This window comes from Marmota flaviventris, chromosome 1 (assembly GCF_047511675.1).
Source record: "Marmota flaviventris isolate mMarFla1 chromosome 1, mMarFla1.hap1, whole genome shotgun sequence".
NCBI classification, from domain to species: Eukaryota; Metazoa; Chordata; class Mammalia; order Rodentia; family Sciuridae; genus Marmota; species Marmota flaviventris.
This window is the reverse complement of record NC_092498.1, coordinates 24,653,889-24,942,246: the sequence shown is the minus strand read 5'-3', so window position 1 is coordinate 24,942,246 and position 288,358 is coordinate 24,653,889. Positions and strand designations below refer to the sequence as shown.

At 38.4% G+C, this 288,358-nt stretch overlaps 4 protein-coding genes across 6 annotated transcripts; 1 reads left to right on the top strand and 3 right to left on the bottom strand.

Annotated features, from left to right (window-relative positions):
- The first annotated feature begins 16,196 nt into the window (after positions 1 to 16,196).
- On the top strand, positions 16,197 to 27,399 carry Irf5 (interferon regulatory factor 5). Its single transcript, XM_027955812.2, has 9 exons — positions 16,197 to 16,780; positions 20,336 to 20,541; positions 24,043 to 24,232; positions 24,607 to 24,665; positions 25,078 to 25,111; positions 25,286 to 25,552; positions 25,774 to 26,166; positions 26,255 to 26,373; positions 26,586 to 27,399. The coding sequence occupies exons 2-9, from the start codon at positions 20,347 to 20,349 to the stop codon at positions 26,829 to 26,831; spliced, it is 1,503 nt and encodes a 500-aa protein (XP_027811613.1). The 5' UTR covers positions 16,197 to 16,780; positions 20,336 to 20,346; the 3' UTR covers positions 26,832 to 27,399.
- Positions 27,400 to 31,608: 4,209 nt separating this feature from the next.
- LOC114108189 (transportin-3) lies at positions 31,609 to 117,754 on the bottom strand. Of its 3 annotated transcripts, XR_011707554.1 has the most exons (24): positions 117,268 to 117,754; positions 91,294 to 91,494; positions 90,109 to 90,182; positions 88,332 to 88,488; positions 75,453 to 75,596; positions 72,904 to 73,079; positions 72,162 to 72,300; positions 70,343 to 70,489; positions 68,431 to 68,538; positions 66,555 to 66,646; positions 64,497 to 64,636; positions 62,316 to 62,507; positions 59,047 to 59,138; positions 57,141 to 57,217; positions 54,415 to 54,475; positions 52,637 to 52,777; positions 50,353 to 50,469; positions 49,176 to 49,270; positions 46,951 to 47,107; positions 45,799 to 45,966; positions 44,755 to 44,867; positions 34,537 to 34,628; positions 32,926 to 32,968; positions 31,609 to 32,725 (listed from the first exon to the last, which is right to left on the bottom strand). XR_011707554.1 is itself a non-coding variant. In XM_071612033.1 (23 exons), exons 1-22 carry the CDS (start codon positions 117,385 to 117,387, stop codon positions 34,568 to 34,570), a joined length of 2,772 nt encoding a protein of 923 aa, XP_071468134.1. In that variant the 5' UTR covers positions 117,388 to 117,753; the 3' UTR covers positions 31,609 to 32,725; positions 34,537 to 34,567. The 3 variants fall into 3 exon arrangements, 2 of the variants coding, with proteins under 2 accessions (XP_071468134.1, XP_071468137.1); XM_071612033.1 differs by lacking the exon at positions 32,926 to 32,968 and having other exon boundaries at positions 117,268 to 117,753; XM_071612036.1 differs by lacking the exons at positions 32,926 to 32,968; positions 117,268 to 117,754 and adding an exon at positions 107,019 to 107,120.
- A 22,867-nt stretch (positions 117,755 to 140,621) lies between these two features.
- On the bottom strand, positions 140,622 to 227,027 carry LOC114108465 (A-kinase anchor protein 9). Its single transcript, XM_071612027.1, is given in 43 exon segments — positions 140,622 to 141,173; positions 142,228 to 142,296; positions 142,299 to 142,366; positions 142,882 to 143,011; positions 143,960 to 144,045; positions 146,156 to 146,385; positions 147,290 to 147,490; positions 148,383 to 148,565; positions 150,416 to 150,521; positions 150,830 to 151,029; positions 151,268 to 151,933; positions 153,434 to 153,584; positions 154,266 to 154,485; positions 158,352 to 158,496; positions 161,688 to 161,876; positions 162,098 to 162,289; positions 163,144 to 163,265; positions 163,478 to 163,541; positions 163,936 to 164,424; positions 164,903 to 165,043; positions 166,703 to 167,773; positions 168,160 to 168,339; positions 168,676 to 168,828; positions 174,332 to 174,436; positions 174,797 to 174,973; positions 177,837 to 177,956; positions 186,205 to 188,559; positions 193,757 to 193,954; positions 195,348 to 195,521; positions 195,902 to 195,955; positions 199,343 to 199,387; positions 199,915 to 200,160; positions 202,205 to 202,264; positions 204,899 to 204,943; positions 205,471 to 205,716; positions 207,730 to 207,822; positions 210,475 to 210,519; positions 211,047 to 211,292; positions 213,306 to 213,398; positions 216,051 to 216,095; positions 216,623 to 216,868; positions 218,910 to 218,956; positions 226,937 to 227,027. Coding segments are annotated over 42 exon segments (9,732 nt in total). The 5' UTR covers positions 218,955 to 218,956; positions 226,937 to 227,027; the 3' UTR covers positions 140,622 to 141,135.
- LOC139701342 (transportin-3-like) lies at positions 225,794 to 284,117 on the bottom strand. The gene is given in 22 exon segments (XM_071612031.1): positions 225,794 to 226,629; positions 226,937 to 227,049; positions 227,981 to 228,148; positions 229,133 to 229,289; positions 231,360 to 231,454; positions 232,537 to 232,653; positions 234,821 to 234,961; positions 236,599 to 236,659; positions 239,325 to 239,401; positions 241,231 to 241,322; positions 244,500 to 244,691; positions 246,679 to 246,784; positions 246,786 to 246,819; positions 248,743 to 248,834; positions 250,619 to 250,726; positions 252,531 to 252,677; positions 254,350 to 254,488; positions 255,092 to 255,267; positions 257,641 to 257,784; positions 265,654 to 265,744; positions 283,061 to 283,130; positions 284,028 to 284,117. Coding segments are annotated over 19 exon segments (2,205 nt in total). The 5' UTR covers positions 265,654 to 265,744; positions 283,061 to 283,130; positions 284,028 to 284,117; the 3' UTR covers positions 225,794 to 226,583.
- Positions 284,118 to 288,358: the final 4,241 nt, after the last annotated feature.

The window sequence follows — 288,358 nt, the reverse complement described above, 5'->3', positions numbered from 1 at the left end:
GGCCTGGGCCCCCTTTCCCGCGCCCTGGCGGTGGACTTGGGCCTAGCGCCTGCCTTGGCCTGCAGGATCCCCTCCCTTCCCTCCTCTGCCCTCTCACTTTGCATGCTGCCCCTCCCCCAACCCAGCCTTCCCAAACCCTGATCCTTTGCTCTCCAGTCCCCAAGCCTGGCCGCTTACCTGAGCCCCTGATCGCGTTCCTGGTGTTGCGTGGCTTCATGTGTTGTCTCCTGGTGTCAGGTCTGACCTGGAGGCCTCTTGCTTGGGCCCCCTAGTGAGCTCCCCTCCTTGCCCTTTTCACCACCCTCTGTCTCCTCATCCTAGTGCTGCCTCTTCCTCTGCTTCCCCTAGCGCTTTTCCCCTGTTGCTCGGGCCTCCTGCTCCTTGGGTTCCTAATCCTCTTTTGGTTGGGTTTTTCCCTTGCCTAGGCTCCTTACTTGTGTCCTGGCTCTTGCCCCTCTCTGCACCCACTGTGACCCCATGCCATGCCCTCCCATCGCCATCTTCCCGGCCCTTGTCCCTTGCCACCCCCTTGACCCCGTCCCTGGCCCTTGATTCTCATCTGGGCCAGGCCGCCTTATGGGAAACAGAGCCCTGACTTTCGCCTGGGTCCCTTGCTCCCTGGGCACTTGGTCCTGCACCCAGAGCCCTGACACCTGGCAGTGGTCTACTCCTCCTTGGGTCCCTCATCCTAGGTCTACGGCAGGTCCCCTGCCTGGGCTCCTGACTTGAGTCCTGGCTCTCGCCCCTTTCCACACCCACCATGACCCCCAGTTGTGCCTTCCTGTCACCCTCCTCCTGGCCCACTTTCCTTTCCAGGCCCCATTTGCCTGGTCCCTGGTTCTGGATTCTCATCTGGGCCAGATCGCCTTATGGAAAATAGAGCCCTGCCCCTCTCCTGGGCCCCTTGCTCTCCCTGGGCCCTTGGTCCTATACCCAGAATGCTGAAACCTGGCAGTGGCCCTGGACTCAGATCCCCTGCCTTCCCTCTCAGCCCTTGTCCACTTACCTGAGAACCCTGCCCCAGCCCTGGCCCTTGGCTCTCCATTCCCTGGCCTGGCTCCTCACTTGAGCCTCTGGTGGCCCTTCTTGCTCCATGTGAGTCCCTGGGCTTAGACAGTGGGCCCCTCCTGAGGCCTCTTCCCTGCTCCCCTTTGGCTTCCCTGTACTGCAGTACCCTAGTGCAGCCCACCTTCCAGGCCCCGCCCGCCCCTGCTCTCCCCTGGCCTGGGCCCTCCTCTAGGTTCCTAACCTGGGCTCCTTGCTGAGGTCCTGGCCCCCACCCCAACAGCACCCATTTTCCAGCCCTTCAGGCTGTGCCCTCCATAGGACGTCCTATCATCCCTGTCCCTGCCAGGACCCTTTTCCCGTTCCCCTTCCCAGGATTCTCACCAAGCCAGGGGAGTGGGCCTGACCTCTTGGCCCTGCTGGCTCCCTTGGGGAAAATGTAGCCCTGCCCCTTCCCTGGGCCCTTTGGCCTCCCTCAGCCCCAGCCCTGCCCCTGAACGCTGATACCCGGCAGTGGACCTGGTTCTTGAACCTTCCTCCCTTTGCGCCACCCACTCTCCATTCTCCCCTCCCTCCCCTCCCCAGCCCTGTCCATTTTCATGCACCATGGCCCAAACCCTTGCAATTGGCTCCCCATTCCTGGGACTGGCTCCTTGCTTCAGCCCCTGGCCAACCTTCTCGAGGACCTGTCCCTGTCCCTTGTTTTCAAGAAACTTGTTTGGACGCCTTCCTGTGCCTCCCCTCTTTTCCCCTTATACTGTGATATCCTGGCACTGCCCGGACCCTCTACTCCCCTTGCTTCTCCCTTGCCTGGGGTCCTCGAATGGGTCCTGGCTCCCCAGTGACACCCCCCAATCTCGGACAAAATGTACCCCATCACAGTGCCCTCTGTTGGTCCCCATCTCTCTCTGAGGAACTACTCACCTGGGAAAGAAGAGTGGAATAATTGGTTGGCCTTGGCACCCTGAAGGCTCCCTATGAAAAACACAGCCCTAGCCCTCCCCTGGGCCCCCTTTGTGCTCGAAACTTGACACCTGACAGTGGACATGGGCCTAGAGCTGCCAACCTTGCCCTAGGGTGATTCCCTCTCATCCCTCCCCTGCCCTCTGGGCTTGTATGCTGCCCCTACCCCAACCCAGCCCTCCCTATCCCTGACCCATTGCGATCCAGTCCCCAGGCCTGGCTACCTGAGCCCCTGACCGTGTTCTTTGTGTTGCGTGGCTTCACGTGGTATCCTGGCTCTTGTCCTTCTGTAAATATATAACTTAAAACATGAATCATTGCCAAATTTAAGTATACATAAATTATTTAAAGTATATTATTTAATAATAAGAGAGGTATATTTAAAGTATCTAATCTTTATATACTTTCTATATATCCATGAATATTGATATCCATGGGGGTCCTGGAACCAATCCCTCCCCCCATGGATACTGTTGGATGACTCCGTTCACAGAGTTGTACAAGCTCACTACAATTGATTTTATAACATTACATCACCCCTCCAAAGAAACTCTGTACCCTATTTCTAACCACATCCTGGGCCTTAGGCCAGGAAGTACCATGAATCTACATTACTTTCCCTATGGATTTGCTATTCTGAGTATTTCACATAAATGAAATCATACAATGTGTGGTCCTTCTTGGTCTGACTTCTTTCACTTAGCATGTTTTCAAGTTTCATTCATATCGTAGCATGTTGCATGTCTTTTTATTGCTAAATAATATTCCACGTATATACATACAGAATTTTGTGTATCCATTCATCAGTTGATGGATGTGAGGACTGTTGTTTTTGTTTTGTTTTGTTTTACTATTATGAATAATGGTGCTATGAACATTCATATACAAGTTTTAGTGTGGACAGATGCTTTGATTTCTTTGGAGTATATAAATCAATGGAATGCTGCACTATAGGGTGACTCTTTGTTTAAATTTTGGCAGAACTGCAAGACTGTTTTCCAAAGTGGCTGCACAAATTTTCCTTTCCATCAGCAATGTATGAGCATTTCAGGTTCTCCGTGTCCTTGACAATGTTTGTTACAATCTTGGTCCTTGATGCTACCTGTCCTGATGGATATGAAGTGATATCTCATTATGGTTTTGACTTACATTTTCCAATATCATTTACTAATGATATTGAACATATTTTCATGTGTTTAATTAACCGTTTATTTATCTCCTTTGGAGAACTGTCTATTTGAATCCTTTGTCCATTTTTGCTGGGAGCCATTAGCCAAGTAGGTATGACAATTTCCTTGCCAGCATACCCCATGTTGCTTAGTGGAAGGACTCGTGGAAATAGGACATTTTGCAGTGACATTGCATGTAAGGTGACCTTGCTAGGACCAAGGCGGATCCGGGTTTAGGGTGTTCCCGGTTTAGGACAATCCGGGTTTAGGGTTTAGGGCGTTCCCGGTTTAGGACAATCCGGGTTTAGGGTGGTTCCAGGTTTAAGGTTATTCCTGCTGGGAATAGGGCGTATCCTGCTGCCAGAGTTCCCCTTGAGTTCTCACGGGATTCAGACAGTATTTTTTGGGAGACAGAAGCCCAGTAGGGGTGGATTTGGGCAGAGAACGTGGATTTCCCCAGAACGTGTTTGTAGAGTGCCGGTGTGAGTTCGGGAATAAAGAGTTGCTGTTTGAATCTACAAGCTGTGTGGTGGCTCGTGATTTTGTGCCCAGCCAGACTGCGGCACATTTTAAGTATGTATGTATTCTGCCATACAAAGATCAGGTGTGCTTTACCACTGAGCTATATCTTTTTTAATATTTACTTATTTTTTAGTTATAATTGCACACAATACCTTTATTTATATATGTGATGCTGAGGATCAAACCCAGGGTCTCGCACATGCTAGATGAGCGCTCTGCCACTGAGCCACAACCCCAGTCCCTAAGCTACATGTTTAGTCCTTTTTATTTATCTATTTTTATTTTGAGACATGGTCTTTCTAAGTTGCTCAGGCTGACCTCAAATTTGCCACCCTCCTGCCACAGCATCCCAAGTAGCTGGGATTACAGGGATATGCCACTATGCCTAGTCTTTTGCCCACTTTAAAATTGGGTTGTTTATTTATTATTATTCAGACTTTTGTATGTGTTTATGTGTGTGTGTGTGTATATGTGTGTGTGTGTGTGAGAGAGAGAGAGAGAGAGAGAGAGAGAGAGAGAGAGACAGACTGGGGGATGAACAGAGGGCCCGACATATACTAAGCATATGTTCTATGACTGAGCTAAGCCTCCAGCCCCAAGAGTTCTTTATGTATTTTAGAGACAAGTTGCTTACCAGGCATATGGTTAGCAAATATTTCCACCCATCCCGTGGGTTGGTGTTTTTTGTTTTTTGTTTTTTGTTTTTTTTTTTTTTTTGCTTTTTGGACGGTGTCCTTTGCAGCACAAGTATCTGTTGTTTCTTTTGTTTTTTGTGCTTTGGGTGTTATATTTTATAGACTATTTTATAGACTCATTGCCTAATCTAAGGAAGATTTACCTCTATGTTCACTTATACAAGTTTTATAGTATTAGCTCTTATATATAGGTCCTTGATCCATTTTGAGTTAATATTTTATTTATTGTGTGAGTACAGCTTCATTGTTGGGTGCATTTATAATTGTCATAGCTTCTTGATGAATTACCCATTTATCATTATAAAATTTTATCTTTGGTAACTTTTGTTTCTAAGACTATTTTGCGGGGGCTAGGGTTCTGGCTTAGTGGTAGAGCGCTTGCCTCATACACTTTGAGGCACTGGGTTCGATCCTCAGTACCACATAAAAATTAAATCAATAAAAATATGGTGTACATATACAACTAAAAAATATTTTTTAAAAACTATTTTGGGGACACTGAGGTAGGTAGATCACAAGTTTGAGGTCAGCAATGACAATTGAGTGATACCCTGTCTCAAAAATTTAAAAAATAAATAAATAACAAGGACTAGGAGCACAGCTCAGTGGTAGAGTACCCCTGGTTTATATCCCCAATTTCACACACAAAAAATAAATTAATTAATGTTTTTTGGTTGGATGTGGTGGAACACACTGTAATCCCAGCTACTTGGGAGGCTGAGGCAGGAGGATTGCAAGTTTGAGACCAGCCTGGGCAACTTAGTGAGCCCATGTCTAAAAAAAACCCCAACAAGAACAAAAGTAAAAAGGGCTGAGGGTGTAGTTCAGTGGTAGAGCGTTTGCCTATCATGCATGAGATCAAAGGTTCAATCCCTAATACCACACACAAAAAGCCTATTTTGTCTGATATATTATATAGCCCTTCCAGTTTTCCTATGCTGTTTACGTTACACACACACACACACACACACACACACACACACACACACGTTATCTTCTTTTATTTAAATCTTCTTCTACCCTTAAATATAAAGCATGCCTTTGGATTGGATTGTTCAGTCCATCCTCTTGGAGACAGTGTGTATACATCTCCCATTTGGAATGCATTATGGTTTAGATCTGGAATGTCTCCCAAAGGCTCCTCTGTTGAAGGCTGGTCCCTAGTGCAGCAATGGTCAGGGCTGGGGCTTTGGAGAAGTGATTGGCTCATGAGGACTGGGACCATGGATGGGTTCATAATTGAATGCACTACTGGGAGGTAGCGGGAACCATAGGAGGTAGGGTCTGGTTGGAGGAAATAGGTCAGGGGGGGGCATGCCCTGCGTTATATCCTGTCCCCAGTCCCTTCTTCACTTTCTCCCTTTGCTTCCCTGCCCACCATGTGCTCCTTACCATGATGTTCTGCCTCGCCAAAGGCCCAAAGTGATGGGGCCACATGACCATGGGCCTGAAACCTTAAGCCAAAATAAATCTTTCCTCCTTTAAATTGGTTGTCCCAGGTACTTTGTCATAAAGATGGAAAGCTAACACAACTTGTTTTGATGTCTTCTTTATTCCTTTATTATCCCTTCACTGCTTTCTTTTGCATCAAATGAATATTTTCTAGTATAACATTTTAATTCCTTTAAAGATATATATATATATTATATATATTGTAGTTGGACACAATATCTTTATATTATTTTTATGTGGTGCTGAGGTTCGAACCCGGTGCATCACATGTGCTAGGCGAGCGCTCTACCACTGAGCCACAACCTCAGCCCCCTTTAATGATATTTTCGCTACACTTTTTGTTCTGTTCTTCGCGGTTGCCCAGGGCTTACCTGTGAACAGTGCAGCATACTGTCTTCCTGTGCCACCCAGGTAAGTCATCTGCAGGAAAGGCCCTGGGCTGGGGTGTGGACAGGAAAGCTGCCTGAGCAAGGATGGCCTTGGGCAGCAGGGGGGTGGGGAGGACAGTGAGAAGGACTGAGATATGGAGATGGCTACAGGTGACTCTAGTTGACAATGCAGAGCTTTGATCTCTTTGGGGGGGCCTGTGCAGCCCAGGGGATTACCCCAGATTTTTTGAGTCAGAGAAGATGTCCAGACCAAGGAAAACAAACGCCTTCAGGTCTGGGCATGGCTGCTACAATATTTTCTTGGTAAATGTCCCTGCTGCCTCCTGTACTACACCTTGAACACCTCCCAGGATGGGCCCTTAAACTGTCCACATTTGCCAACAAGGCTGTGGGGCAGGGTTCAGAGGGAATGGTGGCTGCCTCCCTTTCCTTGAATATGCTAAAATTAGAAGACTGAGCTGGGGGACACAGAGGGGATGAAGGTCAGGGTGGGGTATCCAAACATGAGGAATGTTGAGAATGGAGGTCCAGGGGCCCTGAAGGGTTCTGATTTCTTTGTTCAGTCAGTGGCCCTGCTGAGAAAGGACAGGGTTCTTTCTAGTGGTTCATCCCACTGGAATGTTCTGTCAGCTCACCTGGAAATGTTTGGAAATAGACCTGAGAGCAAGGAGCAGGCAGAACATGGTAAAGACTCAGGGTCACTATATTCCAGGGACCAGTCCACACAGCAGGGGTGAGGTTCCTGCTACTCACTTGGATTTCCACAGGGGCCTGGATTGAGGCTTTGGAGGTAGAGTTCAGCTCCTGATTGGAGGTAGGAGCAGAGCTGAAGCATAAAATGGCATGGCTCTGCTCTTAATCCTCACCCCGGGTACCTGCCTCTCATTCTAGCTCACATTCTCAGCTCTCTGGCATCCACCATCTAGCAGCAGCTATTCTGCCTGCCAAGTTTTTCTCCATGTAGAGGTGGGAGTCCAGTGTCTCAGGACCCACAGGGGAAACCCCCAAGGAGGAGATCTTCCCTAGGCCTTTGGTCTTCCACTGTGGCCCTCGCCCCTGTTCTGGTGCTGGTTTCTGAACTCCAAAGGCTCTGAACCCCTCTTAAGGTCTTCCCCATGAGATCTGAGCCTTACCACTTCTCTGCACCCTGGATGGTCAAGGCTAGTGTTCACCACGCTGGTGTTCACCACACTGACTCCACCAAATCTCTAAGAATCTAGGCAGCGCACCAGGTACAGGAGGGGTGAAATCTCCAAGCAGACCAGGGCCTCTGTTGGGGTGAAGTATGCAGGACAGAAAATGTACATGCACAAGTGTGCAAGTGCCCAGCACTGTGCCAAAGTCCCTCCTGCTCTACCAAGGACAGAGAAGTGCTCCCTATTAGCTACCACCAGCCTGCCTCCCAGGACATTGTGAGAACTGTGCAGTCATGCTGTGCTCCTCCCACCAGGGCGCGCCCGTTGCTCTGCAGACCTGTACACCAAGCTCATCAGGGCTCTGGCCTAGCTGTCCTGCTCCACCCCTGCAGCAGATGGCTGACCTCCTTGGCCTATATGACCTGGGCTGTCTCTGGATTGGGGATTCTGGTTGAATCCAAAGCCTGACTGAGTCCCAGGAACCAAGTCTATGTCCCTGAGCAGTCCAGATGGAGAAGGGTCCTTTTCTTTTCAGGGACCCATTTATTGAGTAGGTATTCAGGGAGAGGGAAGAAGGGCAGGGCCTCTCCCTTGCAGAACTATGGGCTTCATGATTCTGGTAAGGTGCCCTGCTGTGCATCCCACCACCACATGGCTTCTTCTTATTGTGCTCAGGATCCTACATAAGGTCTAGAAGTGGGTACTCAAGAAATAGTCCTTAAGAGACTGGAAGGATAGAAATCCTGGGAAAACGACCCACCTGGTTCCTAGTGCCTATAGGAATTGATCCCTCCTCATTCATCTTATCATTTATCCATTTAAAATTTCATCACTCATTCATTCAGGAACTCCCAACCTGGAAGACGAGCTTGTACACTTGGTTGTCCCCAGGGAGAAGCCTGGGGTAACCATGGGCCCCGGGTGTGCTCCCACATGGCGCTGGGCTCTTTCCACTGGCCACCTCTTCCCCACTCCATCCTTTGCTTTTCTCTGCCTTTCCCCAGATGGCTGACCTCCTTGGCCTACATGACTTGGGTTCTCTCTGGATTGGGGATTCTGGTTGAATCTGGCTAATGGGAGGCATTGGCAAGAGATGGACAGACAACAGAATGGAACACACAGGGGATTTCTTCCCTTTGTCTCTGACCTTGCCATGGCCACAGCCTGTGGAGGACTGGCCTTCTAAGAGTGGAGCTGGTTCCCAGATGATGCTAGGCCCTGGGTGTCTGGAACTTCCAGAGTGGCCTTCAGAATCCTGTCCACACCCCTGCAGATGTTCCCTTCACTAAACTCTCTTCATTCAATACCACCTGTGTCCAGCCAGGACCTCTCAGCCACAGCCACCCACACTAAAGGCCAGGGTCCCAGGGCAGTCAGGAGACCTCAGAGTCCCTGGGGAAGAAGTCCAAAGTCAGACCAGCCAGACAGCTGGGAGATGGCCCAGAGGGGCCAGGTTAGGAGTGGGGGTAGGGAGACATGATAGGACAAAGATAATAGGACCACCCCTGGTTCTTTGTGAAGGACATGTCAGGCCTGTTTTTTTTTTCCTTTTCTTTTTAAAATTACTTAAGTTTTACTTTAGACTTACTTAAGGAGTCCTTTAAGACTTTTGTTGTTACTGGTAATTGAAACCTGAACACTTTACCATTGAGCCCTTTTTATTTTTCATTTTGAGACAGTCTCTCTAAATTGCTTAGGGCCTCACTAAGTTGCTGATGCAAACTTGTGATCCTCCTTTCTCAGCCTCTTGAGTCACAGGGATTATTGGTGTGTTCAAACATGTGCAGCAATAAGACATGTTTTTATCACATATCAATCTTTTGCTTACAATAAGAAGGAAAATGCAAATCAAATACATTAGTAAGGTTTTTCTAAAACTGCTTGAAATTTAGAATTTTTTAAAGTTTTACAAATTTATTTTTCATTGACATACAGCCCAATTTACTTTTTGCAGTATAGGGTTCTGAGTTTTGACAAAGGCAAAATCGTGTCAAGACACGAACTGTTTCCGTCCCTTCGTGCTATCCCTTTGTGGTCAATCCCTTCCAGAAACTTCCCCGTCCCTGTCTGTTCCTGTGGCTTTTTTGAAGCCTCTCCCCATACTGAGACAGCTGGGAACAGACGAGCTCTCTCGGGGGCCACAAGCATTGCCTGGACACATGGGCCACCTTTTCTATACAGAGAACATCTGGGACCTGACCCCACATTGTGTCTGGCAGGGGAGGGAAAGGAAGGATCAAGTGAAGGGCATGTCCCAAGCAGCTTGGGGAGGGGGTGGTCAGGAAGCTCTGGACTGTCAGAGTGTGGGGACCCACATGCTGCTCTGGCTCTGACAGACAGAATGGCTGTCATGGCTAGGTAGCCACTCAGAACCTGCAGAGTACAGGATGCAAGATTATTTACTTATTCCTGTCATCTCTACTGTAGGCCAGGTGCTGGGCTAAACTGGTCCTCACCACTGAGCAGCAGATTTGTAGCTTTCAGAATATCATTTCTGAGATTCAAAGAGTTGAACAAGCCCAAGGGAATTGAGCTAGATCACAGCCCAGGTCAACTGACTCCAAAGTGATAAAATGTCACCCATGGTTTATTCTGTTTCAGCTCCAATTGTCTCATTTTATTCGTTGCTGTGTGCCTTTGGGTAAATTGCCTCACATGGGCATGAAAAGATGAAGGCAGAGATCTGGGCGATGCTTCTACAAGCTGAGGGACACCAAAGATGATACTAAGAATGCAAAGGAGGAACCCGAGAACCTTGCTGAAACTCACAAGGTCAGCAAGGTCCTCAGTTTACTTCTTTGTAAATGGGAACACAAGTAACGCCTACCTCCTCCTAGTGGCTGACTGTGGTAATTAAATGCAATAATGTATAAAAAGTCGTGTCTTGCATGGTCAAGTTCTTGTTATTATCTTGTTATTCTTGTTATTCGTTTGCTTCCAAAGTGATCAAATATCACCCATGGTTTATTTAATGTCAAAACTCAGTGCTTTATTTCATCAACAGCCCCTCCCCGGGGGCACTCTGCTTCTCCATTGCTTGGGATGGGCTGCCCATCTGCAAGGAGTCCCATCTGCCCCACTGTCTCTTACCTGACCTTGAACCTCAGATCTGCAGTAACCACCCAGGATTGAGCATATTTGCTCTCTAGACGATGAAGTTCCAGTGGGACCTAGGATACCTAGACTGGCTATCCTCATGCCGGTCCTCTGGGCACTCCCATGACCTGCTCCTGCAAAGCCCCTTAAATTCAGGGAGCTGGTAAGGAAGTCCCTTGTAAACTGAGCAGGTGCCTCTTTCTTCTTTCCACCCCGCCCCCATCTCCATCCACTGGCAATGGCCCCTGGACAAGCTGCTAGGACATGTCCTAGGAGGGAGGAGAGGCCTGGTCCTCAGGACTGACTCAGATCAGCAGAGGTTCTCCTAAACCCCACATGCCCCTTCAGCACCCTCATGGGCCTGGTCTGCCCAGCATGGGGGTCTGGGTGGGCATCAGGGTCTTAGATGGCTCCTGGCTTGGAGAACTGCAAAACACTAAGGTAGCAGGACATTTTCCTGGTAAGAACTCAACTCCAGGTCCCCTGTGGAGAGACCTGGCACCCTTCTCCTAAGTGGCCCCCAAAGAGAAGACGGCTCTAGCTCATGATCCTCCATAAAGTTTTAGTCCTAGGCTCTCAGCTTCTTGGCCTTTCTGCCTCCCACCCCCCACAGCAGAGGCTACAAAAGCAGGAAACCAGCCTGGGAGTGTGTGGGTCCCACCAGGGTCCCCAGGGTCTGACTGCACATGGTCACAGCAATTGTCTGCACAGCTCTGTTTGGCTACTGGCCCCCGAGAGCTACCTCCTCTTCTTCCACCACAATGTGAAATGTTCAACTCAAAACCCCCTCAGGAGTCCAGAGAGGGGCAGCCAGGACATTGCCCTTCCCAAGGTGAAGTCTCGAGAGGCCACATGGGGGAAGGAAGGTCATGCCCCTCAACCCCCTCCCATCACCTCATGCCTAAGCAACTACAGGCCAGGGGACATTCCTCAGGAACCTCGGAGTCATCCCTTGAGTGTCCCCTCCAGGCATGACTCTCATCTCTCAGCTCCTAAAGTCTAGATATGGGCTGAGGAGAGCCCCACGCCCTTAGGCCATGCTGCTAGCATCTCTCCTCCTTTCCCTGCCAAGGAGTCCTCCTGCCCTAGGAGAGTCCGTGGCCTTGGTTTGAAGCTGCAGCTCTTGGAGTGGTTCAGGCTCATAAGTACTCAGAAATGTGGGGCCCAAGTCCCTGTACCCCTCATTGCAAATGGGTGGTCCTTGTGCACCTGGATGGGACCCTCTCCCTGGTGGGGACCCCTGCAGATTCTGATCTTCAACAAGGTTCCTCTTGGAACAAGAGGACACTGTAGCTCCTCAGCCAGTTCCCATGGGGCCAGTCAGCCTGTGTCCCCTCAAAGCAGAGGCAACCCATTCCCACTGCAGGTCCCTAGAGGCTGAGGTTTCCAAACAGACTTCCTCTTCTTCTATTTCCTCCTTGCCCAGTCCTCTAGACAGGCAGGCAGGAGGGAAGCCCCGAGCCCCTCCTTGACAGAGCTCAGGAGTGGGAGGGAAGTGGTTTGAGGCAACAATGAGCTAAGCAGATCGTAAGGGGTTTGAATCAGACCAAGGGCAGTGGGTGGGGGACGTGAGGCCATCTGTGGGTGGTGTCTGGTGAGGGCAAGGGGTAGAGAAGGACACTAATGCCTACTCAGGTTGCCAAACTAGGGGAGGATGCCTAGGGAAGAAAGATCTTCGTCACATTTGTTTAAAGGAGCTAAGTGAGAGATTGAGGCAATACTGAAACCCCAAGATCTGAGAGTTAAAATGAGAAAGGGAGGCAGGCACAGGAGGTCAGAAGAGACTGGGGTCAGGGAGTTCCTGAGGACCTGGGGACCAGTTTAAGCTGTGAATCAAAGGTCCAGAGGAGGGGGTGGAGCCAGAACAGAGCCCGTGGGAGAAGGAGCTGGAGCCAGGTCTCAGGGTATCAGGGAGAGATTTGACAAGGGCTTGAGGAAAAGGAACTAGCATTGGCTCTTAATGGGGTACCAAAACAAAAAGCCAGACCCTGGGCTGGAGGAGGTGACTTGGTGGCATGCTAGACCTCAGGCCATGGGACAAGAGACAGCGGTATGTTGGGGAGGTAAAGTCCTGAGGTCCAGAGGTGTCCAAGTGACAATGCTGACCAAGCAGGGGATTTCCAGGTCATACCCCAGAAAGCTCTGAGGAGATAGCAGTTAGTAAGAAAGAGAGAGGAAGGCCCAGCTGTGGCATCCCTGGCTTTGAATAAGCTAGAGCTACCAGAAACCGCAGGATGCACTTGCCGAGAGCCAGGCGCATTAGCACAGCCCAGCCCCAGCTGTATGGGAGACTAAGGCACGAGGATGGCAAATTTGAGGCCAGCCTGGCCAACTTAGGGAGACCATATCTCAAAATAAAAAATAAAAAGGCCTGTGGATGTTCTCATGGTAGAGCACCCCTGGGTTCAGTCCTGTATAACACACGCACGTGCGCGCACACACGCTCACACTCACTCACACTCACACAAAAGCACTGGAGTATTGTTAAAACTTCCATCAGATTATGTCCTGCCTCTGCCCTCAACCCTTCCACAACTCATGTATGGAGCAAAGCCACAGCCTGTGGGCCATCTCTTGAAACGCTACCCAAATATATTATTTAAGGATTTATTGTCTCTCACCCTAAAGAATGGAAGCTCTGGAAGGGCAGGGGAGTTTGGACAAGAAAATAGTTTTGTCTACAGCTTTATCCTGGCAGGTACAGGTACTTTGTTGAATTTAGAACCCGCAGCCTTTCTATGACATAGATATTACGGTTTCTACTTGACAGGGGGGACAGGGAGCTTCCGGGAGAGGGGGAGGCTTGCTCCAGGTCTTGCAGCTCCTGAGTGGTGGAGCCAGGATTTGAGAGCCCTGTGGGACTCTGCCTGATGTCCAGTCAAGAAGTTCTCAGAAATTCAGGATGCATTAGAAGCAGTCCAGTCTGGGGAACCCTGAGAGCCCAGGCCTGAGGAAGTGGTTTCCTGGAAGGAAAGCACTGGGAAGCAATGGCAGCTGCCAGCTGCCCAGGCCTGGTGAAGGGCACTGGCCCAGAGGTGGTGGGAGTCCTCCCCAGCTGCCTGTGGGCTTCTGTCTTCCTTCCCTGCCATTCACTGGTTTCTTTCAGTTCCCTCTGGTGATGTGGCTTCCCCTGGACCTTCCTGCCTCTGCTCAAAAACACTGGCTTATACTCGAGCAGGGGAGGGACCCCCTTACCACATGCTCAGCCTGTGACAAGCTTCCCCAGCCAGAGGAAGTGGGCACAGGGATCGTTTGGCTGTCTAGACTTAACACCTGGACACATAACTGCTCAGGCTCCCGGGGCTGTGGAGCCATTCTCCCCGTTGCCATTGGCCCTGTCCCACCAGGGGGAACTGAGATTGGTGACATGTGGGCTGGGTGCAGCCACACTTCCCCTTTGCTCATGCTTCCACCCACAAGAGTACCAGGAAATTGGGGACCCTAGTTCTTGGAAGAGCCAGAGTGCTGTTGTCTACCCAAACTCTGCCCTCGCTCCTTCCCTTTGCACACCTCTGGCCCAGAGTGGTTCTCGACTCAGGGTCTCCCTGTTGAGGGAAGATACTAACCCTCATGCCAGTGCTGTGAGCCCGGTGATGCCATCTCCCTTTTAGAGACAGGGAATGAGATATACAAGGCCTGCCTCGGGCCGTGTAGTTTGAACATAGCAGAGTTCGAAGCAAGGTGATGGACGGTGTCCCTTTTTCCCACACACAGCCCCTGCTGGTTCTTGATGAAGCTCAGAGACACTAGAGTAGAAGTCTCACTTGAGCAAAATGGACAATGGGAGGGGGAACCAGGTGTGGACTCCTAGGTCTTACGGTCCTTCAGGCTGTATGTGGGGGTGAGGGAGGTAGTGTTTGACAAGAGAAGAAGGTTCTTCTTGATGATGATTCCAAATAGCTTTTCTGGATCAACATAGAGTATTTTTTTTTTTTAACCAGGCATAGCTCACTTTCAATGAAGAGTATTATTGTTCTGTGGAAGCCCATTTTCAATTAAATTGCAGTTTTGGTTTATAAAGAAAAAAATAAAACAATGGACCCATTCACATTTTCCCCATCCACACTTTCTTTTTAAGGGGGATGGAATCTAGAAGCACTTAAACACTGAGAAGATATGGCTCAGTGTTTAAGTGCTTCTGGATTCCATCCCCCTTAAAAAAATACATATATTTCTATTTTATCCTGACAGGGGTATAAAAGGAGAGAGGGAGAGGGAGAGAGCTACAGAAGAGAAGTAAAAAGATATGGAGTCACTTTACTTCTTTGTACTTATTAAAGACCAACCAGGTGTTCCTCAAGAGACAGCAGAGAAGGGAGTTCTCCGACCTTACTAGACATTTGTTATAAATACAAGGCTCTAAATTTTAAAGGGTAAATAGTATTATCTAGAACTTACATAATTTGTTTGTTATCTAACATTAAACAATTTACTTGGAAAACTTGTATTCATTAAAAATAGTTTTAAGTTGGGGGGCGTGCTGCCTGTAACCCCAGCTACTTAGGAGACTGTAGGAGGATCTCTTGAGCTCAGTTGGACCCACCTCAGCAACATAGCAAGACTTTGTTTTAAGAAAAAAAAATACTACAGGGCTGGAAATGTATTCATTAAGTGGTAGAGCACTTTCCTAGCATGCACATCCCGAGTTGTGGCTCAGTGGTAGAGCACTTGCCTCACAAGTGTGAGGCACTGGGATCAATCCTAGCACTACATAAAAACAAATAAGGGTATTGAGTCCATATACAACTAAAATTTTTTTAAAAAAATAAAAACTACTATAGTAAACAAACAATGAAAAGACAGGAGGGGCTCCTGTTTAGGTTGTTCATTAAAAGCACCAGTGGAGGGCTGGGACATAGCTCAGTTGGTAGAGTGCTTGCCTCGCATGCACAAACCCTAGGTTCAATCCTCAGCACCACAAAAAAAAAAAAAAAAAAAAAAAAAATCACCAGTGGAAGAGAGGAGGACGACCTTCACAGTCCTGGAACCCCCATCTAGGAGGGGAAGTCAAGGCAGAATTCCTAAGGAAGGAGATGCTGATAGGAAATTTGAAGAACCAGAGTTATCAAGTAAAGAATGTTCCAGAAGGAACAGAATATGTGAAAGTTGAGGCTGGCAGCGAGGCCCATCTATGCAACCAAAACAGTGTTCGTAATGGCAAACCAATGGTGAAGGTAGCGGTGAAAGAAAAGGCGGGTCTGGCGCCAGTGACACCTCCACTAAGAGAGGAGCTGGGGTGAGGCAGGTGTGGGGTTGAGGATGCGAAATGGAGAGCGGCCCAGAGATCCTCCCCTGCAAGCTGGGGCGTCGCAGTCCAGGGCTAGGGCCACGCTCCCACGGGGCGCCAGCGGGTGCTGGGGAGGCCCGGGGCTATCTGCGGCCTCAGGAGCCCTGGTATGTGGCTCCAATGACAACCTGCGTGCATCAGATCTTGGGCTTCTGGAGGGCGCGGGCTGGGGAAACCCTGGGTCCCCGAGCATTGCAGCAGGTGGAGGGCAGCTGTCGGTTGACTGTTTTGCGGTTCCAGATTTCTGAAGTAGCCCAGTGACGGGTCCAGGGAACCTCGTTGCCTGGAGTCTCCCCGGAGGCCCTGGGCCTGGCCGGGTGCTCAACGCAGGTCCGCGGTCGCCGGGTCAGTGCTGGGGCTCGGGGTGGTTCCGCGGGGCGGGGCGCTGCCTGCGCACTGAGGCTCCGCAGCGGCGGCCCAGGGGCGTGGGCGGCGCGATGCGGAAGTGCCAGGCTGGTTCATCCACCCGCGGGAGGCGCAGCTCCAGAGGGGCGCAGCTCGGCCCCGCCGCCCGGCCGGTGCTCGCGGGCACAGCCGACAGGGCGCACCGCAGTCAGGTAGGTCTCCGCCGCAGCGCACTCTTTCGGCGCCGCGGCCCAGCGCACCCTGAGCGCAGTGAGAGCGGTACCCTGTTGCTGCCAACCCACTTCCCCGGCTTCAACTACGGCTCGCACCTCCAGGACCCTGCCGGGAGGGCGGGTGGGGTCCGTGTCCAGCTCCTCCTGGCGCCCAAGCTCTAGTGGGCACCTACCGCAGGGCGTGCCCAGCGGCCTGAATGCCTCCAAGGTGCCTCCCACGCGTCGATGAGCTTGGGGTGCTGGGCACTGGCTGCCATCGTCCCGGGGAGAGCCCCAAGGCTTGAACCGAGAAGTGGGCACCACTGTCGAGGGCGCCTGCTCTGCTGCGTCTCTCCCTTTGCTTCGCCATTGCCAAGGACTGGAGCAGCACTCTGGCGCCTGACGGGAGTGTAGCTGGGGACACCGTGGAGGGAGGCTCCGACTCCAACCCCACGCCACGAACCCTATCAGAGCGATTCCTCTACCTCGGCCATTCTTCACCCTTTCGGGTAAGAAGTTGAGATTTCAAGCAGTCACTCTGCCAGGATCTTAAAACCAGTGAAGAGCGTTTGGGGGAAGATGGTGTCAGATGGAGTTGTCGTGTATCCTTTGACTCACGGCCCAGAAAAGTAGACACTGACTCTCCAAGCAGCGGAGAAGAGTCGGGGTGCAGTAATTTTGGGGTAGCTCTTATTGACTTGAGAAGGAAACAAGTCTAAAAGTGGAGGGAAAGTGAGACTAGTGTGGCCGAGATGCGGGGGAGGAGATGGTGAGGACCTGTGCACCGCACTCCGCCGCCGCTGTAGTCTCTGGTCTCCGGGAGGCGCCGGAGCGGGTACCCAGGAGCGGGGGTGGAACGAGGGGACTTTCCTGGCCTTGCCCTGGCATAACAGGCGGGGAAAGAGCGGGGGCACAGCAACCTGAAGAGGTACAGCGGGTACTTGGGTGTACAGCGGCACCGCGGGCTACCCCGGGGGTGCGGGTGGTCAACCCCGCGCCCAGTCTGCGCGGGAAATCGCGAGGGCCAGCCTTGGCCTGGACCCCAGAGCGGTAATAAGTGAGCAGGACCAGAAAGGATGTAATCTGAGCCGGTAAGGGACGCTGGAGGTCTTTAGGTGAGAGCCCCGGGACCGGAGGCAGAGTCCCCGCCCCCGCCCTTTAGCTCTCAGGCTTGGGGCGCTGGTATCGAGAGGCTCCCGGCTAGTGACAAGGGAATCGTTGGGAAATCACCCCTTCTAACCCAAAGGACTTACTTTGGGGTTTCCCCTTGCACCCTGGCCTTCCCCTAACCCTTCCTGCAGCACCTGCTGCCCCGGAGTCTCAATGTGTTTGGACTTTGAGGGGGGCCAGGTCCAGGGTGTGTCGGCTCACCTGGAGGGGGCGGGTTTTAGGGGTTCTGCTAAGGGAACCCCTTGCCTTCTCCCTGAGTTGAGTGTGGAGTTTTCAGGGAGGCATGTGAATCAGAACCTCAGGAGGAAGCAGAGGGACCAGCTGTTCTGCCAACTATTACTTCCACTACTGCTGACTTTTTCCCTACAGCTCCCTGGTTCCTGGGTGTTTCCCCCTGCTCAAGTGTCCTCTCCTGGGTCTTTAATAGGGCCCTAGGATGAGCTGAGGGGTCTCTCCACCCCAACAGAGGCTTCAGGACTGCCAGTTTCTGGGGGCTCCCTCAGAACTCCAGCAGCCCACACTCTTCAACATTTCCATGGAAAGTATTGGAGGAGCTCTTGGTTTACTCTGCTTTCCAAGGCTCAGTCCTCAGAGCTGCATAAATTTCACCTCAAGCCTCCAGACCCTCCATCAGGCAGATGTATTCAGACACTGGAAGTCAGAACTCACAGTTTGGGGGAAAATCTGAATCAGATCTAAGCCCACTGTGGGGCAGGAGAAAGCTTCTTGGGAGATGGATGATGAGCCTGATCCTGCTCAAGGGAAAGGACCTCACAGAACTGGTCGTGGTCAGAAGTTCTTGAGTCTGAAGACCCTTCTGCAGCCTGGAGGACAGACCTTCTTAGCTATGGTGGGGCTTGTTGTAGAAGCCCTTTCTCCATACCTTGTCCCTAGACCACTTCAAGGGACTGCAGCTTTCTGACACTGAAGCCAAAGTTATATTTTCAAAAACTTGCTCTGAATTAGAGAAGTGTTGGGTTGAGCCAGATGGCTGGACTCACCCCTGCTCCTCCTTAGCCCCAGCAGCAGGAAGCAAAGGGGGTTTTCTGGTCTCCCAGCAAAACCGTTCCTCCAGCTTCAGACCTGGCCATGCATGTGGGGGTCAACAGAGTAACTTGCCCACCCACTTGGCATCATAGAAGAATTGCCTACTGCTGGTCACAGTCATCCTTCTATTGTAGGACTAGGGACTCTGGGGCTACAAATAAAAACATGGGTGAGTAAGGCTCCCCAATGTTTAGGACCACACCAAATATGCTGAGATTGTCTGCTGGCTTGGGAGGTAGGGAATAGGCTAGGGATGGGTGGTTGGAAGTTTGGTCTTGGGGACTCACTTGTGAATTTTCTCTACATCCCCTCCCTCCCTAAGTCCAGAGTGAGTCAGGTGTCTGAGATGTCCCATCAGACCACTTTCATTTCCCTTGGGGCTGGGTGGAGGCTAATATAGAAAGAGGAACTGAGCCACAGTCTTCTGAGGCCTGGGGGCAGGGCTGGGAGCCTTGCTATCCTCCTTGTCCCGGTCTGTCCTTACTCTGCTTGGGTCCCTTGTAGCTGAGCTGGGCACTGCTCTGAAACCTGCAGAAAGACGCCCTGGCAGTCTCGAGGTGGAATGTAGCAGCTGCAACCCAAAACAGTACTAGGAGAGGAACTTCAGGGGAAACTGAGGCTCTGTACCGCAAGGCCCAAGCGGGCCTGGAATGACAAAGGGTCCAGCTCAGCCCTTTGTTTCTTACTTGCTGAGCAACATTCCCCTCAGAGTCCAGTTGGTATGATGGCTCTCTCCTTTTGGTCACTGACCCTGGGGTTACAGACTTTGGGGCAAGCAACGGAGAAAAACTGACCAGGAGCAGGAAGGGGCTCCAGATTGTGAAGAATTTCAGTTTCTGGGTTGGGAGGGGGTACAAACAGGTGGAAAGGAGGACACTTCATGTGTCCTGTTGACCTGACTCCAGTGAGGCAGAGACTGGGGCCCAGGTACCCACGGGGAATTGTGAGATCTTGGCTCTGTACTTCCTGCATCTGTGTGCAGTACAAGCCTGCACACCCGAGGGGCTTCCTAAACGCTGAACAAACGTGTATCCAGTGGAAGATGGGGCAGGAAGAAGTAGCTAAGAAATGGATGGCTTTAGAGGGGTCAGATGTAAGCTTAATGGCCACCAGCCTTGCTGGAGGTAGATAGGTTGATGGGATTTCTCGGAAGAGATCAGGGTGAAGGGATCCTTCGTCCCTGAGGATAACTGAGAACAGATGCTCTGAGAAGTAGGTGTGGAAACCTTCCTTTCACTCATATATTCTATTTTTTTGTCTAAGGCCAGATTTCCTAGAAACCTGAGATGGAATTCTTATATAGAGGATTTGTTGAGGGGATTCCTAGAGGAAAGAGGGTGAGAAAAACAGGGAGCGGGGAGAAGCTGAGGAGAAGCTGAGCAAGGATGGAATGGATCAGTTATGGTGGAAACGTCAGATCCTGTGGGAGCCCTCACACCTGTTGGCCCACCTGTAAGCAAGGGAGCCAGGCTTTGTCCCAGGTATCAGGCAGCTGTTAGCTGTGGAATGAGGAGTGCCCTCACCTGTGAAGGGAGGCAGCTGAGAGCCAAGGGGCAGCTAGGTTCTGTTATGTTAGCAGTTAGAGAAGGGAAGCCCCAGCTGGGTGCAGAGTCTGGTGTGGCTGCCCACAGCATCCCCTAGTGTGAAATCACTTCCTTCCTTTCCCTCTGGACACAAAGCACAGACTCAGTGACTCTGTGACAAGAAAGCCAAGATTTGGAAAGGAGAATTGGCCTTGAACACCTGGATGGACTGGAGAGACTGTCTATCCCTCCAGGCTCCCCCCACCTAGGGCAGGGAGCGTCCAGCTGCCGATCTGCTGAGCTCCCTCTTGCTTTCTCCTGCAGACCCCTTTGCCATGAACCAGCCAGCCCCTGGGGCTCCCCCGCCACCCCGCCGGGTGCGGCTGAAGCCCTGGCTGGTGGCCCAGGTGAACAGTTGCCAATACCCAGGACTTCAGTGGGTCAACGGGGAAAGGAAATTCTTCTACATCCCCTGGCGCCATGCCACCAGGCATGGTCCCAGCCAGGACGGAGACAACACCATCTTCAAGGTAAGGGTTGGGCAGGGTGCTGCCTGGACCTCTAAAGCCACCCCCACCCCTAGGAAGAGGACACACACAAACACACACAAATCTCCTCAAGGCTGGCCAGTCTTCAGCTGCCTTGCCAAGGTGACACCAGGCTTAGACTGGGGACATAGGAGCTGGCAAAATTGTACAAGCCTCTATTCCTAACAACTTGGGAGGCTGAGGCAGGAGAATCTCAAGTTTGATCCACCCTGTCTCAAAATAAAAAATATAAAAGGTCTGGGGATGAAGCTCAATGTGAGAGTACTTCTGGGCTCAATTCTAAGTACCACAAGGAAAAAAAGGAGGCAGCAAGGGGGAACATAGCCATAGGGTTACCTTTTCTAACCTGTACCTCAGAGCAAAGTTGGGACCAAAAGTCCCTGGGAAAGCCTCTAGTGACTTCTACCTACCCCTGGTTCTAGCCTCATGCCATTAACCAGGAGCACACATTCAGTATACATAGAATTGGAGGTTACCAATTCATCCATAATCTTAATGCTAGGAAGTCCCCATTATCATTTTTATAATAGAAAATATAATAGGATAAGATCATGGCATTTGCAGGGAAATGGGTGGCATTAGAGCAGATTATGCTAAGTGAAGTTAGCCAATCCCAAAAAAACAAACGCCGAATGTCTTCTCTGATATAAGGCGGGTGACTTATTAAAATGGGGTTGGGAGGGAAAGCAAGGGAGGAAGATTACCTCTAGATAGGGAATAGGGGTGGGAGGGAAAGGGAGGGAGAAGGGGAATAGCATGGATGGTGGAAGGAGACCCTCATCATTATATAAAATACATGTATGAAGATGTGAATTTGGTGTCAACATATCTTATATATAATCAGAGATATGATAAATTATGGTATAATGCTATATTAAGAATTGTAATGCAAAAATAAATAAAATATAATAGGTTTTTTAATAGAAAATATAACTGCTGATAATTTCCAGTTTTCTATGTGTATATGTAATGCAAAATTAGAATCAAGCCATATATTATTTTATAACTTACAAATCTTTTTTCTTTCTTGTTATTTTATTTTTGTGGAACTAGGGATTTAACTCATACCTCAAGTGTGCTAGGCAAGTGTTCTACAACTGAGCTGTGTCCCTAGCCCCTCCTTTTATAAAAGAATTGTATTTTGAGACAGGGTCTCTTTAAGTTGCCCAGGTTGGCTTGACTTGCAATGTTCCCATCTCAGCCTCTGGAGTAGCTAGTAGGTATTATAAGCATGGGCCAGAGCACCCAGGACCTGGACCATTTTCCCCCAACATCAGAACTAGTTTTCCTTTCCAAAATATGCCCACATCACTTGTAGTGACTGTTGAATATTCCACTGGAAAGATTTAGCATCCAACACCAATTTTTGTACTCTTCAGGCTGCTTTTCGTATTTCAGTGTTGAAAACCACGTTTTCTTTTTTAAATTTTTTATTGTTGGTTGTTCAAAACATTACATAGTTCTTGATATATCATATTTCACACTTTGATTCAAGTGGGTTATGAACTCCCATTTTTACCCCATATACAGATTGCAGAATCACATCAGTTACACATCCATTGATTTACATATTGCCATACTAGGAAAACCACGTTTTCATCTAGACTTTCTTAAGTCCTAACCTTTAAATGGTTTCGTTGGGGATAGTTACTGGAACTTTGGGGATAGTTCTGGGTCAAAGAGAATGCTTATTTTTAAAACTTGGATACATGTTTCTTTTTTTTTTTTTAAAGAGAGAGTGGGAGAGAGAGAGAGAGAGAGAGAGAGAGAGAAAATTTTTTAATATTTATTTTTTAGTTCTCAGCGGACACAACATCTTTGTTTGTATGTGGTGCTGAGGATCGAACCCGGGCCGCACGCATGCCAGGCGAGCGCGCTACCGCTTGAGCCACATCCCCAGCCCCTGGATACATGTTTCTTAATATTTGTACCTGAACTTCCCTTTTCAGAGTTCTTTTTCAAATCCATTTCTTATTTTTCAATATATAACAGTTACATAATTCAAAATGAAAATGGTATAAAATGATTTACAGCAAAGTCTCCCTTGCACCCTTGTCCCAGCTATCCACTCCACTCCCTAGAGGCAATAGTTTTATCAGATTCCATGTTTTGTTTTAGTACCAGGAATTGAACCCAGGGCCGCTCAACCACTGAGCCATATCCTCAGCCCTTTTTTTGTATTTTATTTAGAGACAGGGTCTCACTAAGTTTCTTAGGGCCTCACTAAGTTGCTGAGGCTGGCTTTGAACTTGCAATCCTCCTGCCTCAACCTCAGATTCTTGTTTATCTTTCCTGAGAGATTTCCGTGCAGACAAGCAAAATACCACCTATCTTTTCCCAGCTTTTCACAAAAATGCTAGCGGTATACATACTGTCTGCACTTCATATTTAAGATCAATCAGTGTATAAAAAGTTCCCTCCTTTCTCTTCCTGCATATTCAATTCTCTGAGCTGATCATAATTTAACCAGCTAGACATAATTTAACCAGCCCCCACTATGGACATTGGATATCACAGATCATTTGCTTTTACAAATAGTGCTACAGTGAATAAGCTGTATGTATAAAATTTTGTGTTAAGTCTAATTTTTTCTTTGGTACCTGGGATTGTGGGTGCTTAGCCACAGAGCTGTATCCTCAGCCCTTTTTATTTTTTATTCTGGCCTCAATTCTGGGTACCACAAGAAAAAAAAAAAAAGGAAGGGGGAATCTTGCTAAGTTGCTTAGGGCCTTGCTAAGTTGCTGAGGCTGGTTTTGAACTTGAGATCCTCCTGCCTCAGCCTCCTGAGATTACAGGCATGCACCATTGTGACTGGCTAGTCTATATAATTCTATAGAAACCCAGTTGCTGGGTTTGAGGGTAGAAACTTTTGTAATCCTGACATCACCAAATTGCCATCTAAAATAATAGTAGCAGCTGGGGGTGTAGTTCAGTGATAGACCTTAGCAAGCATCCTCAACATCACCATCAGCAGCAGCAGTAGGAGCAGCGTACCAATAGCTGAAGCACATCCATCCCATTCTATATAAAGGCACAGTTTTGAGTACTTTATGGGCATTGACTCTTGGAGCCCTCACTGATACCCTGTGAATAGGTATTATGAGGAGGATGAAGCAAAGAGAGGCAGAGTGACATGGCAGGTGGCACATGCTGGTTTCGATACCAGCCTGGCTCCAGATTATGTACCCATATCCACCATGTAACTTTGTCCTATGTAGAAACTATACCTCTTTGCCCTGCTAGGAGCAGTGAATCGTGGATACCCCTTAAAGCTTGCGGGGTTTATTGAGCTTGTTGGAACCCCAAGAGAAGGACTATTTCACATCCACTTGTTGCAGATGAGTCCCTCAGCTCAACAAGGCTCAGCCTATGGCCACAGATCTCAGCAAGGACTCCTATAGGACAGGAAGGTAGAGAAAAGGATAGCTGGGGCTTCAAGGAGTGAGGTTCTCCATGGTCAACTGTCCTCTCTTCCTGTCCCAGGCCTGGGCCAAGGAGACGGGGAAATATACTGAGGGGGTGGACGAGGCTGATCCAGCCAAGTGGAAGGCCAACCTGCGCTGTGCCCTTAACAAGAGCCGGGACTTCCGCCTCATCTATGATGGGCCCCGGGACATGCCGCCTCAACCCTACAAGATCTACGAGGTCTGCTCCAATGGCCCTGCTCCCACAGGTACCATGCCTGGTCCTGTATGGACCACCTGGGAGGCTTACTGTGAATGTAGGAAGGCCCAGGGCCCTTCTAGGACATGGTGCTGGGGCTTTGCAAGGTCATTACTCCAGGGCTTGGAATGGATTCAGGGGCCCAGATGGTTCTTCCTCACCACCGCCATTGTTCTGGGCTCTTGGCGTCAGGGGAGAGGTCCCTACCAGTTCCTGGTGGTGGTGCCTTTCATCTCATCCTGTGTTTGGATAGCTTTGGGGAGGGCAGAAGGCCCAGCAGGGCTTTTGGGAAACCTCTCAGGCTGCCCAAATGGAGCCTGGATGTCCCAACTCCTGCATTGTCACTGATTCCCCTCCTGTCCTTTTCTCTCCCTTGCTGTGCAGAGTCCCAGCCCACTGAGGATTATAGTGTATGTACAGAAGAAGAGGAGGAAGAAGAAGAGGTGCGTGGGGGCAGGGCAGTGAGGAGGTGGCTGCATCCAGCTGCCTGCACTGACCACTGACCGACGAGATGGGCTTTGCTGCCCTCCCCTATTTTAGGGTTGAGCGGTCCCTTCCTCTGGAGCCCATGGCCCTCTGCGGCTCTTTTTTATTTTCTTGGGGATCTGAAGGACAGGAACAGAGTGCCTACCTTGTCCCTCCCTGGGCTGTGTTGTTACACAGCATGTCACATTGACTGATTGACCCTCATAAAGGTTGGACTCTCTGGAGGTAGGGTCTGGCCTCAGCTGAGCTGAAGAAAGGAGGGGACAGCCTTGTGCTTCTCCAGCCTTATTTTCTCAGCATCAGAACAGTTTAATAACCTGCCTTCCTTTCTCTCTGCCTTCTTCTCTTTTGCCCATGTCTTCTCTTTAGCTCCAGAGGATGTTACCAGGCCTGAGCATCACAGGTGGGGCTTGGAGGTAGTACGGTTGGGGGTCTAGCATAAGAAGTGACAAGTACCATAGGTACTTGGGAGGGGGCTGAAAGGAGGCTGAGGGTTGGCAGGAGGTGGGAGTTGGTGGGCCTGGGAGGCATTTTCTAGAGGTGGCTTTAATGGCTCTGTCCACCCCACTGTCTGTAGAAACAGTGCAGCCTGGCCCCCCAATGGCATCCTATTTACCCAAAGAAGATGCCAAGTGGTCACCAGCTCTCCAGCCACCTGTGGGGCTGGGTCCCCCAGCTCCAGCCCCCAACCTCCTGGCACCTCCTCATGGCGACGCTGCTGGCTTTGGGCATCTTCTCCCTGGGGTCCTGCCGAACGTGGAGCCTGGGCCCCTGGATGCCAGCCTGCCCCCTACAGGAGAGCAACTCTTGCCTGACCTGCTGATCAGCCCCCATATGCTGCCTTGTAAGGAACCTGGGTGTGCTGGGGGTGGGTACAGTGCTGGAGATTGTGGTAGAGCTGGCAAGGAAGGTGGAGGATGACGGGAAAGAACAAAAGTATGTATGCCAGCCCCCCGGGAAGCTGGGAGGGAGAAAGTGAGAGAGCCGCTGAGGTTGGGCTTGTTCCTGGCTGCAGAACAGGTGGGGGGGCTCATGGCTGGGGTGGCCTGCCCCTCTGCCCCACAGTGACAGACCTGGAGATCAAGTTCCAATACCGGGGGCGGCCACCCTGTGCCCTTACCATCAGCAACCCACAAGGCTGCCGGCTCTTCTATAGCCAACTGGAGGCCACCCAAGAGCAGGTGGAACTCTTTGGCCCTGTGAGCCTGGAGCAAGTGCGATTCCCCAGCCCTGAGGACATCCCCAGCGACAAGCAACGCTTCTACACCAACCAGCTGCTGGATGTCCTAGACCGAGGGCTCATCCTCCAGTTGCAGGGTCAAGACCTGTATGCCATCCGTCTCTGCCAATGCAAGGTGTTCTGGAGCGGGCCCTGTGCCACAGCCCATGGCTCAAGCCCCAACCCCATCCAGCGGGAGGTCAAGACCAAGCTCTTCAGCCTGGAGCAGTTTCTCAATGGTGAGACTCCACAAGTTCCTCCTGGCTGCCTCTCCCCCAGGGCATGGTTCTAGCCTCTGACTAACTAGGTGTCTTGATCTTAACGCAGAGCTCATCCTGTTCCAGAAGGGCCAGACCAGTGCCCCACCTCCCTTTGAGATTTTCTTCTGTTTCGGGGAAGAGTGGCCTGACCGAAAACCCCGAGAGAAGAAGCTCATTACTGTACAGGTGTGCCCCTCAGCCCCACTGCCTTGGCTTGAGTACTGGCGCATACAGGGCTGGCCCTTGACCCAGGGTGGGGGTCAGGGCTCTCTGGGAGGTAAGAACTTGGTTGTCAAGAAATGACCAAGGCTCAGGGCTGGAGGAGGCAGTCTACCACTTTCATGCCCAGTGGGATCTGGCAGCCCTGCCACTAGTTTTCTCTCTTCTTTGTCTCCCAGGTCGTGCCTGTTGCAGCCAGGTTGCTGCTGGAGATGTTCTCAGGGGAGCTTTCTTGGTCAGCTGACAGCATTCGCCTACAGATCTCAAACCCAGACCTCAAAGACCACATGGTGGAGCAGTTCAAGGAGCTCCATCACATCTGGCAGTCTCAGCAACAGCTGCAGCCTGTGGCCCAGGCCCCTCCAGTGGCAGGCCTTGGTGCTGAACAAAGGCCCTGGCCCATGCACCCAGTCAGCATGCAATAACAGGGCTGCAAATACTGGCTGGCCCAGGTTTCCTGGGTGACTATGTAGACTGATCAGCTGTGATAGCCCCAGAAGGCCTGGCTGGCTGCAAGGTCCTACCTCTGGGTCTCCTGAATGTGGATTTGGGCCAAGTACAAAGAAAGGCCTAAGCACCAAGTTCTCTCTGCAAAGCTCTGCTTTAAAAGGGCTCCATCTTCTTTGGCCTAACCCTATGTTCATTCTAGCTCTGAAGAAACTCAGCCAGCAGCCAAAAGAGCAGGAAAAGAACACCTCCAACCTTGGGGGCCTAGTTATGGTTGCCCCCCACCCCTTTTTTTGGCAAAAGAGCCAAGAAGTGTTGTGGGTCAAGTCCCTCAGCAAGGCCTCTGCTGGGCATGGGCCTGATTTGGGGGTTCCCCAGTTTGAGTGTTGCTTCCTCTTCTTTCTTCTTCCTGAGATGGATATGATGAGCCTTTGTGTTACTGGATACTTAAGGTTGGCAACTACTCCCCCTTTTCCAGAGTTTAAGAACCTGGGGTAGAAAATATAATTTTATGTATTTTTGGATTAAAAAAATGTTAAAAACAGACTGAGCTGTTTTTTTCTAGTGCCTGACTTCCATGCTGTTCTACCAGACCCTCCTTTGGATGCTAGCTGGCTGTCCCCCCCAGCACCTGCCCTCTGGCCCATGCTGGCATGGGATGGCCTGCTTTCCAGGAGGAAGCTGGCTGAGGCAAGGTATGCAGTCTAAAATCCTGTCCCAATCAACTTTCCCTTAAGAAGTGGTGAAAAAGGGAGGCCTGGGATTCTAGCTACATTTGGGACCAGTTAGTCTCTTATCCTCATGTATATTCATATGCTATTAGATAATGTTGTCTGAATATGAGATAGCTCATGAGTATAATTTTCTGGACTGACAATTTATTGTTTTATCATGAAAAATTTTAAACATTTTTGAAAATTGGAAGGATAATAGAAAATTCCCATGTAGCAGCTTCAATAACTATCAGTTTATAATCAATCTTTCTTATCTAAATTTCCATCCATACTCCACACCAAGATAATTTTGAAGCAAATCCAGAAAATAACATTACACGTGTAAATATTCAGCATGTGTCTTTAGCCCCATGTATGCTAGGCCAGCACTTTACCATGAGCTACACTCAAGGAACATTCTGGAAAAGGAAAAAAAAAAAAAGAGTACATGGCTGAGGATATGGCTCAAAAGAGAGTATATGATTTACACTGCTGCTTGTTGACTTTAACTACCAGTAGTTCTTCCACAGTGAAGTCCACTCCCAACCCCTGCTTTTTTTTGGTGCTGGGAATTGAACCCAGGGCCTTGTGCATGCGAGACACTCACTCACCAACTGAACTGTATATCCCCAGTCCAACCCCCTGCTTTTCTATATTGTCATACATATGGTGTTTTCAGAATTATTAACCTGTACCCCCTTAAGAAACTTTACCTAGGTCCTCAGTCTGCAGTCATTTACAAAGGTTAGCACCTTTACTGCCCACTGGTCTGTACAATTCTATTTCCTCTCGACAAGCTTTAAGCTTTGGAGATGTCCCATATTTGCCAACCTCTCTCAAACAACTGACAAATATGGAAATACTGTCTCACATTCCCTGATGGTATTACTCAGCTAAATTTAGTCAGGGAATGTTCTCCCAGTAATATAGTCCTTGTCTCTGAAGGCAGCCCTTGGTGTCTTGGAGAGTAGGGAGACAGAGTAGATGAATTAAGGAAACTTGGAAGAACTACATGCTTTATATAAACACTGGTAGTCCAGTACTACTTATATCTTCCTTGGCTTTCTACTTTCTTTTCAATTTCTTAAAACAAAAATGAAAACACTAGGCCAGGCACAGTGGCACATGCCTATAATCCCAGTGGCTCAGGAGGCTCAGGCAGGAGGATCACGAGTTCAAAGTCAGCCTCAGCAAAAGTGAGGCACTAAGCAACTCAGTGAGTCCCTGACTTTAAATAAAATACAAAATAGGGCTTGGGGATGTGGCTCAGTGGTCGAGAGCCCCTGAGTTCAATCCCTCGTACCTCTAAAAAAAAAAAAAAAAAACTGTCATTTCCTCTAGATTTCTGTTGTGGTAGTCAGTTGTGGATAAATTCAAAAGAAGTGACAGACATGAACTCCAGAGGTAAAGGGAGAACCATACATTCCTTCTTGGGATCCTCTTGGTAGTGGCTTGACTGCTTTGGTGACCAGTGCTGTTGTTTTAGGTTGGAATCCAGAGAACACTGATGCTCACGGTTCTGGGAATGAATACATTCCACGTACACAGGAGTCTCTCTTCCTTCTTCCAAGTACCTCCTTCTCCATCAAGTTTATCCTTGTATGCAATGAAATATTCCTTTAATTTAAGACTCCTTCCTCTTACCAGCTGTTCAATGACATCAAGAACACACCCCTTTTCAGTCTTTTTACAGGAGAGGATACTGATGGTTGTTTCCATTTGCTAAGGATCTGTTCTTGGAAGGACACTTTATTTGCTGGTAATATACGCCCCCAAAATCAGACCTACTTTGTTACATGCTCCAGATCTTGGCTCCAAGTTAGTAAAATGATTCACTTAAATCAGGGTTACACACGGTGGATATGCACAATAAATTTGAGGTGCTGATGCCATTCAAAAGCATAGGTGCCTTTATGTCTATGTACCTTACATTTTCAGTCATCGATCTTTAATCATTCCTTCCAAATATGTACATAAAAATTGCAAATTCTTTTTTAGTAATCTTGCTGGGAATAGTCCCAATGGGTGATTTGTGTTTCATGTAACTAAAATTTCTTGGCTTAACCAATACATTTAACAGATAATTTGTGGATAAATTCCAAAGAAGTGACAGACATGAGCTCCAGAAGTAAAGGGAGAACCATACATTCCCTTCTTGGGATCCTCTTGGTAGTGGCTTGACTACTTTGGTGAGACAACTTAGATAAGTTGTCTCTCTTTGGGGAGACAACTTAGATCTTAGATAAGTTAGGGTACAGTTAGCTGACCTGCACATATGGGAGAAAGATGGTAGTTCTACTTCCTCTAGATAATGCCATGCAGGAACACAAATAAGATTCTTTCAAATCTATAAGGCTCACAGGAAATATACTGTGAGGCCCTGAGCCATTAACGACAGGGTTCAGCTTTCAAAGCCATAGCTATAGAGAGGACATTTTTGACATTAACTAGAATACGCATTCCACATGCTATTTATTCAGTAGCTAGCAGGGCCAAATGAAGCATTCCACATTTTTCAATCCAGGATGCAACTTCTTGTGAAAAAAGCCGAATTCCTTAAACAGAGCAAAGTCAACTGGTTGTTCAGCAATGTACAGTTGGACTAGGCTTAAAGGTTTTATTGTTTAACCAAAACATGAGAGGGATGGCTAGGGAACTGTGCTGATCCCCAGGATTTGATAACCTCACTCCACTCTTTCACATTCACGTTTTTTGCTCTCCTAATAACATCTCTTTAGAGAGTAAGACCCTGAATACCATGGATTCAAGTAATGCTGGAAGGCCTGTTTCACTGATTGTAAATATCACTCTGTAGCTTGAGGAGTCAAGCCCGGGAGTGAAAAAGTTAAAAGTGACACAGTGAAGGAAAAGGCAGAGAAATGTCAGTCCCAACAATACTGCCAGATGTTATCAATGAGAGCCAGTTCAGTAGTCAGGGATATTAGCTCAAAGCCTAATTACCATAACATAATGTTTAATTCCACTTACATAAAACTCAAGAAAATAAACTATAGTAGCAGAAAGCAGATTGCTAGGGTGGGAGAGAACAGGAGAAAGCCATCACCTAGGGACTCTCGGGAAAATTGGTAGGTAAAGAATATGTGAACCATTGGGGGAGTGGGTACTGGGATAGAACCCAGGTGCTCTAAGACTGAGCTACATTTCCAGTCTTTTTATTTTTTAATTTTGGGAAGGGTCTTGCTAGGTTGCCTAGGCTGGCCTGGAACTTTTGATCCTCCTGCCTCAGCCTATTGAGTCACTGGAATTATAGGCGTGTACCACCATGCCTGATCCTATATGCTATCTTGACTGTGGCAATGGTATCATAGGTATATCATGTCAAAGCTTATTAAACTGTATACATTCTGTACAGTTTAGCCAGGCACAGTGGCACACACCTACAACCCTAGAGACTCCGGAAGTTAAAGCACAAGGACCACAAGACAAGGTTAGCTTCAGCAACTTAGTGAGACCCCATCTCAAAAAAAAAAAACAGTTGGGAATGTAGCTCAATGCAAAATGTCCCTGGGTTCAATCCACAGTAGCTTTGCCCCCCAAAGGTGCAGTTTATTGTCAATTATAGTTCAATAAAACCACATATATGTATACACTTAAAGCCTTATCATTAACAAAAATATATAGCTATATGTGTGTGTATATATATATATGTATGTACACATATATACATAAGTAAAAGACCAGCAGCTCTGTAGTTAAGAACAATCTAACTTAGGGGACCATGGAGGAGAAAAGCAAGCTTGCTTCTAGTTTACCATGAAGGAATGGCTTCCTTTTTTACCTTACTGAAGTGACATGAAAGGTGTGAAAAGCAGCATGAGGAGCTTTAGGGTGAACTAGAAGAATAAAGCCTGCAGAAAGCCACTTCCCTGCAGAGTCTATGGTACAGGGCAAGGGCTTGACCTTTCAACTCCATACCCAGCTGTCTATGAGGTACCAACTAAAGTTGCTTACTTAGCTGCTCTGACCAAATCATTTCAGAATTGGGAGGTAGTAAATGGAAGTAAAAACAAAGAAACACTGATTACATTTTAAAAATTTATTGTCTTTTTTTTTTGCAGTTGTTTTGTTGCTGTTCATTTGTTCTTGAGATGGCTACAACACCAGACAGAACAGTGCCCTCAAATCTAATGGCTGTGCAGGGCTGCACTCCTTTTAAACATTAAGATCTGTTTGGGCTCCCCACTTTGGCCCTTATCCCCACAAGAAGTCAGTTAGTTTCCACGCTTTTTAGTAAAATACAATTAGCCCTGTAAACACTTCTGCTTCTCCCACCCTATTTTTTTTCCTCATGTCTGTGGGTGAATAGTTTGCTAAGGAAAAAAAAGAAAGAAAAACTAAACAAAATACACATTTATATCCTATCCCCCCCCACCTCAATACCTCAATGTGGCTCTTCCCCCTCAAAGGCTGGATTCAGAGATTGAATAGGGTCAGGGTTGGGTTATACATAAATATGAATTTTGACCCTGGCTGGTCCTGAGTATCACTGACATGACCATGACATATAGAAGAATAGGCTTCTTGTCATAACAACTCAAGGCAGGAAGAACAGTTGGGGGAGGAATATTTCTATTCACGTGTGTTAAAGTTGGGAAGTGGAGGGGGAGTAGGAGAGGGAAAGAAGGTGAAACAATAGAAAATTCTCAGAGATGACCCTGACCCTTTACTTCCAACTGTAGCTATTTAAAATTCATTTGATTTCCCACATTTTCCCTAAGTGAATATTTTTGTTTCACATCAAGTCCTCACTTTTGTTTTTCTATGTGTACTGCACTTAGCGTGTTGTATCTGTGTATACCATTTGCTTATCAGGCGAATGTTTCAGTACTGGTTTCAATTTAGCTTTCCTTTTTATTTCCTTGAAATTGTTTTTCCTTTTAGAAACAAGTTCACCAGGAAACCAGCTCCCCTCCCACCACGCCGGACAGGCTGCAGCCATCTTTTTTAAACCGCGCTGATTTTCCCTCACACCCCCAAACAGGAACTCCTCAGGACGCCTGGGAAGGCTGGAGTCTCTCCCTGTCTGGGTTGGACACCCTGGGGGCAGTGAAGGCCCCTCTGCCGCGTCGGAGGTTTCTGATTGTGGGACACAGTCTGGGTTTTGTTTTCTTCCTGTCTTCTAATTAAAAAAGACATTCCTGACAAGAAGAAAGAAGACAGTCAATAACTGTGCCCAAGAAGCTAGTGAGCATTTTATAAAAGAAATCTCAAGGCAGAGGTTTCTATAATTGCTCAGGCATCACATTCTGTATTCTGTCATGATACCTGTTAAGGAAAAAAGCAGCAACAACAATAAAAAGTTAAATTTTTAAAAATCTATGATCTTAAGGGAACTTACTTTAATGAAATGCTGCTTGAGTGCATCTCCAATGCTGACTGGACTGTGGAAACAGGGATGTGTGGGTGGCATCAGGAAAAAGCCAAATGACGGGCCCAGGCCTTCCATTTCAAACCAACCAAAAAAGCTCCACTTTATTAAATAAAGACGTTTCATTACGATTTACTTTCTAAGAAGGCTTTGCCTATTAACAAAAGCTTTTAAACCACTGATTTAGACTCTATGGAAGGAGTATGTATAGTGTATTCGGATGTCATTTTTACTTGAATAACAAGTAGTTATTATAGAGGTGTTAAATGAAATTGTTAAAAAGTGAGGACACCGACACCAGAATGTCAACACTTGAATTACGGCTCCATCAGTTACTAACTGACACAATTAGGCAAACTGTTAAACATCTCTGAACTTGAGATCCTCATATGTAAAATGAGAATAGTAGTAACTAACCTAGAGGATTGAATGAGGATTTCTTAGTTAATACATAAAGATATAATACATAATATATAAAGAATGCATAGTAGTATGAGATACCTAGAAAGTGCTCAATAAATGCAGCTATGAACATCTATAGCTGTCCATGAACAACACTTTGAGGTGCATCACTGTTATTAGAAACACATGTAAAACTCAATGATCCCAGATTATATTACTCATTAAAAAAAACAAAGTTTAAAATAAATTTTGATGTGGCAAGTCACTGCTGAATGTCACTTTGAGTTATTAATGCATTTACCACAAAAACTACAGGTCAGGGCCCCAGATTCAGAGAGAATTGCCTTCTAGGAGAATAAACTCTCCTTAATATGTCAAAGGGGCTTAATATGTCAAAGGGTGCCCATTGTGGTGACACACCCCTGTAATCCCAATGGCTTGGGAGGCTTAGACAGGAGAATCATGAGTTCAAAACCAGTCTAAGCACTAGCACTTACTGTGAGGCACTAAGCAACTCAGTGAGACCCTGTCTCTAAATAAAATATGAAATAGGTCTGGGGATGTGGCTCAGTAGTTGAGTACCCCTGATTTCAATCCTCAGTACCAAAAAAACAAAGAAACAAAAAACCTAGCACCCAAATTCTACTACCAAGATTTTCCTCAGCTAAGCTTTTTGCTTTGCTTTGTAATAAGCAGACAGGAAACAGGAGGAGAAAAACAATGGCCAAAGCGGCTACTTCTTTCCTGTACCACCTGCTGGTCAAGGCACAGCATTTCAGTATTAAAAAAAAAAAAAGGCAGTAAGAACAAGCTCCATGCTCATCATATCTGGAAGGTCAGTCCTAGGAGGATGGTGTCATGTTATCAAAGTCAACTTCTGGCCAGCACTGTTTCCATCAGTAGCCAGGTTAAAGGTAAAGATACTTATTTGTTACCACATTCATTATAGTAGTTATTTTGTTATTCAAGTAAAAATGACATCCGAATACACTAGAATTATATGGCTGCCATAGCTCAAAAAATGAGGGCCCTGTATTCCCCAGTTGTGTGGCACAGTTAAACTCTTTAAGTCTTTTTCTTAGTCTAGCTACATGACTGGTCCCATGATGGGCATTAAACTTCTCCCCATCCCCAAACCTCCTGAAAGCTCAGGAAAAGGTGGAAGCACATACTACTCACCTGGGTGACAGGCACAGTGCAGGAGTGTGAGCTATCGAAACAATCTGGTGAAGTCTCGCAAGGCCCAGCAAACTTGCTTACATTCCTCAGCACTAGAAGAGAAAAGGCAGGTGGTCCTTGACTGAGGAGAGAGACATATTCTATAAAGAACTAACCATGACACTGAGGCACACTGAGGATGGTCCCAACTCTTTGAGGAGTGTCCACTGTCTCTTGATTCTGCTTCAGATCTTTTTGTAATCCAAGGTAAAAACAGACTATTATAAATGAGAACAATGATAAACTTGGCGGTCCTTGAAGAGCAGACTTTGGAGACAAATTGCCTGAGGTTGAATCTTGGCCATGCTGTATCCTTGGGCGAGTTACCAATCTTTGCCTCAGTCTCCTCATCTGTTATCTACCTCATGCTGTCCAGAGAATTCGATTTGTTCATATAGGTAAAATGCTTATTTTAACAGCATGGTGAAGAAAGCAGCATTCAAAAAACACCAGCTGCCACATCAACACTTTGCTGAAGTCCCTGACACATATACAAGAAATTTAGAACCCCCAAAATAAAACAGCAAGCATGTTCACTTAAGGCTCTGGTCACTGAACTTTGAACCACACTACAACAGAGTTAGATACCCTGATTTATTCATTCTCTCCCAAAGGCAGATTATTTTTACAAAGACCAGTCCAGCAACTAAGTCTCTATCAGTTATAGATTTTCTAATTAACAGGCCACTCAGAGTCTCTTCCTATGGGGGGAGGAGGAGGGAAGAGGAAGGAGTTTAAGGTGTGTAGAAAGGGAGAAAGAGGGAGCAGAACTTGGTCTTCAGGCAAACACTGGTGGACAAACAGTAAGAAGAGTCCAATATTCACCTGCTTTTTTTCAAAAGGTTCCCTTTATCCAAAGCTGTCACCAGGAAACCCACTGATGCCAGCTTTATTCTTTTGTGTCATGTCTTCATAAGTTTTTGCTAACTGAATCTCGGGCTAAGTTAAAACAGTGAAAAAGGCAGCACTTTCTAACATGCCTACCCTTCTGTGGAGCGCTTTCCCTTCTGAAAACTCAGGAATCAGGGTCTATGCCTAGGATTCAATTCTCTCTTATAATGGCTGAACACCAGAGGAAGGAACTGCTAACAGTAACCCAACAGAGAAGAAGATGAAATCTGAGTAATTTCTTTGAGTATCTACATCTAGATTTTCCTACCCATTGTAAGGTTGGTCTGAAACATTAACCCATTCAGTCCCAAGTTTTCAATTCTATATAGAACAATGGGACATAATGAATTAAGAACCTTGATTTAGACATATATTCATGATTTGATCCAACATAATATTCTAGAGACTTTCCTGTAGTCTCTCTCCATCCTAAGAATGTAATGAAAATGAGAAAGGTCTTCTGGTTTTATTGGCAATCTGCCACTTCCTTTTTGTGGGTTTAATAAAGTTCAATAAAAACATTGTACTTCCCAGTCTATGTCATTCATGCTCCCAATGTCAGGAGAGAGGAAGACCCAAGTGAGGCTGCTGTGTGATGTGCTATGACGAGGGCTAAGACAATAAGAAACCCTGACAGCTGAAGACTCAGGATTCTTTAACTGTCCTGATGTCCTACATGTTTAAGAAATTTAATCCCTTTCAACCCAAGATCTTGGTTTAATCTCAAAGAGAAATAACTCCATCATTCGCTTTTTTTTTTTTTAAACCAGGGATTGAACCCAGAGGTGCTTAACCACTGAGCCATACTCCACCCAAGTCCTTATATTTTATTTTGAGAGTCTCATTAAATTGCTGAGGCTGGCCTTGAACTTGTGATCCTCCTGCTTCAGTTGCTGGGATTACAGGTATGTGCCATCATGCCCGGCTTCTTGTTAGCCTCTTTTGTGGTACATGAGAAAGGGTATTGAAACCAAAAATACAAGTACAGGAGAACTGTGATAAACAAAGCAAAATGAGGGGTGAGTCACAGTGTTTTAAATCAGCTCCATTTCTGCTCCTGACCCTATCAATGATTGTATGGGTGTCAAGAGCTTTAGCCAAATGTTGAACTTACAGAGCCCTTGGTGAATAAACCCACAGAAATGGATCAAAATTCTCCTGGAATGCTAGCACTATTTTTTGGTTCCTGCCTCAGTCCTTCTGACATTTGTTAGTTCATGGTTTCTAATCATATTTATTTTTTGAACTGCCTTTATTTTTCTAGGTTCTGTTTTTTGCTAGTCCACAATTCCAATCATTCTACCATACTTCTGAATACTTTCATAGTCACTATTTCTTAAGCCTCGTCACTCTAGGGGTGTACTGAGAAATGCAACCCTTTTGATCTGATGCCCTGGTATGGAGAATAACCAAGCTCTCACTGATGACCTGACCAAGGAGACACCTCCTACTGGCCTCTAGTTCCAATGTCAATTCTTTCCATGTTCAACATCTTTTAGCTTAAAGACCTATATGTAAATGGTACTGTCACAATAAGATAAAGAAAGGAAAATGATGGCATGATTTTTTCTGTTCCAATTACTCTTTGACAGAGATAGGGTCATCTGGTGTTTGGAAAGCAAGAACGATATTCTAGAATGAAAGGTCCCAGCTTTCTTCACATTGACCAACTTAAAATGCCAGGGAAGTAATTGCCAGTACCATTTGAAAAGCAGGCTTGGACTTGCTGAAATGAAACTGAACCAGTTCACCCTCCCTGTTAAGATGGCAAACAAAGCAGCATGTTGAGGCAGGACTTACAGGACCTTAAAACCAAAAGGGAGACTGAGTCATGCAGAGGTTCAAGGGCAACAGGCATACCAGAGAAAGAGAGGACGTGAGCCATTTCAAACCCTCTTTCTTATACCTTAACATTACCTCTTACTTCTGTTCATTTCCCACCATTATGTCACAGTCTACTACAGCAGGAGCTGTAAAACTTGTTTTACAATGAAAGATCAGGTAGACAACCTAGGTAGTGTACTTTATTTTCCCATATCACAGGACCAAGATTACAGATATTTTTTTGTTTACAGTCTTGTTTTAGGTACTTTTCCTTGCCCCTTTCCTTAAACAAGGGAATAATATCCACGACCTTGATTTCCAACTTAAACTATTGCTCTATCTGTCATATACTAACCCTGTCAAGAGAATTTGGGTTTGGTGGAGACTTATTCCATAATGTGTGGGTGGCTGCCTTAGAGCTGGCAAGAGACACGCCTCAGCTAGTCTTGCAAGTATACAACGGCATTTTGGCAGATTCTTTTTTAAGAAGAAAGGAGTTAAAAGTCACTGATCACCTACTATGTGCAAGCTCTTCTTTAGATTTCCATTTGCTATTTCACAATAACCTTATGTGCTAGGTAGTACTAACCCTGTACTACAGAATTAACTAAAGTTTCAAGTAACAGGGTAGTGAGGCAAGATTCAAAATAACGTATTTGACTCTTCAGCTCAATCCTTTGAGGCTTTTCCCTCCTAGGCTCTCATTTGCTTAGAAATTAGAGCCAATATGATTGTGCCCTTCTACTGACCAGCACTACATGGAATAAAGCAAAACAGAAGCAGAGAGAAGCATCTGTTATACTACTTTCATCTGCAACAGCTTATAGGTAGAGTATTACTTTAACTGGGAAGACTCATAGTTAAAAAAGAAACCAAATAATTGTGTAAGGTCATCCCAGTCAATATATGTCTACCTGGTGGAGGGAAAATCCCCACTCTAGCAAAATGTGTCACAAAGGTTGTCATGTTATTTTTCAGTCATGCATGTCACTTGATCTATAGTTAAATATCACTCACTTCTAGGGCATGAAGTTAAGCCACTTAATAAGCTACAAATAATAATAATGTTAAAATCCCAAAGCTACTCCATGGTTTGGGATTTTAACATTAACAAAAATTTGGGGTATACAAAAGGAAAAAAAAGGAAATTGTTTTTAAAATGACATTAAGAAATCAATTCTCAGGCTGCGGTTGTGGCTCAGCAATAGAGTGCTTGCCTAGCAATGCGGGGCCCTGGGTTCGATCCTCGGCAACACATGAAAATAAATCAGTAAAAGGTATTGTGTACAACCACAATGAAAAAATAAAAAAATATTTAAAAAGAAAGAAATAAATTCTCAGACCAAGGGTGTAGCTCAGTGGCTACACCCTTGCTTAGCATGTATGTATAAGGCCCTGGGTTCAATACCTAGCACCTAGCACCACACACACACACACACACACAAAAAAAAAAACACCTCCCTCCCCTTCCATCCTGGTCCTATGTATAATTTTCCAGAAATTTACTATACATGAGGTAGCATATATATACAAACACATATACATACAGACATATAGTACAATAAAAAACTACAAAAAAATTGATGAAAGACATTAGCCAGGCATTACACACTTGTAATCCCAACAACTCAGGAGGCTTAAGCAAGAGGCTCACAAGTTTCAGACCAGCCTCAGCAATTTGGCAAGATCCAGTCTCAAAATAAATATATAAATAGGACTGAGGGGTATAGCCAGTGATAAATCACCCTGGGTTCAATCCCTAGTAAGAAATAAATAGATAGATAGATAGATAGTCAGTCAGTCAGTCAGTCTGGGGACACTAGAGATCAACATGAAAAAGGAAAAAAACTGGGTCACTACCAAACATCACATACAAAAACTAAGTCATAACAAGACCTAAAGTTATAACTCTTAGCACAAAATCTAGGGGGAAAACTTCATGACATTTTATTTGTCAATGACTCTTGGATATGACAACAAAAGTACAGGCATAGTGGTGCACACCTGTAATCCCAGTGGCTTGGAAGGCTGAGGCAGGAAGATCACCAGTTCAAAGCCAGCCTCAGCAAAAAACTAGATGCTAATAAGCAACTCAGACCCTGTCTCTAAACAAAATACAAAATAGGGCTAGGAATGTGGCTCAGTGGTTGAATGCCCGAGTTCAATCCCCAGCACCTGATCCCCCAAACTTAAAACTTCTGTGCATCAAAGGACACAATCAGCAAGATGCAAAGGCAGACTATAGAATGGGAGAAAATGTTGTATGCAAATCTGATATACCTGATAAGGAGTTAATGTCCCAAATATATATAAGGAACTTCTTCTACAATCTAATGACAAAAGATACCTAATTTAAAAGTGGTCAAGGAACCTGAATAGACATTTCTCCAAAGAAAATATACAGATGGCTAATATGCATATGAAAAAATACTCAACATCGTTCATCAAAACCACACCAAGATGTTTATGTCATACTACAAGAGAGATGCCAAGGTGGCTGCCATTAAAGAAACAAAATAACAAACATTGACAAGGATGTGGAGAAGGTAAAAGCAATGCTGGTGAGAAATAATAATGGTGCAGCTGTTAGGAAACAGTATATGATGGGTCCTCAAAAAATTAAAAATAAATTCACCATCGGACACAGCAACTTCACTTGTGTGCATAAATCCAAAAGAAATAAAAGCAAAATCTCAAAGACATTTCTACATTTGTTTATGGCAGGATTATTCACAAAAGCTAAGAGGCTGGAAACAACATAAATGTGTCCTACAGAAGAATAGAATTATAAAACACATGCATATAAAAATATTATTTAGCCTTAAAAAAAGGAAGGAAATTCTGGTACATATAACATGGCTGACCTCTAAGGACATAAAAAATAAGCCACATGAGGTAGTCAAACTCAAAGAAACATCAAATAGGCTGATGGCTGCTAGGAATTGGGGGAAGCAGAGAAAAGGGAATTGTTACTTAGTGGGCACAGTTTCCATTTTATAAGATAAAAAAATATTGGAGATATGTTTAGATTGTTTTGCAACCTATTTCTTTTTTGGGTGAGAGCTACTGGGGATTAAACCTAGGGGCACTTTATCACTGAGCTACATCCCCAGTCCTTCTTGTTTTTTGAGACAGAATCTCACTAAATTTCCCAGGCTGGCCTCCAACTTGTGAGCCTCTTGCTAAGCCTCTTTCTAAGTTGCTGGAATTACAAGTGTGTGCCATCACATACGGAAATATGAACATACTGAGCTGCACATTTAAAAATGGTTAAGCAGGGCTTGGGCTCAGTGGTAGAGCACTCACCTGGCACACGTGAGGCACTGGGTTCGATCCTCAGCACCACATAAAAATAAAATAAAGATATTGTGTCCATCTACAACTAAAAAATACATATTAAAAAAATAATAAACATGGCTAAGCACTCAAATGCATTCCTACACATGAGTGAGGAATTCACTGAAAGAGAATTAGGAAAACTGCCCCATTCACAATAGCCACACACAAAAAACTGGGTTATCAATCTAACAAAAGAAGTGAAAGACCTCTACAATGAAAACTATAGAACACTAAAGAAAGAAATTGAGGAAGACCTCAGAAGATTTCTCATGCTCTTAGATTAGGCTGAAGCAGAAGGATCTCAAGTTCAATGCCAGCCTCAGAAAAAGTGAGGCACTAAGCAACTCAGTGAGACTCTGTCTCTAAATAAAATACAAAATAGGGCTGAGGATGTGGCTCAGTGGATCAGTGGCTGAGAGCCGCTGAGTTCAATCCCTGGTACAAAAAAAAAAAATAAAAAAAATCCCAATGATATTCTTCATAGAAACAGAAAAAGCAATCATAAAATTCATTTACAAAAAATAAGAGACCCAGAATAGCCAAAGCAATCTTTAGCAAGAAAAATGAAACAGGAGGCACCACAATACCAAACCTTAAATTATACTACAGAGCCATAGTAACAAAAACAGCATGGTGTTGGCATCAAAACAGACATGTAGACCAATGAGAATAGAAGACACAGAGACAAACCCACATAAATACAGTTATCTCATAGTAGACAAAGTCACCAAAAAAAAAAAAAAAAAAAATACATCAGAAAAAAGACAGATTCTTCAACAAATGGTGCTGAGAAAACTGGAAATTCATATGTAACAAAATGAAATTAAACGTCTATCTCTCACCCTGCACAAAAATCAACTCAAAGTGGACCAAAGACAGGCACTAGAACAGAGACCCTGGGCCTAATGGAAGAAAAAGTAGGCTCAAGTCTTCACCATGTCAGCTTAGGAACTGACTTAGGAAGTCAACTTAACAAGACTCCTAAAGTGCAAGAAGTAAAATCAAAAATCAATAAATGGGATGGACTCAAACTAAAAAGTTTCTTCTCAGCAAAGGAAACAATCAATAATGTGGAGAGCCTACAAAATGGGAAAAAAATCTTTACCACATGCACCTCAGATAGAGCATTAATTTCCATAAGAACTCAAAAAACTCAACACCAAAAACAACAAACAACCCAATCAATGGGCTAAGGAACTGAACCGACACTTTGCAGGAAGAAGAAATACAATCAACCAACAAATATATGAAAAAATGTTCAACATTTTTAGTAATTTGAGAAATGCAAATCAAAACTGAGATTCCAATTCACCCCAGTCAGAATGACAATCATCAAGAATACAAGAAACAAAAAATGTTGGCAAGGATGTGGAGGGAAAGGGAAAAGGTACACTCAGACATTGCTAGTGTGACTGCAAATTGGTGCAATCACTATAGAAAGCAGTATGGAAATTTCCTAAGAAAACTTGGAAAGAAATCACCATTTGATCCAGTTATCACACTCCTCGGTCTATATCCAAAGGACTTAAAATCAGCATACTACAGTGATACAGCTTAATTCACAATATCTAAATTATGGAACCAACCTAGGTGCCCTTCAACAGATGAATGGATAAAGAAATTGTGATAGATATTCCCAATGAAATATTGCTCAGTCTCAAAGAAGAATGAAATTATGGCATTTGCCAGTAAATACAAGGATGTGGAGAATATTATGCTAAGTGTAATAAGTCAATCCAAAGAACTAAAGGCCGAATGTTTTCTCTGATACGTGGATGTTAATTCACAATAGGGGAGGGGACAGAGGTATTTTGAACTAGACAAAGGGAGTGAAGGGGGTGAGGGGATTTTGGGAGAGGAATGATAGTAGAATGAATCAGCCATTATTACTCCATGAGCATATATGATTATGTGACCTGTGTAACTCTATATAACATACAACCAGATGAATGAGAAGTTATACTCCACTTATGTATGATGTGCCAAATGCATTCTGTCATGTATAATTAATCAGAACAAATTAAAAATATGTAAAAATGGTTAAGATGATAAATTTTAAGTTATATATTTTATTATAAAAATTGTTTCAAAAGTTCAAATTGGGTTATGTGATACCATTAGCTTCCTTTACAAAATGTTTTGTATATTTTTTGTACCATCACATGTGCATTGTCGGAGTCTGTAAACAAGTCAAAATAACACCTGGCATTTTGCCAGGGGAATGTTAGAGTTCGTAAACAAGTCTGGATGGTGCCTGGCAAAATGCCAGAGGGAGTGGTTTGAGAAGTAACAAAAGCGAGCCATTAAGTGTGGAGATTCCTTATTGGTTGACTGATGTATCTAGTTTATGCTAATTAGATAAGCTGTGTGGAATGTATAAATACTGCTCCTGTCCTGCAATAAACGGCTCCTATTCCTGCTGTATCAACGTACACAAGTTGTTCGTCACCCCCCAGTTATTTTGCTGCAGCCGGACTGCGGCAGTGCATCTTTTTCTTTTTTAGTGACTATTTACTAGTACAGTCATACCATTAATTATTAAACATGGCAATTAAAATATTTCCAATTTTTTTTTTCACAATTGCCAATCTCACTTCAACACTTATTCTCTGACCTTATCTTTCCATACTTGTTTAAGCCATTGCCTGAAATTTATTAAAAATTCTAAAGACTGTTCTTGCAAAAAGAAGTATCAGGGCAAGATAAGACAGTTATAAAATCCAATTTAAATTGCTGCCATTAATATTATTGAAGACCATACAAGTCTTATAGATTTTGACTCAGTGATTATATTTTAAGACAAATATTCGAAGGAAGAAAAATGCTACATCTTCGAATATTCTACATCTTTTAAACAATCTTTATAAAATATATATAACTTAAAATTTATCATCTTAACCATTTTTATATATTTTTTAATTTGTTTTTAAATGGCACTGGGGATTGAACCCAGAAGAACCTGACACTGAGCTACTTCCCTACTTTCTTTCTTTTTTTTTTTTTTGAGACAGGGTCTCATTAAGTTGCCCAAGCTAGCCTCAAACTTGCAATCCTCCTGCTTCAAGCCTCCTGAGTAGCTGGGATGAGAGGTATTACAAATCACGTCTAGATACAGTTCTGTTATTATCTCTAACACCAAAAAATAAATAAATAAAAATAATCTAACTACCCATTAATAAAAAAATTAAAAGGAAATCAAGTAACACCTTTATGGATATAAGATGGTAATTAGGAAGACCATTAAATAGGTTTACTATTCACAATCAAAATACACACACAAAAACTTTAACTAAGCTATAATCCAGAAATTGTGATCAAGTAGCTGGCTCAGGGTCCTAAACAACATCCCAGAGAGATGTTTTATGTATACAACTGTGAAATTAGAATTTGAATATCTTTAGGCATGGGGAAAATTCTCATTCACTGCAGTCTACATTACCCTTTAATACTTTATAACCAATGCTTCACCTATTCAGGAATCTGCATTTTTTTTAAAAAAACATACAATTGAACCCAGTGCTTTAGGCATGCTAGGCAAGCACTATACCACTACGCTACATCACCAACTCACAATCAGTGTTCTTTTTTGGGGGTGGTGAGGGGGAGGTAGCAGGGATCGAAATCAGGGCACTTGACCACTAAGCTACATCCCCAGCCCCGTTTTGTATTTTATTTAGAGACAGGTTCTTACTACGTTGCTTAGCTCCTCGATTTTGCTGAGGCTGCCTTTGAACTCAAGATCCTCTTGCCTCAGCCTCCAGAGCCGCTGGGATTACAGGGGGTACACCACTGTGCCCATCCAACAGCATTCTTGATCCCTGAACATGGACTAAAAGGGACTCAGAAAGGTAAACACTGATCTCCTGATTGCATTTTTCTTTTGGGAGAGGTAGTGCCTCCTCTTATTCTTAAACCAGTTTAGTTGATATGTATGATGTAAGTGATATAGAAATATATAGTATGGTGATATTCCCCCCAGATTGGTTTTTAATGCCAACTTGTGCAGTCTCAGACTAAAAGAAACTAAATTGTGAATTTACAATAGCACAGAAGAAACATAGATGTTTTATCCACATACCCCAGATGCTATTCACACTTGTTTCACAAGCCTCTGGCGTCACTCACCTAGTGACTTGCTTGTGGAAGTCTGTAAGTTGTTTGTGTGTCACTGTAACAGCTCCCACAGTTGTCTCCTTTGGCAAACCTTTCAAAGAATTCTCTAACCATCGACAAAAGGTCTGTATAAGGAAAAAGGATAAGAATCTTAAAAGGAGACAGGGTTTACATGTCTGAGACTTTATAGGTATAGGCAAAACCCCACAGGTTTTCCTTAGCATTTTCCCCCTAGACTTGAAACAAGTAAAGGAATTAACAAAGCACTATCTTTATGCCCTCAAATGCTCTGGGTTGATATAGTCTGCAAATGCAAGCCTAGACTTCCCTTCAGAGGGGGGGCAGGCATGATTTCAGATGAAGTCCTTCTACACTTTGGAAGTGAAGCCTTTTCTATATAAGCCATTATTCTGTTTCTGTCATTAAACTTACACAATATTTAAAAAAATGAACAGATGTCACAAAACTCCAGAGCCTATATAGAAAAAAATTCAAAATAAAATTTCAGATATAAGGAAGAGTAGGAACAAAATGTATACAAAATAAGTAAAGGGACAGTTCACTTAGGTCAACTGTGTACTTTCCTAAAGAGCTTTTTTATCAATATTAAAAATATTATCCTGTGGTCAGTACTCAAACTACTTGGACATAACTGTATAATGCTCTGGCTAGATACATCAGTAAGAAATAATACAATTCCCCAAAGTGATTGAATATTGGAATAATCTGCAACTCACTATAACTGATACATGGGATCTCTTATGAGGGAAAAAATTTCTTACTGGCTAGTCACATATGCTTTCAATGCTTTGTACTTACTTCTGGTAATACACAGTACAAACCTCATGAGAGGTTTATTTAGACATAAATATGATAATAAGTTATTTTTCTTCTCTGGGCCCTTTCAACTACCAATTAAACTTAGCAATATGCCTAAATTTGGTTCTAAGGGACATATGCAAAAGGGCTTGTTTCGAAGTTATGGTAGGCTTCAAGGAACCAAAGTCTATTAAGTTTAAGAATTAGGAGAATAGGTTGCTTATGAAAGAATCTTACCGGTCTGTCAACCTGCATGATCTCCCAGAGCACTTCAGCCACATCTGGTAAGGTATAGGGGGGGAGACAAAAGCAACATGTATGGAGCAGCTGGCTTACAAGCTGTTGTCCAAGCTGGTTCATCACCTGTCCAATTAGTTCTTTTCGTAATTCAAAGTCTTCTTCATGCTGTAACAAAGCAGGAGTGTCAGATGACTGTGGTTCTAGTTTCCACTTTCCAAAGAACAAGAACTCACTCTCCATTAGTCTAGTAAGTACTCTTTACCATGGAAAAAAGTACATTATGTGACAGCTGAATTCATAATGACCATTAAATATTTTGTCATTAGGAAGAAAATATGAGTTTAATATGAGGGAAATGGAATCATAGGTATCTGATGAGATTAATATTAATGATTTGATTTTTCAGGATTAGAAGGCAGAAGAGAAACAATGGTTAAGAATTAAGATTAGCATTTTTCCCCCGTGAAAAGTAACTCATGTCCTTGTTTTCATCTCCCATGTTCACCTCCCTGTCTTGTTCCTTGCTTATTTCCTTTTAAAATAAACCTTGATTACTTTTTACTTATTAGTTCATTCACATATTTCTTCTTTACTTTCAATCCTACTCAACATCTAGACAAATTTACCTTTGAAAATCTTATGAACCACTTCACTACATAGCCAAACAGGTTTATTCATTGTCTACTAGCATACTTCGTGCTATTCTGACTTTTCCTGATCACAGTTTATATACCAATTAGACTATCCTCCTCTCTAATCCATCAAAGTTCTATCTCTATCTTATGGCTTTAAGTTTCTTCTTTTTAAGACAGTTACCCCAACTAATTTCTGTCCAGAACCTTCCCTATTCTGACTCATAGCAATCATGACTTTTATCACTCATCTCTATGTCTATTTATCTCTTCAACTAGACACCAAATATTTTGGAAACAGGGACAGTTTTAGACTGCTTTGTCTACAAGATGCCTAAGGCACTTAGCACAGCTGCCTTAGATCTGGAGTTAATAATCCAGGGGGTGAATGATCAACTATGATATATGTCTGGTAATACAGATCAAATATGGACCTACTAGCATACTGGTTTTCCCCTAAAAAGTGAGGAAGAGATGATAATCTGTTAAGTAGGAAAGGTACAATGTTTATACTTACATCATTGGCTACCCCTGTATGGATGAGGTCTCGTAGGAACCTCATGACACTACAATTGGCATCCCGGTGATCCAGGGTAGTAGAGGCAATGGCCCACTGTAAGATTGGGATGACTACTTGGCTCCTCAGTAAGGTGACAGGGCTACGCTGAATAAACCTGTTATGGAAAGAGAGGCTGGATATAATAAATGGTGAGATTAGGCTACAAAAAAGCAAGCAGGGTAAAGGATAAAAAAACATGAAGATACCAAAAAGATCAACTGTTGCTATAATTGTAGGGAGGAAGGAATAAATACAGCACAGAAGATTTTTAGGCAGTGAAAATGCTATAATGGTGGATAGTTTTTTTAAAACTCACAAAATGGGTACACCAAAAGTAAACCCTAATGTAAACTATGAACTTTGGGCAATGATGTGTGAATGCAGGTTCACTGATTATAACAAATGGCCCACTCTAGAGGGGAATGCTAATAGAGGAGGCTATGTTTGCTTGTTTGGGACAGAGAAACTGGAGGAATATGGGAATTCTATACTTAGTTTACTCAGTTTTGCTGTGAACCTAAAACTGCTCTTTAAAAAATATTTATTGGAAACAAAAAGGCAAGAAAGGGGCCATATTTTAGATTAGCATATGAAAAGACATGTTGCCAAACTCAATTTCCAATTAAGACTTTGAAGTAGCTTCAAAGATCAGTACAAAAGAGCCTCAACACATTAGAATAGCATTTCCCAAACTATATTCTATAGAACACCAGTTTCCAGGATGTCAATAAGAATTCCTCAAAAACAAGTTGTGTGTTCAATTTGGTTGGAAAATGCTGAATTTTTAAAGTAGTTTTGCTTGAGTTTGGGGGTTTTTTTGTTTGTTTGTTTTAAATTACCACAAGATTTTACCAATTGTTTGTGAGACGGTGGTCTCACTAAATTTCCCAGGTTGATCTTAAACTTGAGATTCCCCTACCCAAGTCTCCCAAGTATTACATGTGTGCAACCACCATCCAGATTATGGAAGATGAGAAGTATCAAGTAGAAATACATACATACATACATATATATATATATATATATATATATATATATATATATATTTTTTTTTTTTTTTTTTTTGGACCATGCTAGGGATTGAACCCAGGGCCTCACGCATGCTAGGCAAGCATTCTACCACTTAGCTATATTTCCTCATCTCCTGTTCTTTCAGATTCTTTATTGTACAGGAAGAATTTTTTTTAAAGAATACAGTATGTTCTGAATTTACTTCACCACATGCAAAGAGTTTTCCAAGAAAGATATCCTGGTAAAACAGAGCTTGACTGCCTGTCCAATAATTCTTTTATCAATTCACAAATAAGGTTTTGTTTTGTTTTTTAAACCTGTCCAAAAACCAACAAAAGCAGTATTCTATATTCAATTCTAAGATGAAATAGTCAAGTCAATAAGACTTCAAATTTTCACTGGTACAATAATTTAAATAGTGGGGCTGAGTGGTAGAGTGCATGCTTAATATGTATGAATCCTTAGGTTCAATCCCGAGCATCTCAAAGTTTTCTTAAAAAATGTATTTAAATTTGTTCACTGACTTGGTTTAAATTCCTTAACAAAGGACCAAGAAGGAATTCAAGCAGAAGGTCAGCAACAATGTTGTCGGTGCTATTGGTAAAAGAAATTTAATGGATAGGAGTGATAGCAGCCTGGTGAGGGTAGAGCTGGACTAGTAACTTCTAAGGCATTTTAAAATCCTAGGAATTCTTTGTTCTGAGATATGATTAAATCTGAAGGATGTTAACCTTCTCAAGGAAAAAGCTGGGATGAAGCATGAAATAATCACAGCGGCATAAACACTATGAGGGTTGTAGAGATTATCTAGTCAAATGTTCATACCAGGCACTTTTTTTTTTCGGATGCTAGGAATTGAAACTAGGGGCCTCCACTGAGCTATACCACACAACCCATACCAAGCACATTTGTGCTTTGTGCATGTTCTCTTCTTCATGGTAGGAACTCAGATATTTTTCTGCCTGCTCTCACCCAGTATATCCTCGTTAACCTCTAGGGATATACCAGTTCACAATTTACCTTTGGGTTATGAATCATTAATCTCTGTTCTCCAATGATCTCATTTTATAGAGAAGGAAATAACCAGGTGTCAGATGGCAAGATTAAGCAGAGATGGGGATGAGCAATTAATTAAAAAAAAAAAGTTTAGTTTGTTTTTCAGAAGGACTTGCCTGGTAGCTAGCCTGAACAGGTCATCTACAGTGTCAGGGTGGTTCTGGAGACCATTCTGCTGTTCCAGGAGTTGAAAGGTAGGGATGCACAGTGCCTAGATTAGAACAGTGATTTTAAAAGAAATACTTAAAGCTACAGCATTCAGACTTGCCAAATATCAACAACAAATACAAAGGGAATAAAAAAGGGCAGCACAGGTGAGAAAAGAAAAGATTGTGATGAGAATCAGATCAGGGAAGCCAGGTATTATGAAGCACGCCTATAATCCCAGTGACTTGGAAGACCGAGGCAGGAGGATTACAAGTTCAAGGCCAGCCTCAGCATTTGGCAAGGCTCTGTGGCCATGTAGTTTAGTGGTAAAGCCCCTGTACTAATTTCAATCCCCAATACTAAGGGGAAAAAAAGAGAAGAGAGAAAAAGAGGTGGGGTGGGGTAGATGGGATATGAATCAGTAAAAGCAAGAGAAAAAAATTTTCTGATTGAAACTGTTTCCACACATGAAATCTACATTTCAGAAGAGGTAAAAGGTATAGATTTCAGTTCATAAAACCAGAAAAATATCATCTCAAAGTTTTATAAGTTTCTGAAAGCAAAGACACTATTTATAAATGTGATCTAGGGAGTAGATGAAGTTTGCATAACAACCCTGAAATGTCAATTTTACGTGAAATAATATCTTGGGAAAAGGAGTAGCACACTTTAATTCCCTTATCTATTGCTCCCAGGTGACTAGAAAGGAGGAAAAAGTAGTATATTAGAGGCATTTTCCAACACCTGCTATGAACTCCAAAACTCTCTCTGTTGCAAAATAAACTAGTTAATTGGCTATTCCAGGCAAGAAATTAAATATACAATTATGTTTGAGTTTGGAAAGCCTATGCTCTCCCACTCCCCTGAAAAACATTCCACTCTATCACAGGAAAACATAAATCATGCAATACTATTTATAATGATTATTATACTCATGTAGCCAAGTTCGCTCGCTTGCTCTTTCTTTCTGCCAATCTCATCTGTACAGAAAACAAAGAGCAAGTTTCTACATTCCTGTTATGAGGAAATCAACATGCATAGAGGGGAAAACATAAAGCAAAGAAATAAAGACATAGTGAAGAATACAATGCTTGGCTTTTAGGTCCTCTAGGCCTGATGCATCTGCTGTGCCAAGGAAACACATACCTGGAGCATGTCTAGAAGTCCCTGCCGACAGCCTTCTTCCATGCCATACTCATCAACAAGGATACTGCCAAGGTACAGGAAACAGGAATGCTGATGTACATGGTATACATTCACCATCTGCCAAGGGAAAAAAATTCATCAGTTTTGCAAAGGGTGGCGGGGCACACCTGTAATCTCACTTACAAGAGACTGAGGCAGGAAAATACCAAGTTTGAGGCTATCCTTGGCAACTTAGGAAGACCTTGTCTCAAAATAAAAAATTTAAAAGGGCTGAGGATTATAGCTCAGTAGCACAGAGTACTGTCAACCCCCAGGATTAATTAGGAAAAAAAAAAAGTAAAAAAAAAAAAAATTAATTAAAATCTTTACCCTTCAAAAAGTATCAACTTAGGTAGCTATTTTCCAGGAAGCAACTGAGAGACAGATTGGTCTCTTTAAGGCAATATAGTAAACCCAGGCCTCAATTTCTCCATAATTTTCAAGTTCTCTATTTAAGAGTTCTTTCAAGCCTTTGATCTTTTATTTTGCTAAAACAATGTTGTAAGAGAATTATCAATATTTCAAACTGGAAGCCATGAGGGAACTCACGTAATATTTGTAAAACTATAACAGTATGTGCTCAAATTTTATTTGCAATATCAACAAGTCTTATTTTTTTAAGACCATATATAAAACCACAATAGCAACAAAAATATCAAATGTCCTTATCTTAGAGAAGACAGTGAAAGAACTCTTTATGTTTATTTTGGGGACTGAATCCAGGGGCACTTTACCACTAAGCTACAGGCTTAAGATGCAAAAACTGTTTAAGATTTTGAGTTGATCTTAAACTCATCTATTTTACTTTTTAAGTAAAAAACTTATTTCCAATCAAGATATTTCAATTTCAACAAAATAAAATCTTAGTACAGGGGGTTGTGGCTCAGTTGTAGAGAGCATTTGCCTAGCAAATGCCTCTAGTGTGAGGCACTGGGTTCGATCCTCAGCACCACATAAAAATAAACAAACAAAATAAAGGCATTGTGTCCATCTACAACTAAAAAATAAATAAAATAAAACCTTAGTACAATATATACATTTAAAATATTTGTTTTTACTCGAGACACATTCACCCATTTAAAATGCCATTTGATCTTAGTATATAAATTCAACTATGAGCTTGGTGGGGGCTGAAGGATTTGGTAATTCTTCTACCAGCATATGCCATGGAATGAGCAAGCATAAGATGAGAGCTATGAATCTATTCAGTGTTACAGACTCAAAACTATATGTACTATTAATGAATGACTGAAATCAGGGGTTGGCCAACTTTTATTTTGAAGGGCCACACAGTAAAAAGTATAGGCCTTAACAGGCTGTTCAGTCTTCTAACAACTTTCCCATGTAGCACACACACAATCAAAGTCAATAGATAATACTTAAAATGTGGGTACACTGGCAAAGTTTATGGCCCTGCTTTGAGGTTAACATAAATACAAATTACTTAGTGATGTAAGCTGAGGCATCTCATGTCGCGACCCCTTGCCCGCAAGGAAGACGCAACTCAGGAATCTTCTCTCAGCAGTTTATTCAGGTCCCTTGATATTTCTTATTCTTTCTTCTTCTCTTCCCGGATGCCCTCCCAGCCTTAATAAAGCATCCCAAGCCCCAATGCAAAGCTGCCGCGTGGAACTTTCTCACAGGGTGGTGAAAAATCATGTGCCAACTCTCTCAGATAAGGAGTTGTTTGTCACATACCACAGCGGAGCCAGCGCCATCTCGTAATGGCGACCATAGTCTGCAGAAACGGCAGAAGCGGCTCACCACAATCTCATATATTGTAGTTCTAGATGTGAGTACTTCATACAGAAAATCTTGCTATCATATTGACTTTAAGGATAAAAATAAATAAAATTCATTTTTAACAAATAAGAGATATATGTGAACAACAAATTGTGGTCTATAAAATATCTTTGGACCAAGAAATAGTGAAGTTTGACTTGCTACAGTTTTTCCCCAAGGAAATTAATCTGTAAGTGCTTAGCTTTGGTATATAAGGGCTGAGCATGACTCATTCTCTTCACATAATTTCACACTGGAATGTAGTCAGACTACAATTATACAAAAGAGATCACAAGTTGTTTTCCTTATAGACAACATATCTACCACAGGCACTTATTTCTTTGAAATATTTTTCAGTTTGCACTTAATAAATTGAGAGCATTTTGGCAGTAAAACTTTTTGATCTAAAGGGTCTTATTTCAAATTCTGTGCATTTAACATTCTGCTTTTGTGGAGAACTTACCTGTGTGACTAGTGGTTGCAGCAGGGCTGCAGAACCTTTGCCTACACAGCGAACAGCAAAGCGAAGGCACCTGCAACAACGCTCTACAATCCGATTATCAGCCCGGTGTTTATTTAGAGTCTCGGATAAAACTGGCCATATCTGAGTCAAAAGAACACAAGAAAGAAAATAATCAACATCTAAAAGCTCAAATAGTGCTCCTACGATGGTACTATCTGATTTGGCTTTTAAATAATCTGGATAAAACTTTTTATAAAAATATACATGACCTGATTTTGGCCAGTGTATGCACACACATATGTGCATAGGTTCAACCCATTACCCATCAGTAAAACTTGATATTTTCTTTTTCTTTTTTTCCTATTACTGGGAATTGAAATCAGAGCCTACCACATGCCAGGCAAGTCCTCTACCATCAAGCTATACCCCCAGCTCTTTTCATATTTTGAGACATGATCTCACTAAATTGCTCAGAATGGGCTCAAATTTGTAATCCTCCTGCCTGAGCCTCCCAAGTCTCTAGATTACAAGGTGTGTGCCACTGCACCCAGCTTATTTTTTTCTTTTTTCTTTTTTGGCAGTACTGAGGATCAAACCTAACACTTCATGTATGCTAGTCAAGCGTTCTACCAGTAAGTCACACTCCCAGTCCCTCAATTGCTTCTGAAGAGAAATAAAGTGATTCTGGACTTTTTTTTTTGGGGGGGGGGGGACTGGGAATTGAACCCAGGGGCACTTTAACCACTGAGCCACACCCCCAGCCACATCTATATTTTATTTAGAGACAGAGTCTTGCCGAGTTGCTGAGGCTGCCTTTGAACTTGTAATCCGCCTGTCTTAGCCTTACCAATCACTAGGATTATAGGCATATGCCACCACAGCTCATAGTGATTCTTTAGGAAGAATATGTTTTGTTTTGTTTTTTATTTTGGTGTGTGGGGGGGGGGGGGGGTGGGGGGGGGATTGAACTGAGGCCCTTGTACATGCTAGGCAAATGTTCTTCATTGAGCTACACCCCCAGCCCAACAACATGTCTGATTTTACTAAAATGCAGATTGCAATTTTCTAAATTACAACCTTCTTCAACCTTCTTGCATGAGAATGAAAATGGGTTACAGAGAAAGAGATGTTTAAGTAGTTTTAGGAAGGCAGAAGACCTTGAACAGAAGACTGGTGTTAAGGAAACAGCATAATTTGATAAACAATTAAGGATATTTAAGATTTATGCAATCCACCTCAAGTCTGAAGCTCACTCCTCACAACTATGACTCCTGATTTTTCACATTTTCCTCAGTGAACAAAAGTACAAGGGAAATATGTTTTCAACAGGGAAACTGAAGCCACTAGCTTTGTCAAAAACATTGTGCTAAGATTTATCAGTCCTCCTAGAAATTCTAGGAATCACACACAGTTAAATCTCTATTTCTTCTTTGGCCTTTCAGTGTATTTCCCCACAGCTGGCTTTGTTATCAAATCTAAAATTAAAAGTATCTGGGTGGGGCTTAGGATACAGCTCAGTTGGTAGAGTTCTTGTCTTGCATGTACAAGGCCCTGGATTCAATCCCCAGCACCACAATTTAAAAAAAAAAAAAAAGTATTTGGATGACTCTGTTCCTCATTTCACTGAAACTGGAACCCTACAAACAAATTTAATATCCTTATGAATTTAGAAGACAACACCTTATTAACCCAGTTACCCAAAGCCTTGAAAGAACAGAAGAAACCTTTGAAATGAACACAAGAAAGCCTTGATTCCATAGGCATCCATTAATACTTACTTCCTGTATGACTTTTTGGCATGGATGAGTCTGTCCATTTTCCACAATGGGATTGGTATGTCTGAGAAAAGAAAAGGGTCCAAAATTGTTAAAGGAGAATAATTTTGCTGAGGACCAGAGCCTTGGTCCCTGTTTGCTTACTTAGTATATCTTTCTTTCAAATGAAGAAAACCAGATAATACACTCATTTACTTATATCAACGACCTTTCCCTCCTATTCCATTCACACCAAAAAAGCACACTTTAAACCATATTATCATTTTTTAAATTTTTTTTATTTTTAGTTGTAGTTGGACACAATACCTTTATTTATTTATTTATATGTGGTGCTGAGGATCGAACCCAGGGCTTCGCATGTGCTCTACCACTGAGCCTGAGCCACAACCCCAGCCCCATATTATCATTTTTTACCACCACTATGCCACTTCCACTATAACCTTCAAATTCTATTCTAACTCTGGTTATTAGGGATATGGGGCACTATTTCCACCTTTTCCATATCCCGTTCCTTTTGTAAACATAAATATGTAGTTTCTTCTAAATTAATAATAAAAATATACACAAGCTGTTTGAATATACCATGAAAAACTGAGTGCTGCTAGCATTAAAAGACAAAAATCTTTAGGCCTTGTTGTCTACCAGAAATGTTTCTTGTAATTCTATTCTGAACCCAATGATAAACAACACAGATCCACAAAAATCTTTAGGCCTTATTGTCTACCAGAAATGTTTCTTATAATTCTATTCTGAACCCAATGATAAACAACACAGATCCACCCGTAAGTCAAATCCAACTCTTCTATTTCTGGAGTCCACTAATTTGAAGAAAAATAAGGGAGAAAAAAACTGCAGGATTACTAACTCCATACTACTCTTTAAAATTTTAAATATTTTTCTTTTTGCAATACTGGGGGGATTGAACCCAAGGTCTTGTACCTCCTAGGTAAGTACTCTACCACTGAGCTCCATCCTCAGCCCTATTCTTCGATTTTAAACACAACATAATAAAAATCTGATTTTCTTTAATTCAAGCATTTATATCTATCACAAATTTTCTTTCATTTAATGTAAAATAATGAATATTATCAATAGGTTCTCAAGAATGGCATATAATAGGGCTTTCCTAATTACATAAGGAAAACTCTGCACCAAAATAGAAAGATATTTGTTGACAATAGCTAAGAAGCAAAAACAATACCTTTATTTTAACTTATCCCACATACATTTTCTTTTCTTCCTTTCTTTTTCTTTTTTTTTTTTTGGTGGTGCTAGGGATTGAACTCAGGGCCTTATGCACGCAAGGCAAGCACTCTCCAACTGAGCTGTACCCCTAGCCCTCCACATAGGTTTTCTAAGTGAATACTACTCTGACATATACGCCCAAGGGGCCCATGAGTTTATAAATTGTGTAATTTAGTCAAGATCGGGCTCTGAATGTTATTCAAATGCCTTTTTAATTATTGAGCTCCTCTTCACAGGAGGATTAATTTCATCTGATTATTGAAGATGGTTTTATTATTATTATTGTTTTTTGGACCATATACCATATAGCAATGATTCTGAAAGTGTGGTCTTTAGAATAGCAAGCAGCATCACCTGGGAATTTATTAGATATACAAATTTGGGGGTACTACCAAGATCCAATGAATCAAGACACTTGAAGGATGGGAACTAACATTTTTGTTTTGATAAACTTTCAAGGTGATTCTGACACATGCTAAAATTTAAGAATCCCTGAAAATGTATATTTAGGGGCTGGGGTTGTGGCTCAGTGGTAGAGTGCTTGCTTAGCACATGCAAGGCCCTGGGTTCGATCCTCAGCACCACATAAAAAATAAATGAAACAAAGGTATTGTGTCCAACTACAACTTAAAAAATAAATATTTTTAAAACAGAATCATATTTATATATAATTATACATATAAATCATATAATTTGCATAGTTATATATACAAATTAAAACTACACACAAATTATTTATAATTATTATATACTATATAATACTATCACACATAATTATTCATATGTAATATAATTACTATATTTTACATATAATTATTATATATAATGTGTGTGTGTGTGTGCACGCATATGTGCGCGTTTTCCTCCCCACCCCATCCCCCACCCCTAGTACTGGGGATTGAACCCAGGGCACTCAACCACTGACCTTTATTTCCAGTCCTTTTTATTTTCTGAGACAGTCTCACTAAGCTGCTAAGGCTACAACCCTCCTGTCTCAGCCTTCTAAATAGCTGGGATTAGGTGTTCCACCAGAACTAGTTCAATTATATATATTTTGGGAGAAGGAGGGTACTGGGGATTGAACTCAGGGGCACTCGACCAATCAGTCACATCCCCCCAGTCCTACTTTGTATTTTATTTACAGACAGGGTCTGAGTTGCTTAGTGCTTTGCTTTTTGCTGAGGCTGGCTTTGAACTGGTGATCCTCCTGCCTTAGCCTCCCAAGCTGCTGGGATTATAAGCAAACGCCACCATGCCCAGCGTTCAATTATGTTTTTAAAGGGTCTTTTGACAGAGATAAACTAAGATTGAATTCTCAGAATTTGACTTTGTACCAAAACTTCAGTAACAGGCTTAGTCTCCTGAAAGAGAGCATTATGAAAGTACCTCAAAATATAAGGAAAAAAGTTTGCCTATTTCATCATATATAATGGATTCATCTGAAATTTTAACCCAAGTAAGAAATCCAGAGTCTCCCTTCTTACCTAAATATCACTGCCAGGCGATCTAAGAACACAGTGGGATCTGAGGATATGCCATTGCTGGGCTCCTGAGACAACAGCTGAAGAGACAGAGAGACATTATCTAGTGGTCACAAGTACAAATCCATAGCAAACACCACAAATCCTTAAACATCAGTTCTGTCTCAATTTCTGCTTATCTCCTTATAAGAGCGTCTTAAAAATTACTCAAATGCTGTAAACTTAATTTAAATTGTCAAAAATTTTCTTTCATCACCCTGTATCTTAAGCCTATATATTATATTTTACGCTCATATACTTAGGAGCAGAAAACAGCATCATTTGATTTTTTCCCCCCACAGATTAAGATATTATTCACATTATATATTATAATGTAGACTGAATATGTTACATTATAATTAAATATATGTAAGATAATATATTTATATTTAGCTTTATGCTATAAAGCTTTCAAATTATAGCTTTATAATATACTCCAAGCAAGTTGCCTATCATTCTTATTTCCTAAATCATTTTCTTTCTTTCTTTTTCAGTACTGAGGATCAAACCCAGGACCTCACACTTGCTAGGCCTTGCTCTAACAACAAGCAACATGCCTAGTCCCTGAAAATTTCTTAGATAAATTTCTACCAGTGTATTATTAGAGATGAATTCCAGAATCATTATATCAAGTTATAAAAACCCTACCATATGTCTACAGTTATTGTGCTAAAAATGTACATTAATAGACATCTTTAAAATATAAGAGAGCCAAGAATGTAGCTTAAAGGTAGAGTACTTGCATAGCAGGTGCTATATAACCAATGTTTGGTTAATGATGGACCATTTATTTATACAATGGTGTTACCATAAGATTGTAAAAGGACTGAAAATATCTTTTTGTCTAGTGACTTTGTAACTGTCCTAACATCAGAGTGCAAGACATTACTGATGTGGTTTTTGTGGTGATGCTGGTATAAACAAACCTATTGCGCTAATGGTAGAAAAGCATAGCACAGTTGGGCATGGTGGCACATGCCTGTAATCCCAGCTACTCAGGAGCAGAGGTAAGAGGAGCACAAGTTTGAGGCTAGCCTAGGCAACTTAGAGACCTTGTTTCAGTAAATAAAAAGGGCTGTGATGTAGCTCAGAGGTACAGTGTCCCTGGGTTCAATCCCTATTACCACTCCTTCCCCCTCAAAAAGTATAGCACATACAATTGAGTACAATACATAAAACTTGATAACAATGATCATTGCTGGTTTATGTATTTACTATACTATACTTTTTATCATTATTTTAAAGTGTACTACTTCTAGATGGGCACTGTTGCACATGCCTATAACCCCCAGTGACTTAGAAGGCTGAGCCAGAAGGGTCTCAAGTTCAAGGCCAGCTTTGGCAATTTAACAAGACCCTGTCTGAAAATAAAAAATGGTTGGGGAGATAGCTCAGTGGTAGAATGCCCCTGGATTCACTCTCCAGTATAGCCAAATAAAAAAAAGAAAGAAGAAAAAACGGTATTCTTTTAGTTATTAAAATTTTTTTACTTAAAATAGCATACCATGGATATACCAGAAGCAGTCTCTATCTCATGTTCACTGCATCTCTTGACTGTATCCAAGAGGCTAAGTCAAGTGATTGACCTAAACAATCTAGGTCTGTATTAAGTACACTCTATCATACACAAAAATACAGAACAGTCTACTACCCAGGGGCACTTCTCAGAATATATCCCTGTTGTAAAGGAATGCATTGCTAGTACTTTTTTTCTTATATGTAGCTACTTTGACACTTACTAATTTTAATAAATTTTCAGTTTATTCTTTTGGCTTTTCTAGGCAGATGAAAGACAAGTAAGTAATTTTGTCTTATTTTCTAACATATTAATATCTTGTATTTGTTTCTTCCCTTGCTTAATTGGACTCACCTTTTTCAATGCCATAACCTGAACAGAACATAGTTCACTAAGACATTCAGTAATCTTATCCAACGGTAATCTGGCAAGAACAAGAGCTGTCCCTGAAAAACAAAGGAAGATGCAAATGAAAATAATTGGATTAATTCAATTAATCAGTCTACATCATACAGACTAACAGAAAAAGCTGACCGGTTTCATTATTTTAAAAAAATCAGCACTGTTTTTAAGATGCAACATTTTGTTATTTATGATTTTTTTTTTCTTTATTTGGCTTAAAAGACCACAGGCTGACTATCACATTGAGTTTTATAACCAAAGTTGTTACTAATAATATTCTCTGTAGCACTAACTGGCTTAAAGATGGTGTAAATATGACTTCCCTTCCAATTATTCAAAGACTTTAAAAATCTCCTTTAAAAAGCAAATGCCCAAACTATTTCTATACACTATTAATGTAATATTTCTCATCCTTCACAGAGATTGTGATTTAGTGGGTCAAGAGGAGACTTAATTTTTTCTAAGTACTTCAGGCAAATACAATCAGAGAAGTTTGAGAAACACTGACATAATACTTTTAGGAAGGATGGGCTGACGTCAAAGATTTCATTTGCATTCTACCATAACACACTCTGTGAGCTTTGTGAAACATTATCTCTGAGCCTCAGTTTTTTTTATGTGTGAAAGTGATTTGAATAGAAAATTAATAATCAAGCTACCTTTATCCTATCAGCATTTTCCGCCAAAATAAATGCTACCTTTGAGCTCAACAGCATAAAAAACAAAACAAAACAAACAATCCACAAATCCACAAGAAACAATGTTTAGATTCAGTGGGGCTGGAAGAAGGATTGGTTCTCTATCCCCACCAACCACTGAAATATTTTCCCCAAATCCAAAGAAACACATATCAGCCAAAGTCCCTGCAAAGTCAAAAACCCTCTGATTCTTATTCATTTCTTTAATTATCATTCAATATAACAGTAATCCTTAAAATCTGAATTTAAAAAACTGAGTGATTTTTTTTCCTGGCAGTCTATGAGCCATAGATGGGTTAGACATTTCTTTAAAACTAGTGGGGAGGGAAGTGGTTGGGGGAGGTGTAACTTAAATACACTTTACCACTGAGCTACATCCCCAGCCTTTTTAATTTTTTAGACAAAGTCTTGCTGAATTGCTAAAACTGGCCTTAAAATTGTGATCATTCTGCCTCAGTCTCCTGAGTTGCTTGAATTATAGGTGTGTATCACCACGCCTATCTTTTAATTTTCATTTTTAATTCATTTCTACAGAAGAGAATGTAAATAAAAACTCTTCTACATCTAGAAGATATCGTAACTGGAAGCCATAATCTACTACAAGTTAGATATTACTTTAGTATCATAGTTAAATGTCACTAGAAAATAACAAGAAAGAACAGCTGACTGATTTAATCAATGCCTTATTATCTATACCCATGAAGGCAAAATCTATGGTATAAAAATAAAATCTATGGGAAATGTGTAGTCATATTAACTGGTAAGGAACCTGGTCACAGAAATAAGAGAATTAGTTCATGCATAAGGTCTTCTAAAGCCTTGCAAAGGCTGTTTGATGCCCACAGAAACTCAGACACTGTACAGTTTGTATTATCCAACCCTTTATTTAATATATTCCAACCCTCTCTACCAGCTATAATGATTTTACTACCTCACAGAACACTCAATCTGTCTTCAGAAAGAAAGACCAGAAATTATTTTCTTTCTAGGAGCCAGTATATATTTCCCTATATGCGGTTGATAATTCCTCAAAATAAACAGGATCCACTTTTTTATAAAGTAATCTTTCAAATGTTTATAAATAACCATCCTGTTTAAAGTCTATTCTAATTTTTTTTTAATTGGGTATTGAACCCAAGGTACTTTAAATGCCCAACCCTTTTAATTTTTTTAAATATATATATTTTTAGCTGTAGATAGACACAATACCTTTATTTTATTTACTTAGTTTTATGTGGTGCTGAGGAGGGAACCCAGTGCCTCACATGCGTTAGGCAAGCACTCTACCACTGAGCCACAACTCCAGCCCCTTTTTATTTATTTATTTTTAATTATTGTTATTTTTTTTACTTGTAGTTGGACACATTTCATTCATTCATTCATTCATTCATTTACATGTGGTGCTGAGGTTCGAACTCAGGGCCTCATACGTGCTTAGCCAGCGCTCTACTGCTGAGCTACAACCCCAGTCCTGCTTTTGAGACAGGGTCTCACTAAGTTTCTCATGCTGACTTTGCAATTCTCCTGTCTCAGCCTCCCAAGTTATGTGCTACTACACTCCACTATATTTTTCCTTAAATCTGTTTTTTTCTTTTCTTTTCTTTTCTTTTTTTTTTGGTACTGGGGGTTGAACCCAGTGGTACTTAACCAATGAACCACATCTTCAGTCAATTTTATTTTGAGTCAGGGTCTTAGTTATTTAGGGCTTCATTAAGTTTCTGAGGCTGGCTTTGAACTATGGATCCTCCTGCCTCAGCCTCCCAAGCTTGTGCCACCATGCCCAGCTATCTCCAGTCCTTTCTATTTTTATTTTGAGGCAGGGTATTACTAAGTGGTTAAGGGTTTCTCTAAGTTGATGAGACTGGCCTTGAATTTGCAATCCTCCTGCCTTGGTCTCCCAAGTCTCTGGAATTACAGGCATGAGCCACTGCACCCTGCTTTCCCTAATCTTCATAACTCTGGTTCTATTAGCCTAAGCCCCTAACCACTGTGTTTGGATAGGCAGACACTCAGTGTAAGCTGATCAGTAATGATAGAGACTAATACGAGACCAGAACCCTTGGCTTCAACACATGGCACTGATCCATGCACACCAACTTTCAATATCTACTTAATTCTTTTTTATAGCACTACTTCCTTAGTAAGTCTAATGTAAAAAGTAACTGTATTTAGTTCAAATGTGCCGCCTCCACCCAAAATCTATACCTGTGCTTTACATACTTGCCAACAGCATGATTTAATTTTGTAGACTTTAAAATATCTTTTTTTGGTGGTGGTGCTGGGGATTGAACCCAGGGTCTTATGCATGCAGGGCAAGCACTCTACCAATTGAGCTATAGCCCTGGCCCCGACCTTAAAATATCTTAAGAAAACAATGCATGTACACCCTCCCCTGAATGGAAAAGCTACCTTCACCATCACTAAGTTTATTACAACTGAAAAACAATTTTATGATGTATATAAAACAACCCCAAATAGAAGCTCAGAGGAAATAGTTACTGGTTAGCATTATTAAATAAATACCTTTTAGCAAGCCCACTGCAGCTTCCGGAGAAAACATGAAGGAGTCAAGAGAACGAGCAATCTCCAGGAGTCCATTAAAGTGCTGAGCCATGTGATCTCGACAGACAGAGCAAATATTATGAATGGCTTTGGCTGCAGCAGAAGCCAGAGGCTTTTCACATAGGCCTTTCATCAAATAGCCCAACACAGGGTCTGGAAAGTAAAGCAGAGATTATAAATCTGAAACTCAAGGAAAACTTCTAGTTAAAGCAGAAGTTACAATTTTTTAAGTAAAAGAATATTTTTTAAACAACAAAGTATTTAAAGAATCCCCAATAGAAAAAGCATAAAGCTGGGCATGGTGGCGTATGCCTGTAATCCCAGAGATTTGAGAGGCTGAGGCAGGAGAAATGCAAGTTCAACATCAGCTTCAGCAACTTACTGAAGCCCTAAGCAATTTAGTGAGACCCTGTCTCAAACTAAAAAGGGCTTGGGATGTGGCTCAGTGGTTAAATGCCCCTGGGTTCAATCCCCAGCACCAAACAATCAATCAATAATAAATATATAAATTAAAAAGCATAAAAACAGAGCTGATCTGACAGACACAGTGTTAGGAGGCCCTGAGCCCCATCTATTTCATCTTCCATTTCTTCCCTTATATTAGTCAACTATTCCTTCTAACTGTCTGGATTCCTGAAGTACAGTTTGAAAACCACTAATTCCACAGTATATATGGCCATTTAGTTATTAAAATATGTTAATGTAAGAAAGAATGTAAGGCTCAGAGGATTACCATTATACCAAGAGATGAATCACTTAGTAAAACAGCCTATACTAATCAGGACAATGATAGTTGTCTAAAGCTGACATTTTTATGTTTGTATCTTTCTAGCTATATTTGTATCTTTCTAGTTATAAAAAGCTATAAATTTATGTGGAAGAATCTTTAGCACTTCTAGATAAATTCATTAAAAACTGTTTAATTAAAACTATGTCTTGGGATGGGGCTGTAGATCATTGGTACAGCACCCGCCTTGCACGTGTGAGGCACTGAGTTCGATCCTCAGCACCACATAAAAATAAAGATACTATGTCCAACTACAACTAAAAAAAATATTAAAAAAAAAAAAAATCTATGTCTTGGGGGACTGGGGTTGCAGCTCAGCAGTCGCCTAGCGTGTGCAAGGCCCTTGGCTCGATCCTCAGCACCACATTAAAATAAAGGTACTGCATCCAACTACAACTAAAAAAAAAAAAAAAAAAAAGTAAAGCTAAAAAAACAAAAACAAAAAAACTATGTCTTGGGTCTGGGGCTGTGGCTCAGCGGTAGAGCATTTGCTTAGCATGTACAAGGCCCTGGGTTCGATCCTCAGCACTACATAAAAACAAATAAATAATATAAAGGTATTACATCAAACTACAACTAACTAAATAAATATTAAAACCAAAAAAAAGTCTTAATTTTGCCAAATGCTAGTGTTCCAAGAAAGTTAATCTGTAAAAATGAATTTCTTTATGTATATATGTGGGGATTGAACTCAGGGCCTTGGGTATACTTTATCATTAAAGTACACCCCCAGTATTTCTACTCATCTTTTCCCCTCAGAATGTATCCCTTTTAATGTCAGGGCCTTAATACATATTACACTGGATTAATTACTTACTTTGGGTTTTAAGAGTTCTTATCTACAAAATGAAGGGATTAGGATACATGGTTTCTAATTTGACCTTCAATTCTAACATTATTTTATATGAGTTTTACTTATTTTTTCAAGTCAATAAGGGTAGACAAGTTATATTTCTCACTGCTGTTCATTTTCACTTGTATTTATTTTGTTTTGAATGATAATTCTTAAGTTTTTAAATGGAGCATGTAGTTAACACAGAAAACCCCTCTCCTTTAGTCTATGAGTGCTTCTAGGTTAGAACTACAGACAGATTAACTCATACATTTTGCCAAAGACTAGCAAAACCAGACCTTAAGCAAAGTACCAGACCTTTTCCTTGTCTAGAGATCTAATTTTTCAAAGGTCCTTCTCCCAGATCAGATTACAAATGTTGTGTCATCTATGCAACTTATAATATATTTATTCTGTCTACAAACGTTATACTTATCAGTAAAAAAAGAAAGCAAGAAAAGAATAAAAGTAACCAAGGAAAAGAAAATCAGAAGCAGCAGCACATGGGAGAGTTTACACATACCAAGGAACTGAGGATTTCGATCAACCACTTCGCTCATTTCTCCAACCAACTCAATGCTGGTGTATCGCACGGCTGTATGGACAGTCTCTGGGAGACGAACGACTCCTTCTAGGACCTCCACCAATGTTGGATTGTTCTCCCTGAATATAAAAAGCAAGCACTCAGTTACTGACTATAGAGGTTATGTTCTGGCCAAATAACAGGCTACAGTGAAACACTATACTGCTACAGGGCTTCTTTCTAAAGAAATAACCATTCAAATAAATGTGTTTTAATACTGGGTAAGAATGTTTCTTAAATCCTCACAAAAGATGAAAGATAACATTGTTTCAGGAGAAGCACTTTCATTTTCTCAATGTGAGGAAAGTGTTTAAGGCCTCATGATGCTATCAAAGAGAGGCTCTTCCAGTGGGAAAGGCAGACATTCACTGGGGATTAATGTCTTCTTTTAAAGAATCTATTTCATTTATTTCTATATCTGTAGCACCTTATTTTTCCCTAGGGGACACTAAACCTGGAACAGTGCCTGGCACATAGTAGGCACCCAACAAATATTGCTGAATGGCTAAATGAATATGAATAACTCTCACAGACCACTTTCTATTACTTGCTATTCTTTAAAAGATTTCTTATGGTTGAATACTGGAAACTTTAAGAACAGAAGAGTATGGGTAGACCAATTCACTAACTAAAATAAAAGAACACAAAAACAAGCTGCAGCAATAGGTTAAGGTGCTCCAATATGAAACACATGGGAAAATTAAAGTTAGGTACTTTCTATAGTGACATGAATTTATCTCCATCCCCAGTCCAATATTACTGGCTAAGGTTTTTTTAAAAACAGAGTGAAAGATGCCCCAAAGTGGCAGGACTTAATCCAGAAATGAAGATGTTTAAAATATAAGAAGTATTCTGGATTAGACCAAGTGCACCCCCTACTGACAATAAGGTCTATTAAGCCCTTTAAATGGATTAAAAAATTATAATTATTCAGTTGGCTTGACAAGCAAGTAAACAATAGAAAAAAATCTTCTCTCGTTTACACCTTATTTTTCCCTAGGGGACACTAAGCCAATTACTGAATATTACCTATACATTTTTTTCAAGCAAGAATAGTAATGACTTTAAAACCTTCAGAATGTTCTAAAACAACACCAAATCAGATTAGATTGAAAAGCAAATAGTATAATATATAATTATGAACTAGAACTTCTTAATAGAGAAAAATAAACCCACTCTATCTCTGTGAATATTTATTATATAGAAACAATGTAAGATATCAGTGACTAAGTCCTGAAAGGCAACTCAGAAAGAAGTACTGTGCTTTTAATAAATATCTGCCTTAACCATCTTCCCATCAAGGCCCTGAATAAAGAGTTTGAGTGCAGGTATCTGATCAAAATACAAAGTAATGTAACAGATATTAACACCAATGTATAAATTCATGGTACAAAGTAAATTGTCTTTACAGTTTCATGTCTTAAGTAGATTTTCTATGCTAAGCAATTTAAAAATCAAATTTGAAATAACTTAAAAGTTTCAATGGCAATAATAAAAATAACAACTGCCCTTAAGATATTGCTGTTCTTTTAGATGAAATGGTGCCTATGCCTTGACTCTCTGATATTCACAAATTATTCTCTAAGACAGAAAAAAGGAATACAATATAATTAAATATATGTAAAGATAATATGCACAAGACCAAAAAAGCAGGAGACCCAAATTAATACCTATTGCTTTTAAGCAAGTACCAACAATTTAATAGTCTAATGAATTATTGATCTATACCTACTTTTGGAAAGGTGCCACGGTTGGAAAAAATAAATCAGCATTCTATTCCTAGCATCAAAAGTAAAATAATTTTACCTCTAGAAAGTGTGGTTAAAACATGGCAACAGAAATGCAGGCCATCCTGGACTAGTCAGAACACTAGAAAACACTATAGAAGGTAAAAAGTTCTAAGAGTTTCCAAACATATACCAAATAGGAGAAAAAATGTGTAATTTTCCTTCCTCTTGATATTCAGAATTCCCAGCAAAAGACTTATTAGACACTCACGGATCAACACTCTTTGCTATAGCAGCCATGATAAAGAGAACCGCTTCTGTCACCTCCCAGGGTGGGTTGCCTTCTTTCAGAGTAGAATATAACTAGAGAAGAAGAGGTGGATTGTGGATCCATTAAGAGGAAAACAGAATACCAAAACAAAAAACATTGTTAGTTAAAAGAAATCCAGCTCCTTGTTTCTAAATTTAATTATCTCTCACAGCCAGGCATGAATATTTTTATTTTTCACATTCTCACTAATTAAAACTGTTATTTTAATATTTGAAATACACCCATTTATACCCCCTACAAGAATTTATCAAGACTTCAGAAAATGAGTATAATGGGAAAAACAAAACATATTATATTAGTGTCTTTTTTTTGGTCTTGATAATTGATAAATACATACACACTCAAAATGGAGATACAATATAAATCTTCTGCATGTATATTGGCTGTACCTTTCTACTATTTTAACTATTTGCACCAACACTATTAATAGAGGCTAAACTCCTGTAAAAGCACCTAGTAGGAGGATCTATTGCAATACCATATCTAAGAAGAATATTTTTAAGAAGGAATCAGAGATGTTCTGGTCCAGAATTTTCCAGGTAATAGTCACCTATGGAATGTGACTAGACATTAATCTAAGTAAGACTTCTATGGTCAAATAACAGATACTACCAGGAAAGACAAAATTAAACAACTCTCTTGTCTGACCTTAGAGAGGCTTTAATATACTATATTAGCATACACCTGTAATCCCAGGCTAAGGCAGGGATTCAAGGCTGCCCTCAGCAACATAGCAAAGGCTTATCTCAAAAAATACAAAGGGCTAGGGATATGGCTCAGTGATAAAGCACCCCCACCCCCATGTTCAACCCCCAGTACCCCCCCCCCAAAATATATATATATATACTATTTTAGATCATTTCCCAATTTTACTTAATTTAACTCCTTTCCTCCTCCCTCAAACATAACAAAACATCTCATAGACTGTTATTCCACAGAGCACATCCTGGCAACATGATTAATTAAAATAAATTAACCACAGCCAGTGAGGAAAGAGCTAAAATCTGTACCCAAGTCTTCTGCCTAGAGTCTAGGGATCTCACTAAACTTCCTAAGAAATCTCTAACCCTTCATAGTTGAATCAAAAACCATGCTTTGTAATGAAAATAGTTATAAGTTTATTAACACTTCCTAGATCAGATTATGGTCAAATACATACAAAGTGACTGAGTTACCTTCCCTACAAAATTCCTTTAGGTTAGTTTGGTATTGCTATATAGCAAAGGATCCAAACTAAAACTTCAGAGATCATTAGAGTATGAACCAGAAATATGAAAACCACCTGAAATTATGCTAATGTTAAGTGATGTGGAATGATGATGATTGTAACCTTATGAGATAAAATGTTACTCACTGTCAGGAAAACCACAGGACTATGAATCTTCTACTCTACTATAGTCATCCTCTGGGATGAAGCTGCACAGGAAATCTAACCTTAAGTGTGGACAAAGGAAATGCCAAATAACTAAAAGAGTTGCCAGGAGTTGGTACATAGTCCAAATTCCGTATACGTATCCTGGAAGCTTTAATGCTTATCTGTGATCTTCCATTCTAGCTGCACAAGTGGAATAGCTCTTATTAGCCAGAGTAACAGAGTAATCCATAACTGAATTATCCACAGACTGCAGTTCCCTTGTTAGATACTAAATAAACATAGCTTAAATATGCCAGGCAATGTGCTAGGCACCTGTATAACTACTATTCCATTTAGCCATTAAGCTTGAAGAAATATGATGGAACATTAACAGAAGACACAGAAGTGAAAACAATTAAGGTGATCAGTAAAATTGACTCAAGAATCTCCAAACAGGCTTACCTGAGCAAAACACTCCATAGACCCAATCAAGAAAATCAAATCTTTCACCAGGTCTGATACCCGCATCCGAAACTCGCCAAAGTCATCAGTTTCCTCAGGAACCCCCTCCTGAAATTTCAAATCAGGCAGCATTTATTTTAAACTCACTGAGGCTTTCAATGATGTCTATAAAATCAATAGAGAAGAAAAAGTCATTAAGCAGTCAAGTGCCAGTGAACCAAAGTTGCCTAAATCACAAGGGTATTTTACTACAGAGAGTCTCCCAAATTGTTAGGGAAGGTAAGACAACATAATTTATCCCCTACCCTTACTTGAAGAAATTCTTCCATTTATGTGTGTATGTGTGTTTTGTATTCCCAAGACACACTTTGTTTTGCTTTAAAAAGAATGTGAGTAGGGGTGGGGGTGATCAGAAGTGACTAGGAAGAAGTGATAAATTTAAAGAGTTATAAGCCTACTCCTGGAACGTCAGCGCTTAAGCACTGAACAAGTCACTACAGCTTCAGTGTTCAAAATCTCCCAAAATCAACCATTATCATAATAACTTCCCAAAGAAAATAGAATTTTAGACTTTAAATGCTTCCTATCCAAACAAACTTCTATAAGTAAATAAAGGGTTACCAATTAATTTATAATTTTGAGATGGTTAAGGGCATGGTATAAGAATCTTGGGCCATGAAAACCTGAAAAAATTCCTTAGTTCTATAAGAATTGTTGGTCTCATTCAACCTCCTTGCATTAATATAAAGAAATTAAGGTTGAGGAATGATGAAGAAATGATGGCTGTCTCAGATGAAATAATGGATAACATTATAAAACACTGTATAGTTACAATTAGAAGAAAATATCTGCAAGGGAAATGGTGCCACTGAACTAGCAAAGGGAAGAGGATCAAACAGAAAGACCATTTAAACCACAGAAGCCCTGCTTTTTATTTACATATCAGTCTCCCAAGTAAAATGTAAAGATAAGATTCCTTGGTTTAAAAAAAAAAATCTGAACATCATAAAACAAGGTCATCAGTAAAGTTCTATGGAGATACTATTCAGATTGGGGATGTAGGTCAGTGACAAGAGCATTCGCCTAGCATGTACAAGGCCCTAGGTTCAATCCCTAGCAAACCACCCCCGCCCCCCCCCCCCCAGAAAAAGAAAGAAAAAATACCATGTCTAATTTAATGGTAATCAATTAAATTTACTCCAGGTCCTAGATTAAAATGATCAACCAAACAAATGAAATAAATGAGGCAAAATTTGGGAGAGACTAAGAAAAAAGGCTCAAGAGTTTTCCAACGAACTATTTGGTAATATTTCTAGTATGTTTTCTTATATGCTAATATATTATTTCTATATTTTCTCTTAAATTATAAAGTCAGTATAAATAATATAAATAAAAGTATGTATCTGGGGAGAAGTCATGAAATGTCCAATACCTTCACAAATATTTCCCTTTTCTGTTAATCTAAGCACACATTTTACACTATTAAAAAACAGTATAAAGCTCCTCATTCTGATTTTTTTTTTTCTTAGCATACCATACTGTTTTTCGGTAATCATTATTTTACAATGTTCCATCAATTTGCTATGATTTATGTCACTCTTCTTATACTGTTATTCATGATTTATCATTTTCTACCTTTACAGATAATATTTTGTACATAAAAGTGTTTCTTCTGAAGGATTTTTTAAAGATAAATCCTTGGAAAAGAATTACTGTCTCAGCAAGAGCAATATTTGTGAACATAAGCCTAATTTGTCTTTATTAATATTGCTACTGACTTTGTCACTGTAACCTAAAGTGACAAAAATCAGAAGATTCTATCAGCTCTATTCTCTATCTTTCAGTTTCTTTCCAAATTAGCACTGAAAAGAGGAGAAAATTAAGATATGAAGAAGTAGAGAAGGAAACTTACATGGTCCGGTTCTAGCTGGCAGTGTCGAGCCAAGGCATGAAGCAGCCTCTGAATGTAAGCTTTGAAGATGCCATGAATAACTTCATCGTTAGTTTTGTACAAATGCTCCCCTAGTCGGTACCAAAAGTTAAAGGAAATTTCTACTACCTGTCAGATTACAAGAGAAAAGATTACTTATTTGAATGGCAAAGAAATAGATTCAGTCAGTTTTATTATTTCTAAGGCCACATAAGAAAGATTTACCTGAGGACCAGTTAATGAGTCCCCCTTTTCTCTAGACCTCAAATATGTCCACCTACATTTAGAATGATTAGATTACATTTTCCTATTTACTCCTGGGATAACTGCTTCTAAAGTTATATTGGATTCTGAATTTAGAGAAATAGATACTGAGATGAAGTGCTTTTAAAAGTATTTTTCCCAAACTATTATATCACTTCAATATATTTTTGAGATTAGAACATTTCTTACCGCCAAACCATGTTAATTCCTTGAACATAACTGAGTCAGCCTCCTGTCATTATATGTGAGGTGCTATACTTCTCCCCAAAATGATAATTTGGGTTTCATTCAAATCTAGTTGTCCTCATGAAATTATACAAAACAAATAAACTTCTCTTATGTAATAAAAGAAAAAGGATGGAGATTCACAAACGTGCTTTGCCTACAAGTAATCACAATTAAGAGGCAGCCCTACCATTCTTTTCCCATCAAGAATCCAAGATAGAGACACTCAAAACAATATCCAACTTGGAAGCACTTTTTTCACATTTCTTATACTATAAAGAGGAGGTAAATGAAGAAAAATGTTTTAACCTCCAAATTTAAGAGAGCAGGGTATTGCCAGGTGCAGTGGTACACATCTATAATCCTAGCCACTCAGGAGACTAGGGCAGGACAACTCAGCAAGACCCAGTTTCAAAATAAAATAAAAAGGGTTGGGGCTATAGCTCAGTGGCATCATGTTCCTGGATTTGATTCTAGTTATCACCCCATCCTCACCAAAGGGCAAGGCAAATGTCTTAAAGATAGCCTTTTCAATCCCTTTCTCATTCACATCCCTCATGTGGAGAAAAATCTAACATGTGAAGATTTGTGGAGATTCAGTTAGGATTCAGTATATGTTATAGTTTGATCTTGAAGGTCTCCCAAAGATTTATGTGATGAAAGTTTGGTCTCCATCCATTCCATAACATTACTGGGAGGTGGTGGAACCTTTAGGAGGAAGGGTCCAATGAAAGAAGTTGGGTAACTGAGGACATGCCCCTAGAGGTAGAGACCCTAGCCCTCCTCTTCCTCTTTTGCACACAGCTGGGATTTGTTGGCCATGCACTTACAGCCATGATTTACTACTGCCGGGCCACAGGCCCCAAAGCAATAGGGCCAACAAAACATGGACTAAAACATCTGAAACTGTGAGCTAAAATAAACCTTTCCTCTTTTAAAAAGTTGATTATTCAAGTATTTTGTTACAGTAATGGAAAGCTGATGAACAATGTAGTTTTAAACTGCAAAGCTCTAGAGAATCAACACAGCTGAAAAGGGGACTCAGTGAAAAAGCAATAAGCTTTTCTAATAGGTTTTTTGAGGGACCTACAACAGACAATCCAGCAAACCAGGTTAAAAAAAATGGAAAAGGATATAAAGTAGAAACTCAATTTTTGAAAAATTTCAATACAGAGGGAACTCCCATATCACATTAATTAAAAATAAGAATATAATTTCTCAAGAAAACAAGGTGAGGGATGAGGCCTTGGAATATAAACAACATGCAATACACAACTTGGAGATGATGGTCTTAGCATATTAAAGACATTACCTCATACTGAGGATGCCCTGCACAAATAAGAAGCAATTCCAGAGTTCGCAGGTCCCCAAGACCTTGGCCTGGAGTACAAACAATTTTTTCAAGAAAAGTTTCACATAGTTCAGTGAAAATACGGCAGTAATTCAGAACTCTGTAGAAGAAAAAAGAATGAGAGTAGCAAGTCAGAAATCTGGTTATTGTTTACACACACACACACACACACTCTCTCTCTCTCTCTCTCTCTCTCTCTCATAGTCCTCAGCTTAAGACACATATAGTGATTCTTTGCTATGCTGTATCACAATCTCTATTGTAGATACCTTTACTTAGACTGTCTACTTCTCCACAGATAAGCAAGGAATAAGTCAAATTCTCAATTACTAAAACATTTTTAAAAGTTACACTTGATATTTTAAAGTCTTTTCCCTAATTTTTATAGCCTTTCCTTTTGTGCAAAAACTTTGCATAATTGGTAATTATACAACTTCTTCTGCATCCAACTTGCCACTTCTAAGTTTGCATGAGAATCAAAGTATCTTTAGGATGCACTACTTTAATATTTACACAGAGCCACTAAGAATCATAAACAATAGATGAATAATAAAAAGTAACATAATGTGCTAGGGATGTAGCTTAAATATAGAGTACTTCTCCTGTGTGAGGCTCTAGGTTCAATCCCTAGCACCACAAAAGTAAAAAATAAAAGATCAGACTTTTAAAAAATTCAGAGCTCCAATCTTAAATAATTACTCACTTGTCTAAATCTTCACGTGCCACAGCCATATGATAGGCAGTCTCCAATGTCAGGACTCCCTGAAAAAGTTGCATTGCTAATGGCAAGTTAGTTTCCACATTCTCAATGGCATAAAGAGCTGAGCACACACAGTCTGAAGCAGCTTCATGTAGGTTAGATGAGGTCTTATCCTGTTGCTGGAAGATAGCAGGAACAGCAAAGTAAGAAGTATGATCATTTTAATACAAGTAATAGGAAAACAATTATAGCTTCTTCTGAACATGTTATGTACTTTAAATATCTAATAGCCTAGTAGTCACTGCCTTGTATAAGACAACATCATGTTGTCTATTATTATTATCATCATGTTGTCTATTATTAGCCCTATTATTATCTCTGGAAATCTTTTCCATACTCTTTCTGATATTCAAGTACTAAGTAAAATGAAAGGGCTCAACAACTTCCAAACATATCACTGTGAAATCAGAATACCAAAGTTAAATAACAGTTCTTCAAACTTATTGGGATGAAAGGAGGAGGTAACTTATGATCAAAAATCATAGAGTCCTCTAACTTCTCATTAACAATGATGCATGTTAGAAAACGAGAGCAAGGCTTCTAAAATTCTGAAGGAAAATATATTGAATCTAGAATTCTATACTTAGCCAAAGTATGAAAACAAAATAAAAATATTTCTTGGGCATGCAGAAATTCTGATTTCACTTTCTGTGCATCTTTTCTGAGGAATTCATTGAGTAGGTTCAAAAACTACTTTATTCAACCTAGAAAGCATAGAAAAGGGAAATCCAAGGATGACCATTTGGGAGCTGATCTAAAGAACAACTGATACAAATTAGTATAGTTCAGAAGGTACAAGAAGGGACGATGCAAGGCTCCTACTTAAAGAGAGTACAGATGAGAGGCTGGAAAAATGTAATGAAGGCATATTAGTTTTTCTTGAATAACAAAAACCAGGAAACTTAGAATCACCAGGAGGGAAAAATGCTACATAAGCAGTGTTAGGAGAGCAACAAGATGCAAACTATTCATTACCCTATTCTTAAAACCGAATGGTGGGGGCTGGGGATGTGGCTCAAGCGGTAGTGCGCTCGCCTGGTATGCGTGCGGCCCGGGTTCAATCCTCAGCACCACATACAAACAAAGATGTTGTGTTCGCCAAAAACTAAAAAATAAATATTAAAAAAAAAAAAATTCTCTCTCTCAAAAAAAAAAAAATGGTGGTTCAAAGATATTATATAACCATGTTTTAAAAGTTAGATACATACTCAAATTTATTCTTTTGAGATATATACTCAAATTTATTCTTTTTATCTTTAAATAACTTAAAAAAAAAGAACTACAGAGGGAAGTTACACAAGAAAGCTGTGTAACTTATAAATATAAAGCAAACTAAAATGTGGCATGATTTTCAACCATTCAATGAATGTAAAAAATGAGAATATATTTGACCCTCAACTATGGAAATACTCTCAATTTAAGTGGCAGTGGAGTCCTGACATGAGATCAGTAGAGTAGATAATATAATCCTTACATACTACTGAACTTCTTTCTTACCCAGATCCCAATTCCCAGAAGTCACCACTATTAAGTCTGAAGTGTATATACTCGAGACTTTCCTCCATTCATAGGTAATCAAACTTATGTAGGTTTTTTGCTTAGTTTTTGTTTTTTCTTTTATTTTATTTTGAGACAAGGCTTCATTCAGTTGCTCAAGTTTGCCTTGAAATTGTGACCCTCCTGCCTTAGTTTCCTGAGTAGCCAGGATTAAGATGTGGGCCACCATGCCTGGTTTATATTTAGAAACTTGTTTTTTTAAAAAATTTGTTCTTTTTCGTTATACATGACAGTAGACTGTATTTTGACATATCATATATGCATGGAGTATAACTTCCTATTTTTTGTGGTTGTACATAGTGTAGATTTACACTGGTCGTGTTTTCATATGTGAACATAGGAAAGTTATGTCTAATTCAGTCTACTGTCTTTTCCATTCCCATGCCCCTTTCTTCCACCCTAGGAACTTTTAAAAATAAACTATCTCAAGATAATACTCTGATCTACAATCATCTCTGGATGCAAAACTAAGGATGATTTTTTAGGTCCTCTCGTTTTTTTTTTTTTGTTGTTTTTTTTTTTTTCAAAATATTTGATATACAAGTAATTATGTCATGGTAATGTCAAAGACACTGTGACCATTATTAAAAATATGCTATTTTACTTTATTCTACCCTAAATTCTGAGTTAAAAATGATACCATCAATTTGGTACTTGATAGCAAGGAAAGGACACTGCCACTTTCCTAAAATATACATTCCAGTCACTGTGCAGAAATTTAAAAACACATTATGTCCTAGATTATTAAAAGTAAATGTGGTAGGGGCTGGGGATGTGGCTCAAGGGTAGCACGCTCGCCTGGCATGCGTGAGGCACTGGGTTCGATCCTCAGCATCACATAAAAATATTGTGTCCACCTAAAACTAAAAAATAAATATTTTTTTTAAAAAAGTAAATGTGTTAGGAATACTATGATAAGCAAAGCTCTTACTTACCAAAACCTCAAAAAGAAGGGCTAGTAACTTATTGTTAGCCATGAAGTTACTGTCCAAAACTCCCAAGTTAAACCAACTTCCCAAACAGCGAAAGACCTTCATAAGCATTTTCTCATCTGTTCCTGCTTTTTCTACACAAGTCATCTGAATAGAAGGGAAAAAAAAAGTTAAAAGAAATAATGTTGATCATCTTAAAAGGACAATGATAAGGACAATAAAAATGCTAACAGTTGAAAGTACGTAGTGTGTACCACAGTTCTTAACACCACTAAGCCATTTATTCCCCGTTAAAATTCTAAAGGAAGGTACTATTGCCTCCTGTTTCTCAATGGGAAATTGAGATACAAAGAGATCACAGACATATTTCAAAAACAGAGCTCTTTCAAAAATAACTTAGTAAGTTTCTAAGTTCCCACTTCTCCATTAATGTAGTTTTATAAATAATTGTTTTTAAAGTAACATTTAGCTATCTACATACCCAACTTTCATAGAACAAATGAACGAGGCATACCACTGTATATTCCTACATGAAAAGCCAATGCTTCAGCACCTGAATATTCTAATAAATATGTCATTCCACAGAAAGTGACATTACTATATGTAAAACAGATGCAACAGAAGTCAGACCAAAACTTACCACTGTTTTTTTCTTAGCAACCCATTCTTGGGGTATATATTTTTACCAAAGTAAAGTGTAATGCAACTTTTTCTAGATGAAGAATGTTTCAAGAAAGCTTTGGCCAGCAGTAAGTTGAAACAACAAAACTGCAGTGGGGTTCCGAATGCACAAGGCAAAGGCACTGTGTCCTTTCCTTGCTATGGGACAGTAGAATCCCATAACACGCTATCAAACCAGACCTCAATTCTGGTGCATGTACTTCCAAATAGCCCTGTATGCATTATTGAGCAATAATGATTACATGCTTCTTAATTAGTTTGAATTAAAAGGAGAGAGAGAGAGAGAGAGAGAGAGAGAGAGAGATGATTCAAGTAAGTTTATGGCAACCACAATCTAAAGAATAAAATTCTGGTATTCATATTTACACTGTAGATATAAACTATACAGGAAAATCCTCCAGATTCAGAGCTTTATCTATCTCACAAGGTACACCAGAGATGACTGTTTTTATCACTGTCCTCCAAAGAAGTGCTAGGTTGCATGCAAAGATGAAGAGAAGTGATGGGTTTAGATATGACTATACACCACGTTCCTTTCCACATAATACTACCTAAGATATTTAGATCTAAAGAACTAAAAAAAAAAATTTAAACCAAACTTTTCTACTAAGAAGACAGAAAGAAAGGACGTACAAGTATATGAATATACTTGCTTCCTTCTGTTTTTCTGCCTCTTCCTGGCCGTTACATTTTAGGAGAAGAGGAACATTATAATGAAAAGGGTGACCATCATAACTAATGTTTACTGAGGGGTAAGACTATTTGCTTTGTAAAGAAAGAAATTCGCTAATTAAATTTACTGAGACGTCACTGTGTGCCATGTAGTTTTAAGAGCTTTACAAGTATTATTAACTCAATCCCCACAAAGTGAAATAGATACTATATCCTAAATATATAGATTAAAAAACTGAAGCAGAGGAGGTAAGTAACTTGCTCAATATGATACAGCATAGATAGGACTCAAAGTTAAGAAGTCTAGTTTCAAAGTCTATGATTTTAACTTCAACACTCTTGCTACCTCCCAAATTTCTCTATTTGCTTGTATGTACAGAATATCCTACTACTAATCCAGGACTTCCTACATTTCAAAGACATTTAAATGTAAGAGTACATCAATGACCTTGCACAGAATATTATTATATACTAGTATATAATGATAGTAAATAGTATATTACCAAAGAGTGCCAGGAAATATTAAAAGAGCACAGGGAAACAGAATCATCCATCATCCTTTAAAATATTATTCTGCTAGCTTTAAGCACAGTTTGCTTATTTTTAAAAATTAAATTAATGCAGACTTGGGACACTAAAATGCCTTAAGGTTTTTAGAAAGGATTAAAATACTAACATATTTCAGTAAACTAATAAATACACCTGAAAAGAATTCCTATACTAGGCACTTATTTTAATATGATTCAAGGCTGAAAGTAGAAATAATATGAGTAACTAAATTTCCTTAACATGAACTGGAGGCACTGAGAGATTCCTCTTTTAGCACTTATATATAGCAATACACACAGTCTCTTCCTTCTGAATCTTTAAAGCCCTTGATATAAACTCATTACACAACTGCTACGCCTTTATGCTTCCTGAATGACTTTGGGTTTTAATAAGGCACCCCTATTTAGAAAAGGAAGGCTTGCTGTACATGAATTCTGAGTCTTACATGTAAGACTATTTGCTTTATAAAGAAAGAAATTCTGCTAATTAAATTAAATACACATACCAACTAAGAGGTTTTCACTTTCTTGAGTACTATGTTACTAAACACTGTCTTTTAAAATGAGGCCTGGGGCTGGGGATATAGCTCAGTTGGTAGAGTCCTTGCCTCACATGCACAAAGCCCTGGGTTCAATCCCCAGCACTACCAAAAAAAAAAGAAAGAAAGAAAGAAAATGAGGCCTCAAAACCTGCAAGACAAGTGCCACACAGAGTCCAGAACAATTCATCAATAAAAATATAGCAGGGGTAAATAAGAATTGACATCTTGGATTAACAAAATAGAGAATGGAGAAAGAAAAATATTAAAGGCTAGGCTTAGTTCAGCAGTAAGAGCAAGAAGAGTAATATGAAAACCTTAAATACTGCCAGGTATGGTGGGATATGCCTGTAATCCTAACTACTGACTAAGCTCTGGCAGAAGGATCACGCAGAAGGATCACTTGACCCAGGAGTTCTGGGCCAGCTTGAGCAACTAGGCGAGACCCCATTTTTGGAAAAATAAAAAAAAATGGAAGGAAAAGAGAAAAAAAGTTAACACCCTGCTTAGAAATGGGTCACATAAATCATAAAAATACAGTACTAACAAGAAACAGGATGAAATATAACCATTAAAGGAGAATATGGGAGTAACTGAATGAGAAAAGTTTTATTGAATTGCCACTTTGGGCAATTCATGCTCTGGGTTTTCATAATATGAAAAGCTACATGAAAGAATATGATAACCAAGAGCAATATGTTTTTCAGACCACATCACAATTAACCAAGGTTGAATATGACGAAGTACCAAGTGAAGCATGTGCCCTTGGGAGTCCAATTGACTGGACAGTTCACCACTGTGGCAGTAATGTTGATATAAAGGACTGTGATGTGGCTAGATTCTTTTAAGATCATTTGAATGCTTACAAAAAAAAAAAAAAATGACAAGGTCAGGTTCATTAAATCACAGCTCAACTCACAGTCTGAAAAGCTTCCATGATAGCTCTAAAAAGCAGTTTTCTTGTAGCTACAGGGCTGATATCACTGAAACTCATCTACAAAACTTAGTTGTGTGGCTTACTGTATACAAACAACAGCTGAATTCTGTCTCACCAAATCCCTCGTGTCCAGGATAGGAAAATGATTGGTAAAGAACAAGATTCTGAAACTTGAAATGGAGACATATGGTTGGACTCAAAAGAAACTGATAATTTCAAACTCCTAAGTCACTGAGTCTCTCCTTCCAGCAGAAAAAGCCTACTCTAGTATCTGTAGAGACTAACCCTCCTCAGTCTGATAGCATCACCTGAGCCAGTGTCTTGACAATAGATGCCCATTCTCCTTAAGATCTGACACTAACATTCCTATTGCCACTAGACCCATAACTAGGGTTAAACCTCAGCAAGTTCCAGGGGACAGATACCTACAAAAGAAAAATTTACATTCCAAGAGAATTATAAAACAGCTAATATGCATCTTTGAAGAAACCTAGGGGGAGTGGCTTCTAAGGGTATTAGACCAAGGGAGGACAGACTACATAACACCAGACAGAGCCAAATTCACTGCCATATGCATACTTCAAACAAATTCTGGAATTAATATGTATATGAAGCTTCTGGGAAGCCCCAATAAGAAACCAGTACAAATACCTAGGATTCAGAAACAAAGGTATGTCCTCTTTTGCAGGTCACAATTCTTTTAAGAAGCAGTTTCTGTCTGTTGCTGGGCTTTGGTAAAAACTAAACATCTAATCATGAGACATTAGGTGATCACGAGGTCTAAGCTTCCTATCATGAACTGGGTGTTGTCCCAACTACCTACCCACATAGCTGGAGATAATCAGTCATCAAATGAAAATGGTACATGAAAGACTGAGTTCAGTAAAATCTTAGAAGGTAAAGGTAAGGTGCATGGATTCCTTTAAGACCAACTCTTCTTTTATTGATTTTTGCCTCTTGATTTATGCCTATGGACTCCTAAGGTGTTACTTAAGAAGAGATACCTGAAGAAGAAAATGACTCAAGTCAGCTTTTACTGGTGCATCCATACAATATGGTATTATCTGAAGGTGAACTGCTATAGCATTAGAGGCTCATTCTGGGGCTTTAGTAAGAGCAATGGTGAAGAAAAATCCTCCTAGTAGAACTTCAAATATAATACTTGGTTATCTACCATGTCTGGAGTGAAAGACAGTCAGAAATATGGATTTATACTTACTCATGGACAATTGTCAATGGTTTGGTTAGATGGTCAGGGACTTGGAAGAAACAGGATTGAAGGTTAGCAACAAGTAAGTCTGAGGAAAAGACATGGATGGACCTCTCTCGGCACAGATTGCAGAGATATTTCTTTCTTATGTGAATATCTACCAAAAGGTATCCATCTACTATAGAAGAATCTCTCAATAATAAGATGGACAAAATAATAAACTCTATAGATATCAGTCTCTTCTCCAGCTGATAAAGGGCTTGCTCAATGGACTCATTAACAAAAAGTAGCCCCAGTGGCAGGGATAGAAGCCAGGCATGGGACCAACATGAACTTCCAATTACCAAGGCTGAACTGGATAACACTATCACTGAGTATTTAACCAGCTGACAGGAGAGACCAGTATGGCACCATCCCCCATGGGCACCAGACTGATTACATGGAACTTCTATCCTGGAAGAAATAGAGATTAGTCCTTACACAAATGGACTCATATTCTGGATATGAATTTGCCTTCCCTTCCTAAAAAAAAGCTTCTGTCAGCACTTTTCATCCACAGTCCCACAGAATGCCTTATCTAGCAGTCATGGTTTCTCTCAAAGCATTGTATCTGATCGATGAATTCACATCAGAACAAAGGAAGTACAATAATGGGCAATTCTGAACACTGAGATCTTAGTGCCCAAGAAAGGAATGCTTCCACCAAGAAACCCAAAAATGACTCCAATATATTGGAAGATAAGACTACCAAGGAAATAATATGGGCTTCCTATGGCATTAAAGCCACAAGGAAAAAAGGTGGTAATCTACGGGTTGAACCGACTATATCCAACTACTAAAGAGAAATTGGGTTGCTTCTACATAATTGAAACAAGAAAGACTCAATCTAGAATCCAGGGAATTCCTAGGGACTCATTGAGTATTTCCATGCCCAACAGCAAAGGTTAATATAAAACAACAAAGCAGGATAACTTTAGGGCTCAGACCCTTTGGGAATGAAGATCTGGGTTACTTCAGCAGGTGAAGAATTCCAACCAGCTGAGGTTTTAGCCAAGGCATGAGAAAGACAAAGTAAGTTGAAGAAGAAACCACAGATATCAATCATGGCCTATGAACAGCTATATAAAATGAACAATGTAGCAGATTTGCACCTTTTCTAATCACCATATGTGTCAATCTACAGGAAATTAAATATGTGCAAAAAGGTGTATACAGTTAGTCAAACTGGGGAAGACTAGGCCAGTTATAATTTATTGCCTTCCAACTTACCTTATTAGACTGCTCTATGAAAATACATCTGTACCTTTACATATTTTTCCTGTGTCAGCACTAAAGTTTTGTTAGTAGAGGACATGGAGAGACAATCCAGGAAGAAAACAGTGTTTTGCTTCTGGTCCAAATGTATAACCTTCTGCACAGTACAGTTTCTCCAGCATGAGACCTCTAGCGTCTCTGGGACGTAGTTTTTGCAGTACATTGGTCAAAATCTTCCTCCAGGGTTCTCCTCTATCCTCACCAATGTATTTTGTTTTTTTGTTGTTTTATTGGTACTGGGACTTGAAACAGGGCTACTTTAAACTGAGTTACATCCCCAGCTCTTCTTATTTTCTTGAGACAGGATCTTGCTAAGGTTGTCCAGAATAGCCTTGAACTTGTGATCCTCCTGTCTCCTTCTGAGTAGCTAGTATTACAGGCATGTGCCACATACTGGCTTCACCAATGGTTTTATAGCACAGCTCTTCTGGATCCAGAGTAATGAACAACTTTTCCAGCACTAGACAGATTCCTGTAGCTCTCAAGTTTTTCCAGTGTTCTCAGGGCACAATGGCTAGGGGATTCCCATGATATTCCCACACTCAAGACAGTTTTGTAGCAGAGTGCTTCCAACAAGATCGCAAAACTATCTGATGAGAAACCTGAAAACAGGGGTGGGATTTTGCTCAGTGGTAGAGAGCTTGCCTAGCATATGAGAGGTCCTGGGTTTGATCCCCAACACCATACCAAAAAAAAAAGAAAAAGAAGGAAAACAAAAAGAAAAATACCTGAAAAACTTTCTTAGATTTCTAGAAAATACTAAAGAACAGATTTCCAGCAGCATATATCACCAGTGACTTTTAAACCACATGCCATCTCCAAGAAGGTCTGGACCTTAACCTTGGGAAGTAGAGGGTGATTCTACTTATCCGGAAGCTCTATCTCAGCCCTAGGGCTATATTATATTTCTATATCCTTTAGAATTCACTGTACTTCTTACTAGACGATTCTTCTTTACTGTAAACCCTCCACTATAATTAATAATGATAATTCTTTATATTAAGTATTATGGTTCAAATCAACAACAGTCCATAAGTCCGCAATACTTCCAAAAGAAAGCCAACTTGGGCATGGTGGCACACACCTATAATCCCAGCAACTTGAGAGACAAAGGCAGGAGAATTATAATTTCAAGGCCAGACTCAGCAACTTAGAGAAACTCTGTCTCAAAAATAAAAACAATTAACTCCCTGTTGGGATGCCTAGGAAAACATCCCACTTTCCTTTAGCAGGGATGTCACTGGGTTTTGGAACGGGATCACACGGAGAAGGGGACCTGCTAGAGGGTGATGGTAGCTAACTAGGGATTAGTCCTCTTGGATAGGGTAGCTGGGGCAGGATAAGTCCTTGGGGTGGGACAAGAACCAAGCACCCAAGGTACCATTCTGCTGGCAGAAAGGATTCCTTGCTTCCACATGGCCACATCAGGAGTCATGGCTGAGGAATGAAGATCAAGCCTGAAAGGCGGGTCACAGGAGGAGCCAAGGCCAAACAGTATGGCAGAGAACCAAAACCAGAAAGCATGGCTGCAAGAAACGACAAGCTTAGTTCAGAGGATAGCCCCTGCCCAGCATGCACAAAGCAAGGCTGGGAGTTCAATCCTCAGCACAGGGGCAGAGCCACAAAGAACCCTGGAGGCCTGGAAGGAGTGGGAACAAGGCCCTGGGACTAGCTTGTTATAGACCCAGGCGCCACTTGTGAGGTCAAGGAAAATTGAGTCTATGGACAAAGTTTAAGCCCCAAAGGCATAAACAAGAAAAATAAATGTGTAAATTTTTTTAATTAAATAAAAATATAAAAGAGCTGGGGATGTAGCTCAGTGGTAGAGAACTTTGGCATTCAATCCCAGTATTCTACCCCATCCCAACAAAAGTCCAGAAAAAAAAAAAAAAAGTAACAGCTAAGGCAGTTTGAAAACAAATTCTTACTTTGTAAGTGGGAAACTTTAAAATTAAGATTTATTCAATCTCTCTGGTAGGAATTCACAAGAAAGCCAACTTATATACGGGTAGAAGTGTTGAGAGACACAGCCGAAGGGGCCCCAGCAAACTTCCAGCTGCCGGCTGATGATTGGCTCACAGAGGCCCCAGCAGCATCTAGCTGATTGGCTCCTCTGCGGTGATGCTCATTGGGCTGTTTCCCTGCCCTTTCAGCCCACGGAGCTGCTCATTGGGGGACTTTTTTGGCTCCGCCCACGTGACCCAGCCAATCGGCCTCAAGAACAGGAGGATTGTGGGAGGTGGAGAGAGGCTTGTGTTGGAGAGAGAGGCTTGTGGAAAGCCAGTGGTGGCAGTTGAGGCTCTGAGGGTTTTTCCTGAGAGGCTGTTTTGTTTGGCGTGTGTGGTTCTAAAAATAAAGTTCGTTTCTTTTGACAAGTGGCTCCTGATTGTGCCCAGCCAGACTGTGGCATTTGGTGGCTCCCACGGGGAGCAACTGAGTGTAAGTGATAAGGTAAACTGCTCGCCCCTGAGGGCAGGGCGAGAGGATGGGTAGCCATTTTAAGATTCCTCTTTTGTTTTGCTTCACTTTTGTTTTAAGTTGCCTGTCCCTGGAGATGAGTGAGACATAAGAAAAACCGCTCACATCTGAGGAAAAACTATTTGCGTCTGAGGAACAGATAGGGAGAAAGGTTATACTGATTTTTTGTTGTTCCATTTTTATTTCATTCTATCTCGGTTTTGTTTGGTGTTATCTTGTTGGGTTGTATTATAGTAGAAATATGGGATCAGAAATTAGTAAAAAACAAACCGAAAGAGTGTTAAGTAAATTGTTAGAGGAAGGAGGCATCCCAGTAAAATCAAGAGCAGTCAGGGCACACGTTGATACAATACAAAAACATAGCCCATGGCTTTTTAAGGAGGAGTTGTTAAATATATCACAATGGAACCATCATGGTGAAGATTTAAAAAGAATAGAAAAGCAAAGCCCAGGGACCCTGCCAGTTGGCACATTGCCATTGTGGACTTTCGTATCTTGTTTGCTTAGTCCAAAGCCTTCAGTTCAGACAATGGTAGAGGAAGGAGAAGACATATTGATTCAAGTAAAAGAAAAGGTCTCTCAAGTTAGTCAGACAGAGGAAATGATTCAAGTAAAAGAGAAGGTCTCTCAAGTTAGTCAGACAGAGGAAAAAATTCAAGTAAAAGAGAAGGCCTCTCAAGCTAGTCAGAGAAAGAAAGTGTAAAACAGAAAAAGCCATCAGGGGGAAAGTTACAACAGGAGACTGCTACTAACACCTTTCTATCACCAGAGGGTGTAAGTGTCCAACCAACAGCACCACCTCTACAGGAGACTGCTACTAACACCTTTCTATCACCAGAGGACGTAAGTGTCCAACTAACAAGGCCACCTCCATATGCTGGGAGGCCCCCAACCCCCGCAGTTGATAGTTGGGATCCTGAGACAAGATCTCAAATATTAACATGCCCTGTATTTGAGGCAGGAGGGCAGCAAGTTTACCATGTTTTAAATTTCAAAACAGTGAAGCAGCTAAAAGAGGCTGTAACAACCTACGGTCCTCAAGCACCCTTCACTGTAAGCATGGTCGAATCCATTAACAACTTGAACATGACGCCAGCAGATTGGGCTAATATGTGTAAAGCTGTGCTAAATGGAGGACAATACCTGTTATGGAAGGTTGCCAATGAGGAATTTTGCAAGGAGACGGCTAGGCGAAATGCTGCAGTCTGGCTGGGCACAATCAGGAGCCACTTGTCAAAAAAAATGAACTTTATTTTTAGAACCACACACGCCAAACAAAACAGCCTCTCAGGAAAAACCCTCAGAGCCCCAACTGCCACCACCGGCTTTCCACAGGCCTCTCTCTCCAACACAAGCCTCTTTCCACCTCCCACAATCCTCCTGCTCTTGAGGCCGATTGGCTGGGTCACGTGGGCGGAGCCAAAAAAGTCCCCCAATGAGCAGCTCCGTGGTCTGAAAGGGCAGGGAAACAGCCCAATGAGCATCACCGCAGAGGAGCCAATCAGCTAGATGCTGCTGGGGCCGCTGTGAGCCAATCATCAGCCGGCAGCTGGAAGTTTGCTGGCAGCTGGAAGTTTGCTGGGGCCCCTTCGGCTGTGGCTCTCAACATAGAAGGAATAACAAAATTAGTAAAACATCATTTTGCAAACCATAATGAAATTATTAAGTAAAGTTCACCAACAGAAATTTAAAATATAAAAGGCTGATAAAAATCTAGACATTCTAACAAGCTACAATCATATTTCAATGGGAAAAGCAAACTTTTTTTTGGTACTGGGGACTGAACCCAGAGGTGTTTTACCACTGAGCCACGTCCCCAGCCCTTTTTGTTTTTGACACAGGTTCTCAGTAAGTTGCTTAGGGCCTCATCAAGTTGCTGGCTTTGAACTTGAAATCCTTCTGCTTCAGCCTCTGGAATCACTGGAATTATAAACCTGAGCCACCACACTGGGATGGAAAAGCAGACTTTATAAGTGGAAGAATCAGACCATCATCATCCTGATCTAGTGGTCAATAAGATGCAACATGAAGTACCTATGATGTATTCTAGACAAAACTATTCTTTCTTAAACTAACCCATTGCACCTTCTCAGTTTTCTCAACTAGTATCCTGGGAAAGAATTAAACCCTAAAAAAAAGATCAGAGTGACTATTTTCTCAATTGTTCTAAGTGTGGTATATGGTTAGTACCATTATTAATGAAGAGTAGAAAACTCACTGCACACAATGGATTCCTCAGGGTATTAGGACTTAATTATTTTGAGGAAACCCTATTGAGAAGAGATGCTTTAGATGTAACTTTCAATTAGAGGAAATAGGTACTAAGAAAAAAAAGCTAAATTAAACAAACAAAGCAATCATAAAATGCAGAAGATATGCTATAAAAAAAAAAAAAAGCTGGTCCAATTTTTTCCCCAAATGTTATTTTGAAAAACACAGAAGATGGGGGACTGTCTTGTGAAGAAGACATGTTTCTAAACCAGACACTGATTTGCAAAATCTTCACTGAAAAAAAATTTTAGGGGCGCAGTAGTGCGCTCGCCTGGCATGCGTGCGGCCCAGGTTCAATCCTCAGCACCACATACAAAGATGTTGTGTCCACCGAAAACTAGAAAATAAATATTAAAAAATTCTCTCTCTCTCTCTAAAAAAAAAAATTTAGAATCAACTGAGGAAATCTGAACATGGTCTGAAACATATTAGATGATATGAGAATTTACTGAAATGTAAAGATGAATCTAAATGACTGAAAAAAAAAAAAAAAAGGTTACAGAAGAGCAGGTAGAACACAATCTCATTTGGGGTTTAAAAAAAAAAAATCTATACAAGGGCTGGGGATATAGTTCAGTTGGTAGATTGTTTGCCTCGCATGCACAAGGCACTGAGTTCAATCCCCAGCACCACCAAAGGGGGGAAAAATCTATACAAATGTTCATAGACGATACGTTTTAAAGGGTTAATAGTTGTTGGCACAGTGGCATACCTTGGGAGGCTAAGGATACAGGAGAATAGCTTGAACAGGAGTTCAGGAACAACCTGGGAAACAGCCTGGGACCACAGTTTTAAAAAGCGGGGGAAGGGTGTGGGGGCTGAGGGTAACAGCTCAATGGTAGAGCACTTGTCTAAATATGGCTGAATATGCATGAAGCTCTGGGTTCACAAAACAAACAAATAAATAAATATAAATGAAGGCCTACTGTCATGTATAACCAATTAGCACAAATTTTTTAAAGTTAAAAAAAAAGGCTATGATCTCCAAATTATTTGAATGTAATTGCCTTGTCTATATTTACTAATTTTCTACAATCCTATTTAAAATAAGTGGCCAATTGAAAATTAAACATGTTTAGCTTAAAAGAATAATTTCACAACAAATTTCTAACATCAACCTGACCATAATTTTTAACAAAATTGTTTTTTCAAACAAAAAGATCTATAATGTTGTAGAAGCACTGAAACAAATCCCTGAAAAATATCTCCTATAACCACATCATTGAGAAAAATCAAACGAGATCTGAAAGACCTAAAAATGAAATATGAGCTAGATAACGGATTTAATACCATCTAATTTAGGAACCAGTAGACATGTTCACTAAAAGACCAAAGAGTAAATATTTTAGACTTTGCAGGCCATAAGGTTTCTGAAAACTGCTCAATTCTACTGACAGAGACCAACAAAATGGACATTGACAATATGTAACTAAATGGCCCCAGCTGTGTTCCAGTATTTGCAAAAATAGGCAGTCAGCCCACAAAACATAAATTTACCCACCTCTGGTCTAAAGCATTTACATTCTAAGTGATCACAAGGAACTAATCACATTTAACATTGTTCAAAGATCAAGGAAAGTCTTCTATTACCTTCTTATCAAAATTTCAATTTGTCTTTATCAGAGAAACTTTTCCTTAGTAAAGTAAGTTTATACATACTTCCAAGCATGGTCCCTTCTCAAAAGCTCCCATAGCTTACAGAATGTGGGATACACAATCAGAAGGCCTGAATTCAAATTCTGATTAACAATTGCATTACTCTAAAGTTAATTCTCATTCACAGAATCATCATCCTCACAGGATTATGTATAAACTCAAAAGGTAGTTTCTTTTTGTTTGTTTGTTTGTTTTGATACTAGGGATTGAACCCAGGGAAACAACCACTGAGCCACATACCCAGTCCTTTTTAAATTTTTTTATGTTGAGAAAAGGTCTAGCTAAGTTGCTCAGACTCACTAAATTGCTGAAGCTGGCCTCGAACTTGAAATCTTCCAGCCTCAGCCACCCAGTCACTGGGATTATAGGCATGCACCATCATGTCCTACAAGAAGTATGGTTTCTGAAAGTATTTTGTAATTAGAAAGTATTATATAAATGCCAAAGTACTATTACTGCCAGATTTTCAAAAGAAAAAAAAAATTCAAAATAAATAAATAAGTACAATTGGATCCCAAAATAACCACTACAGTTTTCTGTCCCTCAGCAGCAATTGGGTATTCCAAACTTACTCACCAACAGAGATACTACTGTACTGGAGTAGAAGGCCAAATCTTCTATAATTTCTGTGCGTCTGTTAGCTCCAATTCGTAAAGAACGACTATGTACTTCTTCAGGTAACACCGTAAGAATCTCCAGCAAAAATGGCAGAGAAGTTACATCATTGCTATATCTGGAAAAGAAAAGGGGGAAGATTTATCACAAGTTATTGAAAGACAGAATATATATAATCACAAAAGATAACAGCCATCAGAACATACCATACAAGAAAAGCAGCACTCCTGTTACTGTTAAGGGAAAAAGAAAAGATACTATCTTTTGGAAAGGTTATCTAGAAAGACCTTGCAATCAAAATTTCAAGCTGTACAGTTGGGGATGAGGCTCAAGTGGTAGTGCGCTCGCCTGGCATGAGTGAGGCCATGGGTTCGATCCTCAGCACCACATAAAAATAAAGATATTGTGTCCACCTAAAAAAATAACCTAAAAAAAAAATTTTTTTTTTAAATTTCAAGCTGTATAATCTTTGACTCTCCATATTCACTTTTGGTGATTTATGTTTCACGAAAATCTTCACATACACAGGCAAAGATAAATATGTAAAGATGTGTACTACAGCATGTTTATAATTGCAAAAAAGGGGGGTATACAAATGTCCTTCAAAATTAGATAGAATAAAAAGGATTACTAACAATCATACAATAGAACATACTCAGCAATTAACAAAGAAAGTGACATACATTTATGAAAAGATGATCACATGTATTAAGCAAATAAAGCATATGAAACATAGTAAATATGGCTGAGCAAATACACAGGACCATATTAAAATATATACATACTTATTTGTTTTAAAATGCCAAGGGCTATATGATAAATCATTAACTGTGGTTATATAAAACATAGGACAGGATTTATTTGTGCTCTGAAAATTTCTATACTGTTATAAATTTTTTCAAGGAGCATATGTTATTTCACATTATAAAAAATTTCCTAAAAAAATAAATTATCCATGTAAGGGCTTTCATGATGCACTCTCTTTGAAGGTAAAAAAGGTTATACACTTTGTTCAGAAATAATTCCCTAATCAAATGCAAGAAAATATCAAGATTGTGTCTGAGGATATAGCTCAGTGTAAAGAGTGATTGCCTAGCATGTGCAAGGAATAGGTTTGATCCTTGCCAAAAAAAGATTATCTTGACAGGGCACATAAGGAAATGTTTTATCCAAAATAGCAGGCTTAGTGAGGCCCTAAGCAACTTAGCAAGACCCTGTCTCACAAAATAAAAAGGGTTGGGGATGTGGCTCAAGCACCCCTGAGTTCAATCCCTAGTACCAAAAAAAAAAAAACACCAAAGTAGTAGGCTCCATATCTAAAAATAATATGGCCTCTCTTGACAGACATGAAACAAACCTCAATTAGTAACAATATATATTCAAAGCAACCTTCAATTTAATACAATCTATAAATACTGAACTAGTTTTACAAATCTGCTAATAAGTCCATTACTGGGAGTAATCCACAATGCAATGAAAGAATGTGCTACAGTGGATTCAAGGAGAAAAAGAGAAAGGGTATGTATATAAATTATGAGGGTCTTTTATATCCCACATGATCTATTTCTGTAGTAATTAAATTTTAAATGACTTTCTTCAATTTAACAAAGATTAATAATATATAACTATGGTAACAGTTCAGGAAAATAATCAAATTTCTACCTACTAGTAACAAATTTCTCTGTGTAGCTTAATGATAATTCCTAATGCTAATATGCTGTCAATACAAATTACTTACTTTTCCACCAATGTTTGTACACAACCCTTCCAAGAAGGCATCTGTAGAGCGAGATCTGCTATTGCTAAAGCCAGCTAAAGAAGAGATTAAAAACAACAAATAGAAACAGGGTTACCATTAATGTTAACTGGAAAACAATGACTGAATTTTTTCTTCCAGACAATATGACAAGACTGACACCTTCCTTCTTCCCCATCCCAAACAAAAAAAAAAAAACACACACATACACACATACGTATATAATATAATGCATATATGTACGTGTGTGTGTGTGTGTGTGTGTGTAAGTATATTTGCTTCTCCAGCCTAGCTGAAAATTCCTGAAATTAAAGATTAGCCTTTAAAAGTTAATAACATGAGCTGGAGTTGTGGCTCTGAGGTACAATGCTTGCCAAGCATGTGGTTCTGGGTTAAATCCCCAGCACCGTAATAAATAAAGTTTAAAATTAAAAATAAGACTACACAAAAACAACAAAAGTAAAAAATATAAGCTATAGATTTTTTTCCTTACAATATATTAATACTTACTTTTATTTGGCAATACCACAGAACTTCATAGACAAATAAATTACACTTTCCCAAAAGACCAAAGCTACTGACAAAAGTCAGACATTTGACTGAGTCCTCAAGTAATAGATTGCCATTTCCCTTCTCTTTCCATTTCTCATCTTGAGGCCTTAGGCAAAAAATCTCCTTTTACACCAGGCAGAGAAAACTTGGGAGCATGTATTTACAGAAGCTTTCAGTTTTTCTTTCTAATATATTTCCCTGTTTAAAGGACGGGGGGGAAGACCAAATGCTCATTTTATTCATGAGAGACTTTTACTAGCCAACCAGCCCAGAAAGGATCTTTTAAAAAGGTAATAACCCTGTAGATCTCAGACCCAGCATAGTACAGAGTTTTGTTTTTCTTTTTTTAATCATCTGCAAATTTTTAACAGCATGTAGCACACGAATGTCTGTGAAAATACATTCTCCTTCCCCACTTCTAGTATTTAAAAGTTTGAAACCCAATGAACTATAAGACTAATGCAAAAGATTAAAACTGTCATTTTTATAAGACTATACCAAGACCCCCTATAATAAATTTAACATTACCTCACACAGCTCAACAATGATAATCAAAATAAACTTGACAATCCAAATGGCTTTACAAATTTCCCTAATGAGAATCACAGGATTTACCTGCGTTACAATGACAGGTGATAAATCTTTCAAGTTCTGGATATGGGTTAGCAATGAGTCCCTTAAGGAGGCATGAGAGTCTGTAGGGAGCTCATAAAATGAGGTCTGAATCTTCATCTTCATGGTCTGTGCAGCAAAATAGCATGATTCCACATCCTGCCGGATCTGTAACAACTGATCAGAAATCTCCCAGGCATGAACCTGAAAGTAAATCAAACAAAGATACCTTAAAGAAAATTAATTTTCTGCCAGGTATGATTGTGCATGCCTGTAATCCCAGTGGCTCGGAAGGCTAAGGAGGAGGATCACCAGTTCAAGGTCAGCCTCAGCAACTTAGCAAGGCCCTAAGCAACTTAATGAGACCCTGTCTCAAAAAAAACAAAAAGGAAAAAAAAGGCTGAGGATGCCCCTGGGTTAAGTCCCCAGTATCCACCTCTCCGCCCCTCCCACCCCCCTCTCCTGCAAAAAAAAAAAAAATTCTAAATAATTTTAATGTCATACTTCAATACATATATAAATATATTTAGACAAAAGTATACTCAAAGAAAAATCTGACAAGCTAAATCACCCACTAATTCAGCCAATATTTCAATTGTAGGCCCTATTCAACAAAAATTTTCTAAAACCTCTATCAACTGAACCAGCAGATATAATCTTTTTTTTTTTCCTATTTGACCGTTTTTTTAAATTTTGTTGTTGTTGTTGTTGTAGATGGACACAATACCTTTATTTTATTTTATTTTTACGCAGTGCTGAGGATGGCACCCAAATGCCTCATGTGTACTAGGCAAGCTCTCTACTAACTGAGCTATAACCCCAGCCCAGCAGATATAATCTTGCTGATGAGAATCATTTGAAAAATGTCCCCAAAGTCTCTACTAAAATGTCACTATGTAACTTCTAACCCTACCTATAGGTTGGTTGCTTCTTCTCTTTTCCCACATAAAGAAATAAGTTTTGATCACTCTGAAAATTGAGTCTGGAAGCTGTTTTGTTAGTATATCTATAAACAAGGAAATATATTTACTATTGGTCTCAGTACACCTACATTTCAACCTTTAGTGCCTGAAAAAATAGCAGAAAAAAAATACTGGTCCAAGTACATATTTCACATGCTTTATTTGGCAAAATGTTAAATATGCTGCTCAATAACTATCTCACAGAATAAAATAAGCTTATCTATAGAATATAAAGAACAAAAGCAAAGAATTTGGTACTACTCACAAATAAAAAAAGAGTCTTATTTAAAGATAACATTAGGGGTTGGGGTTGTGGCTTAGAGTGCTCACCTGGCATGTGTGAGGAACTGAGTTTGATCCTTACCACCACATAAAAAAATAAAATAAAGATATGATTTCCACCTATAACTTAAAAATAAATATTTAGAAAAAGAGATAATTTTAGGAAATAAATCATGTAGCACAGAAGGCAACTAACAGCCAACTAATAAATTCTAATCCAATTCAACACCAAATGCCTTTTCATAGGAGAGGGCTAAAATCAAATGACAATATAGACTGAAAAAACTTTCAATCTCAACATAAGAAAAGAGCGAACTATGAAGATCATATGCCTTTTTAGTTAATTTCTTATGAAGATGGAGCCCTTCACAAGTAACACAATTTCTTCAAGATCTTTCCAAAGAGAGATAAGCAGCAAGTCAAAATCAGAAACAGGCAGAATAAATAGGCAGTGCAAATTCCTAAAGTGAGTTGAAAACAGCCCCTGAATTCCACAATTGCAGGTTTACTAACATAAAATTTAGCTTTTAATCACATACACTGGTGGAGAGTAAACATGAAGCATTAATTTCCTTCAAGACATAGTTGTTTTATTAATTTGGGAGAATTTTTTATCCCTTAGAACATATACTCAACAAATATTTAAATGCATTGATATATCATTATTAACACCAATTACCCTTCCTCAGGTAAAATTTTTTCCAGCCACAATATTTTTAGTCATTCATTATCTAACTAGTAACCCAAGCACATCTATGATTTAATATGCCATCAAAATATATTTATTTTGCTCAAACTCATTTTTTAAATAGCAAAAAGATTCTATGAAGCTCTGGAATCTCTACAAATATCCTCAAACAGAGCAAATTAGAAAGAAAGAACATTTACAGCAAAACTAAGTGCTGTCTAGTCATCTCCAAAATTTAAGTGGATGGGAACCAGCCAGTGATATCTGTAAGATCTCTGCGGTTTCAACTTCAGTTAAAGCAGAAGCAGAGACAAACAACAGAGTATGTGATGGATGCAAAAGAGCCAACAGGTATTCACTGAGAAGTAACAGAGAACCAATTTGAGCACTGCAGTTGAAAATGCCAGATCCAATGGTGGATTCGTGAATGGAAGAGACCTACAAAAGATTTAAAAGGGAATGAACTGCTAGGCACAGTGGTGCATGCCTGTAATCCCAGTCGCTTGGGAGGCTGAGGCAGGAGAATCGCAAGTTCAAAGCCCGCCTCAGCAACCATGAGGCACTAAGCAACTCAATGAGACCCTGACTCTAAACAAAATATAAAATAGAACTGAAGATATAGCTCAGTGGTTGAATGTCCCTGAGTTCAACCCCCCCAAAAAAGAAGGGAATAAACAGTTTAGTCTGTATCTAAAACTTACAAACTGAAGAAGTCAGGAAAGCGGCCCAAACCAAGGAGAAATTACTGTAAAGAGAATCAAATTTATACAGAAGTATGAGACAAAGGAAGAAAAACAAAGGGGAACAAAGGAAATTTCAGAAATCAAGTTTCCATGTTTGTTAACTACCACACTAAAAATAACAGAAAAGGAAGCCCTAAGAAGTTGGAAATATTATATTTAACCAAGACTACTTCTACATGTTCAGAAAAACTAATTTCACAAAAAAATAAACAACTAAGCTTCAAATGACATATACAGCTTTGGAGACAAAAAAGAAAAATGAGCAGAAAACAACTCCTACAAGAAATGAAGACCAGAAAAACAGATTTTAAAAACTATATTACTTTTTCAAAATGAGCTAAAAGACACTAAGAAAATGATATGAAATATAAAATAGCACAATTGGAAAGGAGATTTTCAGAAATGAGATAAAAGACTCATGGAAAAGATGAGAAATTAAAGAAAAAAAAATCACTTCAGACATAAAGACTAAATTAGAAGGAATTTTATAAGTGTGACCAAACACATCAGATAAGTAAAAAAACAAAGCTGTCTTTAACCACAGAGAGAACAAAAAAGGTTAGGGGTGTAGTGGTACATCCCTGTAATCCCAGCTACTTGGGAGGCTGAGTCAGGAGGATCCCAAGTTCAAAGCCAGGCTTGGCAACTTAGCAAGATCCTGTTTCAAAATAAAAAAATAAAAAGGGCTGGGAATATAGCTCAGTGGTAAAGCACATACCAGAAAAATGAAAATGGAAGAATGTACTGATGATACTAAGAAAGAAAATCTGACAAACATTTCTGTTTAGTCAAAATTTTATAAAAGCCACAAACTCTTACATAGAAAAATTCAGAGATTATTATCTTGAGTCCTTCTGAAACAATCTTCTAAAATAGCTTCAGACAACCAAAACAACTACAAAGAGTTTGTCTTCAACGTAAGGACTGATTATAAAGTCTACACATGTAGTGTAAAGAACAACTAAAAAGTAAATGAAGACTCAAAACAAAGAGAAGCGGGTGGGACCGGGGATGTAGTTCAGTGGTCGAGTGTTTGCCTAGCAGTGCTGGGTTCAATCTCCAGCACTGCTAAAGAGGGGGAGGGAGGAAGGGAGGAAGGAGGGAGGGAGGAAGGAAGGATAGAAGGAAGGAAGGAAAGAAGGAAGAAAGGGAAGGGGAGGGGAGGGGAGGGAAGGGGAGAGGAGGGGTACACTGTTTGTGTACCCTGACAGTTCATAGTATAACTATTAAAGAACGAGGGGGAAAGGAAGGTACTGGGGAATTAGACTGATCAAACCATGCTTTGTACAAGTACAAACATGGTAAAGAATTCCACTATGATGTACATTGTAATACACAAGAATGTTGTTTTTTTTAAGAGAATGAGGGGAGTGGGTTGGGGTTGTGGCTCAGTGGTAGAGCACTTGCCTCTCACATGTGAGGCACTGGGTTCAATCCTCAGAATCACATAAAAATAAATAAAATAAAGATATTGTGCCCATGTATAACTAAAAAATATTTTTAAAAATTTTTAAAAAAGAGAATGAAGGGAAAAGGAGAATAGATGCAAAAATTAATTTAACTGCTGGGCACAGTGGCACACACCCACAATCCCAGTGTCTCAGGAGGCTGAGGCAAGAGGATCACAAGTTCAAGGCCACTCTTGGCAATTAGCAAGGCTCTACGCAACTTAATGAAACCCTGTCTCAAAATAAAAAATAAAAGGGGCTGGAGATGTATCTCAGTGCTTAAGCACTTTAGGTTCAATATCCAGTACCAAAAATAAACAAACAATGGTGATGGTGGTGGTAGTACTAGTATGGTTAATCTGAGGCATCAAGGCACTGAATTCTAATGGCATAAAGTAACTGAATAATTATGGGATATTCCATTTCTACCACCTTCTGTGTCCTTGAGAATCTAGATTTTTACAATGGAAGAGAAATATACAGATGTAATACAGAAGGACTTTTCAGATAAAAACCATGTAATGCTGAATTTGAATCAAAAATATTTATGGAGGACTTGGGGTATGGCTGAGTGGTAGAACACAAATTTAGCAGGTATGAGACCCTAGTTCAATCCCTAGCACTCCCCACCAAAAAGGAGGGGGATATCTGAATGACTATATAGGGAATTTTATCTTTAAATAAATATTTTCTATATGCATAATATTTACTCATGCCTATATATACATGTACACATATGCATGTACATGCCTATATATAATTTATATATAATTTTAATTTCATATATATAATATATATAACTCCTTAGCTATATTCACTGAAAGCCCTAAATATACTATCCCACCCAGTAACAACTGCATCCCTAGTGCTCATGTTGTCGTCTTTAAATTCAATTTGCCACTATAAGAAACCATTCCTTCTTGAAGAAACAGAAGATTAAGGTCTGAAGAAGAAAGCAAGCAAGAATGAGCCTATGATACATTGTGTCCTACTAGATAGCAAGAAAGCTACCTACTTAGAGTCATTTCAAAAGTACTTCGGAGGCACTGGCCTTGCTTCAGCAAGGGACTTAAATTATCACATGGAGAGACATGGTGACCATTATATTTAGGTATAAACTCAGTATCTTACAATGGGAAAATCTAGCATTATTTTGGTTTTCTTATATAAACCATAATTTTAGTAACCTACTAGTAGACAAGGAATACTTTATACAGGTAGTCTAGAAAAATAAGTAAAAAAGAAAAAGACATATTTAGAATACACTGTCACTATTTTGCAACCCACAAACAATGGTTGAAGCAACATTCTGGGACTTCTGAAGTTAGATCAGAAGCAGCTTTAGGACTTCTGCCTTGGAATCCTTCACTTTATACTCTAAGGAGAGAACTGCCATTAAGAATTCAGTAGTGGGCTGGGGATGAGGCTCAAGCTGTAGCGCGCTGGCCTGGCATGCACAGGTCGCTGGGTTCGATCCTCAGCACCACATAAAAATAAAAAAAAATAAAGATGTTGTGTCCACCGAAAAACTAAAAAATAAATATTAAAAAAAAAATTCTCTCTCTCTCTCTCTAAAAAAAAAAAAAAAAGAATTCAGTAGTGCCCCACTTGAGAGAAAATGTGGAAAGGCCATAAAGACACATGGAGCTGCTGATTACAGGCGCATGCCTGTAATCCCAGTGGCTCGGGAGGCAGCTAAGATAAGAGGATCACAAGTTCAAAGCCAGCCTCAGCAAAGGTGAGGCACTAAGAAACTCAGTGAGACCCTGTCTCTAAACAAAATACAAAATGAGACTGGGGATATGTTTCCATGGTTGAGTGCAGTGCCCCTGAGTTCAATCCAAGGTATCAAAAAATAAAAACTAAAAATAAAAAAAAAATAAAAGACTACATGGAAAGTGAGGACCAGCTGGGCTCAGCATTCTGTAGAATTCCAATCACAGTGTCAGGCATGTGTATGAAACTGTCTTAGAACCTCCAGACCAGGCCAACCACCAAATGGATGCCTCAAGTCGCATAATCACAATCTACTGAACTCTGATCAAATTCCTGACCTACAAACTTATGGGATAAAATGGTTTTTAAAGTCACTAATTTTGGGGATTGTTTCAAAAAAGGTAATCAGAAGAGATAACCAGATGATGAAAACGATAAGATCTTGATGAAAATGATAAGATCAAACATGACTGTCTCTCATCAAGCCTCTGGATCCAGCTGCCAATATACAGATGTCCTTTAGTATCCTTGGGGAATTGGATCCAGGAACCTATCAGATACCAAAACCTGCAGATGTTCAAGTCTCTGACACAAAATGGTACAGACTTGTATATAACAGACATATCTACCCTTAAATTTATAAGTGACATAAATCATCAACAGATTATTTGCAATACATAACACAGTATAAATGCTATGTAAACAGCAGCTGTACTTGGGCTAGGCAAGTGGCAGAGCACTTGCCTCGCACATATAAAGCAATGGGTTCAATCTTCAACACCACATAAAAATGAATGAATGAATGAATAAGGGTATATAAAAAAAACAGTTGCTTGCTGTACTGCATTGTTTAGGAAATAATGATATGAAAAAAGTCAATACATGTTCAGTATAGACACAATCTTTCTTTCCAAATATTTTCATTCTGCAGTTGGTAGAATTCTCAGATGCAAAAACCCACGGATATAAATGACCAACTTATAGAATAGAATGATCTTACATAATTCTTATGCAATCGGCAAAATCCAGATCAGGAAACTCCAGGTCAAATGGACCAGCTTCCTCAACATAAACAATCTTACAAAGAGAATCTACAGACAAAAGGTATATTTAAAGTAGTAATAAAAACAGCAAGACTCTACCACAAAGTGTGGGAATGTCCACCTGCTGATAAAACTGTAAAGACATCGAAAGAAAACATTACTATAAAAGAAGAGTGGGCTGAACGCAGAAGTGCATGCCTCTAATCCCAGCAGTTCTGGAAGCAGAGACGGCAGGATCGAGAGGTTCAAAGCCAGCCTCAGCAATTTAGCAAAACGCCATCTCAAAATAAAAAGGGCTGGGGATGTGTTGAAGTAGTTAAGCACCCCTGGGCTCAATCCCTTGGAAAGGAAGGAAGGAAAACAAAAAACAGCAGTTACTTTTAGGGAGAAGAAAGAAGTCAAATAGGGCACAAGGAAGACCTCAGGAAAGGTCAGTAAAGTGCTATTTCTTGACCTGTTGTGGCTATAAGGACACTCACATATACTAATTCACCAAACTATACATCTGTACCGTACAGTTTTCTGCGTTTGTGTTTAAAAAAACAAAATAACAATAAAGCCAAACCCTATATTTTGCCTATTTAAATTAAACTAGTATGAAGTCTTTACCCACGTTAAATCTGTTAAGCTATTACTTCAGAACCCCTGTAAAAAGCTCATTGTGGGCCAGGCATGGTGGCACATGCCTATAATTCCAGCTATTTGGAAGCTTAAGTTACACTCAGCTATACCCTCAACCCACAATGAACTCTGCCTCCTGCTCCCCAGTACTGGGGACTGAACCAAGGAGTATTCTACCTCTGAGCTACATCCTTAGACCTTTACTAAAATTTAATTTTTACCTCAGCACAGTGTGCACACACCTATAATCTCAGCTACTTGAGAGGCTGAGACAGGAAGATCACAAATTCAAGGTCAGTCTTTGAGACTTATCAATACCATGTCTCAAAAATAAAACTTAAAAAGGGATAGAGATGTGGCTCACTGGTAAAGCACCCTGAGTTCAATCCCCAGTACGTACGTATATACATACATATATATTTTTGTTTTGTTTTGAGATAGGGTCTTACTAATAAATTGCCCAGAGTGACCCTGAACTTGAGATCCTCCTGTCTCAGTCTCCTAAATTGATAGGATCAAATAGGTATGCCACTGCAACAGACTGTTATCTGTATTTCTGACTTAAACATTTCTATCTTCTTAAAAGTTGACATTTCACTGTTACGCACTTTGGCACAAGCCTGTAATCCTAGTGATTCTGGAGGCTGAGACAGGAGGATCACAAGTTCAAGGCCAGCCTCAGCAACTTTGTGAAACCCCCGACTCAAAAAATAATAATCATAAAAAGAGTAGGGATGTGGCTCAGTAGCTAAGTGCCCCTGGGTTCAATCCTAAACTATTTACCTTGAGCAAACTGGTAAACTTATAGGTAGGGCTGTGAATTGGTAAATAAGAGGAGTAGAAATACAAAGGAGATATTTAATTTTGACCTCAGCACAGTGTGCACACCTGCTTTCTTTTCTTCCCACCCTCTCTTTTGTGGGTGAGGTTCTGGGGATTAAACCTAGGGCCTCAAGCATACTGAGCAAGTGCTCTACTAGTATGCTTAAGGGGAGATACACACACACACACACACACACACACACACACACATATATATATCTGATGATAAAACCCAGAGTCCAGAAGCTCTTTACCACTGAGCTACATCCTCAGCCCATTTTATTTTTGAGGGGTTCTCAGTAAGTTGCTAAGTTATTGAAGCTGATCTTGAACTTGAGACTCTCCTGCCTCAGCCTCCTGAGTCACTGGGATTACAGGTATAAGCCACTGTGCCCAGCAAATATATTTTTTTAATGTCTTTTGTATTTATTTTCTTACTTTCTTAGAACCAGAGATAGAACCCAGGGACATTTTATACTGAGCTACATCTCCAATCCTTTTTTACTTTGAGACAGGAACTTGCTAAGTTGCCAGGCTGGCCTCAAACTTGCAATCTTTTTGCCTCAGCCTCTCAAATCACTGGGATTACAGGAGTGTGTCACCACACTCAGCTTAGAACTGTCTTTTTTAAAAAATGGACTTTTAATATGGAAAAATCTCCAAGATACATATTTTTTAATATTTATTTTTTAGTTGTACACAATACCTTTATTTTGTTTATTTATTTTTATGTGGTGTTGAGGATCGAACCCAGGGTCTCGCACATGCCAGGCAAGTGCTCTACCTACCGCTGAGCCACAACCGCTGCCCCAAGATACATATTTTTAAAAATATATAGTAATATACCCTGTGCATGTCTTGGTAGCAGAACACCCAATGATCTCTACAAAGAGGCTTTGTGACCTAGCCCCCAACCTCCTATATGATTACAGCCTTTGAAGGGCTAGGGAAGTCTCCGCCAGTCCCAAGAGCATGGCAGCCACCTCTTACAAAGACCTGCTTATGCCACCCATAACTTCTACTGTCTCTATCTGGGTTCCATGTCCAAGGACAGCTTCTGGCAGGTAGTCCAAGCAAAGCCAATGCCAGACCCCATCCTGACCACCAATCTCAGGCTTCCAGAGGAACGAGCAGCTACAGCCTTGCCTAGCCTTTTCCATCCTAACCCCATCTGGTAGACTAGGCCAAGTACACAGGAGCAATTGTGTTCTTTTTTTTTTTTAATGTTTATTTTTCAGTTCTCAGCAGACACAACATCTTTGTTTGCATGTGGTGCTGAGGATCAAACCCTGGCTGCACGCATGCCAGGCGAGCACGCTACCGCTTGAGCCACATCCCCAGCCCAGCAATTGTGTTCTTTTTTCCCCTCCAGTATTGGGGGTTGAACCCAAGGGTGCACTACCACTGAGCTACATTTGAACCCCTTTAATTTTTCATCATAAGAGACAGGGTCTCACTAAGTTGCGGAAGCTGGCCTCAAATTTGTAATCCTCCTGCCTCAGCCTGATGAGTAGCCAGGATTACACATGTGCTACACTGTGCCCCACTGCACTTAGATTCTTTTATATCAAAACACTAAATAACAAAAAGGAAGTCAAGAGAGCTCATTCTTTACTATCAAGAAACAAGAGCTTTTCTGATACCCCATAACTGTTTGTCTCATACAAAATGGAAAACATGCTTCAAGCATCCAGCAAGAGAAAAAAGTGATACAAATCTCGTTGTAAGATTCTTTCTGAGTGGTATTGCTGCAAAAGTATATTTATTTTGTAATTTTTATAACTATTGCCAAAAGGCTTTATCACATTATACTCCCATCATTCCTGTATCCCCATAGTCTTATCAACAGAATGCACTATCAAACTTCTGTACTTGTGTCTAACTAGCAAAAAATAGTATTTCAGTGTGGTTTTTAATTTCTATTTTATTTTGAGTGAAACTGAGGATCTTTTTAAATTTTTTGAAAATACATTGGTATTTCCTTTTATGTGAATTTTCTGATACGTTTTATCAATCTTTTACATGACTATAGTTTTTCCATATTGTTTTCCAGGAGTTCCTTATGTTAGTAACTGGTCTCAATTAACCATTTGTGATACACAGCAATCCTTCTATTTCCCTAATATATTTATCAATTTAAAAAAAAATTCGTTCTGTAAACTTTTTTAGAAAAAGCAGTGAAACTTTTTAATAACACACAGCAGTTAGTTTTGTGCCTCATATGCTCCCTAAATGACCTAAAAGTTATCTCTCCTATTGCATTTGCCAGACATTTCAACTTGATTATAAAAGGATATCTGGTATTTTTCCAATTCTCCAGCCAAAAACAACCAGAAAATGTTAATTAGGTACCAAAAAAGACCCTTTCTGTAGACACCAAATTAGCTAGTACATGGGGCCACAGATCCCAGAGAGAATGGAATAGAATTCAGTCCAGTATTTGGCTCCACTTTTTCCCTCAAGTTATCCAATTTGAAAGTGGAAGACAAGAGTCTGAGATGCGAAGAACTCTGGGACGTTTCAACAGACTGGGAAAAATGATTTCAGGAAACTGGAATATGGCCAGGTGTTATGGTGCATACCTGTAATTCCAGCAGCTTAGAAGGCTGAGGCAGGAGGCAAGTTCAAGCCCAACCTCAGTAACTTAGGCCCCAAGCAACTTAGGAGATCCTGTCACAAAATAAAAAATAAAAAGGGCTGGGCATGGGAATATGCCTCAGTGGTTAAACACCTTTGGGTTCAAACCCCCAAACAACAACAACAACAACAAAAAAAAAAAACCTGGAATATGAACTTGAATTGAAAATTGGAATTCTGACTGCCAAGGAAGAGGAATTCTGATAAATATTCCAAGCCTGCAGTCTGGACCCAGTGAAGGAAAGAAGACATACAAACGCTACTCAATTTATGATGGAATTATGTCCACATAACCCTTCATAAGTTGAAAAAATCATGGGCTGAAAATGTGTTTAATACACATAACATTCCAAATATCATACTTAGTCTACTATACCTTAAATGCCCAGAATACTTATTTTAGGTTACAGTAAGACAAAATCATCTAAGACAAGGCCTATTTTATATCAAATATTTGTATCAAATATATAATTTATTAAAAACTGCACTGAAAATTAAAAATAGAATGGTTGCACTTTCACACCATGGAAAAGACAATAAATCACAAGTCAAATATTCCATTATTTGTCAGGAACCATCTACACACCAGTTCTCAAAAAGACTGAAACTTCTACAAGATAGAGTGTGTATTATGCCACAAATAAAGTCCTAATAAATTTAAAGCCTGAAACCATACAAAGCATCTTTTCTAGTTACAATGAAATGAACAGAAGAAAAACCAGAAACTTCATAAATATGTGGAAATTAAACAACACATTCTTCAACAATCAAGAGGCCAAAGGAGAGGAAATATCTTAAGAAAAATGAAAACACAGTGTACCAAAACCTATGGGGTGCAGCAAAAGTTACACTAAGAAGGAAATTTACAACTGTACATGCGTATATTAAGAGAAAAAAAATCAATAGTCTAACTTTTTAACTTAAGGATCTGGGGAAAGAACAAACTAAACCCAAAGCTAACAGAAAGAAGGATATTAAAAAGATTTAGACCAGGACAAAATAAGATGTTCCTATCCCACTCCCCCAAACAAATACACTAAAAAGATCCTGTCTCAAAATTTAACAAAAGAGGTGAGAAAGAATCTGGCAATGTAGCTCAGTGGTAGAGCACTTGCAGAGCATGCATGAGGCTCTGGGCTCAATCCCTAGGACCACCCAAAAAAACACCATTAAAAAAAAAAAAAAAACATGATTATATGATTAACCATCAGGAATACAAATCAAAACCACAATTAGATATCTCTTCACCAGGATAGCTATAATCAAAAAGACCTAAGTGTTGGTGAAGATGTGGAAAACAAGAAGGCACTTAACAGAGTTATCATATTACTTAGAAATTCAATAAACACTTGAACATGATTACGATTATTCATTGCAGTGTTATTCATAACAATCAAAAAATAGAAACAGTCCAAATGTTGGTTCATTGAAGAATGGATAAAATGTGGTACCTATATATAAAGATAAGAAAATGGAATATTGTTTAGCCATAAAAAGAATTAAGTGGGCTGGGGATGTACCTCATTGGTAGAGCACTTGCCTAACATGCACAGAACCCTGAGTTCAACTCTCAACACCACAGTCAATCAATCAATCAATAAAAATAAATAAGGGTGAAAACAAAAATTGAGTGGGGAGGAAAGGAAACAATCATACCTGCTACAGCATGGATAAACCTTGAAAATGCTATCCTAAGTGAAAAAAGTCAGCCACAAAGTACTACAAACTGTATATTCCCATTTATATGAAATGTCTTTTAACAGGAAACTCTTTATAGACAAAAAGTGAATTGCCTAAAGCTGGGGATGAAGTAGAAGGGGGGAGCATACCGAGGGGTATGGATTTCTTTTTCAGGTGATGAAACTGGTCTAAACTTGATTGCGGTGATGGATATACAACTCCATGAATATTACTAAATATGTCTACACTTTAAGTGGGAGAGTTACAGTTGTGTGAATTTCATTAAAATTGTTATTTAAAAAATAGGCAAGCTAGGCTTGGAGGCGCATACCTACAATCCCCACAAAATTCCAGAGGCTCAGGCAGGAGGATCAAATTCAGCTTCAGCAACTTAGTGAGACCCTGTCTCAAAATTTAAAAAATTTTAAAAAGACTAGGGAGGTAGCTCAGTTGTAAAGTGCATCTGGGTTCAATCCCAGTACCAAAAAGAAAAAAAAAAATTAATTTATAATATAAGTCAGAATAGTGGTTGTTGGGGGTGTGATTTCCTGGGAAGAGGTATTCTGGAGCCTACTGAAATGTTTTATGCCTTGATGCTATTAATGATTACTTATATGTCAACATAAGTAAAAAAACAAAAAATAAAACGGAAATTGTATATGTAAGCAAATTATCTTTTGATAAAGGTTGAAACCTTTTGTCTGTAAGCAAAATATTAAATGAAACTGTAGGTTACGACTTCAACATAACCTAAAACTTCTCTTGTTAATATCTGTACGCTATGGGGGCTGGGGATATGGCTCAAGCGGTAAAGCGCTCGCCTGGCATGCGTGGGGCACTGGGTTCGATCCTCAGCACAACATAAAAATAAAGATGCTGTGTCCACCAAAAACTAAAAAATAAATATTAAAAAAATTTTTTTTTAAATCTGTATACTATGGAAGGCACAAAATTATTCCAATCTAATAAAATGCTAATATGAGGAGCTCAGGGATAGAGCTCAGTGGTAGAGTACTTGCCTAACATGTACGAAGCCCTTAATTCAATCCCCAGCACCAACAGAGGGGGAAAAAGCTAATATGGTATGCACAGATACTGTGTAACTGTATGTAAGAAAAAAAAGTTAGCAAATGGAATCATAATCACTTTGACTTTACAGTACAGGAAAAAAAAACAAATTTTAGTTTGAATTGTTCTCTAACTAAATAAATCTAATATAACAAAACTCAGAAAAGATGCCTCCAACAAGAATAAATGAATCCTTTACCTTACGACCATGGTACTACCCTTGACTATCACAGCTAAGCTGTGGAATTTTACACTGAAATTATTTGGGCCTTGTTCATCTTTTCAAATAGATGATAAACTCTGTTCAAAAGTAAGGAAACAAGGGCTGTGGTTGTGGCTCAGCGGTAGAAAGCTCACCTAGCACGTGCAAGGCACTGAGTTTGATCCTCAACACCACATAAAAATAAATAAAGGTATGTGTCCAACTACAACTAAAAAAAAAAAAAAAAAAAAAAAAAATTAAAGAAAAAGTAAGGAAACAACTTTAATTATCTTTGCAACTCCCAAAATCCATAGATAAATCCTTATGCTATTAAAATGTAACTGATAAAGCATGCACAGGGGTGGGGGGGGCTTGCAAGGGATTGAACCCAGAGGCACTTTACCACTGGAACTACATCCCCAGCCCTTTTTATTTTTATTTTAAGACAGGGTCTCACTAAGTTGCTGAGGCTGGCCTTGAACTTGCAACCATCCTGCCCCAACTTCCTGGGACTATAGGAGTGTGCCACCACACCCAGCATAAAGTTTATATTAAATTGTTAAATATGAAGCAAATTGATAACACCATCTCATAAGTCTCTGACCTCTTTGTTCTCCCAAACATGAAGCCCACCCTTTCACCAGGTATATGAAATACTCCACTGGGGACATCTATCAAAACAGAATTTAAAATGTTTAGAGAGAAAATGGGAAACAGAGATAAGCCAATAAGTTCTTTATAGATAAGGAATACAAAAGCCCTCAGAAAATGAGAATTTGAGTACTCATTTGTAAACCTGCACTGGCCATGCCAGGATAGAAACCTGGTTTTGTTTTATTTTAACAACAAGAAGAAACTTAATGTTTTTCTTAGCTAAAATCTGAAGATTTAAAAACCTGGGGAAAATGTGGGGATATCCTTTCTAGAATAAGGCTTACTTTAAACTATACCCAATACTTTTGAAATAGTTAACAGAAGATCAGTGTTCAGCCCAGGCTAATAAACTAAACATAAAATCTGCATCTTCGAATGCTCATTATACTATTATCTAGTTGCCTAGATAATATAAAACTATATAAAACAATATAGTTGTTTTATAATAAACTAAAATATAGAGGGCAGGTATATATAATTTTCCAGGATAATTTTACAATGAACTGGCTTAGAAGAACTCCCAAATTTCTCCTATGAAAATGCATGAAGTGGAACCAAATGGAAAGAAGAGCTACCTTCTAATTTCAAGTACCATTTTTATTTATTTATTTTTAATTTTTGTTCTTTACAACGCTGTGGATCAAACCCCAGGTCCATGTACACTTTAATAAGTGCTCTACCACTAAGCTATGTCCCTAGCTGCCTTTTTAATCTTAAAGTTGCCTCACCCACTAGTCAAAAGTGCCCTTCCTATCAAATATCTGTCTTTTAGAAAAATAAATCAACTATAAGAGTGACCACAAAAGAAACTAGGCAAAAGAGTATCAAAAGTTATTAAGTAAATCGTTGGTAAAAAAAAAAATTACCCATAATGATAGTGCCAATACTAAACATTAAAGAGGCCATTTATTTATTTATTTTAATTCTAGGAGAGTTTAAGAATTACTGACATCCAAAAAGTATCAAGTAATCTTGTTCTGGTCACTGAATCAAAAAAAAAGCGGGGGGGGGGGGGGGGGGGGCAACCAAACCCTGATACCCTTGACACTATAGTACACTACTCATCGTTCTTCCCCTCTGCTAAGCCACAGAAAGGAAAAGAAGGAAGAGAATCAAAAAAGAAAAAGGGATTTTTTTTTCAAGGAGAGAATAAAGCACTTACACTTCATAGGACTTTCTAGCCACAGATGCCAGGTGCTACCCACTGAAATCCAGGCTTGGACTAAGCTCCACATTTCTGAAAGGACCATCTCAACCGAAGCCTGGGGCTCCGAGTCAGCAGAAGGAAGCTGCAGCTCCCACTAGCAGCACATTTCAAAGAGGCTGCAACAAGAGAACATTTTCCATTTAAGTATCTAATTCCAATCTTCCATTTCACAAAGCAGTAGCAGAACAGGCCTTTATATCAGTCTTTTCAAAGATATTTCCATGACTATGTGATAAATATGGGGCAGGCAGGCTATGGCCCAGAAATCCTTTCACTAACATGCTCCAAGTCCTTCGTTATACTTTACAGCAGACCTGAAAAGTACTTGCCCCTTTTCTTTTTTTAACAGTGCACTGTTGCTCCAAGACTCACTTCTACACTAACATTTCTAAAACTGCCAAATCAACCAAAATCACTGCATAGTCCTCAACAATGCAAGCACACACAAGAAGTCATTAGCTGCCAAGAATTAGAAGCAGATTTGGGCTGCTATTTAATCCTACACAAAAACTCCTTCAATTAAGCAGAATTACTTCATGGAAAACAGAAGAGCTCTGGAAAACAGAAAATGAGATCCTGAAAATACAGATAATTTCAATGAGACCTGAAAAGTAACATAAAAGTGTCAAGTTGCTACAGTTTTAAGCATATCAATCAGTGAATGATATATTTATTAAAAGAAGATTTTCAAAGATTTATAGTATACTGAGGGAAGTTTACAGGGAAGGAGGAACAGTATCTCATAGTACTGAATTAAAAAACTCATAATGGTGAGGTTAAGAATTAAACTTGTCAATTTTAACATTGCTGTTATATCTGAAATAAATGTGATGTTGCAAGAAAGAAAAAAATCACATAAAGAAAAACTATCCATCAATAAAGCAACATTTTAGATACCTGTCCTGCAACAATGTGATATAGAGCTAGAAAATGAATTTCACAAATAAAGAAAATATCATTTTCATGAGACAGGTGAAGAAAAAACAACTCTAATTTAGAAACAGAAAAAATGTGAAAGCTTATCACATATCCCCTCCACTTTTTTTTTTTTTTTTTGCCACGTTGTAGATCAAACCCATTCTACACAAGTGCTCTACCACTGAGCCATATGTCCAACCCTGGCCAACTATCTTAAGTCTTCATATACAATCCTTTATGAGAAATTTACAAATTTGAGACAAATCATGGCCACTCAAATTCCAGAGGAAATAACCAAAAACACTCTTCAAATGTTCCAAAGACTACAGGCCCATAAGCACTATCCTATCCTGATCTTTTGGGAAGGAAGGAATCAATAAGACCAAATGACAGCACTGTACACCATGGTATCCCTAGTTTCTGATGAAATCCCAAAGCTTCTTGAACAACACAATGACCTCTGTCAAATGAATTTATAGCTGTCAGTCACATGAAATGGTAGTACAATATCTTGCCCAAAAATTTCTTGACAAGTTTAAAATCTTCAATCACCTATGTATGTGAATTAACCTAAGAATGACCCTAAAAAAAAGGATAAATCTGGGGGCTGGGGTTGTGGCTAGGCATTGCATTGCTCGCCTAGCATGTGCCAAGGCCCAGGGTTTGATCCTCCACACCACATAAAAATAAATAAACAAGGGCTGGGATTGTGGCTCAGCGGTAGAGCGTTCGCTGTCTTGGGCGGGACCCGGGTTCACTCCTCATCACCACATAAAAATAAAGGCATTGTTTTGTGTCCATTTACAATAAATATTTAAATAAATAAACAAAATAAAGGTATTGTGTACAACTAAAAAGTAAATGTTTAAAAAAACAAAGGATAAATCTGGATCCATAAAATCCACTCCAGTTGGAAGTAGCTAAGCATGCATTCCCTGATAACCATTTTGCTGAGGACTTTATTAATGATACTAGGCAGCCCTGCCCTAAAAGTAGAAAATGCCAGCCAGGTGCAGTGGCACATGCCTATAATCCCAGCAATTTTGGAGGCTAAGGTAGGTGATCACAAGTTCAACGTCAGCCTCAGAACTTAGAAGGGCCCTAAGCAACTTAGTAGGACCAGGTCTCAAAATTTTAAAAGGGCTGGGGATATAATTCTGTGGTAAAGCGCCCTTGGGTTCAATCCTCAGTATCAACAACAAAAAGAAAAGGGGGAAAAAAAGAAAATGCCAAGCTGGAAACCATTTCATCTGAAGCAAACGGGTGCCTGGGGTGAGGGCTTCCTGAAAGCCAAGACACAGAAGATGTTATTTCTTTCTTTAATCTCCTATCTTCCTGAGCAAGTTTTATTAACAAATCATATAAACAAGATGATTTTTTTTTTCTTGTACTGGAGAATAAGCCCAAGGAACACTGTCACAAAGCTACATCCTCAGCCCTTTTTTAATTTTTTATTTTAAGACAGGGTGTCTCACTAAATTGCCCAGGCTAGCCTTAAACTTTTGATACTACCTCAGCTCCCCACCCAATAGCTAAGATTACAGGCGTGTACTACCATGTCCGACCCCAGATGAAATTTTATCATACCTATTAAGTACATGTTAACACAATGTTGAAGGATCAAATTTTCAAACTGATAAAAATGTGAAATGAGACATTCAAATTATAAAATGTATGTTTTAAAAGACTGAATACTTACATGGGCTTGTTATGGTTTGGATGTGAGTTTAGGGGACAAAAAGCTCATGTGTAAGCCAATGCAAGAAGGTTCAAAGAAGTGACTGGGTTGTGAAAGTCTTAATCCAACCAGTGAGTTAAAACCCTGATAGGGATCAACTAAGTGGTAACTGAAGTGGTAGGATGTGGCTGGAGGAGGTGGGAATTAGGGCTTTGAGATATATATTTATATCTGGCAAGTGGAGTCGCTCTCTCTACCTCTTGATCACCATGATGTGAGCTGCTTCCCTCTGCCAAAAACTCCACCATGATGTTCAGCCTCACCTCAAGCCTAAGGAATGGAGCCAGCATTAAATGGACTAAGACCTCTGAAACCAAGAGCCTTCAAATAAACTTTTCCTCCTCTATAGTTGTTTGGGTCATATCCTTTAGTCACAGCAGTGAAAAGGCTGACTAAAACAGGGCTTGAGAAAAAATAATGTAAACCCTGCTAAAAGAAAACTCACCAAAAGAGGAAAAAATAATTGTTTACTAATATTTTCATTTTGAAAACTCTACTAGAGAATAAAAATTAAGACAGTACTTTAAAGGGCTTCTGCAAACTGAACACTACAAAATTATCTCCTTCAGCAGAAGTATAAATTTCCAATAAAGAAAAATAAGCCTTCTCTCTTGTGCTTCACCTGTACAAGCATAAGACACTCTGGTAATATCCTAGTATCATATGCAAGCTAGGGAAATACAGGACAGGGAATCTGAAGTCTACAACTTCCTATGAATTAAGTTGGTTTTTAAATTCAACATAACTTAAAATTCTATAAGATCTGAAAAACAGTAAGGCAGTTCCAAAAAACAAAGACAATTACCATATGATCTAGCAATTTCACTTCTGAGCATATATACCCAAAAGAACTGGAAGCTGGGACTCCAAGAGACATCTATACAAGCATGTTCATAGTAACATTATTCACAATAGACAAAAGTAGAAGCAAGTGTCCATCAATGGGTGAATGGATAAACAAAATGTGGCATATACACAAATGGAATGTTATTCAGCCATCATAAGTATATTAGAACTAGAACCCAAAAAACTACATTAGTTCTACATTTAAAATTCCAAAGGAAAAAGCACTAGGAAAAAAGTTGGAAGTTGATACCCATGGCCCAAGACCTTTCTGAGATGATATTTAAGAAAAAATTTACATGAATTGGTGACAAACCATCAAAGCATGATTTTAATTCACCTAATTTATGCTTTACATCATGCCTTTTTCAGTTTCCAGACTGGACAATAAAACTTTTGAGATAACCTCTACCAACATATTGCCTCTGTGAAAAGTAGAAACTTAGAACAAATAAGCAACATAATCACTAGCCCTATAAAAGATGGTCTTTCCTACCTTATCTACTAATTTTGGTTACTGGGGTTAGACAAAGCAAACTGTAAGTGTTCAGAAAAACACTGGCTACTGTTAAACAAAGATCCCTCTAAGTAGGTGGGATTATAAGCATAGGTGTTCACCACCACGCCCAGCTTTTACAAAGGTTTTTGGTTGTTGTTGTTTTTAAGAGGAATTAAAATATTGAAAATTACACCCCTGAAGCTAAATGTTGTTTATTTTCAACTAATCATTGATATGAAGCAATGACAAAAATAAATAAAATTTGAGTTACCGTTTTTTAGGCATGCTTACAACAAGCAAAGATTCACTCAACAAACAGTTTAAAGAACTTGTGGGTGGACTAGGGCTATAGCTTAGTGACAGAACGCTTGCCTACCATGTGAGGCATTGGGTTCCATCCTTAGCACCACATAAAAATTAACAAATAAATAAAGGTATTCTGTCCATCTACAACTACAAAAAAAAAATTAAGAAAAAGAACTTGTGTGTGAAAGATTACAATCATCTTTTTTTTGGGGGGGAGGGTACTGGGGCTTGAACTCAGGGGTACTCAACCACTGACCCACATCCCCAACCCTATTTTGTATTTTATTTAGAGGCAGGGTTTCACTGAGTTGCTTAACTACTCTCTTTTGCTGAGGCTGGCTTTGAACTCACCATCCTCCTGCCTCAGCCTCCAGAGCTGCTGGGATTACAGGCATGCACCACCAAGCCCAGCTCATCTCTTTCTTAATAAACATGGTTTACTCATTCGTGTATGAATGTTATACCACAAATAAATTAATGTGACAAGGATCCCACAGTCCAGTGGGAGAGAAAAATAAATTTTGAAAAGGTAAAAACTGGTAAATGCAATAAAATATAGTGCTCTAGACACGGGGCACGGAAGACTTTCAGCTGAAAAGAATCAGTTAAGACTTCAAGGAGAAAGCAAATTTCAGACGCTGGACTTTGAAAAGGTGGATGAATTTCTACATTTGATGACAGGATTAGGAAAGGGTAAAAGCACAGAAGAAAGAAATCAAAGAAAAAACAAAATTGGGCAAAAGTTAGCATTCCATTCACCTACCCCCCAAAACATGCTTACTATGAGAGACATTACAGGTATTTGAATAGCAAAGAATTCAATAAGAGGGAATCTGAAGTTGCAGGTAAGACCCAAGATAAACCAAAAGATCAAGGTCTCAAAGAATACAGCAGGTGATATGCAAAGCACCTAGATATGATAGGACAAACAGCTGGATACACCAAATCAGAGGGAAAGGGCTGGTGGTAAATTTAATTGACACAATGATAGACCTTGCAATGCAAATTGGATGAAGAGAGAAGACTGGAACAACTAATTTTAAAAAAATATTCAGAAGTGGTGGTGACACCTATAAATCCCAGCAACTAGAGATGCTGAGGAGGGGGATTCTTGAGTTTGAGACCAACTTAGCAAGACCCTATCTTGAAATAATTTTAAAAAGGGGGAGGGGGTTGTGTAGCTCAGTGGTAAAATACCCTGGGTTCAATCCCTAGTATCACCAAAATAAAAAAATAATAATAATAATAAAATTTTTAAAAAACTGAACTGATTGAACACACTCATTTGCATTTGTGTACCTTCTAAAATCCACTAAAATCAGAGTAAAGATATTTGATAAAAATAAAAATGCAAAAACTCACAAGGACAAAGAGAATGGAAACAGATGACAGACATCAAGGAAACTGAAAAGCTAATGGATGAGTGTTAACTGTCCTTATAGATCTGAGAAGGCTGAAATTTTCCTCAGGGTGGAGAGGGACGAGGAGATGCCAATGGTATTGGCGCAAACTGATTCTAATTAGAACTACCAGGAACAGCTAAAGGCAGACACACAGGTGTAAAAAATAAAGGGGTGGATTAAAGCACAAGAAGTAAAATCAAGAATCAATAAATGGGGGCTGGGGTGGGGGCTCAAAGGGAGAGCGCTTGCCTAGCATGAGTTTGGCACAGCACCACATAAAATAAAGATATTGTGTCCACCTGTAACTAAAAAATAAATATAAAAAAATCAATAAATGGGACGGTATCAAACTAAAAAGTTTCTTCACAGCAAAGGAAAAAATCAAGAACATGAACAGAGAACCTACAGAGAATGGGAGAAAATCTTTACCACCAGCACCTCAGATAGAGGATTAATCTCCAGGATATACTAAGAACTCAAAAACCTTCACATACACAACACACACACACACACACAAAAAAAAAAAAAAAAAAAAACCCAATCAATAAATGGGCTAAGGAACTGAACAGGAAATTTACAGAAGAAGAAATACAGTCAAAAAAAATATGAAAAAAATATTCAACACCACTAGCAATTAGAGAAATGCAAATCAAAACTATACTGAGATTCCATCTCACCTCAGCAAAATAGCAATTATCAAAATACAAGTAACAATAAATGTTGGTGAGGATATAGGGGGAAAAGGTTCACTTACACACTGCTGGTGGGACTGCACATTGGTACATCACTCTGGAAAGCATATGGAGATTTCTTAAAAAACTCAGAATGGAACCATCATTTGAGAGTTATCCCACTCCTTGGCTTATACCCAAAGGACTTAAAATCAGCATACTACAGTGACACAGCAGCTCAATTCACAACAGGAGCTATGGAACCAACCTAGGTGCCCTACAACAGATGAATGAATAAAGAAAATATGGTATATATACACAATGGAAAATTACTTGACCATAAAGAAGAATGAAATTATGGCATTTGCCAGTAAGTGCATGAAACTAGAGAATATCATGCTAAGTGAAATAAGCCAGTCCCAAAACACCAAAGGCCAAATGTTCTCTCTGATATGTGGATGCTAACCCACAATAGGGAGGGGAAGATCAGAAGTCTACACTGGACTACACAAAGGGGAACGAAGGGAAGTGAGAGGGGATGGGAATAGAAAGACAGTAAAATGAATCAGACATATCTTTCCTATCCCTATATATGAAAACACAACCAATGTAACTCCACGTCATATACAACCACAATAATTGGATCCTAATTGGAAAAGTTACACTTTTTCTATGTATGTATAATAGTCAAAATACATTCTACTGTCATGTATATCTAGAAAGCACAAATTTTTAAAAAATCTGTACAAGCAGCAATTAGACTGCTATATTTTTCTCCCTGACTATTATTCTCCCACCATAATAGAGGACTCAAGATTTACTTTGGAAAGATTGAAGTAGGAAGACTCTGGATTCTTGGACAACAGACTTAGCTAAAGATTGGAATATCACCTGAAAGCAGAAGATTAAATAAAAGGCTACACACACTGAATTGGTGGGAACCAGCCCCCAGCTTCATTCCCTCATCTGATTGTAGAGCACTGATAGCATCCCTGGAAGAGATCTAGAGTACTCTGTTCAAGGTAAAAAGACCAGCAGAAAGAGAATAAGAAAAAAACAAAACCAAGAAAAAAGACCAACAGAACGAGAATAAGAAAAAACAAAACAACAAAAAGATGGGTGGGGAAAGTAGAGTGGTTCAGCACCAGGGTTTAATCACCTGTACTGTAAAAAAGAGGGAGAGAGGGGTAAAGGAAATTCCCTAGGCTTACTGGAGCAAGGGCATAGGGGATCTCAGGTTTGATGATTCCATCAGCCTAAAAGAACAGACTGTCGAGACTGAATAGACAAAGATGATATTTACAGTACCGACAGGAATTTGGGGATAAATTGCTGTAGATATACAGTAAACAAAACAAATATTAAAAAAAGAAAAAAGTACTCATCACCATTAAAATAAAGTGGAGCAAAATTTTTAATTTTTAAAAAGAAAACTTAAATTTTGATAAAAGTTAAAAATATGTATAATTCCAATACTTGATATTACTGAGCCAAAAAAACTGGATTGTGAACACAGCATAATGTCTGAATAAAGCGATTTGGCGGGCTGGTGACTTTTCAGTAATGGCAAGATCCAGGGTGTGACTATGTGACCAGGTCACTAAAGAAAATGAAGAAGGAATCAAATGGCCAAAGTATTAGCTGATTGTCAATCTAGATGCTAAAGGTACTAAAACTGATGGTGTGTGACTGTGCTGGTATTTCCACCTTTCTCTATCATCATTTCTGCTACAGTAAGCTGACCTATATATATATATGTTATCAACAGGTTGCCAGGTCCCAAGGCTTCTGATTGTGTTTGGACAACAGGGAATCCCAGAGTAGGAGATTAGAAGAATAAAGTAAGGAAATTCATTCCTTCAACTCCCTCCCTGAAAGGGCCCTTAAGCTAGCCATGTCCCTTCACATGAAAGTCACCCACCATTCCTCTCAAGGCAGTCAAGTAATCATCCCTCTTCCCCTTCAAGTGATGTTAACAGTTTGGCTACAGATTATTACACTATTTCTTGTGGTACCATTACACCTGCAACATTATAAAAAGTACCTTTACAAAGTAAACTCTCCTCAAATTATCTTGTCAAATATGCCACCTGTTCCTGTTGAGACCCTACTAACAATGATAGTAATAATGAAAATGATGGTGATGATAGGTTGTAACAGAGAAGAGCAGAAAGAAGTTACTAATTTTTAAATAATAACTTGTAACACAATTTGAGCTCTATACTGAATAACTTTTCAAAGCTCTTTATAGATACTACCTCATTTAATCATAACAATTACCCTATGTTACAAGCACTGATTATTTTCTAGTTCGTTTCTAAATATAAAAAACCAGCACAGTTGCTGGTTCAAGGACTCAAATACTGATTTTAAATACACACAACAATATGCAAATTTAGCAGTGATACTAACTACTTTTGTAGTACTGCTAAGCATTCCTCTTATATATATTTTAGAAAACTATATGAATATAAAGGAATTGTGACTTCCCAGATCAAAGAAACTAAACTCTAAAGGGGAACATATGTGAATAACTTCCTTATGTAGCCTACAGTAAAGTCCTATTTGTCTTCCCGCAAAGCAAACAAGGATTTAGGCCCCAAATTTTAAGTGTCATATTCAAAGTTGCAAATTTTAAAACATTTATTATGTACTTCTAGCCTACTGGCTTATTTAATAGAGCAGAGCACCTTTAAATATCAGTTATGAGTTAAACATATAAAAGGCAAGAGGGTAAACAGAAAAACATGCTTGTGAGTAAAATCACAAAATAAGGGAAAGATAAAGGAGGCTGTGGATGTAGCTCAGTGGTGGAACACTTGCTTGCTCAGCACGCAGTGAAGCCCTAAATTTGATTTCCAGCACCACACACACACACAAAAAAAAAGGTAACAGTGAGCGTTTTGTCAGTCTCATCAGTTTTCAAAGTACTTCACAACTCAGAGCAAATCTTACATTTATGACCTATTTCAGCAAGATCACCAACTATACACACTTCCAGAAACAGCACAACACACATAAGTGTGAAAATTAGGGAATAAAGCATAAAATGTGAGTCAAAGAACAAGGAAATACAATATATGTAAGAGACAACTGAACATTTCACTAGATACTTACACAAACATACAGAATAACTGAGATAGCTACGATGTCCATCTTATAAATAAAAACCTAAAAGTCAGGGAAATAGGTTAGAGGACCAATATGAAGCAAAATGAGAACTCTTTAAGTTTTTCTGAAACCAGAATTAGCTTTTTTTTCCATCTGTATTATACTGCACTCCAAAGCAAAGAGAAAATTCACAAGTATACGAATCTAGAAACCTGAGAAATTTCGAGAATAATGTTTCAGAACTGGAATGAAAATTGGCAAAGACTAGTGAGGTGTGCGGCTACCTTCCCACGTTTAGGAAGAACTGCCATATACAAACCTTGGACATGGAGGTGAGACCGATAAAGCATCCTTGAGTGGAAGGTAGAGAAGCACTGATATTTGATTTGGTTGAAGACAACACAGAAAAGCACGGTCTAAGGAGTAATAGCAAGGACAGAACTTAAAGAGGGCTGGACCCACGCCACAAGCAAGAAGTTCAGGACCTACAAACCAGATTCTACGGGGTGAGGAATGGGCCAGTTCGCGAGCGATCAGCTGCGACTAGTTTCCGAAAAGCGACATAGATGTAGCTTCGCAGCCCCACCCCACAACAGCAGCTCCTCCCCAAGGAGGACCTCACAAGGGCAACCGCCCGCACAGGCTCTCCCCTCGAGCCTACGACCCACCCAGCCCTGGGACCCGCGGCGCAGAACGGCCTCTCTGGGCCCCTCACCGAACGCTGCAGCTCCCCAAGCCAAAACGAGGCGCGCTCCTTTCCGCTGGGATCCGGGTCGTGGTAAAGCGCCTGCACTGCCTGGTACACAAGCTGCAATGTCGGTTTTGCTCCTTCCATGGTGTTGGCGGCAGTGGTGACAGCGACAGTTCGGATTCTTCTCAGGAGGCTTCCCGGTTGCTCTGCCTTCGCGCTTCCTTACTGTCTTGGCCACAGCCGCTCCCTGACTGGCGCCATCTCCTCCTCTTTGGCCGTTACCAGGGCAGAGGGGTTCACTGTAGAAGTTGGCCCCTCGGAAACAGCGGATAGATCGTATTCAGGTTCCTTTTCTTTTTTTCCGTCTTTTCACTGGTATCCAGACTCCTGAGTCCGGACGCTGATTCTTGATTCTTCACCTGCTGATTTACGTTCAGAAGCCGATCTCCGCACGACACCAGCCACGTTGTGTACCTAAGCCGCGTTTAACCGGACCGGAAGCGACAGCCCAGTACCTTTGGCACACTTCCGTCTGGTGCTCTACAAACGGCCTCCTTCCCGGCACGCCTCCTCTTGTCTCCCCGCCCCCTCCCGGAAGTGACCCTGCCAGGCGAGGAGTGTGGAAGAAAGGGTACGCTGTGGTTTTCTACGTCCTCTTTGAGCTTTAGGACCGATTTGTGTCAAGTACCTGAGCCGTTCTTCCCTCCTTGGCATGGGTCAGAGGTCATCTCTCTCCCTCCCGACTTCCTCATTCCTCTCTTGAGAATCCCTTCTGTCCCGGGTTGGTGATCAAGGCGCGTCAATTGAGCTATCTGGGGTGTCCAATGTACCGGAGATTGAGATGACTTAAGACACGGTTCCTACTCAGACCCTAGTGAATGAGACGTGTAACCGACTAATTATTTACAAACCTGAAATGTGCCACATTGAATAATCCAAAAGGACTAGAATCTATCAACCTCCGTTTTCTACTAAGTTCTTTGACCCAAAAGGAGTCTCATTCTACTGCTTGTTACGTGACTTTCCGAACTCCAGAGCACATGCACGTATCTGCAGGGCCATTATCACATTAGTTTGTATTTTTGTGTGTATGCCTTTCTTTATGAATCTAAAATCAGTAGTCTAATAATTCTCAATTTCACAAAAGAAAATAAAAACCCACACTGGAGAAATTTAACACGAAAAATAGCAGCATGTTAAGGGGTTCCCCAACACTGCTCCTCTCTTTGCACTATTTGATAAATGCTTATAATGTGTAAAATACTATAGTTATGATAGCTAAAACCTTGCCAAATTATCATTTTAAAGAATGAGAATTTTAAAAAACAAGAGAATGAAGGTAATGTAATTTGCCCAAGGTCACACATTTTTCAATGAAAAGATTTGAATCCAGATCCATTTTCCTTCAAATACTGTGAAGTAGTACAATTCCTATCATTCTGTGGGGTAGTTTTCTTCAGAATTATTATTGTCAAGGTATTTTAACTAGCCACACCATGATGAATAAAACTGTTATTGTAGAGTTGATAAAATTTCAGGCAAAGAAAAGAAACCTTATGCTTAATCTACCTCAGTGATCCATTTGGTGGAAAAAATGAGTTTTAATAACACCACCTTGATCTCAGCCCTCATGGAATTTACAATCTAATTGCAAAGAAAAACGAACAATTTAGGGCTGGGGGCGGGGGTGGGGGGTGGGGGTAGGTGATGTAGCTCAGTGGGAGGGCACTTAGCTAGCATGCCCAAAGCTCTGGTTCAATCCCCAGCTCCAGGGTAGGAGGAAGCAAAACAAAAACTAGCAATTCAAGACAGTGTAAAAGTTCTGTGAACATAAACAAAATAATGGTGTTGGACTTACTACCTCTATTATAAAAAGATCATAGAACCTAAATATAAGAGCTAAAACTACAAAACTCCTGGAAGAAAACAGGAATATATCTTCATGATTTGGATTTCTTGGGTATGGTACCAAAAACTCAGTCAACAAAAGAATAGATAAATTTGATTTCATCAAAACTAAAAATGGTGGGCTGGGGCTGGGGCTCAAGCGGTAGCGTGCTCGCCTGGCATGCGTGCGGCCCGGGTTCGATCCTCAGCACCACATACAAACAAAGATGTTGTGTCCACCGAGAACTAAAAAATAAATATTAAAAAAAAATTCTCTCTCTCTCTCTCTCTCTCTCTCTCTCTCTCTCTTAAAAAAAAAAAAAACTAAAAATGGTGTGTTGAAGTACACTCTCAAAGAAGTGAAATGATAATCCACAAAAAATGGGAGAAAATATTTGCAAATCATTTGTCTTGTAAGGGATTAGCATCCAAGAAATATAAAGAACTCTTGGAATTCAACAATGAAAAGACAAATGTAACTCAGTTTTTTAAAAATGAACAAAATATTTGGATAGGCATTTCTCTGAAAAACATCGGTAAATGCACATAAATGATGGTCAACATCCCAGTCATCTGAGAAGTGCAAATCAAAACTACAGGGTCAGGAGGGCTGGGATTGTGGCTCAGTGGTAGAGCGCTTGCCTGGCATGCATGGGGCACTAGGTTCAATCCTCTGCACCACATAAAAATAAATAAAACTAAGATATTGTGTCCATCTACAACTAAAAAATGTATATTAAAAAAAAAAACTACAGTGAGCCAGAAATGGTAGGTAGCACATGCCTAAAGTCCCAGCTACTTGAGAGGCTGAGGTCAGAGAGTTGCTTTAGCCAAGGAAGTCAAGACCAACCCAGGCATCAAAGTACCAGCCTCAGCAACTTAGCAAGATCCTGTCTCTAAGTAAGATATAACAAGGGCTGGGGATATGGTTCAGTGGTTAAGAACTTACCCCTGGTTCAATCCCCAGTACTCAAGCAAAAATAAAAAACAACAGCAAAAATCTTCTTGGAATTTCTTGAAGGATTTTCCCCCAAGCTAATGCCAATTGGGTTTCTGTTACTGCCATCAAGAATTTTGACAAAAAAAAAAGAAAAGAAAAAAATGAATGAATGAATGTCAGTCTGCCATGACAAAATACCACAAACTTGGTAGCTTAAACAACAGAAATTTATTTGTTCACAGTTCTGGAAGCTGGAAGTCCAAAATCAAGGCAACAGGATGGATGACTCTGGTCGGGGTCCTCTTCCTACTTGTAGATGGTCACTTTTTGCTGTGTCCTCCTGTGGCATAGAAGAGAATTCTTATTAGGTCACAGTTCTATGGGATTAGAGTCCTACTCTTGCGAGCTCATTTAATCGTTTTTTTCAACATTACTTTATTGGTGCATTGTGGTTGTATGTAATGGTAGGATTTGTTGTTGCAAGTTTGTATACACACATATTGTATATATAACAATATAATGAACTTATTTAATCTTAATTACCTCCTAAAGACCCCCCAGGTATAACCATATGGTGATTAGTGCATCAACATATAAATAGAGGGACACAATTCTGTCTATGCATATGCTTTTGTTTTGGTACTGGATTGAATTCAGGCGAATGAGACCACTGAGGCAGCCCTTTTTTATATTTTCTTTAGAGACAGGGTCTCACTGAGTTGCTTAGCACCTTGCTTTTTACTGAGGCTGAACTCATGATCCTCCTGCCTCGGCCTCCCAAGGCACTGGGATTACTGGCATATGTCACCACATCCGACCATATTATATGCTATTACTTCCATTGGCCTTAGCTAGAAGAAGGCTCTTGCCCAAAAGAATAAGATAGCATCAAACTCCCTTTTGCACATGGAATTATAGTAAAAATTCAGGCAAAGACATGCTGCCTGCATCAGGAACAGAGATGTGTTATGGTTCAGCACAAGGCAATACATTTGAATTGGGTTCCATGACTCCCTGCTAGGATCAAGCACTCACAATTTTCCCTGGTAGTAAAAGGATACTTATAGATTTAAAAAGTACATGTGTAAGAATGTTAATCCCAGTGTGGTTTGCTCCAGTAAAAAAGTAGAAACACACTCAATATCCAGGTTGGTAATTGATAAAGAACCTTAGGATAGGAGCTGGGGTGTAGCTCAAGAGTAAGAGTGCTTGCCTAACATGCATGAAGCCTAGGTTCTATTCCTAACACTGAAAACAAAACAAAAACTTAGAGTGTATGGGTACTATTAACATCAGATCAATATTGGCATCAGATTCACCATTTTAGGTCGGGAATCATTTTATCTAGAAACTCCAAAGTTTTGACTCTGAGGCAATGCTGCTTAACTTCCCATAAGAACATGGACCTGCTAAATGATCAACTCAACCCCAGTTTATGGTGCAACTCCTAAACAGCTTATGAAATTCCTCTTGGGGCTATAGAGTTGCTCTGTGACTGCAGACATGCTGCTGCTCTCTTCAGTGGGGCAGCCTTGTTGGTTTGCCTTGTGCTACTGACAATAAATCTCTTGCGTGAGATCTGGTGTGTGGCGTGGTCTTTGGACTTTGTGTGGACTCTGCGAGTGTACTTTCAGGTACTAGGCAGCTATTGGAAATCAAGTAGAAAGAAGTACCATTAATTATATTACATATGACAATAGTATTGTCATATGTAAATATATAGAATATATGTAAATATATGGAATATATAAATATATATATATAGGAAATATATTTTTTTATATAAATAGGAAAAAGTTCCTACTTATTTAGATATATATTCTAAAGTATTTAGAGCAATATGGTACAACAAAGAATATATCCAGTCTTTGTCCCCAGTTTCTGATGAAGTACTTCAAAAACTCTTGGAATTCTAGGCACTATGGCCTGTAATCCCGGCTACCTGGGTGGCTGAGGCAGGAAGTTTCCAAATTCAGTTTCAGACAGCTTGGGTGACACTGGGAGATCCCACCTCAAAACAAAAACAAAAACAAAAAAACTTCTTGGAATATTTGCAAAGTGATAGCAATGTCTTTGTTGTGGTAATGAGGTAACTCCACAGAGCCCCTGGTAGATGCAGGTCGGTCTCAGGAAAGACCAATCATGTGACTAGAAGTTTGGAATTTTGAGATTCCAAGGGGAACTCTGGGAAGAACTTCAAGAGAGGAGAGGAATTAAAGATGATTCCATCCCATGACATTGATTTTCTCAATCATGCCAACATCACTCACACCTAGATTCAAAAACAATGACAAAACACAGAAACTCTGGACATCAAAGCTCTGTAGCACTTCCTGGTTAATGAACATATTGATTTTATGACAAGAGATGGAAACTACCTTCCTCCAGGACCTTACTCAATGTGAATCCTTTATAATAAAACTTAAACCATTAAGTATTGCATTTTCCTGAATCATTCTAGAAAATTATCAAATTTGAGGGGGCTATGAGAAGCCCTGTCATTGCAACTAGATGGTCAAAAATGCAAGTAGCTTGGGGATACCCAATGTATAGCTGATATCTGAAATTAGGGGAGTCTTGTGGTGGACTGAGCCCTAAACCAGTGGAGTCTGATACTAACTCCAGATGGAGTGTCAGAATTTAATTGCAATTCCCCCATTTGGGTTAGAAATGGAACAGGTAATTAAGTTTAACATATGCAAAAATAAATAAGTAGATTAATTAAATAGAGTAAACAGCAAAATGTTAACAGTTTTTATGTACATAAGGGCTAAGTAAATGTTTACCATTATCAGTACTTTTGTGTATGTTCGAAATTTTCCAAGTTAAAAAAAGTGAAAACTGGAAACACATACAAAAATTCTTGTTTATTGTCATGAAAAAAATGCCTGACCATTGGAAAAAGAAACAGGTTTTGAGTCAGCATGTAAAAATACACATCGAGGTGAAAAAAATGTCTATATTTACATATATAGGTGAAGAAAGAGAGGTATCTGGGTGGATGGTTGACAAAATATTAACAATGGTTATCTCTGGGTGATAGGATTTTTTTAATATTTTTTTTTTTAGTTGTTGATGGACCTTTATTTTATTTTTTTATATGCGGTGCTGAGAATCAAACCCAGGGCCTCACACATGACAGGCAAGTGCTCTACCACTGAGCCAGAACCTCAGCCCCTGGTGATAGGATTTTATACTTTCTTTTTTTGTTTTTCTTCATAGCACTTATCACCACTTGACACATTCCATACCTTTTTGTGTGTGTGTGTGAGTTTCCCCATTGAAGCGTTCACTCCATGCAGACACTGACATTATGTTGTCTGTTGCCAAATGCCCAGTGCTTTGGTACCTGGCATAAATAAATATTTTTAATGCATTAATAATGTTTATATGATTTGAATTTTTCTTTATAATGATTATTTACATTTTCAACAAGCACATTTTATAAAATCAACACAGCTTTTTTTCCCCTCTTCCCTTTAAACAATACAGTATCAACTAGAAGAAGTCATAACCTCAATTCCTAATAGCTAAACTGTGGAACCAACCTAGATGCCCTTTAGTGCTGCAGTCCGGCTGCAGTAAAATAACGGGGGTGGGGGGGGTGGTGTGACGAACAACTTGTGTACATTGATACAACAGGAGTGGGAGCCGTTTATTGTAGGACAGGAGAGGTATATATACATTCCACACAGCTTATCTTAATTAACATAAACTAGATACAGCAGTCAACCAATAAGGAATCTCCACTCTTAATGGCTCCTGGTGTTACTGCACAAACCACTCCCTCTGGCAAAATGCCAGGCGCCATCCTGACTTGTTTACAGACCCTAACACTTTAGTAAATGAATGGATAGAGAAAATGTGGTATATACACACAATGGAATATTATTCAGCAATAAAAGAGAATACATGGCATTTGCAGGTAAATGGATGGAGTTGGAAAAGATAATGGAACTTCCCCCCCCCACACACACACACCCAGGTCAGGGGGTCTCCCCTTAGAGGGGGAGTGAAGTTAGCCAATCCCCAAAAAAACAGATTTTCTCTGATATAAGGAGGCTGATTCATAGTGGGATTGGGAGGGGGAGCATGAGAGGATTAGACAAACTCTAGATAGGGCAGGGAGTAGGAGGGAAAGGGAGGGAGCATGGGGGTAAAAAAGATGGTGGAATGAGATGGAACATCTTTACCCTAGTACACGTACAAAGACATGAATGGTGTGAATATATTTTATATACAACCAGAGATATGAAAAATTGTGCTCTATATGTGTTATATTAATTGTAATGCATTCTGTGGTCATATATAACAAATTAGAAGTTTTTAAAAATTGGTGGGGAAAAAAAGAAGTCATACCTGTTAGGGGCCAGTGTTAACTGAATCTTGGTTGATGTTGACCAAGAAAAGACCACACAGACCCAATCTCTCCTCTTCTGACTAATCGGGGAACATACTTTGGATCAAATTCCTCCAGCTGCACAACCTGAAACAGCTGTGAACCCAGAATGGAACAAATCTTTTTTTCCTTAGTTGAACCCACATTTGAGGCTCTCAAGCTGAGGACAACATCTTCCTTTGGCTCTCCAGCTCAGAACTGCCCAGTCACAGCCAGTTTTTCCCCAGATTTCATTTGCAAAGCAAATTCAAAACATGGGAGGGGTTGGGAGTGGAGGATGATGAATAGAAATAGTGAATTTCTTAGAATAAGGAGAGCACAAATGTGATAAACTAATCCACAGGTATGGATTAACTGAATGGTAACCTAGGAAGATAGGTAGCTAGAGGAAGTAGGTCATTGGAGGTATGATTGCAGGGGTATATTTTGTCCCTGGTGAGCAGAGCTCTTTTTCCTTGTTGCTCTGTCCTGAGCTGTCTTCCCTTTCCTCCTCCTTCTGTCATGATATTCTGCCTCATTGAGGCTCAGAGCTATGGAGTCAGCTGACCATGGACTGGTCACATCTATGCAAAAGTTGACTAAAATAGCAGTTTTTCTCAAAGATTTTCTGAGGGATGGTTCTGAAATGCTAGGTGGAAAAGCAGTGGGTAGGTTTGAAGTTTTTGGAACTTTAACAGTGCAGAAAAGGAAATATGATACAGAGAACCCAAGGAAAATAAAGAAAAACTCCCTCAGTTCAGTAAATGTGCCCCGACTCCTCCTTTTTCATTCACAGATCTTCCTCCCTAGATCTTCTAAGCTTCTCACCCTAAACCTTCTTCATCTCCTGTTGAGCTTTTCTCTTTAAAAGCCTGATGTAGAAGAAGGAGGAAATCAACTTTTTTCCAACAAGATTAACTATGTGTGTGTGATACAATGTATTGAATCTAGGGTTCTTGCACATGCCAGGCAAACACTCTACCACTGAGCTGCATTCCTGGCCCACAATTAATTTTTGCAGTTCATATTATATCTAGTTTACTGACACTTCACCCAGTTTACTTCAGGTTATTAAGCATGGCTTTGGTGTGGTGTGATAAATGCCATATTGTTGACCAATAAACCAGGCTGATGAGTGAGTACATTTCCCTCGCAAAGCAAAAGGTACCACTGGGGTTGTTGGCAGAAAAATAACTTTCTTTCTCCTCTCTCTGTCTTATGGCATGATGGAACAAAGATTCTCCTAAACATCAGACCCCTGCATGTGACTTTAGGCAAGTAACTACCTTTCTCAGCTGGATTCCCCTGCAAAAAGCAGTCATAATACTTACCATCCTTGCATAGGAGAACCAGTGTGGATATAGTGGATGTGCCTGGGAATTGGTTCAGTGTAAATAATTATAAAGTAATTCAGGGCTGAGAATGCAGCTCAGTGGTAGAGCACTTGCACTTGCCTGGCATGGAAAGGATCTGGGTCAATCCCCGGGTGTACACACACACACACACACACACACACACACACACACACACAGGAAAGTAATCCAACACAGTTTGACAAACATATAGAGCCAAACGGTCACTTCATTTTGGGGAGGGCGGGCAGTACTGGGGATTGAACCTAGGGCAGCTTAACGACTGAGCCACATCTCAGCCCTTTTTGTTTTTTATTTTGAGACAGGTGCTCACTAAATTGCTTAGAGCTTTGCTAAATTGCTAAGGCTGGCCTTGACTCGCTATCCTCCTTTCCCAGATCCTGAGTCACTGGGATTGTAGGCATGCACTACCAAACCCGGCTTAATTTTTTATTTTGAGTCTGGGTCTCACTAAGTTGCTCAGGGGCTCAATAAGTTGTTGAGACTGGCCTCAAACTTGTGATACTCCTGCCTCAGCCTCCTGAGTCACTGTGATTACAGGTGTACACCACCATGCCTACCACTTTTTATTTCAGCACTTGGTACCAAATCCTGGGCCTCATGCAATGGGGTCGGGGTCTTATGTCCCTTAATCCACTGCCATAAACCCCATCCAAAGCCATCCAGAGCAACAGGGATGGTAAATATATCAGGTTTCCATTTGTCTAGTGTCTCAGGGCTTGTGCCTGTTTTACTGTATGTTTGGCCTGATTAAAAGCCTCAGCGTGCTGGTCAACCCAGTCCCACACTCTTACACAAATTATGTAAGGGTCATAATTGAGTCACATGAGGGAAGAAAGCCCTCCAATAACCCAGTAGCCCCATAAATTGTTGCATTTGCTTTACTGTGTTGGGACGTACAAAAGGACTTTATTTATTATAGCCTGAGGTACAACTTTGTCTTGCCCAACAAGACAATACTCAAGAATTTCACCATAAGCCAGGGCCATGCACTTTGTTAGGGGCTACAGCCAGTGTTCTCCTTTGCAAATGAGTCAAAGCGGAGTGCATTACAATTCATCCCATATTGTATGCTCCTTAGAAAGGCTACACATACATAGCATGTTGCATTCCAAGTTCCTGAAAATAGCTTCCATGAACCCCCAGGTGCCTCTGGGCATACGAATATCTCCTGAATTTGGCCACATATTTTGAGTGGAAAGGAATATCCAAGCTCATAATGACCCCACACTTTCATCAGCACCACTGGGTAAAGCCATTGATGTAAGCAGGTAAATGTTACTGAAGCCATCTTAGATAATTCTACACCATTCAACATCATCCCATCTGCTCCAGTGTCCCACAAGCAGAACAGCTGTTCAGATACTCTTTCTTTTGTTTTCTGCCCAAACTTGAACCCCAGTTCCACAAACTTCCAGCATATATGATCTCATGGTCTCATGATGGTAAATATGTCAATATCTCTCAGGAATAGGAAGCCACAGATCTGGATCAGCTCTCTCAGGTTGAGCCTTTAACTTTTGGACCATTACATGTCCTGCTTCCACTAGAGTTTCATCTTCTACCTCAACTTCTGAATCACTGGAAATAGTGGACTCCTTAAGTGGGTTCCACATCTGAGTTTTCACAGGTTACCAACACCCTAACATGGGCTCTGGGCCTAGGATGTTTCCCTGGTTTACCAAAACGATTGACCATGACCTGTAGGCCAATCTTTTTTTTTTTATTTACATATTACAGCATTACAATTCTTATTACACATATAGAGCACAATTGTTCATATCTCTGGTTGTATATAAAGTATATCACACCAATTTGTGTCTTCATACCTGTACTTTGGATAATGATGTCCATCTCATTCCACCATCATTTCTAACCCCGGCCCCATTCCTGCCCCTCCCACCCCTCTGCCCTATCTAGAGTTAATCTATTCCTCCCTTGTTCCCCTTCCCTACTCAGCTATGAATTAGCCTCTTTATATCAGAGAGAACATTTGGCATTTGTTTTTTGGGGGGATTGGCTAACTTGGCTTAGCATTATCTTCTCTAACTCCATCCATTTACCTGCAAATGCCATGATTTTATTCTCTTTTATTGCTGAGTAATATTCCATTGTGTATATATACTACAGTTTCTTTATCCATTCATCTACTGAAGGGCATCTAGGTTGGTTCCACGGTTTAGCTATTGTGAATTGTGCTGTTATAAACATTGATGTGGCTGTATCCCTGTAGTATGCTATTTTTAAGTCTTTTGGGTATAGACCGAGGAGAGAGAATTTGGGGATTCCTTGGAAAACTGGGAATAGAGTAATCTGTAAGTTGTAAATGCCACGACAGTACATCCTTGCTGTCAACCTGTACAAAACAGGTCTCTCTAGTTTTAACTCTCCCTGTTCTCTGTGGAACTGGGTGAACTCCATGTCTGAGGCTAACTTTAATGCACACAGCAGGGGCATTGTTTGTTTTCTTTCACATCCCCAGTGACTACTTTGGATATGGCTTTCAACACTTGCAGCACCCCTCTTTGCATTTCAGGACTCACCACCCCTCCAATAGAGAAGCCACCTCCAATAGAGAAGCCACCTCCAAACAACATTGACACTTGTGGCCAGACTGTGATCTGTCCCTGCAGACTCCAGGCCCTTTCCCAATTCTGGAGTCAGTTCAACATGTTCTCCTTTGGGATCCTGCCAACTATGCCAATTGTTCAACCCCAGGGCTGTACACACCCCAAGGATACTGTTTATCCGTTTCAAAGAAAGAAATTAGAGCACTCAACAGAGAGATTTTGGACATTCTATTACTCACGTGCTCCTCAGCGATGATGGGCTGGGATACAACGGAGAACCACCTCAAGCCTACAAGCAAGGGGAATCTATAGGACAGATTGCATTTCACTGTGCAGGTGGAGTCCTTCAGATGTTTTACAAGCACCTTCTTTTATATTCAATCAACTTTGCTTTGATTCTCACCTAAAGATTGGAGATAAGGGCTGAGCATGGTGGCACACCCCTGTACTCTCAATGACTGGAGAGGCTGAGGCAGGAGGATTACAAGTTTGAGGCCAGCCTCAGTAACTTAGCAAAGCCCTGAGCAACTTAGCAAGACCCTGTCTCAAAAAGAGGGGGGAAGGCTGGGGGTGTGGCTCAGTAGTTAAGTGCCCCTGGGTTCAATCCCTGGTATTAAAAAAAAAAAAAATGGAGATAAGAGAAGTGGCTAGCCCTGCCTCTCCATTCCTTTCCTTATCAGATTGTTTAGACCTTATCTCACTGCAGTCTTCCCTAGACACCAATTAGTGTTTAACCCAACATATGCCAACTACAAAAAGACATATACTATAGAACTCTGATTGCATTAGGTATCTAGAGTAATCAAATTCACAAAAACAGAAAGTAGAATGATGGTTGCCAGGAATGAGGTGGGTGGACCGGAGGGCTGAAGAATTGTTTAATGGATACAGAGTTTCAGTTTTACAAGATGAAAAGCTCAGGACATTGGTTGCACAACAATATAAATACATTACTGAGTTGTACACTTAGACATGAAAAAAATTAGCAAATTTTATGTTTTGTGTTTTTTTAACAAAAATAAAAAGTAATTTAAGATTTAAAAATATTTCAGAAATTAATTAATTACTTAATGCAATATTGGGGATTGAACACAGGGATACTTTAGCAGGAAACTATTTTCCCAGCCCTGTTTATAATTTGTTTCTAATAGCCCTTACTCTAAAAATGCTGTGGTCCACAGTATTGTGGCCCATTATTAGAGGTAATTTTGTTTTGTTTTTACTTAAACTTTTTTAGTACTTTATAGTTATACATAATATTGGGGTTCATTTTGACATAATCATACAAGCATAAAACATAATTTGCTCTAATTCAATCCCCAGTACATCCTTTGCCCTCCCCACTTCCCTCGCCCTGTTTTCTTTCCTCTATTAGTTTTCCTTCTTTTTATTTATAGCTTTCTAAATTAGTGCCTTTTAGATATATACAAAGGTGAAATTCACTGCAGTATATTCATATATGTTACATGGGATAGTTTGATCAATTTCATTCACTAGTCCTTCTTTTCCCACACTCCGCCTTCTCCATCTATCCACTTCCTCTACTCCACTGATCTCTCTTCAAACACCAAAATTTTTATTTTTCTTTTATTTGACCCCCTGAATTTTTTAGTCAGATTTGTACCACTGTAACAAAGAGACCTGAGAAGAAACACATAGAGCAGAGGGGCATATGGCTCAAGTAGTAGCGCGCTTTCCTGGCATGCATAAGGCACTGGGTTCGATCCTCACCCAAAATAAAATTAAAATTAAAATTAAAATAAAGATATTGTGTCCACCTAAAACTAAAAAATAAATATTTTTTAAAAATAAATAAAATAAAGATATTGTGTCCACCTAAAGCTAAAAAATAAATATTAAAAAAAAAAAACATAGAGCAGAAAAAAGTTCATTTGACTTAGTTTCAGGGGTCTCAGTCCATAGACAGTCAACTCTATAGCTCTGGGCCCGAGGTGAAGCAGACAATCCATATCAGTGGATTAATTCACTTATTAGGTTAAAGCTCTCATAATCTAATCTTTTTACCTCTGAGTGTTCTTGCATTGTCTTACACATGAGCTTCTGGGGAATATCTTGTATTCAAACTATAGTATTCTAATCCTGATCCTCTAAAACTCAAGCCCATCTCACAATTTAAAATGCATTTAGGTGGCTGGGATGTGGCTCAAGCAGTAGCACGCTCGCCTGGCATGCGTGAGGCCCAGGTTTCATCCTCAGCACCACATACCAAAAAAAAACAAAGATGTTGTGTCTGCCAATAACTAAAAATTAAATATTGAAATTCTCTCTCTCTCTCTCTCTCTCTCTCTAAAAATATAAAATAAAATAAAATGCATTTAGGCCAGGCACAAAGCATGTGTCTGTTATCCCAGTAACGCCGGAGGCTGTGGCAGGAGAATTGTGAGTTCAAATCTAACCTCTCCAACTTAGTGAAACCCCAACTCAAAACAAAAAATAAAAAGGTCTAGGGATGTAGATCAGTGGTTAACCAACCCTTGGTTCAATCTATGGTATCAAAATAAAATACATTTAATCCATTTCCAAGAGTCCCCATAGTTTTAACAACAGGGATTTAATACCTAGGGCTGGGATTATGGCTCAGGGGTCTAGTGCTCACCTAGCATGCACAAGGCACTGAGTTTGATCCTCAGCACCACATAAATGTAAAATAAAGATACTGTGTCCACCTAAAACTGAAAAATAAATATTTTTTTAAAAAACCAAAAATTTCTTTTGAGACTCAAGGCAAAGTCTTAGCTCTTTTCAAAAACAAGTTATTGGGGCTGGGGATGTGGCTCAAGCGGTAGCGTGCTCGCCTGGCATGCGTGCGGCCCGGGTTCGATCCTCAGCACCACATACAAAGAAAGATGTTGTGTCCGCCGAGAACTAAAAAATAAATATTAAAAAAAATTTCTCTCTCTCTCTCTCTCTCTCTCTCTCTCTCTCTCTCTCTCTCTCCCTCCCTCTCTCACTCTATTAAAAAAAAAAAACAAGTTACATATATCCAATACATAATGCCATAGATCAAATATTTTCATTCCAAAAGGAAGATATAGGGACATAGAAAGAAGGAATAAGACCAAATCCTGATAAAATCCAGCTAAGCAGGGGCTGGGGTTGTGGCTCAACGGTAGAACGCTCCCCTCGCACGTGTGAAACCCTGGGTTTGATCCTCAGCATCACATAAAAAATAAATAAGCAAAATAAAGACGTCGTGCCCATGTATAACTAAAAAAAATTTAAAAAATATCCAGCTAAGCAAACAAGTCTTGTAGCTACACATTCAGCATCTAAGATGGCACTGGATGCCTTCAAAGGGTTTGTGTAGCTGTGTCCCTATGACTTGCTGGTTGCAGCCCATGTGGCCTCTCTCTTGGCTTGTTTCTACTAGAATCCTGAAGCTTTCCTCCAAAGATGCCCCATGTTACTGGCATCTCTTAATTTCTGGGGGTCTCCACTGAAGCTTTGGCCCCCTCTGCCGCAGTCTGGCTGGGCACAAATCACGAGCCACTCAAGCAGGAACAAACTTTATTTCCAAACTCCACCAGCACACTCCCTGGGAACTCTCCCAAACGCCACCCACGAGGCTCCTCCAGGAACACACCACACACCAACCGGAACTCCCACCACCGGAACTTCACCAACCAACACGAACTCTTCAGGAATCCCCGCGAGAGCTCAACTGGAACTCAACAGGAACTCTGCGAGAACTCAAAAGTCATCATCTTAATGGCTCGCTGGCGTCACCTCTCAACCACTACTTCTGGCAAAAATGCCATGTGGTCATCCCGACTCGGCTGTGGCCCTCAATACCCCTCTTTACATCTTTAGGCATCACCCTCTCAGGGATAGCCTGCAGGAACTCTGACTCTGCTGCACTTTACCTGGCCTCCCAGGTATTACTTTGAATCTCCATGACCTCCTAACCCCAGCATCCTGTATTCTGCAGAACCAGCACCACTTGGTTGATGCCAAGGTCTGCCACCATCTCAAGCAGTAGACAAGCCTTCTGAAACTATGGCTGCAGCAGCCTTGTAGTCCCTGGGTGGCTGAGCATGGTGAACAAAATCTTCCTAGGACCCTGTGCCAGCAGGGTGCCCCTTGGTCTCTTCTCAAATGAATTTTTGCTTCTACACCCTTGAGCCCAAGACAGGTGTGGCTTCCAATCCCTGAGATGCCCTCAAACTATATTTCCTAGTATCTCTATGCCAAGTACTTATCATCTCTGTAGTGGCTATAATATTTTTTTCAACCCCAACTTGTTTAGCTCCTGTTTTACTCATACTTTCTGGTCAAACTGCATGTTCTTCAAATGTTTCTGCTTTGCTTTCTGCTGCTGATTATTACAGTAAACTTAGCTAAGAGCCACAAGAAATATACTTGCAACCTCCTGAATGCTGTGCTGCCTTGAAATTTCCTTTATCAGATTAATTAGCCTATCACCTTTAAATTTGGTCTCACAAAAAGTCTTAGGACATGGGCAAATTGCAGACAAGTTCTTTGACAGAACACAACATACATGGTCTCCAGTCCCATTTCCAATAGAGACTTCCTTCTCCTCTGAAATCTCATGAGCCCAGTTTTTACTGTCCACAGTCTCATTGGCATGCTGGTCTTCTGAGCTCCCACCAGAATCACTCATTAAATTCTGCTTACAACAGTCTACAGCTTTTCCATCTTGTGTCTTTAATCTTTCCAGACACTAACCCAAAAACCAGCTGCAAAGGCTTCTGAACCACATGGTCAGGTTAGTCACAGCAAAGACCCCACAACTGTGTTTTAGTCAGATTTGCATCACTGTGATCAAAAGACCTGACAAGAAAAACATAGAAGAAGAAAAGTTCATTTTGAGTCATGGTTTCAGAAGTCTCAGTCTATAGACAGCTAACTCCACAGCTTTGGGCCCAGGGTGAGGTGGAACCTCAAGGTGAAGGGCATGACAGAGCAAAACAGCTCAGGACAAGAAGGAAGCAGAGCACATTGCTGCAGTCTGGCTGTGCACAATCAGGAGCCACTTGTCAAAAGAAACTAACTTTATTTTTAGAACCACACACGCCAAACAAAACAGCTTCTCAGGAAAAACCCTCAAAGCCACAACTGCCACCACCGGCTTCCCACAAGCCTCTCTCTCCCACACAAGCCTCTCTCCACCTCCCACAATCCTCCTGCTCTTGAGGCCGATTGGCTGGGTCACATGGGCGGAGCCAAAAAAGTCCCCCAATGAGCAGCTCCGTGGTCTGAAAGGGCAGGGAAACAGCCCAATGAGCATCACCGCAGAGGAGCCAATCAGCTAGATGTTGCTGGGGCCGCTGTGAGCCAATCATCAGCTGGCAGCTGGAAGTTTGCTGGGGCCCCTTCGGCTGTGGCTCTCAACAGTGATGAATTACATTTATTGATTTCCGTATGTTGAACCAACCTTGCATCCCTGGGTGAATCCCACTTGATCATGATGCACGATCTTTTTGATAGGTTTTTGTATTGGAATTGCCAGAATTTTATTGAAAATTTTTGCACTTATGTTCATTAGAGATATTAGTCTGTAGTTAGCTTTCTTTGATGTGTCTTTGCCTGGTTTTGGAATCAGAGTGATATTGGCCTCATAGAATGATTTTGGAAGTGCTGCTTCTTTTTCTGTTTCTTGAAATAAATGGAAGAGTATTGGTATTAGTTCTTCTTTAAAGGTCTTGTAGAACTCGGTTTTGAATCCATCCGGTTCTGGGCTTTTCTTCGTTGGTAGACTTTTGAGGGCATCTGCTATTTCGTCACTTGAAGTTGATCTGTTTAAATTGTGTATATCATCCTGATTCAATTTGGGCAAATTTTATCACTCTAGAAATTTGTAGATGCCTCTGATGTTTTCTATTGTATGGGAGTACAACTTTTCAAAATAATTTCTAATTATCCTCTGTATTTTTGTAGTGTCTGTTGTGATATTTCCTTTTTCATCATGTATGTTAGTGATTTGAGTTTTCTCTCTCTTGTTTAGCATGTTGTTTTGTTCAATTGTTTTTTGTTTCAGTTTCATTGATTTCATCTCTGCTTTTAATTATTTCATGTCTTCTGCTGCTTTTGGTGTTGATTTGTTCTTTTTCTAGGGCTTTGAGATGTAGTGTTAAGTCATTTATTTGTTGACTTTTTCTTCTTTTAATGAACTCCATGCAATGAACTTTCCCATTAGAACTGGTTTCTTAGTGTTGCAGAGATTTTGATATGTTGTATTTGTGTTCTCATTAACCTCTAAAATTCGTTTAATCTCCTCGATGTCTTTTGTAACCCATTGTTCATTCAGTAGCATATTATTTAGTCTCCAGGTGTTGGAGTGGATTTTATTTCTTATTTTATCATTGATTTCTTTTTTTTTTTTTTGAGACTATTAATCATCTTTATTTCCCTCTGTGATTTCCTATAGAAATGTAGTGATTTTAATGACAAAATACTGACCCACGTCCCTCTGGGAAGGTGTGTATAACATCACATTGTTTTTCTTAAAATCTCCCCAAGCTGGATCCTGAAGCCCATCAGATTCCGAGGCTTTTGCACAAAGGATCGCTGGTCTGTGTGTCTACCTTGGTCATCCTGACCAAGGCCTAAGTCCTCCACGTCACTCTTGGTTTTGCACTTTTCCTAGTTCTTCCTGAGTTCTTGGGGAGTCTCTTGTATGTCTTCACTACATTGATTTTCAGCAGCTCTGTCTCCATGTGGTTTTTCATTTGGCAACTTGCAGTTTCCTTCTCCAGGAAGACTTTTTGGATCCCTGCGTGGTCCCTCCTTATGACTTTTTGCTCTGTATTGGCCAATGTTCCCTTCAAATTTGGCAGAATGAGAACAGGAAGCAGAAGCTGTATTTCCCAGAGCATTTCAGATAGGAGAAACAGAAATCCAGCTGCAAGTGGCTTTCCAGAAAGGGAGGCATACTGGGAAAACTTTGGGGGAAGCTGACAAACTGCAGGAAGAGGTTCAGGAAGCAGGAAATCTCCAGAAACCTCAGCAACTGGAGCCAGGGCTGTTCTTTGATTCCCATTTTCTCTTTATTTCCAATCTTGGCTCCACTGGCTTCAGTTTCTTCTGCTGCAGTTGGATTTTTGCCCCTCGGCTAGAAGCATGAACACTAGTAACACCAAATTCATATCCTGTCAGCACTATAATCCAAGAGGTAAGAGAGCTTCCAGATCCTGGGAGGAATTTCTGGGAAAGACTTATTGTTCTAGCCAGGTCTCATTCCCAGACTTGTGTCCACTGGTTGAGGCCAAATCTCAAAAAGAGGTGGGCAAGGGCTGGGGTTGTGGCTCAGCCGTAGAGTACTTGCCTAGTACGTGCGAGGCCCTGGGTTCGATCCTCAGCACCACACTAAAAATAAATAAATAAATAAAATAAAGATATTGTGTCCATCTACAACTTATTAAAAAAAAGAGGTGGACAAGGGATAAAGAACAGATCAGATAGCAACACCCATGTGATGGGTTTGCTAAACTGTCGCATGCATTTATTTCAAGTTGGAGGAGGGTGTTCCTTGAGGTGCTCCTCTACTTCTGACTTGCAGCATCTTTCCTCCCTGTTGCTCACTTGGGAGGAAGCCCCCGGCTGGATGGACATGCTATCTTGTGCAGCTGGCTGCTCAGAGAGAAAGCCCTGTCCTTCAGGCTCTCTGCTTATTGTGTCTGCCTGCCCTCACGCCTGGAGGTAGGAGAAAAAGAGTCTCTCTGGGTTCACATAGAACCAATTCCAGGTGCATCTGAATGATAAATACCCTTTATTGTGTATCTTTTAGGCTTACAAAAATGAGAATGACTTGGATCTCATCACTAAAAACATCCATTACTGGGGGTTATCTTCATCAGCTTCCCTTACTATAACAAAATACCTGAGATAGGGATGGATTTAGTGGTAGAGCTCTCATCCAGCATGTCCAAGGCCCTAGGTTTGATCTCCAACATTGGAAAAAAAACAAAAAAACCCAGAAACAAACAAACAAAACAACAACAAAAAACCACCCCAAACACTGAGATAATTAACTTATGAAAGGAAGAAGTTCATTGAGCTCATGATTTTGGGAGGCTCCAGTAGATGATCGCGCCATTGCTTTGGGCCTCTGGTGAAGGTATTGGTGGCAACGGGGAAGGGGATGGTGTGTGTCTGAGTGAAACTTCCAGGAAACAGAAAAGAGAGACAGGAAGGCACTGTGGTCCCCCAAAGACCTAAGGAAGTCCCACAAAGCCTCTTGTCTCCAAGGGTCTATCATCTCCCAGAAGCCCCACCCTGGAGACCAAACATCGGAAGGGGGCATTCAACCTCCAAGACATAGCAAGGCATAATTGGGTGTGGTGTGATAGAGGCACCAGCTCTGGGTCTTGGGATTCCCTTGGTTCATCTTTCTGCCTCGCTGGACAACATCCAGAGGAAGAGAGAAGGCCTCTTCTGGCAGCTACTTCTTCAGCACCACGAGGTAATGTTTCCAGAAACATCCAGCGAACGTCTCCTCATATCTCATGGACTCAAAACTGGTTGGCAATCCTTTGTAAAACCACTCTATGTCCAGGGAAATGCCACGCGTGATTCGTTCAGGCTGAGTGCTGAGCCAGTCCATGGCAAGAAGATACAAATATCCTTGGGCCAATCAGTCCAACCCCTGGCACTGGGAACCAGGCTGAGTGAGGAGATGGGACCTTCAGTACAAGCTGGGATACTCCTCAGAAGGAAGAAGTGTGTTCTGGGTAGGAAACCCCTGAAAAGCACTCTGCCTGGTTCTGTGTCTGACCTGAGGTGTCTCCGTCATTTCAAATTCTGTTGGAAATTCCCCCTGACTGCAAAGCTGAGGTTCCAGAACTCCCTTTAGGTCTTTGCAGTTTTCTCAGCTATTTCATCACACTGGCAGCCTAGAGGCTTTTCAGACACATAAACACATTGGGCCTCACATCGCAGAAATCTATCATTGATTTCTAATTTCATTCCATTATGATCTAAGGCAGAGTAGTATCTCTATTTTTTTTTATATTTGCTAAGAGTTGCTTTATGGCATAGTATATGGTCTATTTTAGAGAAGGAATCCACCTGCTGCTGAGAAGAAAGTATATTCTCTCATTGAAGGTTGGAATATTCTATATATGTGAGTTAAGTCTAAATTATTGATTGTATTATTGACTTCTGTAGTTTCTTTGTTCAGCTTTTGTTTGAAAGATCTATCTAGTGATGAAAGAGGTATGTTAAAGTCACCCAAAATTATTGCATTGTGGTCTATTTGACTCTTGAACTTAAGAAGAGTTTGTTTGATGAATGTAGAGTCTCCATTGTTTGAGGCATATATATTTATAATTGTTAAGTCTTGTTGGTGTATGGTTTTCTTTAACAGTATGTGGTGTCCTTCTTTATTCCTTTTGATTGACTTTAGCTTGAAGTCTACTTTATTTGATATAAGGATGGAAACCCCTTCTTGTTTCTGCAGTCCATGTGACTGGTATGATTTTCCCAACCCTTCACCTTCAGTCTTTTTCTGAGACAAGGCTCTTGGACACAAGAGCATATTGTTGGGTCTTTTTTTTTTTTTTTTTTTTTTTTTATCCAATCTGCCAGTCTATGTCTTTTGATTGTTGAATTTAGGCCAGTAACATTCAGGGTTATTATTGAGACATGATTTGTATTCCCAGCCATTTTTGTTTATTTTTGGTATTTAATGTGACTTGTGGTTTCTCCTCTGATTAGATTTTCCTTTACTGTAATCCCTCCCTCTGCTAATTTTCATCATTGTTTTTAATTTCCTCTTCTTGGAATATTTTGCTGAGGATGTTCTGTAGTGCAGGTTTTCTAGTTGTAAATTCTTTTAACTTTTGTGTATCATGGAAGGTTTTTATTTTATCATCAAATCTAAAGCTTAGGTTGCTGGATATAAGATTCTTGGTTGGCATCCATTTTCTTTCAGAGCTTGGTATATGTTGTACAATCTCCTGGCTTTGAGGGTCTGGGTTGAAAAATCTGAGATACGGGTTGGTCTCCCCCTATCTGTGATCTGATTCCCCTCTCTTGCAGCTTTTAAGATTCTATCCTTATTCTGTATGCTAGGCATTTTTATTATAATATGCCTTGGTGTAGAACTGTTGTAATTTTGTACATTTGGTGTCCTGTAACCTCTTCTATTTGGTTTTCCAATTTGTTCTTCATGATTGGGAAATTTTCTGATATTATCTCATTGTAGAGATTGTGCATTCCTTTGGCTTGAAACTCTGTGCCTTCCTTTATCCCAATGACTCTTAGATTTGGCCTTTTGATGCTGTCCCATAATTCTTAGATATTCTATTCATGGTTTCTAACTTTCTTCACTGTGTGATCAATTTTATTTTCCAGATTGTATACTTTGTCTTCATTATCTGATGTTTATTCCAAGTGATCTAGTCTATTGGTTATGCATTCTATTGAGTTTTTTGATTTATTGTATCCTTCATTGGAAGGATTTCTGTCTTTTTTTTTTCCCCCAGAGTCAGTCTCTCTCTCTCTCTCTCGGACTAATCTTTTGCTACTTGTATTTGCTCTTATCTCATTGTTGGAAGGATCAATTTTTGCTTGTATTTGCTCATTTAGGTCATTCTTTAATTCAGAGATTATTTTACTTATTTACTTTTTGAGAGAGAGAGAGAGAGAGAATTTTAATATTTATTTTTTATTTTTCGGCAGACACAACATCTTTCTTTGTATGTGGTGCTGAGGATCAAATCCGGGCTGCACGCATGCCAGGCGAGCGCGCTACCGCTTGAGCCACATCCCCAGCCCAAGATTATTTTAATTATGAATCTCTGAACTGCTTCTCTGACATTTCATCAACTTCACTGATATTATGGGTTCTGATATTACAGTGTCCTGGTTTGTTTGGGGGCCCTTTCCTCGTTTTTTTTTTTATGTTGTCTATGTGTCTGCCTTTCTTGCAGTGTGGATCCGAGATGTTATAGTACACTTTAATGTTCTAATATGTAAAAATATATCACAACTTGAAAAGTTTAGTAATTATCTGTGTATAATTGGTTTTCTTTGGAATCATATGTATATATATCTATATTGTCTTTAAAAGCATTCTGAAAATCAGGATAGCTTCCGCAGACGGCTAAAGAGATCCATGTCAGTGCTCCTGTCAGTGGTCAGGAGCTGGGATTAACTACGTGATAAGCATGAGTTGGTGGGTCGGGGCAGAGCTCAGTGGTAGAGCACTTGCCTAGCATGTGTGAGGCACTGGGTTTGATTCTTAGCACCACATATAAATATGTAAAATAAAGGTCCATTGACAACTTAAAAAAGAACTGCTGTTGCTAAGTACTTGTCCATCTGCTCTTTTTTTAATTTTTTAACATTTATTCTGATTTGTTATACATGATGGCAGAATGCAATTCATTTTATATTATGCATGTAGAACAATTTTTCAAGACACTGGTTATACACAAAGTATTTTCACACCATTCATGTCTTATATATGTACTTAGGGTAATGATGTCTAACTCATTCCACCATCATTCCTATCCCTCTTGCTCCCTCCTCTCTTTGCCCCTCCCTCCCCTTATATCCATCTGCTTTTGTCATGTGTCTACAACAAAATAGTCCTGAATGGCAATCATATTAGCTTCTGGTTCTTACCCACAACTCTCCCCCTTCCACTAGCTGTTTTAGGATACTTTTGCTAGGTTTAGAAATCCTCATACTGAAGCCCAGCTGCTAATATTGAAACTTCCAAGAATGTATAATTCGTTACCATGCTTATTTGTGTTGATCTAAATCATAGGACATCAAAATCCTCCAGACATCAGCAACAAATACAATTGCTGTTTTAGTGAGTTGCCATGTTATTGGGGAACACTCTAGATAAAGAAACAACATCCGTGACAGCTTCCCAGTCTGAATTGTGTTGGACAGCAGGAATTCTGTTTGATTCTGCTGAAATCTATTTAATAAATTTAGATTATTTGAGCTAAATGATTTTTGTGTCATAGTGGACCACAGATTGTAAAGACATACCGTTAGATACATGTAACACCAAATGTAATTGAATAAATATGGCTTTTAAGAAATATTATACTTAGATATAAGTTGATGGAAAGGCAGAGGGAAAACCTTCATAAAAAACCCTAATATCCAATTATATGAGGACAACTTTCTGTTTGAATCCTAAGGTCTTGCATATTTAAGATAAGTAATTTATGAGGATATGCACCAGGAACTATATGGCTCAGTTAAAAATGAAGAAGTTTCAAATACAGTGTGGTGAAAATGGTGAAGTCATTTTTATTTTCAGTGCTTTGACAAAATACCCCATAAAATTCAAAACTTCTACCATTATACAAAAATAGGTGTCTACAAGTGATATCTTCTGTCTTCATCACCAGTAGCAAATATATTAGGCAGAAACATGTAATTTCAGTAGCCTTAAATGAAAAGTGCAGGACACTGCAAGCTACACATTCAGCAGTATCATATTGGCAAAAGTTTAATCTTTTCACCCATTTGATAAATACACAAGGTTTATAATTTAATCATTTAAATTAACATTCTGCAAATATACATGTAATTTAGTGATCACTGTGCATGAATACATACACAATGCTTGTATGTACAAATTCCAGTTTGTTTTCATGTGCAAGAGATCTGATACAATCATAAGCTGTGTTTGTTTTGGTCCCATTAAATATTCACAATATAAAAGCACAAAAGAATCTTCGATTTACAAAAGAGAATTTGTTTAAAATCACTTCAACTTTTGATGTTTTTAAAGTATTATCTTCTCACACCACTATGAAATGTAGTAGTTGAACCTGTAAGAGAAAAACAAGACATTTTGCATGATTTTAAATTAGATTGTTCTATATAAATTAGCTGGTATAGATAACAAAAAGATTACTCTTAACTCTCCATCAGAAAAAATGCCCTTTGTTCCTTAAACATCTTATTCATAGTTCAACTGATTTTTAAAGAGATTTCAACTATATTTACAAGTCATCAAGAGTGGTTCTAAAGCAAGGAAGCGAGACTCATGCTAATATAAAATGTTCTAAAGGTTGAAGTTCTATATATTTTTAGTATATCCTAAAAAATATTTTGGTCTTCAGATTCTGGGTCTTGTGAAATTTGGATGCTTAAAACAAAACAAACCTTTAACCAACAAACAGACTTCAACTATAATAATGAGAGTTTCCTAGTACTACAAGTTGCTTGTGTTAAACAGTGAATTTTTTGAATGAATGAAGAGATAACTACTAACTCAAAATAATCTGATATTAGTCCAGTTTGTGGGACTAGTAGGAAAAGAGAATCATTAATAAAAGTTTAAAAAAAACTGTAAAAGTAGACTGAATACAATCAGTTAAACTAAAATGATTCAAAATCTCTGGATCAGAAGTGAACTAAAGGAAGACAGGGAAAAGAAGTTTTCTCATAATGAATAGAGAATCCACTTCTGTTATCAAGTATGATATTGATATTTTTGAGGAAAGAAAAGTAAAAGATCATTGTTAGGATTTTTTTTTGGATCACTCTTAAAAGCACCATGCAGTAGTAGGGATAATGGTTGTACTAAGTGCTCAATCCTCTTCCTCACCAGTATCTGTAGGCCTCACCACTTTCTACCATGCATTACCTCAGAGCACCTTCCCACATTAGTCTTCAATCATGTGTTTTCTATGAGCAATCTACTGAATGAAGAGATAGTAGGGGAATTATTTGGGGGTGGGCAGGATTTGAGGTGATAAATCATGTCTTGAATACTCTAAAGTTAGTTGTGCTGCTGGTTACACAGTTTAAGCTTTCAAAATGAGGAGAGCTGTGGGTCTAGCACTATGGCACTACCAATAAGTGGTTAAACTTAAGCACCTGTCTGTACAGTTCCAAGTCTTCTTTGTAGTGCCTCTAGCTGAGTGATATAATCTGCCAGGGCTCTATAGGATCATAATTCTGAAGGTGAGAGCACGCTGTGGAACCAGGATTTAAATCAGCTAGGGTGCCTGGGGACCTAAGGATTAAAAGCAATGTACATGAACCAAATTACCCAGAAACAATGCAATCACATTACACACCTGCCTCCTCCCCCACCCCCGAAAGGCAGGCCACGTACATATTATATGATCTATATGCCCCATGCTTCTAAGTTTGGGATGGGAAAGAAATTGGTCTTCAATAAATTCAAAGAAGCTAGGGCTTCATGAAAATGCCAAGTATAAAACCTGTCAGTTTGTCAGTAAGTGTTGGATATGTAAAAATGCATCTGTCATGCAGACTAACATTTTCTCTAACGGCCAGGGACTTATCAATTTTAATCAACACTTTTTCCAATGTCTAACTCTTGCATATAGTAAGCAACATTTGATCAGCTCTGTTTCCTTTAACCTTAGAAACCATTTACAAATTTAAAAACTAGCTTTGATTCTGGGCCATAGGTTAAACAAATTACAACTAAACATGTCCATCTGCCAGAGTCCTATCAGTGTCCATCTTTCTCTGTTAAATATTAATACATTTAATTCTTACCTATTTTGAAACGGTAAAAGGCACCTAGGAGAATCCAGATCTGATCTTGAGCGGTATGTTGTATGTCTTGGTTCTCCATCTAGCTCTAGTTCACCAGAAGAATGATAAAATGGGTCAGTCTTTTCAGCACCTTAATGTAATGCAAGATGTTAAGAAACAAAGCAAAACACAACAAAAACTAAAAACCAAGCCCTTGAACATTTCTACAAAACAGTATTATACCATGTGAATATAGTGTACTATACCATGCTGTCTTACTTAAAAGACCTCAATCTTAGGGTTTCTGAATGTGTTATCATTTGGGGGAAAAATAATGTGGATAAGAAAAATTAGACTAATGTAACCAGATCCTTTATGACTCCACTCTCCTTTTATAGGAAAAAAATTGCAATCAAGATTTGCTAATTTTTGGTATGACACAGATAAAAATTTCTCAGTGCAAGCATTTATATTTCAAAATACTTTCATGGAAATTTCCCTTTTCTCTGCTGCTAAACTGTTGGTAGAATATCTCCAGGTAGATTCTCTGTACTCTGTGCTCTCCCGCTTTTGACCTCATCCTTATATCCCAAATGTTCAAGCCCTAATGTTCTTTCTACTTCATTCTAGGTGTAGAGAGAAGGAATTTTAACTGTTCTTATTTTTATACAATGTAGTAGTAAACTCAAATGATTTGAGTATTATTAGATCATGAAAACTTCAAACCATAACCGTTTTACATGACTAATAGCTATTCTCTCTTGAACCGAGAGCCTTAAGTGCCCCTACTGGGTAATCTGGGACAAATACCATGTGTTTTCCAGTGCTAAATTTTTCATCTGTAAAGTGAGAATAATAGTAATTGTGATTACATCAAGTTGGCAGAATATATGAAAAAAGCAGGGCTTAGTGTAGACCAGTGCTCCATAAAAATCAGCAATTCTTACTCTCTTTAAAACAATGAAGTCCCTAACCTTGTTAGTTATAAGCTCCTTTATCTTTGGAAAACACTGGCTCCAGAATTTGCTATTTGAAAGATATTACATTTTCAGTAATTTTAGAGGGCTGTAAATGTAGAAAAATGCTATTTTGACTTTACCTGGATTCAGTTCAAAGCCATCCCTGTTAACATTGGTGGAACTAGAATCTGTGACTTGCTGCCACCGTTGAACCAAAATTTTCATTCTAAAAAAAAGATTCCAAGATAAGACATCACAGCATATCTATAAAGATCATAAAATACACCTTCTACAAAAATTATTTAAATATGAACACAGAATAAGATTTCAACATAATCACAATTTCCTAATCCAAAACTATGTACATGTGCCTGGGTTGATGGCAAAATTAACTGGAACAGAAGAACACAGTTGTAAGCTCCCCTCACTTCATTTCCAAGGGGAAGCAGAGGTCTTTGGTGTTACCAGAATCAGGTTCTAGCTTTACGGATTAATGAGACAGGAAGAGATGGAGGGCAAAACTACACAGAAAGAAAGGAGCCGCAGGAAACAGAACAGTGGATGAAAGGCAGATGAGAGGAAAAAAAGAATAGAAGGACCCATAAGAGGGAGCTGGAGGATGGGTGAGGCCATGTGACCAGGAACAAAAAACAATGCTGGCTTTAAATGAATGGGGGCATTAATGTCATCATATAGCTGCATTAAGTTTGCTGCATGGCCCATCTTGGCTTAGAGAGCTTTCTGGAGTGCCAGGGCTCTGTCAGGATCATAATTCTGAAGGTGAGAGCACGCTGTGGAACCAGTGTGTTTCAAGACTCAATTTTAAGAGAGTCAAAATATAAGTCTCCCCAAATTCCTCTAATCAAAATGACTGGCTAACTCCTGAGACTTCACATGAGTGTCCCCCAAGTTCTGTGCATATGGCCCTTCCCCAACAGAAAGTGAGCTGTCTTTGGATTTTAGGCAGGTATTACATCTTTTTCATCAATGTATCTGCCAGTGCTTATCCTTTGTTTGCCAGACACAAGGTGATGTTGGGAATGAGAAGTGGGAAAGGAGAAACTGGAGTGTGAGACTACAATAAGGAGAAGAGGCAGGCACGGTGGAAGACAAACAGGTTAGACCTGAGCTGCTTTTAGAGAGCCAGCATGGGTGCAATAGAGAGACCAGGCTAATTGTGCCTACTGGGTTTATAACCCCTCCTTGTCCCCTTTTTCTCATTTGTGAACTGACATTTGGAACTAAGGAAACTCAAGTTTCCAGTTTAAAAACACAGAAACAAAAGCAAAACTCATATTTTTCAGAAGAAGAAAAAAAAAAAAAGCAAAATCCTTTGAAGAAGCATCAAATGTGACCTGACAAGAACTACTTTAAGAAACAAAATTCCTTTGGGACTCTGCTGAGTTTCAGAGAAATAAAAAGGAGGGTACACATGGAGAAGCCTAAGTGTCTGAGTGATCTTTTAAAAATTTATTTTATTTTTTTAGTTGTAGATGGACACAAACCTTTATTTTTATGTGGTGCTGGGGATCAAACCCAGTGCCTCATACATGCTAGCCAAGCGCCCTACCACTGAGCCTCAGCCCCAGCCCCTGATTATCTTATCTACTAGTTAGATTAGAGGACAGTAGTAGTTCAGGACTACAAGGTAGTTTCAACCACATACGGAATGAATGCCAAAGTTCCTAGCTTGGAACTACTAGGAAAAGAGTGACAAAAGCACTAGCAGAATCCCTGAAGGCCAACCTTGGACCTGAATGCAGAGGTAGACCAGGGCTTTCCAGAGCTGGGTACAAAAACAGGTTATTTTAGTAGGAAAGGAAGACAGATGTCTGCCAGCCTAAGGTGTGATTTTTCAAAAAAACTTTTCCTTTTTATGATATCTCTTATGTCTATGTATGTATAAGCTAGTTCATAGGTCTATTCAAATTAAAAAATGACAATTGGACTGGATGTGCCAGCTTGAGTCACCAGCTGCATGTACCTAAGAAGGCCCTTTCCAAAGGGTATATTTACACAGTACAGAATAAAGAATCCCTGCTAAAAGGATGAAAACCCAGAGAGAAAGTTATATTTTAGGGATGGCAAAGAAATACTATACAAACTTTTTTTCCCTCCCTATGGTACTGGAGATTAAATCCAGAACTGCTCTACCACTGAGCCATATCCCCAACCCTTTTTTGCTTTTTATTTTGACATAGTGTCTCAATAGGTTGCTGAGACTGGCCTCAAACTTGCAATGCTCCTGCCTTAGCCTTCTGAGTAGCTAGAATTACAGGACAAACATCCCTTTAGAGGGTCTCTGAATAAAATCAATTTTCTTTCAAGAACTTTACCGTGAAATTGCAATGGACACTCTGACAGCTGAACGAAATCTGGCTAAGCCCTTTGGGCGGCTGATGAACTCCAGATTGGTGAAGGCTGGCTGACCCCGCATCCAGGCAAGGAGCGTTATGGTGGCATTCTCACATTCTTGGAATTCGCCCAATAATTGCAGCAGGTATTTCTTATGATAAATGAGAGCTTTACGAAAACTTTCTGCCCTCAAGTATTTACCATAAGTCCTCTACATTTAAAGAAGGGAAGAACATAAAGTCATTATTAAGAAGTCATTCAAATTGTTCTCTAGGGGATGATTATTACCTAGATTAAAAAAAAAAAAAAAGCAGTTGTAGGATGGCAGGTACTGTTTTTAGCTTCATCAGCAAAGTTGAAGGTTTATGTAACTTTAACCATTATAACTTTGCCACTTTGTAGTCAATGGTATGTAAATATTATAGTTATGGTTTTAGTTTGAGTTTTTTAGCCCCTGTTCATGATATTATTGTAAATATTTTTGTCTTCCTATAATCATTTGTGTTTTCTTATGTATAGAGCTATCTTTTTCATCCGAGAATTTTTAAAATTTCATGGAGCTATTTTATTATTGTGGTCACGCATCTATTTAGCTTTTTAAATAAGCCAATTATTCTGTTACTGTATGAGTCATAAATTTATGTTTATTCCATAATCAGAATAAATATTCCCAATACTTTTCTTTCTCTTTATTTTGGATTTTACATTAAGTGATTATGCAATATTAATCTCTACACATTAGAGAGGCTACTCCAAGGGCTTCCCATCTTAGGGCACAATGTTCTTACACTGACAGTAGCAGTATGTTTGTAAGGAATTGAAAAGACAACAGTACTGTTTGTCTATTGAGATAGAAACTGTGGGCGGAAGGACAACCAGCTCTGGGTGTTGACACCGTGATTGAGCTTAACCTGTTACCAGTCCTCCCAGAAGAGGCATGCCTCTTCACAAACCTTCTGTGACATGCTAGAGACCTTGGAATCACAACACACTGAATGGCCTCCGGAGACAACCTGAGCGCCACCCACATTTCTTTAGTCTGTTTGAGTAAGGGCAGAGAGATGAAAAAAAGGCAAAAAATGGAGGACTATCATTAGAAGGAAGATGTCACCTACCTTTAGTGAGGTATTTTCAGAATCAGAGTTCAGATTCTGAAGTAAAGTGTCATTTCTCAGTTCAGCTTTCAGTTTATATACTTCAGCTTCCGTTTTTTTTAAGGTTTTCTGAAGAGCTGATTTTTCCATGATCCATATTTCTTCTTCAGAAGCAATAATGGCTTCAAGGTTGGCATCACCACAGAATAAAAACCTAGAAGACTGAAGAGACAACAGCCCACTTATATAATTTCCTGCCCTTGTTGGTGGTACCAGGGCTTGAACCCAGAGGCACTCTACCACTTTAATCATGTCCCTAGCCCTTTATATTTTGTTTTGAGACAGGGTCTAAGATGCTGAAGTTGGCCTCAAACTTGTAATCCTCTTGCCTCAGTCTCTGAATTACTAGCATCATAGGTGTGTGCCACAGTGCCCAACTACTTACATAAAGAACATATCTCTGAAGAAAAAGCTGAATTAAAGATATTAAAAGTACCCCTATCATGGATATCTAGTCTTAGTTTCCATCCTCAAAGTCAATCTCAGCTGGTATTAAAAAATATTTACTCACTCCAAGTATATGGTCATTTTGCTGAGTAGATTATCTTTACCCCTAAAAGTCCTTGGTGAAAGCCTAGCCACAGAAAAGGTTTATCAGATCTAGCAGAGCTTTTACTAAAAATGTTGAGAGACTTAAGAGATGGACATGGGGGTCCAAATGTGGAGCCCTTACTAGAGAAATGGAGATACTGAAATATATAATTTCAAAGCATCTTCCACTTGAGTCATAAACACAGTAAGTGGTAAATAATGAAGACAACAGTGAGGATTCACGTTGAACATTTCTCTACACATGTCTGCTGACAGTCAATACTGTATCTGTCTTTGGAGATTCACAGACGTAGATTGGATTATGACTTAAGGTCAGTTTTCTCAGAGTCTGGTATAGAGACGGCTCCCTCAACAAAATAATAGCTATTAATATTACAGTCATCCCTATAAAAATTTCCACAGATCCTCCTACACAACTGACCTGATGCTTTTACATTCAGGGTTAAGAACCAAAATTAGATAGCAGAAACTGTAACTTGGCACTACTTCTAAAATGACGTACATAATCTCCACCAGTTCCTGTCTGTTGACAGCGCCTCAACTGCTCTTCCATATTCACGACCACATTCCTCAAATTATTCTTTTCTTCAGTCAGTTGGCTGATATATCCTGTCAGTTCAGTATTTTGTCTGAGTAGTCTTTCAGTCAATGAACACCCAGAAGTACCTGGTAATACTAAGGTAGGCTGAAAAAATAAAATGGATGTTAGATCACACAAGCACAAATATATGTGAAAGTGTGACGAGGCACGGAGAGCAATAGATTTCACAAACTGTTGCTTGGTTAAATCATAGAAATTTAGCAAGCAAGAAAAAAATCTAGTAAACAGAAGGAAAGGCACATATAAAAGCTCAAAGGTTTATGCAAGAGTATATTGCTTTTAGGGAGCTGTAAATTGCTTGGTAAGGCTAGAGAGTAAAAGCTGCTTCACTTATGAATAACAGACATAAATGAGGGCAATGGAGAGTCTTTGTGAGCCATGAAAGGCTTTCAGCAGGAGCTTGCCACAAACAAAGTTCCTTTGGTAGCCATGTGCACAGTAAAGTAAATTAGGGTAGATACAATGTCCAAGTGTTAGGCAAACTCCTCGAGAGACAGAGAGAGATAGATAGAGAGAGAGAGAGAGAGAAGAAGAAGAAGAAGGAGGAGGGGGGGGAGAGGGGGGGAGGGGGGAGGGAGGGGGAGGGGAGGGGGAAGGGGAGGGGGGGAGAGAAGTTTTTAATATTTATTTTTTTAGTTTTCAGTGGACACAACATCTTTATTTTATTTTTATGTGGTGCTGAGGATTGAACCCAGCGCCCCGCGAATACCAGGGAAGCGCGTTACCGCTTGAGCCACATCCCCAGCCCTGGGCAAATGGGATGGATATTTAAGGAGGTAGAAGACATAGAACTTAGTGACTGCTTAGATGTACAGGTCAAGGGTGAAGGAAAACAGTGCATGGTGGCTTGGGTTTTATACTGGGTGATGCCAATGACCAGAAAGGGGGTCTAGGGCATGAGGGAGAAAGGGAAGATGATGTTCAATTTGGAAGGTGCCTGGGAATTTCCTAAGACACTATGGGGTATATTTCTTCTTCTTTTTTTTAATATTTATTTTTTAGTTGTAGTTGGACACAATACCTTTGTTTTACTATTTTTATGTGGTGCTGAGGATTGAACACAGGGCCTTGCACAGCGCTAGGCGAGTGCTCCTCTACTGAGCCACAACCCCAGCCCTGGGGGATACTTCTTAAAGAAAAGGTGTTAATCATTAAATGAACTTGGAGTCCAGGTCAAAGGTCTATAATGGAGCTACTGTCTACTTGACAATAATCTTCATGAGGGTAAGATTTCTGTCAAATTTGTTCATTGTATCCCTAGGACTTAGTATAGTACATGGCATATAGTAGGTGCTCAATATAAAATATATTATCACTTGCTAAGTGTAGTGAGCACTCAGGCTATGGGAATGATAAAAATATGAATAGATAAAAACATGAAAAATGATAGAAGAGGAACATATGAAAGAAACCGATAAAGAAGCAGATGAAAGAATACTGACATAAAAGGCAAGGAAAGAGAAGGGTTCAAGAAGGTGGAAGACACTGAAAATGTCAAATTCTACAAAGTCAAGAAAGAAAGGGAGTGAGGAGATTTATCAGATTAGTCACTTGTGAAGACACTGGTAGGATTCTGCAGGTGGTTTTATGGAGTGGTGAGGGTACATCTCAGACTGCTCTTTCAAAAAGCCTGGTCTCTTAAAAAGAGGCCAATGTAACTTGGCAAATGTTATATTTAAAATTTAATAAAAGATCAAAATGCTTATATAGCATATACTGCCAGTTTCAAATGATTCATATATATTTTTTCAAGATGTTGATGGACGTTTATTTTATTCATTCATTTACATGCTGTGCTGAGAATCGAACCCAGTGCCTTACATATGCTAGGCAAGCTCTCTACCACTGAGCCACAACTTCAGGCCCATGATTCATAATTTCTATTAAATCTTTGCTCTTTATATTTTACAAAGAGTTTTAATTAAAAGTCTTACCTCTTCACCTGGTTGGTGAGTTAATTTCTGTAATTGTAAAGTAATTTCATCAATAGTTTCCTGTGCCCAAATGAAAGCTTCATCATCTGCTGTTTCAAACTGTAGTCTTCAAAGAAAAGACAAAGTCAATACAGACCTCCTCAGGGATGCTTACTAACACAAACACCACAGATTAGGGGACACACTGCTTTGCTTATCACTTATTCCTTAGGCTAATTGTTCTCTTTTCCTGGGTTAAGTGTTAAGGTATTTTCAGACACATGGGCTATTTTTAAAGAATGATGTTTCCTAATGTAAATATGCATCATCTTTAAAATTTTAATTCTCTACTCTTGGCTACCTATTCATAAGGGACAGAGTCTACCTAGCCTGTCTAAGAATGCCATTTCTGAAGATAAGACAGAAAAGTCTAACCTATTAGAGGCTTTCTGGGCTAGATGGTGCAGTTTTGAAGCCACAAGTTGAAGCTTTTGTCTGAGCATTTCTATTTCATGGTTATAACCAGTTTCCCCTCCATTCATTTCAGGGTAATTTGATTCTTTTGTCTCTCCTTCTATTTTCTGTTGAAGAACCCAATTCCTTGTTCGATCATTAGTTAAGCTCCAGGTGGTTGGCTGGTGATTTTGGATAAAACAAAACAATAATTATAAACATATAGCGTTTCATATTCTTTCTTAAGAGGGAGCACAATTATTGTTTATATTCCAAATAAGGTTTATAGAATTAATTTTGAATAATTTTCACTTAACTATTTAAATACTTTAATCAATATCAAAAGTTTTTGCTCAAGGGGCAAGTAACTTGCTCAAATAACTTAAAATATATTTAAAAAGAAACAAAGTGTCAATTTACCTCATTAAGATTCTGATATAGAATTCGTCTACTTCGTTTTTCTTCTCGTTCTAGTTCTTGTGTCTGGAATTCCAGCATAATTCCCTGCAATCGCTTTCCTTCAAGGTCTAACTTATAAACTTGTTGCCTCTTCTCCTCCAGCTGGCGCTGAAGATCTTCAACTTTGGACTGGAGCTCACGCATTTTTTTCTGCCCCTCAGTATTGGCCTCCTGTTCTGTCTGCAACGTCTTCCTGTGAACCTGTCTATCTTTTTCCATTTGCTGTCTCATTTGCAAAGAATCCAGTTTGTATTTTTCAGTTTCATTTAACAACTCTACTATACGACGGTGTTTTTCCTCCAGCTCTTTCTGTAGCTCTATAAGTAGGTCATCTGAGGGTAATGATGACTGAAGCTGCCCACTACTGTCACTGCTATGTAGCTGTGCATGGAACTGCCGTTCCCTATCTAGAATACTACTCATTTCTTGAATACGAATTTTTTCAGACTCAAGAAGTACTTGAAGCTCCAAGTTTCGGCCTTGTACTTCTGATAACTGGGCATCATATAGCATTCTCTGTGATTCTGTTTTCTGCTGTGATTCATTTAGTAGTTGTCTCTGTTCTTCCAAAAGTAGGTTTAGTTGAATATTTCTCTGTTTTTGATCCTCAAGTGAAAATTTCAAGTCCTTGTGAGAGAAAAATCAAATAACTTAAAAACTTAAAAATCAAATAACTTCATTAAAAATGTTTTGTAGTGGCTGGGAATGTAGCTCAGTTGTGGAATACTTGCCTTGCATATACAAGGCTCAGGGTTCGATCCCCAGCATCCCCCACTCCCCCCCAAAAAAAGCTTTGTAAATACATGATTACACCTTTATTAATATTAAATTGGTAGTATTTGGTAACAGAAAATACAACTTTTGTTCAGTTTATTAAATTTTCTCTCATTTGTGGAAGCTAGAGAGACAGGAGGAGAGGGGGCAGGGGGGAAGGAATCTCATGAAAGCAGAAAGAAGACCAGTAGAAGAAAGGCATCAAGATGGAGAGAGAAAGGGAGGCCATAGAGAAGTACTGGGGAATGAAATCTAATCAATTATGCTCTGTTCATGTACATATACAACACAATGAATTATATTATGTTATTATATTTACATGCAATTATAATGTACTAAATAAAAAATAAATAAAAGAAGGCAGACCAGTAGAGGAAGGGAATCAGAGGAGAAGAGGCGGATGAAAGGGGAGCTACTGGGGAATAAGACTGATCAAATTATGTTATGTTCATGTACAAATGTGGCATAATGAATCTCACTATTGTTGTTACAATGCACCCCTCCTTCCCTCCAAAAAAGCTTGGTAAAATAATAACACTTTTAATCTTAAATATTAATCTTACATAGTTAAATATGAAGCAGGGAACATTTCTCCAAATGTGTTTTTGCTTCACAGTTTCACTATATTAATAGTGTTTTTTTATTGTTAAGTGCTTCTGTATGAATAAGTTTCTGAGAAAGCCTAATGTTGTTCTTTTTTTAGTTTTTAAAAAATATATTTATATATATTTATAGGTGGACACAATACCTTTTTTTTTTTTATGTGGTGCTGATGATCGAATCCAGTGCCTCACGCATGCTAGGTGAGCACTCTACCACATGAGCCCCAGCCCCCAATGTTCATTTTAAATATTCCTGAAGTGTAACAGAAGGGCCCCTGGTACCAGGAAAGTATTCTTTTTATCCTTCTTTAAGAGGAAACAGGAACCAAAAAACTACTTTAGTATTAAACCGACACAACTGCCCTATTTATCAAAATGTGTGTGTACTAATTCATATCCCCAAAATATGGTGCAGCAGAGCAATCTGTCTGCTTCCTCGGATGTAACAAAAATTTATCGTACCATTAACATTTCCTCATAATTCAGTTTAGATAACACTACAACAATATTCAACACATACAAGAGTCTAAGGTTGTCATTTTTTAAAAAACATTTTTTTAGTTGTAGAGGGACACAACACCTTTATTTTATTTATTTATTTTTACGTGGTGCTGAGGTTTGAACCCAGTGCCCCACACGTGCTAGGCAAGCGCTCTACCACTGAGCCACAATCCCAGCGATTAAGGTTGACATTTTAGAGAAAAATCTCAAGAGTTTAGATTTTCAAAAAATAGAAGGGCAAAGAGAATACCTCAAGTTGTTCTTTATCTCTCTCTTCACTGCGTCCCAATTTGGCTTTTTCCTTCTCTAAGGCCCACTGGAGCTCTCTTGATTTTTTCTGTTCACTTGCTAGTGTATCATTAAGCAAATGTAGTTCATCTGTCTTGTCTTTTACTTTGAATCTAAATAAAATGATTAAATGAACTTTCATAAAACTATTCTATGTATTGAGAGAAACAGGCAACATTTTCACTAAAGGGCTGAGGCACATTATAAACTACCTAATAGAAAAATATAAACTATTTAGAGATTAAGGATTAACTGTGGTTTATTTCAAATTACCTGTACAACTACCATTATTTACCACTGTAACAATTATCCAATCTGTTTCTAGAAAAGAATATTAACAAAACATTTCCCTTGTCTTTTACTGAACATGGGAATTGTCATGCATTTTTACAAACGAAATACCTTAGTATTTATACCAACAAATATATCCTTTTCCTAAGCGTTATATCTTCAAATACTGTGTATTTTAGCTAACTAAATTCTGAAACACATTGAGATCATAAAGGTTAAGTTCATATTGGCTGGAGGTAAAACAAAGATCACAAGTATATCTTATACAAGTCTCAAATAGAACTGAGGGCCACAATACAGATTGGGCCAAAACAATCTTAAACTTATAATTTGGAAAAATTGGGGATTTTCACCCTCTACTGTAGTTTTTTCCCATAAATAACAAAATCACATGCTACTTAAACAACATGTATTTTATTTTTATAATATCTGCATAATATTTATGACAAAAGTACTCCAATTCCTTCACTAATACACGTTTATAATTAGGAAGTGTGGTATACCTGAATGCTTCTAGTTCCTTTAGATGCTTATGCTGTGCCTTGAGTGTTGTTTCAAGTTCCAATTCCGTTTGTGCAATTTCATTTTTTAGTTCAGCAACTACCATTTTTTCTGAACTCAGGTGTTCTTGAAGTTCACTTGCTTTGTCTTTCATACTGCTGAGCTCCACTTGCATCTCCAGAATTTGAGACTGCTTCTGCTGCATAGTATATTCCAAAAGTTCTAAAGAAAAAATGATCAATATTTATAATTTAACCTAGTAACTCCTATTTGGTTTATAAATATTTTATTGATAAGAACTGATTTGTAACATAGGAGATAACTGCAAAGCAATCATGAAAGGATTACAGTCCCCAAAGTTTAATACAAATAAACTTTATGCATGTTTTCCTCATAGTGGTAGTGGCCAAGATTTCAGAAGTATTTATGAAAATGATAAAAGTTTAACAACAGGGGCTGGGGTTGTGGCTCAGTGGTAGAGCGCTTGCCTAGCATGCATGAGGCACTGGGTTTTATCCTCAGCACCACATAAATGTAAAAACAAAGATAATGTGTCCACCTAAAACTAAAAAATATAAAAAAATTTCTTTATTTATTAATTTTAGTTGTAGATGGACACAATACATTTATTTATTTATTTTTATGTGGTGCTGGGGATTGAACCCAGTGCCTCACACAGTTAGCCACAACTCCAGCCCTCCAAGAACTTTTGAAAATCACACATAGTACTTGTAGGAGTTATTCATGTATCTATGACTATAATGGTTGGCACTGTTTGCTTCTTTTGTTCAACCTCTCTTTGCAGACAGTCCTTAGGAACTTTACTTTTATAACTGTTCCAGAAATAGAAGTCCAAACTCCAGTTGAGATCTTGTTTTTTTCAATAAAAACGAACCAAACCCTCCATAATACACATTTGTTACAATGAAAACAAACTCAAGAATTTAAATCTCGGCCAGGTGTGGTGGTCAAGCCTGTAATCCTAGTGGCGCAGGAGGATCATGAGTTCAAAGCCAGCCTCAGGAATGGTGAGGTGCTAAGCAACTCAGTGAGACTCTGTATTTACATAAAATATAAAAGAGGGCTCAGTGGTTGAGTTCCGTCCCCGAACTAAAATCTTATACATGTTAAGTAAAAACAGGTTACAAAATATGCATCAGGATCCTGTTTTTATGACAGAAAATATACTTATGTACATATGGACATTGAAAAGGTCTGTAGACATATTTACTTGGGTGTTAAATAGTCATTATTTTAGGATTTATGTGACTCAAGATGTGATTTTTACTCTCTTGTTTTTTCTATTCCACCATAAATATGTAACATTACATATTTAATAAGAAAAGTTTTTACTTAAAATTCTAGCAAAGTTCATCAACAGACATTACAATTAGTAAGAATGATATTACAAGAAGGACATAACATTGACTTTAGATGATAATCATGTTAATTTAGCTTTTAAAACTATTTCTTAGGGGTAGAGGTTAATAATTTACACATATAAACATGAATCTACAGAGATACTCATTAAGACTTCAATAGCATTCTATATAAACAATATTAATTACCTCTAAAACTTTTCAATTAAGCCTTTGTCTACAGGGATATGTTTAACTTATTATACCTGTTTTCATGTTAACATGATTCAGCTTTTCAATGACAAATTTTGAGCTTGTGTGGTGATTTTAAAGTCTGCAAAAGCACAGGTGTTTCTATCATCACTACATGAAACAGTTACTAAAGATGCATGTGTCCTCAATAGATGAGAATTTAATAATGATTTCCATTTACAGTTAAATTATATAGACTTTTATCAGAAAGTGGGGAAAAGATCCAAGCAAGCATATCACAAAAACAATAATCCAAATAGTTGATAATCATATGAAAAAGCACTAAGCCACTTGAATAATTAAAATCAATTAAAACTACAATTATGTACTGCACGCCAAACGGATTGGCAGCAAAGGTCTAACAATACTGGAAAGTTGGCAAAGTTGTATATAACACAACTCTCATATACTGCTAGTGCATGCACAAATTGACAAAACTACATTTTTTAAAAAAGATTTATTTTTTAGTTGTAGTTGGACACAATATCTTTATTTTATTTATTTTTATGTGGTGCTGAGGATCAAACCCAGGGCCTCCAATATGCTAGGTGAGTACTCTACCTGTGAGCCCCAACCGCAGCCCCTAACAAAACTACTCTTTTAAAATCGTTTGGTGTTCTCTAATAAATTTAAAGATATGAATTCTATGACCCAGCAATTTCACTCCTAGAAAGACATAAGTACAATTGCATCAGAAACACTTTGCAACAGTGTCCACAACAGCAATGACTCTAATAGCTAAAAAGCAGAAACAATCCAAATCTAATCAACCACAGAATGAAATATAAGTTGTAGAATATCCAAACAAGAGAATTCTGCATGGTAACAAAAATGAACTATAGATAAATGCAGTAAGTTGGGATAATTCAGGAAGGTGACAGAAGACATAAAATATACAGATAAAGTTCAAAAATAGAAAAACTTTAAACATATATGATTTTGGAATATATAAATTAGTAATAAAACTAAAGAAAAATCAGGATAACCTCTAAGTTGCTAAAGAGGGGGCTTCAGAATGTTCTACTTCTTAACACAAGCAATGTCTCCTCCATAGACATTCATATAATAATGTCATACTGGGGCTGGAGTTATGTCTCAGCAGTAGAGTGCTCGCCTATCATGTGTGAGGCCCTGGGTTCAATCCTCAGCACCACATAAAAATAAATAAATTTTTTTAAAAAAAGGTATTAAGTCCAACAACAACTAAAAAATAAATATTAAAAAAATTTAAAAAAATGTCATACTGAAGAGTTGAACTGTTCACTTTTCTGTATGTTGTTATAGTTAAATTTTTAAAAAGAGGGATTAAAAAAGAAATGGCTACTTTCATTATGGATTTCCTTTTCCTTTAGGTAGTTATCCTCTAGTATGTAAAACACCTTTCTTAATGTACAGCTTTAAGAGAGTTCAACATCTCTAGCAATTAGAGAAATGCAAATCAAAACTATTCTAAGATTTCATCTCACTCCTGTCAGAATGGCAATCAATCATCAAGAATAGGCAACAACAAATGTTGGTGAGGATGTGGTGGAAAAGGCATACTCATACATTGCTGGAGGGACTGCAAATTGGTGCAACCACTATGGAAAGCAGTTTGGAGATTCCTCAGAAAACTGGGAATGGAACCACCCTTTGACCCAGCTATCCCATTCCTTGGTTTATATACCCAAAGGACTTAAAATCAGCATACTATAGTGATGCAGCTGTATCAATGTTTATAGCAGTTCAATTCACAATAGCTTATCAATGGAACCAACGTAGGTGTCAATCAACAGATGAATGGATAAAGAAAATGTGGTATATATACTCAATGGAATATTACTCAGAGCTTTAAAGGAGAGTGAAATTACGGCATTTGCCAGAAAATGGTTGGAGTAGGAGAATATCATGGTAAGCAAAATAAGCCAATCCCATAAAACTAAAGGCCAAATGTTTTCTCTAATTTGTGAATGCTAATTCACAATAAGGTGGGGGGTAGTAGGGAAGAATAGGGTTACCTCAGATTAGGTAGAGGGAAGTGATGGGAGAAGAGGGGAGGGAATGTAGGGATAGGAAAGATAGTAGAATGAAACAGATATTATTACTGTATGTATATATGTGACTACATGACCAATATGATTCTTCAACATGTATACTCAGAAAAATGAGACATTATATCCCATCTATTCATGATATATCAAAGTGCATAAATGCATTCTACTGTCATGTATAACTAATCAAAACAAACAAACAAAAAAAGAGACCATGAAATTAATTTGTTTAACTTGGTCAAGGTAAGGCTACTGTATTTAAAATTAGATACAGTTGTTTAAAATCAATTTGACAATCCTCTAGCCACTACAGTAATTAATATAATTAATGTTATGAAAATGAGAAATCAATACCACTAAAAGGAAATGTTTTAACTGAGTAATAATAATGTAAAGTGAAATATTTTCACCCATTTGTGTAATTATATGAGTCTGTTTTGTAACATACCTAGGTTTGGTTTATCATTTTCTTGTTCTCTTTTCAAGGTCATTTTCTTGTCATTAATTTGAGCACGTAGTACTTCAATTTCAGATAATAAGCTTCTTCTGTCTATTTTTTGGAGATATTCCATAGCTGCTCGATATTCAATACCCTTTTTGTAACAAAGGAAAAGAAAAAATCAAGTGAAGAGAGTTGTAAAGATAATAAAATTAACAACCAGAAGTCTGAAGAATAAATGAACTACACATGCTAAAGTTTTTTTCTTTTAAAAATTTCATTATTTTTGTCTAAAATGTGGGAGGATTTCTTGCAGATAGATGCTTCTTTACCTCTAAATACTGTAGTGTACTTCCTAAAAATAAGAGCATTCTTTTACATAACTGCAGTATAATGATCAAAAGAGTAATTAACTTATCATAATATTATCTGGTATAGAGAGTTTTTTCAAATTTTGCCAAAAGTTCTTTAAGAAAAAAAAAGTGATTCATAAGTATTCCTTTGTCTTTCGTGATCTGAAATTTTTTGAAGAGTACAGACAGGTTATTTTGTTGCATGTACATTAATTTAAAAAAACTTTTTTGGACTAATGTAAGTCAAAGTACTTGAGGGGTTCAGCCAGCTTTCCCCAATAATAGCTTATATAATCAGAGCACATTATCAAAACTAAGAAACTGACATGGATAAAATTCTATTTAAACTACAGGTTTTAATAAAATTTCATTTGTTTACATGTACTCATTTTTTCTCTTGGCATACAGTACTATGAAATTTCATCACTTGAACAGGTTCATATATATGTACCACAATAAGGGTAAAAATTATTTCAATCACCACAGAGACTACTCTGTAGTCCTACCCTCTTCTCCCTAACCCTAACTTCTGGCAACTACTGATGTGTTCTCTATCACTATAATTTTGTCATTTTTAGAAGTTACATAACACACAGGAAGTTTAGGGTATTGATTGTTCCTTTTTTAATTGTTGAATAGTATTTCATTGTATGAATATATCACAGTTTCTCCATCTATTCACTTACTGCAGGACATCTGGGTTGTTTCAAGTACTTGGTTATTACAAAGAAAATTACTGTGAACATTCATAAATAGGTTCATAAATAGACACCAGTTTTCATTTCTGTTGATTAAATATCTACACGTGTGACTGCTAGGCTGTGTAACAGATGTACGTTTACCTTTACAAGACACTGCCAGATTTAGTTTCCAGAGTAGCAGTCCTGCTTTACACTGCCTACCAGCAATGTATGTGACATGAAGTTTCTCTCCCTCTTTACCAGCATTTGGTGGTGTCACTATTTTTTATTTTGCCCAGTCTAATAGATGCATGGTGGCCTCAGTTGGTTTTGGTCTCATATTTTCCCAAGTGGATTCTGATTATGCATTTCATAGAAGTATTAGGAAGTACTCGATGTCTTTTTTTCCCCATTACTGGTAATATTGATTCTGATCATTTGGGTGGGGCTTGCAAGGTTTCTCCAGTGTAAAGTTACTGTTTTTCCTTTTGTAGTTTACTTTTCTTATCAACTTTTTCACATTAGTTTTAGCATCCACTGTTGATTATTGCTGAATTGATCATTACTATATTGTTGAATAAAGTATGATCTTATAATTCCTTTGTTCCTTCTACATTTAATAGCTGGCATTCAACTGTGATAATATATATCCATCTACATGAGCTCATGAATTCTTATTTTAGTCTTAACTTTAAAATCTGTCACTTTCATTTTGTTTGATCTTTTAATTTTCTAACTTTGGCCAGTGAGGGAACCTTCAACAGGCTTCTGTGACCTTCTGACATATTCCCTTATTTCTTTGAATAATTCTTTACATGCTGGCAAAATGAGGGATTCCAGGTTTACCTTATTGTCTTCCTACTCTATTCTTGGAATCATCAGATGCAAAAGGATTCCTAATTCTTTTTAATGGATAACGTATTTAAAAAACCAAGTCCTGGGTACTAAGTATTGTGAGAAGATTAAAAATTTTTTTTTTTGTTTTAGTTGTAGTTGGACACAAAACCTTTAATTAATTTATTTATTTATATGTGGTGCTAAGGATCTAACCCAGCACTGTACACTGAGTTGCAACCCCAGCCCTACTGATTTGATTCTGTTGTAGGTCTTTTCAGGTATTCTATTTCTTCCAGCATGAATTTTGATAAGTGATTTTTTAAAAAAATTTCACCTCAATTTTTTTATTTGTATAAATAAAATAATTTATAATATTTTGTTATTTTATTTGTTACATGTTTAATTATGATCTCATCTTCATTTATAACATTTAAAAATCATAATGAATTCTCCAGAAAAGATTTTCTTATTTAGCATTTTCAAGGAACCAATTTTTAATGTTTTATCCTCTATATTGTACTGGTTATACATTTCATTAATGTTTTTTACTTTATTGTAGTTAATCCTCATTATTAATGGATCCTGTGTTTTCAGATTTGTCTACTTGATAAAAAGTTTTTGTAACCCTCAAATCAATACTTGTATTGCTTTGTCAGACATAGTTAGAGTAGTAAAAAATTTAAATTTCCTCATGCACATGTTCCTGGCTGAGTTAAACAAGGGCATACTCTACCTTTGTATTTTAGCTCTCATATTGTACACAAATGTCCTGTTTAGTAACTTGTTTTTCCATATTGTGCTTTGTATTTGTGATTTCGTGGTTTTAAATGGCCCACAAGTGAAGGGCTTGGTGTTCCTAAGTGCAAGAAATCTGTGGCATGCTTTAAGGAGAAAAGTGTGTTAGATAAGCTTCTGTATGATTGCTCTTGGCCGCATTAAACATTAATGAATAATATACAACACAGAAGGTATCTTTTTTCTTTTTTTAATGGCACTGAGTACTGAGCCCAGGGCCAAGAGTATGCTAGGCAAGCATTCTACCACTGAGATACATCTCTTCTCCCCTCCCCATATAAGATTTCTTTAAACAGAACCACACAGAAAATAAGATCATGTATTGACTGGTTGATGAAAATATTGTGATTGAGGCTTACAGTAACCTATTCCTGTATTTCCTGTGGGAAATATAACTACTGCAAATAATGATAAGTGACTGTATCTTATTCCTTCTCTTTTCTTTAGGTTTTACTCCTCTTTCTAACTTTCCAAGTTTGAGGACTATCTCATTAATTTTAAGTTTTTCTTACTTTCTAATATAAGACAAAAGGTAATGTTCTTCTCCTAAATACTCTTAGTGGCCCCTGTTAAAAATGCTAATCTTCATACTTAAATTAAGACTCTAAAACAAATCAGCAACTGATTTTCTTATTACTATTAAAAATAGTATTCTTTAAAATAAAATTTTGTTTTGATACCTGTTCTTGTATTCGCTGTTCCAAACACTTTAATAATCCAACTGCATCTTTAGTGCCTAGAGCTGTCAGTTCAGTCTGAAATGCAGCCAGCAAAACATTGTGCTCCTTTAAGAAAACATGTTGGAGAGCAAGTAGAAATTCCCCTCGCCAGTCCGGGAGGCTCTCATGAGATTGAGAATTATCACAAACCTAGCAGAGTACGAATAACAAAAGTTAGGTTTCAAATAAGCATGTTTTAAAAACATTCTACTAACCAAAATAGGTATTTAAAAGAACGCATGTATTTTTGAGTCTGAAAATACATACAATAATTTATGTGAAAATTCATATAAAAAAGAATTTAATTTACAAAGTTCATTATTGTCATTAAAAATAACAATGCTACATAGAATATAACATTCTTTGGGTACCTCAGATTCCCTTTGCACTTGTATTTTGGTAATTAATTCCTTAAGAGATGAGATGATATTAAGGTAAGCTCTTCTCTCTTTTAGCCAAAATTCTGAAACCTGTTGAATAGAATGATCTTCTCTATCACCACATGGTGACTCAGTGAGAGAAAGCACCTGCATGCACTCATTATAAACAGCTCTCAGTAATCCCTAGAAACCAAAATCCAAAAGCCAAAGTTATGACAACTTCTCCAAATACTGAAAAAATGAGAGCTACAAAGACAAATAAATATTAAGCAATATAGCATTATGAAGCAAAATAGATTTAGAAAAGCAACCGCAGAAAAGAAATTCCAGGCACCTTTACTAAATGCCTTCTTCCTGTGGAGAGCTAAGTCAATTGCAATAGATGGTCTATGATTTCCATAGCTTTCATCTCTAAGTTCCTTCAGTTTAGCTAATGTACTCTTCCTAGATTTAATGATTAGCCATTGATTTGACCAAAAGAAATACTGTGGGAAAAACTTCCATTCCTTGAGACTGCTTTTATAATTTTGGCAAACAAAAACACCAGTAATAAAAATTATTTTTTTAAATCTTCATAACATAATTATTTAATATATTGTATTTTATTATTTGTGGAATATGGAAATAAAATGAAATAGATTCTCATGGATTTTTTTTTTCTTTTAAGTCATTTATTTTAGCCTGTTTTCATTTGAAGCATGAGGTGAGTGCTACCCTTTGCTTCTATTTGATGGGGTGGACTGTACTAGACATTGTTTGAGCAACCAGGGATGGTACTTCCAACATCCTTTTTCCTCAATATCTAGTTAACAGAGAATTGACAAAAAGATCTGGTCACTAATCCTGGAAGAAAGGAGGGAGTGGAGGGCAGAATATTTTCTCCTTCTCTCTCCCCCTTCCTTCGATCTTTCTTGCTATACAGTTTTTTCAGAGATCCAGTATATAACTTTAAATAAACTACTATGTTCAACATAGAAATTATACTGGCTAAGTTTACTAAAATATATTATGTTTCAGTAACATTTATCTTTTAGTACCTTTATTTTCTTTGGAAATGATTGTGTTAAATTTTCACCTTCTTCTCCTCGTCCTTCTGATGCTGTGTCAAATCCCTGATTTTGCGTAAGATAAACTCCCTGACTCCAGTCTGATCCAGAATCTAAAATAAAGAAAACAATCATTTTGTCATTTTTTAATGCAGAGTAATACTCCATTGTGTATAAATGCAACAATAAAAAATTAAAAAAAAAAAAGAAAACAATCATTTGTTGTTAAACAAACAAACAAAAATAAAAAACATACCCTTCTCCAAACAAAAATAACATGTTTTAATCAAATACTATAAACATTCCAGAATTTTATATAACTTACCACTGGAATAGATTCCTCTAGTTTGGTAAGCATTAGAATACGTTATTTCAGGAATCAAGGATCCCTAATTAGAAAAAAGAAACAACATACATAAATATTTTTGTTTTAATAAAAACAGAACCCAATGAACTATTTTGCTGTTATAATGCTGTAAAAAGGAAAAGGAAAGAAAAAGAAAAAACTCAATCTAAGCATACTTGAAATGAAACTATCTTATGATTTATAACAATTTTTTCCTTATGGATATTACCATAGTAAGAAGAGATAGTTATTATTTAAGGAACCATAACAAGTTGCAAATTTACATAAGAACTCTATTATCTAGTACAATGGGGAGACTTAAATTCTAATAGTATAAAGAAGAGATATTTCCCAAATTTCTTTTAAAATTTTTGCTTAAAAACAGATTGTTGACAACAGTGGAAACTCCCCCCACACGACAACAACAAAATAAATACCTCTTTAAAAGATCTCAGACACTGTATCACTGCCTTCAATGTACCACACTCCTCTGTCAGTAACTCAACAGCAACATAATGTTCCCTCTTTAAAGTTTGAGTTTCTGAAATATGTCTGGATTCCATATCCAAAATTTCAGCGGCATGAAGTTCTTGTATGCGTTCAATTATTTCAGTAAATTGCCTAATTATTTCAGAGACTTTTTCTGAGGAACAGCTAGTCTGTACATGAATTTGAATTCCTGCATTTTTAACAAGAATTTGTGGAGTCTGGTTGCTCATGTTGACCTTGAGTATTTGGTCCGTTTGGGATGCAGTGTTTTTACCTACTTCAACAGGAAGTGGCTCTAAGCAGATGTTTCTGTTTGTTAGTACTTCAGACTTATCCTCTTTTATTAAGAAGTGGGATAATTTCTTTTTTTCCTCACCAAGCTGATTCTTAACTTGGCTTAAATCTCTCTGAAGAGATGCCATATTTGTCTCTTTTACCTAAAACACAGATGAATTAAGTTGAAAATCTTGCACATCAAATGAAGAACTTACAGAGGAGAGGGAAAGAGTATAATTTCATTTATATGTTCACTTGCCTCAGAATAATAGGAAAAACACTTTGGAAATTGTAATACATATATACTTTCGCATGTATGTATGGTCACAGGTTACTACAAAATTGAAATAATTTTATTAGCCTTTACTTTTGTTTCTCAGGGGATTTAAGTTCTCTTTAACAGCAGTTTTTCGCTTCCTTTGCTAAAAGACTAGAGATTAAAAGCATTCTTCTAATATAAAGATTCCTAGCAAAACAAGCAAGGAGATGGTGAATAGATTTATAACAATGGAATTTTTCAAAAAGACTTGTAAATTTAGTTTTTAAGTTATGGCTCTGGACTTGTTTCTATAAGACATTTTGAAAGGGAATTAAGATGGGTAGAAATGAATGAATTAGGAGTTATGTTACTTGTCTTACCAAAAGCTCTTTTTGAAGTTTTTCTGTCCTTTCTTTGAAAGTGGCAAGTTCTTCTTTGGTAGCCACTAACTCGATTTTAAGAGCCTCAAGTTCTTCAAAAAATCCACTTTCTCCACGGGCATTTATTAACTCAGTAGCTGTCTGGATACAGTAGAAAACATAAGAAATACATCATTTAAAAAAAAAAAAAAAAAAGCTAAGTTCAAAGCATTTACACATTCTAATGAAGCTTTTCCAAGACTAACTGCCTAGGGGTTTTAGTGATAAATGCTCTTTCAACAAACAGTGAAACATTTTAAGAACCATCATTTTGTATTCTTAAGGAAATAAGAAAGATTTTCTGGGAATGAAAGACAAATCATGCCATTAATATATATAACATTTATAAATTATTGATAAAAATATTCTTTGTGCCACTCAAAAGTTTCATATTTATATTACTTTCCTCAAAAGATATGAGCTCAAAGATAATTATTATAAGTTATACCTAAAAAGTTATATTAATATTTTAATAATTATTACCTACAGAAATATGCAATTCCAATGAGCTAGGAAGAAAAAGTATAGTGAATGAAATTATTATCCTTTGCCAATATAAATTAAGTAGACATAAAATCCCAATGTATCAATTAATCTTCTGGGGCAGATAAGACTCAACTTCTGGTACTTGAAATTGTAAGTTTATTAAGTGAGGGAACTTGAAGGAAAAAAATCTTTGTCATGTCTGTCATACACTAAGAAATAATTGCAATTTCTGATCTTTATGTAAGTAGACTTAGGTCAGTTACAAATTTTTCCTAAGAAGAATAAAATCTATTATGAGGCATAAAATTTGCCAAGCTAATAACTTGTTACTCATATGTTAATTTCATATGAATGTTTTGATATTTTTATAATTGTATCTCACCTACATAACTTTCACAGATTTTATGCCAAAATTATTTTTGCAAAAGTGTGGTATGACCATTTTATGAAGCTCTCCCCCCAACCAAAAAAAAAATTGTGCTGGAATTAATTAAAAATCATCTATTACTATTAATAAACTGTCTTTGGTGCAAGATTAGAATGTATAGAATACTTATGAATATACATTACTGTGGTGGTGATGATTATGGGGTGCACTATGATACTTAAAAGAGATGATGACATAACATACTTAGTAGAGGTACATTAAGGGAGAAAATATTCACAGAAATTCTAGAGGACATTTGCTAAATTTAATGTTTGAAAATCACAAAATATATATGGGCCCATTATTCTAGTGATAATAAAATGACCCTATAGTGTTAAATTTAATCTGGTCTCTATACCTTGAGTTTCTGTGTAAGAAACTGCAATGTAACTTGGTAGGAAAACAAATGAACAGAGTATAATCAACTACTAAGTCTCAGCCAATGATAGTAGGCAACTATGTTTCAGCCAATCATAGGCAATCAACCAATCAAATCACATCCAAACAAGGTCTAGCCATGACCAATCAAGCAATTTCTGAATTTTATTTGTGAGTTCTGCCTCTAAATACCACCCACTGTTGCACAGTGAAACTGTTTCAATCTCTTCTGGTTCTGAGTGTTGCACAATGCATGTAGCACTTTTTGCTCAAACAAACTCTTTAGTTTGTCTAAAGTTCTTTAAGAACAATATGATTTTTTTAAATAAAATCCCATTATGTATAAATTGGTAGGTGTCAGCAGAACTGTTTGACTTAGTAAATTACCAATCAGCTTAATAAGCAAAGGAAAAAAAAAAAAAAAGAGTTTCTTAGGGTATTTATGTGAAAAACTCAAATATAAAACTAACCTTGAGAACAAAATCTCCATGAGGGCTTCTTTTCCTTTCTTTTCCTTCTATTTTTTTCTCACTGTCCTCCAATAACTTCTGCAGTTCTATCAGCTTCTTTTCTTTTTCCAAAGCATTTTTCTCTGCAGTTTCCACTTGTTCTTTTTCTGAAATCAAAGTAGTATGCATTTCAATCACTTGTCTTTCTAAGTCTGATATTCTCAAGGTTAATGCAGACATATCTGACTCCATCTTGTTTTCTGTTATTTGATTTAAATTCTGCATATTTTCCTTTTCAAGTTCTGATGAAGCTACTCCTTTATCTTGATAGAATTTCACATATTCCTGAACTGCCTCAAGTTGGACTTGACTTACAAGAGCAGCAGCTACTTTCTCCTCAAGTACTTTCTGTAGGTTTACGATCTTCTTCTGAAGCATTTCTGTTTCAGATTGGCCTTGTTCTTTTATGTCTTCTATTTGTTTATAACACTGGATAAGTTCTAAGTCCTTTGCGCTAACAGAGCTCTCAAGCTGTAGCAGTTTTGTTTCCAAATTTCTGGAAACTTTGGTGCTTTCTTCAAAAGATCTGAGATACATCTTGTTCTCAGGGGGTTTAAGAACATCTTCAATATGGATTACTTCCAGTTCGGGTTGGTCTTTGCTGAGATCATCTATAGTCATGCTAACACTTTCGTCTGGTACACTTTGGATTTTTTCCTTATGGTCATGTTCTCTCTTCAAGTTGACTAATTCTTGTGTTAGCTGATCCATTTTAAAATTGGTTTCTTTAAGTATATTTTTTGTGAAGGCCATTTCTTCATTAGTGATTTCTACTTGCTGTTCCAAAGCCAGCTTTTCAGCTATAACCTTTTCCAACTGATGTTTCAAGCTGTCCTCTTGTTCTGAGGGGGAACTGGTATCCACCAACATATTCTGTTCAATATATGACAATTCCTCCTGAAGTTTTTCAATCACTTCATTGAGCTTGTCTGTTTCTTCTTCTCTATTTTTCTTCAAACGTTCTTGACCACTCTTCCGACATTCTATTTGGGCTTCAAGATCCCTTATCAGTTCATTTTTTTCTTCAAAATCCTATTAGTTAATGAAAAAGGGAAACACAGAAAAATATGTATTCATATTTTAAAATTTTGTTTTATTTTAGGGTAAAAACTTAAAGATGATCAGGCACAAAAGCTGTATGCTTGTCAGACACATTATGTTACTTTCAATATAGACCAACACCTCCCTTATCACATCAAACAAAGACCTTATTTAGAACATCATTCTGGAAGTTCTATTAAACATAAGTGGCTTATGCTTTTAGTATTTGATTCTCTATTAGGAAAATGTCAACACTAGTACATTTTATTGGAAAAGATAAAATACTGAATTAAGTCTATAACAGATGGCATCCAAAGCTAATTACTCTATTTAACTATATTAGATTTCAGATAATAACCAATTTTAAATGAGTATACCTTGTTATCTGTTGTAAGTCTAAGTTGTTGATGAAAGTCTCTAATTTGCTCATTTAATCGATCAATTTCTACCTCTTTTTCCTGTATTATTTGAGCAAATTTCCCAAATAGCATATGCTGGTCATGAGTAGAGATAGCCTCAGGATCCTTTATGGCAAATCTCAATTTCTCCATTTCATCCTAGTGACAAAAATAACCATCACAGTTGGATGTATTCATGACATGGCATTTTTCACAACATTGTTTCAATTAAGTCTTATAAAAAATACATTTCCTACAATGTACAAGTAAAAAAAATTAGACATAATGTAGATCAATAATTCTTGAAATATTTTCATAAAAGATCTCAAAAATTTAATTATGAGCAGAAAATAAGTTCCATGCAAATCTATTTGCTTGCTAGTGTTCTTCGAGTGAGTATTATTTAGATCTGGACTTAGTAAATGTTTATTATAACTACATAGGAGGAAAACTTATTATCTCTTTATAGAAAAAAGAATTTTCTAAAATAGTTACCTTGAATAACTTATTTTCTTGTTCAAGTTCCTGTAGACGGGTAGTGGATTCCTTTTTCTGTATTTCCAATTGCATATGTAGTTGCTGAACTTCTTCATTTTTATTTTCAAGCTCATCTCTAAATTGCTCTAGTTGTTCTTCTAAGTTTGTTATCTTTAATATAAAAATTATGAAAAGTAAAGAAAAAAAAACTTTATACAGATGTTTGTCAAGATAGAATTAAGAATGTTCGGGCTGGGGCTGTAGCTCAGTGGTAGAGCGCCTGTCGTGCACATGTGAGGCACTGGGTTCGATCCTCAGTACCACATAAAAATAAAGATATTGTGTCCAACTACAACTAAAAAAAAAATTTAAAAAAAAAGAATGTTGTATTTGCTTTACAAAGTACATATGCTTAATTCATAAGAATAAAGGAAAGTGGTTTTCTAAGCCAGCCATACCTGTATGGTTCCTAGACATGCTCACACTGCACAATCTTTTTTGGTTTGTTTATTTTGTTTTTGTTTTGGCACTGGGGACTGAACCCAAGGGAGCTTTACCATGGAACCACATCCCCCCAGCCCTTTTTTTTCATTTTATAGTTTTTAGATAGAGTCATGCTTAGTAAGTTGCTTGGGGTCTTGCTAAGGTGCTGAGGCTGGCCTCAAACTTGCAATCTTCCTGCCTCAGACTTCTGAGTTGTGGGATTATAGGTGTGTGCCACTGTGCCTGTCACACTGCACATTCTTAAACCATCTTGCCCAAGCAGAAGACACCTTTAAAGAAGGACACCAGGAAACATTTTCTACCATAAGCAGAAAGAGTCACAGAAAGGAGTAGTCCACATGCTAACTCTTATGTTAAATTCAGTTAGAATTAAGTCAGTTGCTATTGAAAAGCTTAGAAAAATTGTAGAATTAATTCAGTTATTCTAGTATCAAATAAAACTAACTTAATATAGTCCCACAAATATCTAATTATAATCCATTGAATGCCCTGGCTGCTTTGTAGTTTGATTAAGCAGATGGAAGCAGAGATACACAATAAGGTCAAGAGATCCTTAGGTCTGAATTGCAGAGTAAGTTAACAAAATAATTTTAGTAGAAAATCAGAGAGCTCTTACTTATAGGAAAACAGAAATTTAATTTTTGAAGATGGATTATTAGTAACAAAAGTAAAATAATCCTCTTAGATGGTTACACACAAAAAATGAACCTGATGACGAATATTAAGAGCTAATTATTGCTCTATTTAAAAAAATGGGTTTGATTGAGGACATTAGCAGTCACTTTAGCTCACTGATTCACAGCTACTTAATATTTAATAAATGAATTTATAAACATATATTTATTTGATGATCAAAAATGTTGCATTAACAGCAACCTAAGATGCAGTAGCAGTGTTTAGTAGTAACTGGCTCAGAGCCAACTTTAAATCATTTAGTGCCTTAAAGTTGAAAAGGGGCATATGTTGCTTATATACTGATACATCACATAATTAGAATCATTCTAGCACAGGCAAGGAAAGGCCTTAAAAATCAGCCTAAAAAAAGAAATCAGCAAGGAAAAAAAATCAGCCTAATATTTCTTAAACAGAAATGGTATCAATACTAAATAATGGCTATAATTTATAGAGAATTACTGCTAGGCATGGGTACAAAGTACTTTATATATTGTTATTTTTTAAAAAGCCTGTTACAACCTTAGGAGCTCTATTCTATGATTAACCCCATTTCAGAAGTGAGGAAGGGAGTTACTGCAAGGAGTAACTTTTCCTGAGGTCACATGTCTACTATGTGGTGAAACCACCTTTTGAACCTGGGAGTTCCAGTCCTAAACTATAATTTATCCTGTTTCTAATAACTAATGTCTAAGACCTCTATTTAAATTTTTTTGGTAACACTGATATTAAACTCTGTAGACACTAAAATACATTTAGTGGTTGTACATATATAATTTCCAGGTTAGTTTATTGAAAATTGTGATGACTGTATCTTCTTCAAAGTTATCTGACAGTATTTACACCTATTCTTCTCTTCTATAGCAAATTTTAATGACAAGGTATTATAAAATCAACATACACATAGTTATTTAAGTTCAAAATTGCTGCCCCACCTCACATGACCTTTTTTTTTTTTCCTTGTGACATCACTTAATAGTCTAATTCTTAGCTCTATGTCTTAAAAGCTCTGCTACTCAAAGTGTAGTCTTGGAAGCAGCAGAATAGGCATCATGTGAGAGCACGTTTGATGCACAGAATCTTGTGCTGCACTCAAGATCTGCATTTTGGGAGCTGAGGTTGGGGTTCAGTGGTAGAGCGCTTGCGTAGCATGCGTGAGGCACAGGGTTTGATCTTCAGCACCACATAAAAAAAAAAAAAGGTATTTAGTTTCTCTACAACTAAAAATTTTAAAAAAAGAGAGAGATAAAAAAAAAAAAGACCTGTACTTTAACAAGGTCCCCAGCTGATTCATATGCAGACAAGGACTGGTTTAAAGTACTAACATTTTTATTTTAAGTAGCTGAACTTGAGACATCACATCACACTTTAATTTCTCCAAATGACACTATGGAACATTCTTGTTATTCAAGCAGACTCTAGTTTCAGGCTGTCTTATAACAACACCCAAACCAGAAGAACATTAGAAAGGTTTAAACTTGTTTTACTTGTCTACCAATTGATATCTAGACTATTTGGATGACACTGATTTGTACCTATTTGAGTTTTATTTTATTTTATTTTTTAAGTGTTTTTTTCTCTTAAAAAAAAAAAAGTATAGGGGCTGGGGTTGTGGCTCAGTGGTAGAGCGTTTGCCTGGCATGTGTGAGCCACTGCGTTAGTTTCTCAGCACCACATATAATCAAAAAATAAAATAAAGGTCCATCAACAACTTAAAAAAATGTTAAAAAAACTTATATATGTTCCACTAATTAGATAGCATATTCCTTGAAGTCTGGTGTTGATTTCACAACTGAACAAAAGTGCTCTACATGCAGAAACAGCTTAATAATAAATGTTGAATGACAGTCTTTAACATTTTTCACTAACAAGCAAAATATATTCGGTGTTCTGGTAGTATAGTATCATAGGGTTCCAGAATCAGTTCTTTCTGTCTGTACTAAGTACTAACCTCTCTTAAGGATCAGGTCACACATTGGCAAATTAGGAGATTTTAGAACAGAACCTATTCCCAGGAAGACAGTTAAGGGTTAATGGGACAAGGCATTTAATATACTTTCTAGCCCTCAGCAAAGTTAACTATTATTTACTATTGCTATCTGTAAACTAGAGCTCATTAGTTCTACAGAGAGCTAAAACTTACTGAAGGAATCGTTTTCTCAAAATAACTATTGTCTCCACAATATTTCCTTCTCCTATAAGAAGCTGTTTTCTTCTTTTTATTCATCCCACATTTCTACATAGTCTAATGAACTTTCAAAAAAATGTTTTATACAAATTTAGGTTTTGGGAGTATTTGAACGTCTCAACTATAATGATACATAAGGATATCTTTATGTTTATACTCAATAGGACATCTGAAAACATTTGCCTAGTTTTCAGGATAGAATGCTTAAGTTATTTTCATTAACATTAAAAGACATGTTTTAATTCTACATTCATACCTCTCATTATTCAGTTATAGGTAAGGGAGTGAGTTCTGATAGAATACTCATTATAGTTATGTAAAGCAAGTAAATGAAGGTCAGCTGTTATTTTAATCTGTATATATTCACTCAACATCTTTGGCTCTGGGTCTCTATCTGTAAAAACTGAAAGTCAGTTAACAGATGCTCTCTATGGTTTCTTATAGTTCCGAACTACTAGTACTATGATCCTGAGTAAAAGGTAGATGTTTATTAGAAACTTAATTCAGGAAATTAAGGTGTTAGTAGATATATATTACATTCAAAAGGTAATAAAAATAATAGGGCATGGTGGCATATGAATGTAGTCCCAGCTACTCAGGAAGCTGATGTGAGAGAATTGCTTGAACCCTTGTAATTTGGAGTTTACAGCCAGCCTGGCACTATACTTAATGGCTTCCATCACAAAAACAAAAACAAAAAAACCTGTGTGTGTGTGTGTGTGTGTGTGTGTGTGTGTGTATGTATAGAATTAGGGCTAAGGAAATAACTCAGCGATGGAATGCTTGTATGAGGCCCTTTGAGCCCCAGAACACACACACAAATGAAGAGAAACAACTAGTAAGCTACACCAAGTATTCTTAATCAACTACCACTACTTTTAGATAGAGTTGTGAAGGTTCATTTTTTGGGGGAGGAGATTATTCAGTATTTAAAATAAATCATTAAGTATTAATTCCTTTCAAATATATAGAAATAGTTACACAAAAATAAATGTGCTCACTGCTTCAATGAAAACTCCAAACCTAATAAACAAGAACTTCTCAGATGTTACATAAAAATGGGAAAACGATCCTTCTCATGGATCATTTCAACTATAGTAATTTCTATGGATTCCTTTTTTCTTCTTTGAACTACACATTCGCTGAACTGTCATTTTAGCTGATATCTAAATTAGTTTTGTAAACAGATTTCCAAGTACTTATTAACAAATACTTCTACGATATTTAAGCAAAATAAGTATTTGTTAAAATAAATTTAAATGTTCTGAGAAAAATTCTATGGAAAGAGACAAAACATAATTAAAAACATCTTAAACATTTAAAATTATTTACTACTATACGATGTTGAGTATTATATGTTTTAGGAAAACTATTAGTAGACAAAGAAAGTTAAAATTACTATAGCTCTAAAGGTAAATTTTCTTTTCTTGTTCTCACAGGGGTATTATTATGTTGCCTAGGCTGACCTTAACCGCCTTGGCTCAAGTGATTCATTCTCCTGCCTCAGCGTCCTGAGAAGCAGGGACTACAGGCATGCACCACCATGCCTAATTGGATCCTTCTCTTTAAGAAGGAGGGAGAAGGGCAACACAGGATAACTTTATAGTTACTTTCTTGTTATTATTATTTTGTGGTGCTGCAGATTCAAACCCACATTGAGCTAAATTCCCATTCCTAGTTCATTATTAATCTTTTAAGCACAAGCTTCATATGTTGTAAAACAACACTATCAATTCTCAGGGAAAAGTTTATAAAGAAAAAGGAAAGCAAGCAAACCCAAATTCACAGTAGAGAGGAGCAAAAACTCAACGCCCATAGCACGAACAGGAGAAAAGAGATGCTGCCTTTTGTCCTAACTACATTTTTCACTGTCCTCTTCACTCAGCCCATACCTGCTAAATTGTCCTTTCTCCCTCTCTAAATTTCTTCTTGCTTCAAAGTGCTCACACTAGTTATCCTCTTAACCTGGAATAAACTTCCTTCATAAGCTTATCAGTTCACATGTTTATTGTCTTGAAGATCAATTTAGGCACTGAATTGAGAAAGTCTATACTTTGGTTTTAGACCACAAATTTCATTTTGTTCAAATGACATTTTCAAGGTAACTGATTTTAACATAACTCAAAACATATTTTGTCATTTAAAAATAAAGTGGTAGAGTGCTTGCCTAGTATGTGTGAGGCACTGGGTTCAATCCTCAGAACCATGTAAGTAAATAAAACAAAGATATTTGCCCATCTACATCTAATACACACACACACACACACACACACACACACACACACACGAAAGGAAAAAAAAAGTCCTTACCTCTTTCTCTTTTCTGTCGATAGCATCTCGCTCAGCTTGCAGTTGCACTTCTAGAGAAAATTCTGCTTTAGCTTGTAAGGCTCCAAATTGTTTCTGGTCCTCTACCTTTAAATATATAAGAATGTTCTCAAATTTTCAGACATTAAATACTGTTTATTCAGAGAGAGTGTGTGTGTGTGTGTGTGTGTGTGTATGTTTCCTTTTGGATAAGTAGCAATTCTCTCTGACCAGTTAGGAGGACAAACTCTACATTAGTGAATATCAAAAAGTTACAGATATTCAGTCTTGAATACATTCATAGAGTCAAACAGGAACTTTTGACACTTAAAATGCATTTCTCAGATAAAAATGAAGGCTCTTTCCCATCTGCCCCCACCCTCAAGCTTTCTTATTCAAGCTCTGATGTTTGTGTATCAAACTTTTCTTCATTAAAACACTTAATAAAGTTAACTCAAAATGTCACACCTTTTGAAAATTGTCTGTGCTAACAAGTAAGGCTTGTTCCAGTTCTCTCACTCTGAACTCTAGCCTTTCAATTTCTTCATTCCTCTCTTGTACATCTCTCTGAAGCTGTTCTTTTGATAGAAGCAGCTCACTGCACTTGTCTGTTTTTTCTTTTAGATCATTTGTTAACTGTTCAACCTGAAAATATATTAAACAAAAAAATCTAAAAATTTGAAAAGTTCATAACTTTTAATTCATCTCAAAAATCATTTTTTTCCAAAAAAACATTTTGAAATGCTATTATTAATTTCATTTTTTATAAGAATAGCAACTATTATCTCAAACAAAGGTTGATATTTCCCAAGTTGATAAGAACTAGGCAGCACTAGTAAACAACAAATATTGCTTTTGCTCAACCCTTTTTAGAAAAATTTCATTCTCTTAAGACTAACACTTTAGCTAGGAAGAGGGGAAAACCACATTTTGAATAATGTTGAATTATCTAGTAATGGTACAATCATACTAAGACCTATGACCTTAAAGATGGCAAATTTGTAGAGTACTTACTGACTTGCTCTCAGAATGTGAAGTAAGATAACCTGAAAAAAAATCTTTCATGAATTACCTTTTGATAATAGTTATTTACAAAGCACTTTCAACCTATACATTGCACCATTCCAGAATAGAGATGAGAATGGGTGGAAAGAGAGAGCTGTACATTTAGTGTCTTAATAGTTTCTCCTGCATCCAAAATAAATAATGACACATCTCACAACTTATCCCTGAAGACTGATATGCAAGTGCCTTCAATTCAATGGCTCTGTGATAGAAGAATACAGGAAGGATTAATAAGATAATTTATGAAATTAGTTCTGATCAAGAGGGAGAGGAGGTTCCTAAAAAGATAAGTGATGGTAAGAAATAAAGGAATACTACCTTTATTCAGTGAAATACTTGGAGGCAATTATACAAAATGACAATCATTATTCAGAACATTAAAAAAATGCAAGCTTAATTATAATTACAGGATTAAATTTTAACAGTAATAAAGCTACTGAGAATAATAGGTTGACTAAGTTTTGGATTACGTTCATGAGAAAAGGCTATAAAACAGGTAAAATGAAATGGCATATTATAATATGTATTCACAGTTGGAATTTTTGGGTCTTCAGAAAATCAGAAGTTGGGATTAGTTCTGGCAGGGTAAGCAGAGAACAAATGGGTCACAATGTTCCTGAGGAAACTCAAACATACCTTAAAGTTTCATGAACTAGATGGGTCAACTTTCAAATATTTTTAAAAAAATTATATAGTAGAAAATGGCAGTCAAAGTTCTAGATTTTGAATTATCTTTTGAGTTTCAATGAATAAGTCACTGTTTTTCAAAAGCTAAAAATACATTTGTTAGAAATAAGGGCAATGACTACAAACAAGGGGAATGATGACTTCTCTGCTACTCTAGCAGATTTAACATTTCATTACAATGAACTTATAGGCATTTTATACTTCTTTGAGGTACTTTTAAGAGAAATGAATCAAGTAAACTTCTTAGAAATTGTAGATAATTTTCAGCAATAAAATTATTTTCAGAAATAATAGTAGTTGAATTTAAGTGTTAACTAAGGGCCACACTAATACTGCTATGCAGTGGGAGCTATTACTGTCTTTATTTTCGAAATGAATAAATAGATTTGAAAGGTTAAGTAGCTTAGTTACTGTCACACATCTACTACATAGCACAGCCATGATCCACACTGGGATTGCTTATCTCAAGCACAATCTCTTTATAACCAGGACAAGCCATCTTTAGAAATATATATAAGTGATATACGTATAAATATATATAATATTTCCCATGTAGCATTTGTTTAATAAATGTAGAGTTTTCTGAATGAGGAAAATGGACAGTGGGAGTGACAGGGTAGAAGCAGGGAGACTGGTCAGGAAGCTACCTCACACATATAGGCAAATAATATGACAACTAAGACACAGGGAAATGAATAAAGGTGAAAAGAATAAAAAGATGTAGTATAAATCTGATCCATTAGTGGTTTGGGATCAGGGCTGAGAAGGAGTGGGACTGAGGAAGAATTCTAGAACTTAGCAAAGAAGATGATTTAGAAGGCACAACATTTATTGAGATGAAGAAGGAATAATTTTATTCTTGTCTTTTTGATAAAGGCTAATCAGGAACCAAGAATATGATTCCTGGATATGTTAAAAATGAGACATCTACGTGGAGACAGAGTAGGCAGTTGAAAATTCAAGTACAGAGTTCAACAGTGATGTTAGGAATAAAGGAACAACTGTGGGGCAATTTACAGATGACTGGGAAGAAAATGTAAAAACGGAAGAACAAGGACTCTAAGACTAAGTCATGAGGCACCCCTCATTTATTTTGGGTAGGCAGAAGACAAATAAATACTGGAGGAGAGAGACCACACTCTACAGTAGGTGTGTCACAGCAGTCAAGAGAAGGAGATACTTATAGAAGACTGTAATGAGTGTCTCCAAATGGATGAGTAGTATTAAAGACAGAGAGGTGATTACTGGATACAGCCAAGAGGCTTTGGGTAACCTTCATAGGAACAGTTTAAATATACTAAGGGGTATAAAATTCCAAGAAAAAGATGTTGGAAACTTCATTGTAGTGGACTGTAAAAGAGAAGAGAAAGGGAAATAATTAGTAAAGAGTGACTACAGAGAATTATCAGTTTTGTTGGCATGGGAGTAGAGAATTAGGCAGAGAAGTTTATTTAATACTAGAAAATATATAAAGATGGAAATAATTCCAAATTTCTGTACAACATTTTTATGTTTTGTTTTTGATGGTGCTGGCATCAAATCCAGGGCTTCAGGTACGCTAGGCAAGTGTTCTACCATGAATTATAACCCCTAGTCCAATACAAACATTTTTTAGGGTTTATGACCTCCTCACATTTAAGTAACATTCAATGTCCTGATTTTTAAGATTTATACCTTATTCACTTTTAAGTTTTTCATAATGTAACTCTTACTTCACACTCAAGATACAAATAGGAAATACCAATAAAGTTCTTACCTCTCTAGTTTGATGTTCACCGACAGGCTGGATTCGAGGCACAACCTTAAGTTGTTGTTCTAACTTCTGTATTTCTTGTTGGAACAAATCTCTCTCGTGTTCTCTGTCAATGGCTTGCTCCTGAAATTGAACAATAATAAAAACAATAGTAATTGAAGAAACAATATTTATTAAACCTATTATCTTTCTTTAGTTATAGGTTGTTAAGTTTGTTTGAAAAGAAAGGACTGATGACCATGGAATCACAAAGATTCAAAAATATTTTTGGTATGACACATTACTTATTTGGGTTCTTCCACAAAATTTAAATACTTAAAATTTATTTGAAGTACATTTGTTTTCATTTAGGTAATGTTAAACTCAGAATGAAATAATTCTCCTCCATCAATGAATGTACTTGTACAATGGAGAAATTACACTGCTAACTCAGTCATTAAGCAAATAAACAAACTGTCTGGTACTTCTTAAAGTTCTGAAAATTTTTGTTTATTACAGTTTCTTATATCCTGCAGTTAGTCTGTCAAGATGTCTTAACACCTATATGAGATGGAGGCCTGACCTTATGACTGTTGCAGCTAAATGTGATTTTTTTTTTTTAAAGAGAGAGTAAGAGAGAGAGAGAGATTTAATATTTATTTTTTAGTTATTGGCAGACACAACATCTTTGTTTGTATGTGGTGCTGAGGATCGAACCCGGGCTGCACGCATGGCAGGCGAGTGCGCTACCGCTTGAGCCATATCCCCAGCCCAAGCAGCTAAATGTGATTTTAATGAAACTCCAGCAGACGTAAAATCATCAATACCCTAGCTGTTCACACTTTATGAACTGGTGGATCCCACACCTAGCCTATGAGATACCTCTTAAAATACTCTTTCCCTGCTTCTTTTGCAAATTAGTTATTTTGATAATCATCCAATTTCTCTCATTTGAGGTAAAAACAAAACTGTGGGTAAGAAATAATTATTCATAAATAGCAGCATTTAAGTCAACATAAGAATTAACAACAAAGAAAGAAAAAAGAAAGAAAGAACTAAGGAGAAAAATAGACTCAAAGAGTAACAGATAAAGATGACCCAGAATGTGGCAAACAGTCTTTGTAATAATATATTAACTAGTGGCATACTACATTAATTGATATTCAGAAAGAATACAAAATAAAACAATAACAACAAAAAACTGCACAAAAAACAAAAACAAACAAAACACCATTGCTTTACCTACAATAGGTAATTCCTTGAAGAATGAAAGAATTGAAAACATAAATGTGTAATAAGTTGAGCAATAAAATACCTTTAAATTAAATGATATACTAATATTTCACCCCAGTTTTGGAAACACATAGAACTTATTTCCATTATCATAAAACAAAAATCTTTATAAGTAAGGTGTGTCCTCTTATGACTAGGAACATGGGTCATGGTAAGAAACTAACTACAAATTTAACTACTGTTAAAAATGAATGAAAAAAGACTCAAAAAGTAGTAAAGAAGAGTCTGGATGATGGCATATGGTGATTCTGACAATAAATCAAGTTATATTCAATTTTGCTTTTTCCTCTAGTTTAAAAGCATAAAACCTTTCTGCAACTAAAAACTTAAAATACAATGACTTCAATTTCTAGAAACACATTTAACTGTCCAGACTAGCTCCTTATCCTCGGGTTTCAGAAGATCATGACTTTACCATACACAGGAGGCTATTAATTGACAGCACTGAGCTACATTTCCCCAATGAAAAAGGTTTACATTAATCATATAATGTCAAGCCATTTAACCTTTTTTCCCTGTAAATTATTTCCTTCAAATTGTAAAACACTTCTGCTGCTGTCTTTCGGTCTTCACTTTACTTATTTCTCTAAATTATTTAATGGAGGGACTAACTCCTGCACACATTACCTGAACAATGCTAAGCACACTGGGGGCAATACTTGATGGCAAAATGTGTTTCAGTACTTACAATTATTATTAAAACAAAAAGCTTAGCCTGATCATTAATTCTCAGATTCCCCTTTGAGAAATTATAGAAGCATGTAGCTTGATTCCATTATTCTAAAAAATGAGAACTAGTAAACTCACAATAGTGCCTTATAATGAAAATCATTATGAGAGAATAAATTATTCATTAATTTCTTCCAAGGAATTGTTTTTTATTTGCATTAAGTTTTATCTTTTATTGACAAATAATGATTGAATATTTTGAGGTACAAAGTGATGTTTTCTTACATGCACTCACTGTGGAATAATCAAACACATCCATCACCTCAAATATTTATCATTTCTTTGTGGTTAAAATTCTCTCCTATAGCAATTTTGAAATATATGTTAACTATTATCACTATGCTGTGTAATAGAACACCAAAAATTATTTCTCCTCTCTGAAACTCTCCCCCCACAAAGACTTCCTAAGAGAAATATTTTTTGGTAAATAATCTCCTTGGCTCTAAATAATAACCTCTGGATTCCATAAAACTTCAATTGTTGAAAGTTTAATTCCCGTAAAACAGACATTTCTATTTCCCCCTAACTGAAAAGTCAAGTGTCTTTGAACTGATTCTCAAAGATAATTTTTCTGCAGAATTGGAGAAAGACCACTAAATAAAGATTGTATTACAGAAATTATCTTTCTAAGGGCCTTAGAAGATTTTCTAAGCATGTTTCGTCACATTACGTTGAAAGCTATTCCAACAAATTGGAAAACTACCAAACTCCACTGAAATCGTTCCTGTTAAGTTTGCCAACAATCTCTGGATTTCAAAATTCATTTATCAGTTATAGTTATAATTAAAAACTAAAGAATAACTAAACAAAAATCTTAGTCTGCTCTTTAATCCTCAGATTCCCAGAAGGCAGAAGTAGTAGTGGTTAAGACCATGGATTCTGAAACTAAAGTACCTGGGTTCCCACTCTAACTCTCCTTAATTTATAAACCTGGGCAAATGACTTCTCTAACTGGTTTCTATGTTTGTGCTCTCCTTATACTTTCACCACCCTCTACCTACTCTATTCTATTTTTAAAGATAGTCAAAGTGTTTATTTTGGAAAATACAAGTTAGATTCTCTAACTATCTCAAGATGGAAACAATCTATATGTCTTTTAAACAGTAAATGGATAAACAAACTGCTGGAATTTCCCTCACTTATTAAAAAGGAACAAACTATTATTAGACATAACAATATAGATGATTCTTAAATGCACTTTATTAAGGTAATAAAGCCTGACATGATGCACGTTTTCATTTATGACACTTTGGAAAAAGCAAAACTGTAGAAAAGGAAAGCAGGCCAGTGTTTACCACAGGCAGGAGGTGAGAGAGTGGCTGACTATAAAAGAACAGTGCCTGGGAATGTTGGGGTGATGAAACATTATATCATGACTGTAAGTGATGTAGATGACTCTACACACCTGTCATAACTGAAAGAACTGTCCATAGAATGATTTTTTTCATATATTAATAAGAATTAGGAACTCAATGGAATAAAAAAAATCATAAATAAGTTATGACTGTTATATATATGAATAAAAATTACAAATGCGTTATGACTGTTATAAATAAATATTCATGTATTATATTCATATATATTTGAATATATATGTGAATGTGTTTGTGTGTGTGTGTTTATGTATTCATATATGAAAAAAACCACACCAACAGGGTGAGAGAGAAAAGAGTTAACCTAAGGTACTTGAAAAACAATATTTTGACTGTATATTATAAGGCTAAAAACAAAAAGTACTACACACAAATAATGTAGTCTAGTTAGAGAATTTGTTTTTCACAGGGGTGTAGGATAGCAATTCTGAAATTATATATGTGTATATTATGGTTGAGCAAACAAATAAAAATGCAATTGAACATGAGACTCTCCCTTTTTCACTGTTGGAGAACAAAGTTACTAAGCAAAAAAGGGCAGGGCAAAACAAATGCTGTGGTACCAGAACTGGAGGGCTCAGAATGAATTTATGGATTTTTAAATTATACATGTATACAGAGAGATTCAGATATAGATAGAAGGATTAGCATACAAAGATATATCTTTAAACTATCCACTAACAGGGATTAGAAGTAATGACATCCTAGTAACAATGAGAATATCTAGCACGTAGATCTTGGTTTCTAGATAGTATTTTCCAATAAAAGAAATATGAATTTCATGAAGAAGTGATTGATTCTAAAGTTAGGGTAGGAAAAATACAAGATGGGTTTGAAGCTTCTTGTAGTACCAATACTCAAAAAAGCAAGTACAATTCAAAAGGATGTACCTCAAATCAAAAAGTTCTTAATGCCAAAGCTGAAACAAAACCAAGTATTAGGTTACAACTAAAAGGATAAATTAGTCATGAGTCTACACTGATATTGATTAGAAGTGAAGATATAGCTCATACAGCTAAATAAATAAATAAAACAATGAGGAAAGTATAAAATTACCATTGGGACACCATAGTAATAATTACTGCATGCAAGATCCAACAATGGATGTAAGAATATTAGATGAAAGAAAGTTAAGGAGAAAAGGTTATTTGCATAGTATCAAAGTACCTCCTCCAAGATAGTTATTCATTACAAAGGGGAAAACATTACAGTTGAGAAACCCAGCAGATATCACAAGCAATGAAGATTAACATTACCTGTAATAATGACATATGGACTCACGTAACCAGGCATGAAGCACAAGATGGGCACAGCATTTTTTTGGTAGTATCAAAAATATACAGGCTTCATGTAATCACAACAAACATCAAACAAATCCAAACTGAGGAACATTCTAAAAAATAACTGACCAAAAGACTAAAGTATTGTCAGAGACTGGTGAAACCAAAGATGACATGACAACTAAGTACAATATAGGATCTGGGAATGAATCTTGGAACAGAAAAACGTCATTATAGGAAAAACCAATGAAATCTAAATAGTTTATACTTTAGTTAACAGTACTGCAGCAATTTTAATTTCTTAGTTTTATAATTATATTACAGATATGCACTATGTTGATGTTAGGGAAAGCTGAATGAGTGGTTGGTACATGGAAACTCTCATAGTTTTAGAATTTTCTGTAAGCTTAAAGTTATTTTAGAATGAAAAGTTAAAAACTGTCCCCTATGACTCCAAATCTTATGAAGAGTTAAGGAGAGAAGAGGTCAGAGTATAATCTGGTTTTTCAGATACACTTTGACCTTCTCTCCCATGCCTCTCTCCACTGTCCTTGCTCCAGCTGCCCTGTCCTCTGTCAAGCACACCCCCTGGCTTTTGTAATTGCTATTCCCCTGGCTAAACATTCTTTCCCATTTACCTGTGTATTAGCCTCCCACTCTTCTTTAAGGAATATGAATTCATATCACTTTATCAGAGAGGCCTTTACTAATTTTCCTCGATAAAATACTCTCTTTCTTCATTATGCTGTACTTCCCTTTATTCTTTTACACAGCAGTTATTACCATCTATGCATCTATTTATTATTGGCCTCCGCCATTAAATTATGAGCTCCTGCGAGCAGGGATTTTGTCCATTTCCCTTATCACTGTATCTCTAATATCTAGAACAATAATTGTTATATAGTAGGCACTCAAAACTTCGCTGAATGAATGAATGAATGAATGACTTATCTCAAACATCAAATCAAAGCTTTATGGCCTGCACCTTACCCCAAACTGTCAGATGCTATTCAGAGTATCCTGTGCAGAGCTATTTGCCTGTATTTAACTGAAAGCACAAAGATATCACAGCAGTGCCATTTTGTTATAGAAATGAAGAAAATAAATCAAGGTTAAAGGAAGAAGAAGCAAATGATAATATATTAAAGAGGAAAATGGGATACTAGTTATTTCACAAAGATGTTACACTTTATTTTGTGTCAATTTAATGATTAAATGTATTCATTTGGTTCATAATATTTTAGTTATTAACAATATTCTGAAGAAGTCATTGGATTTAAATATTATCCATGGTTAAGATTAATAATTGTTCTGCAGTTAGTTTTAAAAACTGTCACAAAGCTCCTAGTCCCTTACTTTAGCACTTAACAAACTGACACTCATTTGGAAAATACCGTGACCAGGCTCTTACTGCACCTCACTAGCTAGTCACATAAACAGAGAGTTGTCATGTGTTACGGACTTGACCTAGGGAACTGAGTGTTTCAGAAAGATCAAACACACTTAACTGTTGACTGATGGCAGTTTTAATGACTATGGTGAAGTTTTCTCTAGTTGTCTGTAAGAGCAAATAATCTGTAGAAACCACTGTTCACTTGTCATTTATTTGTCATTTTCCATGGTGATTATCAAAAGATAAATACTATAGTACATTAACCATAATGTGCATAATTTATAGTGGCATTGAAGAGTAGCAACACTATCAACAGTGGTCAAGTTCCAGGTCAAAAGTATGTTATAAGGATCAAGAAAGAAAAAGTAGGGCTGAAATTGTAGCTTAGTGGTAGAACATTTGCCTAGCGTGTGTGAGGCACTGGGTTCCATCCTCAGCACCACATTAAAAAATAAATAAATTAATTAAATAAGGTTATTTAAAAAATAAAGAAAGAAAAAGTATTACCAGTTGTTTTCCTGGTAGAAAAACTATAAATCATAGAATATAAACACTAATATGACTGAAATAAGCATAAAAAAAACAAAAAGAAGAATTTAATATAGAATTATCTATACTATACAACTTTCATAGAATAAAAGGGATAATTAAGATGCATATGCATTCAAGCTTTAAGTACTGACTCAGTGGACCCGCATACTCTAGAAGTGGTTTATGGATAAGCATTCTAAAAGAGAGAGAATGTAGGACTTAGGCTAATTATAAAAGACTAAAAATGTAGTAAATCTTGGTAAAAATGTGTATTTTTTAATGTTAACTATGGAATTTCACATTTCAACACAACATTTACAATGTCAATGTTTGAGTTTAAATAGTCTGCTCAACTTTGGGCTAAAGGAAAGGTGACTAGAAAATTCTCTGATCCAAGAGTGTAAAATTAATGTCTTAATAATACAAATGAAGCTGAATTTTATGGGTACCATTTCATTTCCTTACAAGCACTTAGGATGTTGATAATGAAAAATAAAATAACTCTTCAGAACTTTGAATATAGGACCACCACTGATTTAAAAAAAAAAAAAAATTTAAATCATTTTCCCTACTCTTGGCAAATAACAAGCATTGGAGCTTTCAAGAATATTATATGTCTTTGGTTCTCTGTGATGCTCAAGTAAATTTTTGAGTTACTGAAACAGAAGCTTTAATCATTCTGTACATGCTACAAAAGAAAGCTCTAGAGAAACAAGAATTGCCCAAGGTTAGAAATTTCATCTGCTATTTAACTACAGGCCTCAGAATTAATCTATGAAAACATTTTTGGGAACTACATAAGGCATATGTTTGCTTTAGTTTGGCCAATCAAGGTGCAAACCAGAAGATATCTATTTTATTTATCTAACTATTTTATTTATCTAACTATTTATTCCCCATCCTTTCCCCCAGTGCTGGGGATAGAACTTAGAGCCTTGCATATACTGGGCAAGTGCTCTACCACTGAGCCACATAACAGGAAATACATTATAATGAATTTCCCTGACTAGTTAGTGAACTCCCCTTACAATATGTGGTATCTCAAGAGTCTTTACAAGGTATAATTCATATTCTATCACAGAAAAAAGGTTTAGTTTGTTTCCAAACAGAAAAGAATACCTGCAGAAAATTCTGGGTGTCATATCTGAAGACCAATCAAAGAACAAACATTATCATACTGAAGATACACATCAGACTTTTCTGTTATTTCTAATATCAATAGCTGACATAAAAGGAAACAACCTATTATTTTATGTGTTTTATTTCTTTAGCTGTACAGAGAATTAATACTATTTTTTCCTCCTCAGGTATAAGACTCTAAAAACTCTAGGACTTAAGTGTTTTTCTTGCACAAAGGAAAAATAATTTATAACTATTGAACAACTGCATAAGGTTCTAAAACACTCAAGAGTTTGTTTACAATTGTGGAACCTTGAAAAAGACCAGTAGGAAATAAAAACTCTTAAAAGTCTTTGAAATTGCAACAAAATACTAAGTTATAAAATCAATAACTTTTGTAAAGTTGAGATTCTAAACAATATTATTTAAACTATTGTCTTAACAAAGAAAATATTGCTTTATTTCCTGAGCAGAATATATAATAGATTAGCTAAAAGAAAAACAGTGTTTAAGAAAAAATAGGAAAATTAAATGATAAATGATAGATCCAAATGAGAATTACATGATTCACTTTCATTCTCTTTTATGAATTTGTTTTAAGAAGGTGAAAACTCTTTTTAGCATGAAATGTACATTTTCACTATGCTATACCATATGTAAATAAGTAAACATACCTGTTCTGATTTAAGTACATAAAGTTCCTGATGGAGTTTATCATTTTCACTTGATTGATCTGTCCCAGGTGAGCATTCATTTGTTACTGATGGTGAAAATAACTGTTCTTGCTTGCTTTCTCTTCTAATAGCCACATTTTCAAAAGAAATTTTCTCTTCCACTACTGTTTTTGATTCTTCTCCAAAATCTTCACCTACATTAGATAATGATCCTTGAGAATCCTTGCTTATAATAGTTACTATTCCATCTTGTAAAGAGCTTAAATGAACATCACACATGTTTATATTTTCTGCTCTATGATGGTTAATTAGGAGTTCTAGCTCTTGACATCTCAATAGAATTTTCTCTTTTTCTTGCTTTAAAGATTTGACTTCTTCACTGAGAAAATTAACCTCACCATGTTTCTGTTTTAATTGTTCAGAGAGATCAGACAGTTTCTCTGACAATTCTAGCTTTTCTCGCTTGGTTACCTCAAGGTTTTCCATAAGTTCTGTTGTATCTTTCTCAACAACTTCACAGATTTCTAATGGCTCTGCGACAAAAGCTTTGTCAGTATCAAGCATGGCACTTTTCACTTTGATTGTAGCTGGATTTATTCTTTGTAAATGAAGCTCTTCATTAAGTGCTTTAAGTTTACTTTTATACTCTAATTCTTGTTTGTTTTTACTGTCTTCTAAATCATCTTTTACCTTGAGAAGGCAAGTATACTCCTCCTGTAACTCTTGATAGTTAACTTCAAAATTTTTTTCAGCAAATGAAAATGTACTTCTTTGCTTTTCAATTTCTTCATTTAGCTGAATACACTGTTGCTTGAGGGCCTCATTCTCTTTTGTAAGCATTTCCATTTCTTTTTGCCAGCTACAATCTTTGGATATGGACTTGCTGGAGTCAATGAAAATCATTTTTTCTTCTTGTTCAGCAGGAACATAAATTTTCAACATGTCCTCAATAGCTTTTTTCTCATTTTTAAGAATGTTATTTTCTGCTTCAAGTTGTGAAAACTTTTCTTTAAGGTCATCCTCTTTTTCCTTTATTTCTTTCTCCAATAACTCAATTTTAAGTTGTAATTCCTGAACTTCTTGTTCAAGCGTACCTTTTTCTTTTTTTTCTTGTCTTAATATTTCAATTTCCTCTTGGAGTTCATGCATCTGAAGGGTCATTTCTTCTGATTTTGAATCCATGGTGGACTTCTGTAAATCTTTTAGTTTTGAAATTTCCAAAACCAACTGATTCTGCTTAGTTATCAAATTGTCTTTTTCAAATTGCATTGTTTCTATCTTTTGACTCATTTCATTTTGTAAGCCATATATCTGCTGTTTATAGTGAATGCCTAAGCTATCTTTAAGTTTTTCAATATTTATTCGATGTTCAACTTCTAAATCTTCTTTTAGTTTTGAAAGTTCTTCTTCATGACTCAATAGAAGCTGTGTTCTCAGCCTCTCTAATTCAGCTTCTTGTGATTCAGCCATTCTGTCTAATACAGCATTTTTTTCTTTTTCCAACATTTCAAGTTTTAGCTTGTTATTTGTAACTTCTGCTTCATGTTTTAACTCTAGTTCTTTCCTAGATTCAGATGCCAGAACAATCTCAGCTTTTAAAGCTTCCACTATACTAAGGGACTTATGTGCTTCATTCAGTTGACTTTCTTGTTCAGCTATTATCATTCTAGCTCTCTGAATTTGGTCCCTTAAAAAGTTCAATTCTTCAAAAAGGTCAAGTCGACTCTGCAGAGTAGATTTTTCTCCTGAAACTATTCCTAGTTCTTCTTGGAGTTTTTCCTTTTGAGCGTTAGTATCTTGTAATTTCATATTCAGTTCATTTATTGCCACGTTCATTAACTTTATTTGATCTTCATTAATTGTAATATTTAAATGTGATTTTAAAACACTCTCAATTTCCTCCTTACGTTGTGCTTTAAGTTCCTCTATCTGTGACATGTGTTGCTTTATTAACTCTTGTTTCATCTGTACTATCTGTTGCCCATACATTTCATCCATCTTTGCTTGGAGTTGTTCTAATCTTTTCTGCATTTCTTGTTCCACCATTCTCTGTACATCAGATTCAAACTGGCTATCTGTGTAATGATTTCTTTTCTGAAGGTCTTCAACTGTACCCATAAACTGTTTTATTTCTTCAGAACATTGTTTTTCTTTTTGCTTAGAATTAGCCAGCTCTAATTTCATACTTGCAATTTGTTCTTGTAATTCTCTCATTAATTTTTCAGTGGCTGTGACTTGATCTTTTAGCTCAAGATTCTTTTTTTCTTCTTCTATTATTCTTATATTTAACACCTGGATGATTGTCTCCTTTTCCTGTAATTCTTTTTTATTTGACTTTTCTACTTCATCTTGTTCCTTTAAAAAGAAAAGAAAATGAAAAATATAAGAATGACATTTTTAGCTTCTGGCAACTTCTTATGGGTGTCTCCTTTTTATATAATTCTATAAAAAGCAACTGTTGGGCCTGCCCCCCGTTTTTCCCAGTACAAGGAGACTAGGACTTATCTACCTGACAGTACATATGAGCAAACAATATAACAGTTTTACCCTTCTTGGAAAGAAATTTCTCTTACATTGTGCTGTGATTAAATATTTAAATTTAAAAATGCAATCTAATTTGCCTAGCATGTGTGAGGCCTTGGGTTTGATCTCTAGCACCACCAAAAAAGCAAAACAAAACAAAAACCAGTCTGACTAAAATATCTATATAAACTATCACATTTTCATTTTTCTTATTAACTGGTCAACATTCTAAATATTAAGCATTTCTGATGGGTAGTTATAATACTACATACTCTCTAGACACTCTCAGAAGACACAAAAATATAAAAACCGGTCCTCCCCTGGATTCACAGAAGAAAAAAAATAAATAAATACCGGTCCTCCCCTGGATTCTAGTGATTTGAAGGTATTTCATGGACAAGTGCTATAAAATGAGAAAAACAACAAGAACTAAAGTGGATTCCTTTAAGTCTTCCTTAACTTCATTCCTGGGGTTTTAAGTGAATCAGAAATTTAGGGATATGCAATGCTTAAGTGACTGAACATCAAGTGACACCTAAGACCACTACTGTATATTTACGGCATACCAACTTGGGCTTAGACCCACAGTTCAAACAGAAATATAAAAGACCATCAGATAATTTTCCCCAGTTCCTATCTGGAGACTCAATTTTGGAACTGGAGATTAGGCTAAGACAAGACATATTAACGCATATTCATTAAACAGTTAAGAGCTGTTGTCCCAAAGCCAAGGAAATAAGTGAAATCCATATAACTGATGAAAATATAGGTAAGGAAGTAAAGTTATCTTAAGGAGACACGAGTCCTTGCCAAACAGGACTTCTAGGCGCCTTGAATGAATGTACTAAGAAAATGTAGGCATTGATCAATTGAGTATAGTTCTTGGAAGAAGACCAACGTACCGTCAACCTTTGAGAAGTCTGATCCCTCTCAAAAAACCATACTTAATGCAGAAAACAATGTTGGGAGTTACAGCGAGGAGCATTTAAGAAGTTTAGTCTACAGACATGAACATTACTACTCTGAGATGGATGTAACAGGTTATCTCAACCTCATGCCACTGAACATCTGATTCCTCCAACACCCTTTTCATCTAATACTTAATAAACAATTTTTTAAATTATTACCTGGCTTTTAAAATTCATCTGTCCATAGAAAGAAAATAAAATCCAATGAGCTTAAAATCTGAAATTTGTGATAATTATTTCTCATTGTAAATTCACAGTCTTATATTTAGACTTAAACATTAACCTCTTGAACTAATTCACCTCTGATATAGCTCAAGAAAAAAAATATGATTTCTGAGCCCAACAAATAAAGGCCAAATTTTGCACTACATAAACCAAGGTTATCTTGTGCAGCCTCTTGAGTGAGACTATGAGCTGTTGTCTTAGTGTCACATATTCCTTTTCCAATTACATCGTATGTTATTACCAAGTGCGGAGCCTTCTTAATTTCTACACTAGAATGCAACAATAGTAAATTAGTTTAATCTGTTAATCCTGGTATTTCTGTCTGTACAATAAAGATAAATTTTCTCTATCTCCCAGAACGTGTTTGAGGCTAAAATAAAATAATTAAGGTATTTTATTTTTACTGAGCTTTATATAAATATATTCATATACTAGAAAGAAATTTATAAATCATTTGGAACCTATATAAAATGTAAAATCAGGACTGGGGCTGGGTCTCAGAGGGAGAGTGTTTGCCTCACGAGACGAATGAGGCACTGGGTTCAATTCTCAGCACCACATAAAAATAAATGAATCCATAAAGATATCGTGTCCATCTACAACTAAAAAAATTTTTAAAAAAGTAAAATCAGTTCATGATGGTCAATTTTAGCTAAACTGTTAAATAACAACTAGTTTTGAAAAATGTTAACATTGATATAAAAATCTGTTATAATTTTATTTCCTGATTTTCTATAAGATGAAAGGAACACTCCTCATAAAAGAAAATAACTTAATTCAACACTGTCCAACACCTAATATGATTAATAAATAACTAACCATAATTCTTCATTCAACTATTAAACACCACAAATTCACGGTTTTGTTTGTTTAGCTTTTTTCAAATTACATGGTTTTAAATCACTTGTTCTATGTTACAAAACTGACAGCCCTTCAGACAAGGATATAATCCTCTATTTTTAGAACTACACCTGAAAGAGTGGGGAATAATATACTTCCTGTTTGTGACTACTATAACACAGGAGGTTTGGAGGATTAGGATAATGAGCCTTTGACTATCAGTATAGTTACTTCAGCTGCTCTGAAAGAACTACTTCTCAAAGGGATTAAATTTTTTGAAAACTGAGAAATTATAATAAGAAGAACAATAAAAGTATTATTGCTAACATTCAAATAAACAATTTTATTTTCACTACTAAAATGAATTACATAAATTTTAGATAATCTGAAATTATACTGCCTAGTGACAATAAGAAATAATAAAATCCTAGATCCGGGCACTTTCAACCTAGGCCTCGATTGCCTTTCTACTCTTACTCTCCAGAAAGACACTGCCAAAGCCTATTGCTTTCTAAGTAAATTATTTTTTGCTCCCTATACATTTTCAACATTTCAGCCTGGGTCTTTATGCCCACTCCACACCCCACAAAGAATATCCTGCCTATCTCTATTTGTCATGAATTCATAAACAATTCTCTTGATTACCAAATAGGTATTGAATAGCTGAGCTGTTCCATATATTATACCAATTTATGGGTAAACAAAATATAAATAACACATTATTCCAATTTATAGATCTAACTCAAATATTACCTCTCTGCTGATGTCTACCCTGAATCTTTTCCTCATAAAGCAGACCTCGTCAAAACATTCATAACACTTGTTACCTGCACTTACTTTTTATTTTGTGGTAACTTGTGTACATGCCACACCTCTCCATGGGTTCAGTGAAGAAAGGGGACATCTTAAGGTTAATCATATATCTTTTGCAAGGGTTACTACAGAATAGGTATTCTGTAAACACTTGCATAATCTTTAAATTACCTTAGTTGAAAAGCATGCCCTTCTCATAATTTTAATTTGTACATTTCCTATTTTTCAAAGAGGAGTCTCTGGAGTCAGATAACTGAGCTTTGAAATCTGGCTCTATCAATACATCACTTCTGCACCTGGATTATTTCCTTCATCTTGAGTTGTCTTTGTACCATCATTTGTAAAATGTAAATGATAAAGGTACCCTTATCTCATAGGGTAGTAGTGATGATTCAATGCATTAATATGTGTAAGAGGCTTTGAATTCTGCCTATTGTAGAGTAAGTACTTAATAAGTGCTAGTTAACGCTTTTGTTATCCAAACAATACTCTTGTCTTGGTAATTTCTCAACTTCCTGTAGAATCTTCTAAGTTTATAAAATATGCTGTATTATATGTATTTTCCATCTTCATTATTCACAAATGCTGTATTTGCCTACTTGCTCAAATTTATTTGAAACCCACAAATCCACACCAATGGTGCTTTCACTTCATAGACATTTGTAGACACACACAGAGTGATGGCAAGAAATTTGAGTTACTGTAAAACGATGTTCAGCTACATTCAAACATGGTGATCACACTGCCTTGTTTCAGCTCTCATAGAGCAAAAAAGAGGACAGAGATGGCAAGGATCAGAGTGCAGTGTAGTGCAAGGAGCTCAGAATTTCAACTCTGGCACCTGTTAATGGGGCAGCTTCAGGCAAATCACATCTAAACTTCAACTTCTCAAAAAAACAAACAAACAAAAAAATGGAATCTACTAGCATGAATTGTTTTTAAGATTAAAGATTACAATCCATGTGATACATTTCCTACCAGGAGCACTTATTGACTAAATAATTCCCCCAAACTGGAATATAACTCAAGTGAATAAAAAGAATCAACCACATTTTTTTCTAGTTTAAATTTACAAAATTTCTTTTTCAGAATTTTATAATCATAGCTAAAATAAGAAGAAATACATTTAGTTGGGGGAAGGAGGATAGAAATTCTAGTTATAAAAATAGATTCTCCTGAGACTTCAGTTTAACATAGGCAGATCACTTTTAAGGACTATTGCCCTTCTCGGACTATTCCCTGAAGACCTTAAAAGAGCATACTACAGGGATACTGCCACATCTATGTTCATAGCAGCACAATTCACAATAGCTAGACTGTGGAACCAACCCAGATGCCCTTCAGTAGACGAATGGATAAAAAAAATGTGGCATTTATACAGCATGGAGTATTACGCAGCACTAAAAAATGACAAAATCATGGAATTTGCAGGGAAATGGATGGCACTAGAGCAGATTATGCTAAGTGAAGCTAGCCAATCCCTAAAAAACAAATGCCAAATGTCTTCTTTGATATAATGAGAGCAACTAAGAACAGAGCAGGGAGGAAGAGCAGGAGGAAAAGATTAACATTAAACAGAGACATGAGGTGGGAGGGAAAGGTACAGAGAAGGGAAATTGCATGGAAATGGAAGGAGACCCTCATTGTTATACAAAATTACATATAAGAGGTTATGAGGGGAATGGGAAAAAAAAAACAAGGAGAGAAATGAATTACAGTAGATGGGGTAGAGAGAGAAGATGGGAGGGGAGGGGAGGGGAGGGAAGGGGGGATAGTAGAGGATAGGAAAGGTAGTAGAATACAACAGTTACTAATATGGCATTATGTAAAAATGTGGATGTGTGACCGATGTGATTCTGCAATCTGTATTTGGGGTAAAAATGGGAGTTCATAACCCACTTGAATCTAATGTATGAAATATGATATGTCAAGAGTTTTGTAATGTTTTGAACAACCAATTAAAAAAAAAAGGAGCAGAGTAATGAGTAGTATCATCTTTAAAACTATTACTACGAAATTCTCAATGCTTTTGAAATATATTATTTTATATACTCAAAGAGTTTGTCTCAATTATGAAATTTTGTGGTGCATATGCATAAAAAAAGATAAACACCTCCATTAAAAACTTTAAAGTTAATTACAAAGCTGCTACAAGTAGGTTGACTTCCTTAAGATACACATACCATTTCATATACTTTAATTTTCTCCTGTAAGAAATTAATTTGCATTTTGAAGTCTTCTTTCTTTTTTTGATAATCTTCTAATAGATGGTCTTTTTCTTCAAGCTGTTGTTGATGAGTGAGAATCTGTTGTTTGGCTTGCAGTAAATCTGCAGCTGTGTTACTGTGAGTGCTGTTTCGTAGTGTTTCACTAGCCTGTAACTTGAAAATAGAAAGAAACCTCAAAATATTAAATTTTGAAGTGACACTTTATCGTACCCTCAGCCCACAGGGGTTCTCTGGAAACTATGCTCCCTTCATAGGCTTACAATCTCAGTCAACATGTTTCCATGCTGTCAACATGCTGATAGGTCATGTGCACTTTGGGTAATGAGCCAAAGAATTTACCTTTCACATTATAAAGCTGAGAAAATAGGAGAAATAAGACAGGCAGACAGGCAGAGAAAAATGCGGACTGAAAGTTCTTCCTGGATTCCTGATGACTTTTCAAACGCTAGTTCCAATTTCTCTTAGAGTTCTGATTGTATTTCTGCCCTTAAGTTCTATAAACAAGCCTGTATTCTTACCTTAAATTCCTCCCTTTTGTTTAATGCAATTAGATTATAGTTCCAACTAAAGATAAATGGAATATATCCAGTTGTCAGTCTAGTTATAATTGAGAACCTAATTAACATAAAACCATACCAGGGTTGGAAAAAGTAGGGTGTAACTGCAGGTTAATTTCTGCAAAAAATATGAGATTCAAAACACATTAGTGGAATTCTTACAATTTGTATGATATCTCCCACATTTGAAATCTATGAGCTTTAAGAAATTTGTTTTACTTCCAAATCAATCTGAAAGAAATTAATGTGCACATGGAAAAAATTTTCACTTGTTCTGGCTTTTCTATATATCTAATTCTAGAAGCAAATGCCTTTATATTGGGGAGCTCCCCCAATCTGTTACCAGGCAACACCACCAACTTGTTTTTGGAAAGGATGAAACTGAAATCTATTCTGTCATCCTCATTAATGTCCCATTTTCATCTTGAGTTCATAACTGATTACTTAATACAAGAGATGTCACTCTAACTGCAGAGAATATTTACAGGGACTTGCTGACATTCTTAATGGGTTTAAGTCATCATTTTTAAAAAAATGTGATTTATACCACAATTTTCTTTCAGGCTCATTACAAAAACATCTGTCCTGAAATCACTAAAGTTATTCTACTCTATCTTATTAAGTTAAATAAACAAAGTAACATACATGTTACCCCTATTAGTTGAATTCTAGGTGTAAAATGGGATTCTTAATACTATGTGCAAGAACCCCATTTTTCTCGTGAATGAGATAATCTTAAGTTAACACCTGTAATTCTCATTAAATACATAAACTATTACTAAAATTTCCTGGAGGGCTGGGGATGTGGCTCAAGTGGTAGTGCATTCGCCTAGCATGCGTGAGGCACTGGGTTCAAATCTCAGCACCACATAAATGTAAAATAAAGATATTGTGTCTACCTAAAAAAAATGAAAAAATAAATATTTAAAAAAAAATTCCTGTTTTTGTTTTTGTGAGTAGCAAACAAAAGCCACAGAAGGTAAATGTACCTGATGCAATCCTTCAGTCCCATAAGTGGCCCTCATTTCTTCCAGTTCTCTGTTCAGTTCTTCGGGCTCATGTTCAGGTTTCCCAACTGATTCGTTTTCTATCAACTCTAGGCGAGTCTCACTATAGTGTGCGCCTTGTTCAGAATAAGAATCAACGACACCAAATTCTTCTTCCTAAATCAATCCAATATTTTTAATAATTCAGTACTAGCAACATTCCTGAGAGAGGAATTCGAATATTGAATTCCATAGCAAAATCCACTTTAAAACATCACTCTTCACTTTGAAGTTCACTTCTATGGCAATCTGGTTTGCTATTAATGTGATATTTCCTTAAAAGCACCTAAACAGCATATCTGCAAATTTTCTTCCAATTCCATGTTATAATGAAAATTAAGTAACTTTGTTTTGTTAAGCAGTAAAGAAGATCTAATAACTTACTTTTAGAAATCACATACAGAAAGAATTACATACAGGAGAAAGCTTGGTTAGTAAGTCAAATGGTTTTAAATAATAAAAAACATTAGTATCATGAGTAGTTTTATATACTGTACCATTAATAAATTGGTAGGCTTTCCTGATTTCACCACATTACAGCAGTCATTTACCTGTATAAAAACAATTTCCTGATATATTATGATAGACCAAATTTTATTTACCTAACAATAATATTTCTACTAACTGTGTACCTTTTGCATCTAGGGAAAATGCCTTAAGAGCAAAACAAATATGGTGATTATATTTAACTGAAGTATCTAAGAGGCATATCAAATGTCAATCATTCCTCAAACATCTAAGTTCTTACACTGCAAAAGACACTTTCATTTAAGTAACTGAAGTTCTAAGTGCAGTTCCTATTTAGTCTTCAGAAAGATAACTAAAAGCTTCAAGTTACTAGATCTTCTTTTACAAAATGCTTCCTTAAAATTAGCTAAATATATTTTTAAAATTAAGCCCTATTTATTTTCAAATAAAACCATTTACTGGTATAAATTTTATTAAAGGCTAGTAAGCAAGCCAAGGGAAATAAAGAGGTAAAGAACACTCCCCTAAGAACTTTCCTCTGGGGATAGTACTACTGCAAGTCATGCCAATCCAGACAGATGTGGGGGCTTTCTTTAACATATCACCACTTGTCTGTAGCACAGATATTTTGAAGTAAGAGAAAGGAGGATGATAGACTATGTATATAGGGTTCATGGAGTGGGAAATTAATTTCTTATCAATTAATCATTTAATTGCCTTTTTACCACTAAGAGTACAAAAACCAACTTCATTCCTGCCCATATCTTAAGCCTTCACAATTCAATGTTAATAGAACCCAGGAGAATGAAACTTTTAACGTTGAAATATATAGGACAGAATAGTCAGAATGTCTAGAGTTAGGATTAAGTCTGTATGTGCCATGACACATTAAAAAGTAAAAATCCTAGGACTGAAGATGTAGCCCAGTTGTAGAGCATCTGCCTAGCATGTGCAAGGCCCAATACCCACAACTGCCAAATAAAAGGGGGAGAGGGTCCTAACTAAGAGACTTTTTAAAAATCAGTTTGATTGCTCTACTTTTATTCTAAGAATAGTCTCTGAGAAATAAAGCTAAAGGGAAGGCAAAAAAAAAAAACAACTTTTGTTAACACATTATTGTAATTGGTGAAAAACCACAAGAATGTAGGAATACTAATTCTAGATATAAAGTCACTTGTGATAATTTTCAAATTATAATACTTCTAAATCTCAATTAGTTTTTCATGACTCAGAAATGACACATTCTGATTTTAGTACACACTAAAATTTCTATTTTGAAGTAACAGTGTAATAAAATGAATATTTGTAAATATCATCAAAGATCATGTCAAATATCATGTTATCGGTATTACATAAATTATTTATCCAGTATAATAGTTATATCTAATACCTCTATAGCAGATATTCAGTTAGTTCTCCTTTAATTCAGTTTAAACATATTTATAATGCCCCACAATGAGTTGGTTAGGATCTATCTCCAAGTACTTTCTGGCCATCATGTTGCCCATTGTAGAGTTGTCTTGAAGGGCCTGGACTGTTATGATCTGCTGAGTTCGCTGTTCAGCCCTGAGTGCTAGTCACAATGCAGCAGGTTGAAGACAGCCTACTGGAGGATTGTCACAACCTTCATAACTAATATATTCAACTTCTTATCCAAGATTTCTTTCATAAGTTTGCAGAAGAGTTCTCAAACTTCACCTCACTCTCCATTTCACTCTTCTCATCCTCATCTTTAGTTAGTTGCAGGCCTTCCCACCAAATTCCCCAAGCTACAGCATGCAATACTCATCAATACACAATCTGAAAGCCCTGTTTCTCCACTCCACAAAAGCAGAGTTGCTATCTGATCTTTGCTCTCATATGATGAGACCTGAGTCTCCTTCAGGCAACAGACATTTTTGACAGAAAAGTGATCTCACCTCCAGACTGGGAGGTATGATAGTCAAGCAGCTCAGAAAGGCATCAGTAGTTATTGGGAGTCCTCAGAGCTTCCAGGTTTTAGAGAGTTTAAGAGAATGCCTCTGACATTTTTTTCCCTGTAGTTTTCTTTATTTTGTGCCAGCTCAGAAAAAAGCTCAGGGCAAATTTTAACAATGTCTTTGTGAATGACTTTTAAGATTTTGCTCTGCTGGAGCATTTTCTTGGGAGATGTTCAGAGGCAGGTCCTCAGAGTCAACCACACCATGGATAACGTTGAGATAATTCTGGTTTGCAAGTACAAGGCTAGCCTGAGCAACTTAGATTCTGTCAGTTTCAAATAAAAACAGCTGGGAATGTAGCTCAGTGGTAGAGCGCCCCTGGGTTTAATCCCCAGTAACATACACACACCCACACCCAAACAACAAAAATAAAAACTGTAATATGTTAATTTAAGAACATAGTTTTTCGAGCTGGGATTGTGGCTCAGCAGTAGAGTGCTCGCCTAGCATGGGCAGGACCTGGGTTCGATTCTCAGCACCACATTAAAAAAATAAAATAAAATAAAGGCATCATGTTGTGTCCATCTACAAAAAAGATTCATATTCATTCTCTCTCTCTCTCTTAAAAAAAAGGACATAGTTTTTCTATTAGAAGCCTACAATAAATTCAGACTTATGAAATATACTAAGTTGCTTAAACATTCAGAGTAAAGAATAATTTTCCATGTACTCTAAATTTAGGAGCAAAGAAATGACAATCATATCTAAAAAGAATAAGATAACAAAGTGATACTTATTGCAAACATATAAAGAAGGCAGGTATTTCTTAAGAGACCAATGCCTATTTTATAGTTTATCACCTAAAATAAAAATCATCATTGTCAGGCATGGTGATGCACACCGTTAATCCCTTCTCAGGAAGCTGAGACAGGAGGATCACAAGTTCAAAGATAGCCTGGACAACTTAGTGAGAATCTATCTTAAAATAAAACTGAAAAAGGGCTGGGAATGTAGCTTGGTGACAAAGTGCTTTCCTAGCATGTACAAGGCCCTGAGTTCAATGCCCAGTAACACACACGTACACACACGCATGCACACGCATGCACAACACTACAGCAACATTAATTCCAATAAACATTTATACACACACACACACACACACACACACACAGGTATTCAAAGATTTGTAAAAAGCATTACTATAAAAATCATACTAATTATAAAATTTTTACTGTGCTAAATGGCTATCTTAAAATGGTCATGGATCCTAGAAATGCAGGCTCAACTTTCCTAAAAACCAAAGTAGGGCTGCTATGTAATTAAGGATTAAGGAATTCAAACAGTTAAGACTTTAGCTAACCACTGGAAAAAGATACAGCAGTAAAATATAATTTTAATTTTTTCAATCCATTTATATTACATTATGTTAACTTATATTAAATATATATAGAAGCATATAAATTTATAAGAAATAAAGTACCAACAATCAATAATTTCAAAAAAATATCAATTTTATCTATGACATTTTTAATTGGGATATGTTAGTCTTACCTCCGAAGTGTAATCATCTGCTGTGGTTGAAATCTCACTTTCCGGCTAAAACAAAAGTAAAACATGATTACAATTATGACATTTTTCCCCTGCTAAATATCATACTTTACAAAAAAAAAAAAAAATCCTGCTTTACTAAGACGTTGCTGTTAGTAACAATGATAGAAAATTCACAAAAATACTATTAAAAAACTAGTAAAAATTATCCAAATCTTTAAAAATTTCATTTCATTATGAATTATAATGACTTATAATAATGCATATAAAATTTATCACAAGGCATTGTTATAAATACAAAAGTACCAAGAACTTTTACATATATAGTAGATGTCATCTGTAAGCCAAAAGCATCAAAGACACCATTCCTTTAATTCATGTAACTCTTTTAAATAAAAAACTAAATCCTTAACATGCCATCAGAAAAGTTCAAGTTCTTTAAAAGAATCATCAGTTCTTGATGCTAAAAAGTCAATGACTTTGTCAAGCTTCCCTCAGGTGGATGCTAATGACTTTTCACTGCCACTACTTTCTAGTTAGAGGTAGAATGTTTTAAAATCTGGATGAATACTTACATCACAAGAAAAGACCTGCTCATGCTTAAGCATTTCTTCATTGTTTAGAGTTCTCATTATTGTGGATTCAGGCATCACGGCTGATCCAACACCCTGAGAACTATTTATCAACATCTCCTCACTCTTTGGTTGATCAATATTCAAGCCATGAACATCATTTTTACTGCTTGAGGTTTTCTTCTTTTTTGGCTTCTTATGAGGGTTTTGTCCCTCCAATCGAGCTCTTCTTTGTCGAAACTCGGCAAGCTACAGGAAAAAAGTATCATTAACATCAATGATAATTTTTCTTTGGGATCACTTTCTTTAAAAGATCAAACTATCACCAAGTTAAAATGATGATAATAATATAGACGACTTCACAGTTTCAGAATAACTATTGGATTGAATATTCGGGTTGTAAAGGTTGTAAAACTAGGTACTTGTGAATGAACTTATTAAATAATTGAGGGGTAAGAAATGAACATGTCAAGTCTAAAGAAGAGGAAATTAGCTGAGTTAGGGGAATAACTATTCTATAACTAGAATAGGGGAATAGAGGGACTCTCATTCACAGTATAATCTCTGGATTTAAGATTATATGAAAATATACACAAAAACAAGGAGCTCCGAACACACTTGTTCTGTTCTACTACTTTATACAAAAGATATCGTCTATAATTATCTTTTATACAAAAAAGATAATTAGCCTATTAGCTATACAAATGCTCACCGCAGCCATATTTACAGTTGGAAAAACTTACAAGTAACTTAAAATTTTAAACAGCAGTGTTTTCTACCCTTTATCATTTGTCTGTCATCATCAGAATTTGTACCAAACCCTAGTCATCGATACATTATCATTTACTTAATATATTTTAAACAGTGTATTTTCTTTAAGTTTATTTTAAAAGGAGATGGAATCTCTGGCATAAATTGAAAGTTAATATCACTTGTTATTTCTTTTAAGAGATAAGTTGAAAATAAAAGAAATGATAAATCTATTATTGAAATTTTAGTTAGAGGTTGCTGAAGGCTATGAAAAAAAAAATGGACAAAATAAAAGACTGTTAAAGGCAGACAAGCATCAAACAGATTTTCGTTATCATAAGCAGAAAGAAAACTGAAAAAGGTAAAAACTTTCTTACTATACTATCCAAAGTTTTTTAAGACCTAAAATATTTTCTTACCACCTAAAATCAGAAGTACACATTATATACCAGGTAACACTAGACTAATTATGGTGAACTTATATTAAAAATACCAAGGCAAGCAATTGCTATTAAAGACTTTGTGATATAATAGCAGGTATAAACTAGTATTGTAGCATATCTATTTCTTTTCATGAAAGGAAAATTACACTTCATTTTTAAAAAGATAAGGCAAGTCTCAGGCTCATAGCTTTCAATGATTATATCCAGTATGAATTTAAACATCATTATATTCATAGGCATAGGTAAATTCTGGAAAACTACAACCTTAACAACTTTTGTTGACATTTGGAGTTCAGATTTCAGGTATTTTTCCTATTGCTCACTTACATTTTATTTATTTATTCTTAAGAATTTTTTTTTTTGATGGACACAATACCTTTATTTTATTTATTTTTATGTAGTACTGAGGATCAAACCCACAGCCTTGTACGTGCTAGGCAAAGGATCTATTGCTGAGCTATTACTGTATTTTTTAAAATACAGTAAGTTTTCTGATTTTTATATAAAGCAACTACTGACAAAGACTTTAATTTAATTTGAGCTCCTGAATCACTCTTAAGAGGAGAAAAAAGAAGACCACATGTAAGTTCCTTTCTGCCTTAAAAAGAGGAAATATCTGCCTAGAATAACTGTAACTATTAACCAGACCAATTACAAAGACAGCAAATAAGTTTCTTATTATCTAAAGTATTAAAGCAATCTTGCTAATGTTACTATCAAAATATGCGGCAAATACATTATTTATAAATAACATTTTAGACTTAAATTATCTGCTATAGATGAAGAAAATCATATAAACATGTCCTATTCCCTTAATAAAGATATTTAATTCATAAGTCAGAATAGCTCATGATTATACTTACAGAGTATAAAAATATATCACATTTAACATTTTCCCCAGTTATTTAGTAACTACACAGTGTGTTGAGGAACAGGTGCAAGACCAGTTGCCTCTATTTGCACATTATTAAGCTGCTGGAATGTACTTGAACTACTTGGAGCATAGCAGATCATTCTTAAAAACTCGTTCCCCAGGCCTCCTCCCACCCTTTCCGGCCACCGCCTCCCACCTCTGGCCCGGCGGTCCCCGGCTCTCCTACCTTCGCTCTACCGATTTCGATCTTTCTCCTTACTTCGTCCTCCGTGGCTTCTGCGGGCTTCTGTTAACATTGAAATATGTAGGACAGACTAGTCAGAATGTCTAGAGTTAGGATTAAGTCCTAACTTCAGTCCTAAAATCCTAGGACTGAAGATGTAGCCCAGTTGTAGAGCATCTGCCTAGCATGTGCAAGGCCCAATACCCACAACTGCCAAATAAAAGGGGGAGAGGGTCCTAACTAAGAGACTTTTTAAAAATCAGTTTGATTGCTCTACTTTTATTCTAAGAATAATCTCTGAGAAATAAAGCTAAAGGGAAGGCAAAAAAAATAACTTTTGTTAACACATTATTGTAATTGGTGAAAAACCACAAGAATGTAGGAATACTAATTCTAGATATAAAGTCACTTGTGATAATTTTCAAATTATAATACTTCTAAATCTCAATTAGTTTTTCATGACTCAGAAATGACACATTCTGATTTTAGTACACACTAAAATTTCTATTTTGAAGTAACAGTGTAATAAAATGAATATTTGTAAATATCATCAAAGATCATGTCAAATATCATGTTATCGGTATTACATAAATTATTTATCCAGTATAATAGTTATATCTAATACCTCTATAGCAGATATTCAGTTAGTTCTCCTTTAATTCAGTTTAAACATATTTATAATGCCCCACAATGAGTTGGTTAGGATCTATCTCCAAGTACTTTCTGGCCATCATGTTGCCCATTGTAGAGTTGTCTTGAAGGGCCTGGACTGTTATGATCTGCTGAGTTCGCTGTTCAGCCCTGAGTGCTAGTCACAATGCAGCAGGTTGAAGACAGCCTACTGGAGGATTGTCACAACCTTCATAACTAATATATTCAACTTCTTATCTAAGATTTCTTTCATAAGTTTGCAGAAGAGTTCTCAAACTTCACCTCACTCTCCATTTCACTCTTCTCATCCTCATCTTTAGTTAGTTGCAGGCCTTCCCACCAAATTCCCCAAGCTACAGCATGCAATACTCATCAATACACAATCTGAAAGCCCTGTTTCTCCACTCCACAAAAGCAGAGTTGCTATCTGATCTTTGCTCTCATATGATGAGACCTGAGTCTCCTTCAGGCAACAGACATTTTTGACAGAAAAGTGATCTCACCTCCAGACTGGGAGGTATGATAGTCAAGCAGCTCAGAAAGGCATCAGTAGTTATTGGGAGTCCTCAGAGCTTCCAGGTTTTAGAGAGTTTAAGAGAATGCCTCTGACATTTTTTTCCCTGTAGTTTTCTTTATTTTGTGCCAGCTCAGAAAAAAGCTCAGGGCAAATTTTAACAATGTCTTTGTGAATGACTTTCAAGATTTTGCTCTGCTGGAGCATTTTCTTGGGAGATGTTCAGAGGCAGGTCCTCAGAGTCAACCTCACCATGGATAACGTTGAGATAATTCTGGTTTGCAAGTACAAGGCTAGCCTGAGCAACTTAGAAAGTCAGTTTCAAATAAAAACAGCTGGGAATGTAGCTCAGTGGTAGAGCGCCCCTGGGTTTAATCCCCAGTAACATACACACACCCACACCCAAACAACAAAAATAAAAACTGTAATATGTTAATTTAAGAACATAGTTTTTCGAGCTGGGATTGTGGCTCAGCAGTAGAGTGCTCGCCTAGCATGGGCAGGACCTGGGTTCGATTCTCAGCACCACATTAAAAAAATAAAATAAAATAAAGGCATCATGTTGTGTCCATCTACAAAAAAGATTCATATTCATTCTCTCTCTCTCTCTTAAAAAAAAGGACATAGTTTTTCTATTAGAAGCCTACAATAAATTCAGACTTATGAAATATACTAAGTTGCTTAAACATTCAGAGTAAAGAATAATTTTCCATGTACTCTAAATTTAGGAGCAAAGAAATGACAATCATATCTAAAAAGAATAAGATAACAAAGTGATACTTATTGCAAACATATAAAGAAGGCAGGTATTTCTTAAGAGACCAATGCCTATTTTATAGTTTATCACCTAAAATAAAAATCATCATTGTCAGGCATGGTGATGCACACCGTTAATCCCTTCTCAGGAAGCTGAGACAGGAGGATCACAAGTTCAAAGATAGCCTGGACAACTTAGTGAGAATCTATCTTAAAATAAAACTGAAAAAGGGCTGGGAATGTAGCTTGGTGACAAAGTGCTTTCCTAGCATGTACAAGGCCCTGAGTTCAATGCCCAGTAACACACACGTACACACACGCATGCACACGCATGCACAACACTACAGCAACATTAATTCCAATAAACATTTATACACACACACACACACACACACAGGTATTCAAAGATTTGTAAAAAGCATTACTATAAAAATCATACTAATTATAAAATTTTTACTGTGCTAAATGGCTATCTTAAAATGGTCATGGATCCTAGAAATGCAGGCTCAACTTTCCTAAAAACCAAAGTAGGGCTGCTATGTAATTAAGGATTAAGGAATTCAAACAGTTAAGACTTTAGCTAACCACTGGAAAAAGATACAGCAGTAAAATATAATTTTAATTTTTTCAATCCATTTATATTACATTATGTTAACTTATATTAAATATATATAGAAGCATATAAATTTATAAGAAATAAAGTACCAACAATCAATAATTTCAAAAAAATATCAATTTTATCTATGACATTTTTAATTGGGATATGTTAGTCTTACCTCCGAAGTGTAATCATCTGCTGTGGTTGAAATCTCACTTTCCGGCTAAAACAAAAGTAAAACATGATTACAATTATGACATTTTTCCCCTGCTAAATATCATACTTTACAAAAAAAAAAAAAAATCCTGCTTTACTAAGACGTTGCTGTTAGTAACAATGATAGAAAATTCACAAAAATACTATTAAAAAACTAGTAAAAATTATCCAAATCTTTAAAAATTTCATTTCATTATGAATTATAATGACTTATAATAATGCATATAAAATTTATCACAAGGCATTGTTATAAATACAAAAGTACCAAGAACTTTTACATATATAGTAGATGTCATCTGTAAGCCAAAAGCATCAAAGACACCATTCCTTTAATTCATGTAACTCTTTTAAATAAAAAACTAAATCCTTAACATGCCATCAGAAAAGTTCAAGTTCTTTAAAAGAATCATCAGTTCTTGATGCTAAAAAGTCAATGACTTTGTCAAGCTTCCCTCAGGTGGATGCTAATGACTTTTCACTGCCACTACTTTCTAGTTAGAGGTAGAATGTTTTAAAATCTGGATGAATACTTACATCACAAGAAAAGACCTGCTCATGCTTAAGCATTTCTTCATTGTTTAGAGTTCTCATTATTGTGGATTCAGGCATCACGGCTGATCCAACACCCTGAGAACTATTTATCAACATCTCCTCACTCTTTGGTTGATCAATATTCAAGCCATGAACATCATTTTTACTGCTTGAGGTTTTCTTCTTTTTTGGCTTCTTATGAGGGTTTTGTCCCTCCAATCGAGCTCTTCTTTGTCGAAACTCGGCAAGCTACAGGAAAAAAGTATCATTAACATCAATGATAATTTTTCTTTGGGATCACTTTCTTTAAAAGATCAAACTATCACCAAGTTAAAATGATGATAATAATATAGACGACTTCACAGTTTCAGAATAACTATTGGATTGAATATTCGGGTTGTAAAGGTTGTAAAACTAGGTACTTGTGAATGAACTTATTAAATAATTGAGGGGTAAGAAATGAACATGTCAAGTCTAAAGAAGAGGAAATTAGCTGAGTTAGGGGAATAACTATTCTATAACTAGAATAGGGGAATAGAGGGACTCTCATTCACAGTATAATCTCTGGATTTAAGATTATATGAAAATATACACAAAAACAAGGAGCTCCGAACACACTTGTTCTGTTCTACTACTTTATACAAAAGATATCGTCTATAATTATCTTTTATACAAAAAAGATAATTAGCCTATTAGCTATACAAATGCTCACCGCAGCCATATTTACAGTTGGAAAAACTTACAAGTAACTTAAAATTTTAAACAGCAGTGTTTTCTACCCTTTATCATTTGTCTGTCATCATCAGAATTTGTACCAAACCCTAGTCATCGATACATTATCATTTACTTAATATATTTTAAACAGTGTATTTTCTTTAAGTTTATTTTAAAAGGAGATGGAATCTCTGGCATAAATTGAAAGTTAATATCACTTGTTATTTCTTTTAAGAGATAAGTTGAAAATAAAAGAAATGATAAATCTATTATTGAAATTTTAGTTAGAGGTTGCTGAAGGCTATGAAAAAAAAATGGACAAAATAAAAGACTGTTAAAGGCAGACAAGCATCAAACAGATTTTCGTTATCATAAGCAGAAAGAAAACTGAAAAAGGTAAAAACTTTCTTACTATACTATCCAAAGTTTTTTAAGACCTAAAATATTTTCTTACCACCTAAAATCAGAAGTACACATTATATACCAGGTAACACTAGACTAATTATGGTGAACTTATATTAAAAATACCAAGGCAAGCAATTGCTATTAAAGACTTTGTGATATAATAGCAGGTATAAACTAGTATTGTAGCATATCTATTTCTTTTCATGAAAGGAAAATTACACTTCATTTTTAAAAAGATAAGGCAAGTCTCAGGCTCATAGCTTTCAATGATTATATCCAGTATGAATTTAAACATCATTATATTCATAGGCATAGGTAAATTCTGGAAAACTACAACCTTAACAACTTTTGTTGACATTTGGAGTTCAGATTTCAGGTATTTTTCCTATTGCTCACTTACATTTTATTTATTTATTCTTAAGAATTTTTTTTTTTGATGGACACAATACCTTTATTTTATTTATTTTTATGTAGTACTGAGGATCAAACCCACAGCCTTGTACGTGCTAGGCAAAGGATCTATTGCTGAGCTATTACTGTATTTTTTAAAATACAGTAAGTTTTCTGATTTTTATATAAAGCAACTACTGACAAAGACTTTAATTTAATTTGAGCTCCTGAATCACTCTTAAGAGGAGAAAAAAGAAGACCACATGTAAGTTCCTTTCTGCCTTAAAAAGAGGAAATATCTGCCTAGAATAACTGTAACTATTAACCAGACCAATTACAAAGACAGCAAATAAGTTTCTTATTATCTAAAGTATTAAAGCAATCTTGCTAATGTTACTATCAAAATATGCGGCAAATACATTATTTATAAATAACATTTTAGACTTAAATTATCTGCTATAGATGAAGAAAATCATATAAACATGTCCTATTCCCTTAATAAAGATATTTAATTCATAAGTCAGAATAGCTCATGATTATACTTACAGAGTATAAAAATATATCACATTTAACATTTTCCCCAGTTATTTAGTAACTACACAGTGTGTTGAGGAACAGGTGCAAGACCAGTTGCCTCTATTTGCACATTATTAAGCTGCTGGAATGTACTTGAACTACTTGGAGCATAGCAGATCATTCTTAAAAACTCGTTCCCCAGGCCTCCTCCCACCCTTTCCGGCCACCGCCTCCCACCTCTGGCCCGGCGGTCCCCGGCTCTCCTACCAGCGCTCTGCCGATTTCGATCTTTATCCTTCTTTCTTCGTCCTCCGTGGCTTCTGCGGGCTTCTGTTAACATTGAAATATGTAGGACAGACTAGTCAGAATGTCTAGAGTTAGGATTAAGTCCTAACTTCAGTCCTAAAATCCTAGGACTGAAGATGTAGCCCAGTTGTAGAGCATCTGCCTAGCATGTGCAAGGCCCAATACCCACAACTGCCAAATAAAAGGGGGAGAGGGTCCTAACTAAGAGACTTTTTAAAAATCAGTTTGATTGCTCTACTTTTATTCTAAGAATAATCTCTGAGAAATAAAGCTAAAGGGAAGGCAAAAAAAATAACTTTTGTTAACACATTATTGTAATTGGTGAAAAACCACAAGAATGTAGGAATACTAATTCTAGATATAAAGTCACTTGTGATAATTTTCAAATTATAATACTTCTAAATCTCAATTAGTTTTTCATGACTCAGAAATGACACATTCTGATTTTAGTACACACTAAAATTTCTATTTTGAAGTAACAGTGTAATAAAATGAATATTTGTAAATATCATCAAAGATCATGTCAAATATCATGTTATCGGTATTACATAAATTATTTATCCAGTATAATAGTTATATCTAATACCTCTATAGCAGATATTCAGTTAGTTCTCCTTTAATTCAGTTTAAACATATTTATAATGCCCCACAATGAGTTGGTTAGGATCTATCTCCAAGTACTTTCTGGCCATCATGTTGCCCATTGTAGAGTTGTCTTGAAGGGCCTGGACTGTTATGATCTGCTGAGTTCGCTGTTCAGCCCTGAGTGCTAGTCACAATGCAGCAGGTTGAAGACAGCCTACTGGAGGATTGTCACAACCTTCATAACTAATATATTCAACTTCTTATCTAAGATTTCTTTCATAAGTTTGCAGAAGAGTTCTCAAACTTCACCTCACTCTCCATTTCACTCTTCTCATCCTCATCTTTAGTTAGTTGCAGGCCTTCCCACCAAATTCCCCAAGCTACAGCATGCAATACTCATCAATACACAATCTGAAAGCCCTGTTTCTCCACTCCACAAAAGCAGAGTTGCTATCTGATCTTTGCTCTCATATGATGAGACCTGAGTCTCCTTCAGGCAACAGACATTTTTGACAGAAAAGTGATCTCACCTCCAGACTGGGAGGTATGATAGTCAAGCAGCTCAGAAAGGCATCAGTAGTTATTGGGAGTCCTCAGAGCTTCCAGGTTTTAGAGAGTTTAAGAGAATGCCTCTGACATTTTTTTCCCTGTAGTTTTCTTTATTTTGTGCCAGCTCAGAAAAAAGCTCAGGGCAAATTTTAACAATGTCTTTGTGAATGACTTTCAAGATTTTGCTCTGCTGGAGCATTTTCTTGGGAGATGTTCAGAGGCAGGTCCTCAGAGTCAACCTCACCATGGATAACGTTGAGATAATTCTGGTTTGCAAGTACAAGGCTAGCCTGAGCAACTTAGAAAGTCAGTTTCAAATAAAAACAGCTGGGAATGTAGCTCAGTGGTAGAGCGCCCCTGGGTTTAATCCCCAGTAACATACACACACCCACACCCAAACAACAAAAATAAAAACTGTAATATGTTAATTTAAGAACATAGTTTTTCGAGCTGGGATTGTGGCTCAGCAGTAGAGTGCTCGCCTAGCATGGGCAGGACCTGGGTTCGATTCTCAGCACCACATTAAAAAAATAAAATAAAATAAAGGCATCATGTTGTGTCCATCTACAAAAAAGATTCATATTCATTCTCTCTCTCTCTCTCTCTTAAAAAAAAGGACATAGTTTTTCTATTAGAAGCCTACAATAAATTCAGACTTATGAAATATACTAAGTTGCTTAAACATTCAGAGTAAAGAATAATTTTCCATGTACTCTAAATTTAGGAGCAAAGAAATGACAATCATATCTAAAAAGAATAAGATAACAAAGTGATACTTATTGCAAACATATAAAGAAGGCAGGTATTTCTTAAGAGACCAATGCCTATTTTATAGTTTATCACCTAAAATAAAAATCATCATTGTCAGGCATGGTGATGCACACCGTTAATCCCTTCTCAGGAAGCTGAGACAGGAGGATCACAAGTTCAAAGATAGCCTGGACAACTTAGTGAGAATCTATCTTAAAATAAAACTGAAAAAGGGCTGGGAATGTAGCTTGGTGACAAAGTGCTTTCCTAGCATGTACAAGGCCCTGAGTTCAATGCCCAGTAACACACACGTACACACACGCATGCACACGCATGCACACGCATGCACAACACTACAGCAACATTAATTCCAATAAACATTTATACACACACACACACACACACACACACAAGTATTCAAAGATTTGTAAAAAGCATTACTATAAAAATCATACTAATTATAAAATTTTTACTGTGCTAAATGGCTATCTTAAAATGGTCATGGATCCTAGAAATGCAGGCTCAACTTTCCTAAAAACCAAAGTAGGGCTGCTATGTAATTAAGGATTAAGGAATTCAAACAGTTAAGACTTTAGCTAACCACTGGAAAAAGATACAGCAGTAAAATATAATTTTAATTTTTTCAATCCATTTATATTACATTATGTTAACTTATATTAAATATATATAGAAGCATATAAATTTATAAGAAATAAAGTACCAACAATCAATAATTTCAAAAAAATATCAATTTTATCTATGACATTTTTAATTGGGATATGTTAGTCTTACCTCCGAAGTGTAATCATCTGCTGTGGTTGAAATCTCACTTTCCGGCTAAAACAAAAGTAAAACATGATTACAATTATGACATTTTTCCCCTGCTAAATATCATACTTTACAAAAAAAAAAAAAAATCCTGCTTTACTAAGACGTTGCTGTTAGTAACAATGATAGAAAATTCACAAAAATACTATTAAAAAACTAGTAAAAATTATCCAAATCTTTAAAAATTTCATTTCATTATGAATTATAATGACTTATAATAATGCATATAAAATTTATCACAAGGCATTGTTATAAATACAAAAGTACCAAGAACTTTTACATATATAGTAGATGTCATCTGTAAGCCAAAAGCATCAAAGACACCATTCCTTTAATTCATGTAACTCTTTTAAATAAAAAACTAAATCCTTAACATGCCATCAGAAAAGTTCAAGTTCTTTAAAAGAATCATCAGTTCTTGATGCTAAAAAGTCAATGACTTTGTCAAGCTTCCCTCAGGTGGATGCTAATGACTTTTCACTGCCACTACTTTCTAGTTAGAGGTAGAATGTTTTAAAATCTGGATGAATACTTACATCACAAGAAAAGACCTGCTCATGCTTAAGCATTTCTTCATTGTTTAGAGTTCTCATTATTGTGGATTCAGGCATCACGGCTGATCCAACACCCTGAGAACTATTTATCAACATCTCCTCACTCTTTGGTTGATCAATATTCAAGCCATGAACATCATTTTTACTGCTTGAGGTTTTCTTCTTTTTTGGCTTCTTATGAGGGTTTTGTCCCTCCAATCGAGCTCTTCTTTGTCGAAACTCGGCAAGCTACAGGAAAAAAGTATCATTAACATCAATGATAATTTTTCTTTGGGATCACTTTCTTTAAAAGATCAAACTATCACCAAGTTAAAATGATGATAATAATATAGACGACTTCACAGTTTCAGAATAACTATTGGATTGAATATTCGGGTTGTAAAGGTTGTAAAACTAGGTACTTGTGAATGAACTTATTAAATAATTGAGGGGTAAGAAATGAACATGTCAAGTCTAAAGAAGAGGAAATTAGCTGAGTTAGGGGAATAACTATTCTATAACTAGAATAGGGGAATAGAGGGACTCTCATTCACAGTATAATCTCTGGATTTAAGATTATATGAAAATATACACAAAAACAAGGAGCTCCGAACACACTTGTTCTGTTCTACTACTTTATACAAAAGATATCGTCTATAATTATCTTTTATACAAAAAAGATAATTAGCCTATTAGCTATACAAATGCTCACCGCAGCCATATTTACAGTTGGAAAAACTTACAAGTAACTTAAAATTTTAAACAGCAGTGTTTTCTACCCTTTATCATTTGTCTGTCATCATCAGAATTTGTACCAAACCCTAGTCATCGATACATTATCATTTACTTAATATATTTTAAACAGTGTATTTTCTTTAAGTTTATTTTAAAAGGAGATGGAATCTCTGGCATAAATTGAAAGTTAATATCACTTGTTATTTCTTTTAAGAGATAAGTTGAAAATAAAAGAAATGATAAATCTATTATTGAAATTTTAGTTAGAGGTTGCTGAAGGCTATGAAAAAAAAATGGACAAAATAAAAGACTGTTAAAGGCAGACAAGCATCAAACAGATTTTCGTTATCATAAGCAGAAAGAAAACTGAAAAAGGTAAAAACTTTCTTACTATACTATCCAAAGTTTTTTAAGACCTAAAATATTTTCTTACCACCTAAAATCAGAAGTACACATTATATACCAGGTAACACTAGACTAATTATGGTGAACTTATATTAAAAATACCAAGGCAAGCAATTGCTATTAAAGACTTTGTGATATAATAGCAGGTATAAACTAGTATTGTAGCATATCTATTTCTTTTCATGAAAGGAAAATTACACTTCATTTTTAAAAAGATAAGGCAAGTCTCAGGCTCATAGCTTTCAATGATTATATCCAGTATGAATTTAAACATCATTATATTCATAGGCATAGGTAAATTCTGGAAAACTACAACCTTAACAACTTTTGTTGACATTTGGAGTTCAGATTTCAGGTATTTTTCCTATTGCTCACTTACATTTTATTTATTTATTCTTAAGAATTTTTTTTTTTGATGGACACAATACCTTTATTTTATTTATTTTTATGTAGTACTGAGGATCAAACCCACAGCCTTGTACGTGCTAGGCAAAGGATCTATTGCTGAGCTATTACTGTATTTTTTAAAATACAGTAAGTTTTCTGATTTTTATATAAAGCAACTACTGACAAAGACTTTAATTTAATTTGAGCTCCTGAATCACTCTTAAGAGGAGAAAAAAGAAGACCACATGTAAGTTCCTTTCTGCCTTAAAAAGAGGAAATATCTGCCTAGAATAACTGTAACTATTAACCAGACCAATTACAAAGACAGCAAATAAGTTTCTTATTATCTAAAGTATTAAAGCAATCTTGCTAATGTTACTATCAAAATATGCGGCAAATACATTATTTATAAATAACATTTTAGACTTAAATTATCTGCTATAGATGAAGAAAATCATATAAACATGTCCTATTCCCTTAATAAAGATATTTAATTCATAAGTCAGAATAGCTCATGATTATACTTACAGAGTATAAAAATATATCACATTTAACATTTTCCCCAGTTATTTAGTAACTACACAGTGTGTTGAGGAACAGGTGCAAGACCAGTTGCCTCTATTTGCACATTATTAAGCTGCTGGAATGTACTTGAACTACTTGGAGCATAGCAGATCATTCTTAAAAACTCGTTCCCCAGGCCTCCTCCCACCCTTTCCGGCCACCGCCTCCCACCTCTGGCCCGGCGGTCCCCGGCTCTCCTACCAGCGCTCTGCCGATTTCGATCTTTATCCTTCTTTCTTCGTCCTCCGTGGCTTCTGCGGGCTTCTGTTAACATTGAAATATGTAGGACAGACTAGTCAGAATGTCTAGAGTTAGGATTAAGTCCTAACTTCAGTCCTAAAATCCTAGGACTGAAGATGTAGCCCAGTTGTAGAGCATCTGCCTAGCATGTGCAAGGCCCAATACCCACAACTGCCAAATAAAAGGGGGAGAGGGTCCTAACTAAGAGACTTTTTAAAAATCAGTTTGATTGCTCTACTTTTATTCTAAGAATAATCTCTGAGAAATAAAGCTAAAGGGAAGGCAAAAAAAATAACTTTTGTTAACACATTATTGTAATTGGTGAAAAACCACAAGAATGTAGGAATACTAATTCTAGATATAAAGTCACTTGTGATAATTTTCAAATTATAATACTTCTAAATCTCAATTAGTTTTTCATGACTCAGAAATGACACATTCTGATTTTAGTACACACTAAAATTTCTATTTTGAAGTAACAGTGTAATAAAATGAATATTTGTAAATATCATCAAAGATCATGTCAAATATCATGTTATCGGTATTACATAAATTATTTATCCAGTATAATAGTTATATCTAATACCTCTATAGCAGATATTCAGTTAGTTCTCCTTTAATTCAGTTTAAACATATTTATAATGCCCCACAATGAGTTGGTTAGGATCTATCTCCAAGTACTTTCTGGCCATCATGTTGCCCATTGTAGAGTTGTCTTGAAGGGCCTGGACTGTTATGATCTGCTGAGTTCGCTGTTCAGCCCTGAGTGCTAGTCACAATGCAGCAGGTTGAAGACAGCCTACTGGAGGATTGTCACAACCTTCATAACTAATATATTCAACTTCTTATCTAAGATTTCTTTCATAAGTTTGCAGAAGAGTTCTCAAACTTCACCTCACTCTCCATTTCACTCTTCTCATCCTCATCTTTAGTTAGTTGCAGGCCTTCCCACCAAATTCCCCAAGCTACAGCATGCAATACTCATCAATACACAATCTGAAAGCCCTGTTTCTCCACTCCACAAAAGCAGAGTTGCTATCTGATCTTTGCTCTCATATGATGAGACCTGAGTCTCCTTCAGGCAACAGACATTTTTGACAGAAAAGTGATCTCACCTCCAGACTGGGAGGTATGATAGTCAAGCAGCTCAGAAAGGCATCAGTAGTTATTGGGAGTCCTCAGAGCTTCCAGGTTTTAGAGAGTTTAAGAGAATGCCTCTGACATTTTTTTCCCTGTAGTTTTCTTTATTTTGTGCCAGCTCAGAAAAAAGCTCAGGGCAAATTTTAACAATGTCTTTGTGAATGACTTTCAAGATTTTGCTCTGCTGGAGCATTTTCTTGGGAGATGTTCAGAGGCAGGTCCTCAGAGTCAACCTCACCATGGATAACGTTGAGATAATTCTGGTTTGCAAGTACAAGGCTAGCCTGAGCAACTTAGAAAGTCAGTTTCAAATAAAAACAGCTGGGAATGTAGCTCAGTGGTAGAGCGCCCCTGGGTTTAATCCCCAGTAACATACACACACCCACACCCAAACAACAAAAATAAAAACTGTAATATGTTAATTTAAGAACATAGTTTTTCGAGCTGGGATTGTGGCTCAGCAGTAGAGTGCTCGCCTAGCATGGGCAGGACCTGGGTTCGATTCTCAGCACCACATTAAAAAAATAAAATAAAATAAAGGCATCATGTTGTGTCCATCTACAAAAAAGATTCATATTCATTCTCTCTCTCTCTCTCTCTTAAAAAAAAGGACATAGTTTTTCTATTAGAAGCCTACAATAAATTCAGACTTATGAAATATACTAAGTTGCTTAAACATTCAGAGTAAAGAATAATTTTCCATGTACTCTAAATTTAGGAGCAAAGAAATGACAATCATATCTAAAAAGAATAAGATAACAAAGTGATACTTATTGCAAACATATAAAGAAGGCAGGTATTTCTTAAGAGACCAATGCCTATTTTATAGTTTATCACCTAAAATAAAAATCATCATTGTCAGGCATGGTGATGCACACCGTTAATCCCTTCTCAGGAAGCTGAGACAGGAGGATCACAAGTTCAAAGATAGCCTGGACAACTTAGTGAGAATCTATCTTAAAATAAAACTGAAAAAGGGCTGGGAATGTAGCTTGGTGACAAAGTGCTTTCCTAGCATGTACAAGGCCCTGAGTTCAATGCCCAGTAACACACACGTACACACACGCATGCACACGCATGCACACGCATGCACAACACTACAGCAACATTAATTCCAATAAACATTTATACACACACACACACACACACACACACAAGTATTCAAAGATTTGTAAAAAGCATTACTATAAAAATCATACTAATTATAAAATTTTTACTGTGCTAAATGGCTATCTTAAAATGGTCATGGATCCTAGAAATGCAGGCTCAACTTTCCTAAAAACCAAAGTAGGGCTGCTATGTAATTAAGGATTAAGGAATTCAAACAGTTAAGACTTTAGCTAACCACTGGAAAAAGATACAGCAGTAAAATATAATTTTAATTTTTTCAATCCATTTATATTACATTATGTTAACTTATATTAAATATATATAGAAGCATATAAATTTATAAGAAATAAAGTACCAACAATCAATAATTTCAAAAAAATATCAATTTTATCTATGACATTTTTAATTGGGATATGTTAGTCTTACCTCCGAAGTGTAATCATCTGCTGTGGTTGAAATCTCACTTTCCGGCTAAAACAAAAGTAAAACATGATTACAATTATGACATTTTTCCCCTGCTAAATATCATACTTTACAAAAAAAAAAAAAAATCCTGCTTTACTAAGACGTTGCTGTTAGTAACAATGATAGAAAATTCACAAAAATACTATTAAAAAACTAGTAAAAATTATCCAAATCTTTAAAAATTTCATTTCATTATGAATTATAATGACTTATAATAATGCATATAAAATTTATCACAAGGCATTGTTATAAATACAAAAGTACCAAGAACTTTTACATATATAGTAGATGTCATCTGTAAGCCAAAAGCATCAAAGACACCATTCCTTTAATTCATGTAACTCTTTTAAATAAAAAACTAAATCCTTAACATGCCATCAGAAAAGTTCAAGTTCTTTAAAAGAATCATCAGTTCTTGATGCTAAAAAGTCAATGACTTTGTCAAGCTTCCCTCAGGTGGATGCTAATGACTTTTCACTGCCACTACTTTCTAGTTAGAGGTAGAATGTTTTAAAATCTGGATGAATACTTACATCACAAGAAAAGACCTGCTCATGCTTAAGCATTTCTTCATTGTTTAGAGTTCTCATTATTGTGGATTCAGGCATCACGGCTGATCCAACACCCTGAGAACTATTTATCAACATCTCCTCACTCTTTGGTTGATCAATATTCAAGCCATGAACATCATTTTTACTGCTTGAGGTTTTCTTCTTTTTTGGCTTCTTATGAGGGTTTTGTCCCTCCAATCGAGCTCTTCTTTGTCGAAACTCGGCAAGCTACAGGAAAAAAGTATCATTAACATCAATGATAATTTTTCTTTGGGATCACTTTCTTTAAAAGATCAAACTATCACCAAGTTAAAATGATGATAATAATATAGACGACTTCACAGTTTCAGAATAACTATTGGATTGAATATTCGGGTTATAAAGGTTGTAAAACTAGGTACTTGTGAATGAACTTATTAAATAATTGAGGGGTAAGAAATGAACATGTCAAGTCTAAAGAAGAGGAAATTAGCTGAGTTAGGGGAATAACTATTCTATAACTAGAATAGGGGAATAGAGGGACTCTCATTCACAGTATAATCTCTGGATTTAAGATTATATGAAAATATACACAAAAACAAGGAGCTCCGAACACACTTGTTCTGTTCTACTACTTTATACAAAAGATATCGTCTATAATTATCTTTTATACAAAAAAGATAATTAGCCTATTAGCTATACAAATGCTCACCGCAGCCATATTTACAGTTGGAAAAACTTACAAGTAACTTAAAATTTTAAACAGCAGTGTTTTCTACCCTTTATCATTTGTCTGTCATCATCAGAATTTGTACCAAACCCTAGTCATCGATACATTATCATTTACTTAATATATTTTAAACAGTGTATTTTCTTTAAGTTTATTTTAAAAGGAGATGGAATCTCTGGCATAAATTGAAAGTTAATATCACTTGTTATTTCTTTTAAGAGATAAGTTGAAAATAAAAGAAATGATAAATCTATTATTGAAATTTTAGTTAGAGGTTGCTGAAGGCTATGAAAAAAAAATGGACAAAATAAAAGACTGTTAAAGGCAGACAAGCATCAAACAGATTTTCGTTATCATAAGCAGAAAGAAAACTGAAAAAGGTAAAAACTTTCTTACTATACTATCCAAAGTTTTTTAAGACCTAAAATATTTTCTTACCACCTAAAATCAGAAGTACACATTATATACCAGGTAACACTAGACTAATTATGGTGAACTTATATTAAAAATACCAAGGCAAGCAATTGCTATTAAAGACTTTGTGATATAATAGCAGGTATAAACTAGTATTGTAGCATATCTATTTCTTTTCATGAAAGGAAAATTACACTTCATTTTTAAAAAGATAAGGCAAGTCTCAGGCTCATAGCTTTCAATGATTATATCCAGTATGAATTTAAACATCATTATATTCATAGGCATAGGTAAATTCTGGAAAACTACAACCTTAACAACTTTTGTTGACATTTGGAGTTCAGATTTCAGGTATTTTTCCTATTGCTCACTTACATTTTATTTATTTATTCTTAAGAATTTTTTTTTTGATGGACACAATACCTTTATTTTATTTATTTTTATGTAGTACTGAGGATCAAACCCACAGCCTTGTACGTGCTAGGCAAAGGATCTATTGCTGAGCTATTACTGTATTTTTTAAAATACAGTAAGTTTTCTGATTTTTATATAAAGCAACTACTGACAAAGACTTTAATTTAATTTGAGCTCCTGAATCACTCTTAAGAGGAGAAAAAAGAAGACCACATGTAAGTTCCTTTCTGCCTTAAAAAGAGGAAATATCTGCCTAGAATAACTGTAACTATTAACCAGACCAATTACAAAGACAGCAAATAAGTTTCTTATTATCTAAAGTATTAAAGCAATCTTGCTAATGTTACTATCAAAATATGCGGCAAATACATTATTTATAAATAACATTTTAGACTTAAATTATCTGCTATAGATGAAGAAAATCATATAAACATGTCCTATTCCCTTAATAAAGATATTTAATTCATAAGTCAGAATAGCTCATGATTATACTTACAGAGTATAAAAATATATCACATTTAACATTTTCCCCAGTTATTTAGTAACTACACAGTGTGTTGAGGAACAGGTGCAAGACCAGTTGCCTCTATTTGCACATTATTAAGCTGCTGGAATGTACTTAACTACTTGGAGCATAGCAGATCATTCTTAAAAACTCGTTCCCCAGGCCTCCTCCCACCCTTTCCGGCCACCGCCTCCCACCTCTGGCCCGGCGGTCCCCGGCTCTCCTACCTTCGCTCTACCGATTTCGATCTTTCTCCTTACTTCGTCCTCCATGGCTTCTGCGGGGTAGGCAGGGAAAGAACGGGGAGGGGGTCGGGGGCAGAAAGGAAAAATCGGTTCAGACCGAGGTGGGACGGCTAGCTCCGCGACCCAGGCCGCAGGGCCGGGTCGGGAGCTGCCTCCCGACACCCCCGGAACAAAAACAGTCAGTCGCTGCAATCACTGGCGAATCGTCCTCGTCCACAGGAGTACAACGAGTACAACGGTCGCCACCCGTCTCCACCTAAACACAGAGTGAGGCGGGAGTTAAGACACGTCACAGCCGCAGGCGCCTGGAATGCTGCGTTGCCTGGCAGGTGCGCCCGCGGCCCCGCCCCGCCTGCCTCACTAGGCTGATCTTTCTAACCCAGTCCTCTGCGCCCTCCCGCCTCCCGCCTCCCGCCTCCCGCCTCCGGCCTCCCGCCTCCCGCCTCCCGCCTCCCGCCTCCCGCCTCTGCGCCCGCGGCCCCGCCCCGCCTGCCTCACTAGGCTGATCTTTCTAACCCAGTCCTCTGCGCCCTCCCGCCTCCCGCCTCCCGCCTCCCGCCTCCGGCCTCCCGCCTCCCGCCTCCGGCCTCCCGCCTCCCGCCTCCCGCCTCCCGCCTCCGGCCTCCCGCCTCCGGCCTCCCGCCTCCCGCCTCCCGCCTCCCGCCTCCCGCCTCCCGCCTCCCGCCTCTGCGCCCGCGGCCCCGCCCCGCCTGCCTCACTAGGCTGATCTTTCTAACCCAGTCCTCTGCGCCCTCCCGCCTCCCGCCTCCCGCCTCCCGCCTCCCGCCTCCGGCCTCCCGCCTCCCGCCTCCCGCCTCCCGCCTCCCGCCTCTGCGCCCGCGGCCCCGCCCCGCCTGCCTCACTAGGCTGATCTTTCTAACCCAGTCCTCTGCGCCCTCCCGCCTCCCGCCTCCCGCCTCCCGCCTCCGGCCTCCCGCCTCCGGCCTCCCGCCTCCCGCCTCCCGCCTCCCGCCTCCCGCCTCCCGCCTCCGGCCTCCGGCCTCCCGCCTCCCGCCTCCCGCCTCCGGCCTCCCGCCTCCCGCCTCCCGCCTCCCGCCTCCGGCCTCCCGCCTCCGGCCTCCCGCCTCCCGCCTCCCGCCTCCCGCCTCCCGCCTCTGCGCCCGCGGCCCCGCCCCGCCTGCCTCACTAGGCTGATCTTTCTAACCCAGTCCTCTGCGCCCTCCCGCCTCCCGCCTCCCGCCTCCCGCCTCCCGCCTCCGGCCTCCCGCCTCCCGCCTCCCGCCTCTGCGCCCGCGGCCCCGCCCCGCCTGCCTCACTAGGCTGATCTTTCTAACCCAGTCCTCTGAGCCCTCCCGCCTCCCGCCTCCGGCCTCCCGCCTCCCGCCTCCCGCCTCCCGCCTCCCGCCTCCCGCCTCCGGCCTCCCGCCTCCCGCCTCCCGCCTCCCGCCTCCCGCCTCTGCGCCCGCGGCCCCGCCCCGCCTGCCTCACTAGGCTGATCTTTCTAACCCAGTCCTCTGCGCCCTCCCGCCTCCCGCCTCCCGCCTCCCGCCTCCCGCCTCCCGCCTCCGGCCTCCCGCCTCCGGCCTCCCGCCTCCCGCCTCCCGCCTCCCGCCTCCCGCCTCCCGCCTCCCGCCTCCCGCCTCCCGCCTCCCGCCTCCCGCCTCCCGCCTCCCGCCTCTGCGCCCGCGGCCCCGCCCCGCCTGCCTCACTAGGCTGATCTTTCTAACCCAGTCCTCTGCGCGCACGACATTAAGAAATCAATTCTCAGGCTGGGGTTGTGGCTCAGCAATAGAGTGCTTGCCTAGCAATGCGGGGCCCTGGGTTCGATCCTCGGCAACACATGAAAATAAATCAGTAAAAGGTATTGTGTACAACCACAATGAAAAAATAAAAAAATATTTAAAAAGAAAGAAATAAATTCTCAGACCAAGGGTGTAGCTCAGTGGCTACACCCTTGCTTAGCATGTATGTATAAGGCCCTGGGTTCAATACCTAGCACCTAGCACCACACACACACACACACACACAAAAAAAAAAACACCTCCCTCCCCTTCCATCCTGGTCCTATGTATAATTTTCCAGAAATTTACTATACATGAGGTAGCATATATATACAAACACATATACATACAGACATATAGTACAATAAAAAACTACAAAAAAATTGATGAAAGACATTAGCCAGGCATTACACACTTGTAATCCCAACAACTCAGGAGGCTTAAGCAAGAGGCTCACAAGTTTCAGACCAGCCTCAGCAATTTGGCAAGATCCAGTCTCAAAATAAATATATAAATAGGACTGAGGGGTATAGCCAGTGATAAATCACCCTGGGTTCAATCCCTAGTAAGAAATAAATAGATAGATAGATAGATAGTCAGTCAGTCAGTCAGTCTGGGGACACTAGAGATCAACATGAAAAAGGAAAAAAACTGGGTCACTACCAAACATCACATACAAAAACTAAGTCATAACAAGACCTAAAGTTATAACTCTTAGCACAAAATCTAGGGGGAAAACTTCATGACATTTTATTTGTCAATGACTCTTGGATATGACAACAAAAGTACAGGCATAGTGGTGCACACCTGTAATCCCAGTGGCTTGGAAGGCTGAGGCAGGAAGATCACCAGTTCAAAGCCAGCCTCAGCAAAAAACTAGATGCTAATAAGCAACTCAGACCCTGTCTCTAAACAAAATACAAAATAGGGCTAGGAATGTGGCTCAGTGGTTGAATGCCCGAGTTCAATCCCCAGCACCTGATCCCCCAAACTTAAAACTTCTGTGCATCAAAGGACACAATCAGCAAGATGCAAAGGCAGACTATAGAATGGGAGAAAATGTTGTATGCAAATCTGATATACCTGATAAGGAGTTAATGTCCCAAATATATATAAGGAACTTCTTCTACAATCTAATGACAAAAGATACCTAATTTAAAAGTGGTCAAGGAACCTGAATAGACATTTCTCCAAAGAAAATATACAGATGGCTAATATGCATATGAAAAAATACTCAACATCGTTCATCAAAACCACACCAAGATGTTTATGTCATACTACAAGAGAGATGCCAAGGTGGCTGCCATTAAAGAAACAAAATAACAAACATTGACAAGGATGTGGAGAAGGTAAAAGCAATGCTGGTGAGAAATAATAATGGTGCAGCTGTTAGGAAACAGTATATGATGGGTCCTCAAAAAATTAAAAATAAATTCACCATCGGACACAGCAACTTCACTTGTGTGCATAAATCCAAAAGAAATAAAAGCAAAATCTCAAAGACATTTCTACATTTGTTTATGGCAGGATTATTCACAAAAGCTAAGAGGCTGGAAACAACATAAATGTGTCCTACAGAAGAATAGAATTATAAAACACATGCATATAAAAATATTATTTAGCCTTAAAAAAAGGAAGGAAATTCTGGTACATATAACATGGCTGACCTCTAAGGACATAAAAAATAAGCCACATGAGGTAGTCAAACTCAAAGAAACATCAAATAGGCTGATGGCTGCTAGGAATTGGGGGAAGCAGAGAAAAGGGAATTGTTACTTAGTGGGCACAGTTTCCATTTTATAAGATAAAAAAATATTGGAGATATGTTTAGATTGTTTTGCAACCTATTTCTTTTTTGGGTGAGAGCTACTGGGGATTAAACCTAGGGGCACTTTATCACTGAGCTACATCCCCAGTCCTTCTTGTTTTTTGAGACAGAATCTCACTAAATTTCCCAGGCTGGCCTCCAACTTGTGAGCCTCTTGCTAAGCCTCTTTCTAAGTTGCTGGAATTACAAGTGTGTGCCATCACATACGGAAATATGAACATACTGAGCTGCACATTTAAAAATGGTTAAGCAGGGCTTGGGCTCAGTGGTAGAGCACTCACCTGGCACACGTGAGGCACTGGGTTCGATCCTCAGCACCACATAAAAATAAAATAAAGATATTGTGTCCATCTACAACTAAAAAATACATATTAAAAAAATAATAAACATGGCTAAGCACTCAAATGCATTCCTACACATGAGTGAGGAATTCACTGAAAGAGAATTAGGAAAACTGCCCCATTCACAATAGCCACACACAAAAAACTGGGTTATCAATCTAACAAAAGAAGTGAAAGACCTCTACAATGAAAACTATAGAACACTAAAGAAAGAAATTGAGGAAGACCTCAGAAGATTTCTCATGCTCTTAGATTAGGCTGAAGCAGAAGGATCTCAAGTTCAATGCCAGCCTCAGAAAAAGTGAGGCACTAAGCAACTCAGTGAGACTCTGTCTCTAAATAAAATACAAAATAGGGCTGAGGATGTGGCTCAGTGGATCAGTGGCTGAGAGCCGCTGAGTTCAATCCCTGGTACAAAAAAAAAAAATAAAAAAAATCCCAATGATATTCTTCATAGAAACAGAAAAAGCAATCATAAAATTCATTTACAAAAAATAAGAGACCCAGAATAGCCAAAGCAATCTTTAGCAAGAAAAATGAAACAGGAGGCACCACAATACCAAACCTTAAATTATACTACAGAGCCATAGTAACAAAAACAGCATGGTGTTGGCATCAAAACAGACATGTAGACCAATGAGAATAGAAGACACAGAGACAAACCCACATAAATACAGTTATCTCATAGTAGACAAAGTCACCAAAAAAAAAAAAAAAAAAAATACATCAGAAAAAAGACAGATTCTTCAACAAATGGTGCTGAGAAAACTGGAAATTCATATGTAACAAAATGAAATTAAACGTCTATCTCTCACCCTGCACAAAAATCAACTCAAAGTGGACCAAAGACAGGCACTAGAACAGAGACCCTGGGCCTAATGGAAGAAAAAGTAGGCTCAAGTCTTCACCATGTCAGCTTAGGAACTGACTTAGGAAGTCAACTTAACAAGACTCCTAAAGTGCAAGAAGTAAAATCAAAAATCAATAAATGGGATGGACTCAAACTAAAAAGTTTCTTCTCAGCAAAGGAAACAATCAATAATGTGGAGAGCCTACAAAATGGGAAAAAAATCTTTACCACATGCACCTCAGATAGAGCATTAATTTCCATAAGAACTCAAAAAACTCAACACCAAAAACAACAAACAACCCAATCAATGGGCTAAGGAACTGAACCGACACTTTGCAGGAAGAAGAAATACAATCAACCAACAAATATATGAAAAAATGTTCAACATTTTTAGTAATTTGAGAAATGCAAATCAAAACTGAGATTCCAATTCACCCCAGTCAGAATGACAATCATCAAGAATACAAGAAACAAAAAATGTTGGCAAGGATGTGGAGGGAAAGGGAAAAGGTACACTCAGACATTGCTAGTGTGACTGCAAATTGGTGCAATCACTATAGAAAGCAGTATGGAAATTTCCTAAGAAAACTTGGAAAGAAATCACCATTTGATCCAGTTATCACACTCCTCGGTCTATATCCAAAGGACTTAAAATCAGCATACTACAGTGATACAGCTTAATTCACAATATCTAAATTATGGAACCAACCTAGGTGCCCTTCAACAGATGAATGGATAAAGAAATTGTGATAGATATTCCCAATGAAATATTGCTCAGTCTCAAAGAAGAATGAAATTATGGCATTTGCCAGTAAATACAAGGATGTGGAGAATATTATGCTAAGTGTAATAAGTCAATCCAAAGAACTAAAGGCCGAATGTTTTCTCTGATACGTGGATGTTAATTCACAATAGGGGAGGGGACAGAGGTATTTTGAACTAGACAAAGGGAGTGAAGGGGGTGAGGGGATTTTGGGAGAGGAATGATAGTAGAATGAATCAGCCATTATTACTCCATGAGCATATATGATTATGTGACCTGTGTAACTCTATATAACATACAACCAGATGAATGAGAAGTTATACTCCACTTATGTATGATGTGCCAAATGCATTCTGTCATGTATAATTAATCAGAACAAATTAAAAATATGTAAAAATGGTTAAGATGATAAATTTTAAGTTATATATTTTATTATAAAAATTGTTTCAAAAGTTCAAATTGGGTTATGTGATACCATTAGCTTCCTTTACAAAATGTTTTGTATATTTTTTGTACCATCACATGTGCATTGTCGGAGTCTGTAAACAAGTCAAAATAACACCTGGCATTTTGCCAGGGGAATGTTAGAGTTCGTAAACAAGTCTGGATGGTGCCTGGCAAAATGCCAGAGGGAGTGGTTTGAGAAGTAACAAAAGCGAGCCATTAAGTGTGGAGATTCCTTATTGGTTGACTGATGTATCTAGTTTATGCTAATTAGATAAGCTGTGTGGAATGTATAAATACTGCTCCTGTCCTGCAATAAACGGCTCCTATTCCTGCTGTATCAACGTACACAAGTTGTTCGTCACCCCCCAGTTATTTTGCTGCAGCCGGACTGCGGCAGTGCATCTTTTTCTTTTTTAGTGACTATTTACTAGTACAGTCATACCATTAATTATTAAACATGGCAATTAAAATATTTCCAATTTTTTTTTTCACAATTGCCAATCTCACTTCAACACTTATTCTCTGACCTTATCTTTCCATACTTGTTTAAGCCATTGCCTGAAATTTATTAAAAATTCTAAAGACTGTTCTTGCAAAAAGAAGTATCAGGGCAAGATAAGACAGTTATAAAATCCAATTTAAATTGCTGCCATTAATATTATTGAAGACCATACAAGTCTTATAGATTTTGACTCAGTGATTATATTTTAAGACAAATATTCGAAGGAAGAAAAATGCTACATCTTCGAATATTCTACATCTTTTAAACAATCTTTATAAAATATATATAACTTAAAATTTATCATCTTAACCATTTTTATATATTTTTTAATTTGTTTTTAAATGGCACTGGGGATTGAACCCAGAAGAACCTGACACTGAGCTACTTCCCTACTTTCTTTCTTTTTTTTTTTTTTGAGACAGGGTCTCATTAAGTTGCCCAAGCTAGCCTCAAACTTGCAATCCTCCTGCTTCAAGCCTCCTGAGTAGCTGGGATGAGAGGTATTACAAATCACGTCTAGATACAGTTCTGTTATTATCTCTAACACCAAAAAATAAATAAATAAAAATAATCTAACTACCCATTAATAAAAAAATTAAAAGGAAATCAAGTAACACCTTTATGGATATAAGATGGTAATTAGGAAGACCATTAAATAGGTTTACTATTCACAATCAAAATACACACACAAAAACTTTAACTAAGCTATAATCCAGAAATTGTGATCAAGTAGCTGGCTCAGGGTCCTAAACAACATCCCAGAGAGATGTTTTATGTATACAACTGTGAAATTAGAATTTGAATATCTTTAGGCATGGGGAAAATTCTCATTCACTGCAGTCTACATTACCCTTTAATACTTTATAACCAATGCTTCACCTATTCAGGAATCTGCATTTTTTTTAAAAAAACATACAATTGAACCCAGTGCTTTAGGCATGCTAGGCAAGCACTATACCACTACGCTACATCACCAACTCACAATCAGTGTTCTTTTTTGGGGGTGGTGAGGGGGAGGTAGCAGGGATCGAAATCAGGGCACTTGACCACTAAGCTACATCCCCAGCCCCGTTTTGTATTTTATTTAGAGACAGGTTCTTACTACGTTGCTTAGCTCCTCGATTTTGCTGAGGCTGCCTTTGAACTCAAGATCCTCTTGCCTCAGCCTCCAGAGCCGCTGGGATTACAGGGGGTACACCACTGTGCCCATCCAACAGCATTCTTGATCCCTGAACATGGACTAAAAGGGACTCAGAAAGGTAAACACTGATCTCCTGATTGCATTTTTCTTTTGGGAGAGGTAGTGCCTCCTCTTATTCTTAAACCAGTTTAGTTGATATGTATGATGTAAGTGATATAGAAATATATAGTATGGTGATATTCCCCCCAGATTGGTTTTTAATGCCAACTTGTGCAGTCTCAGACTAAAAGAAACTAAATTGTGAATTTACAATAGCACAGAAGAAACATAGATGTTTTATCCACATACCCCAGATGCTATTCACACTTGTTTCACAAGCCTCTGGCGTCACTCACCTAGTGACTTGCTTGTGGAAGTCTGTAAGTTGTTTGTGTGTCACTGTAACAGCTCCCACAGTTGTCTCCTTTGGCAAACCTTTCAAAGAATTCTCTAACCATCGACAAAAGGTCTGTATAAGGAAAAAGGATAAGAATCTTAAAAGGAGACAGGGTTTACATGTCTGAGACTTTATAGGTATAGGCAAAACCCCACAGGTTTTCCTTAGCATTTTCCCCCTAGACTTGAAACAAGTAAAGGAATTAACAAAGCACTATCTTTATGCCCTCAAATGCTCTGGGTTGATATAGTCTGCAAATGCAAGCCTAGACTTCCCTTCAGAGGGGGAGCAGGCATGATTTCAGATGAAGTCCTTCTACACTTTGGAAGTGAAGCCTTTTCTATATAAGCCATTATTCTGTTTCTGTCATTAAACTTACACAATATTTAAAAAAATGAACAGATGTCACAAAACTCCAGAGCCTATATAGAAAAAAATTCAAAATAAAATTTCAGATATAAGGAAGAGTAGGAACAAAATGTATACAAAATAAGTAAAGGGACAGTTCACTTAGGTCAACTGTGTACTTTCCTAAAGAGCTTTTTTATCAATATTAAAAATATTATCCTGTGGTCAGTACTCAAACTACTTGGACATAACTGTATAATGCTCTGGCTAGATACATCAGTAAGAAATAATACAATTCCCCAAAGTGATTGAATATTGGAATAATCTGCAACTCACTATAACTGATACATGGGATCTCTTATGAGGGAAAAAATTTCTTACTGGCTAGTCACATATGCTTTCAATGCTTTGTACTTACTTCTGGTAATACACAGTACAAACCTCATGAGAGGTTTATTTAGACATAAATATGATAATAAGTTATTTTTCTTCTCTGGGCCCTTTCAACTACCAATTAAACTTAGCAATATGCCTAAATTTGGTTCTAAGGGACATATGCAAAAGGGCTTGTTTCGAAGTTATGGTAGGCTTCAAGGAACCAAAGTCTATTAAGTTTAAGAATTAGGAGAATAGGTTGCTTATGAAAGAATCTTACCGGTCTGTCAACCTGCATGATCTCCCAGAGCACTTCAGCCACATCTGGTAAGGTATAGGGGGGGAGACAAAAGCAACATGTATGGAGCAGCTGGCTTACAAGCTGTTGTCCAAGCTGGTTCATCACCTGTCCAATTAGTTCTTTTCGTAATTCAAAGTCTTCTTCATGCTGTAACAAAGCAGGAGTGTCAGATGACTGTGGTTCTAGTTTCCACTTTCCAAAGAACAAGAACTCACTCTCCATTAGTCTAGTAAGTACTCTTTACCATGGAAAAAAGTACATTATGTGACAGCTGAATTCATAATGACCATTAAATATTTTGTCATTAGGAAGAAAATATGAGTTTAATATGAGGGAAATGGAATCATAGGTATCTGATGAGATTAATATTAATGATTTGATTTTTCAGGATTAGAAGGCAGAAGAGAAACAATGGTTAAGAATTAAGATTAGCATTTTTCCCCCGTGAAAAGTAACTCATGTCCTTGTTTTCATCTCCCATGTTCACCTCCCTGTCTTGTTCCTTGCTTATTTCCTTTTAAAATAAACCTTGATTACTTTTTACTTATTAGTTCATTCACATATTTCTTCTTTACTTTCAATCCTACTCAACATCTAGACAAATTTACCTTTGAAAATCTTATGAACCACTTCACTACATAGCCAAACAGGTTTATTCATTGTCTACTAGCATACTTCGTGCTATTCTGACTTTTCCTGATCACAGTTTATATACCAATTAGACTATCCTCCTCTCTAATCCATCAAAGTTCTATCTCTATCTTATGGCTTTAAGTTTCTTCTTTTTAAGACAGTTACCCCAACTAATTTCTGTCCAGAACCTTCCCTATTCTGACTCATAGCAATCATGACTTTTATCACTCATCTCTATGTCTATTTATCTCTTCAACTAGACACCAAATATTTTGGAAACAGGGACAGTTTTAGACTGCTTTGTCTACAAGATGCCTAAGGCACTTAGCACAGCTGCCTTAGATCTGGAGTTAATAATCCAGGGGGTGAATGATCAACTATGATATATGTCTGGTAATACAGATCAAATATGGACCTACTAGCATACTGGTTTTCCCCTAAAAAGTGAGGAAGAGATGATAATCTGTTAAGTAGGAAAGGTACAATGTTTATACTTACATCATTGGCTACCCCTGTATGGATGAGGTCTCGTAGGAACCTCATGACACTACAATTGGCATCCCGGTGATCCAGGGTAGTAGAGGCAATGGCCCACTGTAAGATTGGGATGACTACTTGGCTCCTCAGTAAGGTGACAGGGCTACGCTGAATAAACCTGTTATGGAAAGAGAGGCTGGATATAATAAATGGTGAGATTAGGCTACAAAAAAGCAAGCAGGGTAAAGGATAAAAAAACATGAAGATACCAAAAAGATCAACTGTTGCTATAATTGTAGGGAGGAAGGAATAAATACAGCACAGAAGATTTTTAGGCAGTGAAAATGCTATAATGGTGGATAGTTTTTTTAAAACTCACAAAATGGGTACACCAAAAGTAAACCCTAATGTAAACTATGAACTTTGGGCAATGATGTGTGAATGCAGGTTCACTGATTATAACAAATGGCCCACTCTAGAGGGGAATGCTAATAGAGGAGGCTATGTTTGCTTGTTTGGGACAGAGAAACTGGAGGAATATGGGAATTCTATACTTAGTTTACTCAGTTTTGCTGTGAACCTAAAACTGCTCTTTAAAAAATATTTATTGGAAACAAAAAGGCAAGAAAGGGGCCATATTTTAGATTAGCATATGAAAAGACATGTTGCCAAACTCAATTTCCAATTAAGACTTTGAAGTAGCTTCAAAGATCAGTACAAAAGAGCCTCAACACATTAGAATAGCATTTCCCAAACTATATTCTATAGAACACCAGTTTCCAGGATGTCAATAAGAATTCCTCAAAAACAAGTTGTGTGTTCAATTTGGTTGGAAAATGCTGAATTTTTAAAGTAGTTTTGCTTGAGTTTGGGGGTTTTTTTGTTTGTTTGTTTTAAATTACCACAAGATTTTACCAATTGTTTGTGAGACGGTGGTCTCACTAAATTTCCCAGGTTGATCTTAAACTTGAGATTCCCCTACCCAAGTCTCCCAAGTATTACATGTGTGCAACCACCATCCAGATTATGGAAGATGAGAAGTATCAAGTAGAAATACATACATACATACATATATATATATATATATATATATATATATATATATATATATATATTTTTTTTTTTTTTTTGGACCATGCTAGGGATTGAACCCAGGGCCTCACGCATGCTAGGCAAGCATTCTACCACTTAGCTATATTTCCTCATCTCCTGTTCTTTCAGATTCTTTATTGTACAGGAAGAATTTTTTTTAAAGAATACAGTATGTTCTGAATTTACTTCACCACATGCAAAGAGTTTTCCAAGAAAGATATCCTGGTAAAACAGAGCTTGACTGCCTGTCCAATAATTCTTTTATCAATTCACAAATAAGGTTTTGTTTTGTTTTTTAAACCTGTCCAAAAACCAACAAAAGCAGTATTCTATATTCAATTCTAAGATGAAATAGTCAAGTCAATAAGACTTCAAATTTTCACTGGTACAATAATTTAAATAGTGGGGCTGAGTGGTAGAGTGCATGCTTAATATGTATGAATCCTTAGGTTCAATCCCGAGCATCTCAAAGTTTTCTTAAAAAATGTATTTAAATTTGTTCACTGACTTGGTTTAAATTCCTTAACAAAGGACCAAGAAGGAATTCAAGCAGAAGGTCAGCAACAATGTTGTCGGTGCTATTGGTAAAAGAAATTTAATGGATAGGAGTGATAGCAGCCTGGTGAGGGTAGAGCTGGACTAGTAACTTCTAAGGCATTTTAAAATCCTAGGAATTCTTTGTTCTGAGATATGATTAAATCTGAAGGATGTTAACCTTCTCAAGGAAAAAGCTGGGATGAAGCATGAAATAATCACAGCGGCATAAACACTATGAGGGTTGTAGAGATTATCTAGTCAAATGTTCATACCAGGCACTTTTTTTTTTCGGATGCTAGGAATTGAAACTAGGGGCCTCCACTGAGCTATACCACACAACCCATACCAAGCACATTTGTGCTTTGTGCATGTTCTCTTCTTCATGGTAGGAACTCAGATATTTTTCTGCCTGCTCTCACCCAGTATATCCTCGTTAACCTCTAGGGATATACCAGTTCACAATTTACCTTTGGGTTATGAATCATTAATCTCTGTTCTCCAATGATCTCATTTTATAGAGAAGGAAATAACCAGGTGTCAGATGGCAAGATTAAGCAGAGATGGGGATGAGCAATTAATTAAAAAAAAAAAGTTTAGTTTGTTTTTCAGAAGGACTTGCCTGGTAGCTAGCCTGAACAGGTCATCTACAGTGTCAGGGTGGTTCTGGAGACCATTCTGCTGTTCCAGGAGTTGAAAGGTAGGGATGCACAGTGCCTAGATTAGAACAGTGATTTTAAAAGAAATACTTAAAGCTACAGCATTCAGACTTGCCAAATATCAACAACAAATACAAAGGGAATAAAAAAGGGCAGCACAGGTGAGAAAAGAAAAGATTGTGATGAGAATCAGATCAGGGAAGCCAGGTATTATGAAGCACGCCTATAATCCCAGTGACTTGGAAGACCGAGGCAGGAGGATTACAAGTTCAAGGCCAGCCTCAGCATTTGGCAAGGCTCTGTGGCCATGTAGTTTAGTGGTAAAGCCCCTGTACTAATTTCAATCCCCAATACTAAGGGGAAAAAAAGAGAAGAGAGAAAAAGAGGTGGGGTGGGGTAGATGGGATATGAATCAGTAAAAGCAAGAGAAAAAAATTTTCTGATTGAAACTGTTTCCACACATGAAATCTACATTTCAGAAGAGGTAAAAGGTATAGATTTCAGTTCATAAAACCAGAAAAATATCATCTCAAAGTTTTATAAGTTTCTGAAAGCAAAGACACTATTTATAAATGTGATCTAGGGAGTAGATGAAGTTTGCATAACAACCCTGAAATGTCAATTTTACGTGAAATAATATCTTGGGAAAAGGAGTAGCACACTTTAATTCCCTTATCTATTGCTCCCAGGTGACTAGAAAGGAGGAAAAAGTAGTATATTAGAGGCATTTTCCAACACCTGCTATGAACTCCAAAACTCTCTCTGTTGCAAAATAAACTAGTTAATTGGCTATTCCAGGCAAGAAATTAAATATACAATTATGTTTGAGTTTGGAAAGCCTATGCTCTCCCACTCCCCTGAAAAACATTCCACTCTATCACAGGAAAACATAAATCATGCAATACTATTTATAATGATTATTATACTCATGTAGCCAAGTTCGCTCGCTTGCTCTTTCTTTCTGCCAATCTCATCTGTACAGAAAACAAAGAGCAAGTTTCTACATTCCTGTTATGAGGAAATCAACATGCATAGAGGGGAAAACATAAAGCAAAGAAATAAAGACATAGTGAAGAATACAATGCTTGGCTTTTAGGTCCTCTAGGCCTGATGCATCTGCTGTGCCAAGGAAACACATACCTGGAGCATGTCTAGAAGTCCCTGCCGACAGCCTTCTTCCATGCCATACTCATCAACAAGGATACTGCCAAGGTACAGGAAACAGGAATGCTGATGTACATGGTATACATTCACCATCTGCCAAGGGAAAAAAATTCATCAGTTTTGCAAAGGGTGGCGGGGCACACCTGTAATCTCACTTACAAGAGACTGAGGCAGGAAAATACCAAGTTTGAGGCTATCCTTGGCAACTTAGGAAGACCTTGTCTCAAAATAAAAAATTTAAAAGGGCTGAGGATTATAGCTCAGTAGCACAGAGTACTGTCAACCCCCAGGATTAATTAGGAAAAAAAAAAAGTAAAAAAAAAAAAAATTAATTAAAATCTTTACCCTTCAAAAAGTATCAACTTAGGTAGCTATTTTCCAGGAAGCAACTGAGAGACAGATTGGTCTCTTTAAGGCAATATAGTAAACCCAGGCCTCAATTTCTCCATAATTTTCAAGTTCTCTATTTAAGAGTTCTTTCAAGCCTTTGATCTTTTATTTTGCTAAAACAATGTTGTAAGAGAATTATCAATATTTCAAACTGGAAGCCATGAGGGAACTCACGTAATATTTGTAAAACTATAACAGTATGTGCTCAAATTTTATTTGCAATATCAACAAGTCTTATTTTTTTAAGACCATATATAAAACCACAATAGCAACAAAAATATCAAATGTCCTTATCTTAGAGAAGACAGTGAAAGAACTCTTTATGTTTATTTTGGGGACTGAATCCAGGGGCACTTTACCACTAAGCTACAGGCTTAAGATGCAAAAACTGTTTAAGATTTTGAGTTGATCTTAAACTCATCTATTTTACTTTTTAAGTAAAAAACTTATTTCCAATCAAGATATTTCAATTTCAACAAAATAAAATCTTAGTACAGGGGGTTGTGGCTCAGTTGTAGAGAGCATTTGCCTAGCAAATGCCTCTAGTGTGAGGCACTGGGTTCGATCCTCAGCACCACATAAAAATAAACAAACAAAATAAAGGCATTGTGTCCATCTACAACTAAAAAATAAATAAAATAAAACCTTAGTACAATATATACATTTAAAATATTTGTTTTTACTCGAGACACATTCACCCATTTAAAATGCCATTTGATCTTAGTATATAAATTCAACTATGAGCTTGGTGGGGGCTGAAGGATTTGGTAATTCTTCTACCAGCATATGCCATGGAATGAGCAAGCATAAGATGAGAGCTATGAATCTATTCAGTGTTACAGACTCAAAACTATATGTACTATTAATGAATGACTGAAATCAGGGGTTGGCCAACTTTTATTTTGAAGGGCCACACAGTAAAAAGTATAGGCCTTAACAGGCTGTTCAGTCTTCTAACAACTTTCCCATGTAGCACACACACAATCAAAGTCAATAGATAATACTTAAAATGTGGGTACACTGGCAAAGTTTATGGCCCTGCTTTGAGGTTAACATAAATACAAATTACTTAGTGATGTAAGCTGAGGCATCTCATGTCGCGACCCCTTGCCCGCAAGGAAGACGCAACTCAGGAATCTTCTCTCAGCAGTTTATTCAGGTCCCTTGATATTTCTTATTCTTTCTTCTTCTCTTCCCGGATGCCCTCCCAGCCTTAATAAAGCATCCCAAGCCCCAATGCAAAGCTGCCGCGTGGAACTTTCTCACAGGGTGGTGAAAAATCATGTGCCAACTCTCTCAGATAAGGAGTTGTTTGTCACATACCACAGCGGAGCCAGCGCCATCTCGTAATGGCGACCATAGTCTGCAGAAACGGCAGAAGCGGCTCACCACAATCTCATATATTGTAGTTCTAGATGTGAGTACTTCATACAGAAAATCTTGCTATCATATTGACTTTAAGGATAAAAATAAATAAAATTCATTTTTAACAAATAAGAGATATATGTGAACAACAAATTGTGGTCTATAAAATATCTTTGGACCAAGAAATAGTGAAGTTTGACTTGCTACAGTTTTTCCCCAAGGAAATTAATCTGTAAGTGCTTAGCTTTGGTATATAAGGGCTGAGCATGACTCATTCTCTTCACATAATTTCACACTGGAATGTAGTCAGACTACAATTATACAAAAGAGATCACAAGTTGTTTTCCTTATAGACAACATATCTACCACAGGCACTTATTTCTTTGAAATATTTTTCAGTTTGCACTTAATAAATTGAGAGCATTTTGGCAGTAAAACTTTTTGATCTAAAGGGTCTTATTTCAAATTCTGTGCATTTAACATTCTGCTTTTGTGGAGAACTTACCTGTGTGACTAGTGGTTGCAGCAGGGCTGCAGAACCTTTGCCTACACAGCGAACAGCAAAGCGAAGGCACCTGCAACAACGCTCTACAATCCGATTATCAGCCCGGTGTTTATTTAGAGTCTCGGATAAAACTGGCCATATCTGAGTCAAAAGAACACAAGAAAGAAAATAATCAACATCTAAAAGCTCAAATAGTGCTCCTACGATGGTACTATCTGATTTGGCTTTTAAATAATCTGGATAAAACTTTTTATAAAAATATACATGACCTGATTTTGGCCAGTGTATGCACACACATATGTGCATAGGTTCAACCCATTACCCATCAGTAAAACTTGATATTTTCTTTTTCTTTTTTTCCTATTACTGGGAATTGAAATCAGAGCCTACCACATGCCAGGCAAGTCCTCTACCATCAAGCTATACCCCCAGCTCTTTTCATATTTTGAGACATGATCTCACTAAATTGCTCAGAATGGGCTCAAATTTGTAATCCTCCTGCCTGAGCCTCCCAAGTCTCTAGATTACAAGGTGTGTGCCACTGCACCCAGCTTATTTTTTTCTTTTTTCTTTTTTGGCAGTACTGAGGATCAAACCTAACACTTCATGTATGCTAGTCAAGCGTTCTACCAGTAAGTCACACTCCCAGTCCCTCAATTGCTTCTGAAGAGAAATAAAGTGATTCTGGACTTTTTTTTTTTGGGGGGGGGGGACTGGGAATTGAACCCAGGGGCACTTTAACCACTGAGCCACACCCCCAGCCACATCTATATTTTATTTAGAGACAGAGTCTTGCCGAGTTGCTGAGGCTGCCTTTGAACTTGTAATCCGCCTGTCTTAGCCTTACCAATCACTAGGATTATAGGCATATGCCACCACAGCTCATAGTGATTCTTTAGGAAGAATATGTTTTGTTTTGTTTTTTATTTTGGTGTGTGTGGGGGGGGGGGGGTGGGGGGGGGATTGAACTGAGGCCCTTGTACATGCTAGGCAAATGTTCTTCATTGAGCTACACCCCCAGCCCAACAACATGTCTGATTTTACTAAAATGCAGATTGCAATTTTCTAAATTACAACCTTCTTCAACCTTCTTGCATGAGAATGAAAATGGGTTACAGAGAAAGAGATGTTTAAGTAGTTTTAGGAAGGCAGAAGACCTTGAACAGAAGACTGGTGTTAAGGAAACAGCATAATTTGATAAACAATTAAGGATATTTAAGATTTATGCAATCCACCTCAAGTCTGAAGCTCACTCCTCACAACTATGACTCCTGATTTTTCACATTTTCCTCAGTGAACAAAAGTACAAGGGAAATATGTTTTCAACAGGGAAACTGAAGCCACTAGCTTTGTCAAAAACATTGTGCTAAGATTTATCAGTCCTCCTAGAAATTCTAGGAATCACACACAGTTAAATCTCTATTTCTTCTTTGGCCTTTCAGTGTATTTCCCCACAGCTGGCTTTGTTATCAAATCTAAAATTAAAAGTATCTGGGTGGGGCTTAGGATACAGCTCAGTTGGTAGAGTTCTTGTCTTGCATGTACAAGGCCCTGGATTCAATCCCCAGCACCACAATTTAAAAAAAAAAAAAAAGTATTTGGATGACTCTGTTCCTCATTTCACTGAAACTGGAACCCTACAAACAAATTTAATATCCTTATGAATTTAGAAGACAACACCTTATTAACCCAGTTACCCAAAGCCTTGAAAGAACAGAAGAAACCTTTGAAATGAACATAAGAAAGCCTTGATTCCATAGGCATCCATTAATACTTACTTCCTGTATGACTTTTTGGCATGGATGAGTCTGTCCATTTTCCACAATGGGATTGGTATGTCTGAGAAAAGAAAAGGGTCCAAAATTGTTAAAGGAGAATAATTTTGCTGAGGACCAGAGCCTTGGTCCCTGTTTGCTTACTTAGTATATCTTTCTTTCAAATGAAGAAAACCAGATAATACACTCATTTACTTATATCAACGACCTTTCCCTCCTATTCCATTCACACCAAAAAAGCACACTTTAAACCATATTATCATTTTTTAAATTTTTTTTATTTTTAGTTGTAGTTGGACACAATACCTTTATTTATTTATTTATATGTGGTGCTGAGGATCGAACCCAGGGCTTCGCATGTGCTCTACCACTGAGCCTGAGCCACAACCCCAGCCCCATATTATCATTTTTTACCACCACTATGCCACTTCCACTATAACCTTCAAATTCTATTCTAACTCTGGTTATTAGGGATATGGGGCACTATTTCCACCTTTTCCATATCCCGTTCCTTTTGTAAACATAAATATGTAGTTTCTTCTAAATTAATAATAAAAATATACACAAGCTGTTTGAATATACCATGAAAAACTGAGTGCTGCTAGCATTAAAAGACAAAAATCTTTAGGCCTTGTTGTCTACCAGAAATGTTTCTTGTAATTCTATTCTGAACCCAATGATAAACAACACAGATCCACAAAAATCTTTAGGCCTTATTGTCTACCAGAAATGTTTCTTATAATTCTATTCTGAACCCAATGATAAACAACACAGATCCACCCGTAAGTCAAATCCAACTCTTCTATTTCTGGAGTCCACTAATTTGAAGAAAAATAAGGGAGAAAAAAACTGCAGGATTACTAACTCCATACTACTCTTTAAAATTTTAAATATTTTTCTTTTTGCAATACTGGGGGGATTGAACCCAAGGTCTTGTACCTCCTAGGTAAGTACTCTACCACTGAGCTCCATCCTCAGCCCTATTCTTCGATTTTAAACACAACATAATAAAAATCTGATTTTCTTTAATTCAAGCATTTATATCTATCACAAATTTTCTTTCATTTAATGTAAAATAATGAATATTATCAATAGGTTCTCAAGAATGGCATATAATAGGGCTTTCCTAATTACATAAGGAAAACTCTGCACCAAAATAGAAAGATATTTGTTGACAATAGCTAAGAAGCAAAAACAATACCTTTATTTTAACTTATCCCACATACATTTTCTTTTCTTCCTTTCTTTTTCTTTTTTTTTTTTTGGTGGTGCTAGGGATTGAACTCAGGGCCTTATGCACGCAAGGCAAGCACTCTCCAACTGAGCTGTACCCCTAGCCCTCCACATAGGTTTTCTAAGTGAATACTACTCTGACATATACGCCCAAGGGGCCCATGAGTTTATAAATTGTGTAATTTAGTCAAGATCGGGCTCTGAATGTTATTCAAATGCCTTTTTAATTATTGAGCTCCTCTTCACAGGAGGATTAATTTCATCTGATTATTGAAGATGGTTTTATTATTATTATTGTTTTTTGGACCATATACCATATAGCAATGATTCTGAAAGTGTGGTCTTTAGAATAGCAAGCAGCATCACCTGGGAATTTATTAGATATACAAATTTGGGGGTACTACCAAGATCCAATGAATCAAGACACTTGAAGGATGGGAACTAACATTTTTGTTTTGATAAACTTTCAAGGTGATTCTGACACATGCTAAAATTTAAGAATCCCTGAAAATGTATATTTAGGGGCTGGGGTTGTGGCTCAGTGGTAGAGTGCTTGCTTAGCACATGCAAGGCCCTGGGTTCGATCCTCAGCACCACATAAAAAATAAATGAAACAAAGGTATTGTGTCCAACTACAACTTAAAAAATAAATATTTTTAAAACAGAATCATATTTATATATAATTATACATATAAATCATATAATTTGCATAGTTATATATACAAATTAAAACTACACACAAATTATTTATAATTATTATATACTATATAATACTATCACACATAATTATTCATATGTAATATAATTACTATATTTTACATATAATTATTATATATAATGTGTGTGTGTGTGTGCACGCATATGTGCGCGTTTTCCTCCCCACCCCATCCCCCACCCCTAGTACTGGGGATTGAACCCAGGGCACTCAACCACTGACCTTTATTTCCAGTCCTTTTTATTTTCTGAGACAGTCTCACTAAGCTGCTAAGGCTACAACCCTCCTGTCTCAGCCTTCTAAATAGCTGGGATTAGGTGTTCCACCAGAACTAGTTCAATTATATATATTTTGGGAGAAGGAGGGTACTGGGGATTGAACTCAGGGGCACTCGACCAATCAGTCACATCCCCCCAGTCCTACTTTGTATTTTATTTACAGACAGGGTCTGAGTTGCTTAGTGCTTTGCTTTTTGCTGAGGCTGGCTTTGAACTGGTGATCCTCCTGCCTTAGCCTCCCAAGCTGCTGGGATTATAAGCAAACGCCACCATGCCCAGCGTTCAATTATGTTTTTAAAGGGTCTTTTGACAGAGATAAACTAAGATTGAATTCTCAGAATTTGACTTTGTACCAAAACTTCAGTAACAGGCTTAGTCTCCTGAAAGAGAGCATTATGAAAGTACCTCAAAATATAAGGAAAAAAGTTTGCCTATTTCATCATATATAATGGATTCATCTGAAATTTTAACCCAAGTAAGAAATCCAGAGTCTCCCTTCTTACCTAAATATCACTGCCAGGCGATCTAAGAACACAGTGGGATCTGAGGATATGCCATTGCTGGGCTCCTGAGACAACAGCTGAAGAGACAGAGAGACATTATCTAGTGGTCACAAGTACAAATCCATAGCAAACACCACAAATCCTTAAACATCAGTTCTGTCTCAATTTCTGCTTATCTCCTTATAAGAGCGTCTTAAAAATTACTCAAATGCTGTAAACTTAATTTAAATTGTCAAAAATTTTCTTTCATCACCCTGTATCTTAAGCCTATATATTATATTTTACGCTCATATACTTAGGAGCAGAAAACAGCATCATTTGATTTTTTCCCCCCACAGATTAAGATATTATTCACATTATATATTATAATGTAGACTGAATATGTTACATTATAATTAAATATATGTAAGATAATATATTTATATTTAGCTTTATGCTATAAAGCTTTCAAATTATAGCTTTATAATATACTCCAAGCAAGTTGCCTATCATTCTTATTTCCTAAATCATTTTCTTTCTTTCTTTTTCAGTACTGAGGATCAAACCCAGGACCTCACACTTGCTAGGCCTTGCTCTAACAACAAGCAACATGCCTAGTCCCTGAAAATTTCTTAGATAAATTTCTACCAGTGTATTATTAGAGATGAATTCCAGAATCATTATATCAAGTTATAAAAACCCTACCATATGTCTACAGTTATTGTGCTAAAAATGTACATTAATAGACATCTTTAAAATATAAGAGAGCCAAGAATGTAGCTTAAAGGTAGAGTACTTGCATAGCAGGTGCTATATAACCAATGTTTGGTTAATGATGGACCATTTATTTATACAATGGTGTTACCATAAGATTGTAAAAGGACTGAAAATATCTTTTTGTCTAGTGACTTTGTAACTGTCCTAACATCAGAGTGCAAGACATTACTGATGTGGTTTTTGTGGTGATGCTGGTATAAACAAACCTATTGCGCTAATGGTAGAAAAGCATAGCACAGTTGGGCATGGTGGCACATGCCTGTAATCCCAGCTACTCAGGAGCAGAGGTAAGAGGAGCACAAGTTTGAGGCTAGCCTAGGCAACTTAGAGACCTTGTTTCAGTAAATAAAAAGGGCTGTGATGTAGCTCAGAGGTACAGTGTCCCTGGGTTCAATCCCTATTACCACTCCTTCCCCCTCAAAAAGTATAGCACATACAATTGAGTACAATACATAAAACTTGATAACAATGATCATTGCTGGTTTATGTATTTACTATACTATACTTTTTATCATTATTTTAAAGTGTACTACTTCTAGATGGGCACTGTTGCACATGCCTATAACCCCCAGTGACTTAGAAGGCTGAGCCAGAAGGGTCTCAAGTTCAAGGCCAGCTTTGGCAATTTAACAAGACCCTGTCTGAAAATAAAAAATGGTTGGGGAGATAGCTCAGTGGTAGAATGCCCCTGGATTCACTCTCCAGTATAGCCAAATAAAAAAAAGAAAGAAGAAAAAACGGTATTCTTTTAGTTATTAAAATTTTTTTACTTAAAATAGCATACCATGGATATACCAGAAGCAGTCTCTATCTCATGTTCACTGCATCTCTTGACTGTATCCAAGAGGCTAAGTCAAGTGATTGACCTAAACAATCTAGGTCTGTATTAAGTACACTCTATCATACACAAAAATACAGAACAGTCTACTACCCAGGGGCACTTCTCAGAATATATCCCTGTTGTAAAGGAATGCATTGCTAGTACTTTTTTTCTTATATGTAGCTACTTTGACACTTACTAATTTTAATAAATTTTCAGTTTATTCTTTTGGCTTTTCTAGGCAGATGAAAGACAAGTAAGTAATTTTGTCTTATTTTCTAACATATTAATATCTTGTATTTGTTTCTTCCCTTGCTTAATTGGACTCACCTTTTTCAATGCCATAACCTGAACAGAACATAGTTCACTAAGACATTCAGTAATCTTATCCAACGGTAATCTGGCAAGAACAAGAGCTGTCCCTGAAAAACAAAGGAAGATGCAAATGAAAATAATTGGATTAATTCAATTAATCAGTCTACATCATACAGACTAACAGAAAAAGCTGACCGGTTTCATTATTTTAAAAAAATCAGCACTGTTTTTAAGATGCAACATTTTGTTATTTATGATTTTTTTTTTCTTTATTTGGCTTAAAAGACCACAGGCTGACTATCACATTGAGTTTTATAACCAAAGTTGTTACTAATAATATTCTCTGTAGCACTAACTGGCTTAAAGATGGTGTAAATATGACTTCCCTTCCAATTATTCAAAGACTTTAAAAATCTCCTTTAAAAAGCAAATGCCCAAACTATTTCTATACACTATTAATGTAATATTTCTCATCCTTCACAGAGATTGTGATTTAGTGGGTCAAGAGGAGACTTAATTTTTTCTAAGTACTTCAGGCAAATACAATCAGAGAAGTTTGAGAAACACTGACATAATACTTTTAGGAAGGATGGGCTGACGTCAAAGATTTCATTTGCATTCTACCATAACACACTCTGTGAGCTTTGTGAAACATTATCTCTGAGCCTCAGTTTTTTTTATGTGTGAAAGTGATTTGAATAGAAAATTAATAATCAAGCTACCTTTATCCTATCAGCATTTTCCGCCAAAATAAATGCTACCTTTGAGCTCAACAGCATAAAAAACAAAACAAAACAAACAATCCACAAATCCACAAGAAACAATGTTTAGATTCAGTGGGGCTGGAAGAAGGATTGGTTCTCTATCCCCACCAACCACTGAAATATTTTCCCCAAATCCAAAGAAACACATATCAGCCAAAGTCCCTGCAAAGTCAAAAACCCTCTGATTCTTATTCATTTCTTTAATTATCATTCAATATAACAGTAATCCTTAAAATCTGAATTTAAAAAACTGAGTGATTTTTTTTCCTGGCAGTCTATGAGCCATAGATGGGTTAGACATTTCTTTAAAACTAGTGGGGAGGGAAGTGGTTGGGGGAGGTGTAACTTAAATACACTTTACCACTGAGCTACATCCCCAGCCTTTTTAATTTTTTAGACAAAGTCTTGCTGAATTGCTAAAACTGGCCTTAAAATTGTGATCATTCTGCCTCAGTCTCCTGAGTTGCTTGAATTATAGGTGTGTATCACCACGCCTATCTTTTAATTTTCATTTTTAATTCATTTCTACAGAAGAGAATGTAAATAAAAACTCTTCTACATCTAGAAGATATCGTAACTGGAAGCCATAATCTACTACAAGTTAGATATTACTTTAGTATCATAGTTAAATGTCACTAGAAAATAACAAGAAAGAACAGCTGACTGATTTAATCAATGCCTTATTATCTATACCCATGAAGGCAAAATCTATGGTATAAAAATAAAATCTATGGGAAATGTGTAGTCATATTAACTGGTAAGGAACCTGGTCACAGAAATAAGAGAATTAGTTCATGCATAAGGTCTTCTAAAGCCTTGCAAAGGCTGTTTGATGCCCACAGAAACTCAGACACTGTACAGTTTGTATTATCCAACCCTTTATTTAATATATTCCAACCCTCTCTACCAGCTATAATGATTTTACTACCTCACAGAACACTCAATCTGTCTTCAGAAAGAAAGACCAGAAATTATTTTCTTTCTAGGAGCCAGTATATATTTCCCTATATGCGGTTGATAATTCCTCAAAATAAACAGGATCCACTTTTTTATAAAGTAATCTTTCAAATGTTTATAAATAACCATCCTGTTTAAAGTCTATTCTAATTTTTTTTTAATTGGGTATTGAACCCAAGGTACTTTAAATGCCCAACCCTTTTAATTTTTTTAAATATATATATTTTTAGCTGTAGATAGACACAATACCTTTATTTTATTTACTTAGTTTTATGTGGTGCTGAGGAGGGAACCCAGTGCCTCACATGCGTTAGGCAAGCACTCTACCACTGAGCCACAACTCCAGCCCCTTTTTATTTATTTATTTTTAATTATTGTTATTTTTTTTACTTGTAGTTGGACACATTTCATTCATTCATTCATTCATTCATTTACATGTGGTGCTGAGGTTCGAACTCAGGGCCTCATACGTGCTTAGCCAGCGCTCTACTGCTGAGCTACAACCCCAGTCCTGCTTTTGAGACAGGGTCTCACTAAGTTTCTCATGCTGACTTTGCAATTCTCCTGTCTCAGCCTCCCAAGTTATGTGCTACTACACTCCACTATATTTTTCCTTAAATCTGTTTTTTTCTTTTCTTTTCTTTTCTTTTTTTTTTGGTACTGGGGGTTGAACCCAGTGGTACTTAACCAATGAACCACATCTTCAGTCAATTTTATTTTGAGTCAGGGTCTTAGTTATTTAGGGCTTCATTAAGTTTCTGAGGCTGGCTTTGAACTATGGATCCTCCTGCCTCAGCCTCCCAAGCTTGTGCCACCATGCCCAGCTATCTCCAGTCCTTTCTATTTTTATTTTGAGGCAGGGTATTACTAAGTGGTTAAGGGTTTCTCTAAGTTGATGAGACTGGCCTTGAATTTGCAATCCTCCTGCCTTGGTCTCCCAAGTCTCTGGAATTACAGGCATGAGCCACTGCACCCTGCTTTCCCTAATCTTCATAACTCTGGTTCTATTAGCCTAAGCCCCTAACCACTGTGTTTGGATAGGCAGACACTCAGTGTAAGCTGATCAGTAATGATAGAGACTAATACGAGACCAGAACCCTTGGCTTCAACACATGGCACTGATCCATGCACACCAACTTTCAATATCTACTTAATTCTTTTTTATAGCACTACTTCCTTAGTAAGTCTAATGTAAAAAGTAACTGTATTTAGTTCAAATGTGCCGCCTCCACCCAAAATCTATACCTGTGCTTTACATACTTGCCAACAGCATGATTTAATTTTGTAGACTTTAAAATATCTTTTTTTGGTGGTGGTGCTGGGGATTGAACCCAGGGTCTTATGCATGCAGGGCAAGCACTCTACCAATTGAGCTATAGCCCTGGCCCCGACCTTAAAATATCTTAAGAAAACAATGCATGTACACCCTCCCCTGAATGGAAAAGCTACCTTCACCATCACTAAGTTTATTACAACTGAAAAACAATTTTATGATGTATATAAAACAACCCCAAATAGAAGCTCAGAGGAAATAGTTACTGGTTAGCATTATTAAATAAATACCTTTTAGCAAGCCCACTGCAGCTTCCGGAGAAAACATGAAGGAGTCAAGAGAACGAGCAATCTCCAGGAGTCCATTAAAGTGCTGAGCCATGTGATCTCGACAGACAGAGCAAATATTATGAATGGCTTTGGCTGCAGCAGAAGCCAGAGGCTTTTCACATAGGCCTTTCATCAAATAGCCCAACACAGGGTCTGGAAAGTAAAGCAGAGATTATAAATCTGAAACTCAAGGAAAACTTCTAGTTAAAGCAGAAGTTACAATTTTTTAAGTAAAAGAATATTTTTTAAACAACAAAGTATTTAAAGAATCCCCAATAGAAAAAGCATAAAGCTGGGCATGGTGGCGTATGCCTGTAATCCCAGAGATTTGAGAGGCTGAGGCAGGAGAAATGCAAGTTCAACATCAGCTTCAGCAACTTACTGAAGCCCTAAGCAATTTAGTGAGACCCTGTCTCAAACTAAAAAGGGCTTGGGATGTGGCTCAGTGGTTAAATGCCCCTGGGTTCAATCCCCAGCACCAAACAATCAATCAATAATAAATATATAAATTAAAAAGCATAAAAACAGAGCTGATCTGACAGACACAGTGTTAGGAGGCCCTGAGCCCCATCTATTTCATCTTCCATTTCTTCCCTTATATTAGTCAACTATTCCTTCTAACTGTCTGGATTCCTGAAGTACAGGTTGAAAACCACTAATTCCACAGTATATATGGCCATTTAGTTATTAAAATATGTTAATGTAAGAAAGAATGTAAGGCTCAGAGGATTACCATTATACCAAGAGATGAATCACTTAGTAAAACAGCCTATACTAATCAGGACAATGATAGTTGTCTAAAGCTGACATTTTTATGTTTGTATCTTTCTAGCTATATTTGTATCTTTCTAGTTATAAAAAGCTATAAATTTATGTGGAAGAATCTTTAGCACTTCTAGATAAATTCATTAAAAACTGTTTAATTAAAACTATGTCTTGGGATGGGGCTGTAGATCATTGGTACAGCACCCGCCTTGCACGTGTGAGGCACTGAGTTCGATCCTCAGCACCACATAAAAATAAAGATACTATGTCCAACTACAACTAAAAAAAATATTAAAAAAAAAAAAATCTATGTCTTGGGGGACTGGGGTTGCAGCTCAGCAGTCGCCTAGCGTGTGCAAGGCCCTTGGCTCGATCCTCAGCACCACATTAAAATAAAGGTACTGCATCCAACTACAACTAAAAAAAAAAAAAAAAAAAGTAAAGCTAAAAAAACAAAAACAAAAAAACTATGTCTTGGGTCTGGGGCTGTGGCTCAGCGGTAGAGCATTTGCTTAGCATGTACAAGGCCCTGGGTTCGATCCTCAGCACTACATAAAAACAAATAAATAATATAAAGGTATTACATCAAACTACAACTAACTAAATAAATATTAAAACCAAAAAAAAGTCTTAATTTTGCCAAATGCTAGTGTTCCAAGAAAGTTAATCTGTAAAAATGAATTTCTTTATGTATATATGTGGGGATTGAACTCAGGGCCTTGGGTATACTTTATCATTAAAGTACACCCCCAGTATTTCTACTCATCTTTTCCCCTCAGAATGTATCCCTTTTAATGTCAGGGCCTTAATACATATTACACTGGATTAATTACTTACTTTGGGTTTTAAGAGTTCTTATCTACAAAATGAAGGGATTAGGATACATGGTTTCTAATTTGACCTTCAATTCTAACATTATTTTATATGAGTTTTACTTATTTTTTCAAGTCAATAAGGGTAGACAAGTTATATTTCTCACTGCTGTTCATTTTCACTTGTATTTATTTTGTTTTGAATGATAATTCTTAAGTTTTTAAATGGAGCATGTAGTTAACACAGAAAACCCCTCTCCTTTAGTCTATGAGTGCTTCTAGGTTAGAACTACAGACAGATTAACTCATACATTTTGCCAAAGACTAGCAAAACCAGACCTTAAGCAAAGTACCAGACCTTTTCCTTGTCTAGAGATCTAATTTTTCAAAGGTCCTTCTCCCAGATCAGATTACAAATGTTGTGTCATCTATGCAACTTATAATATATTTATTCTGTCTACAAACGTTATACTTATCAGTAAAAAAAGAAAGCAAGAAAAGAATAAAAGTAACCAAGGAAAAGAAAATCAGAAGCAGCAGCACATGGGAGAGTTTACACATACCAAGGAACTGAGGATTTCGATCAACCACTTCGCTCATTTCTCCAACCAACTCAATGCTGGTGTATCGCACGGCTGTATGGACAGTCTCTGGGAGACGAACGACTCCCTTCTAGGACCTCCACCAATGTTGGATTGTTCTCCCTGAATATAAAAAGCAAGCACTCAGTTACTGACTATAGAGGTTATGTTCTGGCCAAATAACAGGCTACAGTGAAACACTATACTGCTACAGGGCTTCTTTCTAAAGAAATAACCATTCAAATAAATGTGTTTTAATACTGGGTAAGAATGTTTCTTAAATCCTCACAAAAGATGAAAGATAACATTGTTTCAGGAGAAGCACTTTCATTTTCTCAATGTGAGGAAAGTGTTTAAGGCCTCATGATGCTATCAAAGAGAGGCTCTTCCAGTGGGAAAGGCAGACATTCACTGGGGATTAATGTCTTCTTTTAAAGAATCTATTTCATTTATTTCTATATCTGTAGCACCTTATTTTTCCCTAGGGGACACTAAACCTGGAACAGTGCCTGGCACATAGTAGGCACCCAACAAATATTGCTGAATGGCTAAATGAATATGAATAACTCTCACAGACCACTTTCTATTACTTGCTATTCTTTAAAAGATTTCTTATGGTTGAATACTGGAAACTTTAAGAACAGAAGAGTATGGGTAGACCAATTCACTAACTAAAATAAAAGAACACAAAAACAAGCTGCAGCAATAGGTTAAGGTGCTCCAATATGAAACACATGGGAAAATTAAAGTTAGGTACTTTCTATAGTGACATGAATTTATCTCCATCCCCAGTCCAATATTACTGGCTAAGGTTTTTTTAAAAACAGAGTGAAAGATGCCCCAAAGTGGCAGGACTTAATCCAGAAATGAAGATGTTTAAAATATAAGAAGTATTCTGGATTAGACCAAGTGCACCCCCTACTGACAATAAGGTCTATTAAGCCCTTTAAATGGATTAAAAAATTATAATTATTCAGTTGGCTTGACAAGCAAGTAAACAATAGAAAAAAATCTTCTCTCGTTTACACCTTATTTTTCCCTAGGGGACACTAAGCCAATTACTGAATATTACCTATACATTTTTTTCAAGCAAGAATAGTAATGACTTTAAAACCTTCAGAATGTTCTAAAACAACACCAAATCAGATTAGATTGAAAAGCAAATAGTATAATATATAATTATGAACTAGAACTTCTTAATAGAGAAAAATAAACCCACTCTATCTCTGTGAATATTTATTATATAGAAACAATGTAAGATATCAGTGACTAAGTCCTGAAAGGCAACTCAGAAAGAAGTACTGTGCTTTTAATAAATATCTGCCTTAACCATCTTCCCATCAAGGCCCTGAATAAAGAGTTTGAGTGCAGGTATCTGATCAAAATACAAAGTAATGTAACAGATATTAACACCAATGTATAAATTCATGGTACAAAGTAAATTGTCTTTACAGTTTCATGTCTTAAGTAGATTTTCTATGCTAAGCAATTTAAAAATCAAATTTGAAATAACTTAAAAGTTTCAATGGCAATAATAAAAATAACAACTGCCCTTAAGATATTGCTGTTCTTTTAGATGAAATGGTGCCTATGCCTTGACTCTCTGATATTCACAAATTATTCTCTAAGACAGAAAAAAGGAATACAATATAATTAAATATATGTAAAGATAATATGCACAAGATCAAAAAAGCAGGAGACCCAAATTAATACCTATTCAATTGCTTTTAAGCAAGTACCAACAATTTAATAGTCTAATGAATTATTGATCTATACCTACTTTTGGAAAGGTGCCACGGTTGGAAAAAATAAATCAGCATTCTATTCCTAGCATCAAAAGTAAAATAATTTTACCTCTAGAAAGTGTGGTTAAAACATGGCAACAGAAATGCAGGCCATCCTGGACTAGTCAGAACACTAGAAAACACTATAGAAGGTAAAAAGTTCTAAGAGTTTCCAAACATATACCAAATAGGAGAAAAAATGTGTAATTTTCCTTCCTCTTGATATTCAGAATTCCCAGCAAAAGACTTATTAGACACTCACGGATCAACACTCTTTGCTATAGCAGCCATGATAAAGAGAACCGCTTCTGTCACCTCCCAGGGTGGGTTGCCTTCTTTCAGAGTAGAATATAACTAGAGAAGAAGAGGTGGATTGTGGATCCATTAAGAGGAAAACAGAATACCAAAACAAAAAACATTGTTAGTTAAAAGAAATCCAGCTCCTTGTTTCTAAATTTAATTATCTCTCACAGCCAGGCATGAATATTTTTATTTTTCACATTCTCACTAATTAAAACTGTTATTTTAATATTTGAAATACACCCATTTATACCCCCTACAAGAATTTATCAAGACTTCAGAAAATGAGTATAATGGGAAAAACAAAACATATTATATTAGTGTCTTTTTTTTGGTCTTGATAATTGATAAATACATACACACTCAAAATGGAGATACAATATAAATCTTCTGCATGTATATTGGCTGTACCTTTCTACTATTTTAACTATTTGCACCAACACTATTAATAGAGGCTAAACTCCTGTAAAAGCACCTAGTAGGAGGATCTATTGCAATACCATATCTAAGAAGAATATTTTTAAGAAGGAATCAGAGATGTTCTGGTCCAGAATTTTCCAGGTAATAGTCACCTATGGAATGTGACTAGACATTAATCTAAGTAAGACTTCTATGGTCAAATAACAGATACTACCAGGAAAGACAAAATTAAACAACTCTCTTGTCTGACCTTAGAGAGGCTTTAATATACTATATTAGCATACACCTGTAATCCCAGGCTAAGGCAGGGATTCAAGGCTGCCCTCAGCAACATAGCAAAGGCTTATCTCAAAAAATACAAAGGGCTAGGGATATGGCTCAGTGATAAAGCACCCCCACCCCCATGTTCAACCCCCAGTACCCCCCCCCAAAAATATATATATATATACTATTTTAGATCATTTCCCAATTTTACTTAATTTAACTCCTTTCCTCCTCCCTCAAACATAACAAAACATCTCATAGACTGTTATTCCACAGAGCACATCCTGGCAACATGATTAATTAAAATAAATTAACCACAGCCAGTGAGGAAAGAGCTAAAATCTGTACCCAAGTCTTCTGCCTAGAGTCTAGGGATCTCACTAAACTTCCTAAGAAATCTCTAACCCTTCATAGTTGAATCAAAAACCATGCTTTGTAATGAAAATAGTTATAAGTTTATTAACACTTCCTAGATCAGATTATGGTCAAATACATACAAAGTGACTGAGTTACCTTCCCTACAAAATTCCTTTAGGTTAGTTTGGTATTGCTATATAGCAAAGGATCCAAACTAAAACTTCAGAGATCATTAGAGTATGAACCAGAAATATGAAAACCACCTGAAATTATGCTAATGTTAAGTGATGTGGAATGATGATGATTGTAACCTTATGAGATAAAATGTTACTCACTGTCAGGAAAACCACAGGACTATGAATCTTCTACTCTACTATAGTCATCCTCTGGGATGAAGCTGCACAGGAAATCTAACCTTAAGTGTGGACAAAGGAAATGCCAAATAACTAAAAGAGTTGCCAGGAGTTGGTACATAGTCCAAATTCCGTATACGTATCCTGGAAGCTTTAATGCTTATCTGTGATCTTCCATTCTAGCTGCACAAGTGGAATAGCTCTTATTAGCCAGAGTAACAGAGTAATCCATAACTGAATTATCCACAGACTGCAGTTCCCTTGTTAGATACTAAATAAACATAGCTTAAATATGCCAGGCAATGTGCTAGGCACCTGTATAACTACTATTCCATTTAGCCATTAAGCTTGAAGAAATATGATGGAACATTAACAGAAGACACAGAAGTGAAAACAATTAAGGTGATCAGTAAAATTGACTCAAGAATCTCCAAACAGGCTTACCTGAGCAAAACACTCCATAGACCCAATCAAGAAAATCAAATCTTTCACCAGGTCTGATACCCGCATCCGAAACTCGCCAAAGTCATCAGTTTCCTCAGGAACCCCCTCCTGAAATTTCAAATCAGGCAGCATTTATTTTAAACTCACTGAGGCTTTCAATGATGTCTATAAAATCAATAGAGAAGAAAAAGTCATTAAGCAGTCAAGTGCCAGTGAACCAAAGTTGCCTAAATCACAAGGGTATTTTACTACAGAGAGTCTCCCAAATTGTTAGGGAAGGTAAGACAACATAATTTATCCCCTACCCTTACTTGAAGAAATTCTTCCATTTATGTGTGTATGTGTGTTTTGTATTCCCAAGACACACTTTGTTTTGCTTTAAAAAGAATGTGAGTAGGGGTGGGGGTGATCAGAAGTGACTAGGAAGAAGTGATAAATTTAAAGAGTTATAAGCCTACTCCTGGAACGTCAGCGCTTAAGCACTGAACAAGTCACTACAGCTTCAGTGTTCAAAATCTCCCAAAATCAACCATTATCATAATAACTTCCCAAAGAAAATAGAATTTTAGACTTTAAATGCTTCCTATCCAAACAAACTTCTATAAGTAAATAAAGGGTTACCAATTAATTTATAATTTTGAGATGGTTAAGGGCATGGTATAAGAATCTTGGGCCATGAAAACCTGAAAAAATTCCTTAGTTCTATAAGAATTGTTGGTCTCATTCAACCTCCTTGCATTAATATAAAGAAATTAAGGTTGAGGAATGATGAAGAAATGATGGCTGTCTCAGATGAAATAATGGATAACATTATAAAACACTGTATAGTTACAATTAGAAGAAAATATCTGCAAGGGAAATGGTGCCACTGAACTAGCAAAGGGAAGAGGATCAAACAGAAAGACCATTTAAACCACAGAAGCCCTGCTTTTTATTTACATATCAGTCTCCCAAGTAAAATGTAAAGATAAGATTCCTTGGTTTAAAAAAAAAAATCTGAACATCATAAAACAAGGTCATCAGTAAAGTTCTATGGAGATACTATTCAGATTGGGGATGTAGGTCAGTGACAAGAGCATTCGCCTAGCATGTACAAGGCCCTAGGTTCAATCCCTAGCAAACCACCCCCGCCCCCCCCCCCCCAGAAAAAGAAAGAAAAAATACCATGTCTAATTTAATGGTAATCAATTAAATTTACTCCAGGTCCTAGATTAAAATGATCAACCAAACAAATGAAATAAATGAGGCAAAATTTGGGAGAGACTAAGAAAAAAGGCTCAAGAGTTTTCCAACGAACTATTTGGTAATATTTCTAGTATGTTTTCTTATATGCTAATATATTATTTCTATATTTTCTCTTAAATTATAAAGTCAGTATAAATAATATAAATAAAAGTATGTATCTGGGGAGAAGTCATGAAATGTCCAATACCTTCACAAATATTTCCCTTTTCTGTTAATCTAAGCACACATTTTACACTATTAAAAAACAGTATAAAGCTCCTCATTCTGATTTTTTTTTTTCTTAGCATACCATACTGTTTTTCGGTAATCATTATTTTACAATGTTCCATCAATTTGCTATGATTTATGTCACTCTTCTTATACTGTTATTCATGATTTATCATTTTCTACCTTTACAGATAATATTTTGTACATAAAAGTGTTTCTTCTGAAGGATTTTTTAAAGATAAATCCTTGGAAAAGAATTACTGTCTCAGCAAGAGCAATATTTGTGAACATAAGCCTAATTTGTCTTTATTAATATTGCTACTGACTTTGTCACTGTAACCTAAAGTGACAAAAATCAGAAGATTCTATCAGCTCTATTCTCTATCTTTCAGTTTCTTTCCAAATTAGCACTGAAAAGAGGAGAAAATTAAGATATGAAGAAGTAGAGAAGGAAACTTACATGGTCCGGTTCTAGCTGGCAGTGTCGAGCCAAGGCATGAAGCAGCCTCTGAATGTAAGCTTTGAAGATGCCATGAATAACTTCATCGTTAGTTTTGTACAAATGCTCCCCTAGTCGGTACCAAAAGTTAAAGGAAATTTCTACTACCTGTCAGATTACAAGAGAAAAGATTACTTATTTGAATGGCAAAGAAATAGATTCAGTCAGTTTTATTATTTCTAAGGCCACATAAGAAAGATTTACCTGAGGACCAGTTAATGAGTCCCCCTTTTCTCTAGACCTCAAATATGTCCACCTACATTTAGAATGATTAGATTACATTTTCCTATTTACTCCTGGGATAACTGCTTCTAAAGTTATATTGGATTCTGAATTTAGAGAAATAGATACTGAGATGAAGTGCTTTTAAAAGTATTTTTCCCAAACTATTATATCACTTCAATATATTTTTGAGATTAGAACATTTCTTACCGCCAAACCATGTTAATTCCTTGAACATAACTGAGTCAGCCTCCTGTCATTATATGTGAGGTGCTATACTTCTCCCCAAAATGATAATTTGGGTTTCATTCAAATCTAGTTGTCCTCATGAAATTATACAAAACAAATAAACTTCTCTTATGTAATAAAAGAAAAAGGATGGAGATTCACAAACGTGCTTTGCCTACAAGTAATCACAATTAAGAGGCAGCCCTACCATTCTTTTCCCATCAAGAATCCAAGATAGAGACACTCAAAACAATATCCAACTTGGAAGCACTTTTTTCACATTTCTTATACTATAAAGAGGAGGTAAATGAAGAAAAATGTTTTAACCTCCAAATTTAAGAGAGCAGGGTATTGCCAGGTGCAGTGGTACACATCTATAATCCTAGCCACTCAGGAGACTAGGGCAGGACAACTCAGCAAGACCCAGTTTCAAAATAAAATAAAAAGGGTTGGGGCTATAGCTCAGTGGCATCATGTTCCTGGATTTGATTCTAGTTATCACCCCATCCTCACCAAAGGGCAAGGCAAATGTCTTAAAGATAGCCTTTTCAATCCCTTTCTCATTCACATCCCTCATGTGGAGAAAAATCTAACATGTGAAGATTTGTGGAGATTCAGTTAGGATTCAGTATATGTTATAGTTTGATCTTGAAGGTCTCCCAAAGATTTATGTGATGAAAGTTTGGTCTCCATCCATTCCATAACATTACTGGGAGGTGGTGGAACCTTTAGGAGGAAGGGTCCAATGAAAGAAGTTGGGTAACTGAGGACATGCCCCTAGAGGTAGAGACCCTAGCCCTCCTCTTCCTCTTTTGCACACAGCTGGGATTTGTTGGCCATGCACTTACAGCCATGATTTACTACTGCCGGGCCACAGGCCCCAAAGCAATAGGGCCAACAAAACATGGACTAAAACATCTGAAACTGTGAGCTAAAATAAACCTTTCCTCTTTTAAAAAGTTGATTATTCAAGTATTTTGTTACAGTAATGGAAAGCTGATGAACAATGTAGTTTTAAACTGCAAAGCTCTAGAGAATCAACACAGCTGAAAAGGGGACTCAGTGAAAAAGCAATAAGCTTTTCTAATAGGTTTTTTGAGGGACCTACAACAGACAATCCAGCAAACCAGGTTAAAAAAAATGGAAAAGGATATAAAGTAGAAACTCAATTTTTGAAAAATTTCAATACAGAGGGAACTCCCATATCACATTAATTAAAAATAAGAATATAATTTCTCAAGAAAACAAGGTGAGGGATGAGGCCTTGGAATATAAACAACATGCAATACACAACTTGGAGATGATGGTCTTAGCATATTAAAGACATTACCTCATACTGAGGATGCCCTGCACAAATAAGAAGCAATTCCAGAGTTCGCAGGTCCCCAAGACCTTGGCCTGGAGTACAAACAATTTTTTCAAGAAAAGTTTCACATAGTTCAGTGAAAATACGGCAGTAATTCAGAACTCTGTAGAAGAAAAAAGAATGAGAGTAGCAAGTCAGAAATCTGGTTATTGTTTACACACACACACACACACACTCTCTCTCTCTCTCTCTCTCTCTCTCTCATAGTCCTCAGCTTAAGACACATATAGTGATTCTTTGCTATGCTGTATCACAATCTCTATTGTAGATACCTTTACTTAGACTGTCTACTTCTCCACAGATAAGCAAGGAATAAGTCAAATTCTCAATTACTAAAACATTTTTAAAAGTTACACTTGATATTTTAAAGTCTTTTCCCTAATTTTTATAGCCTTTCCTTTTGTGCAAAAACTTTGCATAATTGGTAATTATACAACTTCTTCTGCATCCAACTTGCCACTTCTAAGTTTGCATGAGAATCAAAGTATCTTTAGGATGCACTACTTTAATATTTACACAGAGCCACTAAGAATCATAAACAATAGATGAATAATAAAAAGTAACATAATGTGCTAGGGATGTAGCTTAAATATAGAGTACTTCTCCTGTGTGAGGCTCTAGGTTCAATCCCTAGCACCACAAAAGTAAAAAATAAAAGATCAGACTTTTAAAAAATTCAGAGCTCCAATCTTAAATAATTACTCACTTGTCTAAATCTTCACGTGCCACAGCCATATGATAGGCAGTCTCCAATGTCAGGACTCCCTGAAAAAGTTGCATTGCTAATGGCAAGTTAGTTTCCACATTCTCAATGGCATAAAGAGCTGAGCACACACAGTCTGAAGCAGCTTCATGTAGGTTAGATGAGGTCTTATCCTGTTGCTGGAAGATAGCAGGAACAGCAAAGTAAGAAGTATGATCATTTTAATACAAGTAATAGGAAAACAATTATAGCTTCTTCTGAACATGTTATGTACTTTAAATATCTAATAGCCTAGTAGTCACTGCCTTGTATAAGACAACATCATGTTGTCTATTATTATTATCATCATGTTGTCTATTATTAGCCCTATTATTATCTCTGGAAATCTTTTCCATACTCTTTCTGATATTCAAGTACTAAGTAAAATGAAAGGGCTCAACAACTTCCAAACATATCACTGTGAAATCAGAATACCAAAGTTAAATAACAGTTCTTCAAACTTATTGGGATGAAAGGAGGAGGTAACTTATGATCAAAAATCATAGAGTCCTCTAACTTCTCATTAACAATGATGCATGTTAGAAAACGAGAGCAAGGCTTCTAAAATTCTGAAGGAAAATATATTGAATCTAGAATTCTATACTTAGCCAAAGTATGAAAACAAAATAAAAATATTTCTTGGGCATGCAGAAATTCTGATTTCACTTTCTGTGCATCTTTTCTGAGGAATTCATTGAGTAGGTTCAAAAACTACTTTATTCAACCTAGAAAGCATAGAAAAGGGAAATCCAAGGATGACCATTTGGGAGCTGATCTAAAGAACAACTGATACAAATTAGTATAGTTCAGAAGGTACAAGAAGGGACGATGCAAGGCTCCTACTTAAAGAGAGTACAGATGAGAGGCTGGAAAAATGTAATGAAGGCATATTAGTTTTTCTTGAATAACAAAAACCAGGAAACTTAGAATCACCAGGAGGGAAAAATGCTACATAAGCAGTGTTAGGAGAGCAACAAGATGCAAACTATTCATTACCCTATTCTTAAAACCGAATGGTGGGGGCTGGGGATGTGGCTCAAGCGGTAGTGCGCTCGCCTGGTATGCGTGCGGCCCGGGTTCAATCCTCAGCACCACATACAAACAAAGATGTTGTGTTCGCCAAAAACTAAAAAATAAATATTAAAAAAAAAAAAAATTCTCTCTCTCAAAAAAAAAAAATGGTGGTTCAAAGATATTATATAACCATGTTTTAAAAGTTAGATACATACTCAAATTTATTCTTTTGAGATATATACTCAAATTTATTCTTTTTATCTTTAAATAACTTAAAAAAAAAGAACTACAGAGGGAAGTTACACAAGAAAGCTGTGTAACTTATAAATATAAAGCAAACTAAAATGTGGCATGATTTTCAACCATTCAATGAATGTAAAAAATGAGAATATATTTGACCCTCAACTATGGAAATACTCTCAATTTAAGTGGCAGTGGAGTCCTGACATGAGATCAGTAGAGTAGATAATATAATCCTTACATACTACTGAACTTCTTTCTTACCCAGATCCCAATTCCCAGAAGTCACCACTATTAAGTCTGAAGTGTATATACTCGAGACTTTCCTCCATTCATAGGTAATCAAACTTATGTGGGTTTTTTGCTTAGTTTTTGTTTTTTCTTTTATTTTATTTTGAGACAAGGCTTCATTCAGTTGCTCAAGTTTGCCTTGAAATTGTGACCCTCCTGCCTTAGTTTCCTGAGTAGCCAGGATTAAGATGTGGGCCACCATGCCTGGTTTATATTTAGAAACTTGTTTTTTTAAAAAATTTGTTCTTTTTCGTTATACATGACAGTAGACTGTATTTTGACATATCATATATGCATGGAGTATAACTTCCTATTTTTTGTGGTTGTACATAGTGTAGATTTACACTGGTCGTGTTTTCATATGTGAACATAGGAAAGTTATGTCTAATTCAGTCTACTGTCTTTTCCATTCCCATGCCCCTTTCTTCCACCCTAGGAACTTTTAAAAATAAACTATCTCAAGATAATACTCTGATCTACAATCATCTCTGGATGCAAAACTAAGGATGATTTTTTAGGTCCTCTCGTTTTTTTTTTTGTTTTGTTTTGTTTTTTTTCAAAATATTTGATATACAAGTAATTATGTCATGGTAATGTCAAAGACACTGTGACCATTATTAAAAATATGCTATTTTACTTTATTCTACCCTAAATTCTGAGTTAAAAATGATACCATCAATTTGGTACTTGATAGCAAGGAAAGGACACTGCCACTTTCCTAAAATATACATTCCAGTCACTGTGCAGAAATTTAAAAACACATTATGTCCTAGATTATTAAAAGTAAATGTGGTAGGGGCTGGGGATGTGGCTCAAGGGTAGCACGCTCGCCTGGCATGCGTGAGGCACTGGGTTCGATCCTCAGCATCACATAAAAATATTGTGTCCACCTAAAACTAAAAAATAAATATTTTTTTTAAAAAAGTAAATGTGTTAGGAATACTATGATAAGCAAAGCTCTTACTTACCAAAACCTCAAAAAGAAGGGCTAGTAACTTATTGTTAGCCATGAAGTTACTGTCCAAAACTCCCAAGTTAAACCAACTTCCCAAACAGCGAAAGACCTTCATAAGCATTTTCTCATCTGTTCCTGCTTTTTCTACACAAGTCATCTGAATAGAAGGGGAAAAAAAAGTTAAAAGAAATAATGTTGATCATCTTAAAAGGACAATGATAAGGACAATAAAAATGCTAACAGTTGAAAGTACGTAGTGTGTACCACAGTTCTTAACACCACTAAGCCATTTATTCCCCGTTAAAATTCTAAAGGAAGGTACTATTGCCTCCTGTTTCTCAATGGGAAATTGAGATACAAAGAGATCACAGACATATTTCAAAAACAGAGCTCTTTCAAAAATAACTTAGTAAGTTTCTAAGTTCCCACTTCTCCATTAATGTAGTTTTATAAATAATTGTTTTTAAAGTAACATTTAGCTATCTACATACCCAACTTTCATAGAACAAATGAACGAGGCATACCACTGTATATTCCTACATGAAAAGCCAATGCTTCAGCACCTGAATATTCTAATAAATATGTCATTCCACAGAAAGTGACATTACTATATGTAAAACAGATGCAACAGAAGTCAGACCAAAACTTACCACTGTTTTTTTCTTAGCAACCCATTCTTGGGGTATATATTTTTACCAAAGTAAAGTGTAATGCAACTTTTTCTAGATGAAGAATGTTTCAAGAAAGCTTTGGCCAGCAGTAAGTTGAAACAACAAAACTGCAGTGGGGTTCCGAATGCACAAGGCAAAGGCACTGTGTCCTTTCCTTGCTATGGGACAGTAGAATCCCATAACACGCTATCAAACCAGACCTCAATTCTGGTGCATGTACTTCCAAATAGCCCTGTATGCATTATCGAGCAATAATGATTACATGCTTCTTAATTAGTTTGAATTAAAAGGAGAGAGAGAGAGAGAGAGAGAGAGAGAGAGAGAGAGAGATGATTCAAGTAAGTTTATGGCAACCACAATCTAAAGAATAAAATTCTGGTATTCATATTTACACTGTAGATATAAACTATACAGGAAAATCCTCCAGATTCAGAGCTTTATCTATCTCACAAGGTACACCAGAGATGACTGTTTTTATCACTGTCCTCCAAAGAAGTGCTAGGTTGCATGCAAAGATGAAGAGAAGTGATGGGTTTAGATATGACTATACACCACGTTCCTTTCCACATAATACTACCTAAGATATTTAGATCTAAAGAACTAAAAAAAAAAAATTTAAACCAAACTTTTCTACTAAGAAGACAGAAAGAAAGGACGTACAAGTATATGAATATACTTGCTTCCTTCTGTTTTTCTGCCTCTTCCTGGCCGTTACATTTTAGGAGAAGAGGAACATTATAATGAAAAGGGTGACCATCATAACTAATGTTTACTGAGGGGTAAGACTATTTGCTTTGTAAAGAAAGAAATTCGCTAATTAAATTTACTGAGACGTCACTGTGTGCCATGTAGTTTTAAGAGCTTTACAAGTATTATTAACTCAATCCCCACAAAGTGAAATAGATACTATATCCTAAATATATAGATTAAAAAACTGAAGCAGAGGAGGTAAGTAACTTGCTCAATATGATACAGCATAGGGGCTGGGGATGTGGCTCAAGCGGTAGCGCGCTCGCCTGGCATGCGTGCGGCCCGGGTTCGATCCTCAGCACCACATACAATGATGTTGTGTCCGCTGAGAACTAAAAAAAATAAATATTAAAATTCTCAAAAAAAAAAAAAAAAATGATACAGCATAGATAGGACTCAAAGTTAAGAAGTCTAGTTTCAAAGTCTATGATTTTAACTTCAACACTCTTGCTACCTCCCAAATTTCTCTATTTGCTTGTATGTACAGAATATCCTACTACTAATCCAGGACTTCCTACATTTCAAAGACATTTAAATGTAAGAGTACATCAATGACCTTGCACAGAATATTATTATATACTAGTATATAATGATAGTAAATAGTATATTACCAAAGAGTGCCAGGAAATATTAAAAGAGCACAGGGAAACAGAATCATCCATCATCCTTTAAAATATTATTCTGCTAGCTTTAAGCACAGTTTGCTTATTTTTAAAAATTAAATTAATGCAGACTTTGGAACACTAAAATGCCTTAAGGTTTTTAGAAAGGATTAAAATACTAACATATTTCAGTAAACTAATAAATACACCTGAAAAGAATTCCTATACTAGGCACTTACTTTAATATGATTCAAGGCTGAAAGTAGAAATAATATGAGTAACTAAATTTCCTTAACATGAATTGGAGGCACTGAGAGATTCCTCTTTTAGCACTTATATATAGCAATACACACAGTCTCTTCCTTTTGAATCTTTAAAGCCCTTGATATAAACTCATTACACAACTGCTACATGCTTCCTGAATGACTTTGGGTTTTAATAAGGCACCCCTATTTAGAAAAGGAAGGCTTGCTGTACATGAATTCTGAGTCTTACATGTAAGACTGTTTGCTTTATAAAGAAAGAAATTCTGCTAATTAAATTAAATACACATACCAACTAAGAGGTTTTCACTTTCTTGAGTACTATGTTACTAAACACTGTCTTTTAAAATGAGGCCTGGGGCTGGGGATATAGCTCAGTTGGTAGAGTCCTTGCCTCACATGCACAAAGCCCTGGGTTCAATCCCCAGCACTACCAAAAAAAAAAGAAAGAAAGAAAGAAAGAAAGAAAATGAGGCCTCAAAACCTGCAAGACAAGTGCCACACAGAGTCCAGAACAATTCATCAATAAAAATATAGCAGGGGTAAATAAGAATTGACATCTTGGATTAACAAAATAGAGAATGGAGAAAGAAAAATATTAAAGGCTAGGCTTAGTTCAGCAGTAAGAGCAAGAAGAGTAATATGAAAACCTTAAATACTGCCAGGTATGGTGGGATATGCCTGTAATCCTAACTACTGACTAAGCTCTGGCAGAAGGATCACGCAGAAGGATCACTTGACCCAGGAGTTCTGGGCCAGCTTGAGCAACTAGGCGAGACCCCATTTTTGGAAAAATAAAAAAAAAAGGAAGGAAAAGAGAAAAAAAGTTAACACCCTGCTTAGAAATGGGTCACATAAATCATAAAAATACAGTACTAACAAGAAACAGGATGAAATATAACCATTAAAGGAGAATATGGGAGTAACTGAATGAGAAAAGTTTTATTGAATTGCCACTTTGGGCAATTCATGCTCTGGGTTTTCATAATATGAAAAGCTACATGAAAGAATATGATAACCAAGAGCAATATGTTTTTCAGACCACATCACAATTAACCAAGGTTGAATATGACGAAGTACCAAGTGAAGCATGTGCCCTTGGGAGTCCAATTGACTGGACAGTTCACCACTGTGGCAGTAATGTTGATATAAAGGACTGTGATGTGGCTAGATTCTTTTAAGATCATTTGAATGCTTACAAAAAAAAAAAAAATGACAAGGTCAGGTTCATTAAATCACAGCTCAACTCACAGTCTGAAAAGCTTCCATGATAGCTCTAAAAAGCAGTTTTCTTGTAGCTACAGGGCTGATATCACTGAAACTCATCTACAAAACTTAGTTGTGTGGCTTACTGTATACAAACAACAGCTGAATTCTGTCTCACCAAATCCCTCGTGTCCAGGATAGGAAAATGATTGGTAAAGAACAAGATTCTGAAACTTGAAATGGAGACATATGGTTGGACTCAAAAGAAACTGATAATTTCAAACTCCTAAGTCACTGAGTCTCTCCTTCCGGCAGAAAAAGCCTACTCTAGTATCTGTAGAGACTAACCCTCCTCAGTCTGATAGCATCACCTGAGCCAGTGTCTTGACAATAGATGCCCATTCTCCTTAAGATCTGACACTAACATTCCTATTGCCACTAGACCCATAACTAGGGTTAAACCTCAGCAAGTTCCAGGGGACAGATACCTACAAAAGAAAAATTTACATTCCAAGAGAATTATAAAACAGCTAATATGCATCTTTGAAGAGGACATGGTGAGACAATCCAGGAAGAAAACAGTGTTTTGCTTCTGGTCCAAATGTGTAACCTTCTGCACAGTACAGTTTCTCCAGCATGAGACCTCTAGCTTCTCTGGGACCTAGTTTTTGCAGTACATTGGTCAAAATCTTTCTCCAGGGTTCTCCTCTATCCTCACCAATGTATTTTGGGTTTTTTTGTCTTGTTTTATTGGTACTGGGACTTGAAACAGGGCTACTTTAAACTGAGTTACATCCCCAGCTCTTCTTATTTTCTTGAGACAGGATCTTGCTAAGGTTGTCCAGAATAGCCTTGAACTTGTAATCCTCCTGTCTCCTTCTGAGTAGCTGGTATTACAGGCATGTGCCACATACTGGCTTCACCAATGGTTTTATAGCACAGCTCTTCTGGATCCAGAGTAATGAACAACTTTTCCAGCACTAGACAGATTCCTGTAGCTCTCAAGTTTTTCCAGTGTTCTCAGGGCACAATGGCTAGGGGATTCCCATGATATTCCCACACTCAAGACAGTTTTGTAGCAGAGTGCTTCCAACAAGATAGCAAAACTATCTGATGAGAAACCTGAAAACAGGGGTGGGATTTTGCTCAGTGGTAGAGAGCTTGCCTAGCATATGAGAGGTCCTGGGTTTGATCCCCAACACCATACCAAAAAAAAAAGAAAAAGGAAAACAAAAAGAAAAATACCTGAAAAACTTTCTCAGATTTCTAGAAAATACTAAAGAACAGATTTCCAGCAGCATATATCACCAGTGACTTTTAAACCACATGCCATCTCCAAGAAGGTCTGGACCTTAACCTTGGGAAGTAGAGGGTGATTCTACTTATCCGGAAGCTCTATCTCAGCCCTAGGGCTATATTATATTTCTATATCCTTTAGAATTCACTTTACTTCTTAAGTATTATGGTTCAAATCAACAACAGTCCATAAGTCCGCAATACTTCCAAAAGAAAGCCAACTTGGGCATGGTGGCACACACCTATAATCCCAGCAACTTGGGAGACAAAGGCAGGAGAATTATAATTTCAAGGCCAGACTCAGCAACTTAGAGAAACTCTGTCTCAAAAATAAAAACAATTAACTCCCTGTTAGGATGCCTAGGAGAACATCCCACTTTCCTTTAGCAGGGATGTCACTGGGTTTTGGAACGGGATCACACGGAGAAGGGGACCTGCTAGAGGGTGATGGTAGCTAACTAGGGATTAGTCCTCTTGGATAGGGTAGCTGGGGCAGGATAAGTCCTTGGGGTGGGACAAGAACCAAGCACCATTCTGCTGGCAGAAAGAATTCCTTGCTTCCACATGGCCACATCAGGAGTCATGGCTGGGGAATGAAGATCAAGCCTGAAAGGCGGGTCACAGGAGGAGCCAAGGCCAAACAGTATGGCAGAGAACCAAAACCAGAAAGCATGGCTGCAAGAAAGGACAAGCTTAGTTCAGAGGATAGTCCCTGCCCAGCATGCACAAAGCAAGGCTGGGAGTTACAAAGAACCCTGGAGGCCTGGAAGGAGTGGGAACAAGGCCCTGGGGCTAGCTTGTTATAGACCCAGGCGCCACTTGTGAGGTCAAGGAAAATTGAGTCTATGGACAAAGTTTAAGCCCCAAAGGCATAAACAAGAAAAATAAATATGTAAAATTTTTTAATTAAATAAAAATATAAAAGAGCTGGGGATGTAGCTCAGTGGTAGAGAACTTTGGCATTCAATCCCAGTATTCTACCCCATCCCAACAAAAGTCCAGAAAAAAAAAAAAAGTGACAGCTAAGGCAGTTTTAAAACAAATTCTTACTTTGTAAGTGGGAAACTTTAAAATTAAGATTTATTCTATCTCTCTGGTAGGAATTCACAAGAAAGCCAACTTCCTCAGCAAGACACTGAGGAATTCAGTGAGACCCTGACTCTAAGTAAAATACAAAACAAGGGTGGGGATGTGACTCTATGGTTCAGTCACCTTGAGTTCAGTCCCCCTGAGATCAATCCCCGGGGGAGGGGGAGGGAAGAAGGAATTCAACTATCTCTCTGTTCCACTGTTCTGTCTCTCTGTAAAAGTGGCTATTAACTAAAACAAATATAAGAACAGTGTAGACCTAGCGTAAAACCCCACAGCCTCCCATCCAGGATGTGCAAGATACTCACACTCCAAAGTGACAGTACCCAGGCCAGCCTGGCCTCTCCTCAGTGGGCTGTGCCGACCAGCTAGCCTCTTGGCTGGGTCTAAAACAGGAGACACTGACAGCTATCTTAACCTAACTGGTTGACTGGTTTGAAGCACTTCTGTGGATGGAACCAAAGGACTTAGGCATGCCAAGCATCTTCTCTACAACTAGGTTACATTCCCATCCCTAATTCAACTTTTTTTTTTCTTTTGATGGGGGAGGGAGGTGCTGTATATCAGGGCTTGAACTCAGGGGCACTTGGCCACTGAGCTACATCCCCAGCCCTATTTTATATTTTATTTATTTAAAGACAGAGTTTCACAGAGCTACTTAGCGCCTCGTTTTTGTTGAGGCTGGCTTTGAACTCGCGATCCTCCTGCCTCAGCCTTCCTGAGCCGCTGGGATTACAGGTATGTGCCAAGCTCAATGTTTTTTTTTTTTTTTAGAAAGAGTGGGGGGGGGGGGAGAGAGAGAGAGAGAGAGAGAGAGAGAGAGAATTTTTTAATATTTATTTTTTAGTTCTCGGCTGACACAACATCTTTGTTTGTATGTGGTGCTGAGGATCGAACCCGGGCCACACGCATGCCAGGCGAGCGCGCTACCGCTTGAGCCACATCCCCAGCCCGAAGCTCAATGTTTTGAAAGGACTATTTCTGCTCCAAATGAAAGGGGGGGGGGGGGACCCTTTTCCCATTTAGAAGTTTAGACTTCATCATATATTGAAGAGTTTTTTTAAAGTTGTTTGAAAGTCTTGTTCTCAGTTAACACCTCAATGAACTGAATGGATCCAGAGTCCTTTGGAGCCATATGCAACCTGGGACTCGCCCTGTTTGCACAGACACAGGCACAGTGGGCAGTGAAGGAGTTCTCAGCACTCATGAGGGTCAGCAGGAATATAACAGCGGCATGGGTTAGGCTTCAGGTCTGGCCCCTACCCTGCCTGAAAGGGGTGCGTAAGAGTGACTGTCAACAGCACCGCTGAGTCCAATGCAAAGGGTTTGAGAGATTTTCACATTCTCAGTCCAAAAAAAGGAAAGAAAAAAAAAAAAAGAAAAATCAAGGAGCAAGGTGTAGTATTAGAGACTTAACCCGAGAGTCCCCCAACCTGAGCTCTATCGCCAGTCATTTCTACTGTTTGAAGCAGGGTCTCACCAAATTGCAGAGGATGGCCTCAAAGTCAATCTCTTAAATCACTGGGATTACAGGCATGCACCATTTGTCCTGGGGCCTCTCAATTTTAACCTACTTCAGGCATATAAGGAATTCAGTCCCAAAGCAAAGGAACAATAACTAGACAACCTTACTGATAAGTAAACTGTAAGGCCATCTAATTCAAATGCTCATCTGTATTGTTTATGTATTAAAATTGCATGAACTAGCCAGGTACAGTGGTATATTCTTGTAATCCCAGAAACTCAGAAGACTGAGGCAGGAAGACTCCAAGTTCAAGGCCAGCCTCAGCAACTTAATGATGCTCTAAGCAACTTAACAAGACCCCGTCTGAAAAATATTTTTTTAAAAAAGGTGGGGAGGAGTTGGGGGGTTTTAACATCACACCTGGGCTTAATCCAATATAAAAAAAATTAATTAAATAAACTGTGGCATTCATTGATGATATATTACATTAAAAGCCATTTTAGAATTAGGATTATAGTGCAGTGGCAGAGCACATGCCTAGCATGTGAGGTTCTGAGTTACAATCCCAACATCACAAAAGAAAAACAAAAAAAGCCATTTTAATAAGTAACAGTTATACTATCCCCTTACCAATGTATGCTTACACATTATCTTATATATCATTTCAGAAATAAATCTACTTACGCCTTTTTGATATCCTCGGGTGAGGCATGTCTCTGCACGCCTAGAACTTCATAGTAATCCACCATGTTTTAACAGATTGTTAGAACAACTCCTGCAATTAAAAATGTGTGGTCACTGACAAGACTGCCAAAATTGGGTGGCTCATGAGGGTAAGACCTGTGAGGGGGACAGGAAGATCACCTCTGTACCTACTGACCCACAGGGAGAACTTCTGTTCATCAGACACTAGCTTGTCAGTCTGGGCCTAGTCTGGGAACTGGTTCAAGACCTGGGCCCAAAGACCCTTCTAGATAAAGAAAAAAAGCTGTGAAATCATCTAATTATAGACTGAATGAAAAAAACAGGTGACTGAGCCCTGAGCAGAGGCTGGTGGCCACTTGACCAGCAGCTAAAAGGCTTTCTGTATCTGTTTCCCTGGACACAGGCGCGCTTGGGAAGCTTCAGCTACCTCCCCCCTTACTGCATTCCCAGGCCAGGCATTGGGCAAGGCTGAAGGGCTCACAGGAACACACTGTCCCTGCCCTAAGAAACACCCCTTCATGGCTCTGCTGCTCTCAGGGGAACAGCAGGAAACAGCAAAAGACCTCCCACACATTCCCCAGACAGAAAAAGGGAAAGGCCCTGGACTACACTTACTAGTGTAACTTTACCATCTGCCTTCAAATGCCCTAGTGCCCATCTATCGAACCAGCACAACACTGCCCTGCCTCAACACTAGCTAGATGGTTATCACTGCCAACTAACACACAGTGGCATATACCTGTAATCCCAGCAGCTCAGGAAGCTGAGGCAGGAGGATTGAAAGCTCAAAGCCAGCCTCAGCCTCATAGGGAGATCCTAAGCAACTCAGAAAATCCTGGTCTCAAATATAAAATATAAAGGGCTGGGGATGTTGCTCAGTGGTTAAGCACCCCTGGATTTTAACCCCCAGTACCCCACCCCCAATCAAAATGGAATTTAAAAATAGCTCTGTGGGTGTAGCTCAATGGTAAAGCACCCGAGGGTTTGCTGGGAAGCAAAAAAAAAAAAAAGCAAAGTAGGGGACATCTTAAAGCAAAAACAAAAATGCAAGCGGGAACTAGGAGGTGCAGTGCACACATAATCCCAGCAACTCAGGAAGCTGAGGCAGAAAGGTCACAAGTTTGAGAACAACCTGGGCAACTTATCTAGACTGTATCAGAAATAAGAAAACAATTTAAAGTAGTGGAGATATAGATCAGTGATAAAGAACCCCTGGGTTCAATACCCAGTACCAAAAAAATAACTCAGAAAAGAACAAGACTATAAAATTTGGCATTTACAGTACCAAATATTTTTCTTAAACAGATTATCAGAATTTTTTCAGTAACAATTAGGTCAAAATACCCTATGTGATTACTGTTTTCTTATAACTATTCCAACTTAACCCTTAAATCTCATTTGCCAGATATAGACAAGGCAAAGTATCAATTGGGCGATGTACCTATGGGCAAAATGGTTGTTCATGGTATAGTTTTTTCAACTCCACTTGAAATGTTCACATTACATAAAGTACTGGGGAAATTTTTTTAATACAGTAAATTGCAATATAAGGTTACTGGTGGTTACAGTGACAGCACATGAGTATTTTAAAGACCTTAAGGGGACTAGACCAGTCAGAACAACAAAATTCTCCTAAGACCCAAGAGCAGAGCAGCCTTCTATCTTCCAGGAATCCAAATCTCAACTTCGGCCACAACATAGCAGAACCCACCAAAAAGCAGCAGAGAATCAGAACCCCTTCAGTTCTAGGGGGAAAAGCTAAACATCAAAACAGCAATGCAAAGCTGTTGCTGCAAAGGCTCTGAGGCAGATTTTAACAGCATTGCCAACAGCAGCACCCACCAGAACAAGGTTGGAAATCCCAGGTCTGCCTTCCAGCTCCAATCAGACCCTGAGACACTGAGCATGGAGGAAAGAACAGGTTCACACTGGGAGGCCACATCTGCCTCTGCAAAGACTCAGCTACCACACATCTGCCCTGCAAGACAGGCACAGGGATAACTGGGGCATGGACGTGCACCATTAGCTGACAGGGCCTGGCTTGCGGGCTACACTCCATGCTAGCCATTTTTCTTACTAAATGAAGAAGACTCTGTGAAAAACAATTTCAATGGTAATGAATGAGACAAAACCAACTGGAGAGTCAAAACCCTGCCCTGCCAGGCACAGTGGCACACACCTGTAATCCGGGAAACTCTGGAGACTGAGACAGGAGGACCAGCTCAAGACCTGCCTGGGCAACTCAGTCAGAACCTGTCACAAACTAAAATTTAAGAAGGGGTTAGGAATATGGTTTGGTTCCAGGATGCCCCTGGTGCAATGCCAGTACCAGGAAAAAACAAAACAAAATCTATGCTCTTTGCAGTCCCATTGCAACCTGCTTATACTCCTCTGCTTTTTTGCCTTAGCTGGCCACTTCTGTCCCACCCAAACACACGAAAGGAACTCTGATTCCACCAATAAGAGAAGCCTCCATGGTACCAACCCAGAGATTTCAGGTTCTCCTTGCCTGTCTTCCCAAATGCCCTTCCTGTAATCTCTGATGGGTCTTCCATGGCCCATGCAAAGGTTCCCTCCACTCACCCTATGACAAAACCGCTATACAAAAACCAAGCTGAAAATATAAGCGTAACCTTAGGTCTCTCTTTGGCCTTTCAGACACAAATAGATGATGACCAAGCAACGTGGCCACTTGAGCACCTAGCAGGCATCCCAAGCAGAACCAAAGTTTAACCCCCGATTCTCCCTACTCCAGCACCTGGCCTCTCCCTCGTAACTCCCACACTGCTTGGTCCTGGAGACTTCCACCCTCTCCAACATCACTAAGCCCACACAAACCATCACAGTCCTATCCATCCTAGCCTGACCTAGCTCCCAAATGTTCCAATTCCATCCCCTCCTCTAGCTCTACCAGCACCCTGCTTCTTATCCTTAACCACTCCAAGAGCCTCACGCTGCAGAGGTAAACTGCCAACTACAGAATCCGTCACTAGGATCCCCTGGGCATGCAGTGGACAACATCAGCCACAAGGGACACTGTCTCCTCAGCTGGGGATTAGAGGAACATTCACTGTAACAACAAATGCCAGGTTTGAGGCAGGAGAGGTACAAGATGAGCCCAGGACTTATAGCCAAGCAAAAGTAAACAACTATCAAAAATCATAGGCTGGTCAAGAAAAGACAGCTCTGTCAGCTTAGAGGTATCCAACAAGGGCCAGGCAAATGCAACCTTGGTTTCTGGATTGGCTCTTGGAACGGAAAAGGAACTACAGCATGGGAAGCAGAGGGAACAATACTGCCCCAAGTGAATTTCTTCATTTTGAGAAACACACCATGGTTACGTAAGATATTCTATTAATAAAAGTTGGGTGAAAAACACACAAGAAACTTACTTTCCTTGATTCTCTTATGAATTTAAACTTATTTCACAAACTGAGGTGTAGCTCAGTAGTAGAGTGCTTGCCTAGCATAAGCCAGGCCCTGGATTCAATCCCCAGGTCCCCAATAAATAAACACATACACATGAATAAATGCATGCCTAAACAAATAATAGAAGCCAGGTATGCTGGTGCCTGTCTATAATCCCAGCAACCTGGGAACCTGATATGCTGAAGCAGGAGGATCTCAAGTTCAAGGCTAGCCTAAGCAACCTAGTGAGATATTGTCTTTAAAATACAAGGTTTGGAAATGTAGCTGGGTGCTGGAATGCCCCTGGGTTCAATCCCCAGTAAGGCAGTGGGAGGGGTGGGGGAGGGCAAAGATGATCTTCCAATAACAACAGGAGGGGAGTATCCAGGGGTGTGGGGGTGAACATGCAGGACATGAACCACCGAGTTAGAAAACCCATCTACAAGGATGTCATGTCCTCACTAGGGATGGAAACTAGGAATACTCTACCACTGAGCTACATCAGGTCTTCCATGTCCACCCATTCTGCTAAAGGAACACTGAGGCTCACTTCCAATAGCCCACAATAAAACACTTCATGATTCAAGTAAATCCTTTTGCAATACCAACCTACTTGGAGCAAATATTTTTTTAAACGACAGCAGCTACTTAGCAGAAGTAAAAATCATGATTTCAGGGTTTGTCAACTTATTTGATCCCAAGTACTGCTATCTGACCTTTAATATTCCAAGACCCAGAACAAAAAACAGTGAGCTAATCTTCCAAGACAGGATCGAAGGACAAGCAGCTGGCTGCTGTCTGGAACCTGCTAGTCAGAATCCAGAGTTAAGGGGTTGTCTATGATCACCTCCTACAACCACCCTCGCCATCTCCAAGGCAGGTCCTGACTTGAAACCAAGGGTTGTCTTCTCCCTGATCCTGCTCCACAGGTCTCCAGGGAATGTTCACCCTCTGGTACATGTTCAGTTTTAGAAAGCAGATCTTGGTTTCTCTTCCACACAGCTGCCTATGTAGGGGCTTTATCATGGTGCTTCCCTCTCTTGACTAGTATTTTTTTTTTTTTTGCATTACAATTCTTTTCTTAAATTTTGTTTAGTTGTAGATGGATACAATAACTTTATTTTTATTTGTTTTTATGTGGTGCTGAGGATCGAACCCAGGGCCTCACACATGCTAGGCAAGCAATCTACCGCTGAGCCACAACCCCAGCCCTACAATTCTTATTACACATATATACCACAATTTTTCATATCTGTTTGTATATAAAGTATGTTGACACCCAATTTGAGTCTTCATACATGTATTCTGGATAATGATGTCCATCACATTCCACCATCCTTGCTTATCCCCTGCCCCCTCCCTTTCCCTCCCACCCCTCTGCCCTATCTAGAATTCATCTATTCCTCCCATGCTCCCCCTCCCTACCCCACTATGAGTCAGCCTCCTTATATCAGAGAAAACACTGGGCATTTTTGGGGGGGATTGGCTAACTTCACTTAGCATTATCTTCTCCAACACCATCCATTTTCCTGCAAATGCCATGATTTTATTCTCCTTTATTGCTGAGTAAAATTGCATTGTGTATATATACCACATTTTTTTAAATTTTTTTTTAATATTTATTTTTTAGTTCTCGCAGACACAACATCTTTGTTGGTATGTGGTGCTGAGGATCGAACCCGGGCCGCACGCATGCCAGGCGAGGGCGCTACCCCTTGAGCCACATCCCCAGCCTGCCACATTTTTTTTTATCTACTCATCCACTCTAGGGCATCTAGGTTGGCTCCACAGTTTAGCTATTATGAATTGTGCTGCTATAAACATTGATGTGGCTGTGTCCCTGTAATATGCTATTTTAAGTCTTGGGTTAGGTAGAGGGATAGCTGGGTCAAATGGTGGTTCCATTCCCAGATTCCCAAGGAATCCCTATATTGCTTTCCATATTGGCAGCACCAATTTGCAGTCCCACCAGCAATGTATGAGTGTGCCTTTTTTCCCTCACATCCTCAACAACACTTATTGTTGCTTATCTTCATAATAGCTACTATTCTGACTGGAGTGCTGCAATAGTGACTCTCTACTACTTCTATTCCCTTCTAAGAAACCCAACCTACCTGGTCCCTCCCCTCTGAGCATGTCCCAATGTTGCAGGCTCTTAGCAGGAATCCAACATGAATGCTCAGAGACAGTCTAGGTAGACTGCCATCTACAGAAGAGAGTAAGACTCCTATCTCTTTCTAAACCAGTGCAGTGGGAAGGCAATTGTGACTCTCCTGGTAACAATAAAACTCTAAAACTCTGATAAACACCCAGGTCTTTTTTTTAATATTTATTTTTTAATTGTAGTTGGACACAATACCTTTATTTTATTTACTTGTTTTTATGTGGTGCTGAGGAGCGAACCCAGGCCTTGCATGTGCTAGGCGAGTGCTCTACCACTGAGCCACCCAAGCCCCCATTTTTTTTTTTAAAGAGAGAGAGAATTTTTTTAATATTTATTTTTTTTTAGTATTCGGCGGACACAACATCTTTGTATGTGGTGCTGAGGATTGAACTTGGGCCGCATGCATGTCAGGCGAGCGTGCTACCGCTTGATCCACATCTTCAGCCCCCACCCAAGCCCCTTTTTATTTTTTTTTATTATTTTTTTTTTTAGTTGTTATGGACCTTTATTTATTTGTATGTGGTGCTGAGAATCGAATCCAGTACCTCACACGTGCCAGGCGCGCACTCTAACACTGAGCCACAACCCAAGCCGCCCCCAGGTCTTTTTGAACCTGGGATTACTTGAACCTGGGATTACTATCCTGCCTTTGCATTATCTTTTGGAGCAGATGAAGAGAGTTCACAGCTTGGTTCATTGTCCAACCAACCAAATCTGCTATGATAACAATGCTTTAATTCTGATTGACCTTGCCCATACAAACTTACTATTTATGGGCTGGGGATATAGCCCAGTGGTACAGTGTGTGAGGCCTTGGGTTTGAACTCCAGAACCACAAAAAGGAAAAAAACAGGGGCTGGGGTTGTGGCTCAGTGGAGGAGCGTTTGCCTAGCGCACATGAGGCACTGGGTTCAATCCTCAGCACCACATAATAAAAATAAAGGTATTGTGTCCACCTACAAATAAAAAAAAAATTAAAAAAAAAAAAAGAAAAGAAAAACCCAAACTTGCTGTTTGTAACATCTATGCTAGCTCTGAGAACAACAGAAGCCATTAATTCCGGAGAAAGATAATGCTGGGCATGCAGTGGTACATGCCTATAATCCCAGAAACAAGAAGGATAAGGTTGGAGGGCAGGCTGGGCGTGGTAGCACATAACTGTAATCCCAGCGACTTGGGAGGCTGAGGCAGGAGGACTGCCAGTTCAAAATCCAGCCTCAACAATGGCAAGGAGCTCAGCAACTCAGTGAGACCCTGTAGGGTTGGGGATGTAGCTCAGTGGTTGAAAGCCCCCCCACCAGTTCAATCCCTGGTAATCACCCCCACACACACACACAAAAAAAAAAAAACGTAGGAGGGCAGTTTCAAGGCCAGCCTCAAGCAAACTATAAAATGCTCTAAGCAAAAAAAAAAAAATTAAAGGTTGTAATTTTGGTAAAGCACTCTGGGTTCAATCCCCAGAGTGCACACACAAAAAAAAGTTCAGTGAAGACAGGCAAGTAAACACAAATCACAACTAACAAACTCCATATAGAATGTTAGGGAAGGAGCATGGAGTCACTGGGGCAGACAAAGCTGATATTTACTGAGGAAGGGAAAATCAGGAATAATAACCCCGTACAGAGAAGATAGAAAAAATTCCGACACAAATCACAACATATGCAGCACTCAAAATCTAAAAAAAGAAGGTGCACCAGGCTCAGTGGCACATGCCTGTAATCCCAACCACTCAAGACAACTAAGGCAGGAGGATTACAATTTTAAGACCAGCCTCAGAAACTTAGTTATGTCCTAAGCAAGTTAGTAAGAGCCTGTTTCAAACAAAAAATGAGAGCTGGGAATGTGGCTCAGTAATAATAAAGTGCCCAAAGTCAATCTCCAATATCAAAATAAAAACAGAGGGTAGAGACAATAGGGACAGATTTTTTTCTGTCATCAAGTAAACTTCTAGGCCTACACGACCAATTCACACTGCAGAAGCCCTTAAATGGCTTAAGAATTAGAAAGAAAATTAAGAAATACATGATTTATGGGTTTATCCCTTCTCAAAATGAAAAAAAAAAAATCCATGGGAAAAGGGACACTGGTACACAGTTTTAACTGCTTTATTAAAAAAGGAACTTCAAGACTGGTGATGTAGCTCAGTGGTAGAATACTTGCCTAGCATGTTCAAGGCCCTCGGTGCAATTCCCAGTACCCAAAAAAAATTTTTTTTTCCAATACAAAGATTCACTGATGGGCTGGGGATGTGGCTCAAGCGGTAACACGCTCGCCTGGCATGCGCGCAGCGCTGGGTTCGATCCTCAGCACCACATACAAATAAAATAAAGATGTTGTGTTCACCGAAAACTGAAGAATAAATGTTAAATATCTCTCTATCTCTTAAAAAGAATTAAAAAAAAAAAAAAAAGATTCACTGAACTTCCCCCTGCCCCACACCTAACTCTACCCCACAAACTCAGAGAAACAGAGGTTTACCCAGGGTCTCTTGCAGAGCCAGGAAGAGGCAACTTACCCAAGTTATCTCATTCAATGCCAGACAGTAGAAGGTAGAGAAACAGGCATCCCGCTTCAGTCCCGTGGGTCAGGGGGTCTGTCCTGTGCATTGTATTATTTAGCAGATCCCTGGCCTCTACCCATTGGATGGGTGAAACACCTTCCCAGTTGGGACCATCAAAAAAAGTCTCCAGGCCCAGCAACTTGAGAGGCTGAGGCAAGAAGTCAACTTCAGCAACTTAGCAAGGCCCTCTCTCAAAATAAAAAATTAAAAGGGGTGGAGAGGGAGTTCAGTGGTAAACCCCCGCACCCCCCCCCCAAAAAAACCCCACTAAAGTCTCCAGACATTGCCAGAAGTCCCTTCAGACACAATGATAACCCAAAATAAAAACGACTGCTGCAGGTTCTTTTTTTTTGAGCTAAATGGAGCAGAACAAGCTACACAGCAAAAACACAGTACCTAATCCAGATGAAATATGTTCTCGTGGGGCAGGAACTGCTCCTTTCCAGAACACTCCTACCTAGCTTCCAACCCACCCTACCACCTCTTTCCCAGTATACCTGGGCAGGACATTCCTATCAATCAATTCAATCTCTAAAGTCTGCATATAAGGACCCAATGGTCCATCAGCTTTTTGCCATCTTAAACCACACAACAGATACCCTGACATCACGAAAAGTCAGTTTTACAGATAATACCTGAGCCCTTACTACGGGGAGTACTAGTCTCATCTACTCTCCTCCCTCCTTTCATCCTCGCAGGACAGCCCTACAAAGGTCAGCACAATCACTGCCCAACAGAACAACTGCACAAAGGTGGGCCTGATCAGACCCAGGGTTCTAGAGCTGCCCTCTTCACCACTGCTGTCTCAGGGAAGCAAGATCTCTAGGTAGGCTGCGGAATGCTTTCAAATTAAGGATTGGGGATATAGATAGCTCAGCTGGTAGAGTGCTTGCCTTAAATGCACAAAGCCCTGGGTTTGATCCGCAGCACACCAAAATAATCATCATCATAATAATAATCAAATAAACCAAAGATACTGAGCTGAGGCTTTAGTTCGGTGGGTGAGCACTTTTCTAACATATCCAAGGCCCTGGATCCTATCCCCAGGGAAAAGGAAAAAAGTGAGGGCGGTCATGCAAGCCTGTTATCCCAGACTAGCCTTGGAAACTGAGCATGACCCTTGGCAACTTACCCATACCCTGTCTCAAAATTTCTTAAAAATAAACATAAAGGGCTTGGGATGAAGTTCAGTGTTAAACGGACCCATGGGTTCAACCCCAAGTGAAAGACAGACCTGCTACCCAACTTCCTCAGAGGTGGCTGGCACCAATTTATATTCTGATTATTATTATCAGCCTCAGGTTTTCGCAGTCCTCAGAAATACTTCCTTGCTTGATTTTTCCATCATAGTAAGTAAAGCCTAACTGCTCATTGTTTTTGTTTTGGTACTGGGAATTGAGAACCACGGGGTACTCTACCACACATCTCCAGCACCACCCTTTTGTTTTGATACTGGGAATTGAACCCAGGGGTGCTTAATCACTGAGCCACATCCCCAGCCTTTTTTTTTTTTTAAGTTGTACATGGACACAATACCTTTAATTTTGTTTTTATTTTTAGGTGGTGCCAGGGATCGAACCCAGTGCTTCACGCATGCTAGGCAAGGACCTTACCCCTGACACACAACCCAGCCCCTGCAGCCTTTTTTTTTTATATATATATATTTTATTAGAGACAGGGTCTCACCGAGTTGCTTGGCACCTCCCTTTTGCTGAGGCTGGCTTTGAACTCAAGATCCTCCTGCCTTAGTCTCCCAAGCCATTGGGATTACACGCGTATGCCCCGAGCCCCAGCCACCCCCGACTTTATTTTTAAATGTTTTTTAGTTGTTAATCTTTTATTTTCTTATTTGTTCATTCATTCATTCACTCATTTATTTGTATGGAGTGTTGAGGATGGAACCCAGGGCCTCATATATGCCAGGCAAGTGCTCCACCATTGAGCCACAATCCCAGCCCAACCCCCACTTTTTGAGTCAGGGTCTTCTGACTTGCTGAGGGGTTCACTTGGTTGCCCAAGCTGACCTGAACTTGGGATCCTCCTGCTTCAACTTCCTGAGTCACAGGAATTGCTGGCTGCACCACCAGGCTGTACAGTTAAGTACCTTTGAGGTTCAAGAACCATCTACAGCTTTGTTTCCCAAGACCTGCTTATCAACATCCTTGCTCATTTTTCCACCTAATTGTTGGCCTTTCTTTTACTTTTAACCAAATCATATGAAGAATTTACTGAGATTACTACATTCCAAGTCTTATCTGTCTTCAAGCATTCATTTTTTTTTTTTTTTGTAGTTGCAGATGGACAAGATGCCTTGGTTTTTTTTTTTGTTTTTTTTTTTTAAGGTGGTTCTAAGGATCAAACCCAGTGCCAAACACAAGGTAAGCAATTGCTTTGACACCATGCTACTACAGCCTAGCCTCCCAACATTCACTCTTTTATTTGGTACCGGGAATTGAACTCAGGTGCACTTGGCCACTGAGCCACATCCCCATCCCTGTTTTATATTTTATTTAGAGACAGGGTCTCACTGAGTTGCTTAGCACCTGGTTTTTTTTTTTTTGCTGAAGCTGACTTTGAACTCCTCCTTTCTCAGCCTCCTCGGCCACTGAGATTACAGGCATGTACTCCAACACACACTCTTCACACAGATGATGCATTCCCACCAGATGCCAGACACCCTGCTACTACTGCTTGGGGGTGGGGGGTACCACAGGGGACCTAAATTTTGTGTTATTTTTTTGAAGTGTTAGAAATCAAAACCAGGGCCTTGGGCTCAGCAGGTAGAGTGCTTGCCAGGCATGCACAAGGCCCTAAATTAATCCCCAGCACCAAAAAAGGAAAAAGGAAAAGAAAGAAAAAAACAGGGCCTTTCTCACACAAGCTGTCTACCACTGAGCTACATACCAGCAAAACGGGTTAAGGTGATGGTGCTTCTACAAGATATAATTACGTGCAGCTAAAACGCTGAACTAGATCAACAATGAACTCCAAGAATAAGCTCCTGACAGCCTAGAAACAGAAATAAGGATAGCAATCCGGCCAGGCAAAATGACGCACAGCACACACCTGTAATCCCCCTGCAAAAGGGAGTCTGAGAAAGAAGAGCCCAAGTTCAAGGCTAGCATCAGTTAACTCAGGGAGACCATTGTCTCAAAAAAAAAAAAAAATTTTTTTAAGGGACTGGGGACATAGCTGAGTGGTAGAATCCCTGGGTTCGATTTCCAATACCCAATAAATATTAAATAGATAGAAAGCAAACTGTTCCTGGAGTATGCAAAAGGAACTTGTCTAAGAAAGAACTGCTAATCCTAATCCATGATACTATTGCAACAGGCAGGATGTAAACCTGCCAATCTGTCCTACAAACAAGCACCACCACCCCCCCCCATTGATTCAGTGTGAACCCAAAGTCCACTTCAGATGAATTTATATTAGCCAATCCAAATTAATGAAATTTTACAATGGCACTGCATACCCAATACATGCTAGATATTGTTGAAAGAGAACAAATTTTATTCTATTTGAGTCTAGACCTAGCCCAAAGAGAAGTCTGCATTCAATGCACCATACCTGCCAGATGACGCAACCAACTACATGGATGAAAAAGACTAAAACCAGCGATTCTTACCTATTTACATTATGTTTTAAAAGTTCAAAAAAATAACCAGAAAAAGAAACCTTTAGTTATCCAAGGAGAAACTGTGGCTAAGAAAGAAATTCTCTCCTTCCAATTCAGCCGGCCTCTTAAATGTTAAATTTTTTTTTTTTAATCCAGACAACAAATTATTTACCAGACTGGGGCTGTAGCTCAGTGACAGAGCACTTAGCTAGCATGCGTGAGGCACTGGGTTCAATCCTCAGCACCACATAAAAATAAACAAAATAAAGGCATTCTGCCAATCTACAACTACAAAAGAAAAAAATTTTTTTTTAAATTATTTACCACGCACACAGCTCAGCTCAAGAGGCTGAGGCAGGAGGATGGAGAATTTAAAGCCAGCCTCAGCAAAAGTGAGGCACTAAGCAAGTCATTGAGACCCTGTCTCTAAATAAAATACAAAATAGGGCTGGGGATGTGGATCAGTGGTTGCAAGCCCCTGAGCTTAATTCCCTGTACCCCCCTACCACCAAATTATTTACACGTTCAACATTCTCCAGATGTATCTTACAAATACAAAAAAAATTAAACTTGTAAGTATTGGGACTAAGACCCGTAGATATTAGGACTAGGTATACCTCACATCACAAAGATCATCTTTCTAGGAGAGAAGACTAGAGGATACCTATTCCCCTACTGTTGTTTTGCTTTATACGCTATTTCCTCAATCCCCAAGCAGTAATTCAGCTCCCAAAAGTTGAATTAACTACCCTCCACAATTACTCTACAGGTGAGCTAAATCACTATAATTACATTTACCTCAGATGGGTGATTACACTTGTAATCCCAACAGCTCTAGAGACTGAGGCAGGAGGATCCCAAGTTCGAAGCTAGCCTCAGCAATAGGAAGATCCTGTCTCTAAATAAGAGCTAGGAATGTAATGAAGCTCAGTGGTAAAGCACTGAGTCAATCCTCAACACCACTACCAGCACCCGCCCCCCCAAAAGTTACATTTTTAAGTCTTATTGCTAATTTTTGTGGGGTTTTGTTCGTTTTTTGCCATGCTGGGGATAAAACACAAGCCTTGCACATGCCCCCAGCCCTTTTTATTTTATACAGGGCCTTGCTATGTTGCTCAAGCTGGCCTTGAACATGTGATCTTCCTGCCTGAATGTTCTAGTAGGGCCAGGCTCCACTGGCAGAACCTGTGATCCCAGCTTGAAAGGGGGACCTGAGGCAGAAGGATTCCTAGTTCAGGCCAGCCTGGGAAACAAGGAAAGACCCTGTTTCAAAGTAATAAAAAGCTCAGGATGTGACTCAGTGGTTAAGCACCCCTGGGTTCAATCCCCAGCACAAGAATAGGACATAACAAATTAATATGCTTATTTCTTCTACTAGCCTATAAATGGGTAATTTAAATATTTATTTTCAGAGGAATTCAATTCATGTTGTGGCATCAAACAAATTTAGTGCAGGAAAATTTGCTTAATGGAACAGAAGTAGGGAATTTTAAATGAAAAGGTCATAAATCTGGACACCTTTCCTAAATGTCATTTCATCATCTTTTGAATTCCCAGAATATAACACACAGGTAAGAAAAGGGGGGGAGGAAGCCACAGTAGTAAATCATCAGCACTCCTCATCACAGATCTACTAATGCATTCCACCTGTATCCTGAATGCCCCAATATGTTCCTGAGACACACACAGGAAGCTTTTGCCATGACTCCAGGTCAAAGGTTGTTCTTTTAAACAGCAGTCATCATCTGTTACACACTTACGGGTGTGACCAACTCAAGTCATCTCCTGAGCACTCTGGACATTTCTGTCTAGGTACAAATAAAGGCCTTCAGATTCAAGGCCTAGCCCGGAGGATCAAGCCAAAGTGACACAAGGAAGTAAGAATTATTGGTGCACTGGGCTGGGGTTGTGGCTCAGTGGTAGAGTGCTGGCCTTGTACATGTGAGGCACTGGGTTCGATCCTCAGCACCACATAAGAAAATGAATAAATAAAGATATTGTGTCCATCTACAACTAAAAAAAATTCTTTAGAAAAAAAAAAGAATTATTGGTGCACATACCAAGACAAAATGTGTGCGAGTATGGACAACATAAATTTTAACAGACTTTTCACATGCTTGTGGTGGCAAAAACAGTTTTACAGGGGTCAAAAATCATACTGTGTGAGGAAATTACTCCTCCCCTCAAAAGACAAAAAAAAATTTTCAACTGCAGCTGAAGTTTCCTAAAATGCCTTGAGTGCTTTAATATGCAGATAGCTCAAGGGTCTGGCAGCCAGAATAATAGTCACTCTTGTTTATTCAGAATGGCAAAAAAGTCCTTATGAATTTTAGGTAAGGTAACAATTTTCAGAGAAAACCAAGCTATAGCCAAATAAAGTACAGCTTCTGCAATACACAAGAGCAGTATAAATAAACCGAACCTGTCTCCTCTTTGATAGGTACTACATATGAGCCTTAGGAATCCAAATACTTTTCTTTTTTGGTACCAGGGATTGAGCCCAGGGGCGCTTTACCACTGATCTACATCCCTAGTCCCTACCCAAACCCTCCCCTTTTTCCCCAGACAGGGCCTCACCAAATTGGTGAGGCAGCCTTTGAACTTATGATACTCCTGCCTCAGCCTGTAATTGCTGAGATTACAGGCATGCCACCATGAACCCTTGGTTCTACCACTTAAAATAATGGGATTGCTCAAAGGGAAAAACTAATCCAGGCCTCTTAGTTGTAGGTATTACAACACATAGTAATCCCATATTCATATAGTCTTCACTGTATGAAACAATGCTGTGCACCCAGAACTCCTAAATCCTTTTAATATTTACCAAAACTCAATATTCCAAACCTTAAAAAATTTTTGAAATTTATTTCTTAAGTAGAATACTAACATGAAAGGAGCTAAATATTAAGTTTGACAAACACCTCATCAGTAATATAATAAAAACATGAAGCCAGGCACTGTGATGCCAACCTGTAATCCCAACTACTGGGGAGGCTGGAGCAAGTGGATCCCAAGTTTGAAGCCAGCCTCAGTAACTTAGCAAGAACCTGTTTTAAAATAAAAAAATAAAAGAGTTGGAGATGTAGGCTCAATGGATATGAGCCCCTGGATTCAATCTCCTATACAATAAAGTATGTGCAGTGGCATACATCTATACTCCCAAGGATTTCTGGGAGGCTGAAGCAGGAGAATCACAAGATCCTGGCCAACCTCAGCTATTTAGGGAAACCTTATTTCAAAAAAGGCTGGGAATTGTAGCTCAGTAATAAAGCACCCCAGGATTCAATCCCCAGTACCAAAAACAAAGCAAATGTCCAATCTTACTGGCTGACCTACCCAGTGTCACTCTCTCCAGGTAGCTTGACCCTTGTCTTTCCATTCCTACATCATCATTTTATTACCTTCGTTTGACCAGTTTCACTTTTCTTCTCAATCTCAGTTTGTTTAGGGTCAAGTTCCCTCTGAAATCAGCATTGGTTCAATTTTGCCACTGATCCATCCTACTCACTAAGGGGCTTGCAGCTACCAGCCCTTTACCACTAGATGGTGTCCTGGAAGAATTCACACCAAATTTTCAACACAGAATCATTTCCAGTGAAGTAGGAGACTTAAACCAAAAAAAAGTTTGGTTTAGCTTGTTTTTATTACCAGGGATTGACCCAAACTCACTTAACCACTGAGTCACATCCTCAGCCCTTTATTTTGAGACAGGGTCTCACCAAGTTGCATAGGGCCTTAAACTGCTGAGGCTGGCATTGAACTTGTGATCCTCCTGCCTCAGCCTCCCAGCTGGAATTAAATGCAGGTACCACCACACCCAACTCTCTAAAAAAGTTCTTTTTTAAAATCATGTCAAAACATCAAATATGAAAGCTGACTATGTTCACTTACTCCTTATTGACAGACATCAGAAATGGCTTAAAAGTTTCTTCATCTGTAAACACTAAACATAGAAGGTAACCTTATCAGATTAACAGTAAAGTGGAAAGTGGTACATGTGTCATACCAGTTAGACTCCAGTTAGAAGTGTTTTAAAGTGCCTTCTTTAAAACTGTGAAAGATAGGGGCTGGGGTTGTAGCTCAGCGGTAGAGTGCTTGCCTAGCACATGCGAGGCCCTGGGTTGGATCCTCAGCACCACATAAAAATAAAGGTATTGTGTCCGACTAAAAAGAAAAAAAAAATTTTTTTTTTAAATGTGAAAGATAAACCAGGAGTGGTGGTTCATGCCTATAATCCAAGGAGTTGAGAGGCTGAGGCAGGAGGATCTAAGTTCAAAGTCAGCCTGTGCAACTTAGTGAGACCCTGTCTCAAATAAAAAGAACTTAATGGGGCTGTGACTCAGCCACAGTGCACCTGCCTGTCATGTGTGAGGCACTGGGTTTGATTCTCAGCACCACATATAAATCTAGGGGAAAAAAAAAAAGCAGAGGCCAAAAAAAGTCTCCTAGAACTGCAATCTCAGCAACCAACCCTGGGAAGCTGAGGCAGGAGAATCCCAAATTTAAGGCCAGCCTCAGCAACTTATCAAGGCCTAAGCAACTTAGTGTAACCCTGGCTCAAAAAATGAAAAAGGATGGGGATGCAGCTCAGTAGTTAGTGGAGCACTTGCCTGGCATTCATGAGGCCCTGGGTTTGATCCCCAAAACCACAAAAAGTTGTTGGTGGTTGTTATGGGTACAATTGTCTATGTGCTTGAAACTGTCCCAAAACAAGAGCACAAGAGAAAATGATTATACCCTTGGTTCTACCACTTAAAATAATGGGATTGCTCAAAAGGAAAAACTAATCCAGGCCTCTTAGTTGTAGGTATTACAACACATAGTAATCCCATATTCATATAGTCTTCACTGTATGAAACAATGCTCTGCACCCAGAACTCCAGTTAAGTCCATCCTGCAGCCAGCATACCTCTTGAATCTGGACACTTCGTTATCTATTACAAAATAAGTCTGGAAACTGATGTTTCAACGAGTTCTGAACTCGCCCAAATCTTTTTTAAATCTTCCACCATACCACAATACCAACTTCAAAAACTCACCTCTCCCCAGCGGCTGGGGAGGCAAAGCTTGCTTAGCAAACTCAGTGATACCCTCTCTCTAAATAAAATACAAAATAGGGTTGAGGATGTAGCCCCTGAGTTCAATCACCACTGCCCCCCCCAAAAAAATTAAAAAACCCACCTCTCAACGCTTTTTTTGTCCCACTTCATGTCATGTCACCCACACCTACAAACTACACCAAAAAAAAGGTAACTCATTCTCCAAATTTTATATTATCATTCATAATGGAAAAAAAACGCAGTTCATCAGTGTATATAAACACAAAAGGCAGCCCTAACCCCTCTGGAGCTCCTGGTTCCCCCCCTGTGGTGGAAATAAAAACACAAGCTGGAGCAAATGTCCCCGAAAGTACAAGAGACAGGACTAGGGGAAAAGTATACAATTCCTTTTAAACACCACTAATTCATGGCGATACGAAAGATTAGAAAAACGAAATCAACCTCAAGGAACAAGTAGCTATGAAAGTTGAAACATTTAGATTACAGTTTGCCTTTCCTTTTTTCTTGGGGGGCTATGAGGAGACGGTCGCTTACTCTAACTTTTCTACTAAATCAGTTGCTTTAAAATATTTTACCGCTGGGCTGGGGGTGTGGCTCAGTGGCAGAGCGCTGGTCCGGCAGACGCGAGACCCTGGGTTCCAGGCCCTAGAACCGGAAGTAAAAATAAAGTATTTTAGTAACAAAAATTTAAAGCAAACCCCTGAAGTAAAACGTCGAAAATGCCCAGGGCGCTGCTGGGCCTACTCCGCTGGGCTGCAGCCCGAGGCCTCCCGGGGAGACGCGGTTCTGCGTCCCCAGCCGGTCCCGTCCCAGGCCACACCGGTGCCAAGCAGCCCGCCGCAAGCTCACTCCCCGGACAACCGGAGGCCGCCGGCCGCGCTTCCCGGCCGACGCGGACGCGCAGGAGCGCAAACTTAATTACATAAACTTAGTTACATAAACTCCAGCGGTCCCAGGAGCGGCCGGCGCCGGGCCGGCTCCCCACCGCCCGGAGCTGTGGAAACCGCCTTGCGCTCCGGCCGGCCGCCCGCCGAGCCCGCCTGCGCGGGGTGCAGGCCGCGGACTCCGGGCCCCGAGCTCCGCCGACCCCGGCGCCCCGCGCGGAAGGCCCGGCTCAACCGACTCTCCGCGGCAGCGTGCGGCACTGGCCCGAACCAAGCGCAACCCGAGTCCCGGAACCGGACTCGGACCTCCGCCTAGACCCTCACGGGACCCTCACCCGGTCAAAGCCCGGCCCCAGCCCCGCGCCCGGTTCAAACCCACGCCCCGGTGCAGAGCCGGAGGCTCAGACCGTGGCTCTGAACCCAGCCGCACCCCAAACCCGACCCGACCCAGCCCCGACCCCCACCCAGACCAGACCCAGACCCCGGCCAAAAGCAAGGCCGAGACCCAGGCGCCGGCCCCAGCCCGGGGCCCGAAACGGCTCCGACCCCAAACCAGGCCCCGGCCTCGAACCCGGCCCAAACCCTGACCCAGACCCCACACCCAGCCACGGCCACCACCGAGACCCAGACGCTGGCCCGCCACCCGGACGCGGCTCACCGAGGACGCGGCGGACGGACGGGAGCTCACGGTGCGGCACGGCTGCGCTGGTGGCGAAGGCAGCGGCTCCTCACGCTTTCCTTTCTCTCCTTTCTCCAACAACAAACAGGAAGTACGTCACGCGGCGGCGGCGCAGCGACGTCGACTTCCGCCCGGCCCTGACGCCGCGCACGCGCACGCGCCCCGCACCGCCCTCCCTTCGCGAAGGTTCCGCAACCGCTCGGGCCGTGCGGCGCTCTGTGGGCGGGCGGTCGCCGGGTGTCGTGGGGTCGTTCCCGCCCCTTGTCCGCGGCGCTCTCTTTCTGCTTCGTGCACTTGACGAGTGTCCCGCGCTGGAGCTGGTTAGCCGGCACCCTTGGTTCGCTTCTTGGACCCGTTCGCCTGGAACTGCGAGAGGCCCGAGTCAGACGAAGCCGACCCGAGGGCCCCGGCTGGAAATGCGGGGGGAAGCCGGGCCGCCTGCGTCTGTGACCCCAGCCCCGCTGGGCTGGGACGTGGGGCTGCAGGCCTGCCCGGGCGACTGGCCGGGAGCCTGTCGCCCAACGCAGCACGGCCTCGCGGGAGACCCCGGAGGCAGAGGGGTGCAAGTGCGAGGCCAGCTTCAGCTACTTCGGGAGACCCTGTCTGAAGAAAGAAAGAGGGCTGGGGGTGAGGCTCAGTGACAGTGCCCCGGGGTGTACCCTCTGGCACACTCACGCGCACGGAGGGGGCTGGGAATGTGGCTGGGGTAGAGCAGTCGGGTTCCAACCCCCAGTGCTGGGGCCAGAATTTCCCAGGCATGACAGTGAAGTTCCCTCTGCCTTAATCCTTGCACCAAAAGGTAGACCAAACCCAGTAGGTATTTTTCTATTGTTCTGTGGGCCAGCCTGGATTTAGGAGGAAATTAATATTGAAATGCCCTATCCCAATGGCTTTTTTTTTTTTTCCTTTGAGAAAGGAGATACGGCTCTGTGGTGGACTGCTTGCCTGGAATGCAGAAGGGTCTTGGTGCCATCCCCAGCACCTACAAAAAGAGACAGGTCTCTCTGAATTGCTGAGGATTTCTCTAGATTGCAGAGGCCGACCTCAAACTTGGGATCCCCCTGTCTGCCAATGGTTTGTTCTTCAGACTTTCTCTGGGTTTCCAGACATGGTGGCGCATGCCCATGATCCCAGCAACTCTGAAGCTGAGGCCTGAGGATCATGAGTTCAAAGCCAGACTCAGCAACAGAGAGACACTAAGTAACTCAGTTGAGACCCTACCTCTAGATAAAATACAAAATAGGGCTGGAGTGTGGCTCAGTGGTAGAGCGCTTGCCTAGCATGCTTGAAGCACTGGGTTGGATCCCTGGCACCACATAAAAATAAACAAAATAAAGGTATTGTGTCCATAAAAAAAATAATAAAATACAAAAAATAGAGCTGGGATGTGGCTCAGTGCCCCTGAATTCGATCCCTGGTGCCAAAAAAAAAAAAAAAAATTCCTCTGTTTAGCCCATTGGAACACTTAATCTATTTTAGGGAACCTACTGTAGCCGAATTTGAGAATCACAAATAGAGCTAATTGAGATTGTCACACTGAATTAGAATTTTGTCCTTTGACAAATCCAGTTACAGAATCCTCACAAGGTAGAAAGGAAAAGTGTCCTCACCCATACAGTTTCTTCTCTTAGGCAGTTGGCACACTGGGTTAGTGGCTCCATTACTAAAGCCCTAGGCTAGAGGCCCATGTTTGAGAATTCCAACAAATCAGATCTGACCACTCGCCCCAAAGTACAAATGGAAATAGTGGTGAAAGGCGAAGAAGACATTGTTGTATCAGTTAACTGCACAGGGAAGAGAAAATGGACCAGCTTTCCAGTCTTGGGGACACTGAGGTGAGTGTCCAGGTGATAAAGGAGCAGGAACAGGGAGGTGGCTGTAGTCTGGTTGGTCATGATTGGTCAGGCTGCCTGATAGGGACAGGAAATCGCTGTTGCTTGGGGAGTCAGTTCCAAGTCATCACATGATGTCTATATAGATCAGACCTGTTGCTCCTGGAATCCAAGATGACTCAGAGCAGAGATAATGTGCAATGGAGCCAGAGGTACCAAGTTAATTTTATCCTGCTTTTAGTTATTCACTGGTCATTTGAAGGCCCAAGTAAAGAATCAGTGCTTTCAGCAAAGACTGTCACTAAGTCCTTGTTACAGTTCTAGATCCTCTACTTCAGAATGAGGTTTTGTGGGAGAGCTCTTGCCAGCCATTTAGGACGTCCTGAGTTCAAGCCTCAGCACTACAAAGGACACCTGAAAGATTGCCTCATACTGCTTATTTACTTCTTGTGTTTCTTATTGTGTCACCTTATAGAGTTTTTATATATATATTAGTTAACAAAAGTAAAGATTCTAAAAGTCTGACTCAGTTTTCTATATATTTTAGGAGGTTAGGTAAATGAGTGGTCAAAAGGAAGAAATAACACAATTTTTGGTTTTAGTAAGGACATCTCAAAATAAAGCCTAAAATAATCTCAGCAAGAACTGGAATCTCTGGGCTGGGGATGTGGCTCAAGAGATAGCGTGCTCGCCTGGCATGGGTGCGGCCCGGGTTCGATCCTCAGCACCACATAACAAATGTTGTGTCTGCCGAAAACTAAAAAATAAATATTAAAAAATTCTCTCTCCCTCTCTCTAAAAAAAATAAAAAGTAAACTTCCACTCAACCTTCATTCCAACTCCACCATTTAAAATCTCAGGTACACCCCAGTTTGTCACAGGCACCCTGCTGGCCAGCAGGTGACAAGGTCTCATTTCTAGTGTTCACCTTTCACCAAGTTAACTTGCTAATGTGACATTTCATATGCAGATTAAGTCCCCACAGCCATTGAGTTAAGCTTGAAGTGCAGACGTGATTTTTTTTAATATTTATTTTTTAGTTGTAGGTGGACACAATACCTTTATTTTATTTTCATGTGGTGCTGATAGAACCCAGTGCCTCATGCATACTAAGCAAGCATTCTTCCTCTGAGCCACAATCCCAGCTCCCAGATGTGTGAATTTTAAGTAGTAAATGTCAGACTAGCCACAAATAGCTTCTCTTTCCCACCCTCCAAATATATATATATTTGAAAACCTTTGTATATATGAACATCTGTAGTATGAGACATACAGACTAGCAACACGGAGTCCAGCCTCCTGGATCCACAGGCAGCTAAGAGAACAGGTGTGAATACCTTCAACATTGGACAGTGCAGCCATTTTGCAGTGGCTCTTGGTGAAATGACAGAGCTCCTTTGTTTATTCCAAAACTAATGTTAGCCCAGTGAAGGTGCTCCCAGAAACCTGACTCAGGAGAGCCCCTTAAAGTGGGCCAGCAAGGACTTGAACTTGCTGAGCAGAGAGACTGAGCAAGTGAGCACATCAGTGTGACTGTCACCAGGTTTCAAGGTGACAGACAAAAGGGAGATGGAATGGAAAGGTAAGGGACTGCCGAGGTCAGAGACTGCCCTGCAGGCAGTGGAATGCTATGGAAGTTTTAGGGGAAAGGAAGCCAAACAGTGGTAAATCTGTGGTTTGCAGGAAGGACAGAAGACTGGGAGACCAGTCATTCTCTACAACTTCCTCTCTCAATGGGAGAAGGAGCTCCGTGGTGCAGTAGTAAATGTGCCACTCAGCACTCAGCAGTAGTAGTCCTTCCGTACCACCAACCTCTGTGGAGACTGATGAAGGGAGTCCACTCTTCCCAGGCAAGTGTGCAAGTGCTGAGTGTGTGTCCACAGGTGCTCACACCCACCACACACTGCCACACCATCTGCCATCTATGAGATAAGAGTCTCAGCAGGTCTGCAGTCTTTTCTCTAACAGTAGAATTGGTATAGGATCAAATAATAGACAATAATACTGCACAAATTTTCACAAAAGCAATAACCGCAAAGTGGGGAGAAAAGAAACAAAACTGGGCTGAAGTTGTGGCTCCATGGTGGAGCACTTGCCTAGCATGTGTGAAGCACTGGGTTCCATTCTCAGCACCGCATATTAATAAATAAAATAAAGTCTATTGACAACTAAAATAAACATTAAAAAAAAAGAAACACAGTTATTAATCACAAGTTTGCAGAGAATCAACACCACCTCACTATGAAAGACCACACAGTCCATAAAAATGGCAGTGAGTGGGGACTGGGGTAGGGCTCAGTGGTGGAGTACCCGCCTGCCATGCTGAGGTCCTGGTTCCATTCCTGGTACTGTCATGAATAATGACAATGTGGTTATGTTTATTGACATCAGGCATATCCAAGACACATTAATGAGATAGTAAGTGTAGCAAAACATAGTTTTTTTTAAAGTCATATTAATGGCCTGGGTTATAGCTCA

Excerpts from the sequence above, each read along its gene's own strand:
- Irf5 (XM_027955812.2), top strand. The coding sequence starts at position 20,347 with ATGAACCAGCCAGCCCCTGGGGCTCCCCCGCCACCCCGCCGGGTGCGG. Across the intron at positions 20,542-24,042 it reads GAGACAACACCATCTTCAAG|GCCTGGGCCAAGGAGACGGG; the intron begins GTAAGGGTTGGG and ends TTCCTGTCCCAG. Across the intron at positions 24,233-24,606 it reads CAATGGCCCTGCTCCCACAG|AGTCCCAGCCCACTGAGGAT; the intron begins GTACCATGCCTG and ends CTTGCTGTGCAG.
- LOC114108189 (XM_071612033.1), bottom strand. The coding sequence starts at position 117,387 with ATGGAAGGAGCAAAACCGACATTGCAGCTTGTGTACCAGGCAGTGCAG. Across the intron at positions 66,647-68,430 it reads CTATGGAGTGTTTTGCTCAG|TTATATTCTACTCTGAAAGA; the intron begins GTAAGCCTGTTT and ends CTTCTTCTCTAG. Across the intron at positions 50,470-52,636 it reads TGCAACCACTAGTCACACAG|ATGGTGAATGTATACCATGT; the intron begins GTAAGTTCTCCA and ends TTCCCTTGGCAG.